Source organism: Psittacula echo (genome assembly GCF_963264785.1).
Source record: "Psittacula echo genome assembly, chromosome: 2".
In the NCBI taxonomy this organism is placed as follows: Eukaryota; Metazoa; Chordata; class Aves; order Psittaciformes; family Psittacidae; genus Psittacula; species Psittacula echo.
The window spans coordinates 53,659,556-53,893,114 of NC_137737.1; the positions used below are offsets into that span (position 1 = coordinate 53,659,556).

General features: G+C 41.5%; 1 protein-coding gene across 4 annotated transcripts; it reads left to right on the plus strand.

Annotated features, from left to right (window-relative positions):
• Nucleotides 1-798: 798 nt before the first annotated feature.
• On the plus strand, nucleotides 799-226,232 carry PRKAG2 (protein kinase AMP-activated non-catalytic subunit gamma 2; the record flags this gene model as incomplete). 4 transcript variants are annotated; one of them, XM_080611091.1, is made up of 16 exons in its annotated part: nucleotides 799-906; nucleotides 64,307-64,378; nucleotides 82,557-82,836; nucleotides 153,468-153,691; nucleotides 174,931-175,012; nucleotides 195,675-195,784; nucleotides 210,148-210,229; nucleotides 211,802-211,860; nucleotides 213,359-213,404; nucleotides 213,892-213,946; nucleotides 215,651-215,777; nucleotides 216,506-216,671; nucleotides 217,006-217,043; nucleotides 220,687-220,833; nucleotides 223,145-223,238; nucleotides 225,733-226,232. In XM_080611091.1, 16 exons carry the CDS (start codon nucleotides 799-801, stop codon nucleotides 225,762-225,764), a joined length of 1,722 nt encoding a protein of 573 aa, XP_080467217.1. In that variant the 3' UTR covers nucleotides 225,765-226,232. The 4 variants fall into 4 exon arrangements, with proteins under 4 accessions (XP_080467217.1, XP_080467218.1, XP_080467219.1 ...); XM_080611092.1 differs by having other exon boundaries at nucleotides 153,468-153,688; XM_080611093.1 differs by having other exon boundaries at nucleotides 153,468-153,682.
• Between the last annotated feature and the right edge of the window lie 7,327 nt (nucleotides 226,233-233,559).

Consider the following 233,559-nt stretch of genomic DNA (forward strand, 5'->3'; position numbering starts at 1 on the left):
GAAACCCAGCCTTTCGCCCACCCCATGCTGCGGCGGCCCGCGGAATGCGGCACAGCCTCAGTCCCCCCGGCTCCGCAGGGCGGTCCGGGGTGAGAGAGAGCCGGGGCAGGCGGCAGGTCTGCGGCGCGCCCTGCATATGCGGAGGACAGGGGGGTAACCACACTGTGCTCAGTTTGCTCTTCCTGGCAGCGCCCGGGCACTCCACCTCCTCGCCGGGCTGCCCGCGGGGCATCCGCGCTCCCTCCGCGGCCCGGCCCCCCCCGCCGCCGGGCTGCCGGGAGCCTCCCCAGCGCCTTCCTCTTTTCGGGCTTATGTGGCGTTTGGGTGTTTTGAAGTTGTTTGGTTTTTTCTCTCTTTCGGGGAGAGCGCGGCGGGGCTGGGCGAGGGAAAGGAAACTTTCTCCCCCCCCAGGATGCTCCGGATATTTTTGAAAGGGCGGAAGAGTGAGAAAGAGAGCTGCGTTTGTAAGGGCATCTCATGCTCTTGAGAAAGTCCCCCTGACACCTCGCTGCTGGGATTAAAGACCGGAGCTGGAGAAACTCCTCCCCTTCCCTCTGCTTCTCCCATCCTCCCCCCTCCTGCTGTCTCCCTCCTTTTCCCTCCCCCCTCCCCCCCCCCCCCCCCCCCCCCAGTTTCCTAAGGCCATTAAAAAAGAAAGGATAAAAAAAAAAAGAAAATAAAAAAAGGAAATAAGAAGCCTGGAGTAACAGTAACTGCTGCCGGTGGGACGGTGGGGAGAGGTGGAAGAGGAGCCTCCCTCTCCAGATCCATCGCCCAGCACCACGCCGGGGTGAAGGGATGGGAAGCACTGCCATGGACAAGAAGAAAGATGCCTCCAGCAGCAGCAGCAGCAGCGGCAAGAAAAGCTCCAGCCAGAAGAAACTCATGCTGCGAGTGCACATCCCCGTAAGTGGCTCCTTGCTCTTCCTCCCCTTCGGCAGCTGGCGTGCCTTGCGCGCTGTGGCATATTTTTCTCTAACATGTAGCGCAGCAAAAGGCAGGGAGAGGTGCTTCCTCCTCTAAGGTCTGAAGTTTGGGGGATGCTGGGCTGGGGGATGTCGCCCCTGCAACAGGCAAGTCCTTCGCATCTGGGGCGGGTTGGAGCACGGTTGGCTCCCCTGGTCTCTGCCTCACGCTCAGTGCTGGCAGCTCGGCGTGCAGCGGTCGTGGCACCCAGAGGACTGCGAATAACTCCGACCGCATCACTGCTCCGCTGCCCTGGGTTGGGGTTTGGTTCAGTACGTCTCATCCAGGTCACACGCAGACTCGCAATACGGTTTAGCAAACCGTCTGTTTGCCCCCAAATGCTGGTCTCAATACCCCTAGGTTTGGCTTCGGGAACTGTCCGTGCTTGGTAGCTGAAGCACTGTTTAATCTGACTCGTCCTTCTCCCAAGACTAATCCACATCTGAATTTCCCAGGGCTGAAGAACTCAGAGCGCTCTCGGGTTCGAACGCTAGCAGTCTGTTTATTGATGAAAGAACAGGGACAATTGTATTGCCACATTGGAGCAGAGTAGTGAGCCGTGCAGTCTGTTCAGGGACTGGTTTGTTTTGTGTCTTCACGCTAGAAAGACACATGCAAGAAACTATAGTCTATAGATACAGAGTAACCTCAGAGCAAAAGTTACTCTCTATTCCCAGTGAGCACTAAAAAGCTGGCTGGCTGTATCTTCAGCATTTACATGCCTTTCAAAACTTTGAGTATTGTTTTTCTTTACTATTATGACATTCTTGTTATCTATATAACTATTTAGTGTTTTATTCTCAGTCCTGGTGTGCTTTTGGTTTCAGTGCTTCAGGCAAGAAATGGCAGAGTCCCTGTATCTTTTTCTGTGCAATCTGTTTGTTTGTTTGTTTGGGGGGTGGGTGGGTGGGTTCAATCTCACTATATAAAAGTGGGAAACAGCCCTACATGTGTCTCTGCCAGGCCACCAGGGAGGAAAAAGATATTTCTGGTTCTCAGTTTTTCCTTTGTTTAAGGGAAGAATAAAAACTCAAAGCAAATTTATTAGGTGTCTTGAGTGTGTGGAATAAAATGGAGGAGAAATACATGGCTCTTTTGCAGATTTCATCTATCCCTGGAGAGGAATAGAAGCCCAGGACCCTAAGCCAAACTTCTGGAGCTCTGAGATTGCATTCAGTACTAGGGGAGAAGGGTTTATTTCTGCTAACATGGAGTTGGCTGTGCACTTGTGGCTGGAGATTTTAGGCAATAACCTTTCTGTGTTGCCAGTAGCACTTTACAACAGGAATGTAAAATACCAAGAAAATAAAATGTGCCCCACCAAAGTACCACTCATGCTGTGCACTTTATTCCTCTCTGCCCTGCCTGCTGTGTTGTCTCTGCCATCTCTTTCTCTGCCCTCTCATTCTGCCCCAAATGAGTCTAGCCAGGAGCTTTTGTGCAGTTTGATCTCCACCTCTGCTCCACAAAGCTGCTTTTTCTGCCTGCTGAAGAGCCTTAGGTAGTTTGGGAGATACTGCGGTTGCTGCAGGATTTTACAGGATCCATCTGGGGCTTTTGAAATACCTTCTAACCACCAAATAACTGACCACACCAGTACTTACAGCAATTTTCCCCATTTTACAGTTGTGAAGCTAAGGTGGAAAATGTGCCTAAGTAGCTTGTTTGCATTTAAGCATTACTGGCAGAGGAAGGCTATAGCTTGTTTCTAATTACCTCCTTAAGCCTGTAGACAGACTTTCTTCATGACCATTGCCTTAGTTCTGTCTTGAACAGAACATCATTAGTAGTGGGCAATAATTTTCACCTTCATTAATCTCTTGGCTTCTTTGCTATGCAGTTTGTCACCTGAGTAGTGGTAGTTATTCAGATGCAAGCCTGCAAATGCCTGATGTTGCACTGAAGTCAACATGAGTTTTATTATTCACCTAGTTGGAAGCCATTCAAGTTTTTCTAATGAGAGAACACCTTCAATGCCTCCTCTCCATCCCCAAAATATCATTCTGTCCATTCTGCATCATTCTAGCATTCCTGAAATGGACTGTTGGCCCCAGGATCTTTCAGGTTGTACTCGCTTTTTTGGTGGTTTTCTGTAATCTCACAGAATTAAATATGACTCTGCTATAAGAAAGAGCATTTTTCTCATTCTCCTCATTTGGCAGTGGAATCTGCATTTGAAAAGATCCATTTAGAATGTGTTCTTTTCTCTTTCATAACGTTTTCTTGACTGTTGTTTTGAAGCATCATTCCTATTATTTTAGTGGCGCCTGTCAGTGGAGCTGTAGTTGTCAAGGGAGCTTTCACCAGACTGTAATTTTTATTTTGTTCATCCTCTTCTTTGTGTTGCTGTGAGATCATGTTTATCACTGAGACATGTAATTCCTGCTCATTGAGATCTTCAAATTAGGAACAAGAGAAGGACTAACAAGGTCTGAGTAGGAGGGGAGAGAGGAGTCAAGTCTGAAAGAGGAAGCAGTGGGACTGAAAGGTACTGTTGTGATGCAGACTATCCTAAAACATACTTTTTAGTCAACGCTGACTGAAAAAGAAATGACAAAAAAAGGTGAATAATGCAAAATAGGCTGCAATTAGGTTAGCAGATTGTGGAATAATAGGCATGTCTGAAAAGAAAGTTGTATGCTTTTCTTCCCTCTCCCATGTATTTTTATTTTTTGGGGTTGCTAGTGACAGGGGAAAAAATGAATTAATCTAAGAAAGATGGGTTTGTGTCTTCAGCTCTCCAGGACATCATTTCTCAGGTACATCTTTCTCAAGCAAGTACAAGACATGATACAAGATGTCTGGAAACACTCTACTTTCACCTCCTTTCTGTGCTCAGGCTCCTTTGGCACAAGTGGCTGGTGCCCACTCCTTGCTTCTGAGAATAGTGGTAGGCCGCTATGGTCCTGCCCTTTGGGTTGCTAAGCTGCTCAGAACTTGTCATTCACTCACCAAAAGTAAAGTGGGGGCTGCTGTATTCTCTTAGCATGGCATGGAAGTGTTTGCTAAATTGCTGGACTGATTGAATAACTTTTTGGGTTTGTTCATGTGTTATTTTCTTTGTAAAAACATAGCTGACTAACAGACTAATAATTTAGATGGACTGTAACATAACTGCAGAACCTTTATAAAGTAGAGTTCATACTAACCTTCATCTTTCCCAGCAGCACATCCTGAAGTCTTGAAATTAGAGATGCCTAAATGGAAATTTCTGGTCCAAATATCTTTGAAAGCTGCAATGGATTTGAATAGAAACCTTTGCTCTCTAGATGCATTACATCTGTAATATGAAGACATTAGCATTCTAAAATTCCATTTTAAGCCATTAGAAGTTAGTGCTTGTGCATTGCTTTGAACATTTAAAAAACCCTATTCTAAAATAGGACGCAATTGTCTGCTGAGTAGGAGCTCACAGCAGTGAGATCAGGATGTTCTTTTGCCATCTTGCAAAATTGCTCTAACATTAACATTACCATTGTAATGCTGTGTTGCTGCAAAAAAAATAAAAGGAGAGATTCTGCTCTTACTTTAAATTTCATCTGGGATAATTCAGTCAGTGCCATCCAGCAAAGTTATGTTATATTTGCCTAGCACAACTGTGGGCAGAACCTGTCTCAAGAGCTTCACCATGGCAAGTGCCAAGCACCTGTGGCATCTCCCAGCAGGTGAAAATTGCAGAACCTTGGCACTTCCTTGGATTTTTCCCAAATATATCACAAGGTGACTTTTTTTTTTTTCCCCCCCAAAGACCAAAGGGATTTTTTTTTTGTTTTCACAGTAAGGACAACAGTAACATTTGCAAATGAATATGAAAACATCTTTCAGTTCAGTGAAGTGGCTGTTGCCTCTGGTGCTTCAGCCCTGACAGCAGAGTTGGTGCACTAGAAGAATGCTCTTGGAGATCATGATCCTGTCTTTCCAATATCACACAAACAAACATTTCTGCACAGTTTCTTCTATTTCTCTGTCAGCCTCTATGATTTTGAACAGACTCCTCGATGTGCAAATTTATTGTTGTTTCGAAGCCTGTCATTATGTCAAGATGCCAGGCTGAAACATCAGATGGCTTAAATATTTCTAACCCAATAGATGACAATGATGTTCTGACAGCTAGTGTTGGCTCCGGCTCTGCCCCTCCATCTTGCTTTCCACACTTGCAAAGCCATTAATGGCTACATGTGTGCATGTTCACATTAGTGAACTTCTTCTCAGTGAGGGTGACAGAACACTGGAACAGGCTGCCCAGGGAGGTTGTGGAGTCTCCTTCTCTGGAGACATTCAAAACCCGCCTGGACACATTCCTATGTAACCTTATCTAGGTGTTCCTGCTCCGGCAGGGGGATTGGACTAGATGATCTTTTGAGGTCCCTTCCAATCTCTAACATACTGTGATACTATACTGTGATACTGTGAAAACGTGAGCAGCAGACAGGAGATATCACAGAATATGTCTGTCTGGCATAGAAATTACCCCTCTGTGAGTAATGTTACCCTTGTCTGATCAACAGCCTTTAACAATTAGCCTGCTTTGAGGGCCTGATCTGGTTGCAGAGGTCTCTTGTCTGAATTTTCTACTATTGTTTGCACTGAAGACACACTGGAGAAAATGTTAATGCCTAACAAATAGGGAGAGTTATGCATGTCTTCAAAGACAAAAAGGAAAAGCAGCTTGAATGTATCTTGAATGAGTATGGGGTTTTTTTCTCCTGGAGAGGAGAACTTACATATGCACATGAATATAAGATGCCATCAATAAATATGAAATATTATTAGTGGTTTGGTGATACAGCACTATACTGCTACTGAACTATTTCTGGTACTAGCAATGAGTTGAAACAGTGATGTATATGGCATTTTCTGCTGCAGAATGATTTTTGTGTTTATTCTTTAGGTAGTTGTAGAAACTGGAATACAATGCCTCAGTTTAGTGTTTGCTTCTGTAATACTCACTCTTAAATTGCTTGCATATAGCTACATCTGAAATCTTGCAAACATGAAAGCATTATTTACATTGTAGAGAACCAAAACATGACAGTACTTCAGTGTTTGACATTGAGGATTCATAGAATGGTATATAATGTCCTTTAAATTTTCATATAATTTAGCATGACAGTAAATTATATTATGTAAGCGTGACTTAGTGGGATGCATAGCAAATGCATTGCAGTATGTGTTTCATGGTTGTCATTTATGTCACACACCATAACTGTTCAGACCTTACGGGCACTATTGCAAAGAGTGCCTGTGACTTTCTGCTCCAAAATGAAAACCTTTGTCATAAGAAGACTTAATCTATTTTTGCAATCACAGTAATATGCCTTTTTGTTTAAGCTGCTGGACAACACATACATAGATCTGGAGTTTCATTAGGAGGAAATGTGAACATTATAAGCATTATCTGCCATATTATGAAGGCTGTGTTTATTCACAACAGGCACTAGGCAATTTTCAGTCATCTTTTTGTATCCATAATGCTGTTGGAACAATGAAAAGAAGAAAATGCTCTGCAAGCTGAAGAAAGAAAGGTCATATTGCTGGCTTACAGCACTGCAAAACACAGGCTTTTCATTTCAGTTGTATACTCACTGGTGGTCTCTTAAGTGACTGAAGTTCAGATCTGGTTTGTGGAAGCTACATGCCTGTCGATTCCTTTAGAAGCGTTTGGAAACATGTTTTCCATGGAATTACAGAAATCAGTACTTGGTGAGCTAGATCATGTGTAGAATTTGAATCCAAGCATGAAGAAACATTTCAGTGAAGACAAGGTCTCCATAGAAAAGCTGTAGTTGTAAGAATTTGATGGACTTAAACAGGTGCCATTAGCATTGCCTATAGGCTGTTTAGTGGAAGAAACAAATTGTTACCTGCATGCCACTTATTTTAAATGGACTATACATGGAAATTGAGAAGGAGATCTGGAATTATGCACAGAATCCTGAAGTGTATCATAATGACTCTATTTTTGCTAGCTAGACATAAGGTCTGGCAAGTTTCCAGAGATTCAGGACTGTTCTGTACCTTTAAATGCATGTGCATTTAATATGCTTGCTATGCCTGTGTTGTCTTGCTTTTGATGATACGGTCTTTAAAAGGTTTAACTGCTAACAAGTGTTTTTACAGAATCAAGGAATAGTTGAGGTTAGAAGAGACCTCTGGAGATTGTGTAGTCCAATCCTCATGCTCATCCTGCAGTCAGCTAGAGCAGGTTCCTCAGGATTGTGTCCCATCAGATTTTTAATATGTCCAAGGATGGTGACCGCGCAACTTCATTGCTCTGAAGGAATACATCTGGGCAACTGAAAGCTCCTTGAGACTAAATATTGTTAGACACTACACAGGCACATTGAATTTAACTCCATATTTTGCTGAATCTTGTTCCAAAAACATAGTGTCCATCTGGGGAGTTAATTGGATTTGGCTATGTAGTGTAGATACTTACTTGAAAAGCATGCTTGGAGATAGGAGTTGAAACTGGAGGCACAACAGTCCCAACAAGGCTTGTGGAAGAAAGGGACAGTAAGGAAGAGATAAAGTTGCTTAGTCAGTGTTATCAAAATATGTATGGGAGTCTGCCAGCTTCTCAGTAGAACACTGCATCTTCTGCAATGTGGTTTTCATCATGCATTGTCATTCCTGTTGCATAAAATAATTAGAGGGGGATTTGCTGTTACTGAGTATTAATCATGGCTTCTGTTTTGGAAGTGTGATCTAAACTAAGAGGCATGAGGAAAGACAGTTCAGGGATAAGAGCAGTACATCATCACCTAGCTGTCTGATTCTCTATCTGCTGTATTACCTGAGGTTGGGCAGAGGAGAATTCTTGATGTGAGCTTGGCATTGCTGAATGGCTGAATCTTGAGCTTCATGAAGAATAAACTTTTGAAGTATCATCATGCCATGTTGAAACACTAAAACATCTTATGGGATGTTCTTTCCATCCATGATTTTTGAGCTAGATGTCTATGCATGCCTAAGGATGCATATGTTAGTAAAGATAAACTCTGAAGAATTTAAAGCCTTGATAGATATTATAGACTGGAGACATGTGAGAGGGAATGATTTTGTCCCTGCAGCACTGATATTCAAATAGATGCTTGGAGTTAAAGCAACTTGTCCCATGTTGTACAGGAGTGTGACAATTGGACTCAAGACGTCTCGAGACCTAGTTCACTTAACCATTAGCCCAACTTTCTTCCTATGATATTTGTCTCATAAGAATCCATGTACTAACTCAATATAAGTCAGCAGTGATGGGAAGTATTTTCCCTTTTGCTTATGAAAATATGTGTGAAGTGAAAGCATCCCAGTCTAATGCCTACAGACAGTTGCTCTGTTTCCTAAAATAACGCTGTTAGAACTCTTCTGGCAGTCTGGTCAGGAAGACCAAGGACTGAGGATATTACATAAATTAGAGGAGACTACATTAACTTCCAGCATCGTAAGTGTTGCTTCAATGAGTGTACCTCATTATCACACCCTCCATGTGGTTCATGCGGTTGTTGAAATTTGTGGAACATTAGCTGGTTTTTTTCTGAACAGCTGGTGGCACATCAGTTGTGAAGGTTTGAAATAAGGCATCTGCAGCTATCCAGCATGTAGTTATTTATAAATTCAAGCAGATGGGTTTGGGACATTCAAAACAGCACTTTACCAGCCACGTTCAACCTACAGCACCCTCTGAAGAGTTTGCAGGCATCCAGTCTCCATTCCTGCACTATGCTGACTTGTCCTTCCAGTTACTGGAGCTGGGCATTCCCCAGTACTGCTGTCAGCTAATGTATGAGAGAAGATAACAGCATGGTCTCAACATTGTTCTTCTTGGATAGTCCTTCCACTAATGGACTCATTAGTGGATCAACTCTACATTTTTATGGGAAGATGGAGAGCTTCTGCTCTCTGAAATGTTGAGCCAACATTTATTCATAAACATAAGATTTATAGCCTGAAATGAATGGAAGGTAGAAGATGTTATTCAGCTGTTCTCTTTGCCCTTTTATTTAGCTAGTTGATGTTAAAGGTAAATACTAATTAAATAGACTTCTTTTAGTTGGATGATGATTAATTATACATTTTCCTTATATTTTTTATGCTTTTGAGAATGACTGTATGTGCTCCGAGCTATGCAGAGGCAGGAGAGTACATGCCAGCATTTTTCTTTATAAAGTAATACCAGTAATTCAAAAACTGCAATTACTTCAATTCTTTTTCCTGTATTGTGTACTTGGAATTCTGGCTCCTTTCACTGTGGCAGACCTGTGGAGGCATCATCAGCTGTCATGAAAAAGTTGCTGTTAAATGAACTCTTCTGCTTTTCAGCTTTAAAATACTGAAGTCATTAAAAGAGGAAACATGCCTTACTTAACTGCGCAGTGGTGGGCTAGTCTTTGTTACTTGGTAAGACAAAAATGTTTTTATCCAGTATTCATCAGCTGTCTTGGTGGACCTCAACCAACAGTTACTAAAGCAAAGCAAGCTGCTGTTCAGCAGTTGGCTTTATTAACGGACTGTGCAGCCATCTTCCTATCCAACCACAGTGCTGAATAAAACATGTTGCCTTACAATGCCTGCCTAGTTAGCTGATGTGTTTTATTTTCATGGTGTACATTGTGAGATAAAACGAGTGAGTGGTAACTTGGTAAGCTCTAGTAACTCATTCATTTTTGATGCCTATCTGCCTATAATCTGAGATCTAAAAATCTGAGAACAACAGATGACTAAAGTTTACTTGAAATGCCATTCACAAGATTAATCCTTGAGGAAAAAAAAAGAAAGAAAACGTGCTAAGAATCCTAGTAGTTCAGAGAGATGGGATTTTCTGAAGAATTTAGGCGCATTAGGTCCCTTTGCAGTATTTGAAGATCCTACTAGTCTGCTTGCATCAGGATGTCCTTAAATACATTTGCAAATTGAGCTTTACATCTTTCAACATTTCAAGATGCCATTCTTTCCTCTCTGCTATTTACACCTGCATTAAAAAACAGAAGCTGATTTTCCTACTTTTCTATTCCCAATAACATTCCCTTGTACCTGATAGCTAAAATGGAAAAGAAAACAACCCAAACTGAAGCAAAACCCCCAAGTCAGAAGCTTGTTTTTTTGTGGAACAGAGATTGAAAGTAATACTAGGAAGTAATTTGGGAAGAGATAAATAGCAGCTGTTCTCCTGATGATAAAGACTGAAACTAATGCTATGTGTGTGCAACCTTAGAATCATAGAATAACAGCTTGGAAAGGACATTGAGGATCATCTGGTCCAATCCGTAAGTACTCGGAGTTCTGTCTCCTTTCACTGTGACAGACCTGTGGAGGCATCATCAGCTGGCATGCAAAAATTGCTGTTAGATGAACTCTTCCCATTTTCAGCTGTAAAACAGTGAAGCCAGTAAAAGAGGGAACATGCCTTACGTAACCATGTTTGACTGAGAGTGACCAAGTATTACATATGATGAAGACTTCAGAAAGTAATTCCTTTTCTGTTCCCTTCAGATTTTTACTGTAACTTCAGAGAAAATCTGCAATAATTTAAAAATTGAGAGAAATTTTTATTTATATGTTTTTTACCTCTGTAAACTTAGTATTTTGTAGTCTTGTGAACTACTGTGGGCATTCAATGTGTTTAGACTCACTGTGGATAGTTATTTCAAATTTAATTTCAAACAGAAATGTTTTAAAAGGAAAAATATATTCCACTGCCGTAATCTGCATATACTTTTTGTTAGCATGTTTGTGAAGCAGAGGTATTTGGATTTAAAGGTATTTGGAGCTCTTCGAAGTTCTGAGTCAGTATCAATATTGCTTTGAGGACTGCTGCTGGTTGAGGTCACTGGAGAGAGATGAGAGAACGCAGGGGAGCTCCTCAGGTTGTGAGAAGCTCACAGGGTAACCAACTTAGTCTTTGAAATTTCTCTACGCATATCAGCTGTAAAATAAGCTTCTAGCCTTGACTGTGTTTGGGTTGAAGTAACTGAAGAAAAGGCACACATGTAAGAGCGAAGGCTGGTCTTATCAATGGCAATGATCAGTACAGGAACTTTAATGGATGTGAATTGGAACACACAGGCTGAACATCTGGGGACATATGTTTGGGCATCACCTTCTCCTGGAGGAACGGTAAAATCTAATTACTTTGGAATTTAGTAACAAAATGGGAGGAAGTATTAAGTATACACTCTAAGGAAACATCCATTTTCAGAGAAGATACTTTTAAGAGTTCATTTCCAGAGAGCAGTAGGTACCTTTGGCTGTGTTTTATGGTCTTGAATATTCTGCGCACTTGACTAAGTTAATTTAAAAAACATGTAAGGCCACAAGTGCAGAGCCTATGTGTGTGAAGGGGAGCTGCCCTGTGTGCAGCTGTTTACTATAAACTGAATACATTCAGCGTGTGTGTACAAGTGGGTACAAGCTGGCAAATTGCTCTTGTTGCAGAGAAATGAACTGTGATGAAAAATGCACTAGATGTTTAATTACTTCAGAAAAAAAACCTAAACCCAAACAAATTATGAATATGATTCTGCCTGATGTTAAAACATCTGGATTCAGTTTCTAGCTGTACTAAGATTATTTTCAATTTCATATCCTGTGTTTTAATGTCACAAAACAAATAGAATAAAGAGCTGACTTTGTATCTTGATCTTTAGGCTGTTTTCATTTCTGGTGGGGTTGGGGCTTTTGTGGTTTACAAGACTAAGTAATTTAAAGTTCAATCACCTGTTAATCACCAATCACCAGCTTTCTTCTTCCTTGTCTCTGTCTGCTTCCCTGTACACGGCTACTGCTGCAAAAGGCCTCCAAGTCGTGTCATGTCAAATCATGCATGGTCTTCAGAGCTCACTGGGGGAGAGAAAAATCTGGGAACAATGTGAACAGGCACAGCCAGACACTTCCACTAATTGTGGATGTGGACCATAGAATACAAAAGCAGAAGGAGGGAGGGGGGAATGGAAATGTGTCTTGGTGTGGAAACGACTGTGTAAAAACAAATACGCCTGGGCTTGCTCTTTGGGTATGTACATGTTGCACAGGAGAACTCCCACAACAGGAATCCTCTGCTTTAGTCTGCCCCTGCCCGATAATTTTTAGAAGGTTTCTTTTGTAATTTATTTACCTCTAGAAGACGTCTTGGCTATTTGGGGATGTGGACTTCATCAACCAAGAATTGTAACAGGTAGTGGCAATTTACTGCTGAGCTAGCTTGAAATTGCCTAATAATTTTTGGTTCTATTTATTTTCCTGCCTAAATATTGGGAATGGGAAATTTAAATGAATTAATTATTAGTGTAACATGCTAGTAGCAGATTCAAATATATTCTGCTGAGTTAAATATCTAAGTGACTCCCATACTGTGTCCTCTAACCAAAAGCAGGCTGAAGTGCTTTGCAGATCAATTATACAGAATAAATAAATTAGAATAAAATGACACATTTGGAGGTTTTTATTCGTAATGAAAACCAGATTTTCCTCTCAAGAACTGTTGTGCTGAAATATCTACACTGCATTTTGCTTAAACTCTGAAAAAAACAGGTAAAGACTGTGATGAAGGGATGACCATTTGGTAGGATAAACCTGAAAATGAAACATCTGTCTTATAAGATGGGAGCTGTATGAAATTATGAGCAACTGAAAATGAAATTAGTAAAGTTAGTGAGATTCGTAAAGTAAAATCAGTAGATTTATACTTTGTTACACAGTGGAACTTTAGCTACAGAGGGAAGCTATCAGTCCATGCTGAGATTTGTCATCCCCTGACAATGAAAAGACTCTGTACATCAAGCAAACAGAAAATGCAAGTGATACGCGGGGCACTTGCATGTTCATCTATGCCTGAAAGATTATCATATTTACACTGAAGACATGATATTTCTGAAGTGAAATGCAACAACTGCAACTAGTAATCAGCATGATGGAACACAATTGGAAAACAGTCCAAATGCTTACTTTATCCATTTACTAAATGAATCGCAAATGTCTAACTCAACCTATTATTATTATTAACACAAACTATCATGCAGGCAAGAGGAAAGAGAATAGCCATCAGAAACACCAATTTGTTGATTATATAATGGACCTATTGTTAGTAACTTGATTATGCCAATGCAATCGCTTTTCCTCCAAGACAGACACTTGTTCCTACCAGGGCCAATTGATCTTGAAAAACAGTCTGATTATGCCAGAGTGTGTTTTAAATGGGAAATGATATCAGAGTTAAGGAAGATGGAAAACTATTTACCAGTAGAAATATGATTAGTGATAGCATTGCAGAAAGATAGGATGGTTTACCCAAGGACTTAGATTTATACCTTTTCAGTTAAAATTATGTAAATTCAGTGTTGTGAAAGTTATCGCAAGGCCAGCCCTGAAGACTGATTGTGGCTCAGAGCACAAATCAAGTTCATGATACAAAATTCCTCACAGCAGGATTGGCCTTCCAGCAATTACCATTGAAGATATTTGCCATTGTAGTGTGGAAATCCAGCTTCCTGGCACTGGGCTGGGAACTTTGTATCACAACAATCTCCTAAACTTCTTTGCTGACTGATTGATTTTGAGCATGTTGCCAAAAGATCTTAGTTTCTCAGTCTTCTTCCCAATCTTCCAGTCTTCACATTGGATTTTTCTTTATTATGTGTTCCTACTTTTGTAATCCTATGATTTATGAAAGCCAGTAAAATCATATTCCTTTAGCAATATTCTCTCAGAAAAAAACACTAGCTGCTAGCTCTAGACATGGTTTCTAAACCTCTTCACAGTCACAAAATACAAGGACCACAAAAATCACTCTCACAGAGTTCCATGTTGGGTCTTTATGGAAAGGAATTTTAGTTTTGTGTACATCCCTGAGACATGGGCAAACTTTAGCAATGAATATTATCAGAAATTTTGGTGACTTTGCTCAAGGGTGGGATATTTGATGCTAACAGGAGTCACAGGGCTCCTGCTGTTTTATGGAGGATACCCACAATTAGTATTTGAGGGGATTTAAGGAATATTGTTCTGGCTTAAATGACTTTTTCAGTGCAGAGCAGGGAGCAGCTGAAGTTGCTGGAAGATTTCCAGCTGTATGAACAGCTCATCACTAGATATGCTGGGTGTGATTCTGGTGTTACTTGCGTTAGTGGAAATATGTTCCTTGTCATCACTGAAGCTGCTGTTCTCTGTAGGTTTGGACCTGGAGGGACTATGTCTGCATGACATGAAAATGTCAAGATTTCATTATCTCTCTCCGCAGGTTAGAGGGGCAGGAGAAGGAACCACATAAAGCTTGTGAGTGTATGAAGTATAAATGAGCAAAGTGTAGTGTACTGGTAAACACTCATCAATGGATACCAAAAGATCAGTATTTTTATTTTCAATTTTGCAATAATTCAATTTACAAATATCTAAGCTTCTGGTGGACATTCTGCTGAGAGCTTTCTCTCCTTGCAGACAACTTTTATAGCACTGCTTACTACAAATCTTACTACACTGAACTGAAGTGTGCGAAGTGCCTGATAAAAGAGATCTGCGATGGAGATGGGAGAGTGAAAGCAGGGTAGAGTGGTAATATACGGCTATGCTATGATTCATCCTCTCTGCTATTCTGAGTGTGCTATAGCTGTAATTCTGTAGCTGTGGTTTCGTCCAGTGGTCTAAACAGGGAGGCAGGTAAGAGGTTGAACTGGCTGTGAGCCAGAAAACCTGAAATATCTCTGTGAGTACTGGCAAGGTGCCCAGATTGGAATTAATATGTTCAGCCTTTCTCTTTCACATCCGCCTTGTAAAGGCAAAATACAAAAAGACCAAACAGAATTCTGACAGACCATATTTTGTTTAAATAGAGGTCTGGTAACTATACGAGATCAAGAGACAGTTGTAAGTCTAAGAAGTCCTGTACTTTATATGGATTTATAGCAGTCATTTGCAGAAAATATGCCTTTGTGCACAGGCTGAGGATTTGTAAATTCAAACTGTTTTATTTATGTTTGCATAACATATGAGGTCTTATATGTGTAGTACATATACTTGGTTAGATTTTTTTTGTTAGAATCATCATGGTGATTTAGTTAATGTTGGTTTCTGAGCGTCATGCCAGAGCTTATCACAACCTATTTAATAGAAAAAAATCCTTCTTTTATCTGTCCCAGTTTGCACACAGGACAGTTCAGAGGAAAGCTTGACTTTTCCGAGAAGCTTCCAGAAGTTCCAAGAAATGTTCATTTCCATATGGAAATTAATTAAATAGACCTTAAGAAGTTCATGTTTTCCTTTCCAGGGCACTCCGTTATTCAGGCTCTTCAGCACTGCTGTCCATGGGGCTGAGTCTGTGTTATTTTACAGAACTGTTCGGAACAGGATCTGTGTTACCAATGGAGGGACAAGACTTACACCCGATGGCTGGAGCTGGAGTCCTTGGTCTAGCACATTGGCTGGGCTGCACACGAGGTTATAACTTTGGGGAGGAATTTAATTACATGTTCTAGCAATAGCCATAACATTTTCTTGCTCTTGACTTTTTACTGTTGGGAAATTCCATGAAAAGCGTCTGCGACTGGTGTAACATACTTGTATATTTTATGTATAACTTCAAAGCAGAGCGGGTACGAGTGTTCATCTCAGTTAAGTCTCTTCCAAGTATATATATTCATTCAGCTGACTATAGTAATTCAGTCAAACATAAACTCAGCTATTGCTAGTAATTCATTAACAGATTCATCTAAAACTTTGTCCAAAGCTTTAGTTTCTTGAATCAGGTTGTGAATGTCTCATTTCCTCATCAGTCCAAAAATACACAGTCAATTTGGTGGTTAAAGGCAAGTCTAGCCAGACTGCAGGCGACAGTACAACCTCCTAACCACAAGCTTGCTTTATATTGGATCCAGCTGTGCTTCTCTTTCCATGTGTCAGGGCTGTAAAGGAAGAGAATATCCTTGAAGTCTGAAACATGGAAGTCTTGGCCCTAACAACCTGATGGCTTTGTTCTTGATCTTGAAAGGAGCATGTAGCCCAGACCAAACACTGACCTTCTGGCAGTTAGTTACTTGGCTGGGTACAGAGTATGAGGAGTAAACTCTGGAACTGATGCAACTCTTGTCATATGGAAAGCTCTGAAATGCTTCTAAAGTTATGTTTTGCCATATATGACTGATGCATAGATAGATCTGTAACAGAGATCACTAGGTGTTTCACCTGTGCTTAGCAGCACTAGGAAAATTTATGCAGGAATTAAAGAAAGTTACTTCATCTGGAATAGCTGACAGGGAGGTTTTTGCCAAAAAATTGCAATGTGTGGAATAAAATTTGGAGTCAAAATTCATTTTCTGAAGGAAAGTGTGAGATCTTGAATGGACACAAGTGGTTTACTTCTCTGCGTCTAGAAAAAAACATGGTTTTGTTCATTCCATGTAAACTCATGCCTTTGTAGCACTTTGCCTGCCTGCACTGGCCATGGTTGTGAACCAAGTAATATCAATGCCCTCGTTACTCTGAATCCAAAATGTAAAATATCACAAATCATCAGACTGTTAATTCTCAGCTACATGCAAGATTCTCATATTCCCCAGTCTCACCTTGTTATTCATATGCTATTCAGTTTATCCTCTGTAGCTCATAGGTCTTATCAGACGAGTACCCTCTGATATCAACCTTCTGTGCACTCAGGTTTTCACTTACACCTTAAGCACAAGGAGACCTGCTTTATTTAAACTTACCAAAGAAGTGGACTCTTGGAGGACATCCAGGGTTTTATTGCTGGGGTATTTGATCCATGTATTTGTTTTAAAACTCTCCTCAAAAGCAAGCCTGGTGAGTCAATGTAATAACCCTAATGCACTGCCCTTCTCCACCTCCTTCCTTCTGCAAATTTCAGAATGTTTAGGAGACATGGTTAATAATACCTACGTATACCCTGGAATATCTGGAATGTTTTCATTTTCCTAGTGCTGCTAAGCACAGGTGAAACACCTACTGATCTCTGTTACAGATCTATCTACCTTGAGAGATGGAAGTATCATTATTTTTGATTTAAAGCTTGGAAAGCAAAAATATAAGGAGTAACTTACCCAAGTCTATAGCAAGCTGGAAAGTAGAGCTCAAAGGCTGTCTAGTCTCATACATAAGCTTAAAACCCCATTGTGCTCAAAGCCAGACTGTTCTAGGTAACTCAATACTGCAGATGTCTTGGCACACTCTATTCCTGATTCTGCGCTGACTCTGTATGGAGCTTTTCATATATAAGATCAACTATAATGAGGCTGCCTTTGGTCTCAGGAGTTTACTTGTGATGAGGTCTGTTGCCAGACTTTGGCATCAATATATTTACTACCTTCACTTGTGGATGGAATCAGTTCGATGCAATTGAGACAGCATCAGATAGTACCATGAGCCTATGGCTCCCCATAAAACATCCCTTCTCTGCCATTCATTGTTGTTAAGGCTGATGGAAATAAGCCAGTGTTAAATAAGGGATGAGAAAGTATAGGCTTGCCTTAAACTGAGTACAGCTGTTCTTTTGTTACTCCAGTTGTATGCAAGGGCAAGCAGTGTTTTGGCATGCTCTTGGCTCCATGAAAGCACTGCTGAGGGAACAACGGAAGTTACTCCCACTATTTTAAAAGGCAGGTCACCAGACTCCCAAAGTTACAGCAGCTGATCCCTCTGGAGAGCCAGCTGTTCCCTGAACCCTGGGGAGAGCTAAGGAAGAGCATGTGCTGCAAAGGACACCCTTGCCGTGGGAACTGTGGTTTGAACCTGGAAAGCTGGTGACGGATCAGTTAAGCATTCTCCCAGTAAGCGTCTGGTTTTTCTAGATGTGATAAAAGTAGTCTTCCAGGTGACTGAGACAGGTGAAAATAGGGACCATGGTGATCAAAAATGCTTGAAATACCAATTCTGTATAATTCTATACTCCCTTTCCCATCCATTTCAGGAAGTTTGGTAGAGGCTTTTTTGGTTTGTTTTTTTCTTTCTCTGTCTTGTTTTACTTGAAATTTCACTTTTAAAGCTTTTCCTTCCTCTTTCCGAACTTCTGTTTTCAACCTATTTAGAAGAAATTTCTTTCGGAAAAGGTGTTTGCTTGCTTGTTTTTCCAGGCTATTCAGTAGGTTACAGAGATAGCTTCTACTTGTTGGTTAGTTTACATAGGTAGAATCATCTTGATTCCTCTTTGGAGTTATTACACAGCTCTTCATCAAATCTCAAGGCATTTGAGACTCTTGTACAAGTAAATGATACATTTTTATGAGTTGTATCTCACATTTATCATGTATCTATGTATATGGGTGTGCGTTCATACACCCATATTTCCTTGGGTATTTTTTGCATGTAATCCTTGCAACACATCTTGTGTAAGGTTTTTGAGAAGGACCAGAAGAATGGCTTTAGGGAGCAAGGGCTTCTTATGACAAGTTTAGTATATTTTGATGCAGGTTTAGCTAAAGAATATGGTTGGCATAATCTGAACACTGAAAGGGTCACTGTCTGACACGTAGCCACATGTTGTATACCAGTATCTTTCCAAATTTGGAAAGCAGTTCAGAATCAAGTTTTCTGAATCATCCTATATTTTTATGTTGACCCTCACATTATACATAGAATGACTCCTTTCCGATGCCCGCAGCCATTCCTGATCTTCCCGTCATTAGACATCTGAACTGTTTCTGTTCTGCAGATCTGTCAGATATTTGGTCTCCACAATAGCAGCAGAACTTCTTGAGACAAGAAAAAAAATACTAGAAATAGTTATTATTCCTTTCCCTTTGTGTTCTAAAAGATGCATAAAGGAAGAAGGAGCCTTCTTTAACACGTCATTTGTTTCCATTTCCTCTTCCTGTAGGAAAATCCTGTAGGCAGCCCCATCATATCTTCCCTGTAATAAACTTCATCAATCTGAAAAGTAGTGATGTTTCCTCCAGAATTTCACTCTTTTCCCTTCCTATTTTCCAACCTAAGGTTATTCAGTTTCCTTTTTCTAATTGCACCCACAAAGTGTTGTTTATCTCATTTGTCCCATGCTGGTGTTTATTTACCCTATGTAACTTTGCAGAAGGATAACATGCTGTCAACTGTGCAACTCAGAAAGCTAAGCTCTTTTAGTCACGTCTCACAAAGGAGATTCCATGTTCCTCTCGTCAAAATAGACTTCTGGTGTACCTGTTCCCATCTGAATTAACCTTTCCTGAGTAGATGACCAGAACTGTAGATGTTATTCCAGATGTGTTTTCACAGTTCTAATATATATATATGTATATACCATTTAATACCATATATGTGTATGGACATATATGTGTATGGAGGCTTCCTGATGCATGCTCTGACATGCTTTGTTCATAGCAGCATTTCAATGATCGCTCCTAGTTAACCTTTCAAGACAGGTACACTTCAGTTTGTCTCTATCCAGCTGTAGAATGCTCATGTTTTAGACAAAATTATAGTCTATAAGTATATAGTTAGGGTTTAAACTAAATTCATTAAAAGAAATTGATTAAATTAATCTGATTTCTCATGCTTAACTCATTGGTATTATCCAGTCCTTCCTGTGAGATATTCTGGTGCTTCTGTTAGTGAGTGAGCCCAGTAAGTTGGTGTCATCACCAAGGTGTCTGGCTTAGCTTGCACATACTGAGGGTGTTTACCTGGGTTTCAGTAAATTGTTTTATGGAAAGAGTATTCCTCCTCTTTGCACTAAGGACTTAAAATTCCTTGTTGTCCTCAATGCTGCCTGGGTGCCAGGAAGAGAGAGCACAACAGACTCTTCCCTACTCTCTGATAGCTCTGATACTCTCCTGCAGCTCTGATAGCTGGCACTTGAGTGGCCCAATGTGACAAAGAGAAACAGCAAGAGGATGCATAGGGTGCAACAGAGAGTTTGCTGCCTACAAACCAAGTCTCTAAAGAATTCACTAAGAAACTGAGATTTTTCTCACATCTGCCTGGCTTATCCCTAGGCCAGCATCTCACAGAGATGGCACAAGGCAGACCTGTGTTACTCCATAAGACCCTACCAGATTTCATGGCCGTAATGACAGTGGTAGAGCTTTTTGATTCAATGTTGTTGTGATTTTTTTTTTTTTTTAATTTGACAAAGAATTTATTTTTCTCACTTTGTCTTCTTTATTCTTATTTTAGCTGAAGCTTAGCTTGAGAAAATGTTTATCTGAGGGCAACATCTGTCTTAAGTTTGTTGAATTATGGCCCACTAAAACAGAGATTATATTTCCTAAGTATTTGTGTAGCATTTGCTATAGGTTCTACAGCTTGTCAGTCTCTTGTTGGAGATTTATGAGTGAAAATATATCAGTTTCATGCAGGAAGATAAACTAATTATATGACCAAATTGTTAATACAGTACAAAGCATGTTTAATTAAGGCTATTTCTGTCATGCTTGCAGCAGTTGCAGCTGTCTAGAACTTCAAATTCACAGTGGAGAGTGTGATTAGACCAAGCGGATGGGGTAGATGTTTGGTAGTTTGGCTACAACAACATGACCTTTGGAGCTAAGCCTGCTTATGCTTCAGTCTCCCTCTGTTTAGAGTAACCTGGTTTTCACACTTGTTTTACTGATAGGGTATATAGTTCTTGAAAGAAGCTGAGCTCAGTTGAAGCTGAGCTGCTCAGGTGCTGCTTCAGGGTCTTCTCCAGCTGGCTTGAGAGGTTGATAATGCTTGGAATAATTCTTAAAGCTTTGCTTCCTTTTTGTTCCTGCTACATTCTATAAACTTCTCTTATTCTCTGCTTCCCTGTCCTATCTCCTTTTTAAAAAAACTTTCTTTTTGCTATCTTTTTTCTCTGGTCTCTTTGAAGGGTGTGAACTGTCCCTTTTCAGTGGTGATATTCAAGGGAAATAAAAGGTTAATACAAAACTTGGGCAAATAATGATTTGTTTCCAACAGTGCTACCAGCTGAATTTGCTTTCAGCTGCATTGTGTGCTGAAAACTGATGACTTACAATTGGCTAAAGCTGATGCGAAGCGGGAGCAGCTGTGGTATAGTTGGATGGCAGAAGCTTGCAGAAACAACTGGTTTTGTTAAAGCTGGAAAAGCATGTAATTTTCTCCTCTTCTTGTGTAAGTAGGTGCTCTGAAGGTTTTTCTTGTGCTGTTGGATACCTGCTGTGAAGCAGCAAGATTTCAAGACCAAAGTTGTTTGCACGTATGTAAACTAACATAGTGAAATGTTTAAATAATTTATTTGGTAGTGCTTATGTATTGGTAAGGATTTTCTTTCTTTTTCTATGGAGTTAGTGCTTCTGGAAAAGTTGCTGGATTAACAGCCCTGGAGTAGTCCATTTATCAAAAGAGCAGGTGCTGCCTAGCACTGCCTTGGCTCACCTGCCAGTCCAGATCCCTGTGAGAGGATGCTGGGGTCCATTTCAGTGTCTGTTCACCCCACCGCCATCCTCTTGGAGGTCTGAGAAGTTATGCTTTCCTGAAAGCTGTGATAATTTTATGTTGCAGACTGTGGATCATTTGAAATTCAACCAAGTACAAATTAATCTCATGGCAGTGAACCTGATTTATGAGGGCAGTCTCTGGGAGGGCTGGATGGCATTTGCTGTGCCAAGGGAACTGTCTGTATGGCTGGTGATTCTGGAGGGAAACCAGCTGCTGCACTCTTGACTATATTCCTACCAGCTTCTCTTTCTGCTCTGCTGCTATTGGGACCAATGTAGTTCCTACCAGAGAGGGTTTTCTTCTGGGAAAATGTGTTTTTATTCTGTTACCTAGAGTCTTCTCATCTATGCTACTAATATTACTGCTGCTTCCCCTGGAGCTGCAGCACATACATCAGTGTGTTGCCATAAATGCCGAACGCTTTGTTGTTTCCTTAATCTGTGCTGACTCCATAGTTTCTGGCTATTATCAGAAAAATGCTCACCTCGGCAGCGATTGCATATGGTCCACTGGACTTCATGTTCTTGCCTGCGTCATCATATGAACTTGCATTAGAACTGACTAGATCTTCCCTACAAAGAGAGGAGAAAACGAAGGGGAAGGAAGAGAGTAAGTGGCTCTTCTTATCAGCAAAAGAGAGGGTTTGTTTTCACAGACTAAGCTTTTAGTGCTGAATGCCATACAGAAAGAGATAATAGAGCTGCTAAGTGTTTGAGAAGGGCTGTGGGGACAAAGTATGCTCTCCAAGCAGGATACAGAAGACAAAACAAAGCAAAACCAATGCAATTATGGAAAGAAAAACATGCACCTCCGAGAAGAAGCTTAGCAGAGAAAATGGGCAGCAGGCAGCAAAGTTATAATGTCTACATTAAGGAAGCCGGGGCCAAGAGAGGAGGCTGTTGAAGAGCATCCTCCAAGTAACAGAGATAAGATCTGTAGGCAACAGATGAGAAATTTAAAAGGGCAAGGGGCCTCATTTTCTTTACCTTCATCCCAAAGATTTTGCCATAGCTGCGCTGCTTGGAAGAGTTCACGGAAACATAGAATGGTTTGGGTGGAAAGGGACCTTATAGGTCATTGAGTTCCAACCCCCCTACCACAGGCAGGGACACCTTCCACTAGACCAGGTTGCTCAAAACCCCATCTAAGCTGGCCTTGAACACTTCTAGTGGTGGCACAGCCATAACTTCTCTTGGCAACCTGTTCCAGTGCCTCATGAGATTAGATGAACAGACTGAAATAGAGGTGGCAGAAAATCTGACTTTTGCTCTTGGTTAAGTACCCAAGGGGATATGCATGGAAAGAGAAACTCCCAGGAAAAGCTGTGATGAGATACCTTCAGGTTCCGAACAAATCTGAGAACCTCATAAGAGTCAAACAGTCCAACCCTCCTGCTATGAGCGGGAACATCTTGAACTAGACGAGGTTGCCCAGCCCCACATCTAGCCTGGCCTTGAAGGTCTCCAGGGATGGGGCATCCACCACCTCTCTGGGCAACCTGTATCCTTTCTTCTTGCAGTGGGTTTTGCTGTATTTGCCATCTGAGTTTCTGATGTCCTGGACTACACAAAGCAGGGCTGCGTCAAAACAGAACAGTCGAGTTGTTATTAGTAGCTTGTTTGTTTGTCCTCAGGCCTATTTATAAAAACAGCCCCAGGCAGGGAATTCTGCCAGCAAGCTCAACCACTAAACAGTTACAGATCTTTTCTTGGAGCAGTGTGTTCACATCTATGTAATAATTCAGCAGCAAACCATAGCCCCTCCTCACATGTGTATGAAAGTAGCCAGTTTTATGTGCAGCGCTTTAATTTTTATTTTATTTTAAATAAAAACACAGTCTCAGAAAGTATCCATGTTAAATTTTGTATTTTTATATGCATTAACTTACAGGGGTCACTGCCAGTTTAGTGAAACCAGGCCCAGTAAGATACACAGAACTCAAAAGGAAGTCAAAATGGTCAAATAAATATTAATCGAAAACTATACATAGGCTGCAGACTCAGTCAAGGAATTCAGGGGACTGGCACTCACAAAGGGCCAGGTTTTTCAGCTCCCTCTGGTAAGGCTTAAGCAAAAAAAACCAAAATGAACCCCTTCTGTGAGAGAGAAAATTCGTTTATTTTGAAAGGTCACAGTAATATTTGGGTTTATTGGTGGTATGATACTTCAAAGATTTCAGCTTCTGACTGTGGTAGATGGTTGATTGGTTTTGCATGGTTAGTGTTGCAATGCAGATGAGATGCACTCTTTAATTTGGGCATGTAGAATGACGGGGACCAAATGAGTCCCCTGGTGGCAAAAATATGCTGAAAGTAATAGGAGGCTTTTGGTTTTGTTCAGACTGCTGTAACAGCATAGCAAGAGGATTTTGTGAGAATAGCGTGTTAAACAACAGGCAGTAAACAAGTCTAGTAAATCTTATGAAAAGTGGGAAATGAGATTCACAAATGAGACTTTGTGGGGGAGCCCTCTCCAATGGAGACTAAAAACTTCACACAAGGCTGGATCACTTCTTGGTGCAAAGTACAAAAGTCATGAACCACAACATCTCTGCTTGGAGAATGCGTATTTGTTAGCCAGATTAGTTGTATTTCAAGGGTTTGAAATGTTCTTTTGGAACTTGAAATATGTGTCTGTGTTTGCTAGATGTGACGCAAGGTTTTGACATTTTTGCATTTGATTTATAACTTAAGCCTGAAGGAAGACCTAGAACTTGGGATTTAAGTCCAAATCACTTAGAACTTGTTAGATCTTCAGATATTTATTATTTTCCTTTTTTTTTTTTACTCTCATTTTATTATTATTTTGATTTATTCTTCCTTGGAGGGAAAACAAAGCAAACCTGCCTGGCTGCCATGGAGAGGTGTGGCAGGGACAGTCTATCCCTCAGATAATTTAGGCCCTGATTATATAAATACACTCTTGAAACATTTAATCCCTCCATTGATGTCTGAAGATTTAGGCAAATGCTGAAGTAGCTTAAAAATCAGACGCTGTGCATAGGACTAGAGCTGGAAACTCAGAAACCCCATCTCCTTTTCCTGTGTACTCATATTTCTGGAAAACATGCTCTGTTAAAGGTAAGATGGAGGCAGTCACAGCATCTCCAGTGCATGCAGCACATGTAGAGCAAATTGGAGGGATTTGGAGCATGGATGGTGGAAGCCCACAGCATTGTCTGCTGCTGCTCCCACCCAGCAGCCTGGTAATGTGAATGAGAAAGATTGTATTTTAGGATGCATACGCTGTCCCCGTTCACTTTTCAGGTTAATGGAAAAAGACGAATTATGTCAAATTTTGAATGCCACCACTCAAAAATGAAGTCATGCAGTATTGAAAAGTATATATGTTTTGAACTAGAAGGTGAGGGAGCTGGAAGGAATTTGTATAGCACTTGTATAGCCTTTCTTCTTTTCACTTGTTTACTTTGTCATGTGCAAGCTAGTGTATAATATCAGACTAAGTGACCTTTTCTTCCTCCTCCCCCACCCCTCCTTTCCTTTTCTTCTTAAGAATTTAAAAATGAGGAGCTGAACAGAAATACAGTTCTCAGTTCCTCCTTTTTGCACAGAGCCCTTGTTGGATTGCCCTGATCTCTCTTCCCTCCAGATTATTCAGCCGCTCGTCTTTATATAAAGGGTTAAGATCTGATGTTGAAACCAGTCTCCTGTTTACAATCATTGCAGAACTGTAGTATGGAAATTTCCATCTGCAGCAAGATTAAAAAAAAAGAAAAAAAATCCCTGCTGATTTTGTGAACATTTAGATCCAAATAAAGAAATAGTGGCTGAATCAAGCTTGTTAATTCTGATTAGCACATACAGTGTGTTCAGCCAAAGAGGGCTAAGCTAATAGTCCCCCGTCCTCTGAAGAAATTAGCTTGCTCTGCTACCACAGCCAGTGAAAGTTTTTCAGTTTCAGTACAGGAACCACAGTTACACTTGCATAAGTACCTGAACTGCTCAACTCTGATAATCTTTGCATTGCAGTCTAAAGTATCTTCTCTAGGGAGATACGCTCAAGGTAAAAAAATATTGCCTTTGTAAACTGTTGCTAAGCAGTGTGTTAATTTTTCTTGTTACTTGGCTCTTTCATCTGTTTGGGCAATGACAAGTACAAGGATGTCAGTGCTTTTGCAGAGTAGCTTTCTGAGTGCAAGATGTCTGTGACAGATTTAAGTCTATGATTTGATTATTTCAGGAAGGAAAAAAAGATCTGTGGATCCTACAGGCCTTTTGAAGAAACTAGACAGCTGCTTGACTTCTCCAAAAACAAGACTAGTGCTGTGCCTATTTCACATGCTGTGTGTTACACATTTCCAGGATCACAAGGGGTGTAATGTCACATAGAATTTGTTGGATTTTTCCATATCAGTTCTGAGCAGGCTCTAAGAAAGCGCTTATCATCCTACACCCACAGCTGCCTCGCTTGCTCCTTCCCAGACCAGCACTGTAACGTAGTGTCGCATAGTGTTCTTGTGGAGCACAGAAGAGTAAACTGCTTGTATTTAAAACACCAAAAACTTAAAAACTTGTATTTAAGACTCTGTTATTTTGTATCAACCCCAGAATTTAAATTATTGTTGCTGTGTCAAGTTCCTGACAGTAGCAGATTACAAAAAGCAAACTTCATGACAAAATGCACAGCTGGGAAGAGATTCTTTCCCAAGTTGATGCTTCTCAGTTGTGTACAAGTCAAGGTTTGTCCCTGGGCCAGTCCAGGGAGGAGCACTTGATATGTTTGTGAAATGATATTGCTCGTCTGTGTGCAGCTGAGAGGCAGATCCTGTTCTTGTGTGCTCAGTGCTCACTTGAGCATGCTTGGACACTGACTAATGAGCTTGGCCATCCCAGCATCTTCAGGCTGCTGTAAGTGACTGCAGGTTTTTTTTCATGTGAGCAAGATTGAGGGTTCCACTTCCTCCAACTTTGCTTTTAGGATAAGTTATAATAATCTTCTCTTGCCTTTGTAAACCCCAACCCAAAGCTCTGCATGAGCAATAATAATCAAGGGTAATAATTCAACACTATAGTGAATTGTATTTGCAGAGGCCTTTACAAGCATTACACAGTTAACTGTCGCAACGCTTTTGCTGTACACAAGCATTACAATTAGTTTGTAGCTGTGGAAACCCCTTTCTGAAGTGCAGAGCTGTATTGAAAGTACAAGTGAAAACAATGGTGGCATTGGGATGGATTCCAGCAATGCCTTTTGCCAGAATAAGGCAGGATGCCTTGGGTTTACCTGGCAATGGAGAATACGTGATAATACATAAACTCTGTACTTGCTGGGAAGAGGAAGCATCCCCAGACAGCATCTGAGGGGCTGTACCATGCTTGTTTTTAACTCTGCATTGACAGCTACAGATGATCTCTGGTTGAATAGCACAGAAGGTGGTGGGCTCTCCTTGTTGCTGTGTTGGTTACATGTAGAGGTGTTGGCCTTGTGCTCACCAGCTCACTGCTGCAGAGCACACTGGAACAGTCAAGCAGGATTTGTCCGGGGGAATGAGGAAACACTGTAAGAATCAGGATCAGAATTTGTTTGTAAACTGACTGCCTTTGAGTTGCCAGAATTCACATGAAACATTATCTGTGGCACAAGGAACTCTTCAGTGATTGCTTGTGGGCTGTTTTAATCAGCCATGGAGTTGTTCCCCTTGTACCGTCCTTGTGGTAGAGGAGGGTGGACATTAAAAAGGGGAATGTAGATATGCAGATAGAATACTGATGTCATTAGTATTTCCACCTCAGTGCTTACCTGGAACTCACAGGCACTGCCCTGGTCTCAGGATGCTTTTCTAAAGCTACTGTGCCTGGAGAACACCCTAGTGCTATTACTGAAGATGGAGCACGGTCTCTCCAGCTTCATCAGTGGTAGGAAAGGCAGTGAAATGGGAGCAAGGCTTCTGTGCTCTTAGCTACTCCTAAAGCCATGGCTTGAAAAAAACCAGGAAAAATCTGTTTCACAGCTTTATTTCGAGACAGTTCCATTGTTTTTGCTTGCACACACGGTCTTCCTAATTTGTATAGAAAGCAACATCTACAGTGGAAGAGAAAATATCTTAAAAATGAGACAATACCCATACACCCCTCTGGGGGAGATCACAAAAAGTTTTCCAGGCTTTATTGTTGAGAGATGCACTTGTAAGATACATCTGGGTCTGCATGCATGGGTTTGTGTGGTAAAACATGGGCACTTCAGATTAACAGTGAAATCCTGGCAGTGGTCAAGTCAGTGGGATTTTAGCCGGTGATTTTAATCAGAGCCAGAATTTCACCCCAGGTCTATAATCTTGTGTAATCTGTCTTTGAAGTCATGTGGATTTTTAACCAATGCCTTATATAATAACAAAACAATTCACCATCCACCCAATACTGTCTGTTTTCCTGTGTAACCAAAACTGAATGTTCCACATGTGTTTTTCAAAAACTAAAATGGTACTGAATTTTTTTTCCCCTTTTCTGAAAGACGGAATATTTGTGGAGTCAATTTGATGATGTGGGTGTATTTTTCTTTTAAACCCCCCACATCTGGCCTCATAGCTAACCATGCTTTAAGCTTGAGGCTGGGATAAAGGCTTATGCAGATCTCTTCCAGCCTGAACTTGTGGTCCTGTTTCAGATCTTAGAGAACTGCCTTTTAGACTCATCTGTTGGTTAAAAATCTGATAGGCTGCTGAAAATGCAGTTTGTCTCCTAAAAGTGAATATGATTATTAACAACAGTTCCAAGTAAGAATTTCTGAGTTTAGGTGCATATTTGAGGCCTTGTGGCCAGGCACTGGCACTACCGAAACCTGAGGAAATTCCATCTTCAGCTTACGTGGCCCCAGAATTTTACTCTGTCATCAGTCCAATATCAGGGAATTTTAAGACTGTAGATGTGTTTTGAGCCTTAGGAGCAAAAGAAAAGGTGAGATGGAATCACCTTCAGTACTATAGTCAAATGCTCCCATGTCAGAGTGAATTAGAGGAGTATCACACAAAAACTTTGAGGCCAGAACTCCTGTGGTGTATTGAAAGTGCTTGTTTCTTTCAGATCACCAAATATACGAATCTTAGGAGGTTTTCAAGACAAGACTGGCTAAAGCCACATGCAACCTGGCTGGAGTTCACTGTTGACCTTGCTTTCAGCAGCAGGTGGGTCTAAAGACCTGGAAATCCCTTCAGCTTTGAATTGGTTTATGACTTTGAATCATGCACAGTCCCCTTGAATAAGTATTAGCAGATCCTTGTTAAATACTGACTATAAATTATCAGGTGATAATACATCAGATAATCTTTCTAGTGCAGATTGTTTTTAACTCCTGTACACATGGAGGACTGGAAGCTGGATTTTTGCTTTACATTTAAATTACTCATCAGCTATTCTGCCCATAATTAATGTTTTTGAGGCTTCAGTGCCAGTTACGTTCAGAATTGCAGGTCACTGGTGGAAGGGATACAACAGGTCAAACACAGGTGCTTGAGATTAATGAAAAAATTGCTATATAACATTCCTTGGCTTCTGCAGAAATCAACCCATATGGGAACAACAGCCTTTGAGGGATGTTATGAATCTCTCTTTCTTGCTGCCTGCATTAATGTAAAATCCTGGTTCCTCTTGGTGCTAGGCTCTATAGAGACATACAATGAAAGAAATATTTTGCTCTAAGGAGTTTATATTATGTATGGTCAAAGCTGAGGAAGGGCTTCAACAGACACCTAGGCAGGTAAATTACTTACTGAAAGTCAGAAAGTATGTCAGCAACAGACAGGACTCTTAATTCCATGTGCTGTTGACTTCATGATGAAATCTTCCAGTATTTAGGAATTGTAATCTACATCTGGGAAGATTTTATACTCCTCAACAGCAACATCTTAATTCAGGAGTAAAATCGCTGTTGACCTGTAAATCAAAATGCACATTTTGATTTGCAAACAGTTAAGGAACTCTTTCTGTCTATATTAATTCACCTATATTGTCAGTTTAATGCCTTACCTTTTTCAGCCTTAGTTATACATCACATAGAATGCTGTGTTTTGTTAAAAATAATCAGCTGGCAGTTCCTGTTCCTTTGTGGCTTCTTCATTTGCATGATTTTTATCTTGATGATTTTTTTAACCTTTCGTTTCCTTTCCATTTTTCCCATCTTAAAAGAAAAATCTGTGCCCTTTCAGATCAGTCAGGTTTGAATGAACTTGCAAGTATCTGACTCAAGCTAAATTTGCTGCAGAACACATTTTTTTTCAAGCTATGAGTTTGGTAAGGGTTAACTTTATATTACTTAGAGTTGAATGTTCCAGCTTGGGAATTGTTTCAAGTGGCAGATTAAGAGGTTTATGAAGAGGTTTGTCTAAAGTATGTAGGATTTGCAATAGCAGGTGAAATAATTTGCCAACTAAGTCTGGTAACCTGCCTCCAGCAGTTGTCAGTCTCTAATGCTGTGGTGAAAATTTGCTCTTTTCTCAGCCTCCCTTGTACAATCAGGTTACTTATATAATGCATCATAGGATAACTTGGATACCAGCTCTATATCCTCCAACTGTCTGACCTGTTAACACACCAGGCCTTCCTTGTCATCAACCTGAGGAATGGAAAGATGGACATATGTAACAGTATAATCTCTTTGTCTAGTTCCTGAATTCCATGTGAACAGGAAGGTTTGGGGTTTTTATCCCCCATCCCTCTTTTATTTTGTGCTTCCAGAGAGAGTGCAGGTCTGTGAAAAGTCATGTGGCTTTCTTTCTGCATGATGACTGTCAGCACTTGAAGGAAAACCTTAAATTGCCAAGCACTGCTGTAAATTGGACAGGTTGCTGCATGGCTGGTTGGGCATTGTACCATGCCCATGTCTCTCCAGCTAAAAGCAAAGGGAATAAAGAACTGTTTTGAAATGGAAGCTTTACATTTTTGGCTGCTTTAAATTCTCTTTTCTAGCGTTTGCACTCATTATAAAGCACTTTCAAAGATAGTGTTTACTGCTTTGACACTAATCAGGCCAGTGTTTCTGTACCTTGAAACTCCAAAACTTGCTCAATTATTAAATGTCATACCATGTCAGGGTCATATTTCACCCTTACTTGCCCTCTCAGCACCTATTTATTGTATAAATATTACCACGGCAAGCCCACTCGGTGGAACAGGGCTTTCATCAGTGTTTCTGCTTTCATCAATGTTACCCAGGCAGCACATGAAGCAAAATTGCTAAGCAGCAAAGCAAACAAGGACAATAGTGTGACTTGGTGTAACGGTACATTGACAACCAGTTCACCTGTCCCAACTCCAGCCTTCATCTTCTCATGGGTAATGGGGCTGGTTGCAGAAGGGTGTGTTGTGTGAGGAACATTAAAGAGTGAGGGCAGTTTTTGCTCTTGAATCTGTGATTGACTTTGTGGGCAGTCTTTGTGCTGCATTCTCACTGCCAGTGAAATGGGAAGTGTGTGTGTGTTTTGCAAGAATGCCAAGATGTAGCTGAAGTGTTTGGTGAACAGCTTGGGTGGGATTTTAGCCTGGTTGGAGCATTTTGCAATGTAAACATAGAACAAAAAAAAAGTACCTGATGAGAAAGTGCACTTGATCTGTTCGTACTTTTACTGGATCTCTTTCCTAAAAGTGATCCCTGGGTTTTGCTGAAGGAAAGGTGCAGTTTCTGCCAAAATAAGGTCATGTTTCTGGTGCCAAGGAGTAGGCAATTATGCAGACAAGAGAATTCAAGAGACAAAAAGGTTGCCACCTACAGGACCTTGCTCATTCACTCTGGGAGCAGAGGACTGGCTAAAACTCACTGTCCACCAATCTCGGTTACAAGTTCTGAGTGCACGGGGAAAATGTAGTTGATGTTGAAAGAGTAAACAAGAATGGATATCAGTATCTACATATTTGTTCATGTGTGTCAGGGGTTATTTTATATTCAAATTATGAACTTTGTTGAAAGCTATAGACTTTACATAGAATTCTGTTTGTGGAAAGTTGTTCTCTATCATGAATAATTTGAATTCATAAGCACTGAATAAAAGGGAAAAAATGATTACAAATGTTGTGACTGTGAGAGTATGTTGAAGACTATAGTATGTGAGAGAGTTATTAGAGTCACTTAAGAGCAGGACTATCAATACATATTTTTCTTTCAGTTTGTGATGTGTGGTGAAGGCAGGTCTAATGTTATGAAAACTATATTTAATTCCTCCTTTGCATTGTCCGAGAGCTCATAATTATATTGTCTGTTGTGGGAAAAAGCAATTGAAACTAGAATGGATTCAGCCTTTGTGAAATCAAAGCCAAGGTCTTAAACCCCATCTCTGTGAGACACCTGGAAGCACTGGCTTCCCATTCTGGACCTTTGGAGGTCTCAGGACTCAGTCCAGCCTCTTGCACTAAAGCAGGATAGGTGTAGCTAGATTGGATAGAGGTCATTGAGGGCCAATAGGTCACAGAGAGCCAGAGGGACTGACAAAAGGAGGGAACACATGTTTAAGCAGCACATGGTGCTCCTACAACCAACTCTCTTGTCCTCGTCCTGCACACAGACAGATGTACAGGTTGAAGAACTACCTCTCCTGAATCCAGATGAGAGGATGGGATGATGCTACACCTCTTTCATCCAAGACCACCATTTCCATGAAAGTGGAGTGTGTAGGATGTTACAAAACTCAGATACAGCCTCCCAGGCTAACAAAACCGGGCCACCTCTAGCTAAGCTTGTTTTGGTAGAAGTTCTTACTAGTAGGGTATGCCATCTTCCAAAGCAGCAGGTTCTGCATCACCCCTTGGTACTGTCTTAAACTTCGTCGTCATCTTGACAAGAAATTATCCCTAGTGTGCAACCTAACTCTTACTTCCTGCAGATTGATTTATTTTCATTCTTGGCTTAGTGACCAAGGAGACTTTTTGACCATTTACATGTTATTTCTTTTCTTCTCTTTCCTAGTCTTGAAATCCCAATTTTATCAACATACCCATATTTATCAACAAACCCATATTTGGTTTATTTGATAATCCTCCTCTTGTTCTCTGGATTGTTCCATTTTGGGGCACTGTGTTTTGAAGAATCTCTGGACAAATAAGATAGAGAAGGGAACTCACAAGAGTCATATGAAGTGGAAAAATTGGACATTTGTCCTGGTTTGCAGCAGTTTTGTGTCACTGACTCATCCTCAAGCAGTTATCCGTTTTAGCAGCCCTGCTAACGGCCAGTTGTTCCCTGCTTCACATTCACGCATTTCCTTCCTCCTCTCTCTAGCACTTTTTAGTTTATAGTGTTTTATTTCACAGATGAAGATCATTTCTCAGTTTGCAAGACCATACTGGTTATTCTTGCTGTCTTTAAGAAAGCTCATGTAGTCAAAATGAAATTATTTCATAATTATTATGAAGTAATCTTCTCTAATCTGTTATCCAGGTAATAAATAAAAGCACTGCCTACAACCAGGCCAACAGTAATGTTGTGCTGGAGTCTTCCAACTTTAGCGGCAAGCCATTGCTAGTTACTAGTTCCCTTTTTGAGGGCCTTTTGAGAGTGGGCACTCTCACAGTGATTTTTAGCTGCACCTTATTTCTCTGATTTGTTTATGAGAATGTTCAAGGCAACAATGCAAGAAGCTTGCCAGAATTCAAAGCATATCATATCTACTGTCTTCTTGACTCAAGCTATTTACTGCTTCACATTAATTTAAATTAGTTTTTGATTTATTCTTAACCTACCCATGTAAGTTATTTATCTTAATCTCATGTGAGTAGCTGCAGTAATTCACTAATCCCCCAAATTATAGAATAGGGTTATGCCTCCTGCTCTGTAATTCCCTCACTTGGATGATAGAAAGTACCAGAGAGAAAAAAAATCTCCAATGCAGGCAGATTATATATATATTTTAATGCATATTTTTGGAGGCTTTTGTTTACTGCCTGTATATAGGTTGAGGAAAATAAAAAACAGTTAAAGATTTCCTCTGCAGATCTAGTTTGTCACATAGGTTACTTGAGTGGGTAGAAAATACTTCTCGTGCTGGTGGAGAGCAGAGTGTTATTTCCTTTGGCAACAGAAATATTTGAGAAGCTTCTATACACATTTTTTTTCCTCTGTGTGTGCTTAAAAATGACTGAGCTTTGTATTATTGCCAGTCTAAGACTGTTCTATCATGTAACACATCGTACATCTCCAGTAATATTCCTTGATTTATGTCTACTCTAACATCTTACGGCATCTGTGTGCAATCCATGTTTTCTTGACTAGCTTTGCTTTTTAATTCTTGTGCTAATATGCTTTGCCATTTATAAGCGTTCACTGTGTCCAGGTAAACAGAATATAAGGGTCTTAGGAAAAAGCCCTTGTCATCTGATTTGTGACCTGGAGTGTCTGGGATGTGGAAGCAAACCTGGAGAGGCGCTCTGGTGAGCAGTGAGGAGGCAAATTGGGGTTTGTGGAGCCAAAATGTCATTGTGTAGTCCTTCCCTGGATTGAGTCTAGCTATTTTTGGTTTTAAAAAAGCCCCAAACACAATGCTTGGCTGTTAGCTTGAACACTAGTTTAACTGTATATGTTTGTGTATGTGAGATAGGAATGACTGAGCTATTCTGCCTCTGAAAGTGTAGTCCTGCTCGAGAAGAAAATTGCCGTTTCCAAAATCTCCTGGTATGTTTTTGCCATGTTGAACAAAGAAATAAGGAAGATGTGTACATCTTCATCCCTCTGGGCAGTTCTCAGCCTTCACTGAATTATGAGCTTTTTTTACTGTTTTGTTTGAAGTCCTTAATTCCGTAACAGTCCCTAATCCTCACCTTCCCAATTATCCAGGTGTGACCATTTTTGCTCACAGAGGCAGCCTTGTTAGCAGTGCCAAACTTGGAAAATTTGCATTTCTCTAAGAAAAATCACTGCAGAAAGAAGAACACAAGTAAAGTGTTGCTGGGAAAGCAGCATCAGTGTAGGCAGTAAGGAAGTCATTGAAGTGGAACAATGAGGTAAAGCCAACGTTGATTGGATTTAAAGCTCTAATCGCTTTCCCTTGCACATGAGTCTCATATTTGTTGTTAACTTTAATGAGACTTATGTGCCAAGCCTGCAAGGAGAATCGGTCCCTAATTCATCTCATTGCTGAACTGTTCCATTAGAAAGTATTCCCATGTCTTTATGTTGAAATTTGGGTTGACAGTATTGACACAGGCACGGACTTTGCAATGAGGAATTTGCCTCAGATCTGGTAGCTGTGGTGAGAAACAGTGCCTGAGTAGATCAAGACATGTGCCGACTAGTGCGCAACTAAAGCTCCTTAGCTCCTGCACTGACTGGATAAATGATTTTCTCTGTTTTTCTTTCCTCAGTTTCTAAAAAGAGGGATAATTTGTCTTTGTCTCCTTGATAGAGCTATCATGAGCCTGTTTGTAGAACTCCTTGGCAACTCAAGTTTTATTTGGCTGTTATTGTGAATTTTACTCCTAATCAGCATTACTCTGAACTTTGATGTTAACTTTGGCCTACAAATATCTTCTGTGATTCCAAAAAAGTGAATACCAGGTAAGCAGCTTCACCAGATTTTAACAGTGGCTTAATGAGTACACTTACATTAATGATCTTATAAACCCAGAATAATTGAACAACAACCCACAAATCAGTCACAGTCTGCAAAATCCTAATTTGTGGCCACTTTCTGCCATCATCTTCACAAGATTTTTAATTTATTGCTCTTCTTTTTCATGTTAATTTGCCCTGTGCTCTGCAAAAGCTACTTCAGCCTGCTGGCAGCTCAGGAATGGAAGCAGACCTGTTGCTCCTTGGCAGCAGGTGAATGCCTTGTTGCTTGAAGAGCCGTCCAGATTCATGTTTCCCTGGCAGCCAGCAGTTCAGCCGGGCCTCTTTGCTGCCGAGCTTTTTTGGGGGAAATCGCTAACTTATTTTCAAACTTCTGAATAGCATTTTGGCTTCAGAATTTCCTTCAGCTCCCAGCACCCTGGGGCTTTGCCTGCTAGGCTGCCTTGCCTCCATAATTTAGACTTTTTTGGCTTGAGGGTGGCATTATTTAGGAGCTGCTCAAAATCCTCAGAACCATGTAGGACATGCAACAAAGAGATCAAACTAACCATTTTAAGGTGTCGAAGTACTTGAGGAAAGTAGAATATTCTTCCTTAAGTCATTCTTAGTTGCTATAATGGATTTAAATATTCCTTTAGTTTTATGTCACATGTATTTGTGGTCAAAATATTAATGGAATTCAGTAGCGAAACATGACTGTGGAAATTGCTGTTGTTTGCAATATAATGCAGGTTCTGGACTGTTAGCATTAATATATGGTATTTGTTAACAAACAGTACTTGAGAGTCATCAGTCATTGGGAGGTCTGCTGTGGGTTGTTTTGGGCTGCTTTGGCTCTTTCACTAGCAAAGCTTAACAGCCTTATTATTTGGGATAACATTAAATTGCATTCTCTAAACTAACCCTGCACTCTTTCAACTGCAACTACAATTACTGTGAGTTGAGTGGGTGATAGCTTTTTGGCATAAAAAAAAGATTTTATTTTTCACTAATTACAATACTCTGATATCTCCTAAATGAAACATATTGAATTACAGCTGGATCGTAAATCATGGTTTTATTTTCCTGTGCTCTTGCTACATTCCAACTTAGAAAAATAAAATAAATTCTAGATTATCATGTCCTTTTGTAGATCTTACAAGAAACATTTTTAGTCAATAGTTAAATCTCAGTTGTTTAACCTCTGGCCAGAAATGATGCCTGTAAAGCATTATGTGGTGCCTGAAATATTTCTCTCAGCTTGGATTGTTCTGTGGATTTGGATGATAAGATTGGGGCTTTGCCTTGTTTTTCTCATATACAATTGTACCGGGGTGTTCGGCTTAAACAGCCATAAAGGGGTAGGGAAATTCTAAGAGAATTTTCTTTAACAGCAATTGGCATGTACATATTGGAACAAATGATACATGTGGTCGTTTCTGAACGGCTTTGCTCTATTGGTTTACGTCAGAATAAATGGTGATGGCGATATGTGTTTGTGAGGACCAATTCAACTAGTTGGGCTAGTTTTTCATCAGGATACAGAAGGAACCCCTAGAATCCCTGGGAGATGTCCTAGAGCTACTTTAGTACTCCCTGGAGTCCCCAAGAAGACTCCAAAGGCAGGAGCACCTGGGATGCTACCCACAAAGCCTGGCATATGGCCACCATGGGAACCATGTAGGGTTTTATTGTGCTGTTGGAAGGCACTAACTGGAGGTGAGTCCAGCTTAAGTAGCTGATGACTCCCCAAACTTTTGTTAGACCGGCTGGATGTGCAGACTTCCAGCATTCCTTTCAGCTTTTCTGTAGGTTGGTCTAAGAGATGGACTGGGGACATGTGCTTGTTTGGGAATGCCTCTATGTGGGCTCCACTGGTATGTTGGGCCAGGTTGCAGTTATTTTCAAAGCTTTACCTTTGATAGACCTGTGTCTGGGGAGCAGCACCAGTTGATCCTGTTCTCTCCTCACATCCCTCTAGAAGCAGATGTGTGAGCTTGAGGTTTTAGCAGAGGTGATGATGAGAGGGACTGAGATTAAGCAGGATAATCCTAACTTTCAGCCCCTGAAGGGCAAAACACAAAATTTATTTCATAGGCTTGACCTACACTGGAAAAAAGCTGAGACTGAGAAAAGATGTAACCATGCTGGAATGTGTGTAAAAGGATATGTTTGGAATAAATTGTATCCTATATGTGAAGCTGGAGTGTGAGCCACTCCCCAAGAGATGGGGAACTGATGACTAATGAGGATGAAAGTTGAAGACTTTGTATTTTGTATGTGTGTTAGTTGGCAGAACAAAATGATGAAAAGAAAGGATAGAAATAAGAGGGAGCAAAAGAAATTATAATGAGAAATGTGAGCAAATGTGTTATTGCTAAATTTAGCCAGCTGAATTGATAACAGTGTATCAATAGATTAGCTAAATAAGATGAAGGAGTCCCTACAGTCCCTACATGATTGGTGCTCATTGTGTGAGCATGATGTGTCTGATCACGTGAAGAAGTACACAGACATGTGCCACTTAGTGTGATGGCGCAGCCTATATGTTGATCAGCTGACAGAAGAGGAACTGGGACAGACTGCCCTTTAATAGCTCTGTGAAGATCCACATGGCCCATCACTGCTGAAAGGATACAGCATCCCCTTGAAGAGGGAAAATTTAAGCTTCTGTTCATTTTCACAATTCTCATAGGCTCTTAGGTGTTTGGTTTTTTTCTGGAATAAACTGGTGAGCAATAAATCATCTGCACCTTTTTTTGTTTCAGCTAGCTGACAGTTGTTTCCTTCCTCTTTCTCTTTGAAGAGCTGAACTTTTCTTTTGTAGTTGTTTGTTGAACTGTTGGCCCAAGGTCTATTAGAGTTCTCAAACCTTTGCAGCTCTGTGGTTACAGAACATATTATAAGACCTCAGGAACTGCGAACTCAAGCCAGAAAGTAAACAGCTGTAACAGCAGTACAAAGAGCAGGTTTTCTTTATTCCTTTGAACACAGATTTGTGATTGCCAAATATCCACATCAGGTTTGGGGCCTGAATTGCTTGATCTTATGTTTGAAATTTCAAACAAAAATTGTTTGTGGTTAACAGTGCAAAACATATTTCCAGTTGCTCTTTTCACTATCCTTTTTGCAGTGCTTTGAGCTTCCTCTTTTGGTCTTCACAGGTTACATAAAGAGGTTTCAGTGAGTTTGAATTCCTCAAGCACAAAGAAACAGGAGGCAGAGAAATCAGTCTAGACTGGCCTTGCTCTCAGTGGCAATCTTGCCTTGCTATTGGCTCTTGGAAACAATTTGACCGTATTTGTCTCTAGTGATTGAGAAAACCAGCTCCGGAATTGCTATAGTTGGCAGAGGTACCTATCAGTAGAGAACATGCTGTATGCATAGTACTGTTTTATTGACTACTACAAATCAAAGAGGATTTGAATGAATTTCATTAGATGTTTCTGACTATCCCCGTCCAAATTAATATATAAAGATTTTATAAAAGCATACATAAGAAGCCTTGAAAGAATATTGGTAAGGTTACAAAATCAGCACCTCAAAAGTTAGGAAATGTTTGGGTACAAGTATCTTGTCCAACTTAAATTCCTTTCTTTTCTACAGATGCATATGTCTGTGTATAAGCCTGTAATATACCATTGGCATTATGGTAAGGTATGCTGCCAGGCCTTCAGCTTCCTCACTGGCACATATACTGACATTGGGCTACCAGCTTCTGTCCTCTCTTTGGAGAGGATATATTAATCACAGAGAAGAATAATATATTTTAATCAAAAAGGATGCCAGACAAATTGATGAAGTGTTCTCCTATAGAAGGCAGGTCTTGTACAGGTGCTATGGCGTATGTCAGCCCTGTGTCTTCTCCTGCCTTAGATGGCAATAAGGATCTCTGTTTAGGCACCTGAGTGCCACCTTTCATACCCATTTACTATCCTGTAAGTCTAAACAGTAGGTCATATGTAGACACTTGTGGTGGAACACCTAAGGTTAGGTGTCTTAATCTTAGTTGACTCCTGCCCATAGTGTCAGATGACCCTGTATCTTTACTTCAGGACTAATCAATTCCGTTAGCTTTTTGGAGGTGGGCAATAGCGAACAAACTCTCCTGCCCATTCCCAACAAAGCTGTCTCACTGCCATCCTATCCTTCAGCCGCTCTTCACTCATGACTACTTCTTAATCCCAGTTTCCATTCTGTGGATGTCTGAAATCAATTTCAAAACTCTTGCCCAGCAAGTATTAGATTCTGTCCTCTACCTCCCAGTAACTTGCTCCTTTTGTGATATTTTCAGACACTGTAGCTGCTTACTAGCTAGTCTTGCCAAATTCTCTCCCATAGTCCTTCTCTTCTTCTTTTGAGGATGTCAGTTGTTCAGTCCCAGTGCTGCCAGTGCTTGTCCAGTATTTCTGTATAAAGTAGTTTTATTTAGATGCATTTTTGTAAGGAGAACAGAAATGTTTGCCCAATGCAGTCTGCCCTGCCAAATTAAAACTCTTTAACATAAATCAAGGAGGAGCTAGAAATCGCCTAATAAAATTCATCAGAAAATTGTTTCCTGTACCGAAATGATGTCTTTTCTGCTGTGTTTTTTAGAAGTGGCTTAAATATTTTGGCTGAAGTTTTTCCAGATCATTCCTGTTTGGGGCAGATGCAGCTCTGGAAAATTTCTGCCCTTTTGCATTACAGTTTGGCAAGGCTTAAAGGCAACTTAAAACAGGTTGTTAAAATAGGAATTGCCAAATAGTAGATTCAAATGCAGTCCATGTTTTGAGCATGTGGCTGTAGCTGAAGCCATATATCAAGTTTATGGCTTTACAACTAGTTTTGTAAGGCATTAGAGCCGCTGGCTTGCTGTGCAGCTTTCGGAGTAGCTGACACAGGAACTGCCACCTAGCGTTTTTTATAAACTGAAGAAATATAGTGGCGGGGTAAGACTGCTATGGCCTGCTTGGTATTGTCCTGTTATCTCATCTCCTTGATGACAAGAAATTAATTTGTCCCGAGAGCTCAGTTTAAGCAGCTGAATGCTTGCGGTTACATCTGGAGGAATAAGCTGCTCTGGTGGTTGCTTAGAACAACAAATTGAGTGTCTTAAAAAGATACGTGTGCAACGGCTTTCATTGCAGTGAGTGTATTGTTGCGGGTTTGTATGTGTATGTGAGAGACGGAAACCTGGAGATACATCCCTGAAGTGCTGTGCTTGCTTTTTATTCAATGTGAATGACTCCTGTTCTTTCTAAGAGGTGCTCATCTGTTAGCACTAGTGCTGGCCATCCCCAAAAGTTTCATGCTAGAAGGATCTACAGGACACTTATTATGCCCTATTCACAGAGACACACCAAAGCCACCGCTGTAATGTGCTACAGGAAAGGAGCTGGAGTAATCAAGGGTGCTACCAGCTTTTTACTTTGAAATTTACTTTCATGTCAGGAAGAATTTGTTAGATAGATTTCCCAGGTGGCCCTGGGAAAGGGACCACACATGAAAAGATGAAAAAGAAGCAAACAAGGCACTTTCACATCAGGACAGGAAGGAAGGAAGGAAGAGGAGGAAATCCCTCCTGTCCCAAACCCCTCCTTTCGTTTTAGCCTTGAGTGTGTGAATCACGTCTTCTTCTCTATGATCCAATATTCATTCCATGCAGGAGCATAGCATTTGTCCTTTCAGTCTCTGAACATCAAACTGGAGCACTAAACCAGATAAACCTATTTACTTTTGTAAAATTGAAGTGAGAAATGGATTCAGGAGGAAGGTTAGCTATGTAAAAAATTAGTGGATGTTGCTGGTGTTCACTTTTCCGTGAAAGGCTCTCAATCACTCATGTGGGCAAACTGTGACTTGGAAGACCACAACTAAAATTTTCACAGTCAGATTAAGTAAAGACTTAAGAGATCTGGGGATCTTAAGAGAACTGGCTGGACTGGCTTTCAGCTGGCATGTAGTCTACCACCTGACACAATACCTGAGTCATCACTCACTGGAGTAGGTGTTGGATGTTTTACTTGGCCCTGGGTCAGAAAATTCCATCTTGGAAATGCACTAATATCTTTGTGGTGGTAAAAAAAAAATAACAGACATCAGTGATCCATAGACTAGATGACCGTATAGCACCATACTGCACTCCTGTCAATGTTAGAAGTTGCCCTGAATCACCCTTTGGACAGGACATCTGTTAGCAACAAATTTGCATAGGAGAAAGCGCAATAATATTAATTATTATTGCCTAAAAATAAGTGCAGTATTAAGCTTCATATTACATTGAAATATAGTCCCAGTCAGTGATCACTTCCCTGTATGACCTTGAAATCTAGCATTTGAAATGGTGTTTTCCAGACAGTTATAGGGGTTAAATTTTCTTCACCCAGTTCCTTTCTACTTCTCCCTTCCCTAAGAAAATAAACCAAAATAGCCCTGTATCTACTGATACAGAGATGTTGTCACTGTATTGCACTGTCTACTGACACAGATGCTTGAGATGTTGTCACTGTATTACACAAAAATGTGACTTCACAGCCTAGCTTCCAAAAGCAATGGAAGATTATGTTTCAAAGTTCAAGTTAGAAATATTTCTCTTATTCCTTTCCCAGAAATAGTATCTGCTGATAAATTTTTAGCGGCAATGTGTACTGAGAGTCCTAAGAAAGGTAATCAGGCTCTAACACCAAGGAATTAATTCTGTAGAGAAAAACCTTTGGTAAAAAAAAGCTTTAGCTGAGGTGAAAGAGAGTTTATTACATGTCTGTGTTCTGTCAGAGTTTCAGCAGGAGGTCCCAGAGGTCCTCCTGCAACTAGTTCAACACGCGTATTTCAGGAGCGTTGGAGTGGAAGGCTGAGGGACTGGGAAATTTGTTTTCAGAAGCTGCTTTGCAATCAGAAAAGGAGGCAGTGGTCCTGGAGAAACAAATATCTCAAGCTGTACGTGGATGGAAATGTTTATTCTGTCCCAGGACATATATTATGCCACACTCATAACGTTTTCACATTATGAGGGAGCAGCCCAGGAGTATTTTTTAAGTTGTGATTCCTCCTTTTTTTCCTTCCAAAATAGCTGACAACTTGTGCATTCATGGAAAACTACTGCTAATAATACATGCATGCAGTAATTAACATATTATAAAGAAAATAAAATTCTCCTTTCAGAATACGTTAATGAACTGTAGGGGTAGATTATCTTTGGCAGGAGCACTGCAGAGGTATCCAACAGCAAGGGCAAGGTTGAAAGACTTCCTGGAGTGGTTTGCGTAGCCCTCTACCACTGACTGTTTCTTGATGAAGATCCAAAGGTGATCTTTGTCATGTTTACTCCTGGTGTTGTGGCCAAATTACTCCCTCAGGTTTTTTGATGCTCCCTTATTTAATGCCATATTATTATCTTTATTTCATAATCACACTGAATGATACTTGTTACTGTATAATGTTCTGTTAAAAGCCAGTATGTCTGAATAGTGTATAATCTAAAGAAGCAGCAAAGAACAGCCAGCAGGGGAGAAATGAGAGAGGTGAGGAAAAAGATCCTATGTACACAAAACTTGTGAGAACGGCTGCTAATGTTTTTTCCTTTTCATGATAAATACAAGTAAGGAAGAGTTGCCATCACACCTTTTTGCTCTAAATTGAAACTCCTGCATTTTGCAGAAGTGGCTGCACAGCCTGGTGTGGAAAAGTGTTTTTTCCTGATAGATCAGTGGAAGCAAATAAGACTTGCCAGACCGAAGCACACTTTTGCCCTGTAGACTAGAGAGGCTCCTCTTCCCGTGCAGGGTTGGAGCAGATGATCTTTGAAGTTCGCTTCCAACCTGGACTATTCTATGACTTGTAGAATGTTGGTTCAAATTGGTTAATCTTTTAAATTGGTAGGACATAATTCAGTATTCTGATTGCAGCCTTATGGTGCTGCCCTCAGTTGAGACTGGGACTTTGAGGGCATGTCTGGAAGCCCTGGTGTCTGTTGAAGGGGACTTCAGTGTGAGGAAGCAAACAAATGATGCTTTGTTTGTGGGTTGTAGCTGTTGTTGCTATTTTTTTGGTGTGTTTAGGCCAATATTGTGTCAAATGTACAAAGTTAAAAAAAAACCTCAAGCAAACAACCAAAGCCCACAGCTTTTTTTCCAGTTTCATGAAAATGCTTAAAGTATGTTAAAAAAATAAATAATCCTAACCAAGATTTGATTGAGAAAAGAGACCCATCAGCCTTTGGGGCTTGCCAGAGTTAATTCAAGCAGTGGCTGGGAATAGAACATGGATACCCTGCCAGCCTCAACCAGAAAGCCGTCTTTCATCACTTAAAGTACAGATCTAAGTCAGAGTATGGGCCATAGGAGGTGGGAAGACCTAAAAATATTCACATGCAACACCAGATTTTATATATGTATCTGTATCTATATCTATCTCTCTATATGTGTGTATTTTTAGATAACTATGTGTAATCCCACATTATTAATCCTACTGATCAGGATCAGGGTATGAGTAAGATGAATCCAGTGACAGTTTACAACCTTTTCTTTGTAAAGGTTACAGCTTTTAAAGGATTTCCCCTTTTAAATGATTTCATGAACCCTTTAAGTAAAACCCCCCATTTTTGTATATGCTGTAGTGATTGCTTTGTGTACAGTGCTTTTTCACCTTAAAACAAGCCTCACAAACCAAACAAAACCCCCAAACAAAACCAGAATACTAAAGAAATGGACATAAGCTTTTCTTCTGCAATACTAATTTGTTTTTTTCAAATTTGATTGGTCGTTTATTTGTTGGGTTCTTTAAAATCAAATCAAATTTTCTTCAGGCAAATTTTGTTTCTGGGATGTATTTAAAGTGCTGTTGCCTGTGGTCAGAGACTCTGAGAGCACACTTTTCTTTCCAGTGTGGGATTATTTTAAATTGTTATTGACATAGCAAAATTAGGAGGTAGAACCTAAACTCTGTGTGTGCTCTTATTTGTTGGTTGTTTGGTTTTGTTTAATTATAATTTTTTGCAAATAAGTTCCTGTGGTGGATATTAAATATTTAACCTTAAAATAACTGCACTCTCATAGGGTGCATCCTATATCTGGAATCGCTATTTGCAAGCTTCTGCCTTTTAAATAAACACTGAACTTCTATCCAGAGCTCATTACCACATGGCTTCCACTGGGCTACTGGAATGCCAAAATAAGCCAGGAGGGCTTTGCCTCTAAGCACCTTGCATCCTTTTGGGGAGGGAACGTGGCTCTGATGAGAAGTCCTTAAACTCCAGCATCAGTGGAGGGGAGCCCTGACCACCAGCCTTTTCCTGCATGGCTGCTGTGCCGGCAGCCTCAGTCCATGCTGGAGCATCCTCCCCTGAGAGCTGGGCAACCCACAGGTATGGTGGCAGCAGATGAAACAGCCTGGCTCTCAGATAAATAGTCTGTATTCCAAACCTTCCTGCAATCATCTGTAGTTACAGTCTCAAAAGTCTGACTGCTCTTGCCAATAGGATCTAGCATAATACTGTAGATGTAGCTATTCCTAAAGTGTTCGTGAGAGTCTGAAAATGCTCATGTTGCTTGTACCCATTATGTTCAGCCCCCAACTGCTGTATGTCTCTAAATGAAAATGAGTGGATAAACTGATTACTTTATTTTCACTAAGCTGGCAAACACATTTACCACATTATTTATGGTGAATTTGTGACTCTGTGTCAAGTTTCTGCATTGCAATATGTTTATTTAGAAGTATTTATTTTCTGGCAATGCTGACCTACTTGAAATGCTGTGGGGTGCTGCTGTCTCCATTTCTTTTTTCAGCAGCCAGTTGATACCAGCAGAGATCTTTGTACTTCAGCCTCTAAACCTTTGATGACATTTTAACTGATCATTACTGTATGTAGGCAGCCACTTTATCCTATTCTAGGTGGGCTCTTGCTTCAGTTCAGAGTTAATGGTTACTATTTATTGCATACTTTAAACCTGCATGCAGCAAAGTTGCTACGTGCACACAGTGCCTTAGAAAACCCAGAATCCCCAACATGAAGAACATACTGTCCCTAGCCAGGCTGTGCAAAAGTGTGAGTACGTGGGTAATTTACCTGTACCCTGGAGTCATGCTGGACAACTTAGATGAAATAACTCAGTGTCCAGCATGACTGAGTTCTAAGATGGGTGACAAATAGTTATAAGGTTCAGAGAAAATAAAACGTGCTGTGCAGCGTGCAAGAGCATCTTAATTCCAGGATGGCTGTGCTGTGATGTTATTGTAGCAGGATGTTTTCTTTTGGGTGAATAATTAGAACTCTTTAGAGCTGCAGATGTGCTGTAGCATTATACGTGCTCAGCCACAAACTCCAAGCCAGGCTTAAAATATTATAGACAGTTCAGGTGTGACTGGTTTTATGTGGAGCTAATTACCATCACCTTTTTCCTCCTTACTGCCTCATTATTCCACCCCATTCACCCAGCGTTTTTGGCACAGGCTCCCATCCCAATTGCTGCTTCAGTCCCCAGGAGTGCATATTGCTGAGAGAGGGAGCATGAAGCAGCCTGAAGGCAAAGGTATCAAGGAGGCAGCAGCAGAGCAAAGGCATCTCCATTCATCCATGTTATTGTTGCCATGTCCTCATGGAAGTGCTGGTCCTTCACTGGTCACTCTGGGACTAGTGAAGCTGAAAAGTCGTATTGCAGAGTGCACATTTTTCTAGATCCCAATAACCATACCCTAGATCTTGGGTTTGCACACAGATATACGAGGATTTTATGCTGAAGCATGTGGAGGGCTTAATCTTAACCCACTAGCTCCTACTCCCCTGTGGTTCTCTCCCATTTCTAAATGTTGCAGTATTATCCTTCTTCTGTTGTCTTGTGGGACCATTTCTGTCTCACAAATGGTACTTCTCAGCCAAGCCTTTAAGGGGTATGCTAGAAGCAGGGTAAGACCCATCTCCTATCTTTCAGGACTTCTAAAATTCAGTGCCTTTGATAGAGAAGGAAAGTGGTGGGCTCTCTAGGCTCATTCAGGTCCTACTGAGTGACCAATCGATTTTGCACAGTTCTAATTCAAAACATCCTAGAGTATTGCTGATACTGGTGTCCCAGCCCCTCTGAATACCTTGGGCAAGGCTGAATGAGGGGCCACCAAGCCTCTGTTCTCTGATTTATTTATCCTCGGAGATCAGGACATCTCTGTGGGACTTCATCCCCATCACAGAGGTTACAGTCCAAAGTGCCAGTCCTTTGCTTTGTGAGTTACTGAACACCATTTCCTAGCCCAATCCTCGCAATTCTTCCCCGTCACTCAGAGACCTCAGCTGATCCCAGACACAGCACAGCTCTGTGCTGGCACCTCTCCAGGAGTGCCTCCAGCCTCCTTCTCCTCATCATGATACAGAAATGGGGATGCATCACTCCATCTGTGTAGCTCTAGAGATAGGGAAATGATGGGAAAGGTGGTAGGAAGGGCCAGTGCAGGACAAGGCACAAGGATGATGTTGTTCACCCCCTGATACGGTTATTGTATGAAAACCTAATAATTTCATATCATTTGCATTTGGATATATATGTAAATACAGAGAAAAAAACCCCTCAACAACCTCTGGTTTAGTTCTGCTGAAGAGCTAGACCTGTTAATTTGAGCCTGCAGCTGTCCTGTTTTCGGTACCCGAGCTGGATGAGGCATCTCTGGTGCAGCGTGATCAGCCTTCATTGCAGAGGCTTGCATGCAGCTCCCTCTCTCAGGAGAGATGGGCACTTACTTACTGGGGTTTGGTGTTTTTTCCACATGGATGCTCTCTGTCTGGTTTGTCAACAGTGAGTCAGGAATCCCAGCTATTCAGTTCATTGCTTGGTAGATCATGCTGAAAAATTGCAAAGAAAAAACTGTGACTCTTTGAGATGAATAAAGGAATAAATTGTGGATTTTGGTTTTAATGAGATATTTTTCTCTACTCTCTTTCCATTTTGTACTATATCTGCAATCCTGATTTCCAATTTTGCTTCCTTTGGACGATGGACTCCACAGCTTATTCCTACCTTTTATTCTCGGGGCTTAATGCTTTTATTTCTTGTACTCTCTTTTCCAACCCGTGCAGATCACAGCTGCCTTTTGCCAAACATTAACTCTTAAGAAAGTACTTTGGGTGTCCTGCTAAGAGCTGGTGTAGTTTATGATGCAGTTCAGGAATTTTCTCTCCCTGTTTCATCTTTTCCTTGGACTCTGCTGGCCTCCCAATTGCTGCTGTGGCTTTTGCTGCCCATCAAGGAGTTGCTGCTTTTACCTAAGCATCCCCCAAGTGCAATGGCTTCTTGGCTGCAGGCTGCTGTGGTGCACATCTGTATTGTGTGTCGCTTTTGGTTTCTGCTGTAGGAGTGGGGATAGAGCAACCATGAATATGATGACTGTGCTCCTTGTAAAAATACAGAGAATCTTTCTTAATTACACATTGAACAAAAGCCCTGCTCTGCCATGCAGAGCTCTGGCCCACCATATGCTTCGGTAATCACTATATGCTGCCTTGTTTCTACGTGGTATCTTCACAGACAGTAGCTCCATTGAGTTCAAGGGACTGCTTGCCTAGTAAGAACAAGGAAACTATAATGGAAGCACGCCCTATTGAACTCATTGAGTTTATGTAGTACTTAGAAAACCACTAGATCTTTGTGGAAAATTACAGAATAACACCAACCAATAGCCAGGCATTTTTAGTCTCCTCAGGGAAATCGTGGAAGGTTGCTGTGCTGCTAGTTTGAAATTTACGATCCTGTAGGCTTGTACTTGGACCAAAAAGATGAAATAGAGTTGGTGTGTTGGAACAGCTTGAAGGAATTTTGCAGGAATTGCATGCCACCAAATCTGAAGCTGATTGAGGGTCTGGCTCCGAATTTTTGCAAACTCTTCAAATGGAAAAACAAGATACATCTGGTACATCGCTGACTCTGTTTCGGTTCGGCAAGTAATTCTGTAGCTTTATGCTTGTGAAAGTGTGACAGTTATGAATCTCCTCTCCTCATAGTTTGGCCTTTGGGCTGTAAGTGTATGTGTGATTCATTTTCAAAGACACAAGGGGGTTTTGGTGGTTTTTCCCCTCCAGTGTTCCTGCTTGGGAAAGTGTGAGAATCATATGGTCAGTCCAAATATGCGAGTGATCTAGAAGTGCTCCAAAATGAAATCTTTTTTAAAGACATGCATTTATTAAATGAATAATGACTGCTGAGCTTGAAATGCAAAGACTTAAGAATTTTTGAAAAGATCTAAAAAGTCTGAAAAGTCTATTGGCATGGAAAGTTGATTATATAAAGCTAGAGTCTTCTAAATTGTCCTTAAAAAATACATGAAGAAACAACTGGAATTCTGGATCCCTGTTCATGCAGACTCCTAAAATTTGTCAGTAAAGTGTGATTGAAAACGTAGTTCAATAGCTTTATCTGGGTGTTTTCACATGTTGCACCATCTTATGCAAGATGCTGCACACAAATTCACTGCTGCTTTTTGTCACTGAGGCTGCTGTGTCTCAGCTCTGAGCCTCAGCATCTCCAGTAGAGCACGTGCACTTGAAATGCCAATTTGAAACAAGGTATTTATTATTCAGAAGTCAGTTTGTTTTTTTTCAGGTCTTCCCTAGTTGCCTATCCAGCCGCATATGACCACAGATATTTGATCTGGGAATATTTCAGTCCTAAGAGAGGTTTTAATTAATTAATAAAGAATACATAAATATTTACCTAATTGTGATTTGGACACCAAAGGCCTGTAGATTCAAGAATAGCTTGGGTTTCTTTGGCAGAGCACTTCAACATAAATGTGAGCAGTCATTAAATAATGGTAAGAAATGGAACAATAAAACGTCCCTGCCTATTTTTCACCCCAGAAGGGTGAAAGAAAATGGCAAATGATTCAGTGTTTTTCATAGATGTCAGAAACTGGACAGAATCCAAAAACTAGTTCAGCAAATATTTATTAAATGGTATCTAAACCATTAACTGTTCTTATCTGAAATGTAGTTGTGCAATCTGTTTCTTCTGTTTCATACTCCTTATCCAAAGGTGGGGGAGGAAAAGGCATGTTTTTGAGGTAGAATTTGTGCTAAATTCGACTTTGAGACCAAAGGCAGTCTTGAAGATAAATTGTTTTTAAAAACGCCATAATGTGTCTGAGTGATCGAGACTGGCTACATCAAACTTGAGCCCTGTGAGTGATTTGAAAGGGATGATTTAGGGATGTGGGACATTTTCCTGGCTGTCAATACCCCTTTTTACTTGAACTGATCTCTAATCAGAATAATCCTTTTAAGTCAGCTATACAGCGAAGCATCTGAAAAGAACCTTGCTTTGCACACTGGCTTGTAGGAGAACCTCTTTTATTCCAAGATGAATCCAGTCTTCCCTTTTGCCCTCTCTTGGTCAGCTACAGATACCTTCCTTTCTCCTACAACTCAAGGAGGCGAGACACAGATGTGTTTTGCTTGCTCCAGCTGGTTGACTGGTTTCTCTGGTACTTTTGAAACAGAAATTAAGACTAAGCTTGTTTGTTTTCCTGAATTATTTGTATATTCTGCCTGCATAAAATAATTAGCTGGGGAAAACGCTTCTAAATGCTGAATATTTCTGTGTTAAAAAGGGCTGCCACTGAGCTTGCCTTAAAATGTTTCAGGTAATAGCTGCCATTTGTGAGTGAACAGTACGTACCATTTTCAGCTTTTTTGCTCTGAAGCAACTTGTTTTATCAGATGCACTTAGCAGGCCAAGGGAGGGGAGGGCAGGAGTCATTTCCTAGGGCGTGCTGTCTGCGTGGTACACGGGCGTATCAGCTGGACATCACCTCTTTTGCTGCTGAACAAAACATACTGCCCTGCTTCAGTGACATTTATTATTTGTTTTAGACGGAATTAAGAGTGGTGTTGGTTCCAGTCAGTTGCAAAAGAGTGCAGGGTCCTGCAATGAATAGGATAAATAGTGATGCAGAAGCCAAGCCTGCCTTACTGTAACGGTTTAGTGACAGGCAGCCATTACTTGTAGCAAAACCTCCATGTTAGAGTGTTTCAATACAACATCACAAATGTTATTTTGAAATGACCACAAAAGGATTGGCAGTAATTCATGGCTCAGGATCCAGACACCTGTTTCTTCAGTGAGGTGTCACTTCATTGCACGAGTAGTTCGATGCCTGTTGTTAAAGTACACGAAACTGTGGAGGTGATCTTTCTGCTTTTTGCCTTCATGTCATCTTTTTTCTACCAGAGGTGACAGCCTTCAAAAGCATCTTGGCTAAGGTTATGGCCCTGTGGTCTGGGGGGTGATTCCATTGCCAGTAAAGGATAGTATGAGATTGGTTAGTAGAATAATCAAAGCTGAATGTGATTATAAAGAGGGATTTGCCAAATAATACTTGATTAAGAAGAAAACTGGGCTCCCCACCATCCCTCAGTTCCTACTGGGAGAGGTTGCATTGCTCTGCTAGTACCTGCTGGTGTAGTACCCATTCAAAATCTGCTATTGTCTTTATTTTTGATGGTAATGTTATACTTTGTTCTCAGACACTGTGTTTCTCCAGTGAGGTCTTTATAGCAAATTACAAAGCCAGTTAAATCTTCCCCTGTTCATGCTGCAGGTGGGAAAACTAAGCCCAAAGAAATAATGTGACTTTTGTACAGCCACAAAGTGGACTTGTGGTTAAGTGGGGAGCAGGGCTGTTACAGTGCAGCAGACACTCCAGCAGTTGGAAATGCATCTGCTGCCTTCCCTGAGTATTCAATACTGATGCAGACGCAGTCTCGGTTATCTGAAACTTCTGCTGCTATTGAAAACAGGATCTTTTTTTCTTCTGGTCACATTAAAAATATCTGTGATTATTTGAACTCTCCAACTTCCCTGGTGTACCCACAACATTTAGCTAATGCATCCAATACGGTGCTTAATTACCTGCTTGTACCATCCGTGTGCGTCGCTGGCCCCCGTCAGAGTTAATGTGGCAGGTTGCTGCAGTCGTGTAATCGAATCTTGCAATGTCTAAAGCACTTTTGGCAGGGAGCCTGCAGCGAGGGAGAAACCATCTCCTGCCTTCTCCTGCGATACCTACGGCTTCTGCCGTGCTCTCGCAGCGCCGTGATGGGAAGAAGGAACACACCCAGCCCTGGTCCCCATCTGTTGCAGCATCGGGTTCAGTAGCAGAGCCTGAGATGTTTAAATGCGCTTGCCTTTAGGGAAAAGCTTTGCATGCAGTTCTTCAATGGACATTTCCAGCCAGACTGCAGGATTTTTCAGAGCTGTAAGTCAGAACGGGGCTCGATTATATGTGGGTTTCTTTGCATTTCAATTCTTATTTTTCAATGTATTTATCTTAGCAGGGGAGTAGGTTTTGCGTTCATTTAGGTGGACGCCCGAGTGCACTGCAGGACTGTGCTGAGAGGCAGGCATTCTTCAGGCTGTGTAAGAGATGCATGGTTCTCAGATTTTTTTTTTTCTTTTTTTTCATTGTGTTTTGTCTCTTTTGTGTATGCATGGCTGGCACCGGGCTGTTGTCCTGTTTTTAGAGCATTTAATTACAATAGATACTCCAAGGCTGAACAACATGTTCTTTTATCTAGTTAAAGAATGTAGCTCGGGGTTTTTATTTTTTCCTTGCATAACTTTTCCTTAGTGTTTTGGAAAGAGAGATTATTTTCTGGGGGGTTGTTTATTTAATTTCAGCCTAAAACCATCTGCTCTCTGAGTCCTGCAATGCCTGGCTTCTCACACTGCTCATCTCAGAGCAGCCTGAACTGCTGAGCAACTAATTGCCATGGTCAGTCATTGCAAACCCCAAATCGTAGGTTTTCAGGAGCTCCAGTTTTGCTTATTGGTTTTAATTTGTTTTTTTGATGAGCTTTATCAGTATAAAGAGGTGTATTACAGGGTTCATATGTTTCTCTTGCATTTCTTTTCTTTCTGCTACCAGGATTAATGTTGAGTACATGCAATTTGTGCTGCAATTGTGAGAGAATAAATATCCAATAAAGGCAAGGATTACTCTTTCCTGGGATCAGACCTGAAGCCTGAAGGGTTTAAAGGTGCTTCATTAGTGGGGTGATGGGAGGGGTTTGGTGAAGAGAAACTAAAATTTGTGCTAGTAGAGGATGCAGAGTATTCTGCCAGCATCTGTTGTGTTTTGCTTGTTGATCACTGTGGTTTAGCTGCTGCTATAGGCCACAGGAGAGACTGGGGGTATCTGTCTTCGGGGAAGAGATTTCACCCTCAGCTCTATCCTCTGTGTGGGCTGAAGAGTCAGGAGTTTGGGAGAGGCTGGAAAGCAGAGGCTGCAAAGCAGAGGCTGCATGGACTTCAAGCAGCCCTGGGTGGTGAGAGAAACCTGAAATTGGGGGGGGGTGGAGAAACCTGGTGAAATTTGGAGTCTGGGAGCCAGGAGCATGTGTCAGAAGAGGGAATGATGGGCAGGAGGGTGAAATGGATCCTGCTGACAGGGAGCCAACCCTTAATCCAAAGAGAGGCAATGGGAAACCCAGCAAAAGAGAACTCTAGTACTCAACTTAGTCCCTTTTTTTTATTACTGGGAGTGGAACAAAACCATATTTATTTTGAAAAATGCCACAGTTCGAAATAAACACAAAACACCATCCCCCAAAACCCACCCTGTCAGTCTGTACTGCAGTGTCTGACACTCAGCAAAAGAAATTAGGAGAATAAAAGCAGTATCATTGCAAACCTTTAAGGGCAAACCACAGAGGTGGTGGAGATCACCTCTAGCCAGAGGTTGCTTCAGGTAGCAAAGAGCCACCGGTTTTCCAGCAGGTGGAGAAAATCCCTGTGTTGTTTTGTGTGCTTGGCCACCGAGCAGGCTGAGTGACAAGCTGATCTGGAGCCAAGAGATATTTAATCATCTTAAAATATAAAACAAATGGCAGAACTGTAAGAGCTTGTTATCATGTCTATATACACACGTTATATGACTGTATGTATTTGCCATATATACTCTTCTATATGACAGCTACATGTGTAATGTAAAAAACAAAATTGATGTTCTGTGAGATGAGCACCAGCATGTCTACATCTGGGAGAACACAGTCACCAGTGAAACCTGTTTCTCACCATCGCTGCTAGAAGTAATACATATAATACGTATTTTTGCTTTTAGAAGTAATATATATTTGGTAAACTTAGCCTCTTGCTCTGATGTAAAAGACACTTTTCTAGTAGGTATATAAAGACTTCTGGTGACTGGTTAAGGCTCTAAGTGTGATTTCTATGTCTAAAAGAGCTCAAAATAAATGCTACTTAAACTTGGATTTAAACGCATACTAACAGTTGTACAGCTACTCAATATGTATAGATAGAAATTGACGTTCTTGATGAGAAAAAAAAACCTCAATATTTTTTTTAGGGCTATATTACTTGCATGAACTTATTTTTGGTAGTAAGGAAAAGTCAGTGCTTTTCTATTAAAATAAAAATAAAAAACAAAGCAAGACTACAAAATGTTATTCTGAATCTAAGCTTCCTGCTTGTGGATTTAATTCACTTTGAGAAAAAAATTTGGCTTTGTTGTCCTTTGCCTAGTTTTGCTTCCTGCTTGGATGCAGGTTTGTTGTGTGGGTGGTTTTCGGTGGTGTTTCTTGGCAGGGCAGGTGTCCATACTGGAGCGAGCCGCAGTCAGAGGCTGTCCCTGCACCTTAGTTTGGTAATTCCAGTGAGAGCTTTATTTTTTTGTGACAAATGGGTTTGGACTGTCTGCCACATGGCTTGGAGTGACAGCCAGTTATAAAATGGCCTCTCCCACGCCAGGCTCATACTCTGCCCATCTATCACTGTGTCCAGGGAGTCCTGCTAACTTGGAAATGTTTCCCTTACTCTCCAAGCAGGATCAAATGCTTCTTGACACATTTTGATGCACAAACTGCCGGCCAAATCAAATGCCTGTTTCAGCTCATCAGTGTCTACTGGGTTTCAAAACCATTGCGTAGAGCAGAAATGACTTTTGACAACATGTATATGTAGGGATCGAGTGCAAGTTTTCAATTGAATTTACCTGAATGTGGTTTTGCTTGTCTTTCGCCATGGCATGTTTAGAGAGGTCCACTGTAATCATGATTCTTAAGTGGACATATAAAGAATAAGGTGGTTAAAATTGGGAAAGTCTTTCTAAAGGAACAACAAGTGAATATAGCTCATTCGTAAGGGTTTATTTTTTTTTATCCTGCACTGGATCTAAACTAGGAACAAATTCTGGGGAAAAAAAGCCAACAATAAACAAGTAGATACTGATGAAAGCCATAGCCTTTGGAAGAGGCCTCCAGTTTATTTTGGGAAATACCTATCTTAAAATTTTAGTGTTGCATGTACAGTAATTAGATAAAAACCTCAGTGTTTGTTATTTCCATCCTTCCCTTTCCATATGATGATTATTTCCCAACTGGACCCACTGTGAAAACTTATTTTCAGTGATAGCTCTTTCAAGTGAGAGTGAGCAATCTCTTTGTTGTGTTCTTCCATTTGTCTCATTGTTCATAAGATTTTCCACATGGGTAAGTATTTTATCCATCTTTCTTCCAGAGATGGTCGTTGGTGGCTTTTAACACCTTTTTCCAAGCAGAACTATGATACGTTTTGAAGCACATCTCTTGAGACAGCCTTAACAAGTGTCCAGAGCTTGGTGTGAGAGGACCACACCAAGTGGTCATGCTTGGTGCAAGGTAGAAGTGCAGGGTACGCTATCCCTTCCACATTTCACTTAGATTGTGCCAATTCTCTGAAGAAAGATGATTTTCTCAGAGGTTTTATTGCTGGCCTGTTATCTTAAAATTTAAATTCTAGTTGTTTCAATTGGACACAGTGGCTTCTTCACTCCAACTAGCGCTCGCCCAGTCAAAGAGTTAACCCTGCTTTATACACAGCAGCCAAAGCTGTGTAAAGAAAATGCACATCTTAGTAGCACTTAGAAATGCCAACAGAACTTAGGACCTCACTGTGCTGCCCATTGTATGTATGCCTATGATGTGTCTAGACTGCAAGCAAAGATGTGATTGAAGCTGGGCTTAAATTAGCCTGGCTGAGTCCTGACAGCCGGTGGAAGCGAGGAGTGAGCTAAATTGCTGGAGTATTTACTCAGCCTCCCATGGGGGTTTTGCAGCCTACGCTAACCCATGTGTTGTCATGGCTACACTTTTATCAGTGCTGTGTGGAGCTGGGTGAAAGTGAGCTGGTGTAAACCACACTTGTGATTGCCGGGTAGACATGCCAGTAGTAAGTAGCAATCCCTTGTTGGGATAGCTTGCTTTCTAAATTAAAGTAAAAAAATGAAAATAAGTGATTTTATTCCCACTTTATAGGCAGCAAAGAGGGAGAGGTAAGAGGCAGGGTTCATTATTCCTATGCTGAATCAACCACAGTTTATGCAAGTTGTCTAGCTGTTTCCATACCAGGGGAATGGGAGCAAATTGCCCATTGGAAATGCTGGCTTTTCCCTGCTCTCTAGGCTGGACAAAAAGTGTGGGGTAGATCAGTAGTGGTTTGGGTGGGTGAAGTTAGGTGAGAAGATATCCTATCCTTGATAGGATAGCCTTCCCAGAGGTATAGCAGAATGCCAGGGTAACCAGTGAAAGTCTTACCACTCAAGTGCATCCGTGAAGCTATTCTGGACTGGATATGTGGTTTGTAAAGCAATTTGGATTCCCACAGGCTGGATTATGTAATGTAATTTATTAGTATTGCATGGCACCACTAACTGGAAAAAATAATAACGATACCAGATCTCAGTATCTCTTGGCTCAAATCCACCCTTGGGACCTGAAGGACATACAAGATGAATTTAGGGCAGAGTACTGTACTATGACTGTGACATTTTCTGGATTATCTGAGAATTAGAGCTTGCTTCTGTCCTTGAGGACTTATTATGTTGCCAACTTCAGCAAAATACACCTTCAAATATGGAGCTTGGAAGGGGAAGAATGAAGACATCCATTCTTTTGGGAAAAGTAAAAAAAAATTGTTTAGCCTAAGAAATAAAGCACGTTTTATGTCTTGGTCTCCTTTACCTGGGGTACTAAAACTGAGAAAAGCTATGGCAGAGTGACTGTAAACTTTGTAAACATGAAATTGTTCTCTGCAGCTGCAAGTGATGTAGGGAAATGCATCAGGAAAGCATCAAGAGTGGAATTTTCTCTTGTCATAGGTTACGTGTGTTGTCCCCTTTGACTTCCCATTCAGGTTTTCAGCACACCAAGCACACAGCCATCCTCTTCTTCCTTTCCTTGCCCAATTTTCTCTTTGCTTCTTTTTTTTTATTCTTTTTTTTTTTTTTTTTTTTTTGAGGTACTACGTAATCATAGCGGATCCCTCACTTGCCTGGCTTTGCAGCTATGAGCTTTCTTCTAATTGTAAAGATTATTCACGCTTATTAACTGACAAGAATGTAAAGAGGAGGCAATAGGCAGCTCTCTCCCTAAATGCACTGAACTGGAAAAAATAGTTGCAGTTCAAATATTTATAGCAGAGATGTTCTGCCTGGTGTGAATTTCACCTTTTTAAGTCATACATACACGAAGAAGAACCCTGCAAATCCTTCTCACATGAGGCCACGGAGTCAAAATCAGTTCTGATTTTGTTTTGTTTTGCTCTTCCCTGAGGAAATGGTTTTCAAAGAAATCTGGCCTATGGAGAGTGAGGAAAAACAAAAAAATGCAAAACACAGTAACTTTAAAGTAGCTGAAGTGTAGAGATGATTTAGAAAGCCTCATGATGATCCTTCTTTGAATCCTCTTGAGATTGCCCCCATGCTGCAGTGATTCAAGTGTTTTTGTTACATTATGGCAAAATCATCTTTTGTTCCCTGGAGTTCTGCTATTTCACTGTGGCTGAAGTTATGTTTTATGGCAAATGCGTGCATTTCTCTGCAAATACATTAGGATCCTGTGTCTTGTTTATGTAAGGCAACTATGTAAGTAATTGGAAAGCAATACTGTTGGCACGGAGTATGTGCCATCTGAAAGTAGCATTTCCAGTCTCCTGCAGTCCTTCTCTAGAGTCGTGTCTTTGATTGTTTCTTAATTTCCTCATCACTCGTCTGACCACATTTTCCAGGCCTGAGGTGTGTTATCTTCTGCTTTCACCTTGTGTTTCTTAACTTTGGGTGCTTCTTGGAGGAAACGACTCACCAGAGAAAAGTTTCCATCAACAGAGCAGGCAGCAATAGCACTTAATGTTGAGTTTGTATGTGGATCATGGTGTCATGATGAACACTGAGAATTTTGTTTCCCCCCCGACTTGCTTTCTCTGCTGTTCTCTCACTTTCTCTTTTTGTTTTTTTAATGGCATTTTGCTATTTACACGTTTGCTAGGTTGTCCATCTGCCGTTGTAATAAACATGCTGCCAGTCACTGTGCTGTGTAGTTTGTGGTGTGAAGGAGCTGACAAACCAGGCTGTCGTGTACATGGGGATCGTATTCAGGCTTTGTCAGAGAGCCCTCGTGATGGTTCGTGACTCACTGATGAAGTGGAAAGCAGCACCCTTCATCACAGCATTCCCATACAGCCCTGAGCTCTCGGGGCAATATAGGCATTATGGGGCTCCAGGCAGAACTGATTGCATCCCACCCCAAGCTATCTGTGCACAGCTCATCTGCAAAGGCTGAATCACCAAGAAGATACGATGGTGTTTCCTGGCAGGGGAGCACGATGCTTGAAAGAAAATTCTATTTTTTCCATGCACAGTGTAGGAATGTGTTCTAGTGGTTTAAGTCTGAGATTGAGAACAAACCAAAAAAGCAATCCACAGCTTGGCAGTTTTTGTTGATGAACCTTATCTACAGCCTCAGAAAGTGAATTTTCTGTAGACGGCTGGAGATAAATGCCTGTCAGGAGCAGTCAGAAGGGTTAGAGATGAAGAACGGTGTGCAAGAGGCTGCCTGGATCCCATGATCATGATAACTCGGGAAGAACAGCTTGGAAAACAATTATTTATGGGGAAATATTAAGGACTTCCTAGTTTCCTTACTCTGCCCATCTCCTTGAAATTCTTAGTTTTAGCAGCTCTTTCTGACCAAGTGGTGGCAATCCAAGCCAGGTGCTCTATGGGTGAGAACAGGGGAGAAATGGCTTCAGTAGCTCTTTAGTACTTTGCCTGTTTCCTTGTTACAGCTGAAAGAAATGTCTGTAAATTACACGTAGGCTGGTTTTCTTATGCAAAGGTTCACATAAACTTTTCATATATTGTTTTTTGATATAGGACATTGAATAATCATCAGGTAGGTGGGGATTTTCACATGTTGAGGTCTGGGTTAGTTTTCAGCCATCCATTACTCCCTAGTCTTTTATATTATGCCTCTTTGGGACTGAAAATTTCCCATTTCTTCCAGGCACATCATTTAGGGTGGTTCACCGCCTGTTATATCAAATGTAATGCTGTATCCATCTTGACATTGAAGTCGCACAAGCCAGTCCTGCACAGTCACCTGGGTGACTCCTGGACCATGCTGCCTCTGGCATCTTCATGCTGCAGACAAAATCAAGTCTCTGAATATCTCTTTTCTATGCTCTAAAACTCTCCAGTCCCATTCAATTGTTCTTCTTTAATATGAACAGCCTTAAAAGTAAAGTCAAATAAATAAATTGCAATAGCCTTGTGAAGTACAAAGCTGGCTTGCATAAATCTAACCCAGCTTTGTGCATCTGTTACTGCCCACTCCCATTGAGTCATACTGAGACTTAGTCACCAGCATCCTCGGTCTCACAGTACGACTTACATATCTGTCTCCAAAACACATGCTGCAGTCTAGATGGCATGGGGGAGGGAGAAAAGCAAAGCAGTGAACAACCTACTCCTAAAGGAATAAAGCAATGTTAGCAAGTCTTATTATACTATACTATGACTAGTATATCTGAACAATGTAAACAAAAGGGCAGAAATTCCTTTGTGTATCAGTGTTGAATCTTTCCTTGTGCAATAATTGAGTGGTTTGATATAAATTCCCCAAGGCTTCTAGATAGGATTGTTCTCAAAAAGAAAGAAAATTTTCTATTCGGTCAGAGCTACAAAGCTATGTCCCCTGTTCCACAGAGTTCAGACTTTGGATTCTGTTCACAGGCTATTAGCATATGTAGTATATTTGCTATTCAGAGTTTTACATAGGCTTGTAATAAGTACGAATCCAAGGTTGATATAAAAAAATCTGGTGCTGTGCAGACTGAGATGAAAGAAACTGTTCACAGCCAATGTTAATAAAACTCCTGGCTTTTTTTGTCCTTGGTAGGATGGTTGAAGCGCTCACAGCTCAGTAACATCAGCAGAGGAGGAGACCCCATGATCTCTGTTAAGGTGGGATGCTGAGGAGTGCAGCTTTTAGCAATTTGTCGTGAGACCAGGGCTATTGTCAGCACTCAGCTTAATTTCTTTGTATTTTGTTTTCTTTGTTTATTGTATTAAAAGAGCTGTCTCCCCATATTGAAAAGCTGTCTTAGTAAAGCGTCACCTCCTGCTTGAGTTGTGTTGTAAAAAGAAACTGTAATGTCTGGCAGGCGTTTCACAGCCTTAAATTTGGTGCAATCCTAGCACATATATAGAACACAGTGAAGCAGAAAAATAATGTTTCTAGGTGACACCATCAGTAGTTAGGACTGTGTGATGCTGCCTACGCTAGGACTCTGTAGTTGCTTATAGCTGAGGAACCCAGCCTTTCAGCAGAGGTAGGCTATGGGGCTACCCTGAAGATATTCTGACCTGAGTCACCCCTGAAACATGGCCAAAGAGTTGACCATGTTCATGGGGCATAGACCCACCACCATGGGCACAGATTTCACATGACCATATTGCTTATGGCCATGCCTTGCATTTGAAGGGGCAGTTGTGAAGGCTGGTAGCAGGGAGGTGTTTGTGAAACATTCTTTTGATACCCAGCCCTGAAATTTTGGTCCACTGTTGAGCGGGGCCATAAAAAGGTCATACTTCTCCCTAGAATACCTTGGAATTTGATCTCTGACCTGTCAGTCATGGCATATCCCAGGGTGCCTTGCAGGCTCTTTTGGCTTCAGCCATTGCGGAGAAGCTTTGTCAGCCTGGCTGCCAAAGTAGCCTTGAAACAAAACAATAATAAAAAAAGAATCCTGTTTATTCTGTGTTGTTTACTGGATTCAAGGCTTTAGTGGTTTGGTATTTAAGCTTGCAGCCTCGGCAATAGAATTGCTGGAAGCCCTTCTTTGACACCAAGGTCTCCAACTGCAGCGGTGTCCAGACCAGCATGTCTGGGCAAGCCTTTTTGGCAGGAATCCTTCCCAGTAAGGAAAGAAACAGTGAAACTGGCTGGAAAAGGTGAAAAATGGCTTGGCTAACCAGATCTCGCTCCAGTTGCTATTTGGCTATGCTATGCCAGCCAATATATTTGCTTTCTGTATCCTAAAATGTGGTTTTCTTTCCTATTCTCCAAAACAGTTCTGAGAAAAGGTTCTTTGTTTTCCCAGGATGTCAAAGAACAAAAAATTTATTCTTCCTTCTTTTCACATAATCAGAACTGTTCTCATGCAGTGGCTGTCAAAAGTAAAAGAGCTGAAATGAGGAAGGACCACCCTCTAGATGTATGGGTCACCCAGACTCCTTAGAGTTGGTCTTACCTATGGAGGGGAAATTAGTGTGAATAATCTGTAGCCTTCCTGATATCTGTTTCCCCCCAGAGGAAATAAGAAAAGAAGTGATAGAGAAGGTAAGTGCACTTGCATACAGAGTTATTCTGACTTACACCCTGCCAAAACTAAAGCAGCAGACAAGCCTGTTAAAAACTATAATGTCGGTTTAGTTGCTTTTTTAGATCTGTTAGCCTCCTGTGCAACCAATAAGAAAAGTCCTGGAAAATTGCCTGTTGAGTAGGTGTTGTGGGAGATAGCCCTTCCTGGGAAAGAGCCTGGCTGGTAGCAGGAGCACTGAGCTGGGCCTCTGCTGTGTCACAGCTCTGCTGTCCTCCGGAAGAAGATTTGATGTCCCTGGGGTCATATCCAGTGAATAGAACAGAAGCTGCCATGACAACCACTTGTAAATAAAAGTGGATTGAAATCAAATATCTGAAGTGGCTTTGTGGCTGTAAAGTAAATCTGAACTGTTCAAGAGGTCATATTTCCTAATCGGGGATGGCAGGAGGGGTGTCTGGCTGTCAGATGGTACTGAGCGATGTAAAGGACTGACAGAAGAACAGGAGCATGGCAGGAAAGCTAACAGAACTTTGCAAGATGGACTTCTCATACTCTTAACTCTAGGCTAGCAGCACCAGAGATGCAATCTCTGGTGGCGTTTGTTCCTTTATGGGGATGATCATAGACTGTGGTCTCTACAGAAGTTGTTTATCCCAGGATATAATGCAGGGCTGATGGATATATAGGGAGTGATGTCATTTGTTCTTTAGCCAGGGCTCTGCAGTCTCAAATGAGAAGGACTTTTCTGTGTACAATGACAATCACTATATGCTTTTGACGGAAATTTTTTACAGGTCTCTCCAGAACCATGTGATTTTACAGAGCACTTATTCCAGGTGCAGTAAGGTAGAGCTGGAAAACAAGAAAGCTGTCTAGGAACAGTTTCAATCCTAGGTTAATGGCAGAACGAGCCTTCGATATGTATCTGTTGGCGCAAGATCAGAGGAGTCAGATATGTGACAAGGGCTAGAGCTGCACCATTGGCCTGTCAAGAGTACTGTGGTGTTTTGCAAATCTTGGAGCAGGTTTTATTTTATTTTTTTTAAAGAGTTACTTTATCATCAATTCTTCCATCACATGGATGAAGAAGGAACGCAAAGAAATAGATATGTAGTCTGTATTCTGTAGAGATGCATGCGAAGAGAAAATGAGCATCTTGTATTTCCTTGCTTAACCGACAGGTTGGAATTGAGAGAGCAGTGTTTGCAGCCTGGCGTTTGATGCATGTTTTTTTTACCTTCTGTAAATGGATGCCTTCCCATGTAGAATCCTATGAAGACATGAAAGATAAAATTGTTAGGTAGCGGCTACACTTACACAGCCTTTATCACAGGACTAAACGTGCAATTAGTATCATGTTTGAAAAGTTCTCCAGCCCTGTATTAACAAAGAAAGGTCTCATGCTGCCCAGAAAGGTCTAGCTCCAGTTATTTCTGCTTACAAGTAGAAATCTGTTCTGCTTGTAAAGACAGATGAAGTTAGCATACCTTCATGATATCTGTGAGTAAAGAACTAGAATAGAGTCATCAGCTCGGTTTTGTGGTACTTTTAGACTTCAGAACTTAATACATACATGTTTTTAAGCTTGGAATTGTAACTGGGAAGTGAAATTTAGCTCCTAGAAAAAATAGTTTTATCTACCTACCTACCTCCTCCTGGTTTTGAAGGTTTCTGCCCCCCCAAAAAAGAGGTTAGGGTTTCATTCCTAGCTGTTTCAGATTCTCTGAACAGGTTTTTCAACCCTGATTACTAGATATGTGTTCCCTTAAAGCCAGTTCCTTCCATCCAGTCTCCAGCAGGTTTTCTCCCTGTGGATTACACCAAGCAGTAATATCAGGATACTAATACGTGGAGCTCAAAAGAGGTTATTTCCTTTATTTATTCCATGGAAAATGAATTAGCACACATCAGATTCCAGCTTCTGCACTACTGAAGATGGGTAGAGGAAAATGTTGGTAAATTCTCTGGCTAAATTAAACATGAGGGGATATGTTTTTGTGTAACTTTCCATTAGGCTTTTAAACTTCTTCACAGAGATTCTTTACTTAAGTCCTGCAGTAGCATATGAGGTAGGAATAATAATAATAATGTTAATCCATGTATCAACAGTGTTTATAAATGCCATTTATGGCTGAACAGTTTTTATATGGACTATGTAAGTCATTTTGATCTTAACTAATTATAGTTGCTTAACTAATTATAATTTGTTTATAATAAAGAATAAGCAAATTGATACAGAAGCTTTTCTTGAAGGTCCTGTGGTGCCTGGTGCAGCCTTTGTCAAATCTTGAGAACAGTGAAAATCTAAACCAAACAGATTTCCTCTTCTTTTGGTTTTGAGATTCTTCCTTATGTTTTTATTTGCAAATGAAGTTGATGTGAAGCACAGATGACAAAGCCTGGTGATGAGGATGACATTGTATAGTTGGGTTGGTGCTTTGTAGTCTGGGCCTTTGTAGATAGTTCCCATTGAATGTGCATAGATGGAGGCAGAAGCATGCTAATTTCTCATGAATACTTTGGTTTGTGGCCGAATGATTTGGGGCCAGCTTGGCCAAGCCTGGCTGCTGCCTCTTTTTTCTTTTTTTTTTTCTTTCTTTCCAACTTGGCATGAATTGCTCCCATGTGCTTCAGTTCCAGTAATTCAATATTTTGTTCCTTATTTTTGTTGTTTCTTATGTAACCGGAATATTTTTCAAACACTTGTAAGGATTATGTCTGAGTTATACACATTTTTGAGCATATTTTGGATTTAGTATGATTACACAATGTGATGTGATTAGATCTGTGGCTGCTCTGAATTCTGAAGGCAACCAAGCCCTGCAGACTACCCGGGTAGTGCTAATTTTTAATTAAGCTCTATTTAATCTCAAATTGGGTTTATGTGAAATTGCTATTTATTTATGTTTTGAGCTATTTTAAATGGGATGCAGATGTGGTAGTAGAGCAGCACTGAATCATTACATGGAAAGGGTGATGCCTCGCATCTGGGAGGTTCTGCGTTGGGGAGGTATTCCTGACATTTAAACCAAGATTTAGGATCCAAACTCAGTTTTCAGTGCACGGCATTACACAACCTCATGCTTTTGATCACAGAGTTACTCATTATCTATTTTTTTGATCAAACAGATGCTGAACTTGACACTAACATAATTTCCTTATGCATGTAGAGAGGAGCTCTAAAAACCCCATGGCTGGAACATGAAATAGCATAAACAGAACAGACGGCAGGAGGTAGAATATAATCGCAGTTTGGTTTTTTTGTTAATTAAAGATGAGCATGTATGCTTTTCTTATGATTTTATTGTCTTTAGTCGTGGAGAATTGGGTGCTCCTCTCATTTGTGCAAGTGAATTGCTTATTTCCTCCCTGAGCACTATGGCACAATTTTCTCCACTCTGTTCTATGTGTCACGTATTTTCCAGAACATCAACATATTCTTATTCAGGTTTTGTTTATTGTCATAAATACTCTCTTAACTGAGATGATACACCCCACTCAGGACAAGATAGGCCATTTGCTGAGCAGGTGGCTGTATGTAAACTATAATTTCCTACAAATTTTTCTGCGGGATTTGGGTACCTCCCCTTGAAAGTTTTAGCATAGGACTTCTGACTTGGGCTGGGCAGGTGGTTTTCCATGGTGGTGTAGTGCAAGCTTTGCTAAGGGCTCTTTATACACTTGGAACTTAGAGCTGCCGTTGGTTTCACAGCTAAGAAGAATGATCAGAGCCTGTGTTGTTGCTTACCAGCAATTGCTGTGAGTAAAGGAGTGGGCACTTCTCTAATAAAACCATGGGTGACAGTCATGGGATGCTCTGAAGGAAGGGAACATTAATATAGGACATAAATTTTTCTTCTCTGTCCTGGCAGGATCTCAGCTCATTTGCCATGCCATTCTTGGACGGTGATGTGGAGAGCGCAGACAAAAATGCTTCTCGCAAGGTAGGATATTTCCAAAGTTTCACTTCTGCTGTGGTGGTTGAGTCCTTTGGTGGTAAACACCAGTTATTAGCCTTAAAAAAGTCTCGGGTTTTAAATCTTTCTCACCATACCATTAATCTGTTGAGGGTGATTCACTAAAGCCAATACAGTGACTTTTGCAGACTTTATCATGACAGCGCTTATGCAGTGTAACCTGGCAACAGTGCTAGCCTCCAGTGGTATTGTCTCAAATGCTTCAGATGTTGTGTGTAACACTGTTGTAATTCAATTAAGTGATATTGCATAACTGCATTATCAGGAGTATAGTTAGCTAACAAAATTTCTGGTGCTGCTACTGAAATACAGTGCCCAAATAGGTGTCTGTGGCTGTCGGTATGTTTTCCTGGAATTGCCCCCTGATGTTTGCTCTCTGGCTGCAGAGGTTTAAACTGTTCGCTGTCCTTGAATTGGCTGTCCTTGGCACTGGCAAAATGAGCTGCCTTGATTTGCTGAAGCTACAGCAGTAGGGTCTTCCCATAAACAAGGGGGAAAGATTCCTCCACATTGTGGGATTAACTCTAGATTATCCTTCTGGAGGCAATGGTATGGTTTGTGTTTTCTGATGTCCTGATATTACGTTAAACCAATAGATTCACAGAGCTTGTTTGCTTAAAATGATCAGGTAAGCCTATTCAATGGATGACACTAGGGATGGTTATACAGCGCCTACACAACTTTCAAGGAAATAAGAACTGTGGGTGGGATCTGTCATCTTCAGGTCCTGGCCTCATTACTTTCACAAAGCCTTGAATTACAAGCTGGTCTGCTAAGCGTAAACCTCCTACCAGCCAAGTTGTGAAGAGAAATACTGCTCTGAACAGTAGATAGCCCCAAAAGCTGATCTGTAGCTACACAACAGACTGGTTTGCTTGTCACAATATTTACAAGGCTGTGGACCTCTGTGAAGATTAAACCTGCTACAAGCCATTTGTCAATGAGTCTGCCGTTACAGTTCAGGGCAGGTGAAGCAATAAATATCTCCTTAGTGAAGCTAATCTGCACCCAGAACAACTTAGCTCTGTTGACAGCACAAGTTTCTATTCCTTTGCACCTCACTGCAAAGGACAGTTGTTTAAAAAAATTCTGCAATCCATCAGTAACTGAATACTTTTATAACATTGGCCTTGTTCTTTTCTGCATTGGACCTTTTAAGACTGACGTATGAGTCACTGACGCAGAGAAACTCTTGTAGATGCCAGGGAAGCTGAAATATACAGTGTTGCCAAAAGGTGCTTGCTTGGAGGGTTTGAATAAAATGAACAATGTGATGGTTTTGGAAGGGGTTGTCATGCTGGAAGAAGGCAGGGTTTCCAAGCTAAAACTTGATTTTTCCGTTTATCAACTCCTTTCCCAAAGAAAGTTGAGAAAGCTGCGTGAATCTCAGTCATGAAGAAAAAAATATACTGAAGCCGGTCTATCTCACTCGTGTAGTATTACGTGATATTGTTTAATGACTTCCACTTCACCACTTATGAATCCCCTGTTTTTCCTCTTAATAGTCTTGGGTCTCTCTTTTGATGAGTGCTTGTATTGGGAGAACTAGAAGAACATTTCAGTAGTTGCCCCTTCTTGCACCTTCAGTAAATGCTGGGTTTTTAATTCCTAGACTTGTATCAAGTTCTGCTTACGGAAGTGCAATTATTTTTGGAGTAACCATGCAACTGGGACTTAACATCTGAAACTGCATTTTTAACTGGCCTTTTTGACTGAGTGTAGAAGACAGAGTTTTTTCTAACATTATGCTTGGAGCTCTGTTCAACACATACAACAAAGTGGGATCTTTGCTGCTAGAGAGTGATGAGTAGCATCAAACTGCAGTATTTACTTAATTTTAACTAAAAGTTTGCCAGTCTCTACTGGTGCTGCATGAAGAAATCCGTGAGTTACTCTTCACTTTAAAGTGAGATGGTTTTTCTTTGTTTGAATTTGAAATCACAGTGCAGTGTGTAACTTCTGTATATTAAAAGTCAGTGTTCCATCAGTAGTGTGGCTTTTCCATTCACCTGTCTTGTTGGAGACAGGCAATTCATCAGGGGTGTCTCTTTTCCTGCACTTAACTCTTCTGTCACCTGAGCTATAGATCAGGATAGAGAGTAGTTTGCAGCCTATCTTTCCAATCTGTCATTAATTTAATTCTCCTATTCTTTGTGAAAGGCTTTTGGAAGCTGAATTAACATTTTCCGCAGAGATCCTCAATACTTTATCATGCAAGTGGGTCTCAATCATTATCCTGTGACAAGAATCCTCATTACACAATTAGGAAACTCAAGTGCAGAATTATTTGTTCAAGTTCACGTATGAATTTTTTGGCAGTGGTGGGAATGTGACACACATTTCCTGAAGTTTAGCCTTAATCGCTTCCCCTTAATATGGCTGTTATAAATGACGTATTCTTCGTTCCTTTATGACTGACATCAGAAAGAGGATAGGGATAGTTTTCACCTTCTTCTGTTGAAGATAGAGGACATAATACTGTGAAGAATCTTGTGTAGAAGTTTTTGGGGTGGAGTGACCGAGAAAGGTAGCTCTTGTGTCTGTGGCAGGTATTCTGGCCCTTCTTATTGCCTGACAAAATGCCTCAATACTTGTGCTAGTAGCTTTGTGTAGAACAGCTGGTATTGCCCATTGTCCCAGCTCAAAGCTTGCACTCTCCAGAAACGGCTGAATCCTTCTTGCAGAGAGACCTTAAAGGGTCATTAAATGCAGCAGTATAGACAAGGACAACCAGGTCTTCCTGTATAAGGAGAAGCAATTTGATTTACTGGATTTCCTCAGTCTGGGAACAGATGGTGGAAGAGAGGCAGTTTAGAGGCCTGGAAAATCATGAGTGATGTGGAGCATCATTCAGAAAGTAACTCTGGTATGGTGTGGTAAGGCAGCAGTCAGGGATGAGTGCCCCTTTGCACCCAAATGGCTCTATCAGTTTCAGAGGTCTTAGCACCTTGAATATTTATAGATCATTCATCTAACATGTGATAGATAAGGTGAAAGGATAAGGTATGGAAATTATAGGAGACTGATATCCATTGCCTTCAGCTGCAGGTGCAGAATAGTGAATGATTAGAGAGAAAAAAATGACGCAAGAAAATTATCCATGGGGAGACAAATAGCAAATTATAGAGGGAAGAGGGAGTAGGAGGAAGAAAATAAGTTCAAAGAAGAATATCAATCTATTCCTTTATGGAAGTAATAGAATTGTCATAAGAACATCGAACAAAGCTTGAAAAAGAAGTGTGCATTAATTTTTTTTTCTCTACATGGGGAAAAAGCTGGTGAGATGTTTATCTTAGATGACAGTGTTGACTCTGTCCTGTTAATGACTTCAGTGTATTTAAAGCAGAAGGTGCTAAAGCTAGGCGTTTTAAAATTAAATGCAAACAACTCTGATAAAACACCCATGAATGAATTGGCAGAGCTTTCTCTGACTAGTGCTGATTTTGAATGCATTTTGGAGCAGAGATGAAGTTCCAAAACGCTGCAAAAAAAGAAGTAATTACTGTGTTAATATTTACAGTGTTTGCAATTAGGATAATTTACAGGTTTGTCCTCGGCAAAATGATGAAATATCTAGTATTGGATAGTTAACGATGCTATTATAATAGACTCATTTGGATTGGAATTAATGGTAAGCATTTCTTACTGAACAAATGTGGAGGTTTAAATGGATTATAAATTTGGTTGGAAAATGTCATAATGTTGGTGTCATGTATATAAAAGTAGCACAAGACATTTGGATTTAAGAAGCTGGAATGACACTCAGTAAACATGGAGCCTATTAAATGGATAAAAAACCTGGCTGGTAAAATAAATTGAGACTCACAAGTGGAAGATTTTGTTTCTAGGCAGACAAAACATTCTGTTGCTATACTATATCATACTTTATCAGGGACTTGAACGAAATACAGACAAATTGCTGATACGGTTTGTAGTTCATACAAAAATGAGGGGGAAGAGAGTGGTACATTCTGAGCAGAAAACTCTCCAGTACAGAATGAAAATGCAATCAGTTACAGCAAGGAGCAAATCACGCAGACTTTATTTTTGCAAAGCCTTAATTAGATTTTACGAATGGCTGTTGGTAATGAGCTGTACATGGATTCTGGATGTGACCTGGCACTTAGAGGATTGGTTTGGTTTTTTGGAAGTACAAACAAAGAAACAGGGTGAAATGTAGATGCTTTGTTACAGCTACCTTTGGCACTGAATCACAGTTCTACTATCAGTAATGCAGGAAAGTGTGGATGAACTAGGATAAGAAAACATCTGAGGAGTGATTCCAGTATTGAAGGACTTCAAGGATTGCTTTGTCCTGCTTCTGATCCCTGCATTGTTTTTGTTTTGTCCAGTGACTCAGGGGAGCTGCGTGAGCAACCCCTGAATGATGGAGAAGAAGCAAATAAAAATGTTGAGTTTAGCCCCCCCTTCTCTGGATAATAAATCTCTTTTTGATTTTTTCTCCAGTCTCTTAATTATCCATTTCTTTATGAGCAGTGAGAATGGAGAGCATGTCCTGGATGGTGCCACAGCCTTGGCATGGGGCACGTGCAGTGAATGCAGTGAGCCTCAGGGCAAGGGCACATAGGACAACCACTGAACTGTCATGTGCATTACTCTTTCCCATCCACTGCTTTAAAATAAATGCAGTTAGGGGTTAGGAAGTGAAGGGTTAGCCAGCCCTGCTTTCACCTTTCCTTAAGCCTGTTTCTGCCTTTCAGCAGCCCTGGTTTTCCTGCTGGAAACCTTACTCTAACTGTCTGTACAGCAATGCAAAGCTCTCAGAGCCTGCCAGAGCAGCCAGACACATCCCATTGTATTTTAATTTGGGAAAGTGTCACTGTACTTTAGTTTTGGGAAGTGACATCTCTGATCCTGTAATATACATTGTCATCCCAATTGTTACTGCTTATGCAGCACCAAGGGAACTAGTGGTGGTGCATGTGACCACATAGTGCCTGGGAGAGTAAGTCCTTCATTACCTTTCAATCTAATGAAGTCAGCTCTTGTGTTTCTGCGAGCTCTTTTATTCCAGCAGAATGAGAGAATCATCCAATTAACTTTATCAAAGGGCTTTTTTATTGAGATTCAGTGGAAGGGCAGGAAACAAGTGCAGACATCTATCTGGTGTATTGTCTCTAATTGTGTTTGCTGTCCTTGTCAAGGATGGTGGGAGGTGATTCCTTTTCTGTTACTTGACATTCATAAGATTTTTAAGTGAAGAGGCAAAATGAAAGTCAAATAATTCACTGTTTTAAAAGCAAACAGAACTCAAAAGCTCCATAAATGTCTTAACTATTTGGAGCTGGAGAATAAAAGAATGCAGCTCAGGAGCATGTAATAACTTTCACTTAGAAGCATTTTGAAAGGCTGTTTAGCTTGAGCCCATTTGTATGCCAGATTATTTTTTCAGCCTCTTCTGAAAAATTAGTCTAAATTCAGATTACCAACTGAATCAGAGCCAGAGATTTTTCAGGGAGGGCATCCACTAGGGAAGGTTGTGTGCCCAAGAAAGGACCACTTTCTTGGAGAGGTGGAGCACGCTGGTACGGGAACAAAGGAAATGGCTGTGGAGAGGTGCTGTGGCAGGAACACGGGCAGTGCCTGTGTTTGCTGCCTCCAACACAGCCTCTGCCTGTGTCATGGTCAGGATCTTCTCAGCAGAGCTTGTTCATTTTTCTAGGCACGTTGCTTTGGGAAGGACGCTTCTCTTCCCTGCAGTTAAGGAGTCGTTAAATTCTAGGTTGGGAGCAGAAATGCCTTCTTAGAGAGGATTTTATTTGGTAAAATAGAGGGATCAGACTTTCAATACAAAGCATGGGAAAGAAAATGACAATGTTGGGAATATATCTGCCTGTGAGTGAGAAGAGGCAGGACTGAGTCGGATGGTGTGTGGACAACAAAAGACTAGTTTGTGGTGAAGTATGAATAGTTTGGTCTCTTAGCACATGGTAGTGATTAAATGTAGTGTACTTTAATCTTTCTTGTAAAATGAGATGAAGAATTGTGAGTCAGGTAAAGAAAACAAATGACGGGAAAGATGGCAGGATGGTGTTGAAAGGATGACTGCAGGGTGGAGGGACAGAACTGGTGAGGTTTGCCCAAGCTCAGTCCCAGAACTGGTCTTTGCTAGTGAAGCTGAGGTAAAAAATAGAAGCATACTAAACAGATTTTTTGGGGGGCAGAGAGAAGTGTTTTTTTATTAGGGAGGGATCTTATACAGGAAGACCTGGATGGCCTTCAGGATGAATAGTTCTTAACAGCACAAGATGCAAGGTTTTTCACTTGGGAAATTTCAACAGAAGCAATAAATAATAGAGGTCAGGGAGCATTCTCTTGTCCTGGAGATAAAAGGCTTTGACACAGTCTTTTTGCAGAGCCAAACTCTTGCACCTACTAGAGCAGTGTGGCTATGTGCAATCTGGGACTGTCCCTGGCCTGTGCTCTCTCCAAGCCCAGGTGGCACCTGGTGAATGCTTATGGCACAGACTAAATCCCCATCAGATAGAAAGCGAGCAGAGAAGCCACAGGGACAACTGCTTGATGATTTGAGTCTCTTGTCCAGCTGTTTTGTTTTCACGGGTATGGGGTAGCCTGGGACTGGTAGTGATTCTTTTTGTTGGGAATTTGTCATCTAGGAGTTTTTTGAAAATAAAGATGTGGGTTTGCTCTGAGCCATTAATATTCATAGATAGGAATAAGGAAGAAGGGATTAGGAAGAGAGAAAGATTCCCTCAACCAAGAGAAATGACAGAGGCAGCTTTCAGGATGCTCTTCCTTGTATTGAAATCATCCAGAGCTGCCCAGTGTGGAGCAAGTGCCATGCTATCACTACATTTCAGTCAAAAAATGGAACGTTAAGTCTGCCAAACACTGTAAGACATGTCTTGTTTTGTTGCTTCATTCAACAGTGGCCAGTTCTGGATGTATTTTAGAAACCCACCTAAGATCACTTGGTGTATACAACAGAGCAAAGTCTTTCCCTAGTCCCCAGCTGAGGATCCTTTGGTGCTCCCAAGCATGAAAACTGGTAGTGTAGCATTTTAGAATATGTTTACTCAGTGCTACGTAGGGTAACTGGTTTAGCCTTGAACAAGTGGAATCAGTGACTAGAAACAGCACATCTGATGTAGCATGGGGCTCTGCTCGGTTGCTTAACCTCACCAGGGAGCACATTGCCCTAGGCTGAGGGTTGCACTGGCACTATTACCAAGCTGCTAATTTAGCCGTATTCCTGCTGCACTGTTTTCTGACTGTATAGTCAGGAGCTGACATTTCTGTCCAATGTAACCAGTTTTAAGGTGTAAGGAGTCTAAGGTTAGGCGCAGAGCTCAAAGATCCTCTATATGCTCTGCACAAAGCCAACACAGGGAATGTTTTGTTGGTAGTTGGTTGTGTTTTTAATTAGATGAACAGTCTTCATACTTGGAGGAAATTTTCAATTTGTTTGATTAGACCTTATTTGTGCATTGATTTGTATTGTACTTGCATCGTGTGTTTGGATTCCTTATCTTCAAAAGGCCAATTATCCAATCAGGGTCAAATAAGCCATATCACCATGTGCATTATTAGGTGTGTTTCATATTTATGCCCTGTCTCACTTTACTGCTTTTCCTAGACCGACACAAACTGATGTACAAGGGTTATTAATGTGAGAAACCAAAGTGCACTATGTTTCTTTGCTGCTACAGCTCGACTGGAAGAATAGCTATCTTTCCAAAGCACATGTGGAGTTTTCTGCCTACCTGCCTGTCATAGCTTCAGGAAATGAGTCCAAAAGTCATGAAGAACAGGCTGATGATCCATCTAGCTGTGTAACCTGCCTCTAGCATCACTGCCGAAGTGTCCTGGGTTCAGCAGTGGCAGTCAGTTTTTTGTTTTTTTCTCCTTCTTAGTAGCTGTTGCAGTACTGTGTTTTTGACTTTTGGCTTGGGAACAAAAAAAACTGATAATACCGATGTTTAGACTGACCAAGGATTTTGTGAGTCTCATGCTCTGCCAGGGAGGAGGAGGGGCCGGGAGGAAGCGGGGACAGGACACCTGACCCAGACTGGCCAAGGAGGTGTTCCATACCACAGCACGTCATGCCAGGGGATGGAACTGGGAGCTACCCGGAAGGGCACGTCCCCTGGTCGGGCGGGCTGTCTTTTCCGGCGGGCGGTATCGTATTCTCTTCCCTTGTTATTTCTCTTGTCGTTGTTATTGTTGGTGGCGGCAGTGGTGATTTGTGTTATACCTTAGTTATTAAACTGTTCTTATCTCAACCCGTGGGAGCTGCATTCTTTTGATTCTCCTCCCCGTCCCTCCAGAAGCGGAGGGAAGAAAGGTGGGGGGGGGGGGGGGGCAGTAGACTGCGTGGTTCTGATTTACAGCTTGGGCTTAAACCACGACAGTTCTTTTGGCGCCCAACGTGGGGCACGAAGGGTTGAGATAACGACAGATCTGACCGGAGTGTGTCTAATCGTATTTGTGATAAGCATTCAGTGTTTTGGATTGATAGTCACTTGTCACAATGCTGATTTATTGGCTCTCAAAGTTGTTGTTTTTGATCTCACAGTCTCAATATGCCGTAGGTTACTTAGAGCCGGTATTTGCTGTGTTAGTGTTTTTCAAGTGTGGGGCTTGGGCTAAGGTTATTGTCTCATTATATTTTATGGTAATGACTTGTAATACAATAGAAAAATTGATCATGAAACTGATCTGGCTTATGTTCCCAGTGTGGTCACCACCTTTATACTTTGGGAGGTATATAATACAAATGCTTAGCAACTATACATCTTTTTTCTCCTTCCTGGGTGGTCAACCTATGAAGGAGACATTCTTTTACCCTCCCAGTGCCCCTTCCAGACCGTTTACAGCATCGTTTGAGAGTTTTGAAGTTTTTGAGTGGCCTTTTAATATTGTTGAGACCTGTTTGCTGATTGTGATGGGGGTCACCATGTTGGCACGCATACAGAGTGTGTTTTGTCCACAACCATTACGTCTGATCTCAAGAGTTAAGCAGAGTCGGGTTTGGGCCTTGTCTGGGGTTAGACGACAAAATAGGGGGACCGAGAGATTTTCCCCGAGGCTGGACAGCCATGAGTGGCAAGGTGTGTGGGATAGTATGGGCAAGTATCTAGGTCAGTGGGCCCCTCCAGTGTTTTGGAACTTCACCACCGAACAAGTGCAAAATCCAGAAGAATTAGTGAAACACTTAAATGAGGTGTGCTGTCATCCTGGTCATACCAGAGAGGGACAAATCATGTCAACGTGCTGGGGCTTGGCCTATGCTTACCGGGCCTTGTTCAACACTATCCAGCACCTTCAAAAGGAAGGAAATGTCCTTGGATCTGAGGGCGAAGCAACAGACAGCGCAGCTACTCCAGCTCCGAGCACAGCAGCTACACCACCCCTAGCGACAAGTACAGCCACTACTCAAACTTCGACTGCAACAGACAGTGCAGCTACCCCAGCGACAAGTACAGCCACTACTCAAACTTCAACTGCAACAGACAGCGAAGCTACCCCAGCTCCAACCACAGCAGCTACACCACTCCCAGCGACAAGTACAGCCACTACTCAAACTTCAACTGCAACAGATAGCGAAGCTACCCCAGCCCCAACCACAGCAGCTACACCACCCCCAGCGACAAGTACTGTTGCTACTCAAAGCACAGTGATAATGACTGCAGCTAAACCAGAGGACCAATTCGTACCAATATCGATTGCCCCCATAAGCAAGAGAAAAAGCAGAAAGGAGGCAAGAAGGGTGAAGCAAGATGAAGAAACAATGTATTCACCACCCAGGCCACCACCTGATCAGGAGTCATCATCCCATGATGAAGAAGAAGAAGAAGAGGTGACTTCTCGACCTCGGACCTCAACCGAGCTCCGGAATATGCGAAAAGATTTTACCCGTCAACCAGGGGAGCACATCATCACCTGGTTGCTCCGATGCTGGGACAATGGGGCCGATGGTCACAAACTAGGAGGTACGGAAGCCAAGCAGCTGGGATCACTTGCTAGAGAAGGGGGAATTGACAAAGCAATTGCAAGAGAGAAAAAGTCCCTCAGTCTTTGGAGGCGGCTCTTGGCAGCTGTGAAAGAAAGGTTTCCATACAAGGATGATGTTACGAGTCGTTCGGCCAAGTGGACTACTTTAGACAAAGGCATCCAGTCTCTGAGGGAATCAGCCATCGTAGAGATGATCTATCACACCAAACCGAATAACGGAGATATACCCATAGACCCAGATGAAGTCGAATGTACACGACCCATGTGGCGAAAACTTACACGGAATGCACCGTCATCATATGCCCATTCATTGGCAACGGTAACCTGGGGTGACATAGTAACACCAACAGTGGATGAAATGATTCACAAACTCCGAGAGTTCGAAGAAAATCTCACCCCTTCCATCATCTCAGCTGTGGAAAAACTGTCCCAGGATGTCAAACAATTGAGGGACGATCTATCTGATTTATCCAGCTCCTCACGTGTACCAACATACGTCTCAGCTGTTAACAAAAGACGTCCTATTGTTCAAGACAGAAGATATAGAAGGCAAACACCACGGGCCACCCTATGGTTTTACCTGCGGGATCATGGAGAAGACATGACGAAGTGGGACGGAAAACCTACTTCAGCTTTGGAGGAACGGGTGCATGAATTGAAAATAGGAACAAGGGTCAAGACTAATCATCCCATGAGAGCTGCGGCTTCAGTCTCTGGTGGGCAGGTTCCCAGATGGAGCGGAAGAGCTGATTTTACTCCAGCTCCTGTGATAACGAAGAATAATCCCTTTCAACACGACTTAGGTGTCCAACGTTGTGATGACTGTTAGAGGGACCCTGCCTCCAGCCAGGTGGAGGTAGGGGATAATCGGATTTACTGGACTGTGTGGGTCAGATGGCCTGGCACATCAGTCCCGCAGAAGTATAAAGCTCTCGTAGATACCGTTGCACAGTGTACCCTGATGCCGTCAAGCTGTCAAGGGGTGGAACCCATCTATATCTCTGGAGTGACAGGAGGATCCCAAGAGTTGACTGTACTGGAGGCTGAGATCAGCCTGACTGGAAGGAAATGGCAAAAGCACCCCATTGTGACTGGTCCAGAGGCTCCATGCATCCTCGGCATAGATTACCTCAGGAGAGGGTACTTCAAAGACCCGAAAGAGTACTGATGGGCTTTTGGTATTGCTGCTTTGGAGACTGAGGAAAATGAACAGCTGTCCACCTTGCCTGGTCTCTCAGAGGATCCCTCTGTTGTGGGGTTGCTGAAGGTCGAAGAACAACAAGTGCCAATCGCAACCACAACAGTGCACCGGCGGCAGTATCGCACCAACCGAGACTCCCTGATTCCCATCCATAAACTGATCCGTAGTCTGGAGAGTCAGGGAGTGATCAGCAGGACCCGCTCACCCTTTAATAGCCCCATATGGCCAGTGCGAAAGTCTAATGGAGAGTGGAGACTAACAGTAGACTATCGTGGCCTGAATGAAGTCACACCACCATTGAGTGCTGCTGTACCGGACATGCTAGAACTTCAGTATGAACTGGAGTCAAAGGCAGCCAAGTGGTATGCCACGATTGATATTGCCAATGCATTCTTCTCAATTCCTTTGGCAGCAGAATGCAGGCCACAGTTTGCTTTTACTTGGAGGGGCGTCCAGTACACTTGGAACCGACTGCCCCAGGGGTGGAAACACAGCCCTACCATCTGCCATGGACTGATCCAGAATGCACTGGAACAGGGGCAAGCTCCAGAACACCTGCAGTACATTGATGACATTATTGTGTGGGGTGATACAGCGGAAGAAGTCTTTGAGAAAGGGAGGAAAATAATCCAAATCCTGCTGAAAGCTGGTTTTGCCATAAAACGGAGTAAGGTCAAGGGACCTGCACAGGAGATTCAATTTTTGGGAATAAAATGGCAAGATGGACGTCGCCAGATCCCTACAGATGTGATCAACAAAATAATAGCAATGTCTCCACCAACTAATAAGAAAGAAACACAAGCTTTCTTGGGTGCTGTGGGGTTCTGGAGAATGCACATCCCGAATTACAGTTCGATTGTAAGCCCTCTCTATCATGTAACCCGGAAGAAGAACGATTTTAAATGGGGCCTTGAGCAACAACAAGCCTTTGAGCAAATTAAACGTGAGATAGTTCATGCAGTAGCCCTTGGACCAGTCCGGAATGGGCCAGATGTAAAAAATGTACTGTACACCGCAGCTGGGGAGAATGGTCCTACCTGGAGCCTCTGGCAGAAAGCTCCAGGGGAGACTTGAGGTCGACCCCTCGGCTTTTGGAGTCGGGGATACAAAGGATCTGAGGCCAGCTATACCCCAACTGAGAAAGAGATACTGGCAGCCTATGAAGGGGTTCGAGCTGCTTCAGAGGTGATTGGCACTGAAGCACAGCTCCTCCTGGCACCCAGGTTGCCCGTTCTGGGCTGGATGTTCAAAGGCAGGGTCTCCTCTACACATCATGCAACCGATGCGACATGGAGTAAATGGGCTGCACTAATTACGCAACGAGCTCGAATAGGAAATCCCAGTCGTCCAGGCATTCTAGAAGTCATCATGGACTGGCCAGAGGGCAAAGATTTTGGAATGTCACCAGAGGAGGAGGTGATGCATGCTGAAGAGGCCCCACCATATAATAAACTATCAGAAAGTGAAAAGCAGTATGCCTTGTTTACTGATGGGTCCTGCCGTATTGTGGGAAAGCATCGGAGATGGAAGGCAGCTGTATGGAATCCTCAACGACAAGTTGCAGAAACTGCTGAAGGAGAGGGTGAATCGAGTCAGTTTGCCGAGGTGAAAGCCATCCAGCTGGCCCTGGACATTGCTGAACGAGAAAAGTGGCCAGTACTTTATCTCTATACTGACTCATGGATGGTGGCAAATGCCCTGTGGGGGTGGTTGCAGCAATGGAAGCAGAGCAACTGGCAACGCAGAGGTAAACCCATCTGGGCTGCTGCACTGTGGCAAGATATCGCTGCCCGGGTGCAGAACCTGGTGGTGAAGGTACGTCATGTAGACGCCCATGTACCCAAGAGTCGGGCCACTGAGGAACACCAGAACAACCAACAAGTGGATAAAGCTGCTAAGATTGAAGTGGCTCAGATGGACTTAGATTGGCAACATAAAGGTGAATTATTTTTGGCCCGGTGGGCCCATGACACTTCAGGTCATCAGGGCAGAGATGCAACATACAGATGGGCCCGTGATCGAGGGGTGGACTTAACAATGGACACTATTGCCCGGGTTATTCACGAGTGTGAAACATGTGCTGCAATTAAACAAGCCAAACGGTTAAAGCCTCTTTGGTATGGAGGACGATGGCTGAAGTATAAATATGGGGAGGCCTGGCAAATTGATTATATCACACTCCCACCAACCCGCCAAGGCAAGCGCCATGTGCTTACCATGGTGGAAGCAACCACCGGATGGCTGGAAATATACGCTGTGCCCCACGCCACTGCCCGGAACACTATCCTGGGCCTTGAGAACCAGATTTTGTGGCGACATGGCACCCCAGAGAGAATTGAATCAGACAATGGGACTCATTTCCGGAATAACCTTATAGACACTTGGGCCAAAGAGCATGGCATTGAGTGGGTATATCACATCCCCTACCATGCACCAGCCTCTGGGAAAATCGAACGGTATAATGGGCTGTTAAAAACTACACTGAGAGCAATGGGTGGGGGAACTTTCAAGCATTGGGATACACACTTACCAAAGGCCACCTGGTTGGTCAACACCAGAGGATCTGCCAACAGGGCTGGCCCAGCACAGTCAGAACTTTTACATATTGTAGAGGGGGACAAAGTTCCTGTGGTGCACATGAAGAATTTGCTGGGGAAGACAGTCTGGGTTATTCCTGCTTCAGGTAAAGGCAAACCCACTCGTGGGATTGCTTTTGCTCAGGGACCTGGATATACTTGGTGGGTAATGCGGGAAGATGGGGAAGTCCGATGCGTACCTCAAGGGGATTTGATTTTAGGGGAAAACAGACAATGAACTCAATTGTACGCTGTTGCCTGCTATAGTCCATCAACTAGAAGTCTGCAGGGCACCAGCGACTGGCTCTGACTTCCCTCCAACCATCATCCCAACAGAGAATGAACTTTGATAGAACCGGATGAGTTCTACAGTAAAGGAATGATCAGCATCAGCAGGCAACGATCCAACACTGCATACAGCTTCTTCTGCCCTTGAAAGACTGTTCCAAGAGATGGAGCCCAACATCATGAACCGAATGGACTCAGTAGCTTTATAGGAATTGGTCCGTGCACTAAGATAACAGTGCACCGAGATGAGAGTGAGGGTATATGGAAAATGTGGGATCTGAGCATGACGTGAATGGTATGGAACAAGGGGTGGATACTGTCCTGGGTTCAGCAGTGGCAGTCAGTTTTTTGTTTTTTTTCTCCTTCTTAGTAGCTGTTGCAGCACTGTGTTTTTGACTTTTGGCTTGGGAACAAAAAAAACTGATAATACCGATGTTTAGACTGACCAAGGATTTTGTGAGTCTCATGCTCTGCCAGGGAGGAGGAGGGGCCGGGAGGAAGCGGGGACAGGACACCTGACCCAGACTGGCCAAGGAGGTGTTCCATACCACAGCACGTCATGCCCAGGATGGAACTGGGAGCTACCCGGAAGGGCACGTCCCCTGGTCGGGCGGGCTGTCTTTTCCGGCGGGCGGTATCGTATTCTCTTCCCTTGTTATTTCTCTTGTCGTTGTTATTGTTGGTGGCGGCAGTGGTGATTTGTGTTATACCTTAGTTATTAAACTGTTCTTATCTCAACCCGTGGGAGCTGCATTCTTTTGATTCTCCTCCCCGTCCCTCCAGAAGCGGAGGGAAGAAAGGTGGGGGGGGGGGGGGGGGGCAGTAGACTGCGTGGTTCTGATTTACAGCTTGGGCTTAAACCACGACACGAAGTCACACCGAGTCTGCATAGGAGGGTGGGGTTATTCCACAGCAGAGATCCTTCTGCGTTCCCCCTGAAGCATGAAAATTAACAGTGCGCTGTGACTTTGTATATGCAGTGATAACTGTTGCTGGTGATGATTTTACTTGTAGAAGCACCTGATCATTTTTTGAAACTCTCAATCCATTAGCCTCAACTAATATTCTAAGAAAGCAATCCTGTTGTAATTCCCCAAGTGGAATCACAGGTATTTGTCTGCTTTGATGGTGGGTGTAACCTGCCTTTAATTAAGGTGTGGAGCGCCTGGAGGAGAACTCGATGTAGTGATTTCCTTTAATTTAGTAGCATGCACATGTGTATTTAGCAGCATGCCCCTGGTGATCTGACAATTAGCTAATAATTCTGCTGCCTGGCACGATGGAGAGAAAGCAACCAGTTGTGATTGCAATAAATAAAACCATCCCGCTGCTTCTGCTCGGAATTTGAGGACAATTTGCTTTCGTGTCTGGCTTGGGCGTACAAGGGAATACTGACTTTTTCAACAAATTGTTTTGTGACATTTTACATTTCTAAAATTGCTTTCGAGTGTGAGAACACCACAGTCTTGTGAGAGTGGCTCCTACCAGTGTGTCATTATAGTAAAAAAAGCATGCAAAAAAAAAGAAAACATGAAATATTAAGGGAGGCACCAGAATGACATTGGTTTTTTAGCTTTACAAATGTCATGGCTTGTCACTTTAAGAAGAGTTATGATGAAATTCCCATCCTGGAAACATTCTTAAATTACAGTAGTAGTGGCAGGTTTGTGTTATGATGAAAATGAACTTGAAAATGTTTTTATTCCCCACTTTATGGCAGTAGATTTGGCAATGGACATATTTAAACTTCAATGCAAAGGGAGGTGCTGTTGTGCTACTTAGTTGCTTCCTGGACTATGTAGTTGTCAAGAGAACAACGTATAAGTAGTCTTGGATGATTTGCAGATGATATTTTAATAAAGCTAATGAGCTTTTATGAAAAATCTATCACTTTGGCAGTATTTTACCCACGACAAAAATGCAATTTGTTTATTAATTTACTTATAGTGTGGTTATTATGCCAGGTCTCAGTTGAGGAATTGCACCCTATTAGTGTTGATAAATACTCACCAGGAGACAGTTTGTGTGCCAGAGGACTCAGAGTGGTAATAACGAAGATACAGTCCACATGACAGAATAGATATGGGATACGAAATGAGCTTAAGATTGCACACAGAATTTCTGACAGCTGGGAAGCAAACCTGAGGCTCAGGCCACTGCGTTAAGCATGAAACACTACTTTTCCTACTCTTATGGATACTGTCAAGATACTTTTAGTACCCATTGCTTCAGTTAAAGTTCATTAATATTTTCCAAAAATGTTCCCTTGAGGGCAACTGCTCCCTTAATATATCTGCAAAAGGACAGGTTATTTCTGAGATATTTTTGTCCATGTTGTCAAAAATAAGTGTGCAGGTATAAGAAGCTGTTATGTTTTTTTGCAAGAGATTTTTGTGCTCCACAGAGGAGCACAGAGCAGAATTCATCAACTGTCAAGGGCTGTGCCAGCATGTCTCTGTTCATGCTATTTGTGTCTGCCTCCTGGACCAGATGCCACTTGCCTTTTAGGTTAGAAACCTTCCCAAATGAGAGACCACACTCCCTGCAGGCCCTTCTGAAGTTCCCACAAAGCGGGACCCATTCTAGCTCTGTCCCATCCCAAGAGGAAAGAAGAGCTGGTCCAAAGCGCATGTGTAGGAGACAGAGGTTTACAAGAAGTGAGGTTCTGTGTTACAGGACGTTGTGCCGGACGTTGTGCTGCTTGTATGTATTTCTACAAGTGTTTTGGAGCTGTGGCTAAACTTGATTTTGAAAAGGGAGTTAATGGCTTATGCGTTTTAAACTCAGCTGACCATTTTTTAGCTGGGTTCATATATACAAGTGCTTCACTGACACAAAGGAGGGCACAGGTACTTATGAAGCTTTCTTTCATCTCTTCTTTCACCGAAATCATCCTAATAAAAGGTGCTGGTTTTCCCTACAATGACTCCCATGGCAACAATACCGTACCTAACCAGGCTGATGCACACTGGGAGGTATCTATTACAGGTAGAAGTTGTCTGATCCATATCTCCTGCTTTGTGTTGTGTAATTGGGAAGAGAGGAGCAGGCATGCAAAGGGCTTGAAACTCAGTGGCACACCGTGCCTGTGGGCACATACACTGTGGCCTTTGCTTATTCCTTCCCTGGAGACCCAAAACCCACTGCTGTCTTTTGCCAGGAACAGAGCCCTTCATTCATGAGAAATGCCCCCGGCTAAAAAAGCAGTCTCATACCCACAGAAGTACCTTGTGCATCCAGAAAGAAATAAACTCTACGTGTAGCCCAGATGCAGGCAAATCCCACAGAGGCTTTGGGTTAGCTTCTGTTAATTGTATGCACGGAGAATTTAATCTTTGCTCCTTTCTTCTTTGTTGTTTGTTTTTCTGGATTTTCATTCCGCCTTGCTGGGTGAGCCTGCACAGTGCAGTGCTGTGCACAGATATTCACACTGGCTGAAAAGCCAGCGCAGGTCCCAAAAGAGATGCAGCCATTAGAAAGGTTGTACCCAAACTCAGGGACAGTGTAATTCACAGCACTGTTGTTACTCTAAAATGGCTCCTCTATTTTTGGGACTGGAGTTGCAATCCCACAGTTGTGGCTGTGGCCGTCAGTGTAGAGACCCATAAGACGCTTAGGAACTTGTGTACTGTGCTGTGCCACATTGTGAAATGGAGATTTAAGTACTGTAGAAGGGTGCTTAGATTAAGAGGAAGAGTTTCCGGCACTGTGTTTCCTTAATGGTGATCATTCATTGCCTGTTATCTTTCAGTTGTCCAGAGAAGGGAGAGGTATGTGTGACAAATTAAAGCAGTAAAGAAAATCCTGCATTATATGTGATAATAAAATGTATGCCCACATATTGAAATTCTTTTGTGAAATTCAGGCTGTCTTTAAGAGCAAGGGGCAGTATGGAGCCCAGAGAGGTGGTACACACAGCGCCAGTGTCAGTGGAGGCAGTGCTGTGGAACGTGAGGTGTAGCTAATCCACCACATGAATAAACAGAAGCTGATTATGTTGGGACAGGTTCCGAGATTCTGATGGGCCAAGCTGAACTGAATTAATGGTGGTTTTCTTTTTATTTCCTTTTTCTCTTCTCCTCAGGTGGAAGAAAGCTACTCCACCGGCAGCCCTTCCAAAGGGCTTTTCTCCAAAGGGCTCCAGAACCGACCTTCCAGCCCCGTTTCTGCCCCTGTGAGATCCAAACATAGCCCCGGCTCACCCAAAACAGTGTTCCCTTTCCCCCACCAGGAGTCTCCCCCACGCTCCCCACGCCGAATGAGCTTCAGTGGGATCTTCAGGTCCTCCTCCAAAGAGTCCTCCCCCAATTCTAACCCGTCTACCTCTCCTGGGGGCATCAAGTTTTTCTCCAGATCAAGAAAAAGTAAGAAATTGCTCATGTTATTTCAGGAAGATACACAGTACCTCTGGGCTTGGCCCATTCTTTACCTGCGGTAGTGAAGTAAGTGCAGATGAGGCATGTGCTGATTTTTCATTATTGCTTTCACTGACCATGTGTTTTGGGTTTCTGACATGCTGGCCATTAGGGTATGGCCTCTGCAGGGCCGTGGACACCTACACAGTGCTGAGGAGGGAAATCACGCTCCAAAGCTTTGTTTAAGATTCCTGCATCCGCCTGAGTGGGAGTTTTCTGGGTGGTTTCACCAAGGCTGGTTGGATGTCAGCACTGGGGCTCGAGAACAGCTGGAGATGTTCATGGGGTTTGCAGTGGAGGTGGGCGCAGAAAGAACATCATCTGAGCAGCTAACAGAGGCTTGCCTCTGTAGACTCCATAGAGAACTTCTGTTCTTTTAAATAATATTTCTCTGCCCTGTTGTAGGAGGGGAAAGAGACCTTTACTGCATAGAAGTGAATGATACATGTTTCCAATCAAATGACCATTAAGGGAGTGTTTGAGCTCCTCTGCCAGAACATGAAAGGCATCATAGACCTGTATGGTTCAGAGCACTTGCCTGCTTTGTATCGGGTACAAATTGTACTTCCTCAGCAGCCCATGGGCTAATGCACCATTAGGGCTCAGAAATGAGCTGACTAAGAACAGGCTTCAGTTTTAAAACTTTCTTGCTGAATAAAGATTCCCAGTGCTGGTCTACAAACCCAACCTGGTCTGCCCAAGGGTTTAGCAGCTATAGGAAGAGAAAAGAGTTACAGCGGAAAGAGGGGACTATCCTACCACTGAGGGTGCTGAATTGTCAGATCATAGTGTGCTTTCCTCCTGTGAACAGAAAAAATAACTCGGTGATAAATTGTTGGCAAACCTTCTGTGACAATGTAGGTAGAGAATTAGTGATGTGTATACCTACGATTGGCTATGTTTCCTGCAACATACTGATAGCTTTCAGTGACTTTAAATAGTACAGAGGGGTCTTCTTGTTTTTCTTCATCAGAATTTACCCTAAAAGCGTTAATTTTAATCAGAACAAGTAATTTCTTAGTGACTTTTGTGCACAAGAACTTAGCTAGGCAAAGCCATATAGGACTTTATGGGAAGTTCTGCTGCAGCTTAATTGAAATGGCATCTTTCCCAGTCCTTGCCTCTCTCTAAAACACCTCCAAGAGATTGAAAGTAGCAGTCAGTGTTTCTGAAGGACTCCAAGTAGACTCCAAGCATAATTTCTATTCAAGGACATTTGTTCTTCTCTGCTTGAAGTTCAAGTATGCTTTTATGCTCTTTCTCAAGCCTCACTATAATTATAGTCCATTTACGCTCTTCTTGCTAGTCCACATATATTTAAATACTGTATGCAGTATGCCACTGATTGAGCACACAGTGAGGGGCTGGTTGCTGCAGGAGTAACAGCAATGTACACTGCACAGCAAAGCCATCTTGTGACTTTTCAGTCAATTTATTCAAGTGAACGGCACTGTTTTAGTCCTGGCTATGTACAACAGAATATTAAATAAATCAATCTTCCAGTGGTCAGCAAAATCCTTTGGATAAGGTCACATCGCTGTCACAGGAACAGGCTTGGAAGGGGGCCATGCTATATTTGAGCTAACAGAGGATACCCATGACCCTGCTGCTCCAGGGAGAGTTGCAGGAATTGTGCTGGGCTTGGAGGTTCTTGCTCTTTTGCTTTTAAGGCAGGAGGGACAGCCTTTTGGAAAAGAAGTGATGATTAAAACTGGTGTTTAAACTGATAACTCGCCCCGTTCTGCAGCTTTCTGCAAAACAGAATCTTTCTTACCATGTGCTTCATATGGTTTAGCTCTCATACGGAGAGACTAATGCACATGCATACACTTTACTAGCACGTTAAAGTAGATTTTATTCACAGTGTGCTAAACAGGGGTCAGTAATGAATTACACTGTTAGGGTTAACTATATTTAATTAAATTTTAGTAACTTTTATGTAACAAAACTTTCAGAACTTCAGGAAAGTTATTGGTTAGCATTTCTGCTGTATTATATAGTTTTTCAGAGAGAAGATTTTGCATTTTGCTACTTTGCAGATAAAGAATAACCCTATGTATTGCAAAATGCTAAATTAATTGGTTATACCTCACTCAAAACAGAGCCTCTGTGGCTTGAATAGCATTTCCTGAGTACCAAGATTTCTCAGACACTCCTCAGAGCAGATAATCTCATACCTTTGCAAATACAGGCTGGACAGAGACTGGATTGAGAGCAGTCCTGAAGAGAAGGACTTGTGGGTGTTGGTTGATGAGAGGCTCAACATGAGTGCTCGAAGCCCAGAAACCAACCGTGTCCTGGGCTGCATCAGCAGCAGTGTGACCAGCAGGTCAAGGGAAGGGATTCTCCTCCTTTGCTCTCATGAGATCCCACTTTCAGGACTGTGTTCAGCTCTGGGGCCTTCAACGTAAGAACATGAACCTGTTGGGGCAAGTCCAAGGGAGGGCCGCGAAGATGTCTTTAAACTGAAGATGGCTTTGAACTTTCAATTCAATGCAGATTTAGATTAGATGTAAGGAAGATATTGTTTACTGTGAGAGTGATGAGACACTGCAACAGGTTGCACTGAGAACCTGTGTCTGCCCTATCCCTGGCAGTGTTCAAGGCCAGGTTGGACGGGGCTTTAAGCAATCTGTGGAAGGTGTGCCTGCCCATGGCAGGGGGTTCAAACTGGGTGATCTTCAATGTCCCCTCCAACCCAAACCGTTCTGTGATTCTGTGATATGCTGTGCTGAAGAGCTGTGAGAAGAGCTAAATGTTCACATGGATCCATGTTTCCAAAGGTGCATAAATGCTTCACTGCTCAAAATTGTCACAGCCTACATGATTAAAATCCCATTCTCTCAAGCAGCTTGGGATACCTGTGTTGAAAGTGAATGAGACTTAGGTTGCTTTATCTGAACTGACTGTGTGCATTAAAATCAGCTATACTTGTCACGTTTGCTTGCCTTTACAGCCTGGCTGGTGCTCTGTTAATGGTATTGAAATGAAAATTAACTGTGATGGGCTGCATTAGGAGGAGCATCACCAGCAGGTCAAGCAAAGCCATCCTCCCCCTCTGCTCCGTGCTGGTGAGACACATCTGCAGTGCTGGGTTCAAATCTGGGCTCCTCAGTGGAAGGGAGGCAGGGGCATATTGGTTCAGCAAAGGGCCACTGCAATGGTCAGGGACTCTGATGCATGATGTAGGAGGAAGAAGAAGAACTTTTTGCTGTCTTCAGTTACCTACCAGGGTTATGGAGAAGGCAATGCCAGGCATCTCAGGGATGCCCACAGAAAGGGCGGGAGGCAGAGAGGGAAGCTCCAGGCAGGTGTAAGAAAAGTGTCCTTGATGGGGGTGATACAGCTTTGGAGCTGGGGTCCGGAGGGGCTGTGAAATTGCTGCCCTTGCAAATTTTAGTAAGTCTACTGGACAAGGCTGTGAGCGTCCCAATTTGAAGTTGAACTGCTTTGAGCAGGGGTTGGACCAGAGACTTGCAGAGGTCCCTCCCAGCTGCAGCTCTTCTGGGAAACTGCACTGGAGCCTTCCCTTTGGGTTTGTATCAAATCTGTATTTTATCCAGGCAATCTGTAATTAAAAAACAAACAAAAAAAAAAAAAAAAAAAAAAGAAAAAAGGAAAAGAAAAAAGAAAACAGAAAACAGAAGGACCAGATTAGAGTTCACAAGGGTTTGGGGTTTTTTTGCCCCCCACTTTCTATGAAATGAGCCTGTGCTGCACTCCTTTCCCTATCATCATGGAGCAGTATGTGGGGGAAGTATATGCAGTCTTTGTTTTAAATGACATACCCATCTTTCCTCCACTTCCTCCTCCTACGCATTGTTCAAAACACAGACTAACCTGTTACTCTGCATATTCCTTGTTTTTCTTGGAAGCAACTTCTTCCTAGCTTGTTTTCATTTTAAAGGCTATGTGCGGTATTCTCAGTGCTTTCTTTCCCATGTAGTTGCTCTTTTCCCACCGAAGTTATTTTGCCTTTTGAATATATGCAGTTTAGGAAGGGCATTAATGGTTAGGGTAGGGCAATACTAATACAGAAAGTGATTTGCAGACATGAGGCTTAAAACATTTTCCACTTAAGGGTGGGAGTTTAAAGCTGTTGCTCATCTTTAATACCGCATCACTTGATTTGGCAATAGCCAAAAGTTCATCTTTGTGTCTTTTCCCTCTGGTTACCCCAGTTCAGCAGCTGGTCATAACCCCAGTGCTCTGATCTGACAAAAAAATTGCCTTGAAATGAAAAACACCTTCCCACAACGTGTACTTGGCTGCCAGCCACTTCAGGTATTTTGTAAGTACAGCTTCAAGACAGTAAACTGCTGGTTGCAGCTTCATGTCCACATCTCACCTTTGAGAAGGCAACATATCCACCTCAGGCCCCTCTGGAAGAGGTTCTGTGGGACCTTTTTGGGTGAGGTGTGTGCGTGGCCACTGGTGCAGCCCCTTTGGTTCAGGAAGTTCACAGCAGAAAAATCCAAGACAGCTCTTTGCATGCTGGGTTTTTGTACACGTACTTTGAAATGTAATTCTTGGCTTTTTAATTTCTTTTATGTCTGAGAATTTCGTTGCAACAGCACTCACAGACCGACAATTGAAAACTGAGTATGGATTTGGGAGGAATTAAGCTTGGCTTTGAGGTGATGCAGATGGCTTGCTAGTGCTGTTCCCCCACACTATGAATCTTGGTAGATGCAGTCCCACCTGGTGCTGCCCATCTTCCAGTTTCCAAAGCCAGGCACCTTCTGCAAGTGGAGACTTGGCTCTGTGAGATGTAGAGCTCAGTACTTGGGGTTTACCCATCAGTGTGGGCATGTGAGCAGCCATGGAACATCAAGCAATTACATTTTAATTGGATACAAAACAAAAGAGTGAACTGGAGTTACCTGTAACTACCAAGAGACTTCTACAGAGCTGACACTGATTTCCTACATGTTTTTTCAGAGACAACAGGAATAAAGGATGAATGAAGAGGTGCAAGTTGAAGTTCGAGGTGCTGTGAAAAGTGACTTCAAACTTGCTATTGTGGAACTGCTTCCTAAGTTCTCTTAGGTTTACTCAAAACTGCATGAAGTGCTCTCATGAGGAACAACTTGGGACCTGGTGCTCCAAGATGTTATTGAGTCTTGGCTGTGTTGGGAGTGCATTTCTCATGTGTGCCAGATTGCATGAGCAGGTATGATGCCAAAACAAAGAAGTGACACAAACTTACTCTCAGTAAAGCAAACTGAGGTGATCCAGAGTAAACATAGGAGGACAACCTTCACTAGGGGAAAACACAATGCAGATTATACTTTTCTTGCATAAGATGTTGCTTCAGAGCCAGTACATCTACAAATAAATGAGGAGAGCTTTATTTTACTGAGTGGGAATTAGAGAGCTACCCCTGCAGATAGGCTAAAATCAAGTACCCCTAATATTTTACTTGAAGTAGGTGTTTGTATGCAATTTTAATCATTAAAGTGTATTTTTTTCCATGGGGCTGAATGCCCCATCTGGAGGATAGGAGGGCATTTTCCAGTCCTGCCTCCCCTTTCAAACCCATCAGTTCAAGTAACAGCAGTTCTCTTGACATATTGATCGTGCTGCCAGTTTTAACAGCAACAGAAATCAATTGAAAGGTTTCCATTGACTTTAAAGCTTTGGGCTGTGGTGGATGGGATTGAAAGATAAATTTAGCTCGGAATTGAAACTTGTCTACAGATCTTTGAACTGAAAATTACACAGCTTTCAAACACCTTGAAGCTGGTGGTCAGATTTGAATCAGTGAATTTGCACTGTATTGGAGGAAGGAAATGTTTTTCAATATAAAGTTTCAATTTTCTGTCTTTTTGTAGTAATTTTTCTCCTTATGAAATTTAATGCTATTAACTAAACTATTAGGCCACTAGGATTCATAAGGAGGGCTTCTGGTGCTCTAATAATAAAGGCCCAAATAGTTGGGATATTTTTTCTTCAAACAGCAAGATGCAATGCAGAATGTTTGTCATATATTTTACTCACTGTAATACTTCATTTTCTTGGAGAACATCTTGTGGTTAGACTGTGCCCTCTGTAAGAAAAGCTTATGACTGTACTAACTTTTACCCATAGATGGAGCAAGCAGCTCTCTATTTGCAGGAAAGAAAAGGGGAAAACCCCACGTTCAGCTCCACTCCTTTGAAGGCCTCCCGACTGTGCTAAAGCTTCACTTCAACCTTTAATTTGTTTCCTCCTCAGATATTACTCCATATTCATGACATATAGGTAACAACTTACAGTGAAGTGGAGTTTAGTCCAACGCAGGCTGTTGTGGAGGGCTGGCAGCCAGACGCAGGCATTCCACGCACTGGAATTCCATTGACTCAAGCTATTTCCCACCGTTATTCTTTAGGAATACCTTCCTGTGACACTCGGTGCCATGCAATGGGATGTCCTCCTTCGTGCCAGGTGATGGAGTCTGTATTTGGATTTTTATTTGCTAAATTGATAAATTCACCCCATAGTCTTGGACCCTCCCTGCCTTGAGACAACATTTGTAAAGAACCATCGATTATGACCTGCATCGAGATGCTGAATAGCTAAGGCCACTTCCATCTTCAGTTTTCCAGCTCTGTTCACAGTCGCCCTGCCTTCTGAACGGGCCGGTGGGTGGGATACCAGAGGGAAAGGACATGAGGCAGCTTGGATTTCTGGCTGTGACTACCCCTCCCCATGCAAGATGAAGGGAGCAGGTTGGAGCAGGTTGGGGCTGCTCGGTCCCAGTTCACCTTGGGAGGGTGGTGTAAGCTCTTCCCCCATTATCCCATAAAAAGCAGGAAAGGAGCAGAGCTGTTTGTCTTCCTTTGTGTTCCAGTACTGCTGTGCAAAAATATCTCGTCATAATTTTTCAAGCTTGCTTTGCCTGGAGAGCCAGACAGGGACTGTCACTTTTCATTTTGGTCTTGTCTGCACTAGAGAAATGACTTTTTGCAGACAACATGTGTCAGCACTGCTGCAACAGAGCTGGTGCCACACTCAGCTTTGCATGGCCAAAGACCATTCAGCACTGTTTCTCCAGCCAGTAACTGACATCTGCTGTCAGCAATAGATGATTTTTCTGGTTAAAATGTGGCTGTGGTGATTGGTCTTAACTTATTTGGAATATCTTTCAGTGTGCTTCCCTTTTCAACTTAGTTTCCTATGGCCATGAAGTGGAGTACATCCAGTATGCTTTTATATTCTTTACCACTCTTTCTAGGAAAGAAGGACTTTTTAGTCTATCTTCAAATTACTAATGATTTAGATACAATAATGCAAGAGATGCTTCTAACTTTCGTCTGTAGGGTATGGTACAGACCTGCAACCAGATTCATTCCCATTTTTTATCTCTTTCCTGGGTTTTAAACCATGGAACATACCGTAAGCGATCAGACTTTTAAATATCAACCAAGTTAGTATTTCTTGTGATGTATAGACAAGACCTTAGTTTTATATTTGCTCTTTTAGTGACTGCTGCTGGCATGCAGAGGAAATAGAAACTACGATTTGAACATCTCTAAAGGCTGATGAGCCCTGGTGGCATTTCACTGCTGGTCTTCTTGGTGTCCTTTGGTAAGAGAGGTCTGCAGAGCAGTGCTCATGTACGTGTGACTTTGTTCCCCCACAGATAGATATGTAAGCAACAGTAAACCTAAAGAGAGAGTTTTGCACTCTCAAGCTGGCTAATCACGGAAGATCATTTGGAAATAATTTGTAGGGGATTTTTTTGTGGTTATGGGTTGGCTTGGTTACAAATGCTGGAGAAATCCCGTTTATTTTAGTAGGTTTCTTCACACATCTAATGTTAAGTACATTGTTTTATCTGAATCTTAGTAAATGTTTGTCACAATCCCATTGAAAATGCATTGTGCATCCCAGCTCTTTTGATATGTGGTTAGAGTCTGAAGTATTATTAATCACTCAAGGTGTCAGATCCAAGCTTTACAGATGTCATAGGTACTCAGCTTCTTTAGATAAAGTTCATGGGAAAATTGGCTGAATAAACATGATAAGTGTTAAACAAATCACTATGCTGATCTGGAAAAATATGGAATGAAAGATCACAAGGCAGAAAAAAAATGCATAGTTTGAGGAATATAGTATGTGTAGCAAAGCACATTTTTAACTCCCAGGCTCAGTCCAGTGGCCTCTAGCTTGTAGGTAGCCCTTGCTGGGCGTCTGTGAGTTTTGGACTAGACGAAAACACTGACTTTGAAAAGAAAATAAAAGCCACAATAATGATAGCAAATGACTGTGCATTGTGAGAGTCAATAGGGTGAGGCATTGATTACTCTTGTGTCTCAATTCATGGGCTTTGTGGAAATGAACATTTGCTTTATGCAACCTTTGTGGCTGTGAAAGCATCTTGATGGAGAGGCCTGGTGATAACCAGTGATTAGTCTGAGAGGGTTTTAAAGACTTCACACAGACTCTGCTATTTGCCTGCATGGATTACTAGATTTGTTCCCTGTTTTCAATTTGTATTTTGTTTTCCTGTTGACCATAAACACAACTGAAGATAATATTCCCATTTGTATGGGAAGAAAGCATGGGCAGACACCACAGTCTCACAGCTAAGCTGGTTGGTATAAACCGTCTCATGAGCTGTCAGTGTCTTCTTTAGCACCACATCACTGGCAGAGTCGTGAGTGGGCAAGGAGAGCCTGTAGCATCCGTTTTGATTTGATCAGGGGTTAGAGCACCTTATAAGCAGCTTGTATACAGCAGCAGTAATCATCCAACTACAGAGTCGCTGTTGTGGATTGTTTCAGGGTTGGTTTGGGTTTTTTTTTTTTTGTATTACTATTTTTCTTCTCTACAGGCTTCCTGCTATGCCCTTTTCTGTTTTGCAGTTTACCCAGTATTTGAAGATTCTTCTCTATCTTTAAGTATTTATTGTCTTACATTATGGAAAATATTAATATGTGTGTACTTCATATGCAAAATAAGTACTCGGAGTCTTTGATGATCAACCATCAAAACACCTCAATTTCTTAGCTTTCTTGAAGCTTGCCTTAGTGTTTCTATAAACACGCTTTGATGGTAGGCAACTGCAGCAGTTTGCAATGGCGTTTCTTTATGCTTAGCTTCTTGCAGTATCGCCTGCTGCTTACAGCTTTCACATCCCGAAGTGTAAGTGCAGTTTTGAAAGCCCCATGTAGTTGTGTGACACAGGACTGCAGTGACAAGTACCTGTGGGTAGCTATGCCAGCCAGATAGTGCCACATTGTGTGAGCCCAGACTGCATCTCCCTGGGAGCTCCTATATGATTGTGAAACATAGGTGCCCTCCTGTGGGCATCCCAGTGCATCTCTTTGCTTCATGGAGAGGCTGGGAATTGCCTTGCTTGCCTGGAGATGCTTTGGCTTAGGTTTAGAGCAGGATGCTAAGGACCTTTTATTATGCTTCTCTTTTTTTCCTGCTAAATCCATTCAAAACAGCAGGGGCTAAAAACATGCCTCCCTCCAACCTGTTTAATGGCAATGACTTCAGCAGTTGTTCAGGAAAACAACTTCTCTCCTCATCCCAGGAGGGTTTGCCATTGCCCTCAGGTCAGGATATGGCCCTCAGTATCAAGATAGACATTTAGTGTCATTAACAAATGCACGGACCCTAATGCAATTCACTTTTTGGCTAGCGAAGGCATGCAAAGGTAAGCCGTTAATCACATATTCTTCAACAAACACTGTTATTTGGGAGTTCAGAGCGTATCGTTTCAGGGTCACTGTGAATGTGTCTGCTTCATTGCCTGCCTGAGCTGGGCAGGTTTGGTGTCAGATTTGTTTGCTTAACCTCAGTCTAAGGTTTCCATAGCTTCTTCACAGTCTGTCCACAGAACCTCTTAATGGCGAGAGGACTGTGCTTGGCAACGCAAGCTGTAACTCCAGCAGGATGATGCTGTTTGCAGTTCTGCAGTTGCTCCAATTTCTCTTGCATGCCAATGTGCCCCCATAGCTCTGAGCAGCCGGCGGCCAAAACTGGCTTCAATCCATGCAAAATAAAAATCCACATCTAAATGCTCTGAAGGTCAAGACTTTCTGGAGAGAGGGTGGAAGAATTGCAGATGAGCTAATGCTTAATAGTGGAACAAGAGTAGCTCCAGTTGGCAAATAGTGCCTGTGTTAAGCATCTCTATTAAGTGCCTGCTTCCTTCATATTTGCTAGAGAAGGGGAGAGCTTGGCTATGTTAGGTGCACTTTGAAGGATTTCTGAAAGACAAGAAGCACAAACAGCCACTGAAGTATGTGGCCACGTAATAAAAATGGGCTTTTGGCATAGGAGCCCTCAGCAAGGCAGCACTGGCCTAAACTTGTTTGTGAGAGCTAACCTCAAAAGTGAATCAACACAAACATTTAGATGAGCAGATAGCTAAATTTTTTCATCTTTTAGAAGAAAGTATTGCTACTTTCAGTAAATTAAAAGTAATTAAAACGTGGCTTCTATCCCTGCAAAGATCCAATTCTGCTGTGTTACGTGTATTTAAACACATCTGAATTTCTACATCTGGCCTCAGATTGACAGAGGGGAAGATTTGACCATTCGGCTCTGAGTACGGTGGAACAATTTCCAGGCTTGAGTGCCTGAAGTTAATGGTATAAATTCCTGCTGATACACCTAAGCCGGTTGACTTGAGAAATAAAACAACATTCTTAACGAAACAGAAAAACCCAAACAAACAAGAAAAGAAATATTTTGGCCAATTTCAGCAATATTTGCTTGTTACCCCTGTGAAGGTGGTGAACAAGAACAAATGGTTTCCTACCTGGGGTTCTAAGTTTCACTGTGTTGGGTTTTCAAAGCAAGAGGAAAGCCCTTACTTCAAATGCAATCAAAGGCACTCTCATTGACAAAAGCCTAATTACAACCCTTCCCTCCTCAAAAACATTAATAGTGAGTAATGAGGATTATTGTGGATCCGACATCTTGTATGTTTGCTGGCATTCACGGAAATCTTCCAAGCAAATGCTGGGGATTAGCACAAACCAGTTTGTACAGCTGTCTAGATTTCATTGGATCACAAGCCCAGTCTGCAGAAAAATATGTGGTTTATCAGCAATTCTTATTGGTGCTAAGAGAAGACAGGCAGGGAGAGATGTTCTGAATCTGGAGAAGTGGTCAGTGGCTAGGGGGTAATAGGTATGGGCTTTGCTGTAGTAGTTAGGAACATCTTGTAGTAGTTAGGAACATCTCCCTGGTTTTCATGGTTGTAGAAACAAAGATCAAGAAGGAAAATGAAGTTTCTCTTTTTTCTTAATTACATTAAGGTATTTAATAAATGGCCATCACTTTGGTATTCCTTTGTGGTGGGCCCTGATTCCTTCAAGTTTGCTTCACCAAAGTGGAATTTTGCTCTGGTATTATCCAGACCATTGTGGTGAAGAATGTGTAAAAAACATTAGAGTATGAAAATGCAAAACCAAAAATAAGCATGCCTTATTTCTGAATGTTATATGGAACATTTTCATGTAACAGTAGCACACATAGAGCCATAGAATCAACTAGGTTGGATCTTTCAGATCATCAGGTTCAACCGGTACCTCAGGGCTGCCCAGACCACCACTAAACCATGTCACTAAGGCCCTCATCTACAGAGTTTTCGAGCACTTCCAAGGGTGGGAAGGTGGGGGAAAAGGTGATGTGGAGCTTCTGTGCAAGGGAGATGTCCTCAGGGAGGTTTCTGGGTTTCTGCCCGCGGTGATGTTTCACTTTTTCCTTTAACTGCAGAGTTTAGGTTTGATGAAGGGAGGTAAAATCTCAGGTATTTTTTCACATGAATAAGCCCTGGTGGGGACTCAAGGACGGTGGCTACATTGGGATTGTCCCCACCTTCAGAGGATGGTGCTGGAGAATCATATGGCCATTACAGAGAGTGAAACTGGGGGCAAGGCACCTCGTTACATGTGGCTGTGGCAGGGGCTGGAGAAGCTCTGGGTGGCTGCAGCCATCTCAGTAACCCAGGAGAGCTTGGGATGCACAAGTTAGAGGAGGAGAGGGGGAAAATCCTTGGGAAACTGGCCTCAGGTCAGCTTTTGTTCCAACTGCAGTTTCTTGGCATGGGTTTTGTTATTAAAAACATGTCACTGCAATTAAATCACATTAAAATCAAACAAGCTGATGATGAGCACCACTCAGAAGTCACGCTGCTGTTAAACTGATCCGTCATTTTGGGATAGGCAGTGTCTGGAACTTTGTTTGGAATAGGTGGAAGCCACCATAGCAATTACAGGAAGCCTACATCACCTTTCCATTTGGAAAAACAGTATATGAAGAGAATGAACATTGTCAGCAGAGGAGCTTACAAAGCAAACAGTTGTGCTGCAGAATGAGAAACTTAAACTTGCTGCCTGCAGCTGCTTCCCTGGGGAGCCCAGGCACAAACCCAGGGAGTGGGAATGTCTATGGAGCACTTACCTGCACCACCTGTGCCATACCTTTAACCATAGTTTGGCTCTAGGTTAGCTGAGAGAGCCAAGAGAGGGTCCAGCTGCCCTGGGCTGGAGATCTCATCTGTGCTTGGAAAAGAAATGTGGATTCACACCTTCTTTTTCACTCTTTTATTGCATTTTGTATTTAAGAAGAGGTGTGCAGCTGGGAGGGGGTGAGTTTTTCTCATGCATTTGTGGGTCTTCACTGTGAGCGTCCTGGCACTGCCTCCATGCACCAGCTTTTGAATCCTCAAACCATCCAAGTGCTCTTACAGTTCCCAGCCACAAGAGGCTCAGTGGAGGCAACATCAAAAGGCATCACTACAAAATGAGCCTGTTGAGTTGTCTCCATCTTTCGTGTCCATTCCAGTTTTAAAGTTGAAAGTAAAATAGATGGTGTTTTTAAGGGCTTGTTTCTGGTTCAAGCTTTCTGTCTGTATTCTTCACGGCATCAGTAATTTTTCCATGTAAATCTTTTACTGGTGGTTAAATTGCAGGACTGCGAGTGCTATGACAGAAAGGTGTCTTCTCCATGCAGAGCTGTTGAAGCCAGCACAGTGTCCAAAATCTCATGTCTGCTACTGCTGTGATCATAGAACCATAGAATCAACTCAGTTGGAAAAGACCTTTAAGATCAAGTCCAACCTTTACCACAGGGATGCCAAGACCACCACTGAAGTGTGCCACTAAGGGCCTCATCTATATGTCTTATGAACACTTCCAGGGACAGTTATTCCACCACTTCCCTGAGGAGTCTGTGATGAAAGGAAAAACAGAATTACACTGTGTAGATGAACCTAACATGTTCACTTCTTTGTGGCTGGAATCAGTTGGAAGGAGTTACAAGGTTATGGTACATGTTCTTGTTGCATTCATGTTTTATTTACTCTCTTGAGGTGATGCTATCATGATGTTTATTGATGATACATGGATTTTTTTTTTTTTTGGAGAAGCAATTGCAAGGAGCAGGAGAGTATGCCCCTTGCTTCCTTCCGTGTGGCTAAACCAAGTCATCTGTGCAGAAGGGCACTGATGTTTGGGATGGGATTGTTGAAAGAGAGAGTTGGCTGTTTGCCTATTTAAAGCCTGTGACATTAGTAAGTAAATAAAACAAGTGACACTAAAGAAAGTATCTGAACAGCACGTCATTCCCTTTGGAAAATAACACCACGTGGTGCTAAAATCTGCTGCTGTGGAGCACCAGCACAGCTGTGCATCGTTCCTCACTTGGGAACCATGTCAAGGACCAGTCTGGAAAAATGATCTGCAGTGGACTCATTTTTGACTTCTTTGTCATCCAGCTGCCAGCAAGAGGAGTTCAGTGCTGGATTTTTTTATATGCACTTTGGTCCTGTTTCTGCCTCAAGCTCTCTCTCAAATCCTTCCAGATTCGTTACCATAAAAGATAATACAACACTACAGCACTTCACTAAAAGGCATCCAGGACTGTTTCTTCAAACACTAAGGCACAATTAGACTGGGAGCAGGACAGCAATAAGGGGAAAGACCTGGGAAATCTGCTTCCCTTTAAGAGTAGCTGAATTTTTGCCATCAGTGAAAACCTGGAATCCACCCACTCTAACAAAAAATTAGCAGGTACTCGATAGTGCTCTTCTTTGCGCCAGGACTCCTTGGATACCCACCAGTAATGATTTACTGTAAGCACTCCCTGAAAAGCAATGGTAAATCTTGCTGCCTTCTGCTTTGGAAGTCATGGAGAGACAGCTGAGCAAACCTCAGCACTGGCAAATGCAAAACATAAAATACTGTCATTGGGCCATGATAAAGAAGGAGCCAAGTGTTAATCACATAAACAGATTCTCGTATACTTTCCCCATGCTATTTTATAAAGTGCTTATATAACTGAAAAGATTAACCTTGGAGGAAGGCAGCTAGAAAAAATATTTTTACGGCTTCTTATTTACAATTTTACTATGGTTGAGGAATTAGTTTGCATTTTACAAAGCCAGAAAGCGGGGGAGGAGAGAGGAGGAGGGATGCGAATAAGGGGAGATGCTTGCACAGCTCTCAGAATATTAAAGAAAAACTAAAATCCAGAGGAGTTATCACTGTCAAATGCAGACACGCAGGCAAATCCTGTACTGGAGCAGGACTCGGTATCCAGGCAACGTCAACACTTTTTGCTAAGCTACTGCCAGCGCTGCTGACAGCTTTTGCCACTTTATGGTCACAGCAGAAAAAGAAAATGCCTGACATCACAGAAATTCTTAGGAATTAGTTTCTCCTCAGTCCAGCAGGTGCAAGGCTCAGCAACACGCAGCACATGCACATCTTGCAAGCAGTCAGAGGGAAAAAGCCTTTGATGGCTAGGAAGGTGTGGGGTTCCTCATTTCTCTCTAAACCTGGCACTTCATCTTCCCAGAGTTTCTTATCCTCTCCCTTGGACACTTAGATTCTTACTGTGCATGAGGAAATGGATCATGTTTGTTTAACCCATTTACAAGCAACTTCTGCCACTGCGTTATAGGTTGCAGAGTTAGTGGAGTCTCAGTTTGCTATGCTGAGAGCCTCCACCTCTTCTTTCCTAGTTCCTTGTGCATGCTGCAATACTCAAGTGCCTAAATAGGACAGGAACTTCATTAACATGCTAATAATGTTAATATATGAAGGGAAGAAACCCTTGCATTTGCAATCTTACAGGGGTAAGCTGGGACTGATAGGTGCAGAATACGTACAGTCCAGTGGGCTTAGTGCTGCGAGGCTGTACAGCCTGTGCTGTGGAGCAGGTAAAGAAAGGACACCGGTTTGCTGTGTTCACTTGCCAAAACGCAAGTATTTTTGTGCTGGAAGTTTTAATACAGCAAAGCTAAACCTTTTCTTGGAGCTGAGAAGTTAAAACTGTGTTGAGGAGCCAGGCTTATTCTTTGCTGTGGATCAACACAGGGACCACTGAGCGCTTTCTAGGCACAGCTGCATGTTTTGTGCTCTTGGAGCAAAAGCAAAACTGTCTTTCACCTTGAGAAATGCCTTGTGACAGCAACCAAGAAAAGGTCGGTAAGACACAGAGTTTCCTAAGCATTAACGCCAAGTAATGCAAAACCCAGTAAAACTTGTTGCTGAACTTGAAGATGTTTAGCTTGTTGCTCACTAAGTAGCCAAGTGTATTATGAGGAGGTGCATGGGGAGCTGCTAAGCGGCAGAAAGTCCTTTGGGCTCTGCTGGTGCCTCACGTCTTCCCTCCCATGAGGGATTTGTGCAGGCTGTGATGTGGCAGGTTTGTGCAGGCAAGGGAGGTAAAAACTGGGGCAGGAGCATCCCCCTCTGCTCTTGGCTCCCCCCAGGGTTTTGCGTGTGACCCTCAGTGGATCTCCTCTGGGTTTTGGTCAAGTTTCATTAATTACTGTAGCCTAAGAGTTAATTTTGTAGTAGGTAACTGTAAATAGGGAGGGCCGAAAGGTGAAGGGGGAATTTGGAGGGATTGATTTAGGCTGGTGATGCTGAGGGCTGTTATTCAAAGTAAAGACCAGCAGGACCTTCCTTGTCAATGCTCTGCTTGATGCAGGAGCCTGTTACGTCTTTTATACATGTTGTGCAGAAACAAAACCCCAGACACTCAAATTAATATAAAGACTTCTTTGAGAAGCTCAGTTTTTCTGGCAATGAGCCTGGTTTTTGCTACTAACGCCAGTGGGAGTTTTGTCTCTTGGATTAAGGGTTGATGGATGCTCTCCACTCTGTGCTTGCATTGCCCCACTCCAAGCAATTCCTAAAGACACGGGGATTTTGCTGTTTGCCTTTGAACGCATAGGCTTGTAATGGATATAGGCAACAAATAAGTATGAAGGAAAGCCAGGAACCTGTGGTCACCATAAATACCTACTTCATCTGCTGTAGGTCTTTGTTTTCTGTAAGATTTTTAATTGTCTTTCTGGTTAATAGGGATAGAAAAGGGATTAGTGCAAGCATGAGACTCTTGCAGTGCAGTAACACACAGCATCTGAAGACAGCTTTTCACCTGGAGCTTTCACAGAGATGATGTGAGTTGTCCCTGGCTGTGCAATTGCCCGGTAGCAGAGCAGAGAATAAACCCAAGGTCTACTAATGCCATACTCAGCTCCATTTTGGTGTTCCTTTCTCCCCTCCTCTGCCCTGTAGGTATTTTATTATGAGTGGAAACAACCTACCTAGTTTAAGGAATATGTAGCTTGGAGCAATAATTTCTGTTTGTGTCTATTAGCACAGAGGTTTTAATGATTTTTGCTCCAGTGACATGCTTGCAAATAAGATGTCAGGCTTGCCAGGCCCTATTGCTAGCTGCCAAGGTGATGACGGAGTGTGTTTTTTCTCCCCACAAACATGTATTATGTACTAGTAACAAAAACATTCAGTCTGTAACACTGATAGGTTTTTACAGGCTATCTGAGGCAACCTGGACTTCAAAAACCAGAATTGCACCAGGCTGCATGATGGAAATCTCATAGGGCTGTGTTAGAAATGTGCCCCTGAAAACAGAGACATCTGAGTGAAGGACTAAGGATGGCAGGATGCTTTTGGGGCAGACCAAGAAATTCAGGAGTTTAACTTTGTGCTTTTGGATGTATCAGAACTCTGTAACCATAACACTGAGTTCCTGCTTTGATTCTTGATGTGGAATTTAGACTGATTAGTGATGTTTGAGCTACTTGGTAGAGTGGTTTTTACTTTAAGCACTGAAGCCACTGCAAGATGCTGACCTTTGACAAGGTTTGAGAATCTGACTGCACTGTACAAGTTCTGGTCATCTGTGATACTAGTTTAGATCACTTTCAAATGACTTTTCAAGGTACAAATCATAGTATGCATTGCTGAGCTAACGCACCAATGAAAGAGATTTCATGGTCCCAGAAGTCTCTCCTCAATGTGAGGCTTAATGTGTTTTGAGGAAGTGAATGGGGAAGGATGCTGCCTGCAAATTAAGTGTCAGTCTCAGAACTGTGTTGAACTGGGATGTGCCTGAGCACTGGTACCTGCCCTCTGGTTCACAAGGGCATCCCGAAACATGAATGACTAAGGAAGTGTTGCACAAGGAGTTGCTGTGATGTTGCCTCTTCTCCACTGTCTCTGGCTTTCAGGCAGTCCCCCTGAGGACACAGTTAACAACAGCCTTTTCAGTCTCTTCCTCTTTTCACAACTAGCTGTTGTGAAAAGGTTTCAGTCTATTTCTTCTCCTGTCAGGTATAGTGTGTGCACACTGTCAGGGTTGGCTTCTCCAGGAATATTCTCCTACTGCCTTGTATCTCCCAGGTTTGTCCTTCTTGACATCTAGACATAAAGATTCAAGAGGCTTTCTCTAGCTTGTTTCCGCATTGGTCCCAGCCAACCCCCTGAGATTTTTCACACAATAACTGTAACAGCTCTGACTTTTACAGTGCTTGGTGTTTTCACTTGCACAGTGAATGAATGGGGAACTTTCTACCACCCAAGCTGTCCCACACTTCCATTAGGTTCATTCTCATCATAGGCTTGTGGCTCCTGCAGTCACAGCAGACTCCCAGCTGGATGCCATGGATGTGTCGGATGTTTTTTTCCAAGTTACCTGTCTGCCACTTACATTAGTTGGTAGAATCATCAAGACTGATGGGGCTTGGAGGGTTTCTAGATCATTGTATACAGTAAAATAATGCCAGCTTTCCCTCACATGTCCACTGTCTCAATCTTTGTCCCTTCTGTATCCTGGCAGATTGCTAAAGTACCTCTGTTACCATCTCAGGAAGCTGCGGGGTCTGTCTTTCACACTCTGCTTTCATCTCTCTTAAAAAGTCAGTAAAGTTTCTTTTGCTATCAAAATCGTGATGTTTGATCTGGGTGCAAAAATCTCAACCCCCACCCCAAACCATCTACCCCAAAAAGACAACCTGAAAAGAGAAACCAGAATGATTTTGAATGACTTCTCTTCCAGATCTCATGTAAGTGATAATAGATGTTTCCTCCTCTATACTCCCATCTCATCTGGCAGATCTTCCATAATCTGGGTGACTAATTCTAGTAATCTCTTTGCAGCTGAGGCATGTGAGACTATCACCTCACGCACACAGTGGTTTAACACAGTGTGAACAATGTGTCATGTTCTTGCAAAGGCAGGAGCAGAGCCATGAAGTTCAACAGACTTGTTCTGTTCCTCACTGGTATTGACACAGCTGCATGGGGATTTTTGGGAAGTCACTTCTACCCTTGCAGAAAAGCTACAAATCATGGTACTTAACTTCCCTTCGGCTAAAGATGAAAAGGTGCTCCATCAGATATGAGATCTAGCTGGAGGTGGTTCCTAAGACGTTTACCTTGGGAAGTTAACAGAGCTGGTTTGCCAGTTGTTCAATTATTATGAAATTGAAGTATGCAACATACTTGGGTTTTTTCCTTTGCTTACAAATAATGATGCTTCAGAAGCATTAATCTGTAGGAAAAGTAGGGGTAGAAAATGAAGTTAGTTCTTAGGGATTTTTTTATGTGGGGTTGGTTTTTTTCGAATCCCTTGTGTTGTTTCTTAACCACCAGGTGAAGGTCTGTATTTGCTAGGGGGTTGGCTTGAACAAATAGGCCAAAAGAGCTGGCTGCAATGCAAAAAGGCTGTGCAGGCAGTTGGATTTCAGTGCACTCCCTGTCTGCACATGGTGGATTCCTCCCTTTCTATTATAATCCCCTTGCTGGAGCAATTCTGCTTGTAATGACAGTGCAGTATTGTGTGATCCTTTAGGAATTTCCTCTCTTGGCATTATGCCTCTGTTTAGTTCATCAGATTGGGATTCAGTCCTGTGCAATGTCCTTAGTCATTCATGTAAACATACTGTCAGTGGCTATATAATAAGTATTTAAAGCCCTTCTTGTGAATATCCTGGCTAGTCGTTGAGCTTTCATGAGCTCTGAGCTTGAGTTCACTGAGTAATTCAGCTCGCCACTGGCCTAATGCTACAAGACCTTGCTTTCACTGTCAACAAAACAATGTTTGCAATAGTTAATGGAAAATGTCCATTCTGTGTAAACACCTGCATTAGATACCCCATAGGTAACCTCAATGTAGGCCTCATGCTCTCCTGCAACACCAGAGCAGCAAAGAGCAGGAGAGGCACACATATGCAAACTGTTTCACCCTTGAGGTTAGGGATTCACAGGGAATGGTTACTTCTTCTGGAAGATGCTGCTCTCTTGCAGCTGAACGAAATGAGGTCCCTCTTTTATCGCTGAAAAACAGGAGAGTCGTCAGGAAGCTGCTGGAGTCAGGAATGAGACAGGTTTCTCGAGGTTAGCTAAGCATTCAACTTTTCAAGGTGTGTTTCCATTTTCTTTTCAGTCACCATTTCTATGTTGTCTCACATGTCTAATAGAATACCGCTGTCTCTAATTTTATAACACATGTAGCACATATGTCTATTATATGCACTGTGGCACATGAATGGGTCATTTGTGGGATGACTGTCAACCCCAATACTATACTATTGGCATTTTTTATTATCCAGCAACACTTATTTTCAACCAAAAATAGCAGATAACAATAATACCAAGCCAAGAGAAGAGTCTTTTTGTTGTCTTATTTTGTGCTTAAGCAAAATTTTGTGGCATTTGCTGTCAGATTTTTCTGCTTATTAAGGGGAAAAGAGGGATACAGAACTGGAAATTACTTTGAAATCTTTCCATCCTGCCTAGATTTTAGGATGAAGGCATTCCCTCCAAAGTGCATGTTTGTCACTAAAGCTGTATTTTGCGATAAACGTGCCGGCAGGAATGCTGAAACTGCGGTAAACGTGTGTGAAGCTCTTTTACTTCTAATCACAGAATCATAGAATGCTAGGTTGGAAGGGACCTCAAGGACCATCAGGTCCAACCTTTCTAGGCAAAGCATGACCTAGACTTGATGTCCCAGCACCTTGTCCAGCCAAATCTTTAAAGTGTCCAGTGCCGGGGAACCCACCACTTTCCTGGGGAGATTATTCCAGTGGCTCATTGCTCTCATTGTGAAAAATTTTCCTTCTGTGTCCAGTTGGAATCTCTCCAGAAGTAACTTGTGCCCATGACCCCATTTCTTTTGTCTTTTCCATGTAACTCCTCGTAAAAAGGGATTTTCTGTCGTCTTTGTAGCCACCCTTTAAATACTATAACATGGTGAGAAGGTCTTCCTTAGGCCTTCTTTTCTCAGGGCTCAACAAACCCAGTTCTCTCGGGCTTTCCTTACAGGGCAGGCTTCCTAGTCCTTGGATCATATTTGTGACCCTTCTCTGAACACTTAGCAGCCTGTCCACATCTTTTTTTGTATAACTGAACACAGTATTCCAGGTGGGGCCTGACAAGTGCCAAGTAGAGTGGGGAAATGCTCCTACTAGCTTATGAATTTCAAATGTATGGCTGTGCAATGGAGGGTGCTGCTGGGTTTGTATAGGGTTGAGATCCAAGGACAGCTGAGATTCATACAAACTGCTGTGAATTCAGTGAATTTTCCTCTTCTTTCCAAACAAATCTCCTAAGGCAGAGTCAGTGGAAGACTGCATTTCTGTGAAGTTGTGGTGCTCTGTGTTTTGGTGTCTTTCGTGTTGGAGTATTCACTATGGGACAGTCATATGAATTTCACTCTTCAGGTACTGTCCATCCTTAATGTATCACTTTCTTCGAGTAATTTCTGTCTTTATTCGTTTGCTGTCATTCACTTTGCAACTCATTTGGTGACGCTTGAAAGATTTTTTCTTTAATATAAACTGAAGGGGATATCTTGTTCAGCTCTCAATGCTAATCTGTTCCAATCCTGCATGAGAGGCGAGGAAGCAGAAAAGAAGAACAAGAAGAGAATGAAAAAGAGATTTGTGATGTTCCAGAGAATTCTAATCCTTCTCAAGGTTTTGTGGATGCGTATGATAGAAAAACTTGATAGAAGCAAGAAGAAAGAGAAACGAGATAATGAGATGAGAAAAGCACAAGTGGAAAAATGCTTCTAAGGAATTTTATTATAGCCTCTGCTATTTTTTTGGTAAAAGTTACTGCTGAGATGTTTTCCTTTAGCTGAGACCTTATTAAATTTTAGGAGTGGTGTTGTCACAGCAGACATCCTGTACTTGCTGGATCAAATGCTGTTTTGCTGTTTTGAGTGCAGCCAGATTGCGCCGTATGTAAGAACGGCTCCATTTTTCACATTACATGCTGAAATTGCCGAAGAAGTGAGTGCTGGAAACATATGCACCATGGTTTATTAGTAGGATGTGGGGAAGTGATAAAATTATCATTTGGGTACGGATCATAGTCATCAGTCTTCTGGGGTAGGTGCTCTGAGCCTGAAATATGTGGTGTTTTTCTTACTAGAAATCATCAATATAGTAACACTACAATCACCATTACTGGTATTCCTCCTGGTTTATATTATGAGCTCTGGAAAGGTAGGATAGAATAACATCACAAAGACGCCAGGATGTAATTTATAAGTAATTTACCAAGAGTTCTGGGAATCCAGTGACACCTCTGGGAGTGATAAAAAGAAGTAAAATTAAACTTTCGGATTTTACAAAACCAGCCTGACAGCTTCAGAGATTGAAATCTTTCTTGACGCACAGTGAAAGCAGCATGAAGTAGTTTTAAAAAGGGGATAAAGACAAAAACTCATTACAGTGAAACACTTGGTTATGATTATGGGAAGTAATTGAGCCCAGCTTGGAGTCATAAAGTTGCAATTCTTTTATGGGGTGTGAGCTGGACTTGGACCAGGCGGAGAAAGTGGTAGTTTGTATTTCACTTTGAAAACGCGGGCTGCGTGCTCTGTTCAACCGGCCTGCAAATGGTGTTTGGGCAATACGGCCTTTTTGTTGTTGTGCATTGCATCGCTTGTAGTCTTGAGCAAGTGTTTTTAGGGCAAAGATCTCTTTTACATATATATTTGTGTGTTATTTTGAAATATTTCCCAAGTTTTCTATTTATATGAAATATGGTACAGTTAAAATCTGGTGCTGTGAGGCCTGTAAGCATGACCCAGCACCACTGAAAACTGGTGAAAAATGTTTAATTTTGCCAACAGCAGTCTACAGAACTTGAAAGAGAAAATTAGAAAAGTCCCGATTTTGTGACATTTTTAAGGACAACCAGGCAAAGAAATGTGATCCATGTAGAAATACAGACGTGATTGCTGCTTTACCTTTCTATGGATGGATATGAACTTTATTTCTTTGAGCAATGATGAAAACAGAGGGAATTCTGAGCAAGGAAAGTCTCAGCAATGATGAAAGGGAAACACTTGGTTTTGCTGATTTGCAGTCAGAAGCCAATCGGAACGTCACTTGTCACTAAGGGGATACCTATTCTTTTTAGCCTTCCTGTTTTGTGCTAAATAAGCTCTTAAATTTCAAGGAGGAAAGTATTGTTTTTTCCATTTTCACACCAGAATAAACCCTGATAGGACTAACTGGTCCCCATTGCCTGCCCTGCACTGTGCTGCTGGTCCTATCTGGTGACCAAATCTGAACACTCAACCCCCAATTCTACCTTGTAGAACAGATCTTCGCATTGCATCCCAAGAAACAAAGATTTTTGTTAAGTTTGTGCTTGAATAGTCATGTTAAATCACTGAGAGGAGGTACAAGAGGTGTTTTTATCCTGAGAGATGAAGAAATGAAAAGTAAGAAGTGTTGAGAAGAGGGAGCTGGGCCACACATGGGGCTTCTTGGGTTGGATTGGAAATGACTTCTGACATAAGACTCTTTTCCTTATGTGGCCCTGTGAATTAATGAAAACTAGAGCAGAAGAAGATTTATCTTTTCTACTTTGTGTTCTCCAGCATCCCTTTTTTTTGAAAACTAAATGGTGGTTTAAGGGGTTGGAGGGCTGGCATGAGCAGAGGTGTACATCGCTGGGTGGGTTGCACATACAAGCAGCTGATGGGATAAAGGCAAGAATTGGTGTAATGGAGATATCCAGGGGATGTGAGTCTTTTTTGGACTTGATACTGGGTCATCTAATGTTGGAGAAACAGATGACTTTGGACAAGAGGGTGGTGGGGCTGGAGGCAGGTTGGTGAGCAGTCAGCATACAGGCTGCTCTAAGGCTGTGGAATGCCCCCGGCCTGGCCAGCTTAGCAGATACAGCAGGACTAGGGAAGCATTTCACACATTTCAGTGTGTGTTTGCTCTTTCCCCCCAAATAATTTTACTAAGCTGCCTGATGCTTAGGGTTAGCCTACGTATGGTTTTTAGAAGGGTACGGTGTTATTCTGATGCAGCTCAAGAAACATAATATGCTCTAAGTAATTTGGGAGACTTTAAAGTAGCTTTACAAGAGTCCATTTCATGGCTGTTTGGAAGGTATTTGTGTTTTCAGCCTCCAGGACATAGATGGCCCCAAAGGAGCCCTTTGAAGCCCAGCTTTTTATTATTAGTTTTACAAAATCCTTCCACTGGAATCATTAAGAAGATGTAGTATCTGTGTAAATGTATCTGTTAGACCATTAGCTGTGAGCGACAGAAGGATCATACTCAAAACACTTAATGCTTTTTCTTAACAAATTACTGTGCAAGTCAGTTGTTAAACAGCATTGTTTCATTTTCTGGTAGCTCTGTGCAGAAACATTAGGGTCTTGCTGCTTTCCTTAATAAGGAAATGAGCCCTCCCTGTGCGATGGCCCTGTTTGAAAAGGTCATCAGTGACTATTTATCCATGGCCTCAATCAAAAGGGAGCTGTTTCCATGCAGAAGCAATACCAATTCTTTATGCCATTAAAAAGGAATTTAATTTTTTTACTTTCTGATGACATTAAGTAATTCCCAGCAGTCCTTTGGCCACTGAAGAATGAGGAATGCTTTTCTAAGGGCAGCAGATTTGAGGTCCAGATTGCATTGGTGTTGTAGGCAGCACTTCTTGCGTCTTTGGCCAAGTAAAGACTGGAAAGGGAACTGGTAACTGTCTTCAAATATGTCAAGGGCTGCTCCAGAGCAGAAGGGAACAATCTGTTCTCCATGTGCATGGTGAATAACACAAGAAGCAGCAGGCTTAAATTACAGCAAGGAAGATTCAGCTTTGCTCTTGTGGAGCTGGTTTTCAAAGGGAAGGACTGTGAAGGTAGGGCATCGCTGTCATGGAAGTAGCTGGAGAGCTGACCCATGAGATGTGCTTATGTGGAGAGCCAGAGCTTGTCCCGCTACTGCTACTGTCTCAGTTGTGGTGGCATGAACATGGCATAAGGAAAGGAAGGGACAGTGAAGGTGAAGTTTGCAGAGGTTAAGTGTGGTGGTCACACAAGGCCAGACGGGGTGTGAAGAACCTGACACTTCCTACAGCTCCATTAAAGCAAATATTTAAGTAACACTGACACTTTCCCCCTCAAATCCTTCAACACATCTCATTGCTCTGCCTGCTTCTTCTTTACACTGGGTGAATAGTGAGCCTCGAGAGAGGGGCTGGAGAAAGGGCTTTCCAAAAGCAGTGTGCTGACAGGTTATTTTATGTAAAAGATTGTATTTTTGGTGAAAAGCGCTGGGATCTTCACTTGCAGAGCTGAAACAGGGCCACAAAGATGGGGTAAAAGAAAGCAGGAGGACAAGTCAGGGTGGGAAAGACGGGGAACAGCCTTAAATTAATTATTGTTGTTCCTCACTTGGATATCAATGAGAGCCTTGTCTTGTTAATAATTTGATTGGATTATTTTAGTCACTATAGGTGGGAGAACAAAGGTGCCCAGGAGACTGTCTTCTTCCACATTCTCCGTAGTGTAGCCTGGGGGGAAGACCCTGATAGCTGAGGATGGCAGAAGAACCTGCTGTCATCTCTGTGCTTTCTCTTGGAGAAAGTGATCTTACTGAAAGACCAGAGCTTGTAAGGAATCTGTGTTGATAAAGGTATTTTCTGCAGTATTCATGGATGTTTTTTTCTTTTCCTTTCTAATGATATGAAGTCTCAGAAGCAACCATGGGCACAAATTAAAAGGCATGCTTTTTTGCAGAGGAAAAAGGTGATATGACCTTTAATTCCTCTTAGAACTTAAAAAGATAAGACTGTCTTTACTCGTATAGGGTTTATATAAAGATCTGAGCCTCAAGTTCCAGTGATGTCCAGAGAAAAGGCTGGTGCTCTGTGACTAAAAAAAGGTTTTGATTTAACTGTACATTTACTGTAATCTTAGGAAGGTTGGCTATGATAGTTTGATCGTGCCTTGGTTCATGCTTGCACCCCTTTCCAGCTGCTCACGATGTAGCCTGTGCTGATCAACCCTTTCCTAAAAATAAACAGTTCTAAATGTACAGACTCAGAGCCTAACGTAAGACACCCAGTCAGCTGGGATGAGCCACAGCCCCGTGAATGTTTGTCTCACTGAAAAGACCATGAGGTGGATTTCATTTGTGTTACAAACAGCCGTCCTGGACGCCGTTTGCTTTGCAAACAGCAAATTTAAAGTGAATAATTTCTGCAGAGCATATAGATATGCATAGCATGGGGAGGGCATGTTGCTAAAGAAAGTCCAGCCCATCACTCCAGCTACAGTTTCCGAAAGGTCTCAGCCTTCTTGTTATGAATCGGCAGAAGCTCATTCCCATTAATCCATTAGTCATTAGTCGCGGAGGGCCGGAAATTTCGGAGCACACCGGCAGGCAGCTGGACTATGCTGTTGCTGCAAAGATCCAGCACAGATGAATCAAAATAGTCGGGTGATGTCATGTCACTGTGCAAGCGTGCCCGGGACACTGGCTGCCAGGAATTGTCTGTCCAGGGGTGGTTTCCTTTTACAGCCCTTTTAAAGGGTCATCATGCCGAGCTGCACATGACAGTTCCCTTCAAGAGAGCTTGTGGCTCCTTTGCATAGTTAGTATGTTTTAAACAAGGGAGCTTATCAGGTGGTTCCTGACCCTTTCCTCATGAACTGATCCACTGGGAAGTGTTGCTTCAGTCTCCAAGGCTTCTGACGGCTGACGGATAAGAGCTCCGTGGCTGCAAGCTGGGGAGACTTTGAACTTCTCCTATGTCCACAGATACTTTCAGGCGAGTTACTGTACACTGGAATTAAAGCTGGAAACACCAGGCATGCAAGGTTTGGCAGCCTGCTGCAGAGCGGCTCTCCACACAGACCACAGCCCAGTGCCTCGGAGCTGAACTGCCGGCAAGCTGGACTTCTTTTTGCAGCCACATGATCTTCCCGGAGCTTTGTTTTTTCACACCTGGGCTTTTGGTGTAGGTGACACCTTGCCCTGCCCCTCGTGCTGCCTTTTGTTCTTCAATCCTGGGCATGACCAACAGCTGCTGCCGCACGAGCGCATGTTTCATCTCATGAAGCGTTTTGGTAGCTTTAGAGGGAGCAAGAAGAGAAAGGAGCAGTGCAAAAGCTTGGAGAGACGCCAGTCTGATCCTCGTGGCTTGTTTGGTAGGGGTTCTCTGCATTATCCATTCAAAAATGAAGGAGATCGGTATTTGGGAGAGGGTGGCAAGTGGGGCATAGCAAATAACTGAGCAACAATTTTGTGCTTCCCAATTTCATTGATTGAATCGTGCAGTTGTTGCGTGGAGGTTATTTCTATGTTAGTTTTAACCAGAGATGAACACCTGAGTGGACACCTGTAACACATATCAGATATAACCTTTAGGAAAAGAGTGATGGTATGGGAGCTTTACAGTAGACACTAGGGAATACATTCAAAAGGGGCTATTGACTAACGTTACTTTAATTGAAGGATAGTAACTAAATGCTATGTTAGGGCTAACACTGTATATTGAAAGATTAATTTGAAGTAGAGAAAAATTGAATATCAATGATAAGTAATGCATTAAAAAACATATCTTACAGATACTGCAGTTATCGATATAATTGTGTTTGAATTCCAAACAGGGACCATTCTCCATTTATCAAAAGCTTTTCCTGGTAACTAAGTATTAACTCCAGTACAGGTGCCAAGTTGTTTGTTTTGGAGAGTACCTGTCTGTGTATCATATGGGGATCAGCTGGCCACAACCTCACAAGAGCTTTTACAAATGGATCTGGCTGGTTTTCTTAAGAATAGTGGAGAAATATAATGTTTAATGCATTTCTGATATGGACTAATAGTAGCTGGTGTACAATTCTGGTTTACAACTCTGGTTCCTCGATAACCATGAGTGCTGCTGAGAGATTCTGTCCTGTGACTGAGAAGTTTAAAACTGATGTTACACTGAATCAGCCACATAAGGCACCATTTAGAGAGGCTGACTTGTACAAAGGGTAGGCAAGGCTCTTTTTTACTCTCTATCAGTCAGGAGTCACTGTGTTAAGTCCAGCAGAATGACAAATGAGTAGTGTTGGACCATATGGATGGTGTGGATGCATACATACAGATTTAGCGATGGGAAGTTGCAATTGATGGATGGGTGGCTGCCCAGGAAGCTTGTTTTTCTATAACTTACTGTTTTTCAAGTTATTTAGTGGACGTTTGTGTTGTTTTTAAGGTGTCTTTCTTGCAGATGCTTCTCCCTTTGTTCCTGTTTTGTACAGTTAAGTGTTTTTAAATCTAAGGTACTGCACCTTGTTCTGCATTCCCCTAAATCCATTCCACGAAACCTGTCTGAGGGTTTCTGCTGGAGTGGTAATAACAGTGATGTGAATGAGACATGACTCAGGTCTTTCGAGTTTAACAGTGTCAGCAAGATGCAAAAAGACCAGTAACAGAGTTTATGTAAAGTTTATTTCCAAATTTCCAATTAAACCCCCTAAATTCTCACCTGGGCACAAACACATGTATGATCTGTTGATTGAGTGATTAATGGCACTTTGAGCCACTAACTTACCCTCTTGTGGTTTCATTAGTGAGATGTGAATAGCCAATATTTGCAAAAGGATTTGCTGCTGGAAGCACCAAACATAGTGGTGTAACTCTGCTTCCTGGAAGTCTAACTCTAAACCCCTCCCTTATCTTCCTCCATAGAGAAAATAATTTATCCTGCACCAAGAGCACTGGCTATATAAACTGTAATGTTTGTGACAGATTTATAAATAATAGTTAGAAGCGTAATGCCAGAAATGCTAGAAAATATTCTCCTCCTTATCTTCATTCCCATTAATCCAGCTCTGTAACTGACTCCAGTGGCACACAGTGAGCATTGGGCAGAGTTTTCTGCACAGTGTTTACTCTACATACTTCGCAAATGCCATTCTTGTAAGAACGCGACCAGGTCAGCTCCCTGCATCGCATTTCCATCATGAACAGAGAACTACCAAGTCACAAGAGTCAAAAAAAGCAAAGGAGATGTGGCTGCCTGCCTTGGACACTGCTGCAGGGATTGCCTCTGCTATCCCAGCAGTCTGGATTCCTTTTCGGAAACAGGTTACACACTTGCAAATGCTTTTATTCCCCCCAAATGGCCTTAATTATTTGCAGGGGAAAGTAAAACCAAAAGCTTTGCATTATTTATTTGCATTATTTTCCAGATTTAATCTGTATCTCATAGCCATTAGGCCTTAATAAACACTTTCTGGGCAGCTTTCAAGTGAACTGTCAGTGCTCAGCACATTTTGTGATCAGTATTAGTGGTGTGCAGGAGCACTAGAAGCAACCAGACTTGGTGGCTCATCACACACTGATGGATCCCATTTAGTTGCTGTCTGCCATCAGGGATGAGAAATGAATGACAACAGTCCAACATCGGCTTTCCCACCCTGCTCTCCCAGGGTGGCTGTGCTGCCACTGCTGCCTCACTATTGCTGAATGAGCTTAGATTGTATTCGGGAAAGGGGTGGAAAAGGAAATAAGAGGGAAAAGTCCTCTGATGACCCAGAAAAGGGGTGCTCTGTCACCTGGTCTCATTGAGTCAAGAATTTCTGATTTTTCACGGCCATGTCTGTAAGTGTTTTAAGGAAGAGTCCTCTGGTCACTGAAAATAGGGTTGGGCCACTGCAGCTTCTTGTATTCACAGGATTAGATACCATCAGGCCACTGCAACTGAAGTTATCAAGTAGTACATTCTTCTGTGTATCAATTGAGCTGAACCTCGTCCTTTCTCTGCAATGATGAAGAGGTTCACATCCTGGTAGAGAAGTGGAGGGTGGCATTACCAAGGATAAGCATCTCTGTAATTCCCTGGGTTTGGAGCCTTACAAGTCCTTTTATGCCAAGTGAACAGCAAGAAAAGACCTAAGCATGGCCAAACAGAAGCAGACAGCACACAGAGAGGGGAAACAGTAAAGCACGAATGAGCACCAGGAACAAATGAGAACAAGGAGAGTTGTGGGGTGAAGGCAGCTTTGCTCCAGGAGAGGAGCAGCCAACAGAGAGACCTCGAAGCTTGAGCTACCCACCAAACAGCAGGGAAGCTGATTTAAGCAATATGATTTTGGCAGGGCTGAGGATGAGGATTACCTAAAATTTCTCTGGCCTCTGGGTCACCACCACAGTTTCTTTCTTCCTCTTGCAGCTGCTGCTTGCCTGTGCAGGGTTGCTGGCAGCTTCTCTGCCTGCAGCTCTTGCTGCAGCCTGGTGTGTTGTAAATAGATAGGCTCTGTGGCATTTCTGCAGGGGACAACGTTTTGGCCCCAGTGAGACTAATTGCACTGGCCTTTAAAGGACACCATTTATTCCATGAAGGATTGAATGACACATGCAAAAGGTATAATGTTAAAAGTGCTTCTTCTCTATGCATGGTATGAGTGCCCAGTGAAGGAACTGCTTTGCAGCACATGTGGCTGCCATGACCCTAGCGCTGCCTTGCGCTCAGGCATTTAGACTCAAACCACGTCCTTTTGGAGGCTCTTAGCTGCACTAAAGTGCCCAGGAGCTTCTCCTTGCCCATGCTGCTCCTCTTGGGATTTGTTGCTATGGATTTTAATCAACAGGGACCAATGCTGAGCCCCAGCAAGTTGGGTCCAAGGGACTCCAAGCAAACCTCAGTACTGCCCCTTGGTCACTGACCTGTCCCCCCTCAATAGTAGCTTTGATGACAATAAAACTTCCAGCTGTTGTAATGAAGAGCGACTAAATTAGCACTAAATGAGGAGTAAGCCTGCTGAATGACTCAGACCCAAATACATATATGGGCAAACGTGCTTCTGCCCCGCCACGTGCACAGACCAGGCAAAGGGCAGGGGCTAGTTCCCAAGTCGCTCTGTAACTTGCTGTAGCCACACTGGCAGCACTCAGTGCGCATGTTTTATCTCATGTCTCTGCAACTCCTGTGGGATAGAGGGCTTCTGAGGCTGTAGAGCAGAGCTGGGAGGTGCTGTATTTTACAGTATCTCCAAATACTCAACCCAAGGAGAAATGTGGGTGTGGGTTGTGTGTTAAGCAAAGAAATCATACTCTTCCTTCCCGACAGCAGAGATGTGGCAACTGCAGCAGTGATCACAACAAGGAGCTAATGTGCCATAGGATGAAATCTACTCAGACAACAGTCCATGGGCAAGGTCCAAATAGCAGGTGATTCACAACCTCTCCAAGTGCAAATGGAAGCCCAGGGGATTCTTTAGCCTGGCTCACATCACCGTTTATTGGCACAAGCCATGTTGTGTATAGTTGCAATGAAAATGTGTAGGAGGAGGACAGAGAAGCGACTACAAAAGGAGACAGGATTTGATCTCCTGCTTCTCCAGGCTGGGGAGCTGCAGCTCATCTGGCACCTTGCCCCAAAGTGGGTGATGCTGTTTGTGGGAGGAATGGAGCTGAGATGTTTATTTTTCTCATTCTGGTGGGAAGTTTCTGTTATGAGGCATTGGGGAAAAAAATCAGGGTGGAAATGTTTCTGGAGAAATTAATGAGTGAGGGGGCTGCTGCACGTTCCAGAGGCTGCCTTAAACGAACTGAAGGAGCAAAATCCTGTTGCTTCTGAAAAGCAGCTTAAAACCACCAGCATCAGAGACTGGCCATGACAAAGTGAGACCGCTTTGGTTTGTTAATGATTTTCTCTGCTGGTTTTCATGCTCTGTTGAACTGACAGTGATTTTAGAAAATGTGCAGCCCTGGCTGATGAGTACTGATTAATCTTGTACTACAGAGAGCTCTGAGACCTAGAAGCTGTGAAATTTCTGTGGCTGGTTGTCAGGAACGAGAAAAGCAGTGATGAGCAGGATGAAATGTTTGAGACTTTTTACTTTGCCATTTTCTGCTTCCTTACAGTCACTCTGCTGGTGTTTTCTGGCACATCCTGGCTTCATACACAGCTTCAAAGCATTCTGCATGGGGCGGGGGGGGAAAGGATTATGCCCATCACAATAGAATCAGCAAGGTATTTTGAAGGTATTTTATGTCATCTAGAAGAGGGCAGATTTAGATTAGATACTAGGAAGAAGTTCTTCACTCTGAGGGTGGTGAGGCACTGGCACAGGTTGCCCAGAGAAGCTGTGGCTGCCGCATCCCTGGCAGTGCTCAAGGCCAGGCTGGACAGGGCTTGGAGCAACCTGGTCTAGTGGAAGGTGCCCCTGCCTGTGGCAGGGGGTTGGAACCAGATGAGCTTTAAGGTCCCTTCAAACCCAAACCATTCTATGATTCTATGATTTTCAAGCAGGTACCGGTAAAATGAGATAGAAATAAACCCCAGAAGACCTCCACTGATTTGGTGGAAATTCAGATGGAGGTTTACTGAGCAGTGTGCTTTGCCCTGGGCTCTTTCCCTTGCTCCCTCCCTGGTGCAGAGCCCAGCGTCCTCCCTCTGCAGCCCTTAAAGAAGACGTAGACTTTTTTCCTGCACAGCGAGTTGTCCAAGGATGCAAATTCTTCTCTATTTTCAAAGGAAGTTGTATCTGTCTGAAGGGCAGGTTGTTCATGGGAAAGTACAGTATGTTCTCAAGGCGCCAAATTACAGATCAGTGCTGCAAATGAATCTGCCCACCCACACTTCTTCCCAGTCCTGCTCCGGTCAGCTCTGTGCATCTCCTCACAAAGTTTGATCAAAAATACCTATATTGCTATAAATGACTGAATTACTCAACACTGACGTACTGTTGTCAACAAAGTGGTGGGTGAGACCAGCAGGGCCAGCCTCCTGTTTAGCAGGCTGTTTTGCAAACTACAGGTTTTGGGCAAGGAAAGCTCCCATCTGGGAGCTTATGGTCCTTGTTGGAGCTTGTGAGTGCACGTGTCTGTCTCCCAGGCACAGTAGCAGCAGGCTTCAGTTTTTTGCTGTCTTAAGGATATTTTTCTTTTAATTCTGCTGCTATTCAATTGGTCTTATTTGGAACAGCAGGATAAATGTTATTCCTGAAAGACAAAGAGAAACTAAAAGCAGACCTTGGGACTGAACCTAGCTAAAGTTGTGAAATGCAAGTACAGGAAGGGTTCATTGAGTTGGAAAAGGAGAAAAATGATACAGAAGGAAGCTGGGCACTGACTGTGGGTGAAAGTGGATGCAGATGCTGCCTGTTTCTGAAAACAGATGATATTTATGTATTCATCAGGATTTCCTTCTTCTGTCCTTCACTGTTATCTTCAGGTAACAGGTCACTTCTGATAAGTATCTAAGGCTGGAGCCTTATCTTGTAACATAATTAACTATCTGATTCATTTGTGAGGTGAAAACAAAATAATGTAGATAAGGCTTTCTTGTATGATACTTCACTTTAGTGAACACAGCCTGGCGTGCCCTCATGATGGATGCTGGAGGGTTACAACTGATGTACCAAACATCACTGCAATTACTGATTTCTGTGCATCCTCTCACATCTTTACTGCACTGGATGGGAATAGTGTAGGGCTGATTTTTTTCCCCTCCTTCTTTCACTTGCATTTTTCAAGGGCTCTGACTTTCAGAAGAATAGCTGTATGAGAAGCTGTTACCCTGCACTGACTTTCTACTTGATTTGAATGGGCTAAGCTAGACCACAATTTATTTATACTCCCATGCATCTATATCACAAATCCTGTTGCCAGGCTTTAAAAGCAAGCCAAAATCTGTTTTCACAGCCTAAAATTCCGCTTGACAAAAGCATTTAGATAGGGGGTACATTTGTTTAATTAGAAATCAATGTTCTGGACTATTGACTCCTTGCTCAAAGTTTCAGTGAATTGCCCAAGAGTGCAATTTTAAAGATGTTGTTAAGGCAGTTTGTTTGTCAGGTTTATTGGATCAGCAAATCCCAGGAATTACCAGGATTCAGCTGTTTTCTACTTTCACTTTTATTCTTGTCCAACCTAAAAGCAGTTTGAGGACTTAAAAGTGCTCAGAGTGGTGGGATTTAACACCCCAATAGTGTTTTAGCCATTTTATTGTCATTGCAGAGTCGTACTGAATGCAAAGGCTTAGATCTGGAGAGATGAAGGGCTGCTCTGTAAGATATCATTGTGTGCCTGGCAGGCTTGGCTTAGAAGCTTGAATTCTCCATGCCAGAAAGGTCACACAGCCTTACTTGATTTAAGGACAGAGCCTAGTGCTGCATCACACACTTGCACTGAAGAGTTCCCATCTTGTCCTTTTCTGCTCCTTCTTTGATAAAGTCAGAGCAATTAAGCTGGAGGAGGAATAACAGAATCAGCTGACATTAATTAAGAGCATCCTGTTGTGTCTTCAGAGTTTTTTCTAGGCATTGGACAACAGCTGCTCCCCAGTGCTGTGTTCTCTGCTGGGTAACAAGGACCCTTTTGACACGCTTGGAGCTACAGTCACTGGATTAACAGATCCTGCCCATCTGGCCCCATGGTTTTACTTCAATCAGTGCAAGAATTAGGATAGTGTACGCAGAATTCTTGTGACAATCCTGCCGTTCCTGGCAGGCAATGCTCCTGGAGAGGAACAGATGATTTGAGCCATCCCTGCTGCTTGTATGTAGTATAATTGGAGATAATAAACAAGAATAGGGCAAGAAATCCTTGTAAGAAGTATGGATGAGGGAGAAATGAGATGGAAAGTCAACTGGAGACATGAGGGAGATGAAAAGTTTGCAATGGAGAAGCTCTTGCTGCAATAATGGTAATAAAAGTCCTGTGGGTGTTCAGAAGTGAGGATTGTACCAGTCTTCTTGAGAGAATGACTGACTTAAAAGGATAAGAAGCCGCAATAATGCTGTCATTTCCCAGAGGACATACCTGAATTTAGGCATGGTCAACATCCAGGGATCAGTATGGGGACTGATAATGTTCATTGGTAAGCTGGTTGGTGAGGTGAGTCTATGCAGCAGTACATGGTGGGCACTGATGACTGACTCCCAGTGAGAAGGATTTGGGGGTTTTGTGGATATAATCTGGAAAATGACCCAAAAATGTGCTGTCGTTATGAATAGGGTGAACCACATACTGGGCTGCGTTAGGAGGAGTGGAGCAATATCGTCAAGGGAGGTTATTATCCCGCTCCATCTGGTGCTGGTGGGCTGCACCTGAAATAAGAGTGTCAAATTTCTGGTCCCCCGTTAGAAAAATGCTGGGAAACTGGAGAGGGTTTCCCTGGAGGACTACCAGGATATTTTGGGACCTAGAGCAGATGTTGGGGGGTCTGTGACAAAAGGATGAGAGAAGCAGCCTACAAACACCTGAACGCAATTTCAAAAGTGGTAGAGCCGAACTCTTCTTAGTAGTGGCAGATGGTAAAAGAAGGAGTAAAATATAAGAGTTTGTGTCTGAGGAGGGTCAGAATGGATGTTAGTAAAAGCTTCCTCAAGAGGGTAGTGTGACGGGTAATCTAGAGAGGTTGTGGGATCTCCATCCTTAAGGATTTTCAAGACTCAGCTAGCCAAAGTCATGGCTGACCTGGTCTTGGTTAATACCAGACCTGCTTTAAGTGGGACACTGGAGAAGAGCCCCCAGTCATCCTTTCCAATCAACATTTCTGTGAGGCTCAGTTGTTCACTTGCAAGGAAAGCTGAAGTTGCAAATGTTCTGACTGTGCACCTTTTCCCACCCAATTCTCAATGCTGGCATAAAATTGTTCTTGGTTTGATGAATATTCAAGAACAGAGGAACTTCTTGGGTAGAGGCAGCTAGTGGTGCTTGTACAGCTGATTTATATCAGCAGAGCAGCAGCAGGAAATCACTGTGAAGACCATCCCCAACTCATTTATTGGGCCAACAAAGGCAGCAAGAGGTGTGTTTCCTGCACAAGGCACCCATGCTACCTTCTGGTTATTTCATTCACATTAAACATCACCATGAGTGTTGTGGGCAGTTATTAATGCCCCCCTGAGCTGAACAGTGTCTGGGCACCCTGAGCCGCTGCCCCACATTAGGTCATGCTCGTTTACCAGCCAGAGGAATTGCAGTGGGACTTGGTTTGTATCAGCTATGTGTCACTATAGCAACTCTTCACTTAACCAGTCTGCACTAAAAATAGATCACCTTGATCTCAAGGAAAGAAAATAAAAGGAAATCAGGAGGGGCAGTGATAGCAAGAGCTGTAGAGTCAGCTATTGACTGAAGGCTGCAGCATTTGAAACCTCTTACAAATAGTCTATCATGTAAAACAAATATTTGAGGGGAATCTATTTATCCAGAACCCCATTGTGTCAGTAGGTTTGAAGCTTTAGCTTATCAGAGGGATGTGTTTGCAGTTATCACCCAGCACATAGAGGATGCTGAAAACCGTGTGGGATGTTGCTTATCTTTGGTTAGGATGTGTAAGGGATCTTGTCTTCCAAGTAAGCTGATCTGCAGCTCTGTCATTAGACTTGATAGCCTCCTGTGCTCTTACATGAAAGTTATCAAAATCTCTACTCATTTATGAAACTGTTATTGGTATCTGCAGAAATCTGTGAGGGACACAAACCTGCAAAAAGCTGAATGCTGTTAGCAAAGTTGTTACTAAAGCATCTTGAAGTTAATGGGAGTTGAGTGTTTTGGCACTTGATAGGGACAGGATCCTCTGTAAAGGAAGTGCAAATGATGCTTGATGTTATTTTTCCTGCAAACCCAGCTACTGCTTACATCTGAAGGGAACAGAATAAATCCTTGTGAAGATAGGGCAGTAGGTGTGAAGGCAAAATAGCAACAAGATGAAAAGCTTATTAAGGAGCTGCAGAATTCACTGAAAATGCCTTTGATGGGAAAAAGAACCACGTTTGCATGAACACAGCTCATATATCACGGGCAGCATGTATGATGCTCAGGGAAGGGTTAATTTAGCTTCCAGAGATGACTGGAATTAGTATCATGTATTCAGCATTATCAGTCAGGAAGAGTTTGCTCTTGATAAAGGGCCAGATTATTTTAATGACCTTTTTGGGCTGACAATTTGCAGACATAGCTGATACTAAGATGTGTAGGTACTCAACTGTCCCTGCCCTGTATACTCTGATTCTTATTTTTATTTAGTAGTATAAATTGTATTTTTTGTATTTATTTCATCTTCTTAAAATAAGATAAGCAGCTTTTGATGGTGACATGCACCATCTCAGGAGAATACCTGTGCAGAGGTGGAGGGTTAGAGACAGTACCGACCCCCAAATCCCACCATTCTTTTCAAGCTTAAAGCTTATTATTGCAAGGTAAGAAAGTAGAATTGGTCTTAAGACATTTTTTTACCTCACTTGAGACCCACTACTTGTACACCGTCTGGGGATCTGACCCATATTCTTCACTTCTTCACTGGGTGCTCTTTTTAATCAGCTTTGGAGCTGTGAAGGAACTGTAGTGCAAGGTAATTAGAAATCCTAAGTGTGTTCCCAAACAGCAGACATGGAGGTGTGAAAATAGAAAAGTAGTGGGTTTTAAACAGAAGAAATCATTCATTGAAAAAGTTCTGTGATGCAAAGCCCAAGAGCCTCTCCCAGGCATGACTGCCCCTCTGTCACTCTATTTTGGGGAGCAAGAGCTTCATCAACAGGCATGTTTGGATGAATGTCTCTAATACACCACCATTAATGAGGAGATGAGAACAAATGAACCGTGGTCACTGTACATGCTCATTCAAAAACTTATGTATTCATAGTCAGCCAAGTCCTCTGGAGATGTTAGTTGCCATTACTGGAGGCAATAGTGCTATATACACCAAAAGGCAAGAATTCCCCTGTTTAGTGCTTTTACTCCCAGCTTCAGCCTGGGAGCAGTTTTGGCACAGATACATGTGCTGTAGGAAAAAGCAGTAAATGGTTTTTACCTCTCTTAGATGGCAAGACACTTTGAAGTGCTTTTTCTGCCTCTAAAGAGGCTGCTGCTTCCACTGAGCTGTAATAAAAATCCTCTCCTTACCCCAGAGCAGATGACAACTTTCTACTGCTGTCAGATTTGGGTTTATTTTCTTCTTTCCTAAAAGGATACCAGAGTTTTCCTTTATATCAACCAGCTCCTTCTTTAAAACTTTATGGAGATCCTTCCTGGCAGTGGTAATAGGGAAAACTAGAGATTATATGAAGCCTATTTGAACTTAAAACTGATGTGTGGAAAACCAAGGGTCTTACTATAATTCATTGCATTTTTTTCCCCAAATAAACACCAGTCTGATACAGAGCACATAGCAAAGCAGCAAGTTCCCTACAAGAAATCCCAAAAGTGTAAACTAACCTTGAGACGTAGGAGACTGATACATAAAAACTGCAATAAGACTGAGAAAAGTAATCCTAACCATGGAGACTTGTAGAGAATTTACCATATTACGGGAGCATGCTGCCAGCTGAAATGAAAGCCTACTACAAAAGCCATGAGCGAGCAGTGCTCTTTAAAATTTAATCACAAAACCATCTGGGAGATCAAGAGATGCTGCTTCTCTTTTGAAGGGAGCTGGTGGCTGGTCAGGACCTGGAATGATATACTTGGTGCTTGCTCTCAGCTGAAAACTAGATCTAGGAGGCTACAAGCATGAAGGGGAAAGTCAGCCTGAACTAGAAAAGAATTAGACTGAAGAAATCATAACAGCAGAGGGTTCTTTTTCTCTGTGTGGGGATGTGGAATATCGTCTCATTGCAGCTGACCAGCTGCCAAGGTAGCTTTGGTGGCACTGCATCAACCCTGGGTAACCACATAGACAAGAGTGTGCCTCTACTGCAGTACCTGCTGTGTAAAATAACTCTACAGAAGCCAACTTTAGATTAGCTAATATCTAATTTAAAGGAGAATAGTAGCTTCCTAACTGCCCTCTAATGGAGTTTGTAACTTACCTTGCTTCTCAGGCAAGTTTTGCTGCTGTGCTGACACAGCTTATCCAAGTGTTGTGTTTAAAGGTGACTTGGATATGTCTCCTCTGCATTGCAGACATTGCAATTCCAGCTTGTTTTTTGGTCCCTAACTTCTTCCCTGATAGGAGTCAGGAATCAAACAGGTTTCATCCTGTCACTGCTGTCGCAACACCTCATAACCATAAACAGGCCACGTAGATTTGGACTTGACTCTTCACACTTCTGGAAACAGCAGCCTGAGCTCCCCTGTTCTAGGTTCCAAAATAAACACAAGAAAGGAAGATTGGACCTCAAAATGCATTAAATATTCACTAACAGCTGGAGCTTCTGAAAATCAAATTTAATGTCTGATGTCTTTCTGCATCTTGTTTTAAGGCCTTCTCACAGATTGACTATTTGGACTTGGGCACTAGCACATATTGACACACCTAGGGGGCTGAGAGGTTTTGGTTAATAGCATGGGTAACTCCTTATCATTGTGCTATTCACTTAATATTAGAATGTCTTTAAAAGATGGGCACCATTAGTAATATTTTACAGATGGTAAAGTTTAGGCTATAGAAAATTAAGTGTTTTGTCATAATCAGAGAGTGGATGGCACTGGAATAAAGGCACCTTCTGCTTAGGTGTGAGATTATGTAACTATTTTTTACTGCTTTGAATGTCATTTTCAGGTAGAATACAAGGACAAATGTACCAGGACAGGCCAGTTATCCACCCAGATTAGTCTCTTTTTGTACCAATTGCCAGTAACACAAGAGTACAGGGAGTAGTGTAAGAACAGGACAAGAACATAAGGATGTTTCCCATTGTACTATCCCAACCTCAAGCACTTTGTGGCTCACGTACTGAGCTAAAGCTGGTGTTTGGTAGATTGCGATGAGTTTTTCTTCCAGGATCTTGCCCAACTGCATTTCAAAACCAAACTTCTAGCACATACTGAGGCACCTGTTCTGCTGTTTAAGAATATATCAGAAGTATTTCCTCATATTTTTTTTGAGCCTCCCACCTGCTACCTTCATCTGATGCTCCCTTTCCTGTTTGCCATCTCCATCCCATGCCTGATTTTATAGGTCTCCATCATATCCTTTCCTGCAGTCATCTTTTTCTAAACTGAAGTGTTACTCCATAACAATCATCCTTAGCAGCCTTTTCTGCATCTTGTCTAGTTTTATTGAGTCCTCTTCGAGGCTGGTCAGTAGAAACCCTCGGTCATCTACGGCAGTGTATAGCATCGACTCACATCTGCACCTCTGTATTATGAAGCTGCCTTTGAGCACAGCCCATAAGTGACCAGTTAGACAGGACAAGGATAGTCTGTCTAACAGATGGGAATATCATAAACCTGAAAAATATTATGATGTGATTTATCTGTCTGGAAGATTTAACTCAATAGATAGCTGGAAATTTTTTTTGCTAAGAAAGGGCAGAGATCAATCTATGAAGACAAATTCAACTGCACAAAAAAGCCTACAGTAAATTAATTATCTGAAAAGTGGAATTGTGTATTTATTATTTCCTCGGCTTGTGTCTAACTATCTAATCAGTCTTTGTACATGTCAGCAGCACATCCATAATAAGAAAGTGCTGTGTGGAGTGTGTGAACTGGAATTAGAGATGTGATAATCAGCCGAACCGTTGGAGACAATGTAAAGGCTGCCTGGCATTTGCATTCCTCTAACTGAGGAGAAAAACCTTATATGTGCAAATGAGTTGTTGGGTGGCTTTTTTTCCTTCCTGGTATGTTGTAACCATGGGCAAATTGCTCTTAGAGCAGCGCTTCCCCGGCAGCATGCCAGTTCACACTGGAGTGCCTCCATGCCTGGTTAGACCTGTTCCAGTATGGTGGTGACAGTTGTGCTGTATTCAGTTAGGATGTGAGGTGATGTGGCAGATAGAGGCATATAGAAGTATATATGCCATAGCAAAAATTGCTGATGGATAGGTAGACCTACAGTTTTACGATGAAGAGACCACAACTGGGATTAGAAAACCTGATTTCCCACACGTACAATTCTGATAATACTGATACATCCCATCAAGATGTTGTGAAACTAACAACTACAAAGAGAGACTCACTTTGTGATCCTCATAGTGCCTCGATGTCCTAAATTGTTGTTGATTCCTTAAGTAAGCAATCTGCCTGTCTCTTGGTTATTCTGGCCAGTCTCGGGGTTTTCTGTCTAAGTCCTCCTTGGCTCGTATCTTCCCATATTCTGATTAGCATCACAGTTACAAGGTTATCAGCGTAGAAGGAGAGACTGAAAGCAAAAGGCTGATGTTGCAGAGGGAAGGTGTGAAGTGCTGAGCAGATAAAAGCAAGGTTAGAACTGATGAGGAGGACAAGTTCAGCAAAGTCTGATCCTAAATTTAATAGCAGCTCTGAATGGCTACCAAATCTTCCATGCCTGCAGGAGGAGAAAAGCCACTGGTGTGCTACTATTCAGTCCTCGTGTTCGGTCCCTGCCTGTACTAGTGTCCCTGCTTGCTGTGGCAAAAAAATGAGGCAGAAATAGGTGAAACATGAAATGTAAAGCTTGTTCATTTTAAAGATTTTTGTGACAAGAGCTGTTCTGACATACTCCCTAGAGCAGACTCATCAAAGCTATTCTTTAATCTACATAGTTTTAAGCCATTCCTGGAAAATAGTTACCTATATTTGTAAAATGACATTGCTCTATAAATGAAGAGCATTCTCCTCCCAGCAGCTGTTAATCAGCTAAATTGAGCTGGCAGAAACTTTGCACGTTTTAATAGTTCAGATAACTAAAAGGTGAAGTGCCAGCTCACCTGCAGGGAGAGCATGTCCCTGCTGGGTTACACAGCCCAATGCACAGACCCTCCTGCCCGGAAAAGCTGGATATTTAATTCCTCAGGACTACAACTGGACAGAGGGAGACAGAAAAAAATCCTGTATGCAGGTCTAAAGGCACCTGGGACAGGTCTGTATCCCTTTTAGAGGTTCTAAACTTCAGGTTCATTGTTTCAGACCAAACCTGCTCAAGGCTTATTAGACCATACTAAATGCTGTGTTTAAGTGGCAGGTGTAAGAGCTCATCCCAGCTCAACTGGCATCTTGAAGAACAGGAAACAGGAAGAGAGTTTTAATGCCTGCAATTTAGGAGACAGTTTGAAGAGCTCGTAGTTAAAGACACAAGAACACACTGTTCACTGATGGATTGGAAACAGGGACTCATATGGAAATCTTGAATTTATTCCATAATCTAGCAGCAGAAGGAACGTTTCAGGACAAAGAAGTGCGGGGAAAGCTGATTATGTTCTTTGCAATAGTATTCTTCATCAAAGATACTGTGGAGATGCCTTCTGATTAAACAGGAATATGAGACGACAGATGTAGCGGTACACTGAAAGAGTAACGAGTCTCAGCTCTGTGTTGCTTACTTGGGCATTGTGAAGGATGTAAGAACAAAACAGCTGAACTGTATTCAAATGCAATATTGTGCAGGAAGGTGATATGATGATGCAGACTGGTTCCCTCTTTGCTCTCAGACCTCTTTTGAACCTTGAGAAAAGACTTGACAAAAGAAATCTGACTGGTGCAATTTTAGAACCCCTTATGAGAGGCTGTAACAAGAAGAGTATCTGTAGCAGATGAAAATCGGAGTTGTCTTCACTGCACTGGTAGCTTGAGGTTCACCCCAGCTGACTCCTGCTCACATACAGGAGTTTCTAACTTGGATTAAGAGATGCTTTAAAACTGAGCTGCTTTGCTCAGCAGGGAGTGGGTTTCTGCCGACACTCAAACTAGCGGGGAGGGGGCAGCTGAACCACAGGGGGTTGCTGCTGCTGCTCAAGTCAGTAGACCTTTTTCTTTTGCTCTCATTTACAGGGAAAAATCAAATCTAGTAAATCCTGGCTAACAGTGGCAGTGAAGACAGCTTCCACAGGACAGGGCAGGAGCACAAACAGACCATTTTCAATAGGGTAAGATGGTTAACAAGGGGATGTCATGAGACAGTGTAGCAGGACTGGTGTTAATAATAGGAGAGGTTGAAAAAGACCAATTAGATATACACAGAACGGTTTTAGTGTTACTTACCCTAGACAAATGTTGCCGAAATATTTCAATTGAGGGGTTTTATTGCACTAGCAGTTCTAAAGAGTCTATATGATCCATTTTCTCTATCTATCTGCCATGATGTACCATGGTCTGGGATAGCAATAGCGTGTTCAGTCTTCATTCCACCTTTTCACAGAAGATGATAAGCCTGAGACACAGAGAGCTGAAGGAATTCAGCCAGGATGGATTCAGTATCAAAACCAGAACTGAAATTTTAAGTTTGCTGTTTCAAATTGCACTCCTCAGCTCGGACAAAAGGGATGTTTCTACTGACTGGCTCACCTTTGGCAGAGTAGTTTATGTCTCAAAAATGCTCCTCTTGAAGTTAGTGTTGCTGATCTCCTGCTTTTCCCATGAATGTTTGCATCATATAGCTCATTTGCCCTACTTGTTGCTTGGGAAGACCTTTGAGGGTAGGACAGACAAACTATATCTCCTACTTGGGTTACAAAGCAAGTAACCCAGGGGTTGACTTGCTCTAAGATGCCTTCAACTGTATCAGTGTCAGTTTTCTGTCTATGTATCCAAAGACAGTGTTTTGTGCTCAGCTATCTTTATCCATATGACTATCTTCAGGTCTCCTATCAGTATGTGTTTTCACATGGGTTAGTGCATTTGCAGAGGTCTTTTGCTCATTTTTCCAATTGAAATAGGTTTATGAAAGGCACAGGGACAAACTGAGACTTCCTGCTGAGCAGTGATTTAGTTACTAACAGTAATATTTTGGTAATTAGAAGGTTCTTTTTAAAAAATTTCACCAAATCTTTAATAATTATGTGCTTTTGCAAATCATCTTTTTAGCTTTATCCTTTTGTGGAAAGGATCTTATTTCAAATAATGGTCAACCATAGCATTAAATGGAGACTATCCTTATTTGTTCATTTACTTTGTTCAGATTACTTTCATCTCCCAACAGCACTGTATGGGTTCAGCTTTGCAACGTGTCACACACTCTGACCCATATAGCCCTATTAACCATAGTGGGATTATGTTAATGTGGTTGTTCTGGTCCCAGGTGCTCAGCACTTGAATGAGCATGAGAACATATATGAAAGAGGAACATACACATACAGTTGTCCTGTAGCACCAGCAAATTCACCAGGGTTATCCCGAGTTGAATTAAGATTAAACCTTTCAGGCTGTGCGGATCTTTTCTGGAAACATTGAACGTTAGGAATTTGTGCAGGCTCAAGGCTGTTTGTGTTTGTCTCTGCGTATTCATAAACCAGTAATCTGGTATGGCCGTACCTGGTACATGTGCATACATCCTCATGCACTTATATACAGCCTCTGTAAGGGATCTGAAACCATGGAGAAGTTTTTGGGGACACTCCATCCCCTACACAGCTTCTGTTGTCTCACAGCACCTTCATCCAGCTGCCCTGTGAGGATACAGGAAACATGACTGGACAGCCCCTGCTTTGGCCAGGCAGGATTTCAACCAACTTTCCTTGTCCTGTTAAAACCTCACCAATAGTAGCTATGAAAATTGAATTTATTTTTTACTCATCTGTTTCAGGAAGAGATTTCAAGCACCAGAGTGGAAGAACCATGCAATTAGTGTCTGTGAGAAAGGTAAAGCCAAAAAATAATGAGGCCTCCCTTGAAATGAGAGCACATCATTGACTCCAAGATGAACTCACACCTCTTTCATCCTGATAAAGGCCACTGCTCTTTCTCTGATAGAAACATGTATCTAGGACAGAAAGCCTTAGCAAAAAGCCCATCCACCCCTTGTGAATTCATTGCAGTCACCCATCTTTGACACATGGGTGCAGTGATTTTTGTGCATTTCACAATTAAAAGCACAACTTGGAGTCTACATACTCGGGACAGAAAATCTGTTTTTGTAATGGTTTCAAATGTTCCAGGTAATTATTCTGAGGGGGGCTGTCCCACTTTAAAGCTCTTTCTCTTCCTAAGGCCACACAAGCAAAGTGGAAAAATAGCAGGATTATACTTGGGAAATGGGAACAAAGTCCAGAATAAGCTAACTGAGAAAGCCCATTTCTCTGCACTAACTTTTGGTTGTGTCAGAAGGGAGAGGAGTGGGTAAGAGCAAGCAGAGAAATTCAGGCAGAATGGGATTTTTGTAGGTAGTATGTTCTTTAATGTGAGATTATATTTTGGTTTTGGGAAAACTAAACGGATATGTGGAATAATCCTTAATTTCACAATGACGGCAGATTTTGCTGAGCACACAGAGAGGAAACCAGCACATTTTTAATGAACTTCAGTGGCTCATTTGGAGGAAATCTGATGGACTGTGTGAGTGTGTCTGTCTCTGACAGGCTGTGATTACATACAGCCACTTTGCAGGTGTACAGAGTAGGCTTTAATTGAGTTAAATCAGGTAGCCCTTTCAGCCAGCCACCTGCATAAATACCCCAAGGTGTTGGCAGGCTCAGTGACTGCACAGTTGCAGTTTTACACCTCTTGGTTGTGGTATGGACATGTTCTTCATCTCAGTCAGCATGTTGTTGGCCCAAAAAATGTTTTCTGTGGTGAGATTTAAAAGGATGCTCAAGAAAGTCTGTTGCTGATTTCAGATGACTGGGATTGCCATATCAGATCAGGGTGTTTATGTGTACACTGATTAGAACAAGAGAGGGGAAATGAAGGGTTTAGATTTTGTTCCTTGATCAGAGCTTGCTGAGTGATCTTGGATAAATCAGATAAAAAAGTTCCCATTCAGGTGGTGATAGATCACTTCCTGAAGCCCCGAGGAGATGCCAGAACAGTCTTAATCAGTACAGGATGTCCTCAGCAACCTGTGACTCCAGTGACTCCTCAGTGCCTCAGCTACTGCACTTGGGCAGTTATGTAAATTAATTCTATGGATTTGGGTGTCAGGTCAAGTTTACAGTTCTTGCCTTAACCTCTCTGTTTACCCAGCTGGTAAAACCCATGGAAGTAAGAGCTCCTTACTGCAAGGCTGTGCTTGGTAAGAGCACTAAATGTGGAGGGGAACCTCTTTTTGCAAGAATCTCACTGTAATCACCACTACCACCAATCTTCCCTAATTGGATTTATCTAAACTATCACCATCTGATGCACATTAATATAGGATGATGATCTGAAGGTTCATTCATCTGAGATGAATATGAAATGCTGGTTGATGCGTTGTAAAGCTTTGGAAAAGAAGATAGTATTTGCTCTCCCATGTAAATTTTTGCTGCATCTCCAGTGAGTTTTGACTCATGCTGCAGTTCTGAGAATGAGTCTGCAAATGCAGTGTCCTCTCCATAAGTATTTTTTTAGGGGGAGGCAGCTGTACTGGAACTCGTGGACTTTATTTTACCAATGCAGTCACTGAGGGAGAGGCAGTACACTGCCTGCAGTCCAAAAGTCAAAGGCGTGCTGAAGCTTCCAGAAAGAAGGGGGTTGGTAGCACAAGTACTAATGCAATATGTCACCGAACAAAAGAACAACCAAGAACAGTTTTTTCCACCTGAAACAGATTTCCAAAACTTTTCTGAAGGAGCAGGAGATGTCAGACTCACAGAACTGGAAGGAAAAAGAGCTGAAACTTTGAAAGTTGGTTGGGTTTTGGTTTTTATTTTCTATTTCCCTGTGTTTTATCCGTGTGATTTAATGGGCTGTGGAAGGTACGTGGGTGAGTTCTCACAATGTAATCCACCTATAAAAACTCTTACCTGGTCCTGTCAGTGCTCATTAGCTGACATACAGCTTCCTTCATCTCAGCCTTTCATCTCCTGATAGAAGCGGTTTCCAGGTGGAGCCTCTGGGCTGGTTTCCTGTCCTGCCTTCTCTGGCACATGCCAAGCGTGACTCTTCCAAAAGCAGACTTGGTGTGAATCAAGTTCATATGGTGTCTCTGCCCATGGCAGGGGGCTGGAACTAGATGATCTTTAAGGTCCCTTCCAACCCAAACCATTCTAGGATTCTAGGCTTGAGCACTGGTGAGAACTCTGGATCACAAACTTGTAGGCTTTCAAGGTCCTATGCTTTTATTCTATTTCTAAAGTACACATGATTAGACTTTTGTGTTGGCATATGATTTAAACCCAAATAATATGACAGATTAGGCACAGTATCTTGGATGTTTTCAAGAAATGGTGCTTTAACTGGTGACGCATGCTAGTCTAAAGCTATGTGGCTGTACACAAATTACTGGTGATACACCAGGTATGTACTATCTAATGATACAACCCATTGTGCTTTTCACTGAGTTATTCTGTACCCATCTGTTATTAATGCTGTAAGTAAATGTAGGTTTTCATTGTATGAAAGATCATAGCAGAATTTCTGGGCTTGGTTCTTCAAACACAGTAAAGGCTTCCTCATGTGAATAACTAATTCACTGAGGGACTATTCCTAGCAATAACTGCTTCTATCAGCTCTAAGGAATTCTATTTTCTTTTGCATAAACCTGGCCCTACAGGCAGGACAGGGAGGAAATCATCTGTCCTACTGGGATTACAGAATTCAACTTTTTATAGGGGATGATGCTGAAATATGGACATGGGGACAGATGAGTCAGAGGTGGCAATCGGCAAAGGGACTGTAGGGCAGAAATGTGCCTTCTTCCCACAATCGCATTTGCCTGGGATTGCTGTTACATCTTCTTTTCTCACAGAAATGAATTTACTTCCCAGCTTGCAAAGCATCCAACTGTACTGCCTACATTTCCACTGTTTAAAACTTCATTTGTATTTTCAACCCTTGTTAAAAACACAGGGTTTGTCAGGCTGGCAGGCTGGGGAGCAACATTTTATAGGACTAAACGTTAAATTCTTGGTACTGTTTGGAGTACTCAAGCCTGGCAGTTATCTGTAGATGGCTGACAAACACTAGCTTGTCTTCAACTGCTCTCACAGGCAGCTTTGCTTGATTTCCATGAGGGTTTATTTGGCAGCCACTTAGAGCTAAGAATACATTATCAGTCTCTGTCCAGATCCCCATAACTTGTAAACCAAGCTTATGCCTGGGCTGTCTATAGAGGGAGCAAAGTGAGGAACCTCCTCTGTGGGCTGTGGAGCAGCAGAAATGATCCAGGGTCATGGTGAGTGTTTCAGTAGCTGTGGTTGTCTTCGCTCCTTTGTGAGAGCATCTGTAGCCCTCCAGCATGGACCCAGCACAGCAGCCATAAAGTTGATGGAACGGAAGAAAGATTTGCTGAGGCAAAGCTGCTCCTCATCCCAGGAGCACAAGCACCTCAAGGCCTTGCTGGGGAAGGGGACGGTTTGAACTCATCCCTCAGCAATGTTTTGGCTGGTTTAGCCCATCTCCGCTCGCGTGCTTGCTGTGGAGGGCAACGATATCCCTTGCAGAGGCTCTCTATGGCTTGCCATTCCCATGCTATCTTTGCCTGGTTTTATGGATACCTTTCACCTCCATGCCTAGCAGCTTTGGCCATGGCAATAAAGTATTTGCTGAGTTCTCAGCATAGAGCAAGAAATGTGAAAATCAAAGGTTTAACCTCAGGGTGCTTCACCCAGGCTTGCTCTAAGCCCAGGTGTCTCTTTGCTATTGAATGGCATAAGATTTATCCCAGTATAGCAAGGCTGTCAAGCCACATGGCTTGGCAATCGGACATGCACGCAGATTACTCTGACACATTTAGAGAGGCATACCTACCAGGCATCATGTTTGCCTACATTTGAAATCATCTTGATTTAAACAAGAGGGATTTCAACATTCACTTTTCAGTCTCAGGCTTCAGGAGTGATTTCAACTAATAAAATGGTATTGGGACAAGCTTGAGAACTGTGTGACCATGTGAAATATAACGGCATCACAGAAAGGCATCTCCATGTGGCTGTGAAATGAGTGAGGCACCTTCTCAGCCACATTCTGTTATGTATTTGGTGGCCAGGATTTCAAGCAGTGCTGTTATATGTAGTGGTAATCAATTTGATAAATACTGTATGAATTTAAGTGTTTTCACTCTTTATAGAATTCCTTTTGCTGGTTTCTTATGAAGCTGAATTCCATAGTTGTTCCACTAATGCACACAAATACTCCTTGTACTGGCTGGTGTGACTGTAATTGTGTATTCTTGTTCTCCACATTCTTGGTGTATAAATGCTTCTATTTCCACTGGTGATGTTTTGGGGTTTTTTTAATATCGTAGGCATTAAATCTGCCTTTCTACTGCAGTTTCTTTAATACACCTTAGGGAACATTAGAGAGAAAGGCTTTGTTTTCTTCTCTTTCTTGGACATGGCTTTATATTAAGTCCCCCAAATCAACTTTTCTAAGATGCAGTACAGTTTTATTCATAGGAAATCAGAAAGGTGTTCAGCCTGGGTTTTTACATGTAATAGTTACAAATCTGGGCTCTAAAATCCAAAGGTATGATTTTTGTCCCTACAATATGCTTATGTATGTATGTACACATGAACAAATACAGGTACAGGTAGCTGGAAATCGTCCTGTAAGTCTGGTAATTAATCAAATGTCACAGACAAAAAGAAATACTGTCCCTTGTGATAACCTAGATAACAATACACACCGCTATAGAAACCGAACACATGCATGGAAAAGACTGCCTATACTTAAGAAGGGAGGAAAAATAACCCTAAATGTTTAGTTTAAGTGCCTTTGAATTTTGAAGTATTGGGGAGCAAAAGTGACAAAGACTGTACAAGGCAGATATGAACAACTTTCTTTAGAAGTTACTCTGAGGCAGGAACTGCATGACTAGACACACAGAATAAGTTGCTAACTTATCTGTAGTCTAGGTAAGGCTCACTGCAAGTCTCTACATTGATTTTTATTGTGAATCAGATCAAGACCTTTGCTTGTGAGTGAAATGAGAGAAGGAATCAACCACAGACCATCTCCCTTCTTCTGAAGTAAAGCTTCACTTATGAACAGTGATTAAACATGCACATAAGAAGGGCACGGGCCTGTTTCAGTGAGCCCAGAGGAGGCCATGAAGATGCTGGAGCACCTCTCCTATGGAGACAGGCTGAGAGAGCTGGGCTTGCTCAGCCTGGAGAAGAGAATGCTCCTGGGAGACCTTAGGGCAGCTTTCAGTCCCTAAAGGCGGCCAACAGAAAATCTGGAGAGGGAATTTTTACAAACGCAGGTAGTTGCAAGAAAAGGGAGAATGGCTTTAAACTGACAGAAGGTAGGTTTAGATTAGATATAAGGAAGAAGCTCTCTATTGTGAGGGTGGTGAGGCTCTGGCACAGGTTGCCCAGAGAAGCTGTGGCTGCCCCATCCCTGGAAGTGTTCAAGGCCAGGTTGGACAGGGCATGGAGCAACCTGGTCTAGTGGAAGGTGTTGGGGGGTTGGAACTGGATGAGTTTTAATGTTTCCAACCCAAACCATTCTGTGATATTAACCTATTGCCACGTGTTCTATCAATTTTGGAGATGTGGAGCATGTATTTCAGTGTAGCTAAGATGATGTAATAGTCTATATTACATTTCTTTTTTATGTAAAATCCAAGAAGCTTTGTCATTCATAGTGTCATATAGCAAGTCATAAATTACTGCAGTGTGGTAGGTAAGAAATGTCCCTAGCATTCACAGAAAGGGAAGTAGAATCAGACGAATCTACTTATTAGCTTGAGGAGCTGATACCCTGTTTAATTTCCCTTCCTTTTATCACCTATATAATTATTTCAAATAAACATTTACAAGTATTTGTGATCAGTGATTTTTGTATTCATAACTCATAAGTACTTAGTAGTCTTACGATCAAATTATGTACAATGTAAGTCTGATTCTTGCTTTGTAAATAGGTACAAATCAGGAGTAAGTTGAGATACTTCTTTTGTTATGCATGTATAAATGAGAAAATAAATCAATAGCAATTTATGAATCAGAAATGTCAAGTCTAAATGTATTGCAGTTTATTGAATCCATAGTCTGTCATGTCCCTGGCATCTGGAATCATTTTACTTCCTAAAAGCTTTCATTTTCTTTCTTTAAAAGAGGAAATGAAAATAAAAGATGGGGGTGGGGAGGTGTCCCCTTTCCTTGGAATTTATAACCCCTTCTGGGTGCAGAGAAATATTGGGAACACTACAAATCTCAAAAAAGAAAATGCAGATAGGAAACCCTGACATACATAGGTTTAAATACCATGACACTTTGAGGGTTTAGCTTACGGCATTTAAAACCATTATTACTGATGAACATAGTATGTACATACAAGTGCTGTGTTTGTTATAGTAAGAGCATATGCATTAAAATAGCTCTATAGCTACAATGTACTTTTGTTTGTTTAATCCTGGGATGTGTCAGTAGAACCAAACCCAGAAGTTAGCTTCATTATCAGAGCTGTATTACACTGACTTCACGTAGACAGCCTTAGGCATGGGACTTTGGAAACACTGGCTTGTTCTTGGTTGTGCAACATTAAATCAAGGTAGCTGAACTGTGTGTGATGCCAGTAAATGAATGAGTTAAAATTGGATCAGCTTGTAAAACATCCAAGTCTAATCCAGTGTTTTGGTAGCTCTACTGTGGCCATATCAAGGCCACTTATAATAACACAGCTACTGAAATGCTGGGTTATATTTACATTCCAAAGGGGAAATGGTTTGTTGGTGTTGCTATACCATACTCGGAGTGCAAGATGCAGTATTCATGCCAGCAAATCTGAACATACCCTAAGCAAAACAAGGTGCCTGGGAGAAAGTTCAGCTTGGCCTGTCTATAGTGTTATGGCCAGCAGAAGCTAAAGTACTCAGAAATGACAACCTTCTCTTCTGTATGTAGTAAATACACACAGCCTAAGAATACAAGCCCAAGTTGCATTGGCTTATTAATGTATAAATGACCCCCTGTGAATCCCAGAGGGAATTGTTCGAGAACTGCTGAACAAGGGCAGCAGCTCAGTTTGTCAATCACTGAAAAACCCACCCTCAACTTGAGCAGAGTGGCTGGAGACTTTTTTAGGCCTGCTCACAGAAGTGGAGATGGACCTCAGCATCCTCAGCATCCTCAGCCAGAATGGGTGAGGTCTGTGTTAGAGGCAAGGCATAAAGATCCCCTGGGGTAGGCCTGGAGCAGGGGGAAATGAAAAGAGCATACCTGCTTTGTGTTTGAAATGTGTATGTCTTATAGACGCTAATGTAAGTATGACGTTTTCATGACATTTCAATATAATGCAGACTGCCTGCAGTGCAGACCTGTGCACCCATTTGGGAGAACTGGGGAGCCTGGGTACCACTTGGAATAAGAAGGGATCAAATGAGATTCTTTTTCATTATCCAAGTGGATGAAATATATAGAATACGGAAAGCAGATCAGATCAGAAAGCTCCCTGAAGCAAGAAAGCTTGTCTTTAGGGAAAAAAAAAAAACACGACAACAAAAACAAAGCCATGATTAGCCACATTACAGAGACATCCCATGTGTTACCATTTTGATAAGCATGTGCTTTTCCCATGAATTTCTGTGCTATGTTCTGTTTTACGTGTTATCTTCAAGTTGGGCTCTCGTGAAGCCAAATATTTGAGCAGGAGTCATCTCCATGGTGTTAGAGAGGTCTGATTAGCAGCTGAAGTGCAAACAGGGGCAGCTGAGTCAATGGCAGAGGCTGACCCCAGCAGCCTGCCAGGAAGGGGCAGCTTCGCATTCCAGCCCAGCACTGTGGGAACTCAGCCAGCCCTGGCTGCCCAGGAAAAGTCATGAATTAATGCACGTCTCTGCTGAGGGATGGGGATGGGCTGATGGCGTTGCGGGGCCTCTCCAGAAAGGAAGGTAATGGACTAGTTTGTGCTTCTGTTAGCTTGTAACTATTGGGAGCATATATATCATGGTTTAAAAACCTGAGATGTGTAGGGTGTTTTTTTGGTCTACATCATATTGTGGGTAATGCTCTACATATTTGATGTAAATGATACAATGGGTCCGACTCCAAAAGCGAGCTTGTAGCTCAAGGGATAAATTGCATCAGTGTTCTCAGAGGAATGAGAGATGCTGCTCCGATTATGTCTAATGGAAGCTAATTTCTGCAGAACCCATATACTCTACTGCTGATGTCGTGCCTTTGTTGGGTTTTGGTTTACATGATTAATTTAACAAACTGTTCTTTCCAAGCTCTTAAGACCCCTTTGAAGCTTGATCAATTGATATGCAGTGTGCTACAGGTATAAACAACCTCATTGCATTAAACCGACACTTTAAGTAGTTCTGTGGTCGGAAAACTCCCAGACAGAACTTCTGCTTGCTGAATCATGATTCCATGTTGCTTTAGCAAAACCTCCACCACCAAATGCTGGCTTTGGTCTTTAAAAATGCCTGTTGTTCTAAGCAACAGTGTTATCACTTTTAAGAGATAAAACACACATTGCCACATGTTTTAAAGCAGTTGTACTGGCAAATAACTCTCTCCACAGAACAAAACCCTGCAGCTTGGAAGAGATCTCTGTAGTGGTTAATAATCTGTGGTAGAAGAGCTGTCTTGAGGGCTTTAGCTATTTTTTTCTGCAAAGTGCTCAGTAGTTTGGGGTGGCATAGCTAATCCATGGTAACATTGCAGAGCTGAATGGACATATTTGTATTTGATGCAGATCCCCCTGGGATTTGCAGAAGTCTGTCTCTGTGATTTGAGCTGTCTGACCTTCCCATGCTCTGGCAAGGCCAGCTCACATGGAGGTGATGCTGCCAGTGGCAGGTGGGACGATGGAGAGAGCAAATCACCAGAGCAGGAGCACCACAAGTACTGGGATGCTCCTGGTGGAGGAGGGGAAGGAGGAGGTTTGTTAGTACAGTCCTGTTATCCCCATGGGTACATAGGAAAACATAGCAAAGTCAGCGTTTTCAGCACAAATCGGCCCTGTAATCTTCATGAGGGAATAAAATTCCCCCAAGAACAGCACATGCCTCTCAGCAAAGTCCCCATCTCTGCTACTGATATCATCAAAGACACTTGCTTTCTGCCAGTGCAATTGCATCATTATTTCCAAACTTAGTTCTGAATTTGGGTCCTGTTCATCAGGTGCTGGATTGACAACAACGAGGAGGGGTGGGGGAAGAGATGAACTGAGCAGAACACTGCTCTGGAGAGAGTGAGAACAGTGAAGAAAAGCCTGCAAGCAGCAGGAAAGAGGAGCCTTGCACTTCTCAGCAGCATTGCTCACTGAAGGGGAAGGAAAGCCTCCTGGAGAGGCAGAGAAAGCCCTTGGCTAAAGATCTTAGATCTGACTGAAAGGTGTGGGAGCTCAGAGATGAGTAAAGGAGGGATGAAGTGGCCATGGATTACTGTGAATATTAAGGCTTTTCCTGCACCACTCATTTCATATGTATTGCTGGCAGACAATTTCTTTGTGTTCAGCACACATTTCTCCTGTCTTGGTTTAATTTAATTGAGGTAAATCCCCTGTGTCAGCCAAACCAAATGGCTCCAAGCACGAGAGAAGCCGACGCCTCCTTAGGGAAGGAGGAGAGGAAGGCCATCAAGGGAAAGCAATGATCCAGGTTTTCTTGATCACATTGTGGCACATGACTGAGAACCACAGGGTCCCTGGTTGCATCTGCAGCAGCCATCCACATGTCTGTCACACTCTGACACTGGATCTGCGGCAACTGTTGCTTCAGCTGGCTGCTGGCATGTATTTATCATCAGCGGTGTCGAAAACAGAGCCAGAGCAAAATCATAAATACTCCAGCTTTAAACATCAACAAGAGAAAAACGGAAAAGGTTTTATTGGTGTAAACAAAAACAATGTGATAGATATTTTTAAGCACAGGTTTGGGATATTTTTGTCTGGATTTTGATTGCTTTCAGGTGGCAGATCAAAGGAATGAACAAATATAGTTAGTAATGTGTTCTATGCAGAGCATAGATTTATTTCTACCCAGAAGTATATTTCTTGCATGCTGCCATAGTATGTAGGTGTGCAGTGGCTGGGAGCACTTTACCACTGGTAGGACATGGGGAAGCAAGGTCACTGATGAGCACCATTGTGTCTCAGCAGTGACAAAGTTACACAATTATTTCCATCAGGAATCCTTTTTCTAACTGCATATTGCTGAGGCACTAGCACAGACTGTGCCTTGTTTACTTTGGCCATTTGAGTGGCTAGGCCCACTCTGGTTGATATCCTTTTTGTTTCTGTAGCACTCACCTCCTCCTGTGGCCAGCTGTGCCCAAGCCCCCCATCCAGATTTGATTATTTTCCTTCACACTAAATAGTTTTGACTCGCTGTCAGAGCCCTTTAATTTCATTGTGGCTTTGTTTACCAAGCTGAAGCAATGCACTCAGAGCACCGAGTAACACAAATAATTGTAATTTTGGCAAAACCTTCCCCCAAGCTCCTGAGCAATCAACCCACCTGCTCTGCTTTCTTGATACTAGTGGTACCAGCACACCCAACTCCTGTCTCGTCTTGGTTTAAACCTATTATCACTCTTGCTGTTATTGCACTTGAATGGAAGCCTGAAATCCACCCCCTACCTGGGCTCCAAAAACTGTGTTTGCTGGTCTTAATCATGTAAAGTTTCAAGTCTGTGCTAGGAAGTTGCTTTCACCCACACGCCAGGACTTTTGGGGTGTTAGAACCTGTCACAATCTGTACTTGGAACAGGGCTCTTTTTGCATCACTGGCATGAACAGTGACTAAAGCAAACGCTGTCAGAGGTCCCACGCTTGGCTCCACATAGTGTGAATACCTTGGATATAAGCTGTGCAAGGATAGTGGCCAGCCATGTGACTGTTCAAACACCAGCTGGCCTGGGCTGGTGTTCAGCTTGTACCAACAGTGGTCCAGCACTGATACAGCTGAGTTGTTCCAAGCTGGATCCCATTCAAGCTCAACAAAACTTCAGGGCGATGCCTCACATTCAGTCCTGCATCAAGAAAAAATTGTCAGCTAAACATGAGCTACCTTCCACAAAACAGTGATTGAATTGCTTTTACAGTGCTGAAACTTCAGCAGAGTATCTCTGTTTAATCAGTGCAATAGCTTACAATAAAATTAAGAAAATAAAAAGAGAACTAAAAAAAAGACAGAAAAAAGTTTCTTGTGGCCACAGCTGTACAGTGTGATGGAACAAGTGGTGTAAATGAACTGCTGAAGCCCCCTGATGTGACAACAGCCTGTAAAGGGAAATCTTAAGGAAACATTTAGAGAGTCGTGAGCATTATTCAGTAATATCCTGCCCTCTTGAAAGGAGAACACATTAGAACTTCCTGATGATCTTTGCAGTCAATCTGTAAGCTCTTGCTTGGTAGCAGTTAAGGATCACATGTTCATGCTGTCTCTGCAGTGTCATCTATTTTTCTGGAGGTGTCAGGAACATAATCAGCTGTCAGAAAAAAAATAGAGGCTCAGGAAAGCAAAGGATGTGGTTTTCTTGGCAGTCTCCTTATCTTATGTCCCTAATCTGGACTGGAAGGACTAGACACCAGTCCCCTTTCTCAACTGTTTTTTTCAAGACCTGGCTCAGCTAAAGAGCTATCAGCCACAAACCCTTATCTAGATGTCTCTTTTAAGCCAGCTGGTCTTTCACCATTTGACTGGTTCATTTGTGTTGAGCAGCAGCAGATGACTCTCAGCATCAAATACACTTTCACCAATGTTCAGTAAACTTGGATAATAGATAGTGGTTTACTATTTGCAGAAGTGCCTGAAAACTTGGCATGGTCTGTTTGTGGTGGCAGATTCAGTCTAAATGGCTTTCTGAGTGGGAGTCCTGGGTGTCCAGGGGATATGCATGACTGGGGTAGTGCAAAAGCTTTCAAAGCTGCCCATGCTTCGAGGAACAGGTTGCAGCACTTGCCTTGCTGTAACAACTTGTAACACTCAGCTTTCCAGTGCAATAGTTACTTGTTACAAGGAGAAAACAGCTCATAAGTTATTTCCAGAAATGAGGTCAGAACAGTGGGGCTCAGGAGGGAAGTGACTCGCGCAGCAGGTTGGTAATGACATACAAAGCCTTTCCCTGCTAGGTTAAATCCAGCTTCAGTCAGCAGTGACTGAAATCTTTTATCATTTGACAGTTGTTCACCACGGTCTTTGCGGTGCTGGCTTTGCTCCCTGACATCTGAGTCAGTACTTGCATAACCAGCACCCTGCTTGGCTGCCTGTGCATCACACGGGCCTGCCTGGGGCAGGTTAGCAGCAAAGCACCTGTTTCTTTTGCTGGGATCACGCTTGTCCTGTGAAAAGGCCTCCTGCTCTTCAGAAGGTTTTAGGCTGAATGCACTTCTTCCTGGTCTGGAGCCCTGAACCGTGTCTGTTTCCCACCATGTCAGTGGGCAGGGCAATGGGGTGGAGGTTAATAATCATAGAATCACAGGATGGTTTGGGTTGGAAAGGACCTTAAGATGATCAAGTTCCAACCCGTCTGGCATGGGCAGGGACACCTCACTAGCATTGCCCAAGGCTCTGTCCAACCTGGCCTTGAATGCTGCCAGGGATGGAGCATTTATCACTTCTTTGGGCAACCTGTTTCAGTGTCTCACCACCCTCACAGTAAAGAACTTCTTCCTTATATCTAACCTGAAATCATCTGCTCCAAGTTAAAGAGCAGCATTAGAGCCTCTCTGCCAGGGCTGTTGTAGCAGCCTGACCAATTGCTTGGTGTGGTCCTCGCTGGTGGAGTCATCCCTTCCCCAGGAGGTCTTGTTCCTCAGGTTCCCTCCTCACAACCTCCTCTGAAGCCCCTCTCCACGTCTGCTGCTTTCACACACAGAGTCACACGACTTAAATAAAAGAGCATACATGTCTTCTGCACAGTTCCTCTCCTTGACCATTGTACAGACGGTTAGATCACTGCCCACAGGCTGTTCTCTAACACAGAGCTTCTTCAGTGTAGCTTTCTTACTGATCCATCTAGGCTAGGAGATACTGAGATCATATATTTAATACCTGTCCATGCTTTTCTTCTCTGGCACATTAACTTGGTCAGAATTGCTACTGCTTTTTCCCCTTACAGTACATGAACATTCATACTGTAGACTTTGCCTGCATCCCCTCTGCTTTCAGATATTGTGTTGTCCTAGTCAGAGAGGTAGAAAACTTCAAGGACGGGCCTCTGCAAATGTATCTGCTTGGAAACACACTGATTTTTTGCCTGACGCAAAAGAAGCCTCAAACAGTCTGTTCACCTTATGTGGTTTTTATGGCTGCTGGATTTGCCTAGCAGTTTAAAGTGTGCTAGTCCTCTGGGTTTGTCACTTAGGTGTCTTGTAGGTGAAAAGACATGGCCCAGCCCTCCGGAGCCTGAGGACTGAAACAGTGGCTGTGAAATCCCTACCTCGCTTTAGAGCGTTAACTTGAGCATGAAATTAGGGCAGTTGGAGTGTCAGTGTAAGCTGCCTGTCCACAGCTGATGGTGGTGCACAGGAATGGGACCAAAGTCTCCAGGGACTGAGGGAGGCACCTGCAAAAGGAGGAGAGCTGGGGAGATGAGGGGAAAGGCAGAATGAAAGGGCAAAGGTACATCTGCTTAAATAAATCAAATTATCTCACTGAGCAGGGGAAATCTCTGGCATGAGGGTGTCCCCTGCTCCAAAGAGTCTGCTATTGAGGTACCCACTCACTCTCAACATGCTAAGTCCTTTTGGCTCCTCTGTTTTCATATGCTTTACAGCAGGATGACAGCTCTAAGGACTAAAACAAGCCAGGAATGTGACTGCTGTCATGTGCTGGAGGCATGCTGTAACAGTGACCTGGGGTGGGCTGTGGGGTGAAGCTGGGGTTGCGTGACAAGGGAGGGGAAGGATTTCCTGGAGAGGAAAATTGCTTGGCCAGCCCTCTGGAAAAATGTAAGCACGCTGTGGTGAAGGGCACTTGCGCACTTCCCTGCCAGAGGCCTGAGCACCAGAGACCTGGGTGTTGAGAGAAGGGATCGGCTGCAACCTGTTGTGCAGCCAAGCAAAGGAAGCCACCCTGTGGCGTGCTGCAGGGGACTGGTCTAGCAGGTGCTCTGCTGAGTAGCAAAGTGGATGGGGAAGGTTTACATCAGCCTGCAAGCAGAAGGTGAAATAACAAGAAAAAAGTAAATCCGCGAGGAATTCCTTAGTAGTGTCACTCTCTAGTGGACCTGAAGTGGAGTGTTAGATGTAACATTTAGCAGGAAGTGTAGGGAGGAGAGGAGATGCTTGGTCTGCAGGAGGAGGAGGTAGATCAGGAGCCAAGAAAGCATATGTGGCTGGGAAGGCAAAGCCCAACCTTGGTGCAGAACTACCAGAAATGCGTGTGGCCACAATAAACACTTCACAGAGAGATAAAATTGGACCAGGTGTTGGTTGTTTCAATGCAATGGACGTCATTGAAGTTTAGTTCCCTCTCCTGAGTTTGAATTTTACTCATGGGCAGGTAAGAAGAATAAGATGATGGAGTTTAAGGGACCTCCGGAATGAGAGGATCAGTGAATATCCCAAAGTGAATGTTTGTTTCTTCCATGTGAGTTATATTTATCCAGGTATGTGTTTAAAGTTCCCTTTAGGCTTATGTTGACAAAGTAGGGATTATTTTCCGGCTGAACTCTTTAAGTAGGATGGGTCCAAGTGTTCATGGCTTTCCTGAGCATGTACATGCCTGTTAGTGTGCTTGACTTCCACAGCTGTGGCAACACCAGCATCTAAAACCTTGTAGGCATACCTTTTAGTGTACCTTGGGGTACTTCCTGACTCCATCTTGAAGTTTTAACATACAGCTGTGATATCGCTGCTCTTCAGCCTCATTTTAATGCTGGGTGTCATGACAGTACTTACTTTATTGGTAAGAGTATGGAGAATTGTGCTGAGAGGACCCAGCTTCATTTGCTTTTAAGCTTATTTAGCTTCTGTGCTGGGAGAAGAAAATGAGGTGGTAACTAATTCCTCATACATGGGAAGCATGGACTTGCCAGTGGTAGGTAAGGACACCCCAATGGAGGGCATATTTTAAGTCTTTTGATATAGTTGTGGTTTTGGTACATGGATGTACAGCTGCCTTCTCCCCTTTTTTCTTAATAGGGACCTGATCCAGATCCTATTCACAGCAATTGTTAGAAAGACTTGGCCTGTAGTTTCCTGTACACTTCAAGAGGTATAAACCAGCAATGCCACTGTACAAAGTGATTCTGCTTTCTGCCTGGTCTCTTTCCCACTTGTTTCAGCAAACACTTGTCTTGGCTCTCATACTTGTGCCGAGACAAGTGTTTGCATTGGGAAACCAGTCTGGATTGGAACTAACCAGAAGGATGGACACCTGAGGTTAGTTGTAACCTACACGACTCTGAGATCTAATTGTGAAAGGCAGAAGAAATCCAGTGTGGTGTGGATTATTTCATGCAAAGGTGCGGGCTAGTCTATGAGCAGACTAGTGTCTAGAGAAAGCTGCACTAATGTTCAACTAAAAGCATGATCCAGTGCCACAGAAGGCAATGGGAATGACACTACCAAGTGGCATAAGGAGCAAGAGCAAGCCCATAGCAATTTGTTTTCAATCAAACAAGATCCATGAAGTCATAAGTTATTTCTTCAGGAGAGTTTGGTATGTGTGCTAGAGAGCACTGTGTATCTCTGCAGTGCCATATGTGCACAAAAAGATTAATTCCCAGGTTAGCAAGAAAGGAATTACGATGAGAGAGAAGTCTGAGTCAGACACAGTGGGGAGAGGCAAATGCCACAGGCTGAGGCAGTGCTTGGACTCCTGCTGAATTTTGAAAAGAGCTAGAATGAGGGAGACTTTTTGTTCTTTTAATAAGAGAAGAACAGAGGGTTTGAACAACATGAATTTCAGACGCAAAGAAATGGCAAATTATGGCTTCATTCTCTAGCTCCAACTTTCTTGAGGATTTGGAATACTTTGCAAATATTTAATTACTCTCACCCCAGTGCCCTTGTAAGCATTGCAGAAAATAAACAAAAGTAAACTGTGCTGTGAGACTGGCAATCCAGCTGTAACTCCAATGCCTTTACTAGCACCTCTAGAGCTATTTTATTCATTGTAAAAGTAGAAAAATGAGGCTAATATAAACTGATACATTACATAGACTGTTCCAGGACCCGAGTCCTGAAGACTCTGCTCTGACAGCCTAATAACTGTTGCTCCCAACCTCAGAAAGCAGCACAGTATAAACACTTGCCTTCTTGCTGTGCAGTCGAGACTCATGCAGTGTTACACTCCCCTGGCGCCAGCCCTGAAGCTTTCATGCATGCCCTGTAAATAGATACCCGAGTGGTCTTTATGTGCATTAATATTCTGTCTCTTGGTTACACAGAGAGAAGATGTACTAGGCAGATGAAAACCCCTACAGTGATTTCAGTGGGGTTCTGCAGGCTTGGATTAGACTGTTCTTTTCATTAACTTGGACCTCTAATGACAGATCTGCAGAATGCTTGAGGGTTGTTTTTTTTCAATTTCCACAGGGTGTTCCTCTGCTTTAGCATGTTGCAGAAATAAGGTACATGGTTAAGGCCCTGATTCAGAGCAATTAAGCTGAGAAAAATCTTTGCCTTAATTCCCTCGTTTTTTAAATTTACATTGGATGAGCATATTGTAAATCATAGGAGAAGAAACAACGTCCTCTATTCTGCCACCCTCCCAAGCATCTGCTTTTGAAAAGCTGACATTTAGTACAGTGATTAAGTATGAAATCTGTGTGAAATTAGGCATCAGAACAAGCAAGTAATTACTTCCAAACTTGTCTTTATATGTTGTGCATACAACACTCCCACTCCCACCTTTCCTCCCTTTATTTTCCTCTCCTTTTCCTTTGCCTGTCAAACTGCAAACCCTTCAGGTTGGTGCCTGTGTTATCTTTTATGTTTGTGAAGCACATTGCACACAGTGGTTGGGTGCTACCAGAGGCAAAATACAAAGGATGATGACCACAAGGTCAAGGGAGGGGACTCTCCTCCTCTACTCTGCTCTTATGAGACCCCACCTGCAGTCCTGCATTCAGCTCTGGGCCCCCAAACATAAGAAGTACATGGACCTGTTGAAGATGTTCTGAGGGCTGCAGCACCTCTCCTAGGGAGACAGGCTGAGAGCTCAGGCTGTCCAGCCTGAAGAAGAGAAGGCTCTGGGGAGACCTTAGAGCAGCTTCTAGTGCCTAAAGGGGCTACAAGAAATTTGGAGAGGGACTTTTGACAAGGGGAGGTAGGGACAGGACAAGGGAGATGGCTTTAAACTGAAAGAGGGTTGATTTAGATTAGATATAAAGAAGTTCTTCCCTGTGAGGGTGGTGAGGCACTTGCACAGGTTGCCTAGAGAAGCTGTGGCTTCCCACTGGCAGTGTTCAAGTCCAGGTTGGATGGGGCTTGAAGCAACCTGGTCTAGAGGAAGATGTCCCTGCCCATGGCAGGGGGTTGGAACTGGATGATCTTAAAGGTCCCTTTCAACTATGATGAATATTATGGTAACTGTGTTTTGGAAGCTTTGCTGTTCAAAACCAGAGAGCAGGTTTCAGGTTATAGCAGCCTCTAGCAGAGGACAGGGTAATGCAGAGACAGACAGTGCTGGCCACCCAGTGTCACCAAGGACAGGCTGTTTCCAGCCTTCTGTAATGGCAGGGGAGTGTTTGGCTCAGCGTGACTCAGAACAGAAAGAAAGCCCAGATAGGACAACTGAGTTTCATGTGGAAAGAGCTGTTAAATGTTAGCTTTAGCAGCCAGATGTCTTTGTGAAACAGAAAACAAAAGTTATTTCATTAAAGCCTCTGAACACCAAGTACTCTATGAAAGTTTAAATGCCAGGTGGTGTATTAGGTGAATAAAGTTGTCCTGCTGTAGGCATTGCTTCTCCCAGCAGCCGGCTGTAACCAGCACATAGTACAAGTACCCATGTGAATCCCTGCCATGTGATGCAGTGCTGTGCCTTCCTAACATGCTGATATGGGGCTGGGAAGCCAGGGGAGACTTTTCTTTCAGCAGTTATCAGTATGTTGATAAGGGCCAACTGTTGCACGTGGCTGATTTGCATGGATTGGCTTACACTCATCAGTCATCCGTCTCGGATCAGGAAAACTCGGGGTTTGCACAGATGTCACATGTCTTTCCCACATGGTTTGAATGGAGTGATTGATTTTCATTTTAGTGACTTTTTAGATTGGTATCACTGTACTGCACAGTTAGATTTTGTTACAATCCAGCAGTTACCCCCAGGCAGCACTGCAGAATGGCACATCCCCTTGTTGGCAGTCCTGGGCTTGGGTACAGCAGGAGCCATTGGGCAGGTGGCACTCTTAAACTCCTCTTGCTCTGCTGTCAGTGGCAGGATTGGATTTAGGAAATTAAAAGATGGCATTTGCAAGCTTCATGACCCCATGCTCTGTGGGTGACAGATGCACAGGAGCGTAAAGTGTTCTTCACATGTGCTTCTCATAGTGGTACATGCCCCAACCTCCTCCTCCTGCTTCTCGTGGTTCTGCAGGATGTTTCCCATGGTGCTGTTAACCTGCTGAGAATCACTGTTAGTACTTTACTCCTGTCACTAGTACCTGTGCTGGCAAGGTACATGCTGCCTGTGTTCCTGACAGTGCATGCTGGCCACAGCCATATGGTGTCTCGTAAAGTCCTGGTGCCAGTCTCTCAGTATAATTACCATGCTGAGCTAATTACTCATGGCTGACTTAGGCACTTACTCAGTGGCTACCTCAGCCATTACCAGGACCTCTTCATCTATCCTCTGTCAGGCTGCCAAACAGCAATGGAATGTGCATTTGGCTGTCTCAGAAAATCAAAACCAAGAAAAGCCATTGTTTGCCATCAAGCTCACGGGTGATCTCCATGTCTTTGCTATGAATTCTTTGCCCATGGCATTCCCTCAAGTATTTGCAAGACAAAGGAGAAGGGGTGGCAGAAAATGGGGAATTAGAAGTCAGGTTGGAACGTTCTGGCCAATGAGAACTAGAAAAATCCCTCTGTGAGGGATGCTGTACACCAGGATTTCTGGTCTTTGTCTGCTGTGTTCAGATCCCATGTATCTGTTGCTTTAAAAGCAACAAATTGGTGATTCTGTACATCTCTGGATCCTATATACTACTCCCTACAGCTCGCCTATAGCCCTAAAAGCCCAAGTTCAGCCCTTGACAGCCACCTCTTTCCTGGCAACCCCATGTCAACTCACATACTCTGACAGAAATTTTTCTGCTGAATAAAGGAAAAATGCAAATCTGTTGAGAACAGGCAATGCAAAACCCAAGGTGATGAAACTCATCTGATTGTAGAGAATAACTATCAAGAACTAAGTGTGGAAACACAGGCTCGCTGCGGAGGTTTCAGTCTCAAAAAAGTGCTGAGCTTGGGAGAGGGAGAAGGTAGGAACCAGTAGCCAGGGTGCATTTGCAGGGGGACCAGAGGAGCTTTGCAGGATTAGGAGCCCATGGCTGGAAGCCTGCCTGGTAGTGCAGCGGTGATGCCTGCTTTGGTAATATATCCAAGTGCATTTAACAAATATAAGATAACCAGTGTACGATTCTGGGCAGGGTGGAAGATCCTCTTTCTAATCAGCAGGGCAGGAGAAATCTGCAGAATAGAATATGGCACTGGGGAGGTGTTTCTCCTGATCAGCCTTTCCTCATAAAGGGGCCTCCAGAGCTTCAGAAAGATGAACAATCCTCAAACTTCACTAAATTAAACTCTTCAACTCTTGATTTTCTGTTTTACAAGGAAAAGGTGCTATATTGCAGATTCCACAGGTAATAAGTGGTGTTCAGCTGGGTCTCTTTAGTTTGGAGGACACTGAGGGGTGACCTCATCAATGTTTACAAATATGTAAAGGGTGAGTGTCAGGATGATGGAGCTAGGTTTTTTTCAGTGATGTCCAGTGATAGGACAAGGGGTAATGGGTGTAAACTGGAGCATAGGTTCCATGTGAACATCAGGAAAAACTTCTTTACTGTGAGAGTGACAGAGCACTGGAACAGGTTGCCCAGAGGGGTTGTGGAGTCTCCTATGTTGGAGATATTCAAGGCCCGGCTGGACAAGTTCCTGTGTGATGTACTCGAGGTTACCCTGCTCTTGCAGGGGGGGTTGGACTAGATGATCTTTTGAGGTCCCTTCCAACCCTTGGGATTCTGTGATTCTGTGATTCAGGTATGTAAATAGACCACAAGCAGAGTAGAACAGGCTGAATCCTGGAAACTGATCAGCTTTGTCTTTGGTTTTACAGTGAAATAGCTTCTGAAGGAAAAGTTGGAGCTTTCACATTGATATTTCTGTGCCTGAGATCACTTAAGGAGCGGTTTCCTTTACTATGTTTGAACTAATATAAATAAATTAATTTTTTACTGCAAAAATATATGTTTCCCTGTGAAACTTTTCAGACAGCACATGATATTTTAATGACTTAACAGATTTATTGTTCTTTTCCTTTGATTAATAAAATATTGGACAGATGTTTATGGAAACAAGTAAGCTTCCCATTGAATGGTGTACCAGCTAAGTGAAAAGTGTGGAGTTGTTTCAATGGGATTGAAACAAATGTGCTTGCTGAAGCAGCTGGGATAGATGCTGCTCAGTTGGATCCAGGGAGCCTGAGGGGAGGATTGGAAGGCCTGGCCATTATATGGGTGGTGCACTGGTGATCACAGACACAGGCAACAGTAAAATCTATAGTTCTTGTGTGGTGTGTAAGCTCAAAATGGCAGGAAATCTCCTGTTTTTTCTGTAGAATAATCTTCCCATTTTTCTGTAGAATAACTCTTATGATTACTTTTCAGGGTTAATTTTATTCCTTTTTTATTTTAACTAACAGGTGGTTTACAACACTTAGTGTCAGTATCACCAATACTATTAGAATAGAAACAGCCAGCAGCCATTTACCTGCTTCTAGGTCCGTTAAGTGGCATTAAACTTAATTTCACCTAATTTGCATCAATTTGCTTCTGTGTCAAAATGAACATGGTATTGTGTCTGAAGAGTGAATCAGCCTAATGAACAGATGACTCGGCTCCAATTCCCTTGTGCTGCTAACTACTTAAAATTCAGCAGCCACAGCCTGCCGCCTTCTCTGTTTCACTGCTGGCCGAAGAATGGAAATGAAAGGACAGGGTTGTCCTGGGAAGGAATCAGAGAAAAAGTGTCACATGGAGACACTGAAAATGGAAAATCCTTTTGTGTTTTTCTGAGAAGTTTCATTCTAAATGGTAAATTAATAAATCTATATATATGAATTTGGACAGCTATTTTAGCAACAGCCTTATATGTTAACAATGGCATTACCTGCTTGATCAAGCACAGGGCAAGAGTGATCACCGAAGTGATTCCCAGGAAGACATGAATCATAGAGTAATAGAATCATAGAATAGTTTGGGTTGGAAGGAATCTTAAAGGTCACCCAGTTCCAGCCCCCTGCCACAGGCAGGGACACTTGCACTAGACCAGTTGCTCCAAGCCCTGTCCAACCTGGCCTTGAACACTGCCAGGGATGGGGCAGCCACAGCTTCTCTGGGGAACCTGTGCCAGTGCCTCATCACCCTCACAGTGAAGAATTTCTTCCTAATATCTAATCTAAATCTACCCTCTTCTGAAGTGATTTATTTTTCATGGCCAGGAACTCTTCACTGTGTTAACAACTTCATCTTAAATGCACAAATAGAAAAGTCAAGTCTGAGAGCAGGCTGCTGGCTATATCCCTTGGGCCCTTAAGGAGGGAGTGTGGCTCTATTACGAATCACCTAAGGCCAGCTTCTGTGGGCATCTGTGGGCAGGTGGTTCCAAATGTTCACAGGCACAGGGACTGTTTTTCTTTCTGGAAAAGGGTGGATATAAAACGGAGGCTCTGGCAAGAATCACTGGGCTGTGAGCATCCCTCCTCCCAGAAAGCACCAGATGCATCCTGCCAGGTCAGGCGTGAAATGTAGGTGACAGAACTAATTGTGGGTGTCACCAGGGAATGTCAGAGGGCAGCCACTCTTCTTCCCTTGGGAGGATGGGAATGACAATGCAGTGCTTTATCCTTTCCTGTTACTTATTAGTAGAAGGCTGGTTTGGATCAGAATGCCCAAGTTTGTGAGTGGAGAACTTAATGCCATGCAAACTAAGAGCTTTGTTTAAAGAAATAGTAGCAAATACCTAGAGAAACATGTGAAGGTAGCAACATTATTTTTGTATGTTTGTGACCAGCTATATACCAGATAGTACTGACTGCGAAAGGCCGAAGGGGGTCTGCTGTTATGGCAGTACTTTCTCGGGCCTCTTGCCTCCAGCATGTAATATCCAGCTAGATCCCAGCTGCAGTTGCTCTGGCACAGAGCTGAGCACTGCGCCATCACCACATACACTGTCACAGAGAGAAGGCAACTGGAGATAGCCTCATTTTGCTCAAAACTGAGGCTTGTGCTAGTTAGTTCTGTTAGGAACTCACATACATGTTCTGAGTAAAGTTATACTGTAACATGAAAGTTAATTCTTTACATTAATGCAATTTTGCTCCATTTACTCATATATTCTTATAAATTTTCTTATCCGTATGCATATTCAGTTATGCAAATATTGGTACTTATGATTCATCAACATGGAGACCACAAAGTTATCTTTTTTTGCTCTTGTTTTGTCCCCAGAAAGGAAATGTCAGGATGAATCAGAACAAAGCAAAACTCTTGGACTGTTTTAAAACTGGACAGGGACAATCAATAGAAAACGTGACAAAACCTTGTGTTGGCCAGTGACATAACTAGATATTTTCTCTCTTTTTTTTTGTCTAAAATGCTTTGCATGTGTTATGGAGAAAGGAAGAGCTACTTAGTTTCTTAAATATTACATTTCATTATGCATTTCATTGTCTGATGAAAGAAACATCAGCACAAGAGGTAATTACTTGCCATAGCAGCTCATCTTGTCACCAGAACCAGTAGAGTTTGCAGTCAGTCTCAAAGATTGTTTCTTCTCCACAATCCTATGTATGTACTGAATTTCTTCAACTTCATTATAGAAGACTCTAGAACTGTAGGCTAGTTTTCACTGCTTAATTTTTTTATGCATTCTTTCTCTCAAATGAACTGTTTTCAGCCATGGGATCTAGCTGTATCTTGTCTCTGCAATGGACTTCTGTAGAAGAACAGAACAGCTACTGCACATACATATAACTGTATTTACACCAATGCTGCCTGTTTAAACAGCAGTCCAATAGATTAAAGTTAATACAAATTTCTGTTACTCCTAAACTGATTTGGTCTGGGTATATAGTACAAATTTTCATTCTTTTTTGAGGCAGGCTTTTATAAGATCCTCTGTATGGGTTACAATGTTGATCTGTATCACAGCAGCCAAAGCTTTAGTTTTAATAATCATAAAGATATTTAACATTTCCTATGGGATTATTTCTTCAATCTCAGTATTGTATGAATATAAATAACATAGATACCACAATAGTGCTATGAGGTGAGCTTTTAAATACCAAAGATTGCAAAGCCTAATTACATAATTTAATCAAATAACCTGCAAAATAATCACAATTTTCCCTCCACCTCTGTGAGGAAACTGAGTCACAGAAATCTCAGCCTGATTACCAATCTGAATCTCAGATGCATTAGGGTGTGCCTCAGGGTGAGTACTTTATGTCTTAAGTGCCTAGTTGAAACAGAGAATTCTAAGACTCAGAGAGCTCCCTGTAAAGTTGCCGTAGTCACAGACACACTCAGCCATAAAAACTGATGCCAAGCATCCAAGGCTGGCATCCAAGAGGAGATTCACCATCAGTAAATGTTCTTATAAAATTGGAACCATACTGTCTGTCCTGGCTGTGCTGTGACACATCTACAGTGAAGTGGCAATAGTTTTCATAGGTGTAAGGGATGTGTATCAAAGGAGACCAAGAAACTAACATATTTTGTGTCCTACTGATGTCCTCTACACTTGGCAGGCCAGCCTTGTTAGGACGGTGAATATGTGGTTTCCTTATGTCTGGTAACAGCTCTTTTGGCAGAGCTTGTTGATACTGGAAATGTTTTTGTAGACTTGCTGAATACATTAGTGCACAATGAACACATCCAGCAGCAAGACTTTTAGATCTAATGGTGTTTTTCTCCCTTTTAGTGGTTTTACATTTGCATCGATTACAGCTACCATCCACCTCCAAACCCAGTCTGAGTGCTCAGGAAACATTTGTACATCCATAAAAACACAGAAGATAAGAGCATCTTCCCCAAGACTGTTTATCTAAATTTGTCTGTAAGCAAAACTGAACAGGCAAGTGAGATGACCTTTTTATCATTCAGGGTGTGGAACATTCTCCAGTGCCACAGAAATCATCAGAAATTGAGGACATTCAAAATACCAGGGTTATTCTTCTTGCCTCACCCTGTGGCATATCCCATTAGCCAGCATTTTATCTGCCTACAACACCCAGTCTCCACTGCATCTGTAGTTATTGCTGCTTGACTGGCAGAGCTGCTGGTCTCTTTATGAAATGAAATGGAAGTCCTTGGAGGCAGATGCAGTTTTGGAAAAAGACTGAAGAGAGGGTGTGAGTAAGGGGTCCTTTTTGATTCCAGCAAAGCTAAAATTTTTCAGTGAGAGTTAAGATTTTCTTTGAAAGAAAGAAATACATTACACTGCACCACTAAAACCACTGCAAATAAACCACAACATTAGAGCCTAAAGATTTCGCAGGATTCTTGATGAGTGATTCTATTCTCTTAAAGTTAAGTCTTTTCATACGTAAAAGCCATCAAGAATCACAGAATGGAATGGTTTGGGTTGGAAGGGACCTTAAGATCATCTAGTTCCAACCTGTCTGCCACAGGCAGGGACACCTTCCACTAGACCAGGTTTTTTTCAGTCAAGAATGGCAGCTAAAGAATAGTTACCTGAATTCCTTGTTAATGCATTTTATCATAAGATATGGTAACTCTTCCCCAAATATGTCAGGAGAAATGGTTTTGTCAGGTAACAGGTCCTTCCATGTATTGTTGGACTTCTTCTGAGTCCAGCATCTTAGTTACTACCGAGTTTTAGTCTTACTTTCCATCAATACAAAGTTTTCTTTGAAAATGCTGTCTGCAAGGTCAAATGTGACACTGAGAGGTAACGGGCATAAAGTGAGTTGTACTAATGCACTTTACTCTGGGTTAAAAGGAAGAACTGACAGAGGCTGCATGTGCACCAATGCAAAGCTTTTGAATGGGAAAAAAATCTCTGGTGCAAAAAACTGGTGGAGCCTTGAAAGCTCACAGTGAGAACATGAGCTAGACTTAGCATGAAAATGCATTATCCTGGTCTCACACACTTCTTTGAATATCTTGGGATTTTATGCTTATTAAACGCTTTCTTCTCTGCTCCCTTTCAAGGAACTTGAGTCCCCTCTGGACTAACTGATCATCTGCACAAATCTCTGGAACTAGAAGTGAACCAAGTGCAGAGATCATATAGCCCACTCTAAAATATGTAGCTCTGTCCAGCCTCCTGGCTTTTATGCATGTAAGTCTGTCCTGATTTATGCTGGCATGAGGGAATCATCCTTTGTTTGCTGATGTACACATTGATATAACAAGAAATACATATGTTGTAACTTGAATTTTCAAACTGTTTGTGGATGACTGCTGGTTTTCAAATGGGTCCTAAATATGACTTACATGATCTGTTTGATCACAATGCAGAACTGCTGTAAGAACATAACCAAAAATACAGCTGGGGTAGATGCACATGTCAAATAAAAACAGAATGCTCACAAGGGAAATAAACTGCTGCTGAGATTGATTTTCAGCAAAAGATGTGAATAATCTTTCTCCTCAAAGGCTGCTGAAAACAATTCTACCTTGTATAAAGGCATTGCTTAGAAACTTACAGAAAGCAGACTGAGCTTTATGGGAAATATGCCCTGTTTCTTTTTGCCTCTGCTCCTAATTTTATTCTAACTGCTGGCTGAGATACTGTTAAAATAATGAAAAAGAAGAAACAGCAACTATTAAAACTCTTGAGATAGAGGTGGTCCTGAGACTCACAGGAGTATTAAAATCATAACAATAAAGTAATATCAGTGTTGAGGATCAGTTTAGAAATAAGCAATCAGACAGGAGGTTAATTCAACACAAACCTCCAGCACTCTCATCTCACCACTATGCCTCCCTGTAAATGAATCAGACAGTTCAACCAGTTAAATGATTAAGAGTTTTACCAGCAAGGCAGAGCAATTCCCTTTGAGGAACAGGGAGCTGAGATACGTACTTTTAGCCTGGGGAAATGTGATGAAAACATACAGGTTCACTGTAAAGCTGAGATTTCTGTCTGCTTTTCTTCTGAACTGATCTTTCATCATTATTCTTGTTGACAGCCTCTGGCCTCTCCTCTTCTCCATCTACTCCAACACAAGTGACCAAGCAGCCCACGTTTCCTCTTGAATCCTATAAGCATGAGCCTGAGAGACTAGAAACACGGATTCATTGTTCTTCACCACCGGACACAGGGCAGAGATTTTCTTTGCCTCCATCTCAAAGTGCAGCCAAGCCTCCAATCATGACACCATCTCCCTGTGCTACCTCAAAACCAGTAAGTAAAGTGTGTGTCCAGTTTTCCACTAAGAAATGTACAGGGTTGTGTGTTAACTGTTTCCTGTATTACAGCCAACGGGCTAGAGTGCGTGTGTCCATACTGTGGAACAGAATGAGAACAATGTCACAGGCTTTTCCTTCAGATTTGTCTCAGCTTTCCCAGTGTTCAGTGCACAAGGCACTAGGAATTCAAAGGTGGTAGCTCCCCTCATGATTTACCTAAATAGCAACCCATTTTTGCACTATTCTCAAGTGAGTTTTGCAGTGGCTGCATATCCCAGCATACACAGCTGCTTTAAAGGATAAGATTTTATTTAGGATTGTCTTTTATCTCCCTCAGGAAGAGCTGATGAGAGAGCTAGGAGCCAAGGAGAGCATATAGAAAAGAAATTCACACTATGAGCTGCAGGAGTTCTGAGTTCCTGCTGCCTCTGGAGTCTGAGATGACTGGGACAGCTGGTGACTAATGGCACTAGTTGCTATCACACCTCCTGCCACAGCTGAGAGAGTAGGGGAAGAAGGGCAGCGCTACCGGGGTATTTATCCAGCCTCCCATGTAGTAGTGGTGTCTTCACAACAGTGGTTTCTTCAGTTCCTGGGAATGCATGAACTCAGCAGTTCCTGGAAATATATAAATTCCAGCTGCTGATATGCTCCACTGCAACACCTATGCTGCATGCCATTGTGCCTTCTCGCCTCTCCTTCGCCAGCCTGAGCCTCAGAGGCATCACTCTTCTTTGCTCCTCTGCCTTTTGCCCCTCTCTTTTTCGAGTGAATTCCTTTGCATTAACTATATCTTTCCATTCCCCTGCCTCATGGAGCTAGCAGTCTGTGAGCTGTCACTGGAGTTAACTACCCTGCATCTGTCTTTCCCAGCTTTCCTTCTTTTTTTTTTCCCTCAGAATATAAGATCTTTGACACTTTCTATACCTATAAACCTAGAACTGTAGAGGACATAAAGGTTCATGAGCTCTGCTTCCCTGTTGAACAACTACAAGTTCTGTTTTGTTCCAGTTCTTAGTAATTTATTTAAAAGCAGGAAGTTTCCTCCCTCTTGCTGTTCCAGGATCTGAATACGCTAACACAGCAATCACAAAATCATTTTGCTTTTGTGGTAGGAACATCCACAGCAGCAGCCACAGCACCAGCCACTGTTATGCTGAAAGTCTTTAGGTACTGGATCAGTGTTCACATACTACTTTCAAGTCGCTCACATGCATCCAGTAAAACACATACCCTATTTTGAGGATGTCTTTTGTAACAGTTAGGAGGTCTCTGATTTTCAATCCAATTTTTTTATGGACAGGTTATGACCATTTGCTCTTATAATTAATAGCCATTTTCATTCATCATTTGTTACATCCTGCTGTACCTGTAGCCAACCTTTGTTTCTCTAGATTAAGCAAACCAAACTCTCCTACAAAATACAGACTTTGTGTTGTGCTTCTATGCAAAAGTAAATAGTTAAAGTAGTGAATAAAATAAATCCTGTCTTTATAGTTAGGGAACTCCAGCAGTAACTTTCCTGACTGCCTTTCCATGTCCGTAGTAGACTTTGAATACATAAATTATGAAATTCAAGGGCATGTAGGATAAAAATAGCTTTGGTAGGTTTCAGTCAATCAGTCATATTATTTGCATCTGAACGTGTTTATCTGTTACACAGCTACAGAGGAGTCTTTTGTACCTGTTACAATAGAAATGGGGAAACAACATAATCTTAGCACATTCCTCTGACCAAAAGACTGAAAAGTTTGTTTTGTTTTTATTATTTGCTGATTTGGACAATGTGAAGTTGAGTAGAAGATGCCAGAATAAAGAAAGAGAATTCTCAGCAAGTAGTTATGAACTGTTGTGGTTGTATGGACAAGAGAGAGTATGGATGGAAACTCAGTATGCTGGACTCAATTATCTCCTGTTCAGAAGTTACAGAAATACAAAGGTGGTGTACCACCTGAGTATCTGTGCTTGGTATTCTCTGGTAACAGTGAGTGTGCAGGACTGCCAGTGAATCATTAAGTTTTTTGGTTTGCTTGGGAACAGATGTCAGCAGCTACAGGTCTGTGAGGAACAAGGCCCTGGATGTTTAATTTGCAACAGAGATCAGAGAGGTCTGCCATGCTCTTCTAGTAGGAGAAGATGTTAGAGAGGAGAAAGGCTGAGTTTCTGCAGAAGGGCAAGAATCTGAAGCTGATGGGTGTTCACTCAGGACCATTGTGTCTTTTGATCCCTGTTATTTACATAGCATCCCATTACAAATACAACAGCAGTAGACCAACATTCTTGATTCAAGTACTGTATTTCAACCATCTCATTTATTCTGAGCTGTGTGTTAGTAAATAAATGTTTTCACAATGCACATGCCACAAGCAAATCTGTAAAAAGGCAAACTCAATTCCTTGTTTACTTATATCACCATTCCTTGGCATGACAATTCCAATTATCTTAAAAATACACAATAAATGATATGATAAATGGTTTCATAGTGGCCATGCTGTAAGATGATCAGTTTAATGACAGGGAAGCTTCCACGTATATCTGAAATAAGAAGCTGGCTCTTCTCTATAGGGGTCTTTCACATTAAATCTCATTTATTTATTACATTGTTTAAACTAGTGATGATAACATGTGAGATTCCAGAACTATTATAAAAGATTCATGATCCTCCATCCTTGGCGGTGTTCAAGGCCAGGTTGGATGAGGCCTTGGGTGGCATGGTTTAGTGTGAGGTGTCCCTGCCCATGGCAGGGGGGTTGGAACTACATGATCTTAAGGTCCTTTCCAACCCTAACTATTCTATGATTCTATGATTCTATATGTATTGCAGTAGCAAAGAGGAACCCCTGGACCCAGACTCAGAATTATTATTGGAAAAAACCCAAACACAGAACAGCAGATAATTATAGGAAGGTGCAGGACTTGGAATTTATCTTAGCCCATTTTTATAATTAACTGCATTTGAAGCTGCCTGTGTACTGGTTTTTTCTATGTCTGACACTGTGCCATAGAATGGTTAAATCTGTTTAGTAAGAGGACAGAATAAAAATGTTTATTTCCAGCAGATGTAATAAGAACTTTTCATGTTTTAGCAGCACTTAGAACAGTGTGTATCTTGATGTGATTTTGAAGCCTCAGATTCTGGCATGAGCAATAAAATGGGGAAGACAGTTCCTGTCAGACGGAGATTCTCCTTCAGTGAGTCTTACCTCAACACAGTATACAAAGCTAAGCAATTACCCTCATGCTAAATGGATGTCTGTGATAATCACCAAGGTCTGGATTTATTCTACCTAACTTTAGAAACCTATCTGAGCTGCTTAAGTTGGGAGTATAGTAGCTCCAGTTGTCTGTATCCCACAGAGAGGCATTTGCAGAGGATGAATCAGATCTTCAGTGGGCTGAACAGCCTTTTGCGCCAGTCATAAAGAGAGTGACTCTGTGTGTTGCATTTTTAACTGAGGCACCTCTGTTAGGTGCCAAAAGCTAGGTGTGATGAGGCTGTGACATAGCATTGCAGAAGCTCTAATAGGCTTTCTTCTGAGTGTGTAGGTGTTCCTAGTGGTTGAGTTAGAAGGTTATAATGAGAAATTCAGCTGATAAGAGATCAAAAGATACCACAAGATTACTGTGCACCCCATTAAATGTAGAAGGAGCAATTTGATTTTTCACCATACAGTTCATGACTCTGTACTTTGGCCTTGTGTTGTTTCGTCTGTGTAACCTTCAGGCAGTAAGCGGTGAATGATAACTCTTCTCTATTGTGACATTACTAACCATTACAGGAATGTAAGAGAGGTTGCAGATTCAGTAACCAACGTTTGCCCTGTTTCTGCTTTGACCATATTTTAAAGTGGAATGTAGTATGTTGAGCTTAATGTGGTTGTGTCGTCTTCATTTCATCCTTTCTTCTTCCACTAATGCATCAGACGCTGTGAAAATTGCAGTACTTCCTGTCTCCTGCAAACACAAGCATTTTTGTGGTACCTCATTTCCTGATCCTTATGGGTTTCCCCTTTCCTGGCTTGAGAAGAGTCCAGACCAGAGAAAGAAGATGCAAGCTCCAAATTGAGGAGTTGCCTTTGAGTTCTCATTAGGTGAAAAACCAGGTTGGAGCTTCCTCTGCTCGGAAGTGATAAAGGCATAGCATGCTTACAAATGGCCCTTTCCCTATGATTGTGTAGTTAACCACTGTTCTCTAAACAACTTCTGAGCCAAGGAATTTCCCAGAGCATTCGTAAAAAGAAGGCATCTCAGCCAGAAGTTAGTCTGAGACTTACTTTAAGCTTCTGTGAGCAAGTCCTGTTAAAACTGCAGATATAGCACACTGGAGGGACTGAAAGAATCCAGTCTGTTTTCATTTCACAAAGTCTTTGCTGCTCCAGCATATGGAAGAGGAGAGACGTAACGTACAGCAGGGACTCTATTCTAGTCCTAGACACAGAGAGGGAAACAAGATTGTTTCTGCAGCTACCTGCTTGTTAAACAGTAGCACTTCCCTGCAAGGCTTTTCATGCTGTTTCTTAGCCAAAATGTAGTAAACTCAAAACCAGGGCTGTTAACTTATTCAGCATGAAAGGCTATTACCTCACACCCTGCTACTGGCAAGGAGCCTGGCAACCAGGATATGTGCAGCAGCTCCTTCAGTTTGGCTTTCTCCAAAAAGCCATGTCACCTATCAGCGCTCTGTAATCTAGCTAGCAGATTAAAGAGATTTAAATCTGATGAAGAGAACAGAAAACTGTACTTTGATTCCAGTGTTGTCTTAAAGAAGAAAAAGGCTAGGAAAAAAAGGAATCAAAATCTTGTACATCTGCAAATGTACAAGAACTCCCTACTTCAGCATTTGTATAGTTTAAGGCAATATATCAGAGTGCCAAGACATTACTGTGATTCAACTTTGATTTACACCACAGTAAACTGATCACAGAAATTAGAGCCAGAAAGGCTGTCATTTACCAGTGAAGAAAGCTCTTCGCAATGTTGTGTCCAGGCTACTTTTAAGTGCCTTAAGACCAGCACTCCATTTGGGAGATGACTCTGTTCTCTAATAAATCCTATAGGCTGTAACAAGCTGTAAGTTGTTTAAACATTTCTCCTGACTGGAACTGTTGCTGTCCATATGAAAGTGTATTTCATTTAAAACGGTGTACATGTGTCCAACTGTTGGCATGTAACTAATGAGTTGCAAACGAAGAAAAAGAATAACTTTTTGATGAATTATGTAACAATTGCATACATTATTAGTGTGAAAATGTTTTGAGCCAATCTGGTGTGATTTCAGTCTCATTGGACACAGCATCACAGTAGCTCCACTGAATTGAATATAGGCTCACAGGAGAATTATTTCATATGGTTGGAAAGCCCATAGTGAGAGTCAGTGGGACATAAAGAACAAATAAACCAGTAAACTCACTTGGAACTGAACATTACAAAAATAGAAAGCTTCAGCTATACTACAATACTTTTTAATTACAGCTCCCATTTTATTAATATTCTGTTTTCCTGCTTCACCTTCTCCCTATTAGTCTTATCTTTAGTCATATCTTTTGTATCACATTTGGCATTTCCCTCACCTTGTAGTATTTAAAATATGCAACAAACATCTTACTATCCATTTTCTACCAGTTAATTTGCTTCTTTAAAAGCTACTTATTTGGTATAGAAGAAAAAAAGCCCAGTCACAACCTCTTGAAAGACTGGTTTCCTAATGTATTTGTATTATGGTTGCAGTGTTCAGATTCATGGCAATCAATCTTAGGATGCAGAGAAATTGTATTCCATAAAGATTATTTTTTCTGCCCTAAGGAAATGTATGTCTGTGCCAGCTTGTGGCTTTTTCTGCAGCCACAGAGATAATTTAATCAACTATCTATGGATTCACTCAGTGGAGAATTTATTTTAATGGCATAAAGTCCTACAATTTCTGTTCTTCCTAGTCCTAGGTCATAAGGAGAAAGGCTAGCTGGAAAGGATGAATAGCCAGAATGCTGAGTCCAATCATTTCCCAGCTGCTTTGACAGCTCTCATAAGGCTCTAAGTAGCTAAGGCAATTAAAATTAGAGCATCTCTGAGTCTTTTTTAAGATACACATTGGTACCAAAATCATGACCTCAGCATCCTGAAGACAGAGTTAGCGGCTTAAAGCTAAATTACTTATATCACTGTAAGTCCTGCACTATGCACGGTATAAAAAGGCTAAACTTAAGGATCTGGCCTCATGTGTCTATATAAATAGGTATCTTTTGAATAAATAACATGAGGTAAGATGGTGCTTTAAGATTGACAGCCTGATTTTACTTGCTGAACTGATTTCTTGTGGCACAGTTTATATCTGAATTTTAGACTTGTTAATTTAATATGCATCCTGTTATTTTGCTAGAAGATTGGAATTTCTCTTAAGAGTAAGCTGTGTTAGCAATTAGAAGTCTGACACATACCCTCTGATATAATGTAAAGCTGCAGCTTAATATACGATTGCTGACAGTTTCTTAGCAGCTGTATCTGGGCAATTTTGGAACACAAAAATTACTTACCATTTAGGCTGTTCTGTTGCACCATGCCTGCTTATGTATTGGACTAGAGGGAAAATCATAGAATCATAGAATAGTTAGGGTTGGAAAGGACCTTAAGATCACCTAGTTCCTGCCTATGGAAGGGAACCCTGTAAATTCCTCACCATCCTCATCACTCTTAGCCCCATTTTGTCTATATTTTATTTTTAGATAAACTGTCTTTAATGGCCAGCAGAGCTTTACGGAATGTAAAAAGTCAGTTGATACCAAAAGGAAATGGACTACAAAAAGCAGTGATATTTTTTTTTCACTTGCTCACAACATTCCTCAGTCTCTTCCTCTAGCTGGACAAAATAAACTGGTGAAGTTGGGAGAAATAAAGGGGACATTACAAACAACACTCACTTCTGTATGGCTTCTTTCAACCATCTTTCACATTTTATAGTGTCACTACCTGCTTATGCGCGAGGAGAGAGCAATACAGCGCTTAAAAATACAGCTTGTGTCTGTGGTTTACAATTCTAAGATTACAGTCAAGGGAGTTTGACCATTTGAAAGTCAGCTGCTCGGGCTGCTGACTCAGAAGGGGACTAGATACCATCTTGGCAACAGCTTGGAAAAATGTTTCCATTGTGCTGGTGAAATGAATGCAAAATATTTATTCTTTGAGCTTGTTCACAACAGCACTCTCAGCTGGAACTGAGGGTGGGGCCATGTGGAAGACATCTGTAGGAAGACAATAATGATTTGTGCAGTGCCCAAGGTACGCATAATCTTATTTCATGATTAACAAAGAACAAGGCTCCTGCCGTATGGGGCTTACAAGCTGAAGTGCAAACCGGTGAAGTAATCAACACAGAATAAAAGAGAAAAGGTAACAGAGGCAGGTCAGCAAAAGAAGGGGAGGGGGCAGAATTCAAGAGGGGATGTTTTTAATTTAGCCTTTTTCAAGTTTAGGGTACAGTAAATTGCCAGTGATAAGGTTAAAAGCTTAGACTTTTGAAATTTTTCTCTGTCAAACTTTCTCACAACTGCACAAGCCAGGGCATTTGTGGTATGTAGAAAGTCTTCTTCCTTGTACCTCAGAACAAAAAGGAACTAATTGCTATTTTGTGGTATACGAGCACACATGATTCAAGCAGAAAAATAAACATGATTCTTGCCCTGAGGACCTTATTGTCCAAGAGCCTGATCTAGCAAAACAGGCTAAGCAAATTCTGAAACTGTAAGAAAGTATTGGCTTAAACAAGATTGTTCCTAAGCACTATTTCCAGTCTATGCTTGCAGAATAGATTTTAAGTGTAGCCATAACATAGCTAGCAATGACAGAAGGCATTGAAGGAAGGTAACCTGAAGGTTACAGCACTGAGTTTAGTTGAGGTTGCTACGTATTTATGTTGCTGAATCTCAGGTCCTGTTCTGTTTTGGTTAATGTCATTGTGATGATGGCCTTGATCCAGGAAAGCACTTAAATATGTGGTTAATCTTAAGTATATTGGTAGTCCTGTTGGAGTCAACAGTACTAGAGCACTTAAAGCTATGTGCATACCAAGACACTTTGTTGGGTACAGGTCTTCTTTTAAAACACAAATGACTAGATCAAGTACTGAAGATGAGGAAGGAAGTGGATGAACAGACAGAGGATGGAAAAAAGAGTTGGGGAAAACATTAAAGGTTCAGAAAAGAAAGTGAGGGGAAGAGTCTGGGAATCAGAACAGAAAAGAGCTCCAGGCGACAATGGAAAATTGATAATCACCAAGTGGCAGGGAGAGCAGCAGCTGCAAGATTGCTATCTGCCTGCTGTTGTGTGTTTGGCCTTTCAAGCTTTGGGTGTTGGGATTGTATTTACTTGGAAACATTAGTAGTGTGTACTACCTCAGGATCCAGAGCCTTACATAAATGGAAACAGCTATTGATGAAGACATGGCTTATGAAAGAAAACAACAAGATTCCTCTCCTAGCCCTTTTCCTTAAGTATGCTGGTAATTGCCACACAAGAGAGCATCCCAACAGACCTGTTGCACACAGGGACAGGAGGCTGCCAAAGCTGATTTCTTAGGGTGCACCATAAGGAATAGTTTCCACAGAAAGTGCACAACTTTCCTGGAATATGTCTTCCTGAAAAAGACAGCAAGATGCCACCAAGCATGGCTGTCGTACCAAAGGACATAACGCACACTGGTCACCAAGTAGTTTCTTCCATCATCCAAGATTTTACAAGTACAAAAGTTACATTTTGAAGAAAAAGATGCCCTCCTCAACCTTCTTTCTTTTTCTCATACCCTCTAGCATTTGTCTGCTGCTGTTTTAGAGAAGAAATCATGGAATTCAGAGTGTTTCAGTTGCAGAATCATTCAGGAGAAAAAAGTTTAAAAAGGAGAAAAATATAGTGGCAGTAGCTGGGCATGCTTTAGAGATCAGGGAGAGCTGGCTGCAACCATCTGCCCTATCAGAGATCACTTGTGCAACTCTAAATCACTTGGTCTCCCAGTGCTTTGGTTTCCTGTCTATGAAAAAATGGGGTTAAACTACTCTAGGTCAAAGAGATGTTCTGATGATAGATACATTAAAAAGTTCTACAGAACCCAGGTAGCTTTTGAACAGCAGCTGCCAGTGGCTTAAGATAAGTTAAGCATAGGAGCATGTGTTGTGTTTAAAGTTTGTAGGAACAGGCTTTTACACTGCAGTCTGTAATTGTGTGTAGGGAGCTATGATGTTTTCAGATAACATCAAGATTTACACAAAAGATCACTGTAAAGTAGGCTGCTCTTCTGAGCCCTAGGGAAGCATGTCAAGAAATAATTTCAGCTTTTGGCGGACATTTAACTACAATCTGCAAGTTTACACACTTAATGAACACAGTGTTTGCCATATCCACACTATAAGCATCCACTGGCCATGAATACACTTTTATATATGCATCTCCACAGGCTCTGCAATAAATTCAGCATGATAGCAGGCTTGCTGGAGGTGTATCTCTGGCCTTTAGCATGGAACTAATTTAAATTTTGTTAAGTTCTAGTTCCTGGAATACAGGGAAAAGCCTTACCAGTTTTTCCATGTCCTTTTATGATATTGTTTGTAGCCATAAAACATTTAGCTCAGACACCTGATATGCTTCTTGCTTAGCACAGTCCTTGCTTCAGTCATTCCAGACAGTGTCAAACCACAGAACCAGTAGAGTGGACGATCTGGTTTCACCTGTAGTGTACCTGAAATGATGGAAGGATATAGTTAGGAGGCTGTCAGAAGGGAAAACATGCATGACAGAAGGAAGGTATCCATTGCATATTGCTCTCACTGCAGGCTTCTTTTGTGTATAACAATAAAAAAGAAGCAGTGCACAAAAATTAGGTCTGAAGTGATCAGGAGTAGATCTGGAAGTAATTCAGGAAGAGGGTTATGTTCCTCAAGCTGTGCAGATTCAGTGCCATCTCAAAACCAGCTTTTTGTCAAAAATCAATTTATTGGAGATTACAGGTCAGTTGTAGGCTCTGTGTTGAGGGAAGTTTATTAATATATTGGTTTGTCTATTCATAATAGTAGCTACTCTGAGATAACAGAATTCACAAGCTTTAGTGGGACCACTGATGGCATTCATGCCTAGTTTGTCCGCTGTGGGGTGGGCATGAAACCTAGTGCAAACACACAAGCCCTGAGTGCTATGAGGAAGTCCTTCTTTGGTGTTTAAAGTCCTCCAAGAACTGCACTGAAAAAATACTTCATTATCTTTGCCTTCCTCTTTCAGATAGCCTTCTAATTCTCCTTCTGGATTCCTATTGAGTATTGAGAACCTCAGTCATGATAGGCTCTGCAGAAAATGGTCACCTATAATGCAGATCATTTGCTCCATGTTTAGCCTTCAGTTACCCAATTCTTAGTGCAGCTTGTGCCACAATGTGAGTTATTTGTTCAGTCTAGGTCTATGCAAAGTTCTTTAAGAAGTTTTGTTGAGATTATGGGTGATTCAGCTCTAAGCTGGTTGTCTCTATTTTTCAGTAAACCACCCCTGTAACTTTGACCTGCATCATCCTGCTAATATCTGGGCTCAACAGATCTGCTTCTACCCTTTCAAAACTGATGATGATCATGAAAATTACATTTCAACGGTAGCTACTAATAGGTTACTAGAATTTCGCAAAGTTTACTCAAGCCTGAAGTGCAGTATCAATTAACTTCAGGCTTTGTTAGGGAAAAGGTGTTTCATTTTAAGCTCAAAAAATATCGACATTGAAAGCTAGCGTAATTAAGAGTTTGCACAGTGAAGTCACTATCCATGACCGAGGCTTTGAAATATAACACTAAGATGAAGAAAGTGAAATGGTGTATAGTAAATGTGTTTATTTAAATCAGATTTGATTTTTAAAAATGCATTGTTCTCAATGGCCTCTGTTCTGCAGATTACTCATGAGTACTCTGGCCTCAATCCATCTGAAGTACTTAAGTGCATAACTTTAACACAAATAATTCATAGCCAATGGTAGTGAATGAAGACCCAAGTAAATGTGGGGCTCACACTTTCTCTTCTTTTCCATTAACTTTAAGTTAGTGGATGTTTACCTGGTTTTACCATTAGTATTATCTTAATCTGTTCTTTGGGTTTATTTTAAATGTACAATTGTCACAACAGAATATCTACTGTAACCATGCTTATTACCTGATTACTACAGCTTTCTCCAGCAATAATTTCCCCTTGCCCTTAACTGTGCCCCTCAGTGTGGTAAGAGGTAGGTCCTATTTCAAAGAGACTCAAGCATATGTGTGAAAACAGCTAAAGTGTATCTTTTCGAGTATAAACAATAACAAACATTTAAGACAAGAACACTTTAAAACTGGGAAAAGATAAAAAATAAGTGGCATCCCTGTACTTGCAGAATCAGGTAACATGCTTGTAACATCTTAACAAACCCAGGTGAGTTCCTCACAAGTACTTAACTTTTTGAACTTTTGTTCAAAAGGACAGAATTTAAATGTCGGACTGTTTGATTAATAGCATGTCACACTGATAATGTTGATTTGGTCTCCACCTGTATTCTACACAAGTAATCTGAGGAATTACTACTGGCCACAAAGACTTATGTAGGGAATGTCTTTGATATCCATGACTCAAAACTCTGTCTTATCTGAGTTGCAGAGTGATACAGGATCAGACACACAGCTAGAGATTACAGGTTATGTAAACAAATCCTGCCTCTTCTCCACTTCTGTCTTGACTTCTCTGTAAGGATTTAGCTGGGGATCTAAACATTCCTTGGTCTTTTACTTCCTTTGAAGTTTATTTTTTAGAAATCCTTGACTCTTCTGTCACAATTCCATTTTTTATTTTCCCAAAGTGAAGTGCTGCAGGACACTGTGTGCAAGATGGGTTCTCTGATCCTGGCGTTAGATCAAAGGAAGTTCTGTAAATCTATCCTGTTTCTCAATTAAGTCAGTTAATTGGGATTAACTGGGATTAAATTGCAAATTCATTTCCATACAGAAGTATTTTGGAAGGGCTCTCCACTAAAAATGTGAAATCACTCTGCACATTCAGTTCACACATCTTCAGGGTAAACAGATTTCAACACTCAGTACTCTAACTGCAGTGAAGATTTAGCAGTTACATCTTTCCTAGTGCTGAATGCACTCCTATATTCCTCTTTTTTTTTTTTTTTTAAGGATTTGGCTAAATTTGATTGTTGTTCCATTTATGTTATCCATTTAATCTACTAAAGATCCCCAACTGTGACTGCTCATCACTAATAATTAACTCTGTAAAGTAATTAATATGTTTTTTATAATATTTTTATAATATGAATTAGTAAAATGTGTTAATATAATTAATATAATATGTTATGTTTATCATGCAGGGAGGATATCAGCAGTGGAAGGCTACTTACTAGTTATAAAATATAAAAGCAATATGTAGTTGTTCTATATTCCATGTCAAGAGACTCCTGCTTAGGACCCCTGGGTGAGTCATATTCTGATGATACTGAGATGAAGAAAAAAAATGCTTTAAATGCAGAGTTCTTACCCAAAGGCAAACTCTACCTGAGCTGTTTTAAAACAAAATTGTTAGAGCCATTATCAGCCTCACCATGCAGTCTTAGAAATACACATAGAATATATAAACTTGCTCCATCGCTTCCTACCTGATGCAGGATAGTTCACAGAATCATAGAACAGTTAGAGTTGGAAGGGACCTTGAAAATCATTCCAACCCCCCTGCCATGGGCAGGGACACCTTCCACAAGATCAGGTTGCTCCAAGCCCCGTCCAACCTGCCCTTGAACACTGCCAGGGACGGGGCAGCCATAGCTTCTCTGGACAACTTGTGCCAGGGCCTCATCACCCTCACAGTAAGGAATTTCTTCTTAATATCTAATCTAAATCTACTCCTTTCAGTTTAAAACCATTCCCCCTTGTCCTGTCACTACATAGTTGTGTCTCTAATTTCATCCTTGCAGACTAGGGACAGAGCACCAACTGACCCCAGTAAGGATCCAGTGGAAAACACGTGACGCCGGTACAGCGTACATTGCCAATGCCAGGGTTTGTTACTGGGTTTGGTTACTGTGTTCTAAACAAATTGTAATCTCTGAGTTGTCACTATCTTCCTTTATATATGCTACACACTGACATGATTATAGCATTTAGTATTTCAAAAGCCTTTTAAGACAAGAGCAAATTTTATTGCATTCCTTCCAGTATAGGAAGAAAAATTTGAATCCAGTGGTTTATATAAGGCATCCCATTCCTTACTAGTTTGTTTGATGCTGGACCAGAGGTTCCTTAGAATAAATTCTTAGCAACTACAATTCCTGCATAGGTGCTGTGTTCATTATGAGTTTTTCAAGGTAAGAAGGACTTTATATCAGAACCAGGCCCAGAGCTCTTCACTGGGACTGCCCATGGTCTGTCACCACATAATGGGCTCACAGATGCCTCACTACAGCCAGCCTTTGCACCATGCAGTTAGCATTCTTAAAAGCAGAAAGGATCCAAGATAGGATCTTATCTCAGCCTCATGGATTCTAATGTTCTCAGTGGTTGTAAACCACTGATATCAGTTATCACTCTCTAGCAGAAAACAAGTAGGTGTTTAATTTTCAGTTTAACCAGCAGATGAAACCTTTTATTCCTGGTAATTTCCATCTTTTTCCACTTCATGGACCAGACTAAATTGAAACAAAACTAAGCAGTAAGTGTTTAAAATTAATTCTGCACAAACAGATTGCAACAGAATAAGCATATCTATGACATACATTTGGAAAAAAATCTAAGTTGTTCATTGACAGCTCATCAGGAGAAGAGCTGTTAACTATTGAGTTGTAGAGAACTGTAATTGTAGGAAGGAGCACTAGCAAATGGTGGGAAAATTACCATTTCTAGTTTACTTTTGCATTCAAAATGGGTTTGCCTTGATTTGCATTTAGATGGGAATTCCTTCTTGTTGCTCTTCAATCCATTAGGCTTTATAAGGTAAGTAACATTTTTTTCTGCTGAAGTATTTCGAAGGGCATTGGGTTTTACTGCTGAACAGGAGCTAGGAGGTGGCACCCCCAGCACACCAGTATTAAGCCTTCATTGATCAGAATGAAAGGAGTAGTAGAAAAGTCAGGAAGAGGTTTGAGAAAGGCAGCCTTGAATTCACCTGGAAATGCCTGTTTCTAAATAAGAGCACAGGTGACAGTTTTGTTGCAATGCTTGAATAAGTGTGTTCCACACTGACTTGCGATTTGCCTTTTTATAGGTTGTTCTTTCTATTCCTACCCAACCATCAAAGACTATTATGTAATCTTTATTATTATTCAAACAATGTTTACTTTAGAATTTTTCTAATTTAGAATTAAGGCTACGTGTGTGAAAAGGGGGCAAAGCAAACTGACATTTCTATTACATTGGTAGTAAACTGGCTTTTGTACAAAACATACATAAAAGACTTCTCTTGAATTATCATACTAAGAATAAATACATTTTTCTAAAGATTGGACAAAAATGGAAACAAAAGAAAATAAGTCTGGAAGGACATGAAAATTTGCTTTTATCTCACAGCACAATCAACTATATGTACGGGATTACCAACAAATGTTTTTTTAACCTGTTGCTAAAACTCTCCTGTGACATATTTTACAGTCTTTTTCTGCAAAGTGTACTGGTGCTTCACTGTTGTTTTGTTCAGAAAGTTCTCTCAAAGTCCAACCTAAGACTTCCTTGCTAAAGGCTAAGTAGATAACTTCTTATCCCATAACCAGTGGACCCAGAAGATACTTTATCACTTTTGTTCTTGCAAAAACACACTCAGGCTGCTGAGATGGGCTTGAAGGCCTTAATGCCACTTTGCAGGCATCTTTGCCAGACCTGGGTAAGAATTTCAGCAGATGGCTCAAGAGATGTGCCCCGAGGGTCTTGTCCATCCACTCATGGGTGAAGAGGAGGTTGTGCACCTCATGAAGCACTGAGTGTACCAAGTGCTGTACTGCTGCTGAGCTTCCAGACCCACTTTGAAGTTGGCTGCATTGGAGAGGGGACAAAGGAGAGTTGGTGAGTGAGTAAAAGCTGCCCTGTGTGTTCCTGCTTAGAAGCATTCACCAGGTCCTTTTTAGCAGGGTCTGTTGTGGTAGGATGAGGCGTGATGGCTTTAAACTAAAAGAGGGGTGATTCAGGCTGGATGTGAGGTAAAAATTCTTTACAATGAGGGTGCTGACTGGCACAGGTTGCCCAGAGAGGTGGTGGATGCCCCAGCCCTGGAGACATTCAAGGCCAGGCTGTATGTGGTTCTAGGAAACCTGGTCTAGTTGAAGATGTCCCTGCTCATTGCACGTGGTTGGACGACATGAGCTTTGAAGGTCCCTTCCAACCCAACTATTCTATGAATCTATGAGTCTATGTTTGGAGATTGCCATTACATTTTCCTTCAGTTGTATTTTTTTTTCCTTAGTCTAAGAAACTGGGAGCTTTTCAAGTCCTCCTTTACAGGTCATGTTTTCTGAGCTCTTAAATCATTGTTGTTGCTTTTTTTTTTTGGACTTCCTTGGCTAATTCTCAAGTTCAATACCCAAAACTGAATGCAGTATCCCGATAAACTGGCATCTAGCCAGGGAACATGTAGAACAGATTCTCTATGTCTTACCTATAACACATTTGTAGATAGTGTAGTTTTTTTCCTCCCAAGAATCTGGCATTATCTGACATGTTTTTTCATTCTCAGGTCTTTTCCTTGCATCACTGCTGCAAGCCAATTCCTTCCCATTTCATTTTTGCATTTGATTACTTTGTAGCATGCTCTACTTACCCGTATCAAAGCGACTCCTATTTTTCAAAGCACTGCAGCAATTCTCAAGATTATTTTAAGTTCTAAGGCTATCCCTAAAAGAGCAGCATCTCTTACCATTGAGTCATTTGAAAATATGATCAGGTTATTCAGTATTTCTTCATCAAGTCATCAGTGAGTCACTGAATGATATTAGATAGAACACAGACCTCTCTGGAACTGTGTCTTCAACTCTTCCAGGTCAATACAGAAATCTTACTACCTTCCTTGTGAATATTGCTGTGACCTTTAGCATTCATTTCATCTGGACTGTCTGGCCTGCTTGCGTGAGTGTCATGCAAGATAGTGTCAGAAATCTTGTTAATTCGTGTTGCCTCTGCTTACCAGAAGCCACTTACTATAGTGACTGAAGCTGCCTTGGCATTGTTTATACACTTTGGCTGTTTCTGATGATCTTTCTTCCCCCTAACTACTTAAAATGGGTATATTTGTTCTCTTATCCATCTTGGAATAAAAGTTACACTTTACAGTTTCTAGTTTCTTGTCTCCCTCCCCTCCTTCCCTTACAGATAATATGGCAGGCAGAATGAACCTGACCAAATGGAGGTGTAGAGATCTAATCAGTACAGTGACTGTAAATCATAGAATCACAGAATGGTTTGGGTTGGAAGGGAGTTTAAAGATCATCTAGTTCCAATCTCTCTGCCACAGGCAGGGACACTTTCCACTAGATCAGGTTGCTCAAAGCCCCATGCAACCTGGCCTTGAGCACTTCCAGGGATGGGGCAGCCACAGCTTCTCTGGGGAACCTGTGCCAGTGCCTCATTACCCTCATAGTGATGAATGTGAAGAATTTTTTTCTAAGCTCTCACCTAAATCTACCCTCTTTCAGCTTAAAGCCATTCCCCCTTGTCCTGTCACTACATAGCTTTGTAAAAAGTCCCTCTCAAGATTTCTTGTAGCCCCTTTAGGCACTGGAAGCTGCTCTAAGGTCTCCCTGGAGCCTTCTCTTCTCCAGGCTGAAGAAGCCCAGATCTCTCAGCCTGTCTCCACAGGAGAGGTGCTCCAGCCCTTGGAGCATGTCTGTGGCCCCTAAATCACTTTATCCTAAGTAGTTGTCTGAAATAGGTCAAGTGAATGATGCCCTAGAAGTGTTTGTTTCTTCACTGGTTGCAGAAGCAGCAGCCTAGGGTAACCTGTTTAATATGAAAAGCTACACAGTAGGTGTCATTCAAAGTGTTTTTGTATAGCTGGTCTGATGACTGCCATGGATAGATCCCTATCCCAATGGATGCATTCCTGATAATCCAGGGAGACAAGATGGCAGGAAATAACATAAAAAATAATCTGCTGCTGCTGTTAATTACTGTTCTTATCCCTGAACTGTCTCTACAATTGAAATACTTAGCATGTTCTGATGAAAATAATGGGATTCCTTCAGTAGGACATAGGACTAATAGGACTCCTAGGTTATCAGATAGGTTTTAACATATTCATTATAAGTGCATATATAATTTACAGGACTGACTTTACTGCCACAGAGCATTAGTCACTCCCTTTACCCTAGAAAGCTACAGAAAACAGGCAGAAAAAAAGTAAGGAGTTATCTACTAAAATCTGCATTCTAGCCTTCCCGGAAGTCCTAAAATCTCTTTTGTTTACATCCATCTTTTTATGACTTTTGCTGTTGTATCAACCATGACTTGTTTTACTTTTCCTCTACAGAGCTGGCAGTGCTGTATTAAGATTCTGTGTTAGTGTTATGTCATAGGTCCACGGGTTTTGGCATAAATAATGCCCCTGTAAAAAACAAACTAAAACCTGGCAAAGAAGAAATGTATTCAGGCAGGTTTGGTTTTGCATATATTTCTCTTTTGAACTTCTATATATAAAATCTATTTTGCTTAGCAATACTTAGTACATGAAGTATGTACTGTCTTGTCCCATTGGGTATCTCAAACACTTAAAATGGGTCACATGACACACTCTGGTAGCAGACTTTTAAACCACAATCTAACTAGGTTACAGTTACTTAAAAACTCCTGTGGCAGTAGAATAAACAATCACAGTGAACAGGTATTGAAACGTTACGCTAAATAGTATCATCTTAGTGAGAATTATAGGTCCTTTGAAAGACAGATCTTTTTCCTATCTTTAACCACTAATCTTTTTTGTAGACTGGCAGAGTCTGTAGAGAGGTAATACCTAAGACTTGTAAAAATACCTGCTAATTTGTCTAATGCTGTGTAGTTGACAAAGAACAACATGGTGTTTTCACCACTGATTTAAGCTGATTTAAGAGTGGGCTGCTTCCAGAAGGTGTGCTCCCACTGTCACTCCTGCCCTTAGCACTCCTTATGCCTGTGATAACTGCTACAACCACACAGTGAGTTGGACCAGGAATTGTTCTGGGCAGAACCCAATCTTTCAGTCCCTTTGGTTTTCAGCTGCACTAATTTCCTGTTCTTGGTGTAGCACACATGCCAAAAGGAGCTAGACTGCAAAGCGAGGAGCAAAATGAATGCCATGATCTGCAGCTTGTCCAGAACTGGTTTAGACAAATTCTAAGACTGCAGGCAGACTGAAGGATGGAGTTTCAGCCTTTAGTTTTCTATTTCCTTTGGGGGTTTTGTGGGCAGTGTAGATGTTACAACATAGATACAATGTTACCATTACAAATCTCTGTTACATATTAAATTACTGCCTTTGTATTATCTTTTCTCATAGTACTCTTGATTTGGATATAGATTCTGCCACTGTAAAACCCTGATCCTGCAGTAAGCTCTGAGGTTCACAGCACAGTGTAGCCTGTTACATGAAATAGGTGTAACTGACTTCTCACAAACATACCCGTGTTTTGTGGCAAGTGAAATGCAATGTGCAGCTTTAAAGACTCAGTGTCACTTCCAGCTACAACCAACCTTGGAGTTGTATTTCCTCATGGCTGGTGCTTACAAGATAATTATGGGGAGTAAATACTTGGGTGGTTTTTTTTGGTGTGTTTTTTTTTTGTGTTTTTTTTTTTTTTTTTTTTAAAAAAAAAAACCAACAACAAAACAACCAAAACCAAACAGAAACATGACAGCTATTTCCAATCAGATATATTATCATCTTACTCTTAGTTAGCAAAAGAGGTTGAAAACTCTTACCAATATTAAGGTACATGATAAGGAAAATAAATTATTTAGAGCTTTTAAAGATAGCTGCCAGAGATAATTAAAACCTTCCAAAGCATTTTAATTAACAGGCTGAAAATACTATGAATTAATCTAAACTGCTTTGCTATCTTCTCTGACTGGTATGAGTATTTATTGAAATCCCAGAAATCTTTTAAAAATACAACCAGGAATTAAATAGTTTAGGTTTTATTTTTGTTTCAAAGAATTTTACAGTAAAGAACTGGATATTGTTAATGTCCTCATCTATCATTAAAAGTGTCCCTATAAAGAGGCAGCTTGGGAAAAAGAAGCTGTCACCAGCAGTTAGCTTCCTTGCTTGAAACTTCTCTGGACTTCAGAAATTACAAACATACAGCTTTCTGTTTTCACATGATTTGTGGTTCTCCTCCCATCATAGCTTTAAATTACCTTTCATGCTTTCCTATATTATACGCACACTGGTGTGCTACCGTAGATCCATTCTACCATCCCCTCTTGAAAGACTTGCTGAGCTTTTGAAGCTTGAGCCTCTCCTTAGGCACCAGTAGATTTTAAATGTTCTCTAATGGTGCCTGTGACTCTTTTGGAGCACTATGCATGTGTGTCTGCCCACAAGATCTGTGCCATTACCAAAGAAATAATCTGTTTACTCACCTCTACAGCATCCATGTCTGAACTGGTCCTGCTGGGCTTCCTAAATAGTCAGTGGGGACCTATTCATCATAGATAAGGAAGACTAGCTATAACTTACCACATCTCACTGTCTAAGGAAATCTAAATTATGAACCTATTTCAAGTATTTCCTTATTTCCACTGATTCTGCTGTAGCCTGGTGTACAAGCTCAGATGCAGACCTGTAAAGCTGGGTGCAACAAACCCCATTCTTGGTAAGCAGAATCTCTTATGGTGTAAGCTCCATCCTTCAGACACCAGTAACAGCAAGCGGTTTGGGCTGTCAGCATTATCTGCTCAGGTGCTTGAGGCCAAGCAAAGGGCTTTATACCACTTCATACCCAGCACAGCCAAGAACAGCTCTGAAATACCTGCCTGTAGTGACAGCAATGGTGGGGCTGTCAATTTGGGGTTTTTTGTTTCTTCAAGAATGATTTTTAAAGAAGGATCATCTAGTCGGATCCACTGCATAAGGTAAACTAGAATTTCACTAACCCAAGGTCAAGCTCCCCTAACTTGTGGCAGAGCTGAAACATGTAATGAGGAGCCGCAGGGCCGCCTCCCTCCTCCTCCTCCTTCTCAGGGGACTGCTCCGAGGCTAGCTACCGGCTTTGGTAGAGCCGCGGGACTTACATGGAAGACGCCGACATTCGGACTAATCTGGAATTGTAACTTCTTGAACGTTCTAAATGGACACGAGCGCGTCTGTTTCCAGAGCGGGTACCCCGCTATGGCGGCTCGGCCCCGTGCGGGGGTTCCTTCTCACACGCGGGGGAAACCCCTCATCACCACAGCCTTTCTCTCCCCGCCTCCCCCCCCCCGAGGGCAGTGGAAAAGTCGGCTTCCCCGCCGTTGCCTTGCAGGTGAACGCGCGGGACTATACCAATCCCGCCTTGCGGGGGGAGCGGAGGGCTTTCCTCCCCTCCGCCTCCTCTTGCAGCGCTCTTGTCCAAAGCAGCCAGGCGAACAGCCGAGGCTGCAGCAACGGCTGCAAAAGGCGGTTGGTTTGGCAGACCTATTGGGGCAGTAAACCTCTCACTCCTATCCCTCCCTTTTTTGTGCAGAAATGGTAGCTACCTTCCCCTCCCGCTGCTGACCAACGGGCTTGACTGCAGCAAAATGGAATGTACCAATCCCTTCACCGGAGGGGGGAGAGGCGGGGGGGGAGGCGGGGAAGAGGCGGTGGCGAAGTGTGGCGGGAAGCGCTGTCCAGCGAAAGGGCGCCCGGCCTCCCCGTGCCCCCACCGGCAGCCAACTGGCGCTCCCTCCGTGCGGGGGGGAGGCGGCCCCTCCGGGAGGCACGGCCGCGGCGCGCCCGGGGGCCGTAGGGTTAATGGGCTGGGCGAAGCCACCGCCCCCACGGCGGGGGGAGGAAGGCCGAGTCTCGGGTCCTCCCCCTTCAGTGTGTGCGGTGCGTGTGTAAGAGGCAGCGCGCACCGACCGTGCGTGTGGGAGGCCGAAGGGTAGCTGCCGCCCGGCCCCAGCTGTGTCTCGCCTTCTCTCCCCTCAGCGCTCGGCGGGAGCAGCGCCATCCGCCTCCTCAGCGCTGCCACTCCCCTCTGCTGCGCCGGGCTGCTCCGATGCTGCCGCGGGGCCGGTGAGTCCGTGCCTGGATGCTCATCTCCTTCTCCTGTCTTCCCTCCCGCAGGCGGCGGCAGCGGCTCCGGCTCCGTCTCAGCTCCCGGCCGCCTCCGAAGGGATGCTGGAGAAACTAGAGCTCGAAGATGAAGGTAAAAATTAGATGAAGGGGGGGCCCGGGGACACCCCCACGCCCAGCGGGGCGTGGGCAGCGGGAAGGGAGCGGGGTATCCCCGTCGGGGAGCCTGCCCCGTTGCGCGCCATGCCCGGGCCGGCCGCGGTGCCGCCGCCAGCACTGGCCGTGTCCTTGCAGGGCGGGTCGCCATCCTCCCCCTTTCCCCCCGGCGCGGTCCCTCTGCGATGCTTTTGTCCCGGTGGGTGCAGCCAGGCTGTGGCTGCAGTCGCGCTCGTCCTCTGCATTGGAGCCGAGGGCAGCACATGTCTGTACCTCCCCGGCCGCGGCCGCTTCGGCGGGGCATGCTTTTCATCTACGGTTCCAGTCAGGACTGAGGGGAAGGCAACCTTCATGACATGCCCTCTTCCTCCGCCTCCCTGTAAAATACTCATTCTTCTCGAATACGTCTGCGATACCAAATATAGACTTTGAGAGCGAGGTGCGAGCGGTGATGGAAAGCTTTTTCAACTCAAGCTTCTACTCCTTACAGTTATGCATACATGTGTTTAAAGCGGACAGCTGTAAACTAAATTTTCCTTAAGTGGCTGCTTTCTTACGTTGCTCTTGGCTGCCCTATAAAGAGCTGCAGCTTTAACGGAGTGTGCTGTTATTGACAGGGAAACTCCTGGAAAGTTTTTCTCTTGTGAGCACGAAACTGTGCTGTGGAGAAGCATGGATGTTTTTCTCGAGCTTACCTCTGAAAGATCCGTACGGGATATCTCGAGCATTCATTTTCAGGAGGGATTGGATTAGTGGATGCAAATGTGGATGTATAGCTAATCTCTGTGCTCAGTATTGTAAAATGGCAAAGGCTTCATGGGATATGTTGTTTTTTTCTGTAGTTGGTAACAGCTATTTGTAAAATGTAGGACAAATATTTAAGGAAAACTTTGAAAATAGTAGGCTGAGTCATTCTGTGAAAAGAAATAGCTAAACTGGTATGCTAATAAGCCAGCTTCTTGGTTACTAGTGTGCTGCCTGCCGTTGTGGGACTGGTCTGAAAAAGTAACACCTCTTATTTTAAGCTTTCTGTGTGTGAGCAAAGGAAGCTCTTAACAACTGGATTCCGTATGTTTTTTTTCTTTAGGCGTCCAGACAGAGTTTGAATTGCAATGAAATACTTGTGCCTTTGTGAAGCTTGAACATGATTAAGTATGAATGCTTGGTGCAAGGGATTTGTTGCTAACTTGTAGAGTTTTTTCCCACGTACTGGCTTATGAAGAGTTGGAAAGTTGCTGACTTGCGTTTTTTAATTTTTATTTTTTATTTTTTTTTTTTATTTTTTACATAAAGCTTGTTACTGCTTGGTAGGAGATCCTAAAACCTGCTGAATCACTAGGAATTAAGCCATTTTAAAAGGCATTTTAAGTGTCTTTATGAATTTAAGTACCTTAAAATGATGTATAGGTTAAAGCAAACAAACAAAACTCCAGCAACTAGAAAAGAGTTAATTTTGAAACACCTTTGAGATTTTAACAGTGTAACAGTACTATTTGGAGACACTTGATTAGAATGAATATCCATATGTGTCTTCTAAAACACTGCAATAAGACAACGGGAGTTCTTCAGAAATGTTGGTAGGCTTTTACATTTGTTCCCCCGTTTTCAGCCTTCTGTTTCGCTTTGTCTCAATTCATTTAGATTTAAAACTAAGGCTTTGTCTGTGAATACTCAAGCTGGGTGGGTGAGAGCAGTTCAGGGATCTGTCAAGAGATAATAGCAAAGCTGTGACAGGTTTGAAGTAGTATGTGAATTTTGAAAGGAAGCAGTTGCCTTAATAGCCTTTGAGACTTAATGAAAGCCTGATTTTAAAGCTGGGTGAAAAGGACATAGGGTGCTGTATTGAGAAAGTAGGATGCAAGTAAGATTAAGAGTGTGAATGTCAGACCAAAACTTACTGTCCAGAATGCTTCTATATGAGGAGGCCTGTAGGAGGAGAATCAAAGAAATTTGAGATGCAGGTGAAAATGCAGCAGCTTAGTTGCACTGCATGTTTTATGACCTAAATTTTTGCACCAGTTGCTGTAGTTGTATTTGTGGTAATATTGGGGTGGGGGAGTAAAATGACATCTGACAGTATTAACTTCTAATGTTGGACAGCAAGTAGTAAGTGCTCGAAAGTTGAGAAACTCCTTTGCAACCTGATAAGATTTCATGAAGTGGCTATAGCGGCACTATTAACTGATGATCTTTTCTCAAACTTAAGTCTCTCTGCTGGTACCTAAAATTGTAAGTTAAATGAGAAACTTGGAACTTGTTTTGAAGCTTCTTTCCTGACTGTGTTTACTTCTGAAAGCTTCCTCTTGCTAGCTTTCCAGTTCCTGTATCCATCAGCAGTTGCTAACTGTCATGTGTATCAAATTATGCTTGAAACAGGAAAGCTTAATAAAAAGAGCTAAAAAATGAGGCTCTGTGCACAGAATGCCATCCAATATGCTAAGCTGGATTTTTGTTTGTCACTCTCAACAGTTACACAAATGAGAAATTGAAAGCAGAGAGGGCATTCATTTAATTTGGATTCTAATAAGAGGGTTAAATTGAAAAGAAATGGTACTAGAAAGATTTTATAGTCTAAGTAGTACTGTAATGAAATACGCAGAGTCTAGCCTGATATGATTTTAGTAAAATGGTATTATCAACCGAAGAGCAGTTTTCTTCATTATATGCAAAGAAAGATACCAGCTTCTGTACACAACTAGCATGGACAGCATTAGACGTGATATTATTTCTCAGAAGTGCTGGTCATTTTTGTGGTTTAAAACATCTTTACTGGCTGGATTCTCTAGGATTAGTGTAACTTTTTATTGGTGAGTCACTAGTTCTGTTTAGTGGCTTAATAATATTGCTGTTGTGGTGTGTACGAGCAGCTATTAATGAGATGATGTTAAACAGCATCAACTGCACTACAGCTGAAATGGGACAGGCTGTAGGCTGATTAAGCGCACAGAGGAGAAAGACTGGATAGGCCAGTGGATATTTATTTTATTTAAGACTCCCTAGAGGACCTTTTTTCCCAACAGCACTCAGAGCAGAAAAGTAAAAACTCTAGCATAAGAGGTCCAGAACCTCTTTTTAACTGAAGGATGCTGTGTTTAAAAATAAACAGAAAACTTGTTAGAGTAAAACACTCATCCTGCTCAGTATTCCTTGGATGGGAATGAACTACCTATGTCTCCTCAAAAAGCATTGAAGCTACCTGTTGGTGGGTGTGGAATTTCTCATTGTAGCCTGAAATAGATCAGTACTGAGACACCTCTCATAAATGTATATAAACGATCAAACCCCTGTGTTCTCATACATACTGTTGGTTTGCTTGTTCAGCTTCAATGTTTGTGCAATCATGTTTCTATAGTAAGGTTGCTTTTTCTTCTGAACAGTGTCAAAAGTAGTCTGAGTTTTATTTTATGGAGGATACTATGAGCTTGGAAAATAGCAAGGAGAGATGATTTTGAAGATATGAAAAAGGGCTTTAGTTAACAATTTACACTTATTAACTTTAATTTGTTAAGCTGGAATTCCAGAAATTGTTGTCTTCCAACGGCTACCTGTGCTGTGAGAAGAGAAACTGGATTACAGTAGCAAATGAGTAACAAACACATGCATGTCAATTGTTCTGATTTAATTGGTATAGTTTTAGCATGTCATTTTGGAAACTAGTTTTGTTGCAGTGTTGGCTCTCATCCATGTTAATCTCTTCCATTTGCTCATCTTGGGTAATAAGGTAGTAGCTACTAAAAGCAGAATTAACTACTTTTCTGTAGCATCTGCTAACTCAGGGAGGCTTTCTGAGGTATTCTCTGCAGACAGAGTTAATTGCAGGGTTCTCCTGGATCTACTCTCAATTCCTAGCCAGAAAAAAGAATTCTGTGAAGTGCCTGCAGTGATTGTAGCATCAGCGTCATGGGACTGATGCACTCGCTCTTCGATGCTCTACTTCTCTGGATTGCTGCACAAAGCAGCATTTAGACAGTCATTTGATACACAGTTTACATTACAGTGGAATTTCTCCTAGTAATGCTCTGGCCTTCATCTCGTTCTTCCTGTATCATCCATCTCTTCTGTCACTGCTTGTTTCTGGGTGTCTCCTGAAATAGACTTTTTACCAGTAATTGCATCTCCTATTAACTAATTGTTGTGTCTGGGGTCATTCCTTCCTTGCTGTGTAGATTTTCCTATTGTTTTGTATTAAAAGTAGTTTCTTATGCGGCTCTTCCTGTCTGCCAACCTCCTGCTGTCAGCTGTATATCTGCATCAGTGTATGAAAACAAATGTCGCTCTGAGGCCAAAAATAGTTTGTAATAAAATGCATGTTAGTGCGCATACTAGATTTTGTTCAATTCTTAAGGCTGAAGGATTAGGTGCTCAGGGTAGAAGATAGTGAAGTTAGGGCATTCTTTTGCAAATATGTTTAATTTCTAATGAACACTCATTATGCGATTCTTAAAGCCAATGCTCTCTGGAGCACGGAAACAGCATCTTGCCCACAGGACGTGCTTTGAGGTATCTGAGCACATTGCCATAGTGATAAGGGGGTGTTTTGCATGAACTTTTCCACAGCAGATTAGAATCCTAAATGGACATAGTAAGAAATTATTAGATGGAGATGATAATTGGTATTAACAGACTTCATGTGGTCTTAGAGCTTGCAATTATTTTTTGTTCCTGCTTTAGAGTTACTTTGTGGTGTAATATGAGACGCACAATAGCCGATTATAAGAAAATCTGATTCTTGGTTCTTTTTGTTCTGGCTGTGTGAACTGAAGTAACTGAACTCTTGCATCTGAAACTACGGACCACTGCTTATTCTACTGAAGTTACTCAGCTTATATTTTTCTGTCATTTTGCAACAAAGAATATCAACAGGGCAACAGACTTTCCTGTGAGGTACTTTCAGAGTTGTTAAAGAACAACATATCTGGAGTATTCAAATGTTCAGCTTTATTAGATCATGCAAGAAATTATGACCAAGTTTCCCACTGTCCTAGGTAACCTCATGTCATTTGTCTGCCAGTTTGCTATATAGTAACATCATAGATTTAATCTTTTTCTTTCTCCTGGAAATTTCTATCTTCAAAGTTGAAAGATGAAAATTATGTATGAAATGACAGGTAACTCAAAGTAGGAAACTTTAAATGAGGAGTACAAAACAGCCAATGGGAGTTTTGTTGTCTTAGATGAAGACTGTTCCTGCAATCCACATGCATGTCTCTACGTTGTATGAGTACTGCACATGGTTGTTCTTGTCAGCCCAGTGCTTACTAGCTCCAAGCGGTCCTAACTCTTTTGCTTCTCCTACATACATGACTCTCTTATTCTTAACACAGTATTTATTCTTACACTAAGGAGTGCCCTACTCTGTCTTAACTAGGAAATAACCAGTTCATAGCAGCTAAAGCTTGCAGTCCTCCTTAGGAAGCAAAACTTCTTAAGCCTTACCAATCTGGGAAGCTATGCTTTAGTACAGCAGAAGGTATGACTGTGTTACACAGAGTATGCTCTGAAACTCTTTGCTTTGGGTCTTGGGGCACACAGGAGCTTCTTAATGGAAAAGCTTCCATAAAACCTTAATGCATTCAAAATCCCTATTATCCCTAACTTGTCCTTGGAGGCAGTGAAATTGTTCTTGCTCAGACTGCCTAGGAAAAAAACCTGGAAGAATGTTTACCATGGCAATGAGTCTGTGTAATTGCTTTGGCAAAGCTGCATGCAGCTGAGAACAGCTTTACAGGAAGTGTTGGGGCTGATTGTCCAGGTAGTGTTGCACCTGTGTGATTTGCAAATGTTATCTTCCACATGAAAGCTTTACTGGCCAGCAGCTATCTCTGGGGAACATTAAGACAACCTGGTATTCTCCTGCGCTTGAAAGACACTATTGTTTCAGGTGTATGTATATATGTTAGTATCTAGTGGCCAATGTGAGCTACTGTTTCACAGTAGCCTTTACAGCCACCCTTGCTAGTGCTGTCACTTTCATTTGCATCAGATGAGGAACAGTGTTAACTCTGTTAATAACTTCCCTGCAGAAGCTGTTTGGTTTGATAGTGTGCTATCACAGTTGGTAAACAGCTGCTTAATACAATATCGGAGGCTTTGGAAGCATAATCTCAACTTCCAAGTGTCCCAGCAACTCCCTGATTTAGAGGTACTGAGTTAGCAGCATTGTGTGCTTGAGTGATGTTGATGTGGAAGATGTGACAATATCTGCATGGCCTTATATATGACTACAAGATGCTGTTATTTGCCTGTGACTGCTTTGCTGAGCATTACCAGGATTAGGCAAGGTGACAGTTGAGGCCTTTCCTCAAGAAACTGGCTGGGTGGTCTGCAGTGTTCTGACAGACCTCTTCAATGCCCTGTGTATGCAGGGATGGCAGTATAGATGAAACTATTATTGTCTTGGTAGTATGCTAATCTCAACTGTTATATTTGGCTGCCACGGTCAGTGTTCTTGGAAAACTTAGTGCCTTGGGGCATGACTGACTACTGAATGAAGGTGACTTGGTTTAAGCTGAAGTAATGCCAATGTGACAGGAATGATAGTGAGGCATTTGCATAAATTGGCTCAATGTAGCTGTTGCTAAACAATCATAAGAAATGTTTCTGCTTACTAATCATCTGCAACAGATGTGACTGTCCTTTAAGACAGGGCTTTTTGTAATGTGTGCTGTTTTTTTGATAACTTGAGGGTGGATGATCTCGAGCTTTGTCTGTGGAGCCTTTCTTTAAGTCAGGTCACATCAGCACTGCATTTTATTAGGAGCTTGCTCTTTGGGCAACACTTAAGCTGTGTGCAGTTACTTTATTGGTTTGAATGTCTTGACTTCCAGAACTTACAAGTGTACAGCATTGCATGTGATTTGGGGGAAGTAGGTAAGTCCAGAACATCTTGAGGAATGTAGCATTTCCAACTATAGGTACAGGAGTTGGTGGTACTGTTTTTCATAACAGTTCTTGCATCTTGAAACAAAATGTACCTCCCCATACTGAGACTGCTTGGATGCATGTTGTGGTGGCCTTCTACTCTTCTATGAGTAGAGAAGACTGACAAAGGTTGAATCTGGAGGTCAGGGGCAAATCCTTTTGTGGAAGGGTTGTGCCAGTGGCTAGGATTAACATATAGTCAAAACAGTTTAGTACCAATACAAGCATGACTGGGTGAAAACAAAGCTGAATTTGACTTTTAGGTGTCCAGTTTGGCATCTAGATGGAGCTTTGGAAAGTTTAAATAACTCTATCCTTTTAAGAGTAAACCACATCTGAGACTATTTGAACTTGATGTGGATATCTTCAAGGTAGCTTTCGAATACTATTTGAGTAAATATAACTTGGTTTTAGATTCTTGTCTCTTCTGCTTAATTTTATATGGATTTTGCTGGTTTATGTGAACCAGTTTGGTGAATTTGCCAGTTTTGACTGTGGCAGAAGTTAAATGGCACTCCTACATTATCTAAAAGCAGTTTTTATATGCTGTACACCAGTGGTTTTATTTGTGATGTGACTTCTCCCATCTCCCTCTTTTTTTAGGGTATTTTTTTTAAGAGGTGGGGGGCTTTTTTTTTTTTTGACAATATAAGTTTGCTCTTCTCTATACTGTGACCAAGTGTTAGTTGTGACACTGGGCATTTTAAGAAACAAACTCTTTTTTTCTACCGTTCCCTTACACTGTGGTATTCTTTTCTGCTGCTTAGTTTGAACTTCTGCTGATGCAGAGACACAGAGGAAGGAGATACCTGAGATGCTGAAGAAAGGAACAAACTAGGGTAGGCATAGAAAAGGGCCATTCATGAGATTAGGAATATAGAACTTGCATTAAAGGAGGAAACTAAAAGGCTTTGCTCGTTTAGCTTAGTAAAAGGAAAGCTGAGAAGGGATGTGATAACACTGTGTATGAAAACATCCTGTAAAGGGTGGGAAGATGGTAAACACCAAGGAAGAAAATTAACTGAAGACATTGGCACAAGAACAAATGGTTATAAACTCTTCCTGTATAAGCTCTGAAAAGTATTCTAACTTCCAGCGTAGTTAGAATTACTACTATAGGAGTGAGTTGGTAGGATAGACTTCTAATGCTTTGAATGACTTCAGGATGAAGCAGGATCACTCGGTGAAAGGGATTGCATGGTTGCCTTTAATAGAAGACTGCATCCTGCAGTATAGCAGGTGAATGCTTTGCTCTAGGCAAGCAGTTGCACCTATCTTTTCTGCTCTAGTCTTGCTTGAACTCTGTAGTGTTTTTGAATCAGTTCTTTCAAAACAAACAAGACAAAAAACTCAAAACCCAACCACCAAACGCTAACAAAACACACAAAAACCTTCAAAAGAACAAAGCCCCAAACCAAATGAAAAACCCAGACAGTGCTCTCTATGGGCATCATAGGAGTTCAGAGGAAGATGAGCTCTGTGTAAAATTGCAGTTTATCTGTGGTACAGAGAATGGATCAGTAGAATTTCTAAACTGGATTCCAGACGACTGTATCTAATACACTGTCACGGATGTGTGTTGAATCTCACCTACTTTAGCTAGGAAACTGCTATTCCTTTTTCTGTATAGCTTCAAGCTACACCTGCAATTAGGTAAACCTTGTAAGTAGTATATTGAAAAAGAACACTTACTAAAGTGTGCATACAGATTCAGAAATTCTAATAAGAAACAGGAATAATAGCTATTTAGAAACTAATGGCGTGCATAGGGAGGGAAGGGGAAGAAATGTGTAAAGGGAGACTAAAGAGAAATGGAAATGTAAATACTGAATGATTAAAAGTTTCAAGTTAAGCTATTTTATGTAGTCATTCAGGATTTGAGACTAACAGTTTATTAGCCCTTACAAAAGCATTTCTCTAGCAAACATAGCCCAAAGTCCTGAGGAGTTAGAATTAAAAATTTATTTCTTCCTTAAAGGGTTAATAAAAATGATGCTTTGAGTTTAGAATGTGAATCTTCAGTGGAAGATCTAAAGATTAAATACTTGCCCTGATCAGTACGGATAGGACTGTTCTGGTGTCCTCAACATTAAAAGGATATGGAGCTGTCAAACAAGGCAAGAAGAGGGCCATGAGGGTGAGATCAGGGGGCTGGAGCACCTCCCGTAGGAAGATGGGCTGAGAAAGTTGAGGCTGTTCAGCCTGGAGAAAGAAGGCTGTGTGGAGATCTCATAGCAGCCTTCCAGTATCTGAAGGGGGGCTATAGGGATGCTGGGGATGGACTGTAGTGATAGAACAAGGGGTAACAGATTCAAACTTAAACAGGGGAAGTTTGGATTGGATATAAGGAAGAAATTCTTTACTGTTAGGGTGGTGAGGCACTGAAATGGGTTGCCCAGGGAAGCTGTGAATGTGCCATCCCTGGCGGTGTTCAAGGCCAGGTTGGATGAGGCCTTGGGTGACATGGTTTAGTGTGGGGTGTGCCTGCCCATGGCAGGGGGGTTGGAACTGGATGATGTTCACATCTTTTCCAGCCCTAACTATTCTATGGTTCTATGACTGGGGGTTATGAAGATGTTGTGTACTCATTTTGAAAATGCTTGTTTTGTGAATGATATTTTGGTTAAGCTGCTTGTTTAGGTTTGGTCTTAAAATAATTCCTAAAAGACTTACATGGTTCTCTCTTCTCTAAAGTGTCCACAAACTGTGCATGTGGTGGGACTTACACTTGCTTTAAAGAAGCAGCAAAGTTCAAATTGCCTACCAGTCTTCCAGTATAGACAGTAAGGATACAGGCTGGTTTATTCTTTCATTAATCGCATACCTCAGACCTTCCTTGACTTCAACTTTCTAGTGTATGGTTAGTGGTATTAATATTCAGAGGCTTAATACCATTTTTAGTTTCTTGTGTTTTGTGGCCTGCCTCTTACAATCTTGAAGAGCATGTCTGCATTCCAGACAGGCGACATCTTAAATTAGATCGTTGTTCAGGATTCTTAGGGAAAAAATCATAGCGCTTGTTGTCAAGGCAAGATCTTGAATATGAATCTTCTGAGGAAGATTCGTTAGGTGAACTTACTCTTTATTGTGGTGAAAGCCTTAGGGGCATTATTAGGTTGCAGCCTGAAGTTACTGCCTTTATTTACAGAACCACTGTGATGTAGCTTTCCTCAAAGTACAAATCTTTGACCAAAAGTTGATGTAAGTGATAATGGGCTGTTTCAGAAGTATGCAGTTGTGTTTTGGATACTGTTTACCAGTTAGTCCCCAAGCAAGACAATTCTTCGTTGTAAACAAATAATTTTCTCTGCCTGCCTGGACAAGAAGCTTCATAGTTACTATAATTGGCTGTGGAATGTGAAGTTTCTTAAGCTGCCCATCAGTTTTCTTTTTATTTTTTTGTCTGCCTCAAATCCCATGTGATTGTTTGCTTTTCCACACTGCAGTGAAGGACTGCAGTAAAAAAGAAGTGTGAACTTCTCAGCCCATTTATTAGGACTTACTAACTCCATAAATGAGAAACAAAAGTCAGTGTGGGATTTTAAAGTGTGCTATGAATACAAGAAAGATTGAAACACAGTCTGACTCTTTCATTGTTTCAGGCAGCTATTTGTAAGAGAAAACTAATGTCTTAGCTACTACTGAGGTTTGAAGAAGCAGAGATATGTGAGCCTGAAACCAGAAGTGGGTCTTTTGAAGTATTCTCAGGAACTCAACCTTTTTTGTTCTTCACTAAAGCAGGACTTGTTGATGCAGTTGGAGATGCTTGTCTCATTCTGTGTTTAGGACCTTTAAGGAAGAAGACTGTACAGTGTCCTCAGGTTGCTTTGTTCTGTCTAACCAGCTTCTGGAATGTGTTAATAGCTCTCTAACAGCTGGGGTGGTTTTTTGTTTGTTTAAACAAACTGTGCCTTTTCTATCCTACTTCTGCTGCACCAAATCAATAATGGGACCGTTCTTTCTCAGTAGTAGAGAAATTTAGTCCTTCCTGTAATTTGCAGTTATCCAATTTGAATTCTTTTCAGATTCTGATAATCTCTGAAAGATCTGATTAACTCCAAACCACTTGTGAATTCATTTTGAAGATATTGTGAAGTTTTAAGTTTTCAACCATTTCTAACTCTGACAATTTTCTGAAGCATGTTCTGTGCCTCTTTTGAAGATCATTAAGGAGAATGCTGAATAAAACAAAGCCCTGAGCCTCTGAGACTCTCTTGCGGTGTTTTCCCTGTGAAATACTAAGCTAATAAAAGCTGTTCCAGGGTGATTTGTAGAAAACTAAAGGCATGTAGCGATGTAGCATGAACTTTCATGTGATTCTGTACTATCTGTTTTGTCTAAGATGGACCTTGTAAATCATCGAGCTTTAATAAGAGTTTGAACTGGAGTTCATATCTTCTTAAAAACACTTTGCTGTCATCTATTTTTGCAAACTCACTGGGGAACAAAGGCATCTTGCTAGTTTTGTTGCAGCTGGGGTTGCTTGCTGTGCGTTGTGGTGAGCCTGCTGTCCCTCTTCCACATGCGGTAGTATCCACACTTGCTTTGAAATCGATGTCTCAAGTGTACTGTGACTTCTAAAATTATTCTTTTTTAACCAGTTGATTGTTTTATTGTGAGTAAACACTGATCAGACTAAACTGTTCTTGACACAACCATGCTGGCTTTCTTTGCTTCTGTTGTAGGTGCTTACAAATACGCTGGTTTTAATACCTTGCATCATTACATACCTAAGAATTCTGACTGGGTTAGAATTTGTTTGGTTCTGCTTTTGACTGGTACTGTATCTTCTCCTTGTTGAGCTTGCAGAGTTCAGGAGTGGTTGTTTTTAACTAGGGGACCTCCTGTTTATGCAGGTGCCAGTGTGCTGTCTCTGCATTAAGGAACTCCTTGTGACAATGGGAGAAAACATCTTAATGATCCGAAGTGACTGAACAGCTGCACAAACTCTAGAATTCAAAAGATGTACTAAAATATGTGCAGCAAAAAAGGTGTAGGTGCAAGCAATCCTGAATACTGTGTTCAAAATTGTCTGAAGTAATTAAGAATATAACTCTTGAACTGAAATGTTTTAAGACATGTTGTGGGGTTTTTTAGCTTTTTGCTGTTGTTAGAAATTACTAACATTTTTCTGAGGACTCCAGTGATAAGATGGTGTGCACTTACTTCTCTACTCATTTTTATTTGCCTGTCAATGTACCTGTTCTTCCCCTCTCATTCTGTGTGCCTCTAGACACTCTTCGTATTTGTAGGATGAGATACAGTTAGCAGAGTAGAACTTGCTTACTCTAATGTTGTCACTGTGTGCTCATGCTCCCTTATAGAATTCTGTTCTTTATGTTGTATTATGTATTCATGCTGTAATATATAATTAAATTAATCTTGGATCACTGAAGAAGCTTCTGATACTGATCTCTAGATACATTTCCTATCACTTCTTTGTATCAGAATATCCTAACATCTGTAAACTTACTGTGATCTTTCTTTAGCTGCCAGCTCATGCATTCCTTTAGATTGGGGTGGGAAATGTTCAATCTGCAACATCCATATCACATAGCCTGTGACTGGATGAGTAATGCTGCTCCGTAACTTTAACGTGTGGTCTGCCAGGATATTTTAAAGCTCTTCACAGCTTTCAGAAAGTGGAAAAAGAAAAAAAATCTTGTCTCTGTCACTACATCCTCTCTTTTTGATCCCTTGCGTTTGAAATCCTTTCAGCTTGTGATGGAATAGTCAGGCAATTCCTATCACTGCCATCATACTACTTTCTATGTATTCGACTTTAAACATGTTTGGGTTTTTTCCCTTCTAGAATAGGAAGTAGTCCTTTGCTAGCCTTAGTTGCCATCAGTTCTGCTGCTTAGAGTATGCATCCGTGTAACCATCTCTTTCTGCTTGTTCCATTCTTTTTACCACCCGGACTTATCCTGTGACTGATGACATGGGTGGTTATGTTGGTAAGGTGATTTTTTTATTTTTTTATTTTTTTTTCCTAAGAAAAGTTTCCTCTTGAATAAACAGAAATCAAATGGTACCGTACAACATCAGGGTTTTTTTTTCTGCTCTTCTTAAACTATGTTAATATTCTTCTCCTACCAAGACTGACATTGATTCAGCTTCTGGTGTTTTGTTTCTTGTCCACTGTTTTCAGTGCTCTTTGGCTCTTTAGCAGACAGCTCAGCAGACTGAGAAGTCATGCCCTTTCACTGCATTCTTGTGTGACAAAATTGCAATTTCTTGTTCTTCTTTCCCAGTCCCTCAGTTACCATGCTTTTCACAAGATATACCATACACATTTTAATTTATCTGTGTATCATTCAAAGCTATCTAAAAAAACCTGGAAATATTTCTCTTACAGAAGGTAGGTTGAGGTAAACCTGTTGCTTGTGATCACAACTGTACACAACACAGTACTGGATTTATTTTCAGAATGTGTTCCCACCTGTTCCCACCCTACCTGCACATTTGATTTCTGGAATGTTGTTCTTGAACCCCCACCTCATTCAGATGCCTCTGTTTGCCTTAAAATTCTTGGTTTTGGGGCTGTTGGTGAGCTTGTAGAGACATCGAGGCATAGTTTGTGGCTCTTGCTATGTAGTGTCACTGTTGCTTTTGGAGTGGATTAACTACATCCATTCTGGAGGCCTGTGGTTTGTCTGGGGTTTTTTTCAGCTCTATTAGAGGAGGTGTGTTACTGCCTTGTTCTAGAGCTATTACTATCTCCTGCATTGTGAAAGTCATGGGAGAGGTAATCAAGGATATTAAGGAACTCATTCAGTAAGTTCAGACTGAGGGTGAACAGAAACCTTATAGCTGGTTTTGGTGACAAATTTCAGATAAAAATGCAAGCAGAAGAACAACTTACAAGGGTAATGACGTCTTTTACCTATTGTGTACTCTGCCAAGGGTTATCTATAACAGTAGGGAGAGAGAGTAGCTTGCGCTGGCTTATTTAAGTGATTAGTCACCCTGGTGTCTTCTGGCACCATTTGACATGGCTAAGCTGATCTAATGGCTAGCTGCCATAGCAAGGATGGTGTCCTTGTACTGTATAGCTTCTAGTGTAAGGGAAGAATTAGAATAATCTGCTTGCCACATGGCTAGATATGGAAGCGGAACAGACCTAAAACTGGCACTGTCAGGAAGCCAATAACTTGGGACAAATTTGTCTTCTCCAGGCAACTTGTGGAAGTAAAATGCAGATGCAGGGTGAGGGAGGGAGTGGAACCACACAGGCAGTGCATAGGAGGGATCATCAGAGCTACTATACTCTGCTGCTGCTTACGCTGCTGTGGAACCACATCTTTAGATCCAGCCTTTGAAAAAGGTAGTTTTTCTGTATTTGCTAACAAAGGAATGTTGGCTAAGGTGTGAAAAATTTCTCTTTGAAGTTGCAGCTTAAGCCAGATGTACAGGAACAACTCTCCTATTCCTGTTTTCACTGTGATGATGTGTTTATTTCTGTGTTAACAAAAGACTTAATTATTTTACTTGATTATTCAACTTGGTAAGCACTCTATCCTATTCTTTTGCTGATACAACGCCTCCTTTAGTAAAGTTTATCAGTATATACAGAAACTTCACTGAATGTATTGCTGTTGGATCAGTTCTGTAGTAAACATTGGGATGAAAAATAGGTGTTGTCTCTAACTGCAACATTTTAATTCTCTTGCATCTGAAATGTGATACCATATTACTTGGCCTTTTTAAAATAGAAGTGTGACTTGGAGTAATCTTAAGTATATATGTGTGTGCAGTAACTGAAGAGAAAATGTTTGGGTTCTTTTTCCAGTAACTAGGCTATTTAATACACTTTAGAGTATCACAAAAGCACATTTCTACTCTCTTACTGGTTTCCTTCTAACCATCATCGGAACTGGTCAAGGGGTGATGGTTATGCTAATAGGAGTCAAGGTGAAGAGTCTAGTGTTGGGTGCTGAGAGCTCTTGTCTCCTGCTACTGTAAGAAAACTCTAAGCTTTTGAAGTTGTACAGTTTCCCAGACTGATTCTGATTAAAAATCAGGGGAGATGGTGGATTTTTTGTTTATATATGTGGTTTCTGTCTGTCTTCAAGTTGTTCATATAGCTAGACAGTTAGCTGAGTGTACTTTTTATGTACTGCTATCAGCTGGTTTTTTTTTTTTCTCTGCTTTTTAAAGGGCTTCTAAAATTTGGCAGTTAACTTCATAGTAAACTTTAGAAATGGCAGTAATACAAACAGTTGTTTAGGCCCATAAAAAGGGTTCTTTATATTCATTAAATATTTGAGAATTAATAGAGCTAACAGCTCTCAATCTAACAAGGTGGAGCAGGGCTGCTATAAAGAGCTGCAGCAGCAGGATTGTGGTCTGTGGTGGAATTAACTCTTCAAAGCAGATGAGAGAAAACAGTCTCTGTGGAACCTTGTGTTTTCCTTCCAAATGCTCCTGGAACCACAGGCTAAACTTGGAATGTGACTGGATACCAGTGCAGAAATACAGGGAGCAAAATATAGCTATAATACAAAATCATGACCTTTCCTATTTTATATTGTTGAAATTAGGAAGCACGAAGATCTTGTTGTTAAGTCAGCCCAGTATGAATATAACATAAAAATACAGCCTGTGGTTTGCAGCAAACACTTCTGAGGAACTTTCTATAGGTTTTTATGTCACACTACTTGGCAGCTTTTCAATGTGTGTTGAACATGTGTTACTGCATGTTTCTGTTCTCTGTCTGCAGGAGCTTCTTTCTTTCCTTTTCTTTTGAAGGTTTTGAAATTCTGAAGGGAATTTCTACAATAGAAAAGCACTCTGCATGGTGGCAAAGAAAAGTAGGAGGGGAACTGATGGCATCTGTTCAGTAGACTCTGAGGAAATTGCTTCAGTAATGCCACAGAAATTTCCCTGTTATTTGAGTATTCAGATGATAGCTCTACCTTACAGCTCTCTACATAGACAGTTATACTTAGTACTAAGCCTCACTGCCATCACTGAAAAGTTTATCTGTTAAAAAAAAAAAAACCCACTGTGAACAATATTTACTGCCTGAAACAAAAGTTAAAGCATGTGTCATGTTAATGTCAGGGATGGGAGACAGGAAGGGAGTAGAAATCATTTGTTGAATAGGAGAATAAGACTGGAGAATAGATGACAGAAATAAAATAGGTTGATATTCAACTCTTCAAAGGATTTCCACCTGTAGGAATAAATAAAATGCCAGTGCACAGAGAGCTTACTCTGTAAAAGGCTTCATGACGAGGCTCTAAATTTCAGGTTTTATACTGTCAAAAGAGCTTGTAACCTTTCAGGTGACTTTTATTTGTGCTCTGCTAAAAATTGCAGAAAACAGCACTGGGATTTGGATTTTGGGTTTTGAGTTTTTTTGCCTTCATTGGTGACTTAAGGAGAGTGGGTGCACATGGAGAAATGTCCACATGCAAAATAACTTCAAGATGAATCTTCAAGAAATAAGCTTTCATGAGTGATCCCCTTCTCCCCATGGAAATACACATTCAACTACTTATTAGTGGACTCTTCTTTGCTGATCCTGCTCTAGATTAAGATATCTCCTGCTGGGAATCTGCTCTGTCTGTGAGCCAGCTAATTTCCAGCTCATGAGCTGCAGAAAGCTGAGGTTTGGCTGGAGGCAGTGTCCTAAGTCTTGGTCTAGTCCTCAGTGAAGGTCCAGCACATGCACTCCATAAGGCTTATCTGCAACTGTCTTTGCTGTTTCAGGGCATTTGCAGTCATATAGTGTCTTTCCATCTTCCCACTCCTTGCAAAAGTTGTTGCAGCAACCATATGGAAAGACATACATTGGGCATCTGCCCAAAGGAGAGGGAATACAATTGATGGGAATGTTAAGGACAGACCATGCTTAGCACAGGTGTTACTCCAGTTGAGCCTCTGAGGAGGAAGAGGACTTGCTTAGAAGTCCCTGATTAAAGAAGTTGGGCTGTAGCATGTAGTCTGCTTCTGTGGCCCATCAGTGTAATACAGATTAAGACATCTTAAGCATTAAATTAGTGTATCTGGGGCTTGTGCAAATGAGGATTCTTATGCAAATCTGATTTTTGGATTCCTTAGTCGCTTCCCCAAGCAGGAGCAGAGATTTTATGCCACCACTTGCTCATGTAATACACTGTTATCATACCAACATCTGAATGTTACTGTCTTTATGGTAAAAGAATGGCCAGTGTGTATTCATAGCTCCTGTATGTTGGGCAGATGATCTCCTGTGCAGATCAGAAATGACATGCAGAGACTGAGTCAGATTTTAAGTGAAGCAGAAAGGCATCTGTTCTTGTCTATCCAAAGGGGGTACTGCTTTGCAGGTGCATGGTAAGACTGCAGAAGCCTAATAGTAGCCAGAAAAGATGAGCATTTATCAGAAAAACAAAGAAGACTAGAATGGGAAAATAAATAAGTAATGAAGTAGGAATGTCCTAATGGAGATTAGGGTATTTTTGGGTTTTTTATATTTGCAGCACAGTGGTGGTTGAATACAACCAAAAGCAGTAAGTTTGTCCTCTGGAAGGTGAGAAGATTTGTAAAGAAGACTGTGCCCTGTCCACTTGCGCTGTACAGGAAAGATGGGTGTTAGTGCACCCTGAGATGTGCTAAGCATTCAGCTTGAGAGAACTTTTCTCCTTTGAGCAGCTTTATATACATAATGCACATACAAACAAAGAATTAGGCTACAGCATCTGTTTAGGTAATCCCAAGTAGCTGAAGGTGTTAGGTCTGAAAAAGCCTTTCAAACAATCATAATGTCCATCCAATCTGAGGAAGTCATGTAGGGCATATGAGTTAAATCAGTGCTGACGTTTTGCATGTTTAGTTAGTAATTAATAAAGCAGTGTATTATACTTATGAGTAAGTATAAAGATCTTCTGTAGAAATGAACCTCAGTTCCAGCTGGACAATTGGGTCCTTGTTCAGGTCCTGCTAGTTTCCTAGATATTTATATAGGTGTTAAGCAGTGGTCACAGATAGCTATCTCGTGCTTCTGAGTATCTTTATTTGTAACTTTCCAATGTCAGTTAAGGAAGCAGTTGCTTTGTGGCAAGACAAACATTGTCTGGAAGACAACATAAGGCTCACTCATGTTGCATCATCTATCTAGGGTCTAATCAATCCCATGCACCCAAAGTGGGTGAGGATTGTCAAGGTCCACTTGGAGCTGTATTTGTGGAGTGGGAATGTATGGTGAGAGGAGGGGTTTACAGGCACACCTTCACTGTGCTGGTCAATACAGACAGGTGGCTGCCATTAACAGCATTAGCTGATTATATTTGGCAACGTGTCCTGCTTCACAATTACTGGGCTAGCTATCATGATACATTAAGTTTACATAAATGTTGGCAAGACTGTATTGAGCAATGATGTGCTCTAAGAGTGTAATTTTTTGGTGGGTTTGGGGTTTTTTTGGGTTTTTTTGTTTTTGGTTTTTTTTTCAGCTAAAGGTAGTTGGTTGCTTTATGGTTCATCCACTATTTGAGCTGTTCCTATGTTTGTTTCTACCCTTAGAATACTTCATTGTGTATATAATGTCATATTGCTAAGGCACTTCATTGTGTATATAATGTCATATTGCTAAGGCCACAGACTCAATAGGATGTACAGATTCATAATTAGAATACTACAAGAATATGTATGCAGGAAAGTTACTAGGTTTTGGGTATTTGGTGAAGGTTTTGAAGAACCTCTGTTTCAGTCAGTTTGGGGAATAAACTTGGTCTGCAGATGATCCAGAGCTGTCTTATTCCAGTTGCTGCAGCAGGCATCTAAGGAAACAGACAGGGGACTAAAATTGGAAGAAATTAGTTTTGTCCTGTTCTGTAGGCTGACTGTTGTAGTGCTGGGGAAATATGTGACAGTGCAGTCTCTCTCTAGCGGTTACTGCTCATGTTAGCAGCCAGTCTTATTTACTGGTGATTTGCTTCAAGTGCTGTTCTCATTGTGTACTATCCATGGGAAAAGATAATGTTAAAGTAAGTAAGATACTGCACAGAGGGACTACATTTATGGTTGTAGAAGCAACTTAGAACTCTGGTCTTCAGGAAGTTTAGTATGACATCTTAATGTTCTCATATTGTTTTAATGCTTAGTGCCTGGTCACCTCACTGCTTTAGTTTGTGTATTTAAAAACAAAAACAACAAAACAAAAGATCCTAACAAAAAAACCTCCTAACAACTCACTTTATTGCAGTCATTAAATTAGTTTCATACACACAGTAGCTGTTTATGCTACTGCAGAAGTTAGAGGATGGTAAGATGTTGGTATGTTATGGAGTTCCATAAAGGTTTCTCTGTCCCAAATCCCCTTTTTAACCTTTTCTATACATGACTTAGTAAGTAGCAGTTCACCTTTGGGATCACCTCATAAAGGTGGTTTCCTACCAATGCTGTCCAGGTATGCCTGCTTTGTCCTTTTCGCTGTCAGTTTGCTCACATGGTTTCCTAATCTCTTATCAATTTTCCCAGCTTCTGCTATTTTCACTTCTGGTCCTGACGTTTATAGGAACATAAATCCAGCAGGTTATTTTCTTTTTAATTTTGCTTCCTCTCAGCTGGGCTCTTCCTTACGTATTCCTGTGCAACTTCTATTTCGCATTCCATGTGCTTCAGTGGGAAAAAGGTGTGGTTGGTTGTGTTTTTTAAAGAGTCATGAGAGTTGGAGATGAAGGACTTGCTTAGCACATAGGAGAGACTGCCTGTATTCTAGAGTAGCCACTTGCAGGGGCAGCTCAGCTTTACTTCTGCAGAATTGGACTAAAGAAGCTGTGCTGTGGAAGTGATGACTAATTTGTATAGTGCGAAATGACTGATGAGCAGATTTTGCAAATGAGGATTTTGAGTTTTGCTTCTTAGTATGAAGTTCTTCAATGATCGGTAGCTATTTCAAGGTGGTTTTGTTTATTTTTACATCACTCAGAAGTTTAACACATAACCAAGATCGTGTGTTACTACAAGGTTTAAAGGATGCCTGTCAGACACAGGGGCTAACCTTGACCAAGTTCTAGGTACCTGCTGGGAAGAATGGAGGGCCAAACTGCTTTTAAAGAAAAATCCATATACCTGAGCAGATCTGCAGAATGCTTGCATATGCATCTGAACTCTGACATATGAAAAGTAGATCTAAGGTAATATGGACTGGATTGCATGTTGTTGTTACAGATGTGCCACACTAAAGCCATTCCAGCCAAGTGGATCCTGGTTTCGTGAAGTTCTGGATTCATGATGCTGTATGTGAAATAGCCTGAAGGGAATAGAACTGATGACATAACTTGCCTGCACCCTCTTTTGAAAATACTAAATTACTATGTGGAAAGTAGACTGGACAGAGATGAGATTGAAGAAATACATATTTAAGGAGCTTGAGTTAGTCACGCCCGGCACTACTTCAGTTTCAGACTGGCTTCCCCTGTACATAACTAGAGTTCAGATGCATATTCCAATAGTTTGCTGTTAGAAAAACAGGTTGTTTTCTGTTTTAAATACAGCTCTTTATTGTTTCCTGATGAGAAAGGACTTTCCTACCAATGCATTTTGTCCGTTTAATTTGAAAGATGAATCTGAAATGCAAAGTGCAAGACTGACTGTCAGTCCAGATCTGGAAGTGTGAATTTGAGTTTTGCTTTAGGGTTGTCCTTCTGCAGTGGTGTTTGGTTGATTTGACATGTTTTTAACTTTAAGGTTACTTAAATAAAACAACATAATGTTTTTACTTGCAGCACTTGAAGAATCGGAAAGTGACATTTATGTGCGATTCATGAGGTCACACAAGTGTTATGACATTGTTCCAACAAGCTCTAAGCTTGTTGTTTTCGACACTACGCTACAAGTGAGTATTCTCCTTTCAGTCTGCCTTTGCTTGCAGTTAATTTTTTTAAATGAGTGTTTCCTTAGTGTTGAATTTGATCTCTTGGTGAGAAATTCTCCTGTAATGCTGTGCTCTGACTGTACAAAACCATATTGTTTCAACTATATCTGTCCTGTTATACCAGAGGAGGAGCTGGGGGAAGACTTCCTCACAGAACAGAAGAGGATATCATTTATTTTGCAGTTGAAATCACTATCAAAAAACCTTTCAGACAAGCCCTAACTTATATTGGCTTCTTCATGGCTATCAGAATTTAGATAAAGACATTTTATGTAAAGATCCCTGTGCAATAGCTAAAGAATATCCAGGTGTTTTGAGTCTGTTCCTGCTATGTTGGTAAGGCAATTCAGGACTAAAATGGATGCCTTGATTATGCAAATTATTGCATTCTCCAGAAAATTTTTGTTTTCGGTTTCTCATTTTGCTTTTAATCACTAAATCATCTGCTAGACTCTTGGCTCTGTCTGAAGAGTGTGTTTGCCAAAAGACGGCATTAGCTGCCTGCTATAGAAACAGACTAATCTGCTCTGTAGCATGGGAGAAAGCTGTGGCTTTCTTTTTGTTTCCTGGATTTTGCAATTGGTGTGTTTTGGCTTGCTTTGGTTTTTGTTTCAGTGTGCTCTTCCTTTTAAAGATACTCCAATTCTTGCTTAACTAAGCCCATTAAGTAATTTTGGTCTGGAATGTACTGCTCAATTAGACTTAAGCTTTCCACAAGTCAGAGGCAACCATGTAATAGATAGATACTTCATCCTAAAAAGTCCACAGAACCATCTGTATCATATAATGATATATAAAGTTAGATCAGGTGGTGTGATCTGAAGGGTGGAAAGCCTACATTGCACAACAAGGCCAAGTAGTGGGGTGGATCAAGAGCACTGCACACGATTAGCCTGTCCATACAATGATGAGCATCCTTCTAAAGTTCTGCAGCATGGCTGAAAACGCTGGCACTTCAGTTGCTGCTCAGTACAGAAAAGCAACTTTAACTTCAGCACTGGATTCTTTGGATTATCTAGGCATCTTGCTAGTGAGGGAGTTTCCTTCATGACTGAGCACACTAGGGCTTCTATGTGTTGCCTCTGATACCTTGGCTGAGTCCTTAAAGGTAAGTATCCTATCCAGTACTAGTGTTATAACTTGAGCACAGCTGTGACTGAGGTTCTGCCTGTGTGCCAAAGGACCTCCTTCACCTTACTGGTCTGATAGCTGAGAAGGCAATGCTGAATATCAAAGTTGGTAGCCATCAGTGTCTTGTGTTAGATTATTTCCTCCTTTACCTAGAAAGTCAGACTTCTACTGGAAACTTTTTATCTTTCAGCACCTTGGTATCCATGGAACAGTTGCTTTTGTTTCCGTAGGGTTCTTCCATGTGCTTTACTGGACAATAAATCTTGTAGTCAAAAGATACCTGATGTGTGGCAAGAGGTAGAAAAAAGTAGCCTGTAGACTTAGGGGAAGAGCTGTCAAGTACGGAGACATCAGTCCTACAGAGTTTAAATGTTCTAATTGTTGACTTTCTATGTATATTCCACTTCTTGACTGTTTTGGTACAGTTTTTTCAGTTGCATCTGCTCTTCATTTCACCACTCACATGGACTCTATGCAAGTACTGTAAGCTCTAATTAACAGTATCTGTTACATTTAGATACAATACTAATGAATACTTCTTGCCACATTCCTTTTCAGAGATTTCTTTCTCTGTCTCTCAGAAGCTTGCTTCTTTAGGAGGTTGATTATGTTGACTTTTTCAACGTCTTGGAGGGGGAAAAGAGAGAATCACTGTCAACTCTGGACTATTCAGACCTCTTGACCTGAACAGTCAAATTTTGGATGGTTGTGTTTACTGTCACTCTTTCAGCTCTTCTCAAAGACTATTAGCTTCCTTTTGATTGGGATTTATCTCATAGTGTGAGAATAATCTATTGGGAGTTTGTACCTGCAGCTTGTTGGCATGACCCACAACCTGTTGAGTTCTCAGCTGTCAGTGGTCACCTGGGTTAAAGGCTTGAGCATTGTCACTGTTGCAATTGGGAAGATGATTTTTTTTTTTTTTTTTTTTTACTTCTGTGAACCAGTTAGTCTTGGGGTTGTTAGGAAAGGTCACCCAATCCTTTGGATTCCCCAGATCTCTTGATTAATTAAGTGAAATCATGCCTGATGGCAGTTTTCATTGCTGAAGCTGTGTAGAGATAATGCTGGTAATGTAAAGAAGTTGCAGTTTCATTTCCAGTTGGTGAGCCAGTGTGAAGGTAGCACTTTGAGAAGCAGAGTGTGAGTGAATGAATCTTGTGAAAAGTTCTCCAAATATTTGAATTCAAGTTTTTAATAATGCTAGAGCTAAAACAGTGTATAAGGGCTCACTTCTTGCCTCCCTTGGTATAAGTTAGTAGCAATCAAGGGAAGAAGTTAAAAATGGGGTTCTGTTTTGTTCTGTTGGCATCCTTCGAAATCTGTTCGATTTCTATTTGACAACAGTATCCTGTCTCCCTCTACTGGCCAGCAATCACTGCGCACATTGCATGTTTCTACCCTGGAAAACTATTCATGAGATACTGTGGAAAGTATTCTAAAACTGAAAAAACTGTAGATGTTAACTTATATAACGTGGCACAAGTCATACTGCTAAAGCAACATCAGTTCATAAAAGTAAATGTTTAGTTTCAATGTATTTGAAGGATTTAGTGTGAAGATTTGTGAGGAATCTTGTTTTAACTGTTAATATGAGAGAAGATAGCACCTTCCTGTTACATGGAAACAGAAATAAGGTCTTACTTAACAGAACTGATAGCTGATTGTTGTAGTTTAAGCCTGGCTGGCAATGAAAGACCACACAGCTTCTCATTCACTCCCTGCTGGGAGTGAAACAAGTGGGAAGAAACAAATAAAACCTTTGGGCTGAGATAAGAACAGTTTAATAATTGAAATAAGGTAAAATATAATAATAATGAAAGGGGAGGGGGGAGAAGACTAAAACCTAAGGCGGGGGAAATGCAAAACAAAGCCAAAAAACCCCCACATAACCAAAGACCAAATGATGCCCAATACAATTGCTCACCATCGGCTTTCTGATACCCAGCTCAACCTGAGCAGTGGTCTTGCCTTCTGGGTAACTGTCCTCAGTTTATATGCTGGGCATGATGTGCTGTGGTATGAAATATACCTTTGGCTAGTTCAGGTCAGGTGTCCTGTCTCTTCTTCCTCCTGGCTTCTTGTGTTCCTCCTCACTGGCAGGACATGAGGGACTGAAAAGTCCTTGATAAGCACTCCTTAGGAGCAGCTAAAACATAGGTGTGTTATCAGCATTATTCTCAGATTAAGCCAAAACACAGCACTGCACCACCTATTAGGAAGATAATCATCTCAGCTGAAATGAGGACACTAATAAAGAGCAGGAAGGGGCTGACGTTCTGTTCAGTCATGCTGCTTTGCCAGTCAGAAGGCACAGGGGCCTCTTGATGCCGGCAGTGACCAAATGTGGTACTGCTTCTAGTGCTAGCACACCACTCTGGTCTTGCCTGTCAGGAATACACCTGTACAGTTGGCACCTACACTTGGCTGTTGTGAAAGAAGTGTTATATCCCATGCACTTCTGTTAGGCATTAGATTATATGTTATGGGAAAACTGCTGTGCTTTGGGTGGAGAATATGCCACTTGGCACGGACTTGAGCAATGTCTATACTAAATGAGTAAAAGCTCAGTTTGCTTTTGTATAGCTTAGCTTATTTCTGCCAAAACAGAGCATCTACTTCTGATCTGCTTATCTGAAATGGTCCCTGGCCTCTGCTGAACCCTGAGAAGTGGCAGATATTGTCTGGGAGAGTGTTAGCTGGCACAGTTTTCTTGATTTAGACTGACAGTGGACTGTTCTGTCACCCTTTTAGTTCACTAATACAGATGTAGCCTGTGAGTATTTGTACCTCATAAATATTTATGCATTCACATTGTACTCCACAAAGTGCTGTGGCTTTCCCCATGCCTGTGACCCATGAAGACTCCTAGTTTGTGACAAGCTTCACCCTTTTGCTTTCCTGAGAGAAGATGGCATCTCTGCTTGATGCACATGAAAGAAACTTTTAGAAGTCTGATCTGACTGGGGGGGAGTCAAGAGACTGGGCTATCCTGTGAAGTTTGGAAACCTGACACTATGAGTGGTGAGGAGTTGCAACAGCGTGCAGCTTACAGTGCATAAACTGACTTTCTCATCTCTTGCACGTCTCCCAAGATGCAAACAATAGGAGAGCAAACGCTTCAGGGGGCAACCCCCCTTTGAGGGGGTTAGGGGGGTTGTCCCCTGAAGGGCTACTCTGTGAATGAGCATTCACTTGTTCATCGTTCTAGTTATTCAGTAAATGAATCTGTACTATCCTTATTACAAGCTTCAGGAAAACACTGAGCTGAATGCAGATTTACTAGTTACCAGCTTGTGTGTTCAGCACAGGATTTGAGTATTCTACAAGGGTTAATACATTTAATGTAAAAGTGATCTGGGGAAATAAGGTGACATCCAGGTCTGCCTTTACTTTGTTTGCTTGAGCTTGTGTCAAGTACCCATACACTGACACAGCGATCTGATTTTTTTTTTTTCTCTTTGAAAGTGATACTCATGCTTTGAAGGAAAATAGGAATTTCAATAATTCCTGTATTAAATTCAAATGTCAACAAAACATAGCGCTTTGTTCACAATCTATTAGTTGGATTACTTTTGTTAGTCTAACATCATCTACTGATGTGATTTTTTCCTTCCTTGTTACCGCATGTTTGACTTCGTGTTTTCTTTAGAGACCAATGTGTTCCCCCCCATCTTGGCCTCAAATGAGTTTTAAAAGGAAATGGCTCTTCCCTAGCTTATAGTGGTCTCTGAAGTTTAACTGTATAAGCTTACTTAAAGCCAGTTTTCTGTCTGACCTTCAAACAAGTTTCTCAATTTGTTTTGGCTTTGCCCAGCCTACATAAAGATGAGACAGATTAACTTATTTTGTAGTGCAGAGCAACTAACTCTCCAAGAGGAATGTAAAAGGCAAATGTAAGACAAGGCACTTCCCTGCTCTGTATCAAGCAGCAATCTGCAGTTCTGAGAGTGATATATTAGGAAATGTAGTGGCTGTGTCTTGTGAAGTTTGTGGAAGCTCTCATGGGGTGAAAAGCTCTATCAAACCTTTGGCTAAGTGATATTCTTACCTGTTAAAAGTAAACTTAGAAGTTTTAATACTAAAATATATGTAGCTTTTGCTCACCATGACCTTGAAGCTCTTTTTGAAGTATTTGCCCAGCATTTTATCGTAAACAAATAAAAATCATTTTTATGTGGAAACAGTCATCAAAAAAAGCTTTCAGAATCCTGAAAACTCTTTCCTTTCATATCCTGAAAAACATCTTGGACAATTGCATGACTTGAAGGCTAGTTTCTTTAACTTTTCTGTTAAATAGAATTATCTAAGTTGGCAATGGACCAGGAGTTATCACTAATGTAGGCTTTTGCCAGTAACTGCCACATGCTAGTATGAGCTCAAATACTTATTTTTCTACCACATAGGAAAAAAAAAATGGGATCAATCTTCTGGAGACTTCTGTAGTGGTTTAACAAGCTGGAAGTAAGTACAACTTCTAACTTTTTTGGAGCATGCAATGGATCACATATTCAAGAATGGAAGAGAATTTGTATTTCTCTTCCTTCTGCTGCCTCTTTACAAAGTAATGAGGTAGACCAGGCTTCCAGGAAGAATGCTCCAGAATCTTTTGCTTATAAACACGCAGCAGGCTCTGGGTCTCCTGTCGCAGTAGAGTTCTCACAGCTTTACAAAGGGATTGACTGACTGTTCCTTAATTGGCTCTGAGGTTTTTCCTTGCCACAGTGGCTAAATTTTAAACTAATACACTGTCTGCATTTCTGAGGAGTGTGAATACCCCTCCTTGTTTACCTGTCCTGCAGAACTGTAAGAGAATAATGTAATTTAGCTTCTAACTGGTATGTGGGCTGAGGCAGTTGAGCAGGCCACATAAAAGCGCTGTTCATTGGGATCAGGCTGGAACCAGTCACATAATATGGGAAGAAGATTCTTGTGTTTTTTAAGAGCTGCTTCTGTTGCTTGTATGCAGCAAGCATAGCAGCTTAATTTGTGTAGCTCTTGAAACCAGGAGGAAGCATTCATTCGTGCATCTTGGAGGAAGATAATGTGTGTACCAATTAAGCAGAAAGTTTTTGGTCTACACAGGGTGTGCGTAAGGTGTTTGTGCTTGGCTGGGTGAAAGTCATGCATCATTCTTCTTGCCTTTCCTGCCCCACCACTGCTTTTTCTGGTAAGATCTTAATCTGTGAAAGAATTTCTGAACCCTTCCTAATGCAGCTGGTGCCAGTGCCTGTGAGGCTTACGTAATGTCTTACGCTTAGCCCGTTGTGGCATCTAGCAGCAGAAATTCTGGCTTGAAGTTACTTCCCTCACACCCTGGGCACAGAACAAAGCGATGGTTTTTAGACTAGAATCCTTAGGATCCCCTCGAACAGCAGGTGGTATCAGCAGAGTACTTTATTGAGATGAAATAATAGAGTTGACTGTAGTCATGACCGGTGGCTGTTGAGAAGAGATCCTGATTAAATCAGCACATGTGGTGGTATAGGAAGCAGAGCCCTTGATTCCTGGCTATAGTATGAGCATATTGACATAGAGTATCAGCTGAGGTCTCGGTTTGGTGTCTTCAGTTGGACTGGGACCTTTTCATGTGAATGTGGTGTGGGTAAGACTTCTGCATGTGGACATAGTACCTGCTCTCTAGGGAGAGATCTAGAACATGTGCCTAAGTACTTTTCCTTGAGGATAAGACGCTACCTATTATTTCTGGGGCTTGGTTTGGGTCTGAAGGGTGTTACCCCATCAGCTTTTAAATTATATAAAGCACTCTGTGTCCATTAGGAGTACATCATCTACCAGGAGTCTTCCCTTTCCATCTCCTGTGAATGGAGAAAACTGTATTTTTATCTGGCTTCATGTAGGCTTTCCGAATGCAACATGAGCTGGAGGAGCTGCTTATGGATGTTTGTTGGTTGGGGTTTTTCAGATGTTAAAGCAAATGTAACCTCTCAGTTAATAACAGGTTTGTCCAATTTTTCCTCTACTTGAGGGTGTGATAAAAGAGGAAATTCTCTTCAAGAGGTGCTTGGCCCTTGCCCTAGGCAAGTCTTTATTGTTAAGTACTTAAAGTAGCATAGTCCTTCAAGGAGGAAATCCTTTTACCAAATTCATAGACCAGGGAAGAAAATAATTGGAAGATCAATTTGAATGTGACAGTTGTCCTGCTCAGATGGTTGGCTGTAGACTTGCATACTGGTTTAGTCCCTCCAGACAAGCCAACTTATAAAAACACAGAATTGGTTATATGCACTATAAAAGAGGTTTTTAGCTTTTCAAAGTAGCTCCTTTATAGGACTGGAGATTTATGTAATTTAAAAAGATGTCTGGATTGGACATTACAGCTTTATTTGAAGGAAAATAAATGGAATTGCAAGTTAGTGCTTAATAAATATCCTTTCCAATGTTTTGTTGGCCACTTTTCTTGGAAACATAAAGGCAAAGCAATTAAGATCTCCTGGAAAGAGAACAATTCCTGTGATGTCATCACTAGATTACAAATTAGGAGAAGCGGTTTTCAGTTTCCTCTTGACTGCTTAGAAAGCTGATGTGGAGATTCTCTGGGAAAGTTGGCCCACCTCTCTGAATTTTCTTTGCTTTGGATCTTGCATTTGGGAAGAATTACAGCTTCTAAATTGGAAGTGTTTAAAAGTCATGGAATCATAGTAGTGTTTAAGTTGGAAAAGACCTTTAAGATCATAAAGTCCAACCTTTAACCTAGCATTGCCATGTCCACCACTAAACCGTGTCCTTAAGTGCCACATCTGTACATCTTCCAAATAGCTCTGGGGATGGCGACTCAGCCACTTCGCTGGGCAGCCTGTTCTAATGCTTGATCTGATTGCTTGTGCTGTGTTGGATTGTGGGTGTCTTGGGACTGGCCCTTCAGGCTGGCCAGAATTACTGCCAGTGTTCCAGCAACACTATTCTATAAAAATGGGTTTTGCATCTCTAGATCAGTGTGTTTGCTGGTTACTCTCACAATGGTCTAGTTCACCTGGTGTCAGTGTCTTACACCCTAAAGTATTACAGGTGATCCCTGGAATATTTCAAAGCCAGGCTGGATGGGGGCTTTGAGCAACCTGGTCTAGTGTGAGGTTTCCCTGCCCATGCAGGGGGGTTGGAAGTAGATGATCATAAGATCATTTCCAAGCCAAACCATTCTATGATTCAGTGTTATGGCCATCTGGGTGTGAATTGCTTCAAAGCAAAAGTGCATGATGTATTTGGAGAATATTAGCTTGTACTGCTTTTATATTATCAAGGTGATGATCATGGGAGCTGGGGATGTGAAGGAGTCCTTTATTTCAGTTTAGTTCACAAAACTTTTCAGGACATAGAAATAAATCCTTTGAAGACAATGCAGACTGTGGAAGAGAAGGGTTGCCCAAAGAGCTTTCTGTGGTGAAGATGTATTTTCAACTTAGTGTTGTGGCTTATCTGCGTTCCCACATACTGTATCACAAGCCAGTGTTAGGTGAAAATAGGGTGGTTGGCCTTCTCCAGTGGACCGTGCTGCATTACCTGGGATTTGATGACTTCCAGTAGATGCTGAAAGTGAGTAATGGGGAGAAAGCGTGAGCACCTCTAGTCACTGAAGAGTTATTTTTCAGATAAGAAAAGATGATAACGTGCTGGACTACATGAAATCTTAGTGATGTGAGGGAGTAGCAGGGGAGGTGTGTTATAAACCTGTTTTGTTGCAGCTAGATTATCTCGCTTACTTCTCCCTCATACGGGAGTTGAGACTCCTCGTTTTGTAACATTCTTGGAGATCTGCCAAGGTTTGGGCAGCTGGAGAACTTGCCATGCTACTGAAGAAGTTCAGTCCTGTTTATGTTGGGCTGGAAGCTGTTGCCCCATTCCTCATGTTTTCACATCAAAAGCATCTGAGAGTCAGTCAGCTCATAAATACATTTAAACCAAGGGAGTAAAGCGTAGGTTGCCCAGTTCTTACGCAGTACAGAGGTCACAGCAGAGGCCTGATGGTTTTCCTGTTTCAACAAAGACTGGTTGTGCTACTCTTGGTTTTCTTACTAAGAACTACTGAAATGAAAGTGTTTAGCCTCTAAGGGTAGAGGGTAACCTGTCTTGTGCCTTCTTACTCCAACAGTAAGAGCAAAGACTGTATTCTGGAGAAACTTTAGCATATTTGCTCATATTGTGAAGATACATATGTTGTTATCCTTTGAAAATTGAAAGCTTTTTCCCCTTTACAATGGACTCATGCCTTGCTGTTTCGTACTTAAATCATGTGGGTATATGAGTTTAAGCTTCTACAGTACTACTTCAGCTGCTCTTACTCAATTTGCTAACACTGAATGCTGCCTTCTTGCAAATTTATTTCAACAACTTCTCAAACTTTGTTATGCTAGGAAGGGTTTTTTCTCAGTGATTGCCTGAAAGGTTTGGTTGTGATGTTGTGGTCCACATATGAATTTTCTGAGGCATGAGTTCCCTTTGAAATTTTGTAGCCCTTCAAAGCATTGACACAAGACATTCCTTGGGATTACATTAGGGGCTTTTCAGGCATGTGAAGCTAATGCCCTGGTGTTGGTTTACAGTGAAAGTAGATACAAGAAATGTATGCATTTATCATCTTGCCCTTGGATGGCAGCCATACCACAAGTTCTGGCAGATCTTTTCACACTGTCCAAGCTACTAGTCTTCTGCATCATCCTCTCGCCTTGGTAGTGGCATATCTGAAGGTGTTTCATAACTATATTTCTTACTTCTGTTTCCTTCCAGCATTTTGAAGTTAACTTTGGCATTGAGACAATGGAGCTCTGTGTCTTCCAGTACAGTAGCATTTTTCTACTCTCTCAGCACTGACCCTTTGGCATGAGAAGCTCACAGCTCTTCTCTCTCCATGTTTTCAAGGACAAGATCCTTTTTGCGAGGCAAATGAAACAAGTGATTGCAACTGCAGCAAGTCACCCTCCTTATCTTAAGGGGCAGTGCTGGCAGACAAGTTTGAAACCCACTGATCACTAATGCATGTAGTTAGTTTTCCTGACATAGTGATGGTAAAACAAAATCAGCTTGCTGAATTCTTGGAAATAAGCTTGTCCTCAGTTTTCCTTTTGGATGCTTCCCTCGTTCACAGATGTTTACTCAAGAGAGCATTTCCACAAAGGCTTGTAAGATTACTGGTCTGGTGTATCATAATGAGGAGTGTCCCTTTCAGTATTTTCTGTCAGTGAGGAAAGACTTTTTCTGTAGTCTGGTGAGACCTTCTATCTCTTGCCACCATTTCTGGTGTCACTGCCCAGTAATCGAGCAACTTTAGAGCTTGCTAACTGTAAAGTACTAGGTTTTCCAAATGTTTTACTACATGAAAAACAGGCCTTCCTATGTATGGGTCTAACTTGGTCTTTCTTGTTAACAGCTGTTACTTGGAAGAAGCTTCATCCTCCTTAAGACTTACAGTGGAAATATGAGTGCTCTGGCGTTCATAAGTCCTGTCTAACCTGGATTAGCCTGTTCTATTCAGCCTGTTCACAGCTAGTGTAATGAGTTCCTGTAGTAAGAAAAGCTTGTTCCTGTTTGGTTCACTGTGGTGCAATAGCACCTATTGTTGAGGTGATTTATGATACATGTAGGATTTCAGTTTCTGTTTTCCTTTGCTAGAATATGACCCATCTAGTTAAAGGACAGAATGTTGGAGAAGACAAGTAGTCACATCAAGTAGGATTCTTCATCCTCATCTAGACATCTTGTAGTCAGTGAGGGGGAAAATGGCATTTGTGGGTACAACTTCATCTCTGTGTAAGGCTGGTGAGTCATGCCACAGAAATGACAGTTTTCCCTGCTTGGCTATGAAGAGATGTGAATATGCAAGTTCAGCACATCTGTCAGAAGGACCTCTAAATTTGGGCGTATAGATCCCATTTTTAATGGTTCATTGTATTCCTTGGGACCACTATGTGGTTAATAAGAACAAAAGTGCTTTATCTAAAGACTGTTTGTACATGGTGTTGAACAGCAGTGATCTATGGGATGTGGCTAGCAAACAATGATTTTGTGAAGGTCAGGCCAGTTCAACAGTCAAGATCAGAGAAAGAGCAGCGCTGGTGGGGTTGAGAATTAACAATGCTGTTGGAGGCCCAAAGTTGGGACATAGTGGAAATCTTCAAAGGCTACGGACTGTATGTAATCTGAAAGGAAGGTCCTTGTGGGTATTTTCTGTATGAACATCACTGAAACATCTAAATGTCCTGGACAGAAGCCCAGCTTCTACACTCTAGTGCTTTGGCTGGCTACCAAGCAGTACTTTGGGCAACTGAAGTTGGTAAACCACAGAAACTAAAGGAAAGAGTGAGTGGATGTTTGTGCTTGCAAGCAGTTTTAGCAAATAAGAATGAAGTCATTTTTTTGCTTTGTAGTTACCTTACTTAAATAAGAGACAAGTATTAACATTAAGAACGGATGGCATTGTTCTTCGATTTAAAAGCTAACTGTATAACACTTTCTGCTATAAAACTGAAGCAAGCAATAGGAATGTCACTTAAGCTGTGGTCTAGGAGGACAGCCCAGAGGGCTGGTGATTGGGTGATTTATGACATCAAATATTTAATGTCTTAATGCCCAAGCTGAACTCATTGTCCTTTATGAAGAGTTTAAGGCTGAGCTATCTCAGTAGCTCTAGCTGTTCAGCAGTCCTCAGGTTTTCCAAAATCTTTTAAAGCTAGACAAGATGGCATCTAACCGAAGATTCCTGAGGTTCTTTGAGACAGATAACTTGTGAATAAACAGAATCAGGGCAAGACTGATCCTTTGACAAGTTTCTTTTCCTTCTGGATTGCATACAAGCTCAGCTTCTTGCCTAGTATATCCTTGAATTGTCTCTCTTGAAGTATAATTTCTGAGTCTTAATACCTCAATTTTACCATCTCACCCATCTGGATATTGTGCTAGGTGGTGGGTTTTTTTCTGCTACTGCATCTGAGAAGTAGTAGTAGCAAGACTTCGGAGGCTGCCTTGAAGTGCTGTAGTTGGCTCCTACCTATTTTCTGCTGTGAGCATGCTTTTTTCCCGTGTTATCAATTACAGGGTTTGTAAACTTGCTTAGAGTTTTGTTGCATGATTGCTATCTGGAAGAAAGCTATTTTCCCCTGGGCTTTAATAGATTAGCTGTTACCTTCTTGCTCTGATGCAGCTTGAACATCTTACTCCTGTGGGAAGACTTGGGGCATAAGTTGACTGTAACTGTTAACTTGTGTGATAGCTATTATTATTGAAAGATAACAGAGGTGAAAGCTCTCAGTTTCAGGCAGTTTAAGTGTACGTTCCTCTCTTTTTGATGATGAATGGTTAGAAATAACTTTTCCCTAAGGTGGAGTTATTTTGTGTGAACTCTATTTCTACTCATATCTGCTCTCCGAATAACTCACTGCATTAACTAAGTGTGATGCTGCTATTTAAGAATCTGTCTGCCTGGAGGGTTTCTCTGTGGTTTCAGTCTTCCTTATGAGTTAGCTTGCTCCTGTGGTAGATTTGGTAATGTTTGTTTTACCTGACTCATTCCTGTGTCACTGAGGTGGCTGAAACCTCTGGTACCTTTCTATTTAACCATTTTCTAGATAAAATACCACATGATGTGTATTTTCTTTCCCCATATGGCTTTTTCAGTTTTAATGCAGTTTGGGGGGTGGTTGTTAAGCAGATCATTATTCCTGTTCATTGGTGATAATAGCATAAGTATCTGTGAAGTCAGGAGGCAGCTTTGGTAACTGCCATTTGCTGAGGTCAGGAGGATAGTCTTGCTTCTCATGTTTACAGAGGAAGCATTTGGGCTGCATAGAGGTAGCAAGAAACATGAATTGCTTTCAGAAGTCTGATCTTCAAGATTTGAGTTCATTTGAAACATTCACTGAAGGGTAGATGGAGGTGGTGTGTTCTGGTGCAGCGCAGAAGTCTGACTACCTTTAGGAATTTAAACTGCTACAGTATAACACTAAGAATCTAAATGGAGGTTCTCTCTAGTATCATATGACGCTGGATATCATATGGATAGCTTTGTACACTTTTCCAAGAATGTGGTAGCTAACAATGGCTGACTTTCCTCCTACCTGCATTTTTGATTAGATGCTATTTTTTGGATGCTGATGCCATTCTGGAGCCCTTTTATTCCTGAATCTGTTGTGAAGAAGAGCCGCTTGGCACGTAGACACTTAAGATGCCACTGTGTAATCCTGGTCTGCTGCAACTGCAGTAAAGCAATTGCAATTGCTACTTCTATGCAATTTGGACTGAGGACTGATTTTATGTGTGTAGAGATACAGACTGGCTGTGTCCTAGTTTTGTGCCAAGTCAAGACCTGGACAAGATCCATCACTTCTTTGTTGTGTCTTCCATATGAAGACTATTTAGATGTGTGGGCAGGGACAGGAACAATAACATGCTGAAGCATATCACCAAGAGATCAGGATTTCAAGGTGCGCTACAGCCTGACAGCTTCATGCTTCTGAGAGCTAGTGTTCACAGGGGAGTTCTTCTTTTCTTTTGGGAATGACACTATAACCTTATAAAATCTGATTCAGAAATTGGGGAGGGTTAATTTGTTTTAAAAAAATGAACGTATTTGGTTGTATTTCCTTAGCAGGAAAACAGGATAACTGCTCATTTTAACTTTCACTCATTTAAAATCAGGTGTGTGAATCGTGAGCCTAAAAGCTGGAGAGGAAATGAGATCAACTCTTTTATACAACTGTGGCTATAGTGAACGTTAACTACAATTTAGTACAGTCTTCATCTGTTAAGCTATATCCTTAAACTGGACACTTGTGCTAATTATATTCATTACAGGTTTATTCAATGGCATAATTTGGTGGGGGTGGGTGTAATAGCATTTACGGATAATATCAAACAGGAATAAAGTTGAGTTTGGCCAGCACACCTTTTTAGCTGTCTCATTTTATTTCTTCATCAGAGGCTTTCACACACAATATTCAGGTAACGAAACAAAAGTCAATCTGGCTTTGCTAAGCTTTTTTTCTAAGCTTTTAAACCATTTTAGAAGTAAAAGGCTTAGGGGTTTTGGTTGGTGTTTATGGTTTTTGTTCTGTTTTGATTACAAGCTACCTGTTTATACTGCATTTTTCCTTTTCTCCTAGTAACTGGGGAAACCCTTCTGTTGGTGTCTGGTATGCTAAATTAAAAGCAAAGATTTGTTCAGTTGCTCATTCTTCTTGCAGGTAAAGAAAGCCTTTTTTGCCTTGGTGGCAAATGGTGTAAGAGCAGCTCCACTGTGGGAGAGTAAAAAACAGAGTTTTGTAGGTGAGTAGTTCTAATGTTATTCAGGATTACTTTAATTTCCAAGGTGCTTTACTGTTGCAGAAGGTGGCCCCAGGCCAGCCATTGTCTAACATCCTGGAGACATGCTGGCAAAAGAGGGTTTCTTTTTCCTCCTTGTAAGGACTGAAATGTTGCCAGCTGTCATAGTGTTGCTGTGCTTGGAAAATCATGAAGGTTCTTTCAGGTCCTAACCTTCTGAAATCTGGTCTCTAGTACGTGTGTGTCACTTTATCTAAAAATAAAGGTGACTGTCACAAAAAGGAAATTTGAAAATAGCAACTGTAAAAAAGAAAAATTTAATGTTACAGTATCTTAATACTCATGTGATACAAGCATGCCGTTCTCTGCGCTTTCTGAGTGAAGTGCACTGAGAAATCTCTAAATACGTAAACTAATGTTGAATACTACAGATATGGGACTCGCTAGGAGAAAAACATTGGAGCTATGTATTGCTTTTCTAAAAAGTCACGTAACTAATTGCCACAACAATAATCTTCCAAAGTTAGGTCTCTGTTGCAGGGATGTAGTGGCAGTTAGAAATGTTATTATATTATATATTATTATTGTATTATATTATTATAATACTATTATAAATATTAGTATACATACTTCTTATGTACCTGGAATGTAGATTGAGGATTCTTGGAAATAAATGGTAAATGCTTTTTGTTCATTAAAATATTTTAAATCCAAGAGGGAAGGAGCAGTAGCTTCAAGCAATACATCATAGGAATGCTGTATGTCTTTTATATTTCATTTTCTGTCTGTAACTAAGCTCTAGTGACTTAAAGCTGACCTCCAGATTAATTTTCCCTTCCCCTTTTCTTGGTTTCTCGAGTTTAGATGTAAGCGTAGTAAACAGTGTAGCAATTCCCTCTTATCAAGTTTAGAACTTTGAAAGCTCAAAAATGATTAATGCTTTCAGGTAATTAAATGAATCATCAATATTGTTTTAAATAGCTTGGTGTTGGTAGTTAAAATGTGTGTACTATGGATGTACTGTCTCTCTCTCCTTTTTATTTTTTCCCGTCATTAAAAAAAGTCATATATCAGTACAGAAATTAGGTTTACCATGGAAATGATTGAAGGAAGGTCTTGAATAAGTAATATTCAAGAAAATGGATTACATTGTTCCTTCATTTGAGTCTGAGAGTCTGACTTGTCAAGTGCAGAATGAGAATGTCTAATTCTAAAAGAAAATGAAAGGCAAGGATTGCCCTCCAACCTCTTAAAGATGTTCTAAACCCTCTTTTCTTTCCATGCTTTTTGGAGGTGAATACCGTCTGGATTCAAGGTTTTCTTGTCAGATTCAAAGAGGAGGAAAACCACATAGGTTATAATTTTGAATGTTAATTCAGACTTCTGTATCTCTTCTGAAGTATCAATGTAAAAGTGAATATACATAGTTTCAGAATTCCACTACTGAATTAGTCCAATACAAATAGTATGTTACATGGATTTAATATTTATTAAATTATATATTGTGAATCTAAGTACTGTGTTAAGCACATGTATCTGGAGAACCTTTTTTTATTCATATATCACTTGTTACAGGAATGTTAACGATTACAGATTTCATTAACATACTGCATAGATACTATAAATCTCCAATGGTAAGTATGATGCTAAGCTACACTTTCATTTGCTATACAGTACAGGGACTGAAATATCAAGCTGAAAGATTGATGATGATTGTTGCTATTATTATGTTTTTAGAAGCTTAGATATGATTTGAGTATACCAGTTGTGAGGGTTTTTTGAAAGGAAAGATGGCTTTGTGAGCAAGGGAATGGAATGGTACCTGGATAGCTGGGTTCAGTTCCCGAGTTTTTTAGCCATGAAAGTCCTATGGGCTTGGTCGGGTAATGTAATCTATCTACTTCAGTTACATGTGTATAAACATGAGGAATCTCCTTAATGAGTACAACCACTTACTATGTTTTGTGTAGCGCTTTCCATAATGATAGCCTTTGTTTTGGTTACAAGGTTCCACTTAGTGTTGCAACTAATGAATAATGCATTTGGGATGAGCAACCTGGCTTAACATACTTCCTAAAAAGAGAAGTGATGTAAAAAGCAGGAAGGAAAATACTTGATTATTAATCACTGTATGTATTAGTGCTCAGGTCATTTCAAAGCACATACTTCAGTAGTAATTGTAACTCTATATAAATATCAATCAAAAAGCATTTGGGGAGGATGTCTAAGTTACATGAAAAAGTTATTGTATTTGAAAAATAAGTACGTAACTATGCATGGTTCGCGTGTTTTCATATAGTCATCTTTGTCTCATAACTATGATAGAGCTATTCCAAAAGGAATATGTGGAGTTAAGCAGAATGCTATCTTACAGAGGCTTAGATGCCTGAAAAGGTTACTCTGTTCTTGGAATGATGGTGTAAACAAGTTAAACTAGTTAAATATATGCAAATATTTTTGTCACCTGGCCAAATTACACAATCACTTGGAGATCTGTTGACTTCAATTAACTGTAATTTAAAATTCCCATTGGCAGGCAGTTGATGAAATTCTCTCGCTTGAATGTTCATACAAACATTTACATCCCTTTCTTGTTCCTGTCATGTCACAATTCTCCCTCTACCAATTAAAACAGATATGCTGTATTTTAATGGAGAAAAATCAATAATCAGGAACAGTGGGATGAAGCAGACATCTGATATATTAGCTGATGTTAATATTCACAATTCATAGAGAAATGCTTGTCAGATTCTGTTAATTTAATCAGAGTAATAAGCTTTTACTGGTTTGGGGGTGTGAGGAATCATCAGGTTTACTCTAGTGTGACTGTTTTAAGATGAGATAAATTACTGCAGAGATGGCTTTTAGTCTAGAAGAGGCCTAGGCTACAAACCTAGACAGGTGAAAGATCTTCCCTGTCCCTTGAAATGATAGGTCCAGTGTGGTACTCTGCATTGAGCAAGGTTGTGCCCCTTCTTGTTACTGCCCAGAAATGTTATTCTAGACTGTTCTTACTCTGTTACATTGCCTGCAATGAGCTGTAAGGATATTATTCAGATATTTATAGTACTGCTAATGATGTTGGATTTAAAATTAATGCTTGAAGCTCTATTTTTCATCTACCCATTGTAGGTTCAGATTTATGAATTGGAGGAGCACAAGATAGAAACCTGGAGGGGTAAGAATATTTACTGCTTGGTTTATGATTTGGTATGTTCTAGTGTTTTTCAGTATGGTGTATTTTTAATTGACCATAGGCTTAGCTTGTCTCTCCACACACTTCTTAATGAAAGCAGAAATAGTAAACACTAACTAGAAGTTCATACAAGCTGTTGGGTGTGAACAGAAGTGCTGAATGCAGAGAGGAAGCTTAACGTTAAAAATAGGCTGTATGCCATGAAAGAGGACACAGTGCTCCATGCAGCAGATGCTCACACAAAACGAGCTGGTAAAGAATTATTTGCTGTTATTGCAGTGACCCCTGGTGGTAACCAGTTTAGGCTCACTTAAAACTTTTTGTCCTCTTAATGTAGAGAAATGTCCTTAAGTGGTAGAGCTGTATATATTGCTGCCTTTCTTCCATTTAACGTTGTATGAATGAATTCATAAAAAAAGCTAGTATTTTCATGTAAAGTGGTAATGGTCTCTTAATTTTCTATACACAGAGCTTTATTTACAAGAGACGTTTAAACCTTTAGTGAACATCTCCCCAGATGCAAGGTAGGATTTTGCTTTTCAGTCCACTTAACTGGAAATAAACTAACTCCCATCTCAATATTGAGTGCAAGACTTCTTTATATAATAAACAATGTTGTAAACTAGAGTGCAAAAGCCTTTCATTGTGATCAAGAAGATGAGGAAGGAAGCTTTTTTTTTTTATTGTGAGTGAGGACCTTTTTTTAATTATCCAAAAAGAATTTTTAGTTTGACAAGTGAAAGACACAAGTTTATGTGAGTAACTTTCTTTAACTAAAGGAAAGATGATATGTATGTCTTGTTTTGCTCTGCTACTAGTTTGTGTTCCTTAAAATATACATGGCTGTTCTTTTCTTGCTGGAATTTGAAAGAAACAGTTTTATAAATTGCCATTGTACCTTATTTACCAAAGGTAACTTGAGAGTCTTAGTTGATCACATAACAACTTGAGTACTACTTAGAACTTCACTCTTCAGCAATTAATTCTTGCTTTCATTTCGTGGAATAAGATTTCTTATGCCCTATCATAGGAAACTGGTGAAGGAAACTTTTCACCAGAGCTGATGATATGCTGTATCCTCACATAGTAGGTGCAGTAGAATGCTATTGTAAGTAGTAGTAGATGTAGTAGAATTGCCATTAAGTCATGAGTTAGTCATTCAATTAAGTTAATAAGGAATGTATTTTGGTATTTTGAATAGCAACTGGTTGCAAAGAAAATTGTTAAGACAGAAAAAATGTGTTGTTCTCAGTCAAAGGTGCACCAAGATAAGTATTGCAATAAAGAAGATGCAGTAGGGTGTGTATAAATGAGTGCAGTAAGTCAACTTAAGAACTGATCCAGAAATGGGGTTTGTTTCTGTGACTCAGACTGCAGCACTTAGTGGTAGCTGAATACTTACTCCAAGAGTAAGTGGTGGAAGCCTTGACTCCAAGTACATCAAATGGGGATAGTCATCCCCATGGACTTGGAACATAAACTTTATTGTATATGGGAAGAAGCCTAGTTCAGCAAGTAGATGTTTGTCAAAGTTTTCCTGACTTTATTGCTTACTAATATATTGTAATTGGTGGTCAGATCCTATCCTAGCCTTACTAGGACCAAGGGGAGAAAGAAAAGTGTTACTTGCAAGAAGAGCAGACTTCCACAGGTTGGAGTATTGTAAAATTGTAGTCTGCAGTGTCTGGAGAAATGTTTTGGATCCCCTGAGAACAGCTTTTTACCAACTCTCAATGATAATTTAGGGAAATTACTAGATAATTGTTCTAGCTTAGTTGCATAGATACACATATCCATAAAAATGCACTTAACAGATATCAATCTCAAACTTATGTGACATTTTCTAGGAAGAGCAAGAACACTGTTTTTCATTTACTGTCGCTGAACAGAAGTAATCCATTCTGAGTGCAGGGATACTGTGAGCACAGCACCCACTGGAAAAAGTTTATACTTGGGAGGAGATATTTCTTCACTACTTTCTAGTGTAAAAAGTCACTTTCAGTCACACCTTCTTACTGGTCTTAGATGTTCATGAGCATATTGTTGTTGATGTGTTTTAACCAGCTGCAAAAGTAAATTTGAAATTCCTTAATTAGTGTTTTCTTTCACATTAACGATAATGTACGTTAAGTACTCATATGTACTTCATGGGGGGCTTGTAAACCTGTGTGTATATCGCTTGACATTACTAATTGCCAGAATTAATTACTTAATGTTTTTCTCCTCAGCCTTTTTGATGCTGTATATTCATTGATCAAAAACAAAATCCACAGATTGCCAGTTATAGATCCAGTCAGTGGGAATGCACTTTATATACTTACCCATAAAAGAATCCTCAAGTTCCTCCAGCTTTTTGTAAGTATTTAAGGTTATGCTTTGTTTAATGGATTTTCTCCCACAGTCGACATCTGTAATGATAAGAAATTTAAGTCTTAGTACAAAAACTTCTCTATAAAATTCCATATTCATTGTGCCTGTGCATATCACGTTATGTAACGTTACGTTACCCCCCAAAAAAAACTACCCAACTGCAAGGACTTCTTTTGGCTACTGAGTATTTTGCTGTCCTGTCTGAAAATCTACCAGCTTCACAAGCTTGTTTTCATAAACAGAAAAATTATTTGTCTCCCTGAGATGAGATTATCATTACTCACTGTCACATTAGTCACTGGAATACACAGGAAGCACAACAAATCAAAAAGACTGCTAAATAAGCCTTCCGTATAGTATGTCTTGCTGTCATCTCTCTCCAGTTCCAGGGGGATATGAGATACCTTAGGATCAAAAGCTTTTAGTGATGGATTACTACAGAAATAAATAAATGAGAAAACAGAGTATTATAGTCTTAATTTAGACCAGCTTTGAACAGAAATACTACATCTAGATGTGAGTTTGTTTTGGCTTTATGTTAATTTAGTAGCAGATTACTGTAAGGGTCTGTAGCAATCATTTTGAGTCTGTAGATGGGTGAGTGAATATGGATTTTCTAATACACATACCAATTACATGGAGGTATAGTAGGTGTAGAAAAATGGTGGTTGTAGAAAACTGCCCTGTTAATACAGTAATTCTGACTTTCCTAGATGTCAGAGATGCCAAAGCCTGCCTTTATGAAGAAGAATCTGGATGAACTTGGAATAGGAACTTACCACAACATTGCCTTCATACATCCAGACACTCCTATCATTAAAGCCTTGAATATATTTGTAGAGAGAAGGATATCGGCATTACCTGTTGTGGATGAGTCAGGTGTGTGTTGGGTCTTCTCTATACAGAAGTGTGGTAAAATACATGGTGCTGAACCCTGGACTGATGTTGGGCTGGGTGGTGAAGAGGAGACAGAATAAAAAAGGGAAGGGGAGGGTAAGGAGCAAAACAGAATATAAAGAAATATTTATGCAGGATGTAGGTTGATGGCTTGGATGCATTTCATGGTTTGGTGGGGGTCTTTTTTGGGGGGTGGGGAAGGCTCTCCTTGATGTGTCTGGGTTTTGTGTAATTATAAAATAACAAATGAAAGCAGGAAGCAAGAAAACTATTTTTGTATTTCAAGCACTTTCCTAACTTTTGGTTTTCTTTTTAGGAAAAGTTGTAGATATTTATTCCAAATTTGATGTAATAGTAAGTATATCTCTTAAATTCTATTAAATGTTTTATATGCAGTAAGCATTTGTAAATTAAGTTGTTAATACGTAAATTTTAGCTATTTTGTTCCTTAGGCTTTAGTTAAATGAAGTAAAATATACTTAATTCACCCTGCACAGCATTTCATTTATTATTATTTATATAGGTTCTCCTTGTAATAGTACTTGCACACAGGCATTTACTGCTCTGGTTGTTACCCAAAATCAGATCTGGCTGTACTCCTACAAAAAGAGGGCATAGGCTTTTTATCCTTGTTTTTATTTCTGAGATAGGATTTCCATTCCTGGCCGCTGCCATTCCATGGTCTGCTTTCAAAGAGAATGCAGATTTCTCCAAGCAGTCTGAATATTTCCTACAACTTGACATTCTCAGTGAATGTACTTGGCTCATTCTTTCATGTGAGTCTGACTCCAGAGGATCGCGTCTGTATTCCCTTCTGGGTTAGATATGATTCAGGCCACTGTTTCTGGTGGGAATTCCGGCTTCCCTCAGGAGTGCAGCAGCATAGTCAGATTCATGCCATGATTTGCCAGCCTCAGGGAGCCAGGGCTCTTCTAGTCTTGTGGTCTTGAAAAACATATTTAGGGCTTTTTTATTCGTGTCTTCTCCCAGCTGAATGCACCTGCCTTCTGATAGCTACATTATTTTTCAGACACTGAAGTGCCCAGCCTCCTAGTGCTAATGAAGAATCCTGATGGCTGAAATGCTGTGTAGAATGCTTTCAGAAAAACAAAAAATAGTCCCAAATGGAAATACTTCAAGCTTGTAATGTCTTTACCTGCGAACAGTGCTCCTAGTGCTGAAAATTTCATGTTGCTGTCCTTGCCTTCTTTTCTAGGTGTTTGTCTTCTTGTTCTTAGGGATTTTCTGCTCTATAAGATCTTGTTCTGCCATAAAAGCTGGTTAGCGAATAGGTGGTAGCTGCAGTGGGAGTGATCTAACATATCAAAGACAATGAAATTTCACAGTTGGTGGGTTCCGTGTTTCCATTTATTTTATAACTGTGTTAGACTTTGAGGCAGGACGATTCTCTTCTATTTCCCATTCTTTTTCAGAAAGGCACCAAAAGGAAGAGGGTTCCTTATGTTTTTCACTTCTTTTCTCACTTTCAGTGACAGGCAACAGAAGTTGCAGGATTTTTAGAGATGCTTGATCACTTCTGTGGAAGCATTTATGTATTGAGATCTGAGGAGGGAAACAAACAAACAAAATCACAAAGGCTTCAGGATGTAATTGTTTGCTCCCAGCTAGTAACATGGGAAAGAGTTAGGGCATCTACTGATTATTCAAGATCTTCTTCACGTAGCCTAGTCTGCTTATTACATGGGAGGGAAAAGATTCTATTCTTAGAAGATAATAATCTCTATGGCTTCTAATTTTATCATCTGTCTGCTTCAGCCTGATCTACAGGCTCTAAAAGAAGAGGAGGGGGAAATATGTGAAATGTATAAGCTGATCTTCCAATAAGTATAGAATTTGCAAGATTCAACTGATGATTTTTATCTTTAAGCCATGTGGCTAATATGCTTAGTTACATCAGGAGTATAAGCCTTGCCTGTATATGCAGCTGGCTAACTTGATAGATAATTTAAGACTTCTGAATTCATTTTCATCTTCTTGATGGGAGAAACCTGGGAATGGTGTGATGGTATAGAAATAGATTTAGGTTAGTGTTCATTGTGTATAGGGTGATCTCAGTTTGCAGAGGCTTTTTATGCTTTCCTACTGTCTTCATTAGGAATTAGTTAAATGAGTTAACTAAACATGCTTGTATCTTCGTGATCATCTGCAACTGATCTTGTTACATTCAGAGTAATTCAATCCAAAAACCTGACCAATCACAGTATATCTAACCAAAAATTAATTTCATTGATTTGTCCAGTGTTTTCTTTCCTTTTTCTTTTTCTTCCTTTTTCTTTTTCTTCCTTTTTCTTTTTCTTCCTTTTTCTTTTTCTTCCTTTTTCTTTTTCTTCCTTTTTCTTTTTCTTCCTTTTTCTTTTTCTTCCTTTTTCTTTTTCTTCCTTTTTCTTTTTCTTCCTTTTTCTTTTTCTTCCTTTTTCTTTTTCTTCCTTTTTCTTTTTCTTCCTTTTTCTTTTTCTTCCTTTTTCTTTTTCTTCCTTTTTCTTTTTCTTCCTTTTTCTTTTTCTTCCTTTTTCTTTTTCTTCCTTTTTCTTTTTCTTCCTTTTTCTTTTTCTTCCTTTTTCTTTTTCTTCCTTTTTCTTTTTCTTCCTTTTTCTTTTTCTTCCTTTTTCTTTTTCTTCCTTTTTCTTTTTCTTCCTTTTTCTTTTTCTTCCTTTTTCTTTTTCTTCCTTTTTCTTTTTCTTCCTTTTTCTTTTTCTTCCTTTTTCTTTTTCTTCCTTTTTCTTTTTCTTCCTTTTTCTTTTTCTTCCTTTTTCTTTTTCTTCCTTTTTCTTTTTCTTCCTTTTTCTTTTTCTTCCTTTTTCTTTTTCTTCCTTTTTCTTTTTCTTCCTTTTTCTTTTTCTTCCTTTTTCTTTTTCTTCCTTTTTCTTTTTCTTCCTTTTTCTTTTTCTTCCTTTTTCTTTTTCTTCCTTTTTCTTTTTCTTCCTTTTTCTTTTTCTTCCTTTTTCTTTTTCTTCCTTTTTCTTTTTCTTCCTTTTTCTTTTTCTTCCTTTTTCTTTTTCTTCCTTTTTCTTTTTCTTCCTTTTTCTTTTTCTTCCTTTTTCTTTTTCTTCCTTTTTCTTTTTCTTCCTTTTTCTTTTTCTTCCTTTTTCTTTTTCTTCCTTTTTCTTTTTCTTCCTTTTTCTTTTTCTTCCTTTTTCTTTTTCTTCCTTTTTCTTTTTCTTCCTTTTTCTTTTTCTTCCTTCAGTGCCTGAGTATGCAAAGTCAATAGGCCAGGATGCACCAACACTATCAAAATACTGCAATGGTCTCACCTACAAAGAAAGCTTTTGCTGGTCTGGACAAAGTCCTCCTGTTACAAGCATGATGCTGTTCTTAAAATGAAAGTTGACCATGTCAGCTTTCAAAATTTTCTAGTTTTATTACTTTTAGTGGTGGTAATGGATTTTCATTTATATGATTTTTATAGTACTTATTGAAATGTAGTTATTAAATGGCAGTGCCACTTTAGTCCAGGAGAGGGAGTTTAAGCCCACTAATGAGAGGTGATGAAAACCTTTAATTGGCTTTCTGCTTAGTTCTTTACTGAGATCTACTGAGATCATGGATGGTGGCCAGAGCAGTTGGTGTTCTCCCCTATCCTATGGAAAAACAACAACAAAAAAGTATATTCTTAAAAGTATATACTTTATATTCTGAAATCTGTGGAACTTCATCTTTACATTTTCTACTCATGGCAAAAGCAGGATGAGTGACATCAAGCCAAATATCAGACAGCAAAGTAAGGAGATTTTCACTGGCCTAATATATGTCACCAGTTTTATCAGTTAAATGCTGTATGACACAGTGGGTTAACATAATTGCATGCTTGACTGTTCTCAGAAAATGAAGCTGAAGAGCAATTGCTTTGTTTAATATGTGACTTGGAATAGACTCAATTTGCACCAGAAATGTGTATCTACTTGATGCCAAAATATTTACTCTGGTGAGTACTTTATTACTGAGATGTGTTATGTGCCTTGTTGTTTTGCTTTTCCAGAATCTTGCTGCTGAAAAAACATATAATAACCTAGATATCACGGTGACGCAAGCCCTACAGCACCGTTCTCAGTATTTTGAAGGTGTTGTAAAGTGTAGTATGCTGGAAACACTGGAGACCATTGTGGATAGAATAGTGAAAGCTGAGGTGAGTTGGCTTTTTATTTTTCCCTTCACTGTAAGTTAAAAGTTGTATTACAAAACTAATAAATAATACAGATCTATCCTTTCTAAGTTATTTTTGTTACTTGTTGAAAGTATTTTTGCATAACTACATGTTTTGGGTATCAGTTTGCTTTATAGACTTAAATTATAGGTGCTTACAGAGATGTGCAAAGTATTGTACGGTACATCTGTAATAATACTCAGTTATTTGCATTTCTGTTTTATGACATAACTGAACTGAATGCAAAGATTTCTTGAAAGAATTGCGTTTCTTCCAAGCCTGCCATGAGTTTTGCAGACAATTCCTGTAGCTAGATTGATTGGCCTATGGTTCAGGAAATTTAATGGGTACAACTAGTTAATGCACATGGAATCCTGCAACACTCTTAGGAGTGAAACAGGACCAGAAAATAAATTCTTGTGAAGAAGCCTTCACTAACTGCTCTCATAAATGATTTATCGGTGAGCGTTTTCTATGCTTTTGGTACTGTTTGTCTTGTTTGTTAGTACTGGAATCTTATACACAGAGGTGAAGGAGTATGTAGGTCTTCCTCCCCTGTTATGTCTCTTTACAGAAGAAAATCAGTATTACCAGCTTCAGTTGTTTTTAAAGTGTGATCAACTCCAATTAAATGCTTTAACTTTTTCAATTACAAGATTATTTTTTCCCAGCTTCAGAGCTGTAACCATGCATGTACGTGATACAAGTGAAACTTCCACTTTGTTAATAACCCCTTAGAACCTCCATTAAGCAATTTCTGCTTGTAACTTTCTGCATTAGCTTGAGCTTCTGCCTGAAATGGAATAATTTTAGGTAATTTTGTTGCTATGTTAAGAGGTGGTAGACATTTGGTTTTAAGAACAACTCCTACCCTTTGGTTCAGTCTAAACATAGCGAGATTATATGTAAAAATGAGTCAGTCAAAACCACAAGCTATATTTATCTGCCAGACAAGTGCTTTATCTTACTGGAAATGAAACAAATACACTGTCCATTTTTCTTTAATTCATTACACTGACAGAAGAATAAAGTTATTAAATATGTACATACACAAAACTTAATAACCATGTCTAAAAAATCACTGTTTCTTTTTTTAATCAAAAAGAAAATGCAGCAGTATTTTTCTCTCTGTTCCCACCTCTTTTCTTTCCTTCCAGCGTCAGGTGAGTATGACTGTGCAAATAATTCAAAGCTTCTCTTTTCTTGTATCTGATTAGCAGAAAAAGTGATTGACCTCAACCATAAATTAACATACCTATTAAATCGAGACTGGTGCATTTTTCTTGCTGTCACCTCTGTGAGAAGATGAGAAATGTTCTTTTTACCCTTATAGCTGAATATTTGAACTTAATTGTGAAGAGAGAATTCACTTAGGTAAAAAGTAAACACATAGTAGGCTCTCAGCTTTGGACAAACACCCTTTTTAGGAGCCCTTGCTTATGAGCTGGTTCAGCTTTGATGTTTAGGTTATACAACTCTGCCCACTTGCACCAGGCTCTGGTGCCAGGCATGACGTTAAAACACTTTCCTGGTTCTGCAGTTATCTTTCACTGCTGTAGCCTGCTTTTGTCAATGAGTCTTGCTCAGGATATAGGAATACTCACCTACTTTCCCTACAGCTAGGACTAAAGTTTTCTAGTATAAAATGTTTCATGGAATAGGTTTGTAAGGATAAGATCATTATGTGACAATACAGGCTTAGTTTTGATAAATCTTCCCAGTTGTGTCCTTGTGTTTAACTCTCCAGTGAACTTCCATAGATAAACTGAATCATTTTTTTGTCTTAAACACTTTCTGTCACGTAGCCCTAAAGAAAAATTAAGCTAAAACCAACTTAGACTGTCAAGATACAACAAATCTTAGTGTTCTACCACTCTGAGAAAGTATTTTTCAGAAGGAAGCCTCATTTTATTCCTGCATCTTACTTTTTGAGATCACAGGTGAAGTTGGGCAGAGTCTCTAGGTTGGGGAAAAGTGTTTGCTGTGAGTGACAATTTTTGAGAGCAGAAGTATTTTAAAGACCTAGATCTTGGCTTACCTGTCACTTCAAATCTGATTTTGTTGCTGTGTCAGATAGCTGTGTGGTTTTTAAACATGCACTCATTTTCATTTATGTAGGGCAAGCTTGTTTGTATTGCTGGGTAAGATTGGTATTGCTAAGGTTTTTGAACCATTTGGTTTTTTCTACTTGTCTTCATACTGCATTACTTTGAGATTTATTGTTGTTTTTCTTTGCTTCAGCTGTTACTCTAAATAAGGCAAATATCTCTTAAAATATTTTCCCTGCTGGCAGGTTCATCGTTTGGTGGTAGTGAATGAAGCAGATAGCATTGTGGGTATCATCTCCCTTTCTGACATTCTACAAGCTTTGGTACTCACACCTGCAGGTATGAACATTGCCTTCTGTCTTTTGCCATAAGTCATTTGGTAGTGTGTGCACCTTGCTGGTTTTAATGTATTTGACAGTAAGAAACTTTTGATTTTCAACTTTATATCTAGTTAGTCATAGTTCTTAAATACAGTATTTATTTCTCTTCAGAAAAAAGCTGATAAAATATTGTCAGACTTTCGTTCCCTGAGAAATGCATGCAGAAGCTTCATGAATGTCATTACTGTTCATGTATCCTTTTAGGAAAAAGGTCTTGATTAATGTTTTAACAGGAAAAACAGGATGAAGTTGAATAGACAACATCTACAACAGGGTGCCTTCTCCACCTTCCTGAGTTTTGGTACTCTGGCCAAGTGCTCCTAGTGTGGACAGGGCTGTGCTTTCCACTAGCTCTGCAAGCCCACCTCCTTGGAGACCTGCAGTTGTCCAGCTATGCTGTGGGGTTTGGTTAGCACATCTGTATCGGAAATAGCACCTCAGGCCACCAGAATTATGCCAGTATAAATCTCTAGTGTATTACTAACCATGATCAGGTTCATTTTAACAAGGAAGTCCAATAGTGGGTTTATTTCTGCTACTTTTATGCTGGTTGGTTGAGGGGGGTTGGTTTGGGATTGGATTTGGATATTTTTTTCTTTCAAGTTTTGCCCAAGTTACTAACCTGCTTAATGTTCCTAGTTGTAACTTGACTGAGACCACATACGTGGCTTCAGTGTCACAATAACTAAAGCAAAGCCCTCTTTTGGCTTTGTGAGGAAGGCAAAAATTATGTCTTTGGGATTACAGTTTTGCCTCAAAAGAAACCCAAACAACCCAAACTCAAAACTGACTAATGAATGGAACTGGATATGTACTTCAAAAAAACTAAATATGATCTTAACTGGGACCTCTTACTTGCACTGATAGATAACGTAATGTAAAAGTGTTTCTCCTCTGTAGATTTAAGAAAAGTTAATACAGCTTTTTGAAATAGTAAGATTCCTACCCTGAAAGAAAGTGATCAATATACTGCCAGAGGTATTGTGTCAGTGCACCTGATTCCTTTTAATGACCTGGAGGAGCAGGAAACCCAGCTCTCTGTGGAAGGTATGGATCAGATTGAGAAATCAGTCAAAAGGCCTGGGTCAAATGGGCTCATTGCCTAGAAAGATAATGGAGGAGTGTATGTCCCTCCTAAGAGAGAGGCGTCAAGATGTGCCTGTCCAGGCAGAGGAGGTAGTTTGCCTCATGTCTAGAGGGTAGAAGGATCCAAGGAGAGTAGAATAGTGCTGTTAATAGAGCAGAGTTTAGACAGAAAAGATAAATCTGGACACTGACAAACCAAGAGCTTTGTTATACTGGAATTACCTGGACTTAAGTTGTAACTCCATGAGCTGATATAACAGTGCTCTCTTACTAAAATGTGTAGTTTCTGCTCCCATACTCTGGGCCGTGTGCTTCTGGCATTTAGTGTGTGGCAGCACCCACACTCAGGAGATCCCTCTATGAGCTGCTTTAAATCATTGATCTAGCAGACAATTGAGCCAGCAAAAACTGCAGAGTTTTGTCTGTTTGGCATGCAAAACTGGCTCACAGATGAGTTTAGTACTGAGTACAGGGGTTAGAGCAACAGAAGGCAGGAATATGCCATTGGAAAGCTAAAGTGAGGGAAGGCATCTTTAGGAAGAGCTGGGCATTAGATTGCAGTTCCACGGACAATTTAGGTTGGAATTTGTCTCATGAAGTAAGGGTGAGGATGTCTGTGGTGTAGATCTAGTTTGTAAAGTCTGGAGGGTTGGGTTGGGGGGAGTATCGGTTGTGATGTAAAAATGGGATGTATTTAACAAGTATTTCAGTGTTTGATATACAAGTAGTAACTCCAGGTTGCTGGCAAGAGGTCTTTGCTCTCTAGAGCTGGATGCTCAAGCCAGACTCACAATATGGTTCAGTCATTGCCCAGCATGTGGCTGTTTTGAGTACTTGGAGAAGTAGCAAGGTGCTGTGCAGTCCTGCTGAACAGGTCTCTCAGATCCCTACTGTAAGCAGAATCTGCCTCTGAGCCAGGAAAAATAGGTCCATCAACACAGTGTAGCTAAACTTAATTCTTACATAGCTTGTTCTCAAGCAGGAGTTGAATTTTTGAGGCTATTATGAAGATTAAGCTTGGCTTCTAAGCTGATGGACAGGTCTGGGCTGTGGCTTTTTGGTTGAAGGTTTTTAAAATACATTCTTGTGCTGGGGAGAATCCTGCAAGCTACTATTAGTACCTTGCCAGAAGTTACTTAGACTTGCCAGTGAAGTTAGATGCAATAATGGTCTTGATGCCTTCCTCACTATGCTTTACATTAGCATTTAGCAATCCTGCAGTATCTTCTTTATAAATGGTATCCAGTATAAAGGTTCTGGTGCTGTGGTTAGGCAAGGCTCCAGCATTCAGAACAAGCAGTGCTTTTCCAGAAGCCAAGTGCTATGTGCATAAAGAAATTACACGTGCTTTCCTCTTCTGTTAACAGGTGCCAAACAAAAGGAGCCTGAAAGTGAATGACTGCGGTGAATGTACGCACGTTTGTAGGAGAAATTGAACAAAGTTTCTGGGTCAAGTTTGTCTCAAGAACAGTGACTGCAATAGAACAGAGCAGGATGGTTGAGAATGTGTATTGGGACTTAGTGATGGATGATGAGTCTATTCCCCTCAGTGATGTCGCAAAAAAAAGCAGCATGACAAAAGCTTATGTTAAAATGTAGGCTTGTATTTCAAAACGTCTTCAAAACATTTGCTGGAAGACTTCACATGATGTCCTTCATTAAAATGCACTGTATTCTGAAACTTTTTTGTTTTGTATTTGACAGAAGTCACTGGTCAGCAATGGATATATGTGACATAAGGCAAGTGTATGGCATATTCATATCATAGTGCCTTATGTCAAAATACAGCAATATGTCATCACTGTTGCCCATCACTGTCAAAGGAAGTATTGTGCTAAACGAGACACTGTATTTGAATGTGAAAGTCTTTAAACCTAAAACCAAATCAGTTTCAGTTCTCATTAGATTTGTCATAAAAGCTGTAATTTGAATATTGGTAGACTTCTTTCAAACTTCAATGACAGTTTTGTGTTAAATGTTGCATTCTGAACCGAGATGTAAAACAAGACTGATTTTAAAAACGGCTTTATTTATTTTTACTTTCATGACAATTTTTTACACATCTTTTGGTGGATAGCTAAAATTTCACCATATCCATTAATAAACTGTTGATTGTTATACAAACAAGCAGTAGATCTTCTCATTATTTAAAACTTTGGAGTTGCAGAAGCTGTGGCCTGTTGATCAGTCCATATTACTTGAGCTCAAGATCTCAGAAGCATGGATCCAAAGTGCTCCGTACTGTAACATGCAGGCACTGTGGAGGAAACAAAGTGCCACAGAACAAGATTTTCATCTGTATTAAAGTCTAAAACAATGCTTGTACGCAAACTTTTTATTGTATATGACTTGTACAGATGCAGAGGAGTGAGGAAACCTGTGGGGTATTTGCTCATGTGTAAATGTACTGTAAAGCTTGAAGATGAGCCATTTATAACTGTAGATCCTTGTAGATGGAAGAAATTAAACCCTACAACACCAGTTTGGTTTTAGCAGTTCTTGATCAATTCTTTTACATGTATAAATAAATGTACGTGCATTTTGATTAGTGCAAACTAGGGATAGAGGCATTCTTACTTTCCTTCAACTTCAAATGTGGCTTGTGCTAATGGAGTAATGCAGGTGGTACAGCTTTTTATTGTGTTTCCAGCTTAGATACTGTACTGGAATAGCACAGTAAATCAATCTGTTCTCTTTCCATTTATAAGCCTTGAGCTAAAAGGTCAACAGTTTTTTGTTTGCTTATGATATGTGAGGGTTTTCAGAGTCATGAAAAACCCTTTCTTCAGAACTTTTACCCTTTCTATGGGAATTTAAATTTTGAACTAGATGTGTAGAAAATTTCATTCTTACTGGCATCTTTAATGTATGAAAACATTCCTGTAGTACAGAATAGAAACTGTTGTCAGACTTCATCTCTTTCTCTTACTCTGTGAAAAACACTGTCATGTCTCTTCCAGCACCTCTTCTGACCAGGTAAATACTGACACTGTTCCCTGCAATTTCAGATGGTGTTGAATTGAAATAGCTGGGTTGGCCTAACAGCAGTGACCTTCAGGTCTGGTGTTGATTGCTGCCATCAGAGATGACATCAGCACAGCTCTCATTATCTTTGGGGAGACGGAGTGACAGAAACTAAAAATAGCTGCTTTTGTTCTTCATGTGGTGTGGGGGATAATTTGTGGTGGAGGAGAATCTTGTCTGGGGGGGATGTGGTCAGCAGTGCCACCAGAGCTGCAGCTTTGTGAAGGTGCAGGTATTGCTCCAGCATCCCTATTCCAGCATCCCTTGGGAAGACTACCTAAATGCAGCGTGGGATCTCTCCACCCATCACTAGTCTGCATGAGCATATTCTCCAGCCCTATATTAAAGGTATTTTTTGAAGAGAAGGGTTAAACCACTGATAAGTACTTTTTTATATTCCTTGTTTTCTAGCAGAAAGTCTTTTGGCCCTGTTCCACACAGACAGCTTTGGGTCTGTCTGCATAAATGAGCATACAGCAAGCCAGAATGAATTGGCAGTTTACGAACAACGATATACAAACCTCCTATTTTAACATGTTATAAGTGCCGTGGATGTCCTATGGATGCAGGACTACCCTGATTATGGGATATCCCAGCCTCCTCAGTGGTACGGAACGGTATTTAGAGCATTTCCCCCCATACTTTCTGGAATTACTTTGAATTTGTGAGAAGCAGAATCATGGTGCAATGCTGTAGCACGGATAAAAAGCAGTGCTGGTAGAAAGGCATTCTGCTTGCCCTGGCACAAGTACCAGTGCTGATGCAGTAAGCAAAACTAAGCAATCACATTGGTTTTCATACAGATCTACTACAAAGCTAGAAAAATGCTTGCTCCAGCATAAAAGAGGGACAGGAATAAGTGAGGGTAGAGAAGGGGCAGGGTGACTCAGCAGCACAGCCGCAGGTACCAGGTTAAAGTGACAATGCAAATAAAGCTTGAGATGTCACTAAACTCCCACTCTTGCACATTCTTTCCTCTGGACAGACCCGAGACCACAGCAGTGGTTCCAAGTGCTCCCTTTCCCCAAACAGGACTGTGCTGCATGTGGAAATGGCAGGAAGCTTCCAGTGACTCTGCTCAAAGCTTGTTCAGTAGTGCAGAGGATCTTCCGGCTGGAGGTTGAGAAGCTCCAGAAATGGATGCAGGACTGTAAAGCATGCGAGTGATTCCTGTGCTTCCCTGTGCATTTGCTTGCCCAGCAAGAGAGGTCTGTGAAAAATAATAATTCTAAAAGGCATCTTGGAAGGGAGCAGATTGTTGGGTTGTACCCACTTTGGATATTTTTAGCTGTTTAGGTACAAGAAAAATGTGTCTTAGTAAACTTCAGTCCTCAATATTTTTCAGTATCTAAGAGAAACATCATAGGAAAAAATCACCTTTTGCTGGCATTGATCACTTGACCGATAAAAATGTTTTCCATGAAATCCATGTAATTAAAAGGTCTGAGATCTTTGAGACCCCGCAGATAATATTTGCTGTTTACTGGGGACTGAGCTGCAATTGTTGCATATCCAAGGCCTATCCATCTCGTTTTACTAAGGAATATTACTCTGCTGGAAATGTTCAGGTAACGCAGAAAGAACCAGCCTTGCTTTCCAAGGCATGAGCTCTTGTCCTCACAGCAGACAACAGGAATCTGCGTGACATGGCAAGGAGTGCTTTGAGAGCATTCCTTGCCATCTTTCAAGAGAGCACAGGGTAAGTTGGAGTCTTTCAGCTTTAGTCCAACTAGAAGTGAAACCATGCGTGCTTAATCCTGTCACACAGCAGGCTCTTTAACTATTCATGCTGAGCTCTCCAGCCAGTTTTAGAAGTAACCGGTTTACTTCAAAAGTTTCTATGAACTTTCACCCATATTGAACACTTATTAGGGATAATTTCCAGAGGAAAATGTCATTCTAAATAATTTCATACTACCCTTCCACCCACATAATGCATTTATGCAAAAAGAATGTTCTGCAGACACTGCTCTTTAGTCTTAACTTCAGGTCTTAATTTAAATGTGGTTTTGAAAGTCACTTTCTTGGTCTCCATTTGTATTCTGATGATTGCAGTCAGACCTGTTCCCACCGAGGTGGATGGGAACAGGAGGTGACCTGTACTCATACAGCACGCTCATTCCTTTAGGAAAAAGAAAAAGTAGCTATAGCCTACCAGTACCTGTGATGCCAACAGCCCCTGTGAACTGAGTTAATTCCATAATTTGCTGCTTCTATCATTTTGCCAGTGTTTCTGTCTGAATATTGGAAAACACGATCACTGCGAAAATGCAGGAGGTAGCAGGCATATGTGTAAGATGGAACTGAATGTACTTTGTGACCTCTGGGGGCAGCAGAGCCTGTGCTGTGCGTGTGGAAGCATGCCCAATGCAAACACTGGACATACTTCAAAAAACTCCTCGGGAAGGTCCTGATTTACCAAGGGACAGAGCAGGTAATTACACTAGTAATTGCTGTTACAGGAATTCAATGTACAAGTCAGAACTGTTCTGCATTTGGAATCTGAGTAGCAGCGTGTTTGTGGGTTTGCATGTACTGTATTATCATAAAAATACTTGACTGTTGAGTTACATTTACTGCATGAAATTCATCATAGTTTTTCCTCTGTCACAGAGAAGCACATGGAGGCAACGAAAGACAGACACATTCTGTTTTGCAGCCTCCCTCAACCTCTGTTTCTGATCCCACTGCAGACACATACTCTATTGGTGTTTGCACTTCTCCCTTTTGATATTCTTACTTTCAAAACCTAGGCCATACCTGATACGTTGCACTCATTACACTTGTTTATTGTTAACTCATTTACAATAAGTTAATGTGATTTATTACCTGAACTGAGCAAAAAGCCACATTTGCACTGAAGGAATATCTGCTGAAGTGAGATGCAAAGCAGTCCTGGAATAGGGCTGGTGCATGGTGTACATCACTTGTCCCAGAGTTTTCTAAGTTCCACTGTAGTTCACAGCACAACTTGCAAACACTAGAAATGAAGAAGCTGGACTAGGGCCAGGGAGTGCACACGCAAAGCCCTCATTCCTAAAGCTGCCGCTGCTACAGAATGCTGCACTGTGAAACCACAACCTAACCATCACACTTAGACTGTTAGAGGGGGGAGAGAATGTTAGCAAAGGGCTGCTTAGTGAGTATGTGAAGCTGTTCAGCCCTAAACATACAAACAATAGGAATTCAAAGAGTGCACTGATCGGATGGTCACAGCTAAACTTGTGTTCCTCCTCTGCACCAGAGCACTTCAGGAAGCATTCACGCTTCATCTGGACAGGAGAAATGCAGTGAGAGCCTTAACTGCCATCCAGATTCTCGCATCTATGCTTAACCTGGTACTGCTCGAGCAGCAGTGTCCCACTCAGCTGTATCACCAAGTCCTAGAGCATAGAGAAATGACAAAAGTTCCCTGAAAGCTCTGTATTTGCCTGTATTTCAAGTGTCCTGTTCAAGATAGAACAAAGAATTTACATGATCCTGATGGAATAAGGATTATTAGCTAACTCTTTCCAAAGCACCAACAGAACAAAGGAAAGTTGTTGGTTTTTCTGCAAGTTTAAAACCCACCCATGCCCAAGAAGGAGGAGCAATGTGTGCCTATCACTACACAGGATGAGCAAGTGTGGAGTGTATCCTAAGGTGGGCCCAACTCCATTGCAAGTAGGGGCAGTAAATAAAGCAGCTGAAGGGGGGAGCAGAAACCCTGAAGGAGTGAGCTCTTGTAAGTGAATAGAGTGAACAAGTGCATAATAATGGGAACAAGACAAATAGAAAAGGGTCCAAAAGGTGAGCAGGGTAAGTGAAAAGACCTACTCAAGAGAAGCAGGCCATCAAGGAGACAGTAAACCCAGAAACTCTCACGAATTAAAGAATACTGATGCTCACCACTTGAGCATGTGGAAGGGTATGAATGTATTTTCCGAAAACACAATTAGGTTTCAGCAGCATGAAAAGCACAGTGCCCAAATACAACGTGCAAGGAATGAAAACTGTAAGGATATGGAAGTTGGAAGCATGACTACCACAAATTTCACCCACGTTTCCAAATCCATTTGTGTCCCTTGAAGGTAAGTCTTATCTCAGTTCTTTCAGACCTCTGTTTCAGTGAATTTGGCTCATCCTAAATTTTGCAAGTGCAAAGATGACAGCACAGCTCCAGATCCACACAAGCTAGGGTCCTGCAATCCTTGTGTCTCAAAAAGATTTACGTCTTTTAAAACAAGCAAGACAAGAAGTACAGTGATCTATGCTGGCCAGGACTGTCTGCACTGCTTGGAGAGCCTTAAACAGTATGACTGCTCACAAAGGTAGGATATCCACATGCTACTCAATTCCTGCAGGCCCAGCCCCTTCATCTGTGTGGCAGCATTGCACCAATCCCTGCAGCATGGTGCTCTAGAGCTCTGGTGAAGTGGGAATCTGTACTGCAGTGAGTGGGATAGAGAGGCTGGACATAGAGAAGAAGCATGCATAATGATGCTGACCACAGCCATCACTGACAAAGTACATAAACCCTGTTTTCTCATGAAATAACTATTTGTTTGTCATGTACCTATCCACTCAAGGACATCATATGCGCTGGTTCACAGGTTACCGGTACTTGGTTTTATGATCCTATAATCTGGATGATGACTATAATGATGATCCTATAATCCAGATCATGGAGTGAGTCCAGAAGAGGCCAAAAAGATGCGCCAAGGGCTGGGGCACCTCTCCTACAGAAACAGACTGAGAAAGGTGGGCTTGTTCAGCCTGGAGAAAAGATGCCAGGGAGACCTTAGAGCAGTTTCCAGGGCCTAAAGGGGCTGACAAGAAAGCTGGAGAAGGGGCTTTGTACAAGGGCAGGTAGTGATAGGCCAAAGGGTAATGGTTTTTAACTGACGGGGAGATTTAGATTAGTTACTAGGAAGAAGTTCTTTACTGTGAGGGTGGTGAGGCCCTGGCACAGGTTGCCCAGAGAAGCTGTGGCTGCCCCATCCCTGGCAGTGTTCAAGGCCAGGCTGGACGGGGCTTTGAGCAACCTGGTCTAGCAGGTGCCCCTATCTGTGGCAGGGGGGTTGGAATGGGTGATCTTTAACGTCCCTTACAACACAAACCATTCTATGACATGTATAATCAGAGTATTCCCAAAAACCCAGGTATATCCTTAAAACTATCTGCTTCTTCAGAAGCCTATTGCTTTTGTGTATAAATAGCTCATTATTTTGCTTTAGTTCCCTGCCCTCTTACCCAGTTGGATAAATGGTTGAGAATCAGGGAGGATGTGGCAACCCATCTCCCTTAACATCATCAAGCTGTTAGGTTGGTTTATTTGTATCAGTGAGTTGTACCCTGGCATAATTTTATGTTAGGTACCAGTGTAGCCCAAAAAAGGACAAGATGTACGTCAATGTATTTCTAAGTAATTCCAATGTATTTCTAAGTAACGTTCACTTTTCAAGAAAATGTGAAATGGGTATCACCAAAAGTGTTCAAAATTAAGTAGCAGAAGAGGGGGGAAAGGCATGTTTCCTGATTTTCTTCTCTTTCTCCCTGAAATTCTGCATCCACTAAGTGTTTTAAGTCACTATTACCACCTGCAGCACTCGCTTTTTTCCAGGTGGAAAAACTCACCACCGCTTGGACCTCAGTTAACGATATTTTTCCACAAGCAGAAACTCCCTTCACTTCACGTGCAACTGCCAACACTTTACAGATGCTCAAAACCGGCGCTTCCCCAGACGTTTATCTGCGTGCTGGGAACGCTCTGAGGACACCCTGAAGGGAACGCTCCGAAGAATCACCGACATGATTTAAAAAAAGCGTCACATCCCGACGGATTGACCCTCTTAGGGACGGGCGGCCCGGCGCCGGTGTCCTTGGAGCCTCCGGGTCTACGGACTGTCAGCGCGGCCAGCCGCCTGCTGCCCTGGCCGGAAAGCCTGCAGCTGCCAATGGCCTGCAGCGCTCCGGGCCATGAAGGGACAGCGGTTCGGGTTCTCCGTGTGGCCGTGCAGCCGCTCTCCAGGCCCGAGAAGCAGCGCCGGTGATGGCGGAGCGACGTTAGCGCTCTCCCCCTCAGGGGCGCGGCGGCCGTTGAAGCCCGCAGCGCGGGACGCACTGGGGACACAGCCTCCCGCCCAATCTTCAATTCCCCCGCTCGCCCTCTGCTTTGAACGCCGTCTGTT